Here is a 287,081-nt window from a genome sequence, read left to right as displayed (position 1 = left end):
AAAATTAAATAAAAACAGGCCGACAGCCCTGCACATCATTTCAAGAGATCTGAACACCACAAAAGAGAAGCTGAAGTTCAGCTTTAACAAGAGCGCTGATCGTTTCAATCATGACACTTTGAGTAACACATTTCAGCATTGACTGTTTTATGAACTTGTCAGGCAAGTCATCTAAAGACAATACTACCGCTTCAATGAAATATTCATTTAAACTTACAATAAATAATATGTAAAACACACTTCATTTAACTTTGTATGTTCCATGCACGCTAGTATTAACAACAACTTCTATATAATTACATGCAACTAACCTTAAACACACTCTCATTTTAACCCATATAAGTACATCAATGCTTAGTTAATTACTGCTAGATAGTACTTAAATGTATAGATACACCATAACAAGGTAACTCTATAGTAAAGCATCCTTGTTACAGTGCATCTGTTTAACTACGGAGTAATATTTATTAATTGCATGTGTTATATGTGGTTAGGGTTAGAATCCGGATTAGACTTAGTTGCATAATTATGCACAATTCATTAAAGTTACTTAAGTAAGTACATAGAGCGCTAACTAAAACACCTTAAAATAAAGTGTTACCATAAAATGCAAACATTAAATAGACATGATAAACTAAATGACTGTTTATTGCATCAGAAAAATCCCAACTAGGACAATCTGAAATAGATTTGAACAGCTTTTGTTGAAAAAGTTCCTTCCTCATGTACAACCAACAGAACAGCGATATCGAATGCTTGAACGTGGCATCACAGTGACCTCCAGAGCTCTGGCATGTGCCCTTCTCTCAGACATCCTGAGCATCGCAAAGCTGTGCAAGCGTGTGTTTGCACTTAAGCTCTCCTCTTATTTCATTCACCCTAAGCCACATTTGTTTTTTATGTTGGGGGACATGGTCAAAGACTTCTCTGATCCGACTGCCTTGATCCTCGTACACTAGAGACAGTGCCGTGCTCGTTTGAACCAGCCCAGAGACGACTTCAAAGCGGGACATTAATGACTAACAGCAAAGGGAAGTATGTCCTCTTTCCATGTATTGTGATCTTTCGGGTTGAGAAATGCCCAACAGTAGTGGAGGAATGAAAGAGAGGGGGGAGAGACAGAAAAATTACAGAAAAATTATTTTTCTTTTTACAAAGAGATAAAGAGGCGGGCTACATCTGTAGTGCATTTGTGTCTCCACACCCATTGTCAGACAAACTCACAAACACTCATATACAGAAACGCGCACACACAAAAAATTGTGAAAACAAGCAATGACTCACTTTCGCACTCATGCAGGGTCCAGAATTAATACTCGCCAAGTGCGAGACTTGAGCTAAAGTTGGCATTGGTGAGTAAACAAAACAAAACTACCTGCCAGTTGGCTTAAGCTAGTGTAACTTTATAAGGAACTGCAACATAATACATGGATTAAATCCACTAGAAGAAAAATAATCTGTTCCTCGCTGATGTAAGTGTCTGGAACGACTCAAATCAAAGACATACAAATCGCCTACTAAAGAAAACATCTGCAGTGACTTGTGCGTCCTCCAACCGCTTTTTTTCCTCACTAGTGGAAAATTTACCATCAGAAATGTATTTAGGAAGCCTAAAGTGTTTTCCTCCTCCAAAACTCCATGTGGAGACCCATATGTGGAATAATGAGCTCATTAAACCACCAAAACAAAAATACGAGAAACAAAATCACACAGCATCTTTACGTTTTTTCTGAAGTCCGTTTTAACAAGGGAATGACACTAGCCTGTATATATAGCTACATGGCTGCAATCCGTTTTACAGGAATAGAAATGATACTTACATCAATATTATTATCACAAAAGTCAATGATGAAATCTTACATTTTGGTGTCTAACTTAATATTTAAAAAAACTGAGGAAATGACGTTCCATCGTTACACAAAGACATTTGTTTATATTCTTATTCTGACACATACATACTAAAAGAATTTAAATAAAAATTATGCTATTATATTTCAAATGATTAAATCCGCTTGCTGAAAAACATGTAAAACACAGTAAAAATAAAACACGCAACTGCAATGTGATCTTTAAATAGAGACTTTTAATATGCCATCAAATCATTTGTGTTTTAAACTTATCTAAATAAACATTATGGTCTATGAACTACTACTGTTACACTGAATTACATTTCAGTGGGTGTCTTCTAAATTTATGGTAAAAAAAAGAAGGGAGGTCATAATGTATATTAATGTAAAATACTGAGAAGGCATTTCTCCTCAATTCTTCCTTTTTTATCTTTCTCTGCAGTATCCTACAAGTACATATGTATAAGTGTAAAGTTAAAATGCAATACAAAATATATTTTAAAATAGTGCTGGTTAAAAACGAATCACGATTAATCACATCCAAAATAAACATTTGCTTTGGCGTAATATATGTGTGTGTACACTGTACCAGAGTACCTTTCTCGTCTGATAAAGGTCTCTGCTAAACGTATACATGTAACACCAACATTTCACACTTTTTATTGACACCTCGGGATACGTACAAAACAGAGACATACGGTGTGAAAGAAAGAAGCAAGACAGATACAAAGATGGTCAGAAACTTGAGCTGCTTACTCTCTTCTGCAGACAGATCTGCTGCTGACTCAGTGCGAGTGATTCACACTCCACTGGGGCTCAGTGCACACCAAAACCACTGCCTGACAGGCACGTCCACACTCATGCACGTAAACCAGTGGCATCATGCAATAGTTTGCTAAATGATTTAAATCATATTTGATTTCTTATTGTTAAATGTTTATTTGATGTTTATTTTTAGTTTAAATACAGACACAGTCTACCTTGCTGTTTTGAAGAAGATGCCCCAGCTAGATATAGCTAATGTTATTATAAGCTTATTGAATGATTATTGAGTTTGTAGATTAATAAGTCTTTGTAATCTGCAGAAGTCTGTCAGCAAAGACATCAGATCATGATACAAAGATATAGCATCTGTGACTAGAAAATCAGCAAAACTAAAAACAGATACACACACTTAGAAAAGGAAAAGAACCACTTTCTGAGGGCTGCTAAACTGGACCATAAAAATCACAGTGGCCATCAAACTGAATCGTGGAATACCATTGCTGTCCTATCCACGCACTCACGCACGCACGCACGAATGCACGCACGCACGCCTGACAGAACATCGTTTAGAAAGAAACTGAAGATTTTTGAGAGCAATGTGGTAAAATAATCGATATTATTCTTGGAACCAGGTGTAACCTTACAGTTCATTTTCCCAGTTTTCACAGACTTTCACAGACCATTTTACAGGGACCGAACCCTTCTGACAGCAGGTTGTCTAAATGAAGGATGAATTGATCACCAGTTCGGTACTAAATAAGAATCAGTATAACAATGTTAAAGAGAACTTGGATTGAAGTGCCTTGGTTATTTCGTAAAACAATGTACTTCTAGCAAGGTAGAGGTATGCTTAATGCGAACGCCTTAACATATTTAACGAGAGAATTACATTATTTCTGAGGCGAGGGAGCGAGGGAAGGTTTAGTCATAAATGTTTCGTTGAACCTCTTAAACTGTGAACAGAGACTATTACTGTGAACTTTCGGCATTGCCTCATAAATGAACATGACTTAATTGATAATTTGGAAGAGGGAACAGTAAAATTCATCTTGCACCTCTAGAATATTCCTTTCTCAATTGTATTTCACTTCATTTTCAGAGGATTTCTGTGAAATTAAATTTAACTGTGCAACACCTACAAGGCAGAGCCTAGCAGTGTATACCTTAATCTATGCCCAAATTACGCCGATTTAGTACAAAGAAGTCATTTTGATGGCTTGACCAAAATCCCTCCATATTAAAGTAGGATCCACCCACTTTACATTAGTTACCTAAAAACTTACAGCTTGACGGGATTGTGAAACGGAGCCCATGCAGGTAACTGTGTCAGCACGGCGCAGGCCTTGAGCTATAGCATGCCCTATTTCTGTCTCATTTGTCAAAAAACGCTGCAGGAGCCCTGGGCCGACGGCACTGAAGCACTCGGGAGCGCGGTCAAAAACAATACGAAGAGGAGAGTGTGATGCTGACATAACATACAGATCCCATGCTGAATTTATAGAGGGAGAGGCCCCTCTAGTGCTTTTTATCATTTCTTTTAATACATCAAAACACCATAATGAGGGCCAAGAAGTGACTCTTTTTATGCTGCGAGCAAAATGTGCAAATATTAAGAAAAGTGGCGTGTTGAGAGAGAGACAGAGCGAAAGAGAGTGAAACTAATCGGAAACATGAAAGAGCAGCATAGTAACAAAAATAAAATAAACTAACCACACAATTAGGGCTAAGCCTTTGGTTTCCTCTCGCTTATAAACAAAAAAAAAGGCAAGAGAACAGACATAATTACTCAAATCCTTCTCTTCAAAGTTTACATGGCACGTTAAAGCCTTTTCCACCTCTTTATTTGAGACTTCTTAAATTACCACTTTAGTATTAATATCAAGAAAGCCAAGCAGAAGCAGAGAGAGAGAGAGAGATGGAGGGAGAGATCTGGGTTGTCTCTCCCTCCCTTGGAGGAAAAAATATGCTTCAGCATTAAACTAAGCCATGGATAATATCATTCTGCATCTGATTCATAAATATGAAGCCCATAAAATCACTCTGCCGATGTGAAATAAAAATGTGAGAGTAAAAGCTCCATGGAATGAATAAGAGAAAGATTTCTGAAATGTATCCAAAGAGAAACATTTTGTCCCACAGTCTGCATGAAGACCCAGCATGATGCAACAAATGACTCACACTCTGCGACTTGTTAATGCACATTTTTCCTTTTCTGTACATGTTAGGATAAATCTGAGGGCATGGAAAAAAAATGACCAGTGCCACACTAAATGGATCCTTTCTTTAATCCAATACATGTCAGAGTTCGGCAAGAAGCCACAGAGGCGGCTAGATGGCCCTGGTATGACAGTTTAACGGTGGTAAAGGGACCATGGGGCCGTCTCACCCACAAAACATTACATCTGCCTACCTCTTGGCCCCGCAGTGCCACTCTCATACACTGTAATTTTCCTATACTGGCCTCTGGGGACATCTTTTCATGGGTGGGCCACTTGTCTCTCTTTCTTTCCAAAAACTTTTCTTCTTTTTCAGTCTCGTCTCGTCTTGGAATTTTTATGTGGGATTATGGGCCATTAACATTTTCCCAATGAGATAAGCATACACAGTAGGCTATTATAAAACAAACAGAAATCGCAAAAAACACTGACACTCTGTACAGGCTTTATATTCATCTCAATATTTGTTCTACTTTAGCCATTGGTTAAGCCCACTGCGCATGTCCAACTTAGTCAAGTCAAACATCTACTATTGCACATACTAATGGTTGTGCAAAATTCAAATGAATTCTAGCTTTAAAATTTTAGTTTTAGTAAAAAATGACTGAATTTAAATTGAGGTCGCAAACCGGGTAGAAAAATTTGAACTAGAACTATTACTGAACTAGAACAACAAAATCTGTCCAGACTCGCTTTGAATGCTAAAATCTGTTTAAAAGCTTTCGATGTTTGAAAGTCTAGACAGATAAAGTAATAGAATGATACACATGAACGGTACAATGAATTTACACGATCATTTAAAGAGCCCCTATTTTGCATTATAACAGGTCACTTTCAGGTTTTAAGGATCTCTAACAACAGCTGATATGCATGCAAGGTCAAAAGACACTTTCATTGTCTTATAATGTGCATTTATTTTTACCAAATCATTCTAACAATTACCATATGATTTTTTTAGCAACTCACTTGTTCCCAAACTCCTCCTTAATGCGAACAAAGAGAAATGCCCACCACGGCAACAAAGAAGCAGAAAGTATGTAAGATCCCAATTCAGGAATGCAACAAAGCAATGCAGTTAAACACCAGCCTATTACTGTACTCTTCATTCTAACCCCACTAATAACAAAGACATGCATTTAGTATTAATCCAAACAGTGGCAAAACTATTTTGAAAACTGACCATGCCGCGCATTTAGGAAAAGCTGACGTTGGCCATAGCAAAAGGCAAAACAGCAGATCGCAAGCTCAAAAACACATTTAAATCAGTAAAGGAAGAAGCACGAATGCTGCTCCTTTTAATAACAAACGGCCGGCGAATCTCACATTGCAGCGAAGGTTATTGTATATTAAATTTTTTTTTTTAAAAAACAGCAAAATGACAGGAACAAACACAGCACTAGGTTGGCTATACTGTGGTGTTGTTGTGAAAGTGAACCTTAACCCTTTATTTCCCACAGCCGAATCACATTCTGTCAGTGATCATCATCTTCATGTCATAATCAGTGATCCCAGGCGCTCCGGTAGTGTGTGGAGGGAAAGCACGTTCACATTTTTACCAGATCTGACACTACATATTTAGTGATGTCCTTTACCGATTTCGACGCTTTCAAGCAAAAGATCCAAACTCAACTCGATTCATTTATTTGACTCGGAGTCGACTATTTTGTTAAAGAATCAATAGTTTTAAACACGGTGCACTTTCACAAATACCCATAATGTGGGCTCTTTAAAACAATTAACTTCTAGCTGACACAAAATTCTACCCATGAATTTTGCACAATGCTGATAACCCTGTACCATCCCTGTAAATACTGTTCCTAACACCTTAACCGCATTGTGATGCCTTGCCAACCCCCCACAACATCCTTGCATTGAGTAAAGCACCTTTGTCATTAATTTCTGAATAATACTAAAATCTAAGCATGTTCCAAAACACACAGACTAGAACGTGCAAATGCTTTGCCTTAGGGCCAAATATTTTATTATCCGACTTGGGATTCAAACCAACATCCATCTGATCCCTTGAGTGGAGCCCCCATGTTACTAAAGCTGATCATTTCCATTACAGGGCTCTTAGCATGCCAATCAAGCTACAAGCACTGCTGTGGATGACTGAGATTCATCCCTCATTTCAAACCGAGCTGAACAAAACACACTTTTTATCTCTCTGCATGAGCAAAGAAAAAAACACACATAAGCATAAGGGCTCATGTCTGACAAGAGTGTATGACAGAGAACCAGGTGTCTGTGCAATCTTATGCCAACCGAAAGTTGGGTGCAACAAACACAAGCTGTTGGCCCGTGATAGTGATGACAAATGGTGATTTTTGTTTTTTAATCTGTGAGGGACAGAACTTTTTTTCCCCCCCTCTCAGAGACTGGCCAATGATAGACATGCAAAGTTGGATGGGGAAACTCCACATATCTTCAGACGTAACTCCACCCCTGGGCCAACTCTGGCTCCGCTGACTGAGTTGGTCTGAGGGCCAGAGAGTCAACACTGCCCCCTCCTGCTGTCTGGACGAAACTAGTATCACAACAAGTTCAGACATGCCCTGAGTGGGTGTATTTATTTTTGGTGCAATGCAAACCCATAGTGGAGAACTAAATAAAAATAAGCATAGCGTGCCTTTCGCTTGGAATCGAGCCTGGTCGTTTTCTGTTAATAAGTAATTACCTCCTTTTGTTGCGCTTGCATGCAAAATTGTTTAATAGTACCTTTAATGCATGCCAAAGTCTTAGGCAAACAGAGCCCCCTCAAAAGGGCTTAACAGAGAAAAATGGTTAAATGCAAAGTACATAAATATTATAAGAAACTGCAGCCAAGCAGGTGCAACGGAGAAAGAAAACGTATCCTTCACTCTCAGCATTGTCAACATGCACCTCGAGAACATCTTACTTTTGAAACTTTTAAAGGATTGAAAATAATCATGCTGGTCTGAATATGTTCTACCTTATCCGCTGCTTTTGTTTTAAATGTGTTCCAAACAAAAAAGAATTGCGGTTGATCAGGCACTGGCAAGACAGGGAGGCAATATTACTGCCAGACTTCAAAGTGTATCTGCGTGACAAACCACAACAGGCCAAGAGACCTTTTTTTACAGCAAGGAATATCACAAGTTCCAGATTTAATCTCAGCACCTCTACAGATCTTTAATGTCTTGATGAAAGCCATGTGTTTTTTTTTTTATTCTAGATTTAACCCTTTTGACTCCTCAAAAACTTAGCTGAGCTACACGGTCAGATACATTGGAGCATTTAAAATAAAAATTAGAAGATTTTTTTTTATATATATATATTGGCCAACGAGCTGCCACTTTCTGAAATATAAGCATTTGCTCCAAAACGAAGCACAGTTTAATTTTCTTCTAGAGCACTACATTCTGCTCCGTCAACAAATAAAACCCCCTCCCCTAGAAACCTGCCCCTCCCTATACGAGATCCTCCCCTGGTGCTACTGTTTCTCCCTCGTTCTCCTTCGTCCTCAGTGGAGAGCTGTACTGCAGGGTGTTTTTGCTCCAGCCGTGGCCAATCAAAGTGCCTCAAACAGACAATGGAAAGGTTGTGGAAGACTGGGATTTGGTTTATGGACTAATGCGTGCTGGGTCAATCACCTCAAGTTCCTTTTAACAAGTACAGTCATTCAGCTGTTTCAATCCTGAATTCATTGAATTTCTATACAATGGAAGACTTGACTCACAAAATGCAGGGTCAAATTATGGGTAGGAAGTCCAGCTAACAGTGTATAGAAAACCTGATCAAAAAACCTTACTAAACCTGTGTAAGATTTTTCAATATTCTAGTAAATAATAATCTTTTATAAAGTGTAAACAATCTTTCACAAGATATGTTTTCATCCAATAATGCCAATTAGATTTGTGTGCAAAACTTGCGATTTAAGCCCTGTTTCCATCCGATCAATCAATAGAACGATATCGGCACTCCCAGATAAACTGGTGCAAAAAATTAAAAAGAAAAAGGGATTTTGCTGCGGTAGCAGCCACTGTGAGCCTTTTTTCCCCAAAATAAATTACTTGCACCCGAGAAGACGTGAGGCGCTTTTTGGGAGAGCAGACGACACAGACAGTTCTGGTGGTAATAATACAGAACCACTGTGACAACAGACGTTGACAGAGATTTTGAACAACATTTGAGATGGTTTACAATGCGGTTGGTCTGCTGGTTTGTTAATGCTGTGCCAAGAGCCCATTTTTGTTATTACATGATGTTAAAACAAAATCACATGATTTTTGATGAGCATGCTGCAACTTACTCAGGAAAAGTGTTTCCATCGTAGTGAATGTGCTTATGTGCATTTTCTTTTATCAGAAAAAAGGTTTATCCTATTCAGTTGTGCGCTAAAAGTTTCTTTTAATGCACATTTTCAAAATGTATGCACATCTTGATATACCATTATATGCCATATTAAAAATGCGCAATAAAATAGTTGGATAGAAACACCTACTACTGTACTGTTTCCCATAACCATCACAGAAAAAAAAAATCATTAATATACTACATAAGAGACAGTTTGTGTGCGCTACAGCAGCTTCTGCTGAAGATTTTATGAGCATCAAGCATAGCTTGTAATGTGATCTTCTATTGTCCAACCCAGCAGCCTTAAAGCACTCTGAAGTTCTGGTGTGGAATGGTTTACCGCAAGGCCTCAGGACAGATGCTTCAGCACTTTTACCATCTCTCCCAAATTCAATCTCCCATCTCCATTTACTATCATGCTCTTAGCAAAACCTCAAATTCATTTTTTTATTGGAGTGTTGAGACTGTCAATATTGAGTTCACAATATATTACGGTCAACATTTTATTCTGCAATCCATTATTTAAACAAATGCTAGTGCTTGGTGAATTTTAATACCCGTTTCCATTGACATCTTTTAAAAACAAGTTTTGCATTCGAACAAGATCTCTGAATTTTTCTTCTACACTAGTGCTTCCTGCAGCATTCAACACATTGAAATGTCTGTGATTTTAACAGTAAAGAACTGTAAAAATGCTACAATAAAATCTGTAACCAGGTTAATTTCCTTAATATATATGGTTAATAACTGTAAGTTGACTTTTTATAGAATTCCCTGAATGACATTTAACTTTTTTTTCTCATCAGTGATGTAATTTACAGTTTTATGTTAAATCTCCTTTTAATAAATGTTTAATGCATTACTTTAGTGTCATGTGTGTTACCATGATGTTGTTTATAAGTGTTTCCACATTTACTTGCTGAAAGGCTGCATGTGATGAGCTTGGGTTTCTCATCCCCACATAGTTATGGTTGTTTTTGTCTGTGTAACAAAGGTAAGATGCGAATGGAGGTAGATTTTAGTACTTAAGAACATTGGTGTATAAATTAATGAAATGCAGAAGTTTTCCATAAATATTGAAATTAATTTGAGTTTATGAAAATCACAGCTGTCTGTTTTTGTTAAATTTTACAGATTTTGGAGAAACAAAAAAGGATCAAGACCCACCACCAAAATCTATCAAGCGTCTTTTTTTCTAGGATTAATGGAAATGTTGCTTAAATTTGATCCGGTCTAGTAGGATGGTACCATGTGATAGGACGGATGAAGTTGAATCTCTCGGGTTGCTAGACCCACTAAAGTTATCAACCTCATTCAAGAATTTTATCTTCTACTTCAATGATGTTTATTAATATACTTTCTTCTAGGAAAAATGTTTGACTCAATAAAGAAAGGAGTAGGATTGTCTTGGGCATGCAGCCAGTAAGCTCAGGGTGTATTTTCCCTCATATCCTGTTTTGATGGACTGATGAACAAATGATGGATACATGGATGTATGAATGAAGTTGGATCACTCAACTAGCTAAAATCCACAAACATTTGCCAAACTACACTCTCAGAAATAAAAGTATGCAAGCTGTCACTGGGGTAGTAGCTTTTCAAAGGGTACAAATTTGTACCTAAAAGGTCAATATTAATACCTCAAGGGTACATATTAGTACATAAAAAGTACATAAGTGTTCCTTTTTCATTTTTTAGGTACTATTATATACTTCTGAAGTACAAATATGTACCTTTTGAAAAGGTGCCACCCCAGTGACAGCTTGATTACCTTTATTTCTGAGAGTGTACTATCTTCAATATTAACTTCACACATTTGTTAAGATGGATGATTTAATAAGTGAAAAACGAAAAAATCTCTCTCTCTGGGATGTTTTAAACAAGCTCTGAGTTTCATGTCCCTCCCATCCTGTTTTGATAGATGCATGAATGAAGCTGTATAACTCTGAATCCCTGTATATCTAAAATACCAAAAGATATGAGTAAGATTCCAGTGAGGTGAGACAGTGGGGCCCATCTTCATATCACAATTTTAAACATTCCGATATTCGGAAATAGGAGATCTTTTGAAGCTTAATCAATCTGCTTGGCGTGTCTCAGCAGTAGGGATTTAAGATGAAAAAAGATTGCTTCTGAACCCAGGAAAACTTTAGATAAAGTCTGAAATCATCAGGCCCACTGAGCAAACAATTACGTTCATTCCCACCCAGTAGATATTGTTTTCCCCATCCAAACACTCCAGAATTCTCATGCAGAGGAATTAACTACAGGATTTTCAAGTCAGTAAATTACAGATCTCGAACGACAGTTCTGGACTGATGAAGTCTCGCTCCAGCTGGGTTGCCTGGCCTTCACAATCACTCATAATGGCTGCATTCATAATAGATGGCAGAGACCATGTGCACACAAAGCGGTGAGAACAGCCACTGACCATATGCTGGTAATGACCGAGTTAAAGGCAGGGTGGACATGGTGCTTGCACTGATGCATGCTCTCTTCCTCCTCTTCCCCTCCAAACAGCCCCTAAATGGTGCATGAGGCTTCCCATAAACCAGAACCTCATCTCAGCTACCAGATGGCAAAGACAGGGCCATTGAAATGGATGCATTAACTCCAGCTTTCTTTTGTTTTGCAGGCAGCTGCACAAACATGGAGGATGCAGAAATGCATGCTATGCTTGAGTTAGTAAATTATGCTTTTTGGCATGGTAAATAATAGCACTCCTATATGGCACTGTATATGCTACTTGTTCTGGTAGAAAAAACATATACCTCTTCATACTTCAAAGGGAACAGGCCAACTAAACAACAAAACAAGAACAAAACTAATTGACGTGTTACAGGAAAATATATCATCAACCTAACTTCCAAAGAGACAGTCACAGTATGTGCTTTTTTTAACAAACCACAATATATATTTTAAATCACCTATTATATTAATAAAACCATTATTTGGCTAAATTTAAGAAGAAAAGGCATTTCGTAAACCACTACTGATATTATCACTGCAATCACACGCACATTTATTCCAATATCTACTCAGTAACACTAGAGGGTTGACAAGCAGGTTGAGTTTCCATGACAGAGAAATCTAGGCAGCAGGCTCTGTTTCTGTTTACAAGCTGGCTCAAGAAGTTTAAATCCCTGTCAAACAGAGTGTTCTTTTTTTCTGTCTTTTAATGCTGGTTTTGCAGAAAATTAATTATAGTATCCACCTCGACAGGGTACGGAGAGGGCAATCTTCCCCACATCACTTTCCATAACAACACTCGGGGCTCTTGAGAATACTTTGAGCTGGAGCAGTTTTCATTTGGCACAAATTCATTTGAGGAAAAAAGTTGGAGCATTTCCAAAGACAATATTTGTCAGAGAAGCCTCAATTCAGACTTAACGGTGTTTATTAAATTGCGAGCTGCTGTACCGTTTTTTTTTTTTCGTATTCTCAACTGTATGTACTTTGAATACAGATTCAGTCTGAATTTAAGAGTAGTCCCTTTTTCCCTTTCTCTGCAGTTTCTTTCCTTTTAAGTCAGTCATAAACTACTGATCAAAGGCGCTGCGTTCTAATCAGACACAACAGATGTGAAGTCAGATGACCGTGGGAGTGTTACGTTTTCGTTTTGATTCAGACATTTTGGCGGCTACTGATATGGAATCAATGGGTGATATGGGGCATGGAAGTTCAGAGAGAAAGTTCAAAGAAATGTTTGCAGAAACATTAGCCTAGCTTTTTTTTTTTATCTCCAAATAAAATGTTATGGGTGCTGGCATGAACTTAAATAGACCTCATAATCTCCCCACGATGGATCTTCAGCTGCCTAGCCAACAATAGAGAACAAGTTTTATTGTTCTGTTGACAAATGCTTTAATTAAAATGGGTGTTGGAGGAGGGTTAACGCTGCACTAAATAACCCATCCAAAGCTGACCTCCCCAGCCTGAAACTTTTGCCCCAGGGGGGAAAGACTCAAACCTGCTCTGCAAACAGGAACCTTCAACCCACAGCTCAGAGGGTCAGAGTGGATTCAAAGACATCCGATTGGGTGATAAGTAACCATGGAAACATTTGAATAACCACAGAGACCGCTCAGATACTCGAGCAGGCTGTTAACACCGTATTCAAACATTTAATGCCCCTTCTAAACGGAGACTCAAGAGCCTCTTTTCTAGTCACAGAGTTGGAGCACTTCCAGTCAAAGACTTTCTGACTTGAAGCACCTGCATAGCTCAGCTGGGGGGAGGAACAGACATGGTTGCATGCTCAAAACTATATCTAGGTCAACAATACCTCACCAACCACACTTCCCCAAACAAACACGATTGCTCAGGAAACACCCCTTCTCATACCAAAACACATGAAGCCTTCTGTTCTTCATGTACTTCGCGTTTGCTGCAAGTTAGCCACAAGTGTGCACGGGTGTGTCTTGCTCTGAGCTGGTATGTTTACCCTTTAAGGGTACACATGTCTGTCGAGTGCATGTACAGCATGCGCAAAAGCCTGTATGACTTCCAAAGTCATCTTGCCGTTTTTACACCAATGCTAAGCACATATTAAGGAAAACTGACATGTGCACAAAGGGAATCGTGCTCTGTTTATCTTGGAAGAGGTTACAAGGTCATCACTCACATTTTCACTTTGAGGTGCCAGTCACTATCTTTACTCTAACCACAAGTCTAGAGGTTACAACAAAAGCCTTGTCGTCTAGAGAAGAATGCAAATCTGCTGAACTTAAAAATATAAAGCCTTCCTAGTAAATGGTCCTAATTAGTTTTAATCCTAAACTTAACAACTAGTTTTTTACACTACTTTGTCATTTTAAAGAGTATGCACTCTGAAACTAAAATAATTCAGTCATTGTGTGCTAATCTAAATGTTCCTTATTCATCTGGTCAGACACAAAATTCAACACAAAGTTCAGTTTTGCATCCTTTCCTTGTAAGTTCAGACTTCGCAGGTTTGATATGAAAAACCAACTCCTGAGGACAGTTCGGGTAAATCTTTAAAAGGAACAGTGTAGGCTACTTTATAACCTCATTCACATCACCTTGATCTTAACAACAAAATGAAAACATGATATAGGAACTGTCAGTTTTCATTTTGATAACTTAAACACTATAAATGTTGAAGCATTGTGTAGCTACATATTTTTATAACCGTTATCTTCACTGTAGGCATATTTATAACAAAATGGAACCTAAAACAGATCTTCCCCTTTTCATTTTCATTGAAAAATACGACACATACCCTCTCTTTTGCCGAGTATGAGTTATGAGTAATCAATAATGGCCATTAGAAAAGCATAACATACAAATCGTTTATACATTATAGGAAATAAAGGCAAGCAATCAGTCGAGTGTGCAGAATAGGTGTGTTGATGTATAAATTAATATATTAACTTATCTTTGTGCTCAACAAAACACGTCACCTGAGAACAAGTAATAGATTCAAAAGACCAAAGTCGGGGAATATGTTGTTAGATTTAAACAACAAGATGAATTAAACATCACTTTTAACAAATATAGTGAGATTAGATCCAGCGGAATATCCATAACAAACAGTACAACGTGCGTTCTGTATGTTCTGTGCTGAAAGCACCAGCTAACCGCCTGGAGCTCAAACGCCCGCATACGCCGTAACGCGTGCCAGAGTGTACGTGTGGTCACGTGATGTGCGTTTTCAGCAGTGTAGTGCGGATGCAGAGCTGTTCAGAAACGCCAGGTGAAATGCCAGTGTGTACGTGGATCGTTTTCATTCTAAGACACCATTTTAAAACTAAAATGTTAAATGAGGCCCAAGTGAACCAGCATGTGGATAAGTAACACTGCTTTTTTGCAAACTATCTTTTAACAAAGCTGATGAAAGCTGCTTTGTATATTTAAAGCTACAGTATAGCAGATATCTTTTATTTTTCATGCAGTGCATTAAAGCATCACTTGAGCATTTCATTGGCCCCTGTTCAGCAAACACAAACCAGACACTGAGTGAGGTGAAACAGGAACTTCAATTTGACCCATTTCACAGAGTTCATTTCCTGTTTTGCCCACTCGTGGAGAGACGCGTGAAACGAGACACCAAAACACTGTTAATGAAAGCGGCCACAAAGAGCGGATGTCATATAATAAATGGCATATAATAAATGCAATAAGAGTTGGTTTGAAACAATAGCCAATTTAATGCAGCCAGGTTCAGAGCACGTTAATCATGTGCAAAAAAAAAAAAAAAAAGTTTGAAGTTTGAGTTTGAAGATCAAAGCAGCATTAATGGCTAACTCCTATACGTTCTTGTTTAAAGTTTTGCCAATGTGCACATGCTAAATGAGCTGAGGTGCTCCTCTGACTGAAAAAAAAAAAAAAAAACCCCAAAAAAAAAGCATCGTCTTAAATGTAAACCCCCTCACACCTAAAATATCCATCACCACTCCACCCACTGTGCTCCATTAGTGGGGTTAAATGTTCTGTGCTGCATTAACAGAAAAAGAATAAAAAATAAATAAATAGAAGGAAAAAAATATGTTTAACCTAGGACATTGCCTCTCAGAACGCAGTAGAAATCCACTCAGATAGAAACTAATACATACAATGTGTTCTTTCATTATAAAACCCAAGTAACTGCCAGGATGTCCAAGTAATAAACACGTTTTAAAAAGTAGTTTTGACTGCTACACTGAATAAAGGTACAAAGCTGTCCCTGGGGATGCTATCTTTTTAAAGGGTACACATTTGCACCTTAATGGTCCATATTACCAACATAAAAGGTACATGTTAGTACCTACACATTTCAAAAGGTACACTTTGTACTTTTTGTACAGCTTTGGTAATAATATGTATGTAGCTTTTTAAGAAGTCAGTCAGAGCACTCAGTTCTGGAGGGCCGGTGTCCTGCAAATTTTAGCTCCATCAATAATCAAACACACCAGAACAAGCTAAGCAAGGTCTTATTATGTATACTTGAAACTTCCAGGTAAGAGTTGGGGCAAGTTGGCGCAAAACTCTAAAGTTTGGTGACTCCTGCCCTAAACTATGACATATAATTCCTCCTCCACCCTTTTCAGTTTTTGCACAATTTGAGTTTGATATATATCAAGTTTGTTGACATTAAACTTGCTTTCAGTACTAAAGTGCACTTTGGACCACTTCTTAGTCCACACAACATGCTCCTCAGCAATAGTTAGTCTGGGCCTTTGATTCTTTCTGCTAATGAGAGGTTTGGTCATTGTGGGCTTTCAGTCCAAATTCTCTTAAACAGAGACATTATATGTATGTCAAGATCCATACCATATTCCATACAATTTTCTGAACAGAAAAGCAATACCAATGGCAGTGTTAAACCGATTGTCACTCAGACTTATCCGCATCATTCAATTCAAGTTTATTTATATAGCACTTGTAGATTGTGTTAAAGCAGCCTAACATAAGAGTTGTAGCATTATACTGTAGTAGTGTTTGTTAATGCTTCATCAGTAAAGTCTGAATTTACTTAATATGAGAACTAACAGTGGGGAAACATCTTGCAAACACAGCTAATTCTACACATGCGCACACACTCACCAGTATCAAGCCTATGACTGCATATCATCACTTCCATTCAGATACTGTTTACTAACAAAATTTACAGCACCAATTACTGGCCAGGCATATATAATATAGTTTCAGAATGTTTTTGCAGATGCATAAACATGGAACATTTTGAAAATGCTGTTGTGTAAAGTGAAACTTTTAAAAGTCAAGGGAAAAACATTTTTGTCTACATTGTTATCATATATAAACAAGCCTTAGTGAAACTGTAAAGTTCAGCTGTCCGTTAAAAAGACTTTGTCTGATTAAAACAAATAACAGAGAAATATTATTAACTTTTTGTGCTTCAGAACATATGTAACTTTAAATATGATTAAAAATTAATCTTTTACTTCTGCAACTTGAAGCTGTTCACTAAATTTGATCATTTTATAATCGAAGATCATTTTAATCCATACCATTATCTCTTTTTATGCAATGTCATAGTTACTTTGGTTAATTTTCTTTTTTCCTTTTCGAATTCAACATACTACTAGAGGTTTGGAGGAGGTGTAACTCATAGCTTTATCTCCTCTCGTTAGAGTAAATGTCATAACAGGGGTGGGATGTTTTAGGCAGCACGTTAAGAGCTCTCTGTCAGCACAGAACAGCTCAGTGATTTGCAGGAATATTCAGAGGATAGGCCTTTATGTTTCCTGCACCACTTGCTCAAAGCCAATTCAGTCCAGCGTGGCCAATTCAATTGAAAACCCAGACAGAATCTGTTCCAAGCAGGCCGAGAGCCATTCTAAGAGAAAACAGAATAATTAGAACGATTAAAGAGCTCTGATTCTGCGCAGGCACTGTGGAAAGGTTCGTTTGGTTGGGGAAGGGTGTTTTTGAGTTAAGGGATTCCTTAAGTAACTATGACTAAGTCTGTCCTGCTTCACCAGCCTGTAAGGGCCCATTATATATGCCCGGTGAAATGTGTTTAGCAGATTCCCAGATTTAGATGTCACGAGACTATCTTTTTCATTTGAGGAGCAATAGACAATTGTGTGGAAACACTTTTGTCAAATACAGGGGATTAGCAACGCTTGTTTCTCATATTCTGTTGGCAAAACTCTGTGGCCATGTGCTATCTCCAGATAGTCCTAAATAAATATACCCACAGAAAAAATATTAAAAATAAAAAAAAATTAAATAAAAAAGCACTGCCAGAAAAAAGCGCTTACTGTAAGGCAAAAATGTTGAATGCTGCCCAAAATGCTACTTAGTTAGTTCCTTATACTTGTTAAATGTATAGAAGCTGTTAAAGACCTAACCACAAACTACATGTAATTTTACACTTTTTATAAAACAATATTAAATGAACAGTTTTTTATGCATAGAAAACTGTAAAAGAGCAAACACAAATTTTACATTAAATGCATTATTGTTTTGCATTTTTTGTAGTAAATTAATTTTTATTTTAAACAAAACTAAAATTTCCATAATTACATGCAATAAACTTCATATTTTGTTACATACCCCGCTCGTTCCTGCTCACAAAATCAGTGTTCACCTTCACAAACCATTTCCATCCAATCCTGTGAACTCTCACCAGCCTTCTAATGATTTGCACCTGCTCCCCATCAACCCAGGACACTATATAAACTCACCTTCTCATCTCCCTATTGAAGTCGGATGGTTGTCCTCATCTTCACTCCTTCGTCTTCTCTCTCTCTTTCATGGATGTTCCTAAAGAGTCTTCGAGTCCTTCATACTGATCAAGGGAAGTGATTATTCTATCTGTTGTTTACTAGAAGATCTGCAATCACTCTTATGAATTGTGTACTTGTATACTCATCAACTGTTGACCATTAAATGATCTCTGATCCTTCTCACCGATCTAGAGGAATGCTTACACTTGTGTAGTGCATACCAGAAGATCAGCTATCTGCTAGATGAAGTGTGTCTGTACTCACCTGCTGAGTCTCCTACGAGCGAATGCAAGTGAGATCGATACATCTACTGTTGACACTTGTATTGCTGTTACAGAAGATTGCGAGATGTGACTTTGTGACTTTGTGACTAAAAGTGACTTTGTTTCGAATAAATACTGTGAAAAGACAACCATCTGTCTTCCTTGTCTGCTAGTGTGACTGAAAACCGGCCCTAAGAAAACATGGACGCTAGCGCAGCAGGAACAGGAAGTGCGCCAGATTCATTTGCTGGTGTGGTCCACACCATGCGTCAGTGGAGTACTCACAGCTTGGTGATGACCATTACAAACTGACATGTTTGTAAACAATTTCAAAAAGGTATTTGATTAATCTTCACCAAGGAAACCTCACCATCCATGAGTATACACGACAATTCTGAACACTTACTGCCAGTAGTGCGTGGAATTCTGTCGCCCTCCAAGCGGCGTATCGAAAAGGACTAAAACCTCACATACGAAAAACAAATGGTCATTTATGGTGATAATGCTAACCTTCATGAAGAAAACCATCAGTGTGTCCCAACACTTATCTGTCTGTTCATCCTCTCCATCTGATAACGCTATATTGCCTCTCAGATCTCCACCACTGGCGCTGGATACCTAGGAGACGATAATAGTGGACGCATACCGATTGAAATCCTCCAAATGTCAATGACACATCCGTCACCAGCTATGCCTGTACTGTGGAGAATCGACTCACCTGATCTCTGCTTGACCTGTTTGCCTGCCACGCCTAATGGTGAATAAGGTTTTACTCACTTCATCAGTGTCTCATATACCACATATGCACGCCAAATTATTTATAACTCCCGAACTCTCCCCATATATGTGCTGGTGGATTTGATGGCTGCTGGTAACTTCATCTCCTCCAACTTCATCTCTCCTCCGTCCGTAATGAGATCCAGTAAAAAATAACTACCATCAAAAGTTGCCCATTAGGCGAGGGCAAAGTTACTCAACGTACCAGAGAATCTCTCATTTCACTCCTTAATCACCATGAAAAACTTACCCTGCTCATTCTGCCTCATGCCAATGTTGATTTCATCCTGGGTCGACCATGGTTTAAGCAACACCAACCCTACATCAACTGGGATACAGGCAAGATTCTGGGACAGAGTGCCGTCTGTATAAGCCATGGTCATACCACTCCCTCTACCGGTCATTCAACGAATTCCAGTCCTTTACCCATCGAAGCCACCACCATTGAAACTCTTCACCCATCCTCCAGCCTCACCATTACCTTCGTTTATCAGTCATTCAAGGATGTCTTCGGCAAGGAGCGAGCCACCAAGCTACCTCCTCATTAGTCCTGGAATTGTAGCGTCGACCTGCGGCCCAACGCCAAGTTACCGAATGGAAGAATTTATCCTCTTTCCCGTCCTGAGCACGAGGCAATGAATACATAAATCAACGAGGCTCTCCATCAGAGGTTCATCAGACCATCCACATCTCCCGCAGCATCAAGTTTCTTTTTCGTATCCAAGAAAATTGGAGGATTACGGCACTGGATAGACTGGATAGCACTCTAGGAGGCACACATCTTCAGCAACCCCGATCTTCGCAGTGCCTATAAATTAATTTAAATCCACAAGGGGGACGACTTTTGACACCCCTGCTAGCCACTATGAGTACTTGGTCATGCCCTATGGCCTAGCAAATAGTCCTTCCATCTCACAAAATTTCATAAATTAAATCTTCAGAGACTTCCTCCATCGTTTCACAAGCCTATATCGATGACATACTTATCTATTCCCGAAACCTCAAAGAACATCAAGACCATGTTCAACAAGTCCTTCAACTTCTTAGAGACAACCAACTCTATCTCAAAGCTGAAAAGTGCGACTTCCATGGAACCAACATCTCCTTCCTTGGCCATATCATTTCTGCCAAAGGGGTCAGTATGGAGAAGGGCAAAGTAGACGCTGTTTCCCAATTGGAACTTCCAAAGACAATCAAGGAACTGCAGCGTTTTCTAGGCTTTGCCAACTTCTACAGACGATTCATAAAGAACCACAGTATCCTTTCCGCTCCACTGACTTTCCTCCTTAAAGGCGGACGACGCACTCTTTCATGGACCCCTGAAGCACACCATGCCTGCGACGAACTGAAGACTGTTTACCACAGCACCCATCCTCTGTCATCCGGAACGTTCCTTACCTGTCATTGTGGAGGTGGATGCTGCTGACACTGGAGTATGTGTCGCACTTCCCCAATAGTCTGGTGAACCTACAGTCCTCCATCCATGTGCGTACTACTCTAAGAAATTAACATCTGCAGAGCAAAATTACGGCATTGGTGACCGAGAGTTATTGGCAATCAAACTGGCCCTTGAAGAAAGCCCAACATCATTTTACTGTCATCACGGATCATAATAACCTCCAATACCTTCGAGATGCCAAACGCCTCAATGCCCGCCAAGCTCGCTGGTCATTTTTCTTTGCAAGATTCAACTTTAGCATCAACTATCAACCTGGCCATAAAAATGTAAAAGCTGATCCTCTCTCTCGGATGTACTCTCTTAATCTTCATCATGATGCACCTGAACATGGCCTTCCTTCTTTGGCCTTAATCGCTCCCATTATGTGGCAACTGAATGAAGATATTTGCTCAGTCTCAAAAGAGGAGCCAGCTCTTCTTGACCTTCTTACTGGTCTTCTTTATGTACCCACCAGATATCGCATACCACTGCTGGACAGTATGCACACCTCCCTCAGCTCAGGACAACCTGGCAGCAGATGAACCCTTTTGCTTCTCAAACAGAAGTATTGGTGGCCCAAAATGGCCCACGATGTCGACCAGTACGTTAAGGGTTGCTCGGTCTGTGCCATCACTAAAACTCCACGACGCCTGCAGGTGCATCAAACCACTTGGTCTAACCCCCTTCCAATGTGTCCTATGGTATCAGCCATCTTTGTTTCCATGGACGGGGAAAACATCGGAAGTGCCCGCGGTGGATCACTGGTTCCAAGAGAGCGAGAGGGTATGGGACTCAGCTCACGTCTATCTTCAGCAGGCAGTGCGGAGGTAAAAGACAAACTGAATCCTATTTACCAACCAAGGGACTAGGTATGGTTATTAACCAGAGACCTCCACCTCCGCCTGCCCTGCAGAAAGCAGAGTCTCCGCTACCTGGGACCGTTAACCGTACACTCCCAGATAAACCCCGTCACTTACCGTCTCAACCTGCCACCACACTAAAAAATTTCCCCATTTTTCCATGTGTCACTCCTCAAACCATTCACTGACCCTGTTTCTCCTCCTCCTTGGAAACCCCCCGATGACATCTTACATCCCTTAGAACTCTACTTGAAGAATTTCAGAGTCATCCCGGTCGTCTAGCTCCCCGAGTACGTGGCCGTCCCCGCTGCTGGTCTAGGGTGCCAGGAGTCACTTGTGGAAGGGGGTACTGTCACATCCACGACTCGTTTCTGCTCACCCAATCAGCGTTCACCTTCACAAAACACCTTCATCCAATCCCCATGAACTCTCACCAGCCTTCTAATGGTTTGCACCTGTTCCCCATCAACCCAGGACACCATATAAACTCACCTTCTCCTCTAAGTCTTCGACTGTTATTGAAGTTTGATGGTTGTCCTCATCTTCAGTCCATCTTCTTCCTCTTCCATGGACATTCCTAATGAGTCCTTGAGTCCTTCATACTGATCAAGGGAAGTGATTATTCTATCCATTGTTTACTAGAAGATCTGCTATACACTATCGAACTGTGTGCTTGTATACTTATCAACTAATGACCATTACATGATCTCTGATCCTTCTCACCAATCTAGACCAATGCTTACACTTGTGTAGAGTTTACCAGAAGATCAGCTATCTGCTGTATACTCTGCTGTGTGTCTGTATACTCACCTTCTGAGTCCCCTACGAGCGAACGTCAAGTGAGATTGATACATTTACTGTTGACACTTGTATTGCTGTTACTGTGAAATGATAACCATCTCTGTGTTCTTTTTCTACTAGCATGACACATTTCATGCTTTTTCCATTTAAATTACATTTTGCTTATGTGTATTATCTGACATGTATAGTTTGATACATATTTTATTGTTTAACGAATGTTTAACGCAAAGTATTATGGATGTTACAACAATAGTGTTTTGTTTGTGTGAAAAACTCTGGCCACCTTTTCAATTTCTCTGCAAAACAACAGAAGAGGAAGCTCAAACAGGACTGAAACTATATAGATATGACAGAGATTAAATTTTCAAAAGCAGGTACAACAAAAAAACGCTTGTGAAGCATAATCTACTGACAGTGGCTATGTTTCCAGCCAAAAATGCGAATTAACTTTATGCACAAAACTGTAATATCGCATAAAACACATGCAAATAAAGCAGCGTTTCTATCCAACAAGTCAAAGGCTACATTCACTCTGCAAGGTTTAGTGCTCAAATCTGATTTTTTTAGAATAGCTGTTTACATTGTTGTTATAAATGTGGCCAATATCAGATTTGCAGTGTGAACAGATCCTGTTCTTAAACTGACCCGCATGCGCAAAAGTACAGTTATGGACAGCACAAAATGTCTATTTATGCACACTATGTGTATACTGTATGAAGCACGTTGTCAGATTATGCTTAATATGATTATTGTATTTCATGAACTGTAAAGGGTTGTTCTGCCACTACTAATGTATATTTCGGCATTTTAAACTTAAAACAAGTCACTTGTGATGGAAAACATTGATAATTCATAACACCTGTGGTGCACGTCTCTCTGACCACCAGTGTGGTGAACTCATCAAGGGTTAAAGAGCAGCCGCAAACTGAACTGTGAAGGCTGAGTTGGTTTATCTCTGTTTGCAGGAGTTATTTAATTTTACTTTGTTATAAACAACAGGCATGTGCAGAAGGGGGGTTTGGATGCTTGAGCTCCTGCCCTTTTTTCTCTCAAAGAGAAAATTCCCTTTAAAATGAAAGCGTGTCCTCCTTTGCGCACAGATCCTCTATCCGCAACACCCCCAGACACTCTTCGACTTTGCAATAAACCTGTGCCCCAACCGTTAACCAGATTGGTTAACAAGCACCAGTTTTCCCTTAAATTTATTTTTTTTTTTTTCAAATTGAACAACCAACTTTCTTTGGTAAAGTAATTGCCTTGTGTGCCATTCTACTATGCTGCTGAGAAGTAGATGATGTTTGCAATCCGATGACGCATCACAATATGATGATGCATGCCACTCAAAGATTATGTAAAAGTCACATGAAATCCGACACGACCGGTCACACTGTGGTCACATTGCAAAACATCAGATCTGTGTCTGATTTAATACTACATATGAAAATGGCACAAGATCAAAATCGTCAGTTCCTTATCTTTTCCTTAATAAATGATTTGTGTCTCAGAAGAAAATGGTGACATGCAATGATTGCGTTGGAGCATTTGAAGGTGTGAGAGCACATATGCTCTTGAGAGTTCTGGAGGTAATTAATATATAATAACACTAATTCTGAAATGGGCAAGGTGCTTTAGAGTGACCAAAACAACATTTAAGATGTTTTACAGGGTGCTTAGCCTGCTGGGTTTGTTCATTAAAACACGTTTATCATTACATCTCTTATAACTAAATCTCATGACTTTTTTTAATGTACATACTGGAATTTGTTTGGTAAAAGTGTTCCCATCATAGTTTATTCGCATCTTTTCTTTTCGGATAAAAAGTTTATCCTACTCGGTTATGCACATTTTCTAAATTTATGCCCATCTTGGCATTTCTATCAATTGTTCTTTATTTTATTTTTATGTTTATATCCAAAATCCACATAAAAATTTGGTGGACGGAAACGAAGCTACTGTGTGATAAAACACAGTCACAACATTTAATTGACAAATTCTTTTACAGTTTGGACATATTAACATTTAAATTAACCCAACTTGAGGATCTGTGATGAGTTGAGAGTCTTATTATATAAATTTATAATACAAAACATTGTTAGAAGCATGTTAGGCTTGATTTGGCTTAATCAAATGGAGTTTTTTGTAAATATGTAAAAATATTTTACTATTTTAAAATCCTAAAACTGTTAATTTTCGGGTTTGAATAAAAAAAAAGGTCTGAGAGCTTTGGCCTTTATTGTTAGTCAATGGGTGTGAAGGGAAATCTAATTAATCCAGCTGGCACCCCCCTTGCCAAGACACATCAAGCACAATTGTTTTCCTGCATACTGTTGCAGAAAATCAACATACAATTAAATGGAAGCAATAGCGTGTGCACTTTCTTATAACATTTTTCTATGTTGAAAAAGTGTCCATTGATGATGGTGTATGCCAAATTTCTCCAAGTGATTCCAACAACACTTACTGTCTTTAACAAACGGAATTTGTAGCAGTAGCCTGTGCCAAATAAAAATCCCTCCGATTGTTAAATCAACACAAAACTCAGAGCCTCACAAATTCTGCACACATTTTAGTGATTCACATCAGACAGTCATGTGTAGCATAAGCGCTCCCTTGTGGCAAAACTCACAAAAATAATGGAGGTTGGCTGTATTTGATCAAGTCTGTACTTTTGGATTCCCTTTATTTTCGTTAAGAGCCAGTAACAATTTGTTTCGCTGGTATTGCACAGAAGCAGCACTTTCTACAGAAACGGCTTTCTTTAAATGGAGGACCCATCAGGCTGTGTGAGGTTCTGTGCAAATGCCATGAGCTTCAAGTCACGTTTTGGAAAGGGTACCTGTTAGTTGTAATTAGCCTTAAAATGCACAGCTGGATTTAAATGGCAGTAAAACAGCAGCGACAGGTGTGAGGGCTGTTGAGGTCTGCTTCCACACCAGTCACACAAAACACACCCGGCCATAAAGTCACTACCTCACACCAAGGTGCACGCGCTCACTTCCGAGATCGAAGCTTAGTTACTGCGCAATCACCAGGCCTGCAGCTGGCAACAAAGCGGTTCCTTTAGACCATAGACTAAACAAACAGACTACTAGACAAATACCAGTGTCAAAAGACTGCTCTGGATGTGACTGGGCTTCCTCAGTGGAAACTGAACCCAGCGGGGAAAGGCCTGACAGAGCTGGAAATGAGCGAAGGAGATGGCGTGTTTGTACAAGTGTTTGGACCTGGCCGGCCGCCGGACATTTTTCTGAATGAAAGAGGCGACTTTTAAAAATCACACCTCCCTCCATGGGCCTCCGATGCGCAGCTTCTCGAAACCACAAAACGTTCCAATAGCCTGATGCTTCACACTTTAGGAATGCCTCCAAAAAACACACTGCGCAGGTGCATCTGCTCTGAAGTTTGCAAATGAATGATTTTGCTCTTTATTGTGACAAAGTTTGAAGACTGTTAGTGTTCCAGAGCAGTGGAAAGATGCATGAGTTTTCTGCATCTTTGTATAATAAATCCACAAAGACAAGTACAATCAAGTGTGAATGCATAAATCAGACTAAATTGCCAACTACAAAAAGTAGGATGGAAGCTTTTGTCTACTTTGACATTGTCCAAAGAATGTATTTGCTTCCAAAAGGTGTACAACACTCTTTAAATTACAGACTTTAAAAGAAACTATTGTAAATTTAAACTAACCATGAGAGAAAATCTTTTTTTTTCCATTACAAAGAGCTACAAAGTTTCCATAGTTGCTAAAATAACTAAAATGAAAATCCAATGTTTCATATTAAAATATTTTTAATTTTGTAAAAAAAAAAAAAAAATCTAATAAAAAAAAAAAATCAAATGTGATCTAAAAGAACTGTTCAACTGCATTCATGCTTTTAAAACATTAAACTATTAACGGTAAAGTTTAAAGGTTTTCATATCCGACTCAAACCAATCCAATGACAGTCGATTTGACTGCCATACGTCCTATCTACATTGTGAGAATAAATGCAAGAGTTAATTTTCAAAAAAAAAAAATAAATAAAAAGTCAAGCATGTCTGGAAGGACCTAACGGTGAGTAAATGATGCTGATATTTACTTACGGCTGAGCTATTCTTTAAATATTTGAGTGAAAGAAAGAGTCTGGGTTTACAAACAGAACAATTTCCTACATCTGTTTTCACAGCTAACGTAGCATTTTTTTTTCCAGAATGTGATTATGACTGCATTTCTACAACAAATGAGGCTGGCTGCTTCGGAGCTCTTCCACCATATTTATCAATGATATTTGAAAGAAATGACTGTAACCTGATCGCTCCCTGGTTTAAGTCCCAAACACTCACCACCTGCTGAGGCTGGGGAGAGGGGCGGCTGGAAGCTCGGTGCAAATCAATCAGCAGGCTAGTTCAGCCGAGGACACTGGCAAACGCTCCTCGGGAGTTTGCGTGTCGAGAGGCCTGGCGTGAACTGTGGAACCAAAGCTCCCTGCCAGCTCTCTCCACAGCTAAAGCTGATTTAGACTGAGGGCCTAGAACAGGATTAGGTTTCATCCTCTGTCATGCATTTTCATAGTGATGTTTTGAGTCCTGCGGCCCTCTTTGATTCAGCCAAAAAAGCCAGATTTTTTTTTTGTCTGAAACTATGTAACGTAAGATGAAGAGCACAGCAGGATGAAATCCAGTGCTCTCTATTTCAGCCTTTCTCTCCAAACATTCAGAAAAACAAACCTAACGTTCGCTAAACTGACCTTGGAGTTATTTAGTATGGCTTATGTTCTCCTTCACATTTCCAATTTGTTATTCCTTTGCAAGACACTCGAGATTATAAATGGACGACCAAGAGGCATTGAGATTAACCGGGAACAAAAAAAATTAGAAAAAGTATCCTGCGTCCAAGTTTGAAAGCTGAGTCCCAACGAGTCTTTCAAAGATTTTACGGTGAGTGCAAAATATTATGAAATGTGTGAAATAAAAGAAATGCAATAAAAATAAACTGTGCAAAAGCTTTGTTGCTCCCTGCTGCCTAGTAAACCTCTAATGCCAACTTCCAATGTTCTGACCGAACAGAGAACCTAAATAAACACTCCCAGACTGATTTAATTTTATTAACCCAGGTATTTGACTTATGGGTCAATGAAAAAAAAAAGGTCCAAAATAAAGAAAAGAAAATGTAAATATGCAAAACTGCTCTCAAGTACTTAAATAAATATATTTGAACTTTCATACCATTCACCCAAATATTAATTGAGCTAAAGATAAGATAAATGAAAATGTTAGTAAATTGTGAATAAAAAAAATTTTATTCAAAAGGTAATTCAATTACCAAAAGGTTATGTGGTAGACATAATAAGTAAATAAATAGTAAAAAAAAAAAAAAGTATCTTAAAAAAAGCATGATTAAAACTAAAATATTGTTTGGCTGATTGACTAATGTTAATTCTATAAACAATGTCATATTTTTTTAAACACATTATTACAATAATGAGATCAAAGATCATTTCAGAAACCTTTCAGATTGTACCATCTTATGTCATTGACCCATCTATTATCTATTATTATCCAAAGCCCTTTAAACACATCAGGTGAAAAGAACATGTCAGCAGTTACTTTAGAAGTGATGAAGTGTTTGACTGGCCAAGTTCAACAGGTAAACAAGGCTCTGCACACAAGGAAATCTGAACACTATTAAATGTCCATTATCTAAAAATGGCCAAAATGTCATCCACTGTTCAAAATCGCTATGGGCCTGTCCACTTCTGGAAACCAATCCACAGTAAAGCATAAAAATGGACCATTGCCAGTGTTAGTCAATACAAACTTAGCTTCTTGACCTAGAGTTTACTTGTCCTGACACAAGAGCTGGATTTCCAATTAAAAACTGGAATTCTCCTGGTAGGAATATGTGATTTTGATGGATGTACACGGTCTGTTCCCTTGAGGGTTTAGGAAAAAGAAAGGACAAAAACAGTCTGTTTTTGGACAGGCAATGAGGAGTCGATTTGCAGTTCATCTTTGTGTCATGTCACTACCAATCTGACAACAGCTACTCACGACCGACCTAGTTAGCTAAAAACACCTGTGGTCTCCATTCAATATATCATCAAAATGTCTGTCTGATGCATTTTCTCCAGTCATACATGTCAGAAAATACAGTAGACATTCTGTTACCAGAGCAGAAAATGAAACAAAAAACAGAGCATAACAGAAAAAGTAAAATTGTTTAAAGGTAGGTTCAGAATTGGCAGGTTTCCTTCAAATGAAGCAAACTTTTAAAAAGGCAACCATAAAAAGAACTGAATGCTTAAGCATGATTGCTTTTTTATAAGTTTGTTTAATATTTGCCGTTGCAGTTTAATACAGGTGTGAGAAATGAGTCTCCTCGCAGCAGAACCTAATTTGTTTATGATTGAGAACTTCTCATGTTTTTACTCCTCTGCACATTTTTTAAGCTTTTCAACTGATAAAAACACCATTACATGAAAACACAAGCCAACTTATGATGGTATCAAATTTTCTTGTTGAGATTAATAGTTTTTATAGAGAACCTTTTACAGGTATAATTAAACATATTAAAGTGTTTTTTACTGTATATATACCTTCAGAAAAAATTTATGTATCAACCTAATTCAACTGCAAATAGATTATAAAACACAATATATGTAACATTTAACAATGAAGTCTCATTAGGAAATGTTAGTTAGCAGTTTAAAATCAGCACCAGACTTACAAGTTACTGTTAATATTAAACTGTAAAAAATTATATAATTAATTAGTCATGACAGCATTTGTTTTTTGTTTATTATAACTTACAAAATTAAGTTAAACATGATTAATTTTGTTTAATAAGTTACACAAGCTGTTAAACGTGATATAAACGTGATATAAGTTTAATGGACTCATAAGGTTAATTTGATTCAGCTTAAAAATTTAAGGCAACCAGGAATTTTTTACAGTGCAGTTAAAAAGATACTATTTTATTTTATTAGTTAACCTAATTGATAAAATGAATTTAAATTGCAATCAGATCATGACTATTAATTTAAAGATGTATTAAGCATTAACACTAACAAGAAAAGTAACAACACCAAAGATTAAGAGCTTTTATAGCTTTCATCATTACTATTACTCATGTTTACTATGGGAACCTTATTGCACAGTGCTATCAAACAATAGAAAACCCCTATAAATATTCCACCAAATTTTCAATCAATGTTTAAGCATGTAGTAGGCCAGATTAACCAACATTATCTCACAGCTATTCATAACTTTTTGATTTAATGGCTTATTATTAATTCGTACAATCTCATTTATGTAAATGTTAAAATGTTCACGTTTGCACTATTAAGTCTTCAAGCATTCGGCACTGTTTTGAACACTACAGCAAATACTATGTGAATATTCTTTAAAAGCACTCTAAAAGTTAAACAAAAAAAAAAAAAATATTCATGGTATTTTGAAGATATCCGTGATATCAGTATTATGCATGCTCATTATCACAACATACTGAATTGCTGAATATCAGCATATCTATTTTCAAGTGATCCATCATAGAATTCTTTATTTTTTTGTAAGTTTAAATTCAGTCCTAAAATGATACTGTAAATGCTCAACAAACAAGGCTCAAATTTCTAATTTTTGTATTAGTAATACTTCCAACCAAATGAACCAAGAGAATCAAACTACAAGAGTGAACACACCCTTAGAGACAAACTATTTAAAACTGGCAAGTAAGGGGAAAAAAAGTAGTTGGCTACAAAATCCTGAGTTAATTTTGAAAGTCTGGGATTCAGAATTAAATTTAAGGCTGGAAGTAAACAGCAAGTTTTCCATTTTAAAAAAAATTCAAAACAAAGAAATGCCAAGACTTAAAAATGAAAAACACATTAACAGTTGAACAGATGTTGCGCTTTGGATCAGTCTGAACAAAATAACCATCAAGGGTTTTCAAAAACCCATAGAGCTTGAGTGTAGCTGCCATCAAAACAAAAGAGGGACAAAACAAATACCAAACCATGTTATTTAAAATCAAATCACCTGCTAGCCAAACATAAATTACAGCCTGAATGTGCGATCCAACCAAAGCATTCACCAACTGTAAAGCTTCAAATCTTTGTTTCAAAACCTAGCATTTCCTGAAATCAAAGCGAAGCAAAGATGTAGGCAGGGGTTAAATGAAAGAGCAGCTCTTGTTCAAGCTCCCCCCATTATCAGCTCTCCATCCGCCTCGTTTGCACTTGAATCTTTTTGCCACGCGCTCGCGGTTCGTCCCTGCCAACTTTTTTTTTTTTTATGCGTTCCTCCTCCTCTTTTTTTCTCCTCGCCTCAAACCTGTCAGATCCTATAAGCGAAAACATATTGAACGCTCACTATTTTCTTTCTTGCTTTTTTCCCCCCCCGTCTTTCACGGGACTGATGGATTTTCAATCTCCGAAACGTTTGTCTGCATGACATCACCCTTGGGTTTTAACTGCATTATTTCACCAGATACTCTACAGAGGAGAGAAACACTTTCATTACCTTCATAATTCACTTTGGAAAATGTTCCTCAGACGTCTCCTTTCTCTTTAGTTTAGCTGCTTATTACAACAGGAGCAAAAAAAAAAAAAAAAGCATCCTTACTTGTCACAGTGGCATGCACTTAATTAACTGTAAAAAATAGAATGTGATTACAAAACACTGTGGTGGATAAGATTCCTGGCCTTAACAGAAATGCTGTGCAGGCTCATCAAATTCTACAGGTCACAGTTCCTTCTTAAGCGGTCATGTGTAAACACACACAAAACGCATGTTTAGCTAGGGATGGCCCACAATTGTCTTTTTACTTCAGACTGTACTAACATGCATTAGCATTACTGTACACTATTTGAGATTTTGAACAGCTACAAAGCCCATACTGTATACTATACTTTTTTATATGTTTGGTGTCAGCGAATAAAAAATAAAAAAAGGATGCACTGAATTCAAGCAAAAATGACAGCATGTATATCATATCAAATATACCCAACTAAAAATAATAGGTTTCTGTTCATCAAAAAATCCTGAATGAATGTTTTACCTTTATCATTTCTTTATGTTAGATGGTATTATAAATGAATAAATTTTATTGATGTTTACAATATATATTAAATTTTGATTCAATTATACGTTTTAACTAAATTAAATATTCCTGATATATACAGTACACATTTGTGGCCATAGTACAGTTAGTATTAGCCAGCCTTATTCCCTAAGAATAGTTTGTATTTCCTAATTAACGCTGACATGCTGTAAAACATACAGTTGATTTAAAGTACGCTCCATTTACATTGACACCTACCTCCATTCTTTTGGTACTGCAATCCTGTACAGCAATTTTGGTTGGGAATTACAGAAAAAAATAGATCTTGATACAGAAATACCAATTTCTTCTTTGTTTTGTTTGTAGGATTATTTTCGTAAACGGATGTTTCACCACCTCATTTTAACCTGATTGAAGTCACTCTAAAAGGAGTTTTAAAGCTATTCTTCAACATTGGAAAACTAAACGTTCATTACACATTGAGAATAGAGAATAGAATGTAATATTATAACATATGGTTATAGAGAGGCTACAACTAGAAAGATCATTAGATCTTATGCAAAAATGTGGTTACTTTCTATAATTTTTTGCGATTGGAGAAGAAATTAATTAATAATATCCAATCATTTTCCTCTCTATTTAGTTTTATAATATTTAACCAAAGTAAATTATGAATTAAAGAACATGTGAATTGCAAACTGGCACTCATATTTTATGTGCTTGTGTGTGTATGTTATTTGTGTTACAATTGATGCATTTGATGGCGAGTAAACGACGAGAAATATATATCCAGTTTCTGTAAATTTTCTCTTCAAAAGTTATAAGCAATAAAAATGTCTTCGTATTTGTTTAAAACGAAATTGTGCAGATATTTTAATTCCTTTATAAACAGTTCTTTTTTAAATTTTATTTAGTCCCTTCTGTAAAACAACAGTTTAATTCAAGGTTGGCACCTTGTGGACATACTAAGTTGTAAAAAAACGAATCAAAGTTTAAACAAATGTAATGATCATTGCACATACAGAATGTGGTCATTATTTTAACGAAGGAATCCGCACACAAGTAGAGCTGCATTTAAACGTAAAAACCAAAGTATAATTGTGATTTTCTAATGTAGATGAGGATACGGCGAGCAAAAATAAACTACAGCACCTACCAGACTCTTGCATGGGTGTGTAAATGACATTACTTTTTTCCACCAGCCCAAGAATGCACAGATGACGACAATTATAGAGATGCTGTGATTTCATATGCAGCTCTGAAAACCAAACATAAGAGAAAAGCCCTGTTATACCTCCAAACTTCACAGAAATGCACTTAGTATAAAATATTATTCTTACAAAAGGTATTTTTTAGAGTCTGTTACTGTGCCAAAGGTCACTCAGATACAAAAAGCACTATAAACAGTTCTAGTGAATAATTACTGTTTTATCAGTTTTCCAAAGCACATCTGATTGGCTCGTGGATGTGGGATGGCAGCAGACACAACACACAGCAGACTCAAGGTAAGCATGTCTCACCCCGGCATGTGCGACGGGTAATTAGATGGAAGACAAACAGCATGCTGAGAGACGTGGCAGGTCTGAAAGAGCCAAGTGACGCCTGCTGATGACAGACAGCCTTGCGCTCTTTAAAGCACCGATGTCCCAGGACGTCTAGTGCAGCACGGGCCACTTGAAAAGAAGCAAAAAGCAAACATAAACACAAAAGTTAATAAGCCTGGATAAGGGCTGCTAATCTAACATTTAAAAGGTAACGAGTGACTAATGGAGCTGATAAAGTGCTGCTTTAAATGGGATTTGGTCATAGTTACAATACTTGAGTAGCTTTTAACCTCTCGGGCAAAAATGACACCAGACACAACCAGCAAATCAATGACAAGCAAACATGGGAAAACAATGCATTAACAACAGTTGAAATCAACTTTCAAAGGCTTATCCGTCATCATCGGGTGCCATGTAGTCTGGTGGTGTGTCATATTTATAACTTTCCAGATACATTTAGTTGTCGATTTGCTGAAACAACTCGACTAATCTTTTCGCATCCCAGACGTCACTGCGGTATCATGATATAAGCATGCGGGTCAAAAATCATTTTATTCAAGTGTTTTGCAATAATTGAGAAGATGAGAAATGCAGATGTGAATTATTAGAGGCTGCAATTGTCACTCACTGAGCTTTATAACGTTGAAGGGATTGTAAAGCAATCAGAGAGGCTGGAGTGCTTTCACAGGTCTGTGGCATTCATGTAGTATAATGAATCACTGTTGGGATACAGATGAGCCGTAAGCTTTACAGTTGAAAATTAAAGTTACAGTGTGCAAACCAACATTTATACCTCATCACAGTTTGAATAAACAGGAAGTTGCTCACCCCAGACTTAGACCACCTGTTGAGCCTAAACTTCAAAAGGGCATATGAGAAGCTGCACTCGGTGTTTTAAACTTTAAAAAAATTACAAAAAAGAAATAAATGGTAACAAATAAAGCTTGGATTGCTTGACATGGCAATTTACCAAAACTAGACTTCTGGACTGAAGGAACAAGCTGATCATTCATATTATGCATTATAAACAACAAATATTATTATTGCTATTGGTATTATTACCATTTTATAACAGCAATCAATAATAATATGTATTATTGTAAATAAAAAAAAAACTAAATAAAAGAGAAATTTTTAAACCATATAAATGCACTGTATAATAGTATATTTTTATACTCAATTTTTAAAATCTGAGGTAAATTAACATAATAAATGGGTAAAAACTACTTAAAACACACACAAAAAAAACTTCTGAAAACAGCTGAAATACTAAAAAACACTAAAACTGCACTGAGGTGTAAAACAGAAATAGAAAATATAAAACAAACAACATATATAAACCATGGCAAAGGAATAAACTACTACACTTCAAAAAGTTTTGAATTTGATTGTGTGGCTATAAAAATGGCGTAGGCGGGTTGACAATATTTGGGCGGTTTTGAAATGAAAAATTTTTATATGCAACTTGCATAACAAAACATAACTGTGTGCTCCTACTCCGTTCAGTTAGTAGTGACCACTGCATAGCGCAAACCACGTGGGTCCACCCGCAAGAGAAGGTGAAGGTAAGTTGCATTAAAATCTGACTCCCCTTTGCATGCACATGCATCACACAGCGTCTGCAGTTAAACTCACATCGATTTATCATAACACTTATTAATATCTTCTATCTCAATTGACAGCAAGAACAAACATAAAAGCATTGTTTAATTGACAAGTAGCACCTAATTATATATGTGGAGACCAGCAAAAAGAAGTAAGTGCATTTTTTTTAGATCTGTTCGCCTATTAACAGCACTAAAAGGCATTGTTGTTACCAATCTCAAAAAGGGATGGTGTACGCAACTAGTCTGACATCTTCAGACCACACGGATCTCACATTTATAAGTGCGCTTTTAGCTGCACACCACAATTACTCAGAGGGACCTACTAGACCTCTTCACCTATACCCAGGTGGGCTTGGTAAGGAGAGACATTTCATCACTTTAAAAGAGTAGAAGGGGCACATTTTTATCAGCAGATCTGCGATCCAATGACAAGCAGCAGAGCGAGGCGGCTTGAGCCCAGGCAAAGCGCTTCACACACAGGCCTAATATTCCCTGGGGCTCCACTCTCCATGTGTGGTCCCTCTGTGTTTCTCTCAGGGCTGTGTGCCTCCATGCACATGGACAATATGACAACACTGACGGCCAGAGATGAGCCAAGACAAGAAAAACAATCAAGTCAGGGCTGTGAACTCAGCTGCGTGAGCTTGATTTTCACTGCCCTCCACTCCCTATCTGAAAGCGCCTCACAAACACGCACATGCACACAGGATCTTCCTTTTTTCCACACTCAGTTCGCTAACGTAGCTTAATGGAGCGATGGTAAAGATCCAGATAAAACATGCCCTCCCTTCTTTTACGTCCTCCATATGCTTTGATTTCACTGCTCTGAAAGGAGGGAAAATGATTCATGCCATTGGCGTGCGCAGTGGAGCTGCAGCTGGACGCTGCACCTGCAACTCCCAAATCTGGGAAAACAAGCTCCCGGGAGCAGGCAGAGAAAAACGGGCCTTCACACACACACACGCAGAATCCCTCATCAACATTCAAGAGGTAATTGATTTTGTTGGTACACCTAAGAGCAGCTTAAGGCAAGACACTGCAGGAAAAATAAAATTCATGCACCTGTCAGTTTTGAGATCTTGGCTTTTCAGAGTGTTTTTCAGTCTAATGTGAAAAAAAACAAACATCTTAAATATACATTTGGGTTTTTCGTTTATCTCACTTCATCCATTTGTAGATTTCTACACAAATTTTTAAAAACTGTTTTATCAAAATTAGTTTTAATCTCTTCGGCAGCACCAACACACCAAACTTTTCCTTTTTATTCATGTATATGCAGTATTCAACATATGAAATGGATCAAAAATGCTGTATAAACTTTTACAGATGAAATAAAATAATTTTAAGTGATTGCATAAAATTGTTGCATGTTTATATCCCCTATAAAAAACTTTGACTTTAATACGTCAATAAATAAAACAAGAATTATGAACCTGATCCAATACTCTGATTTTGTGCTAGAAATGTATGCAAATTAGTGCTTATTTATTGTAACAATTCCTTTAGATATTCAAACAAAACATTTTTTAAAAACTTGTAATAAAAATATTTGTAATTCTTAATTCAATCAATCAACTAGTTAATCATTTTATTTAAATATTTAACCTTAATTAACAGAAATGTAATTAAAACAGATGTAAACAAGCATCACCTTAGTGAATCAAGCCAGTCAGAAGCGTGACTTCTCTCAACAATAATTTTTTATTTTATTTTAAGAACTGATTTACTGTTGACTTTAGTAATGTTTCAGCTTTTATGGTGACTTGTTACACTGTTTATTAACTCAACTGGAATGTCAAAGCAGCACTAGATCAAAAGACCACTCTAATAGAGTTCTTTACTGTCTTTTTTTTTTGTTGCCTGGTCCACAGGAGAGCCTGTAACTCATAACAGCGTCCCGTGGGACCACTGGCCCCATAAGCGAATTCTCCACAGCCACACGCACATGCAGACATTCCACACCAGAGCCCTGCACATGCACAAACATACCACGAATAATGATCCCATCATTTCTTAATCCTCAGAGACTCAAGCATCGAGATTAATAGTGTACGGCAAAATCAGCAGCTTTAGTTTCTAACTAAATTTAAGAAGAAAATTTACACAATGTTGCAAAATATGGCAAATGAAGAACACAAGAACATATTCTTTGACTCTTTAGAAGCCTCATGTTTCCTCTTGTGTTAAGTGACAAAATATTTGAGCCAAAAAATTAAATACATAAGAAATACATTCTTTTATCATTTACATTTTAAAAATGCAGCAAAAAGGATTATAACTTAACATTTAAATAAATAAATAATGTGTTACCAACGTATGCAATTCTAAATTATACTTAATAAAAACAAAAATAATAAATATTGGTTAAAATAATTGCTATTAATTATGTGCATTTTAAAACATTTGAATATTTTTATTACAACAACAACAACATTAATATCAATATAATAAAAATATTGTTGTAGTTTATAATTAATATTATTATTATTATTAATCATTCATTCATTCATTTTCTGCCGGTTTTTTGGGGCCATGTTGTGAGGGCAGCAGTCTTAGGAGAGAACCCCAGACTTCCCTTTCCCCAGACAGTTCCTCCAGCACCTCCAGGGAAATCCCAAGGCGTTCCCAGGGCAGCCGAGAGACATAGTCCCTCCAGCGTGTCCTGGGTCTTCCCCGAAGCCTCCTCCCGGTGGGACATGCCTGGAACACCTCCCTAGGTAGGCGTCCAGGAGGCATCTGAAACAGATGCCCGAGCCACCTCAGCTGACTTCTCTCGATTTGGAGAAGCAGCAGCTCTACTCCGAGCTCCTCTCGGGTGTCAGAGCTCCTCACCCTATCCATAAGAGTGCGTCCTGCCACCCTTCGAAGTAAACTCATTTCAGCTGCTTGTATCTGAGATCTTGTCCTTTCGGTCATGACTCTAAGCTCATGGCCATAGGTAAGAGTAAGAACGTAGATTGACCGGTAAATCAAGAGCTTTGCCTTTCGTCTCAGCTCCTTCTTTACCACAACGGGTCAGTACATCGACTGCAGTACTGCTGCACCAATCCGCCAGTCAATCTCACGTTCCATCCTTCCCTCACTCGTGAACAAAACCCTAAGATACATTAACTCCTCCACCTGGGGTAAGGACTTTCCTCCAACCTGGAGATGGCAAACCACCTTTTCCCGGTGGAGCACCTTGCCCTTGGACTTGGAGGTGCTGATTCTCATCCCAGCCATGTCAAACTCGGCAGCAAACCAAAAATTATTATTATTATTTTATAATTTTATTATTATTTAATTGCACATACTTAACATTTCAATTCAATTCTTTTAACCAACATTTAGCATTTTTATTTTTTTTAAGCACAACTCAAAATGTGCATACATTAATATAAATATTATCATTAATGTCATTTTTATTTTGCAACATTACCAACCCCCTCGCAACAAACTCAATATAAATGTTAAAACTAATTTTTTATATTTAACAATATTTTTATTGTGTGTATAATACATTTCAGTGTCATTTGTTTTTTTATATAGAGTTCCATCTAGAATTTTCTTCTACAATGAGCATTTTTCACTGCCTCTTATGTTTATGTTCAGTTATTTCATGTTAAAATTGCTGAAAATAACCTACTCTTTGCCTTACAGAGGAAATTACTAAATCACGACATGAGACTGAGACAAATGCTAATTTTAAAAGAAAATTTCAGATGATACTTACAGGGTTTTGCATCTGAACTCTTTATATTTAACCCATATTTAATGAAATTTAATTGCCCTAAATATAACATATATTTCTTTTCAATAAATAATTAAAACAACACCAGTACAATAATAATATTAATGTTAATTATAATATTAGAATGTATGCTGTTTGTACATTTACCAGATTCATTAAAAATAGACATAATATCTTTGTAAAGTAATGTAGTGATGTTTCTATGTGGGTCAAAACCTGATTCAACTCCATAATACTTAATTCTGCTTGATACTTAAATCAGCGATATTAACATGCCAAGCTACACCACAGGAAAACAGACACACAAGGACAGACACACACACACACACACACACACACACACACACACTCCCTCTCTCTCACGCAATCTTTTGCAGCCCCTCTATTCACACGCAAACAGCTGGGTGAGGAATGTGGGGAAAACATGCTGCCAGTTGTGTTTTGAACAGCACTGACTCCCCTGGTCACCCACTGCCACTTGATCACACTACTGATAACTGCACAGATAGACTGTAAAGTGGGATTATGGAGTGCTGCTGTATGTTTGCATTGCTATGACCTTCATTCAGTGGTGAAAGAGATTACTGTACCTTACTATGATGAATTTGGCTCAGCTGTACACCTAATGAACATATGGTTCCAGCCTGGATAAATAAGGGCAAAAATTTCATTACCAATGACAAAAGCATAACAGATACAGCAAGACAACATATATTTAGTGGTTTTTAGCTTTTTTTCAGTATAATGTATTTTTAAACAATTCTTAGGCATATTTTTATATTTAAAAAAATATTCAAATTATACAAATGTAATTTTTAACATATTTTTATTATTTTCTCCAGCACTGAATCATAAATATCATCTTTAGTCACACTTACATACATCAAACCAAAGTTTTACTCTTATCTGTATTTAAAAGGCTTTACAAAGGGGTATATTTATTTACATAACATTTTATTCTGCAAAAAAAAAAAACTTGAAAGTTGCCTAATTACTTCTGTCAGGTTACAGTACTTTCTGAACTAGTGATAAAAAAATAGAAAAGATCAGTAAAAACCTTTTCTACCATACAAAAAATCTTACCCGTCTCTATCCATACAAGAAATGTGAGCAAATTAGAACATATGTAATTAAATAATGTCTTTTAAGCATATTTTAAGTATTAAATATTAATGTAAGATGATAACTATTTCTTAAATCCTATATTTATCTGCAGATATGTCTTTCCTTAAATACTGTTTGGTTTTACTGTATCTGGCAGATTAATCATCTTGTTTCTCCAACAAAGATGGTGACAGACAGATTGGTGGCCACCCACATTCTTCACTAAATACTGCTGATAGCATCTCAGTCACAACTACAGATTTCTTTTTTTAAGATTAGTTGCTTAGAGGTAAACATACAAGTTTTTGGTATGAACTCTACAAAAGGTGCAGAGCTGGTTCAGATGGTGCAAAGGTTTTCCTATAAACAGTACCATTTCTGTGGTGGATTCATATTTTCCTGGGCTGACAGCACTGTTGGTTTCACTGCCTGACTCAGACTGGGAGGGTCACACTGTCAATCTGCCATGCCATCACTGAAACAGAGCAGATTTTTAATGGTTGGGCTGCTTCTCCCCAGGGGTAGGCGAATGTGTAAGCTGTGCTCATCAGTGGTCCTGGGACGTTTTCTTGATTGCCCCCCTGCTCTGCCGATAGCCCTGCATGGATGTAGTACACTTGACTGGCTCATTTTTCATTGTCGTCTGACAGCTTGAAAAGGCTGCAAATGCCTTTGGGGAACAACTGTTCTGACTGGTAGGTCACGATCTAGTAAGAAAAACAACAACAAAGACAACTGTTAAATGATGCATATATTTGATACATAGATGAAACTGCAAAATAAATTCACTGTCTTTTATTGTAGTTTCACTCATTTTTTATTATTATTATAATACTATGAAAAAATATATTAAACATATGCAATGTGTTTTCTGGCACACAACAATTGGAGATATATTTAACTAAATATTTTCTATTTAAAAATGTTATTCTTGCTGTGAAAATGTATTTCATTACCATTTTTGCTTTTTTATTATAATAATAATTGAGATAAACTTGAGATATTAAAATGCTAAGTTACAACATGGGAAAATACACACATGTGCACACACACACACACACACACACACACACACACACACACACACACACACACACACACACACACACACACACACACACACACACACACACACACACGCGATTATAGTTGATTACATTTGTGTAAGTGTATTAACATCAATTGCTTTATAATATGTGTGAATGCACATTAGTAATATTCTGTTACAGACGAATGTTATTTTAGTATTATTTTAAATTATACGTTTAACATACCACATACAAAATATATTTATAACACAGAAATACGTAATACAGTATTTTTTTCCATTTTACCAAAAACATTTTATTTAATAAAAGCATTACTGAATAACATATAAATGTGATAATTAATATAGTGATAAGATATGAATAGTAGGGATGCTCCGATAAATCTGCACTCTCTAATCTGGCCGATACTCTCTAATCATAATCTGATCATAATTGATTGTTTACGAGTTTATAAGCAGAGAACATATAAGAACTGAAATCTTTTTGCATAAGAGAACAGTTTCAGTGTTTTCAACAATAATGTCAATGTTTCAAAATATTATATTTGATTTACTAAAATCACACAAGTGGCAATTTCACATTCGTCACATCCATAACAGAAAAGTGTTGCATCCATAACGACACTTTTTCCTCATAAATGCAAAAATGTAAAATCAAATAAAATCAATCATGTTTGTTCTATAGTGAGCTGACTCATATCTTTTTGATTAACATTATTTCTTTGGGGTTGTGCAGTTTAATTCACAGAATTTCTACCAAGTATTTTGTATACTGTAAACTCACAGACTTTTTTTGTCACATCCATAACACAAACAGTAGTTTACGGACCTATTTCGGACCTATATTGGATTTATAGGTGTGCATTTCAACTTCTTATGCATCAAATTTGCACTTCAAACTTCATTGAGACATGTTGAATTTTTCTTTCATCATTTGCAATGTTTAAAATTGCTTTGTTAAAGATTTTTTTTAACATTTGTTTTGATGTTTTATCGATTATTTTCTGTAAATCCGCTTCTGACCATTAAATGCCCACACTAAATGGTTACAAGAGACAAGTTTAAGGAATACAACATCTTTAATTTATTCTCTTAGGTAAGGAGAGATCTCCACTGAAGTATCATACTTGGAGGAAAAATGTGCTTTGTGCATTATAAAACTTGAAGCATTAGAATCGGTACTTGATATCGGCTGATCCCCTTGACAAGGAATTGGTACTCGGTAGCTGCAAAAATCCTGATCGGAACATCCTTAATGAAAAGGGAGACTTTCGAGATTTTTATTTAAAAAGTATTAGTTTAATCAATTTGAACATATAAACTTACCAAAAACATACATAAATACATATGGTTAATAAATAAATAAATTATTTAAAAACATAGCTAATAAAAAAAAAAAAAAAAACATTTTTCTTTGGAAAATATATATTGTAAAAAATATTGTTAATCGCAATACTTAACAATACCGCATGTTTATCCAGAAACGTGCAGCCCTATTCTAAACTGTGGATCCTGGTCAACTATAATCCAGACTCAGCATTGCACATTCTGCGATGGGACTATTGCAAATGCGCATACTGAAAAATCAATGCTGAATTGACATATCGCACAGCCCTGAATACTAGTATATTTCAAAATTATAAGACAATAGTATGTACAGTCATAATGACAAACACAAAAGTACTTTTACAAGACCAATTACAAAATGTAAAAAAAAATCTCCTTTAAACAGCACTTGGGAAATATCTGAAAAACAAGAATATTTTTACAGGAGGGCAAATAAATTGTCTTAAAATATACATATTAATACTACTACTTGTTGGGACCCTAAATACATTGTATTCTTCATCGGTAAGTTTTTTTTGGAGAAGAAAATGTATCTGCTTAAAGAATAAAAGTAAATTCATATCCACATTATTATATACAGTATATTTTACACTAGCCAGCCAAACATTATCCACATATCAATAGATCATAATGTGAATTGATATATGTATTATTTTTTTTACTTATTCTAACAACCCACGAACAAAACACAATCAGACTCACCAGTCTTCTTCTTTATCTTGGCTCTGTTGTACAGCAGAAGGCGCCCCAGTTTTCAGGATGCTGTACATAAACCTGAAGGCACTGTGTTTTGATGCTGACTGCCATGCTCAGCTGGACTGGTATAATGTGCCAGTTTAAGAAACATCATACAGCCGTTGCTCAGGCCAGAATTGACTTTGGCAAACACTCTGAAACCTCAAGATCCTTAACAACTTATGTCCTTTCAGCCATCCAAGGCAAGCAGAGCGCTGTCAAAGTCTTGTCAGGAAACCTCAAACCAGAGAAGTGTATCAAGGAGGCCTACAGACACTTGCGCCAGAGACTCCTGCGACTAAATGAGCCAAGAAATAACAGTTTGGCCGATTTATGTCTTGTGCACGACCACAATACCGGGATAAGACATGAAATACTGTATAACTGCTTTTACAGCACTAACCGTGGTGACAGCGGTGTCAAATGTACGCCAAACACAATGTTATCATTGCCACGCACAAATAAAGCAAATGTTTGTCAAATATCCACACATTTTTCGAATAAAGTGTAAATACAAAGGCAACTTTTTGGTGATATATCTTTTTACGCGTAAATTGGTCGTCGTATTAACTTCGTTTACATCTTATTTTGCGTTATTTGTGGCTTGGTTTCGTTATTTAAGATGGCCGCCTTAAAACTACCGTTACGTCGTTGTCAGCAACTAGTTGAACTTACATTTTCATAACAAAAAAAAAAAAGCGTGCGAATGTTGATAAACAAAGACGTGCCGCTTTGTTGTGGAAATAAATGTCTTCGTCCCCCTTGCCAGTCGCACAGAAATGACCACCAAAGCCTAAATCGAGCAGTTTGCGATTGCGAATTCATTTCGGACGCAGCCTCAGCTCATGAATGTTAATGAGATTACGTCAACGGTTATGATTTTTCGTGTTCAGCACAGCCGTTACGCAATTACGTGTATTAATATTCATGAGTTAACATTTTCATAATTATTAAAAATAAATCGCGATACATTTTGTTTGATTTAATAAATATAATACACTAGTTAATAGTCATATTAATCAGAGACAAAACAGAGCAGTCAATAACAAAAATAAATAATTTAATAACAAAAACAAACAAACACACTTTTCAAAAATACGCATAGCATCGTAGGATCTTTATTGGTGAAAGTCAGTAGTGAAAGTATCCATGGCAGTGGACTATAAGCGCTAAAGGAAACAAAAACATTAACATCAAAACAAAAGGAAAAGCAAGCAGCACGCCAAACGCTGCAATCATAGCTCCCTTGATGAGCCTCAGGTGAAGCAAGTGCAGTATATTGGTGCAGTTAAACGAAACAAATTTATTAAACACATATATTTATTAAAATACTATTCTAGTCGCCAAGCGTTTTTGGAAATTGAAAGACATACAATTACATTCAAGCAAAATATTGCAAAAAAATTACAACCTACAAAATGTCAACTAAGTTTTTTTTATTTGTCCTTCTCTTGATTTTTCCTTTTTTATTTGTATTTAATATTTTTTCTATAACATATAAATTTGGGTGTGCTAGTTTTTAGACCGTTATCATAAGTTATTCTGTTAGATAAACTTCAGATTTGGCTTCAGCATTGTCTAATCTGATGTATATGCACAAATATAATATTGTCTAGCTTCCTATAAAAATATGAATTTAAAAGAGAGATTTGTGATGGGTGTACTTATATATGCTGAGCACTGTAAATGTATATATAATATTTTTACTGTTTGCATTGTTTATTATAATCTAAATAACTGTTGTTTCCTATTGATAATTGTTAATTAATCAATAACCAATAAAATATTAATAAAATGTTCACATTTGTGAACTGTACATTTTATGCTAACACTATTAATATTTATATATTATATTTTGTTTTAATGTTTGATTAATTTATATTCATAATTATCAATTATCCATTTAATTAACATTAATCGCGATTCTAACCAATGCTTACTATTTTATCTCGATTATTAAAGAGGTAATGTTAAGTTAGTTTACCCAGAAATGAAAATCCTTTTACTCATCATCATGTTTAAAACCGGTTTGTTTCTGTTTTCTGTTGAACACAAAGGAACATATAATGAACAATGTCATTTACTTCCATAGTATTTTTGTTCGTACTTTGAAAGTCAAATGTCTGCTTTTTCCCCTGCATTCGTCAGAATATCTTGTTTTCTGTTTAACATTTTAAAACCACTTGAGTGTGAGTATATTATAAGGAAAAATTAATTTTGGGTTGCTGTGGATTTAACAAACAAGTAAGGTAAGCAGTGGCTTAGGGCCCCAAATACCCAGACATTTCTATAAATTATATAATGACATTTTCTATATTTTATAAACACAAATTTACCTTAATTAGTACATCTGTGCAAATGTGTCACCCCCACCCCCAACCATGGACCAGTCCAGCAGTCAAATCAGATGAAAATTTACTCTTAAAAAAAAATTAGTTAAATGATTTTTTGTTTAGTTGGGAATTTGTTTTAAGTAAACAAATCTTTTAAAATGTAGAGATTGCGTTAAGATAAAAATATGACAGCAAGACTGGGTTACATAAAAAAACACCTAAATGAACAAGTAAATACAATTTTAAAAAGTGTGGATATTACTATAGGACTTCCAGGTCCTGTGGCTCGAATGGTTAGGGTACCCAAATAACTACATCCGACCCTGATTTTGGGGTAAACAATTCCTTCAATAATTGTGGCAGAAATACGACAGTAAAAAATTGTGTGTTACACCTTTCTGCCACTAGAGGGAGCCTCAAAAACAAACTCCACTGATGACGTGTCGAGCAACATGGCAGCGCCTATGATGGAGCACAACAACCACAGTAACATGGTTCTTTCTGATCTGAAACTAGTAGACAGCACTAAATCTGACTCTCCTTCAGAAGATGGAAACCCTGAAGACGATATAGTTGCTCTTGTGCAGAAGGAGATCGGTGGAGATCTGAAGTCGCTAAAGAAGGTGTCTGGGCTTTTGGAGAAACTGACATTAGAGAACAAGCAGCTAGAAGAGCAGGTAAATAAAGAAAGAAATGCTCTGTACAAAGGATTTATTACGAGTTCATATATATATATATATAACGTAGAGTAGACGCTTTTATTCAAAGCAGCTTACAAGTGAAATGTTTTATATGTTAAAGTTTAAGACAAAATTCACCCAATACTGATCAAGGAATAGAAAAGATCATTCTGTCATCTGTTACTCCTCATTTTGTTACAATGCTCTACATAATTTTTTCCATGGAAGTTGCAAAGGATAAAATAAATAGTCCATAATGCTGGTTATTTAGTCCTCAGTGACTTTCACTGCATGTATGAATGTATGAATGTATGTATGTACCGTGCTCAGCATAATTGAGTTTTGAAAATGAATAATTTTATCCATTTCGCAGTAAATATAGGCAATGTATTTTGGTGCATTTAAACTAAACTAATTTATACAACAGATATACTTATTAAAATAATACTTTCATCATCAAACATATTGAGAAATTGAAAGATAATACGAATAAATTCAAGCAAAATATTGAAAAAAATACAACTTACAAAATTTCAACTAAAAATTATTATTATTTTTTTGCTTCTCTTGATTTTTCCTCCTTTTTTTTAAATTTGTATTTAATATTTTTCTATAACATATCAATTTGGGTGTACTAGTTTTTGGACCATTATCATAAGTTCTTTTGTTAGATAAGCTCCATATTTGGTGTATATGCACAAATATAATATTGTATAGCTTCCTATTAAAAATTTTAAATATAGATAAATATACATTTGTATGTTTGTTGTTAGTTAGTTATTTAGTTAGTTAGTCTATTAAATAATTCAAATGTAACCAAAACAGTTTAGCTTCCATCATTTCCCCCAAATCCCCTTTAGAATAAAAAGTAATGAAATAAAAAAGGAAATTAATGCAACATTTGTGTGCATTTATTGCAACTTAAGTCTTTTTGACTTATTATAAACAACGTATTTAACGGTTGTTTCATGTATTATTTTTATTTATTAATAAAATTTTATTTAATATTTTTAGTTTATTTAACTTTATTTTTATTTTTAAGCATTAATCCTAGATAATCAAAGTTAAAGGGATAGTTCATCCAAAAATAAAAATGTACTTATTAATTGTTATAAATAATTTAATAATTATATTAATTATATAGTATATAAATGTGTAACATTTATAAAATAAATATATAATATTTATAATATATATAAAATATATAAATATATAAGAATTATTATTATTAGTATTATAACTTATTTTTATAACTATTAAAACTATTAAAATTATTATAATTATAACTATTTACTCACTCTCAAGTGGTTCCAATCCTTTATGAGTTTCATCATTTTTCTGTTGAACACAAAGCAAGTTATTATGAAGAATGGTGAAAATGGGTAACCATTGACGTCCATAGTAGCACAAATACTATGGAAGTCAATGGTAACCAGTTTTCAACATTTTTTAAAAACATCTTTTTTGCATTGAAGAGAAACGGGTTGATGACAAGTGAATTGTAAGTAAATGATGTCAATAAGCATGCATCATTATATAAATCAGTTATACTGCTACAGGATGACTTATCTGTTGTGATTCGTACATGCAGGTGCAGACAGTGTCGTCTTCGGGGCCGCTGCGTGTGTCTGCAGCTCTGCGTGCAGCAGAGGAGTCTCAGAAGAAGCTGGAGTCTCTACTGGAGAACGAGAGGCTGTTGTCTAACAAACTGCAGCAGCATCTGCAGGGTGCACAGGTCTGGACTGACAGCATCGGGCAGGTCCTGGGGCAGCTGGACACATTAGAGAAACATATGAAGTACCTGCAATGCCTGGCACGTATTGAAGAGCTCAGGTAAATATCAGGGGGTTACGGCAAGACTCTACAAACAAAAAAAGCTGTCGATTTTTATATTTCGTAACAGGGTTTTTAATATAAGCAATATGTTATGTGCATACAATAAACTGCTACATTTATTGTACTTAGTCCGTTTATGTTTGTGCTTTTCTGTTACAATACATATTTTTTAAAGCTGTTTTCTTGAAGTCCTCTTGTTTTCATAAAGCCCTCCAGTGATTTTTTTTTTTTCTTTTTTTAATTATTTTTCAAATATTTCCTTAAATTATGTTAAACAGAACAGGGATTTTCTCACAGTATTTCCTATAATATTTTTTCATTTGGGGAAAGCCTTATTTGTTTTATTTCGGCTAGAACAAAAGCAGTTTTAAATTTTCTAAAAACCAGTTTAAGGTAAATATTATTAGCCCCCTTAAGAACTATTTTTTCAATTTGTCTAAAGAACAAATCATTAAATGTCAATTTAAGCTGAATACTAGTATCTTGAAAGATATCTAGTCAATATATTATGTTCTGACATCATGGCAAAAATAAAAAAATTCAGTTTCAATTAGAAATTATTATATTATAAACGGACTAATAATTCATGAGGGCTAATTATTCAACTGTATATAGTCACAGATGGATTTGCTCATACATAATTTGCCTCATTTTTAATAAACAACAATTTATTCCACAAAAACCTGCAAATGTGTATATTTCCTTGTCTGTTTGCTGTTTTTTTTTTCTGAATTATGGAGTGATAAAAGAGGTTCCCCGAATCTCCCCTGTAAAAAAAACTACTTCAGATTTTTCTGCTAGAATTGTATGCAAATTAGCCTACATTTAATTAAACAATGCCTATTTTAATATAATCAATCAACTGCACAAGTATAGTGATCCAGTAACTATTACCTCATTTCTTTCCCTGTACACCTATACAGCAGTGGTGTCAAACTGAGTTCCTGGAGGGCCGGTTTAGTGCACTGTTTAGTTCCAACCCTGCTTCAACACACTTACCTGTAGGTCTTAAACCAGCCTGAAGAACTCAAATAGTTGGATCTGGTTTGTTTAAATATGGCTGGAACTAAAGTGTGCAGAGCTGCGGCCCTCCAGGAACTCAGTTCGACACATACAGTGTATTGCCTAAAAAATTATAATAACGTAACAGAGATTTTTTTTCTTTGCTTCTTTTATGCTGCATCAGTGACAGTATCCAGCAGTATCTGATGACCAATAGTGTGTGGGATGCGGTCAGAGCCATTGACAGTATGGCGTCTCTGGATATGGATTTGAGGGAGTCAGGCTGTCTCCACCTGCAGGCTTTCCTCAGAGAGACACTTCGGTTTTGGCACAAGATCCTTAAAGACAAACTGACCAGGTGTGAAACTCACAGGACGTTTAGAGTTAGTATAAATGCTTCTGAGATGATGCTAAATGTTTAGTTGTGTTTCAGTGATTTCGAGGAAGTCCTGACGCAGTTACACTGGCCGTTCATCTCAGCCCCGACACAGACTCTCTCTCCTCCAGCAAACGCACAGGAGCTCAACAGCCAGCTGGAGCTGCTCGTCTCCCAGCTTCTGTCTCTACAGACCTCGTATCCTTAATATTCTGCTGAATAGACTTCAGTACTGATGCAGTTTCTCAGTGTATGTCACTGGAGTGTCAGACTGATCCAGGCTCGCAAAGAATTATGCAAAAGTTAATATTCCTTGTTAAATTTTCAACTAGATTTTAGATAAACTACAGTATATGAGATGTTAATAGGACTGTCAGTTTTTTATTTTAAAGTATTTTTATTTACTATTTTTAGTATTTTTTTAACTTGTGTATATATTGTTTTATTTCATTTATATTGTTTTATTTTTTATTATTTGTATTTTAAAAGATATTAAAACTTTATAATATACAAATATTACAATTTTCATCACCATTTTTACAATTAAAGTGAGACATCAAATACTGACCAACCTTTTTTGCTTTGTTTGATGTACATTAACCAAGTGTCCCATATTGTAAAGTGTTACTGTGCATTTATTAATTAATTTATTTTTCAAGATGCAAAGGTGATCATTTTCCCTAACAGCTGCTGAAGTGATGACCTTATATCAGAGAATAAAGAAACATCATCTCGTCCTGGACAGTCCCAGACTCCTCCACTCTCGCTGCCCATTCAGATCATGCTGCTTCCCCTTAGCAAAAGGTTCAGGTATCACTTCACCGGAAACCGTCAGACCAACAGCTTAAGCAAGGTCATTAACTACTCAGTTTGTTATTTAAGTCTATTCAGTCTAAAAGCAAAACTCCTTTTCATTCTGTTAAAAAATTTGCTCTGACAGCTTAGTGGGCAGTGCACGATCATATTGTGCAATTACACTGTGGGCATCCCAGTTCCAGTCCTGACTTATGGACTAGAGCTGCACAATATTGGAAAAAAAACTGATACTGTGATTTTAGTTTTTCTGCCATATATATTGTGATATTAATATAATTTCACTAGATGACTTGAGTAACTCTGTTTGGGAATAATAATTTTACATTGATTGGGATGATTTTGTAGGCATCTGCATAATATAAAAATATACAAAAATTAAATAAAGCAGTGATGAAAACAATATATATATATATATATATATATATATATATATATATATATATATATATATACAGTATATAAACAGTGCTTCAAAGTTTTCCATGCAGTCTAACAGCAGATGCTCCTAAAAAAAATGATTAAATGTAAAATGTAACAATCAATTTAACAGAACTTCAGTGTTAAGCTGCTTTGACACAATCCACATTGTAAAAGTGCTATAGAAATAAAGATGAATTTAATTTAATTGAATTAACACTGTATATTCTTCATACTGTAAATAAGCAATTAATTTATCTCAAAGTGGTTAACTTTTGCAATTTCTTGTGCCCAAATGGTTTAAGTTTACTTGAAATCTTACAGTAAACACATACAATTTCAAATCATTCACATTATTAGAATCTGGTCATGTTACATTAATCCTAACATGACATTGCAGATCATCTTGCCATGAGACTATTGCAGATTTGCACACTGCAATATCAGTGCTGTTTCTATCTCCCCTTCTCTCGCTTTCTATCCAACGTTGCTTTCTGTCAACATTCTGTCCTATAATAAAGGCAAAACATATATCTTAAAAAATAGTTTGTGAATAGGGAAACTATTGATTAATAATCATGCATACAATAAGATAAAGTTAAATTGTCTGTCTACAGCCAGAGTGGTATTTGACTCAGATCCTCATTTGGATGGGAAACAACTCCAACTTTATGGATGAGAAGGTTCAGCCTATATTGGATCGTGCTGGAGGCAATGTTAACGCAAGGGTAAGTTTATCATCGATTTGGTTAAAGACAAATTTATGAGATTATTTACCTATTTGTTGGATTTCAAACACATTCAACCACATGCGCGATTACACTACAAAATAATCCAGTCAAATTAATTTTCAACTCTCTCTGAAAGAGGTCGAAAGAGGACAAACTAAACCATTTTAGATGCTGTTTACACATGTAGTATCATTTAGCATTTATATTTAAAGTATAGTATAACATTTTTGAGTTAAAAGTAAAATCTATTCAGAATGAATATTTGAGCAAGCAGTGTTCAAAACTTTTTCCTTAACGTAGCCCAATTCACATTGGTAAGATTGTAATAATGTTTTCTAATCTGGGTGGTAGGTTTTCTCTGGATTGATAGATGGAGACAAAGACACAAAACTTGCAGACTAAAGATTTAAATCCTGCCTCTTTTTTTACAATCAACTGCAATTTCACATTTAGATCTGCCTTTGTCCAATTGACAGTGAGGGAAAAGAGCCTTTTCACATGACTCCATGCAGTGTACCCTTTACAAAGCTCCCATAGAGCATTCAAACAGTCACCAGTATATTTACTAGAATCTCATCTGTCATCTAAAAACAAAACTTGCAGATCACCAAGATTTATGGGAGAAAATGGGACTTAAAACGGAGCGTATTGATTTGTGTTGTTGTCTGTAATGCAGATGAAGTTGGTATGTACTTGTCAGCAAGTAAAAAATTATTATTATTCAGGAAATAACCTGAATTAATAAGTAAGAAAGTTGCAAATATATAGTTTCCTTAATTAAAAAATAGCTTACTTTTCTTACCTCTTAATAACTTAAACGCAATTATTTTCAAACTCAGAAAGCATTTTTGGAAGAGAAGCACTTAAATACATTCCCAATGATTTTGTTATTTAGCTATTAAAACGTTGTCTTAAATCCCAAAATGCGTTTAATATTTTCATTTGTAAAGTTTCCAGAGAAGTATTCCATTCATTTATGGGCAAAACAGAACTACTAATACACTGCATCGCGGAAAGGCCGAAGTGAAGTGACGTCATTGTAAAAATTCTCAATAGAGCCAAGATCTCCTACTCTGTTGTGTCCTTACTTCGATTATATCGCAACTTGCGATAATTTTAGCTATTAATGTCCTCTCAATCTGTCCTCCAGGTGGAGCTCTGCAGAGGTCTGCTCACTCTGGCGCAGGAAAAGCTTGCCCACGATGCTCCTCGATTGCTCTACGATGACGCTCTCTTCTGCCATCTAGTGGACGAGGTGTTGCAGTTTGAAAAAGAGTTGCGCAGCACCCACAGTTACCCGCGTGCTTACCCCGGTGTCCTCCACATATTGCTAGAGGAGAGCGTGTTTCAAAAGTGGCTCAGTGTGGAGAGAAAGAGTGAGTCTGAATGCTACGTGCTTGAGTCAAATTTTCAGTTTCGACAATTAAATAAACCGTGCATGTCGCCCTCCAGTGGCTGTTGAGAAAGTGGACGCCATGCTGTCTGCAGAAGGAGCCTGGAGCTCTCAATATAAAGACATTACTGATATGGATGAGCTCAAAGCACCAGACTGTGCAGAGACCTTCATGACCCTTCTACTGGTCATCACAGGTATTGATAAAAGCTCATCCTTTTTAAATATCCTTATCCTCATCTGTAATAAAATATATTTTGTTCTATATTTTTTGGCGATTACTTATGAACAAATCTCTCAGTAAAAATCTAAATTTAAATTAAAAAATTAAATAAAACAGATGTAAATAAAACTGTTATGGAGACATATACAGTTAAAGTCAGAATTATTAGCCCCCTTCAAAGTTTTTACTTCTTTTTAAAATATTTTCCAAATGATGTTTAACAGAGCAAGGAAATTTTCAAAGTATGTCTGATAATATTTTTGTCTTCTGGAGAAAGTCTTATTTGTTTTATTTAGGCTAGAATAAAATCATTTTTTACATTTTTTTAAACACAATTTTAGGGACAAAATTATTAGCCCCTTTAAGCTATATTTTTTTCGATAGTCTACAGAACAAACCACTGTTATACAATAGCTTGCCTAATTACCCTCACCTGCCTAGGTAACCTAATTAACCCAGTTAAGCCTTTAAATGTCACTTTAAGCTGTATAGAAGTGTCTTGAAAAGCATCTAGTCAAATATTATTTACAGTCATCATGGCAAAGATAAAATAAATCCGTTATTAGAGATGAGTTATTAAAACTATTATGTTTAGAAATGTGTTAAAAATATTTTCTTTCCGTAAAACAGAAATTGGGGAAAAAATAAAGAAGCGGTCTAAAAATTCAGGGGGGCTAATAATTCTGACTCAATTGTAGCACAGTGCAGAAGAAAATATAACGCATTTTGAGAAAACGGGCATAAATATATGTATTATAATCCAAATCTACAGACATAAATTGATTAAGTGTGACTAAAGAAACATTTTAAATGTATTTTGGATGTGGTCTTTACATTAAACAAAAAGAAAGACTTGATAAAAAGCCAACATCACCCAAAATCTCAAAATTGACATGTTTTTGCCTGCAGTGTCTTTCCATAAAGTTGAAATACTTGTTTATGATTGCCTGTGCTGTCCTCCTCCTTAGAACGATACCGCTCTCTGCCATGTCAGCGGGCTCAGCTCAGTTTCCTGGCATTGCAGAAGGAGCTGGTGGATGATTTTCGTATCCGCCTCACGCAGGTCATGAAAGAAGAGTCCCGACAGCCACTGAGCTCCCGTTACTCCGCCATCCTCAACGCTGCCAACTACATCTCCACTGTTCTCAGTGACTGGGGTGACAATGTTGTAAGTGCTTTTGAGCCACACTTTGATTAACAGTAGTTAATGTGTCATTTTTCAGGTTCATAATAAATTTATTGTTGTAGCAATTTCCAAAATGTTTCTTAATATACCAGTTTCTTAAAATTACCATAAAAATAGATGCTTATTAATATTTGAAAAAGTTTTTATAGTCAAATGACTGTACAACACAATGTAAAACAAAAAACATATCAGAGGAAATTGAAATGAAAATAAAATAATATATGAAATAATTGTACATATCTAATAATAACATGTAATATTTATTATTATTTGTCAAATAAATTTATATATATATATATATATATATATATATATATACGACTGGAGTAATGACTCAGATATGACAATTAAATGCATTTTAAAAAATATATTAAAATAGTAAATATATCAATATTTTACAAAATATGCATTTTAAAAAAGTTTTTTAATAAATTAGGATCTTTAATCTTGTATGTGATCAAAGAACAGGTGTATAAGGAATATTCGTTTGGTTTTTAAATAAGGGTTACCATTTGATATTTTAGGCTCTTTAAATTTGAACATTTCTAAAAGTTCACATATAAAAAAAAACAATATCAATTATACAAAATATAACGTATATTATTTTATTTATTTAACAAAAATGAAGATAAAACGAAAGAGTCTTCCTTACACTTTACTAACACATTATATTAAATAGAATAATAAAAATAATATGAACCTTTTTCTACATCCTGATGGAGATCAGAAATGCTTACTTGTATGGTATTTTGTCTCAGTTCTTCTTGCAGTTGCAGCAGGCTGCAGTTTCAGTGGGCGAGGAAATCCTGGGCCCTTTAGGGGCCACAGAGAGCGGCAGACTGGCCTCTCTGGAGGGATCTTTGTTTGAGGAACTGTTGGCTCTGTTGGAGAGGCTGCGAGGAGACATGCTGGGCCGATTACTAGACGCAGTCATGAGAGACGTCAAGGAGAAGGCACAGCCATACTGCAAAGACAGGTATAAGTAAAAAAAAATACAGCCAGCAGATGTGCTAGTAATATATATTTAATTGATTCAACATGCTGTTTTTCACTGTAGATTTTTACTGGAAAATTATTGAATATTTAAATTTATATACAGTTAAATTTTTATTTCTTTATTAAATATTTCCCAAATGATGTTTAACAGAGCAAGGAAATTTTCACAGCATGTCTGATAATCATTTTTCTTTTGGAGAAAGTCTTATTTGTTTTATTTAGGCTAGAATAAAAGCAGTTTTTAATTTTTAAAAAACCATTTTAAGGTCAATATTGTTAGTCCCTATAAGCAAGCTCCTCTAATTTTCTTTTTGATAATCTAGAGAATAAACTATTATTATACAATAACTTGCCTAATTACCCTAACCTGCCTAGTTAACGTAATTAACCTAGTTAAGCCTTTAAACATCACTTTAAACTGTATAGAAATGTCTTGAAAAATATGTTGTAAAATATTATTTACTGTCATCAAGGCAAAGATAAAATAAATCAGTCATTAGAAATAAGTTATAAAAACTATTATGTTTAGAAATGTGTTGACAAAATCTCTTTATTAAACAGAAAATGGGGGGGAAATAAACAGGGGGGCTAATACTTCAGGGAGGCTAATAATTCTGACTTCAACTATATTAGGAAGCTGTGAAATTGGGAAGGTTTCAGTCTAAGGAGTGATCTTTGGGTTGCTTTCTCTACCTTTTGTTTTGACATTTGTCCTTGTTTAAACTGAATGTGTTTCAGATGGATCTCCTTGCCATCGCAAAGCGACCAGGCCACTATGTCGTTATCCAGTTCTGCATGTCCCATGATGCTTTGCCTGCGGGATCACCTGCTCCAACTGCAGCAGATGTTGTGTCTTCCTCTATTTCAGATGTTTTGGCAGGGCCTCGCTGAGAGACTCGACTGCTTCATCTATGAGGATGTCAGTCTTCTTCTTTCTTTACTTGTTAAGCCATAATTGAAAAGTCTGTTTTATGGGTTTTATACAATTTATTTTATTGTTATCAATACTGAAAGTCAAGTTGTGCTGCTTTATATTTTTGTGCGGTCACACTTTACAATAAGGTTCATTAGTTAACGTTAAGTAATGCATTTACTAACATGAACAAACACTGAACAATACATTTACTACAGTATTTATTCATGTTAACAAACGTTAGTTAATGAAAATACAGTAGTTCATAGTTAGTTCATGTTAACTCATGGTGCATTAACTAATGTTAACAAGCATAGTCTTGAATGTTAATAATGCATTAGTAAATGTTCAAATATGATTAATAAATGCTGTACAAGTGTTGTTCATGATTAGTTCATGTTAGTAAATGCATAAACTAATGAACCTTATTGTAAAGTGTTACCTTTTGTGCCAACAAATAATGATACATTTTTCAAGTTTTTATGATAAACAGAAAGTTTATTTGAACAGTGTTTATCTGAAAAACACATTTTTCTAGCATTAGGAAAGTATTAACAAGTATTTAAAAATAGCAACTTCAGATTCCAGAGTGTGGATAATAGTATAATTATTAGCTTCAAACTATGGATATGTTTACAGACAATATGTGTGCTTTTGTAAAATTTCATATGGAGAAGACAATGTTCTTAAAATGATCCTTATTCACATGGATTCATAAAAACAAATAAAAAATGCTGCAATATGCATTCCAGCCATTTTTGAAAACTTTGGATTTTCAGGCCCCAAAACACTGTTGTGTAAACTAATGGCCAATATACAACAAATATTTTTCATTTATAATTGAAAATGGTGTTGTGTAAATGACTCCTAATGCAGGACAATTAAAACATATTGATTTTTATAACAATCTCTTTATAATAGCTAGGATTTCCTGTACCTGAATTCTGCAGGCAGTAGTTTATTGGCATCAGTTGTTCATCTGTGTTTGTTTCTCATCCCTCAGCTCATCCTTTATAACCATTTCAATGAAGGCGGCGCTGCACAGCTTCAATACGACATGACCAGAAACCTTTTTCCTCTGTTTGGACACTACTGCAAGAGACCAGAAAACTTCTTCAAACAGTAAGTGTGTTGAAGAAAGAAATACTTGAAAACTGCCTGTTCTATTATAATTCATTTATAATTACTAAGAAATAATGAATAGCCAAGGTGATGATTTGGCCACACTGCAAATAACAATAATAATAAATGTATTTTTATATAGTGCCTTTAGAACTAAATTCTTAAGAGTGCTTTAAAACTCTAAAAACATACATGGATAAAACAATATTGTGTAACAGTAAAAGTGTAACCAGTCAAAACATTTAAAACACTAAAACACTCTCTGAAAATGCACACCTTACAGATAGGCAAGCCAAAAAAGTGTGTTTTCAAGAATGACTTAAACACCTTAAAATATTCTGCATGTCTCGTATTATAGAGGAGTAAGTTCCAGACTTTTAGAGCAAGTGAAGCAAAAGCCTGTTAAAAGTGTTTATATGCATTATCTTCTAATAATTTAATTGACCAAAGTACATTATTACATCTATACTAAGGTTAACAAACCTAAAAACATTGTTCAGATGTTATATTTCAAGACATTTATTAGGTTTTTTGTCTTCAAACGGCTTTTGTGTCAAGGACATGCTTACACATCCATAGCATTTTTTAAATTTATGTTTTGACTGTATTTTTAAAGATATTTTTTTTTTATTTTAGGTATCATGGAACTCTAATTCAGTAAAGGAATGACTTTATCTCTGGATTTACAATTAAAATAATTGCAAATCTTATCATGTTTATCAGCCAATCAGAATCTAGCATTGAAAAGGTTCATAGTATAATCTGTTTCTGAAATAATGGATAGAAAAACCTCATTGTTATTTCTCTCTTCCTCATGTTAGTGTGAAGGAGGCCTGCATCATCTTGACTCTAAAAGTGGGTCCGGCGCTGTTGCTATTAGACGTTTTGAAACAGTCAGAAGAAGATAGTCTTCCCAACCATCAACAGTCCAGTCCAGAATCTGCACTCAATGAGCTGGGAATCTACAAACTGGCCCCGAGTGACGTGCAGATCCTCCTGAACCTCCGCTCAGCCTGGCTCAATCAATCATAACTTGCATCAATCCCATAATCACACAACACAGAATTATAGACGCTTTACCCAGCACTAAAACACATCTCATGTGACTGAATAAAATATCCTACGTCCACTAATGTTTCAATAGTATTTAAGATGAACTGAAACTCTGAAGGGAAATGTGAAGAGTTCATGATTTCAGATGTAAACAGAAATGTAAAAAGGAGAACAAAAGCTTTGCCTTCCACCAAAAACAAACAAATAAATTAATACGTTTTAGTGCTTTCTTCTTTATTTGGTGTTAAATCAATAATTTTATAGCACATTAAATATAAATAGTTGGGGTATACTGATTTATCTCATTCATCTAGTGCAGATTAAGCTGTGGGTTTTTATCAATAAAAGGGGGAAATATAGCTAAATGTAAATTTATAATATAAATATATATATATATATATATATATATATATATATATATATATATATATATATATATATATATATATATATATATATATATTTTTTTTTTTTTTTTAATATATACTTTATTTGCTGTTAAAAAGGCATTAATATTATTATAGCATATTAAATATTTGCATGCATGTTGGTCTATCTCATATGCAGGACAGATGAAGCTGTGGTTAATTCAGAAGAGAGAGAATCCAGCTGATGAGGGCTGTATTTTGTAGAGTGCCGCCTGTTGCAGGATTAAAGCAGCGCTCCAGATTCTCAAGATACTTTGTGCTTTGGCCAATGGGCATCTGCATGGGTAGAAATACAAAGAGACAGAATCAGATATATGTCTTTTGGTGTACTCATTATAATAATAATATAAGGGTCAAAGACATAAGGTATTCTTTAAATTATTTTATATACATAGAAACCATATTAAATGTATGTAAACTGCAAGTTCTTACAAATTTTATTAACATTTTAGATTTTTTATAATATAATAAAATACTGATACTGCACACATTTTCAGAGTCAACGCGGTGCATACAATCACCAATGAAATCATTAATCATTAAAAATCACCCACACATGTTCCCCTCTAATGTTTCATTGCATATTTCTTAGCAAATTCTAAAAAATCTAAAAAGTTATTAGAAAAAAGTGTTGCTTTAGATTAGATAAAAGCATCTCCTAAATGAATGAGGGTGCATTGGCATGGCAACATTTTCAGCCAAAAGCTTTTTATGGGTTTTGCCCGTTCATTTGCACGACAACAGCATTTTGGGACTGAAAATTGATAAATCAGAGGTAACACTTTATTTTGATGGTCCATTTGAGTATTAGTAGACTGTCTGCTTAATATCTGTTGATGTCACTCCTTCAACAGACATTTAACTGACAATAAGAAACTTTGCAAGTACATGTCAACTTACCCTAACCCCAACCCCAACCTAACAGTCTACTTATAATCTAATAAGAATTAGTTGGCATGTAAGTGCAATGTAACTAAATTCAACAAACAAAGTGTGACCAAAGTGGAAGTTTTCAAAAATATTCACCACTGTCTTGTCCAACACCCGAAAAAAAGATAGTGGTGATTTAAAAAATGAAGACGTCATGCACTGAAAACATTTATACTTTAAACCAACTTAAAAAAATGACTGTATTTATTTCAGCTAAATTTATACATTTCCCTCAAATTATAGTTTTGACTTGGTTGAAACTGAAAAACGTAATTTAATATTAATTAGAATATTTATTCTGCCCTAGCAAAAAATCATTCATTCACTCAAGGTAAAATATTTTATAGACCATGAATAAATTAAATTGATTTTGATTTGAAGTTGAACCAAAGTAAAGTAAAATTGTACGTTGCACTTAACTATAATTAATTCATATGATTTTAGGCTATGCTATTGCTAGTTATTTGGTTTTAAAAATCTGAGGTAAACTATCTGCTGGTGCTTTCAGTGTGTTACACTGAAATGTTACACAAGATGATAATCAAACTCACATTAAAAATCCTTAGCTGAATAGCACATAAACAGTACCTTTTTCATGTGATTACACGAAATTAAAACTGCCGGCTTAAAGTATTACTTAAATACAACTTTGAGAAAAACTAATGCTTTTAATTTTGTTTCGAAGCAAATTTAATAAAACTCGAAAACGTATTTTCACAGGTGTTGAACCTAGTTCCTGGAGGGCTGCAGCTCTGAACAGTTTAGCTTTAATCCTAATTGAATACACATGAGTTAAGTCTTCAGGTTCAGGTCAACCTACAGGTAAGTGTGTTGAAGCAGGGTTGGAACTAAACTGTACAGGGCTGTGGCCCTCCTGGAACTGGATTTGACAAATGTACAATAAAAGACACAGTAGTTTCACTTTTTTCAGATTGCATATGTAATGTGTTAGTAAAACAGCGTTTTTGCCTGTTTCCTCTGATGAGTAATTGCAGATCTTTTTGAAAACTTTGCTGTGTAAATGTGAAACTTTTTTTAAAATGCAAGAGAAAAACATTTCCTATTTCGGCTACATTGTTGTCATGTAAATATAGCCTAAAAGTAAAGGTTTGAGACTTCACCTCTGTGAGGGGTGCCGAACTGAAATCAGGCTTCAGTAAATTCCTGATCTCAGTGCAGACGCGTGTGGCCATCTCCAGAAGCATGTCCTATTAGAAACCATTGCAGGTGAAAAGAAAACAAGAGGTTAACTCAGTGTATTCAATACTGCCTGGAGGTACATTATGGACATTCTAGGCCCAGACAGACCTGTTGGGGAGTGCTAGAGGGTGACGCTCTTGTGTTTTGGTTTTCTTCTTTTTGACTTGTAGAGGAAACAGAGTTTGTGGAGGGTGAAACACGGCCTTCAACCTCTACACATGTTGAGCTCAGTAGGGTGTGAACAGCCCTCAGCCTGCCAAAGCCATAAAAGATAAATAACTACAGCTTACATTAAACAGAAATGCAAAGGTCAGAATAAAACAAACTTTACCCCTACTTGACAAACAGACAAGCTGAATAAGAAACAATATTGTGTTTATCTCAATTATCTTATGTTTTTCATTAGGTAGATGAACGCAGTTCCTACCTTTCTAAACTGATTGTCCTCTGTCCAGCCTGTATTGCAGCAATTGCGTCTGCAATAGGGGTTATTGCTGATATAGGAGTATCATTTACAGAGAAGAGAAGCAGAACCTGAAGAAATCAAACACATTTCCTTCTCAAAAACTAGAATTACATCCTATAACTCAACTATAAAACTCATTTGGTTCAAACAATTCCCAGTTATCGTTTTGCAAAGGTATGTGTAAGAACTTTTGTGTTTTCACTACTTTTCTTTGCCCACGTGTAAACAGCTTGCATTGAAATTGTACTTTTTCTCAATATAATTTGTTAGGAAATTCAAAAGGCTATGACAGATTTGTTCAATATTAAGATGCCATGGACACATGAAAATATTATCATCCTTGTGTAAGGACCCCATCTTAAATATAAAGAAATTCAATATAGCTTCTTGCATACAGGTCTAATTTACACGGTTAAAAACTAATACTATAAATGGGCCTGAAATCTTTAGGAAAATATGTGCTATTAGTTTACATTACTGCATTAGTCTACACATTATATTGCTACTATATGAGTAAATGTTTTCATTTGAATTATTTGAGTATTTATAAAAGTGTATTATTTATTTAATTAATTGTTATTTAATTTTTGGACTAATTATTGTATATTAATTTATCCTAAAATGTATCATTTGAAAAAATAAAAATATTTATAGTTTTGTTCAAATTCCTCTTTCTTTGTCAAACTAACAATAACACCTACTTTAAATTTTTTACTAGCTTTTCTATTATATATTTTTCATGTTATTCAACCTCCTTTTTGGTGTCAAAATCACTGTTTTCACCTTGTCGCACACCTAGTGTTTTAAACTTCAACAATGAAAATAACATTTTAAAATATTATTGATCTGGTATCTATTAATGTATCTTAATTAAGCACTAGTGAAATAATTCAAATATTTTATAGTTATTAATGTCAGACTATTATCAATATTATTTTCTATACCACAGTATCGCATAGTGTCAGTGTCATTTCCACCACAACACTGTTTGTGAAAGATTATTTAGGTGGTTTCTATGAAAATGAATAGTGCCATCTGAGAACATGTTCACGTGGAGGGAATCAAAAATTTTTATTAACAACACTTGAAGAAAAATCAAGGTAAATATTGTTTCACAAGGAAATACATTTATTCCATGTTATTTCCAAATATGTTGTACCTTCAAAAATGTTTTTAAAAACCAAACAAAATTAAGGTAAATAAGAGTGTTTTGTCAACATGAAAGGCTAGAATCAATTCAAAGCAGTGAAGCTATTTTTCATTTTTCACAATAAACTGTGGAAATGTGATTTCCACCACTGTCATTTCCATCACCACACATATTTTAAAAAATATTTAAAAAGTTCTTATTACACATTAAATGTGTATTCACAATGTAGAAGTTCATGCTTTATTTAATATACAAATTGAGTTTATTTATTTTCTAATAAACTCTTAAACAAATTAATATTAAATTTTAGAGTGTGACAGCTGTACAATTCAGCATACAACTAATTTCAGTGACAAATGTATAATTTTTATATACATTGTGGAACAATTGGTTAAACTAGATACAAAAATGATCTTAGACAATGTTTGACTGCCATAATAATTTATTTCATTTTGAAATAAGCTGTATACTGAGATGTGGTGGAATTGACATTTGTTCAGTTCACGATAGAAAAATGTTTCTCTTCTTATATCTTCTTCTTCTTATAAGTTTGTCCTCTTACAGATCCTAAAACTAGACAAATTGTTTAAACTTATGAGGCTATGTTACGTTAATTTTGAACAAGTTTTTTTTACTCAACTTCACAAGGCTAAAAGTGCCCGTAGTTGAAGAATAGCCCTTAGATTAAATTATTTATTCATTTTTTAATTTTGTTTAGTTTTTATGCATTTTCTTCAAACATATCCATGGAGAAATATATACTGTATATATCCAGTTTTAAAACCACATGAAACTTTTTGTACTGTCACAGTCTCTAATCTCAATTATAATTAAAATTCCAGTGTTTCTGAGTTTAAATGTCTCTTGGAACTAATGTTTGTAACAGACAGATCAATTTAATTGTCCATAGTTTCTAAATAAAAGAAAACTAAAAAAAAACGATGAGTATGGAAATGGATGAGTATCTGACTACCGTGTTTTGCTGTGAGGAGGGTCTGTACCACAGGATGCTCAGCTCCTGGACTTCAGTGCTGGCTGATGGCCACAGATCTGACAAGGGCTGATCATGCTGAAAGAGTCACGAGGGAGACTATTAGTAGAGATGAAATTTTGTTTTTATTTTAATAAATGTGTAAAGAGAAACCTGTATTCGCTGAGGCTCTAGTATTAGAGCAGTAGGAGGATGAGGAATATTTAACTGCTCTCTGTAAGATGGATGGTGATGCCTGAAGAAAGTGTGCAACTGTGACAGTCTGAGAGCCAGTTTGGGATCCCCAGACGCAGACAGAAGCCCATCGATATCCTGCATCACACCTGAATAACATTACATTAGCAAATTACACTATCAACTAAAAAAACACTAATACTGCCAACTTCTTTGCTCATATTTATGAAGAGTGGCAATATTGAGAGCACTGTATACCCTCAACAAATGGTAGATTTACTGATTGAGTAATAAATTGACTAAATGAGCCATAGTTTAATGTGATGTACCTGGTTGTGAGGAGACCTGTAGCAGGTTGCTTAAGTGCGTGCAGTAGCGGGACACATGAACCCAGGTCAGCTGTGTGTATTTCCCGCTGTTTACCTCACGCTCAGTGTCTATGAATGATTTAGGACTGGTGACAGTCTCAACATGTTCTAGCCCACCTGCCAATTAGATTCATACATTCAAGTAAACTGCAGATTATTACATATTTATTATTAGTGATGCACACTATTGCACTCAAATACTCAAATTCATAATTATGAAAACTCTTGATACCATAAAACAATACCACAGAGCAGTGTTAGTCATAGCAGCTTGAACAATAAATTGTAACAGGTATAATTAAACTGAAATTATATATTTCCTAAATGAATTAACTAAAATGTTTCATATTTTCTTGGATTCTCCAATCCACAAATTAAATGAAAATGCAGGTATTGCTGAGTAGCAAAAATCAAAGTACATATATTCATTCATTCTGAAAACTAAAGGGCATCAGTAGATCCCTATTTATTCACTTTGACAATTATAGGTGACTTTCAAAAAAACAAAACATTATATTGTTTTACTATAAGTCAGTAAATCAGCATACTATCATCTCAAAAACATAGCAAGAATCAGATGCTTTGTTTCTAGTGAAGACTTAGAGAAACTTGTTCATGCTTTTATTAGCAGCAGGGTGGATTACTGTAATGGACTCCTCACTGGTCTTCCTAAAAAAACAGTCAGACAGTTGCAGCTCATCCAGAACGCTGCAGCCAGAATTCTAACCAGAAGCAGGAAATCAGAGCACATCACACCTGTCCTCAGGTCTTTACACTGGCTGCCAGTTACATTCAGAATAGATTTTAAAGTATTATTACTGGTCTATAAATCACTAAATGGCCTAGGACCTAAATACATCACAGATATGCTCACTGAATACAAACCTAACAGATCACTCAGATCATTAGGATCATATAAACTAGAAGTTCCAAGAGTTCAGTCAAAGCAGGGTGAATCGGCTTTTAGCCACTATGCCCCCCGCTGCTGGAATCAGCTTCCAGAAATGATCAGATGTGCTCCAACATTAGGCTCATTCAAATCAAGACTGAAAACACATCTGTTTAGCTGTGCCTTTACTGAATGAGCACTGTGCTGCGTCCGACAGATTGCACTATCATGTTTTTCTCTTCTTCTTCATTCTTTTATATCACATTTTACCTGTTTTTATGTTTTGTTTTGTTTTTACGCATTTTTATTATTTGTTTTTATTTTTATTTTACTTGTTTCTTTTATTCTTGTTTATGTAAAGCACTTTGAATTGCCATTGTGTATGAAATGTGCTATATAAATAAACTTGCCTTGCCTTGCCTATACATTAGCTTGTGGCTAATCAGGGATTAAACATTGAAACAAAGCATATTAACCCTGGACCATAATACCAGTCACAAATGTCAATTTGAAAATCATCTAAAAATTAATAGCTAATAAACTAATAAGCTTTTACATAAGCTTAATTTGTTAACAAATCAATATTTGGCCAAGATACAACTATTTAAATATAGAATCTGAGTGATCAAAAGTTTGAGTTTAAGTTTATTGTCACTGTACAGTAATAAAAGATTTCTATTGTGCAGTACCTAAAATCACACACACACACACACACACACACACACACACACACACACACACACACACACACACACACACACACACACACACACACACACACACACACACACACACACACACACACACACACACTCATATTATTGAAGTAATCAAATACATTCGCTAATACACTAAACAGATAAATAAATAAACATGTTAAATCCATTTTTAAAATGTTAATTAAAAATGAATTGAATATTCACATGGCACCAGAGGGAAAGTGATTGCTCAGTTCAATTACTGTTCTAGGATAAAACTGTCTCAGTCTAGACCAAAAAAAAAAAAAAAAAAAAGAGGGTTCAGAAAAATCTAAATCCTGAAAAAGTTGACCAAAGTAGGGTTTTACCAATGCATATTACTAATTACTAACAGTAACCTGTTAATCTATTTACAATAAAAAATGTATAAAAAAACATCTTCATTGAACAAGATCTTTACCTAATATTCAAATAATTATTTGCATAAAAGAAGAATATTTGGGGTATAGCCAAAAACCTACATGTGCAATATATGATTTTGTGGTTTAGGGTCACTAGGTCAACGTTTTGGGGTTTAAGATTACCACAAGGGAGGAAGAGATCATTCAATGCAAATGCAGGCAGGGCTTTCATTGAAGTAAGTGGTATAGAGCCTTCAGTTTCTCCAGTAAATCCATGCAAACTGACACATTTCCCAATAACTTCTGACATCTACAATGCACAAGGATAAAGAAGGATAAATCATTTATACTCGGCACACTCCATTCTGTACAGATGTGTAGATGATGTAAAATACAGACCTTTAAAGCCATCCTACAACAAACCCAGCAGAGCAGAAGGCAGGCCTCTTTGGCTGTTTCCTAAGAACACATACATATAAATAAATAAATAATATAGAAGTAATCTGCCATTATTCTTAATTTCTGTCACATTTTACAACACCTTGCTGGTCCCTCCAGGGGATGGAGTTTGTTCACATTCTTGCAAGTATATTAATGCCATTTCCAGGTAACACCTACGAGTCAATCTAAAATAAACACACACCAATATGTTCTGTTTGAATAGAAGTAGAGGAGTATTTCTGCACATTTTTATGTTTTTTTTTCACTTTGAATTATTTTTATATTGCTGAGTTTGACTGCAAGATTTCAACACTGAGAATTTGTTTCTGAAAACAGAAATGTAAGAAATAAAAACAAAACAATGGGCGGCCATGTTATCATGTGCTTGTGTGAGGGGAATAAAAGATACCAGAAACCTTATTTTAAGCAAATACAAAGCCAAAATGTATTGCTCAAAACTTTTGACGAAAAAAGGACAGATAATGGATAGTAATGAATCCTTATAGTGCTGTACTTTGAAAGACTGTGCACTTAAATACTATGGGTTATACTTACTGCAAACTTTGCCTATTAGTGTGGTCAGTTGTGGTTAAACATCCAAAGAGGGCCTCTAAGACTTTCTGGGGATTTGATTTTTGTATGGAAATTAGATGTCTCCCCACCACTCCTGGAGAAACAAATGACAAACCATTTTCATTTAATACTACTTCACAAGATAAGAGGCCATCATATAATAAAGAATTCTCCTGATTGGTCACCTATGCAGAAGAGAATGTCAGCTTCCAGCTGCCGGTCTCTGCTTGCTGAGGCCTGACAGATGCTAAGTGCAGATTGCAGAACTTCTTGAGCAGATATTAAAGGCTTCCAGAGATCGTCATCTCCCTCAGAGGAACCTGATAGAGCCTGTGATGCTAAAGAAAGACCTGGAACAGAGGATCAATACATAGTATAACACAATATCACAATATATGCTTGAGCTTTCAAAATTAGTTAAGAATTGTTTTAGATTTAGGTTTTGAAGCACATGTTAATCGGTTTACAAAACATAAAACAAAAATGACAAATTAAAAAACATTTTAAAAAAAGAACAAAAATTTACTTAATTAACTAGTTATAATTAATCATACATTTTTGGTTCAGTTATATGTAATACCTTGATGTGGATAAATTAAGATAATTTGCTTATGGAACATTCGTCAGTGTTATCTAATTCTTTGGATGTTACATTTAGTGGAAGCATCAAATTATTTATCGTTAACCTGTTGCTTATCTTAAACGTTAAAGAAATTAGTAATTACCACAATTAACTCTCATGCGAACTGTGCAAAATCTAGCTAAAATGACAAAAACAATGACTAATCTAAATCAAAAAACACATATAATACATTTAATCAAGCATACATACAAAAAAGAAAAAAGAAAAACAAAGTAAAAAGCACATGTGAGGTTATTTGCAAAAATGTGTTTCTATATTTTGCAAGTATTTCTGGCTGAATTGATTCAAGAAGTTTAACACCTGAATGTAAGTGTTGTTTTATAGTTTCTGTCATATTGACATACCAATTCGCATTGTTGTCTTGCTCAGCAGGGGGAGCTGCGGATGATAAATATTCTTCATACCAGCTAGAAGTTCCACCACACCTCCGTTTTTGAGATTTACAGATTCTCCAGTGGCATTGAGCTGAAAACAAAACACAATATAACTGCTACAACACATTTAAAACATCAGTTTATAGTAGTTGTTCTTGTATTCTTCAATATAACCGTGTGATCTGCAACATGGCAATATTGGCAGAGCACACTGTTATGCACAAGTCACTGCAAAAGATGCGTGATACAAACACAACAATCGACTGCTACTGTAGCGAATTTAGAAAACAGTTAATAGCACACAGGACAGAAAAAATGTGTTCTGTGTGAACTTTTGAGCAAATCTTCCTCTTTTAAAGTCCCCATGAAATCAAAATAAAGGTTTTTCAGATATTACTGGCAGTATTCATTCATTCATTTTCTTGTCGGCTTAGTCCCTTTATTAATCTGGGGTCGCCACAGCGGAATGAACCGCAAAGTTATCCAGCAAGTTTTTACGCAGCGGATGCCCTTCCAGCCGAAACCCATCTCTGGGAAATACTGGCAGTATTAAGTTAAGTATTATTGTTTCTACAAGCTAGTGTGCTCCAAAATAGTGACAAAATAAACAATTAGAAGACATAAACACCTACAGTAAAGCTTGCAGTTTGTCACTTCCGCCTTCATGGGTCAATAATTTTTTTGACATCACCTCATGTCTCAGTTTCTCATCAAATCTTCTGACCAATCAGATGTTCTCTAGTAGCTTACATGTCCCGCCCCCTTTAACTCATTTGCTGGACATCCGCTTGATCTCAAGCACTTTCACTGGCTGAGCTGTGATAAAACCCCCTGCTATTGGTTGTTATTTAAAAGGGAAAAAACTACGCTATGTCCCACCCTGTCTTCATTGCACCTATTTTATCAATAATTTTCAGCACAAGCGTACGATACCTGTTGCAGCAGCAGTTTCTGTGTGAGCAGATGCAGTGTCTGACTTCCCGCTCCTCTCAGTTCACTAAGAAGCAGCACAGCCTCAGCTAAAGTCATTTGAGAGCGCAGAGACAGAGCACTGCGTCCAGATAACAAGCTCACAATCTCCTAAACAGACATACATGTGAAAGCCAACAGAAACAGTCAATTTTGGGTCAGATTGCACTAAATCATAATGAACTGTCATAACGGACCTGAAGCATGGATGCATTGTCTTCTCTGGGTCTGCCACAGTGTGTGTTAAGCTGGACACCTTGTAAGAGCAGCAAGGCTTTAGTGTCAGGATCTCCCCAGGCCTCGGCCTCCGCCAGACCCTCTTTCAGCAGCTGGAGAGCCTCCGAACTGCTGTCTGCACCTTCACAAACATGGGCAAGATGTCAAACAACACCAAAAATTGGCTCTGACCATTACGTTAGGAAATGCAAAGCTGCTAACCAGAGCAGATCGCAGTTCCAGGGATGTGGCCTACAAGAGAACGAACCACCGCCAGCCTGCAGCGCAGCCAGAAAAGGACATGCATTCGTTCTCTTGCTTCCACTGTAGCTGGAACATCTTCGCTGTGGAGATCGAGAACTGTCTTCAGCTCCTTGGAGTTTGTCTGTAGGGAAAAAAAGACATTGTTTAAGAAATGCAATTTTTATATTACAAGTTTATAAAATGTTATCATTAAATATGCACATTAGGCATTATTGAATTACACATGATCTAATTTGCATACACGTTTTCTAGCACATGAATCTGAACATTGGATGAAGTCATGTTTAAAAACCATACATTTATATGAACTTCTATGTTAAGCTGCTTTGTCACAATATACATTTAAATTTACAGTAAAATTTCTATATTAAATATTATATATGCTAATAGTACATTTAAATTAATATGTGAGGGAAAAATATTAAATATTTTTAATAAAAAGGAAAAAATCAAAAGTATAAAAGTCTAAAAATTAAGTGGATGAGTGATTTTGCAATTGTTTATTTGAATTTAAATGTATTACCTTTCTATTCCTAATGATATTGGATGAACAAACTTTTATGTTCAACTGATTAATAAGATATCATAATGTTTTGTCTATATTTACTGAGAAATTAATAAAAATATTCATTCTTAAACGGGGGTGTACTCATTTATACTGTGTACTATATATTTATGGGCACTATTTGTTTACTTTCAGAAATCCCCCTTTAAAAGGTGTATTATTATTTATATCTATAGACACAAATAAAAAGTGATACAAAAGTGCATTTGGATGTTCTTTATGAAAAGTCAGGTGCATGATTTTGCTTATGTATTGTAATGAACTGAATATGACTTGGCGGTTCATTCCGCTGTGGCGACCCCTTATTAATAAAGGGACTTAGCTAAAAAAGAAAATAAATGAATGAATGAATAAATATGACTTTTACAGCATGGAAGACACAAGTAATGTATTTATGCAATTTAAACAGAGGTTCACATCACCTGATGTGCTTTGGCTCTGGCTCGTCTGAGAGCAGAAGATGGTGGTCTAGGAGGAGGCAGAGGGCGATAATCACTTTGAAACACAGGAGATCTCTGGATCAGCCTCAACGTAGAAACTGACAGATCTGCACTGAAAAAAGATGTGAAAGATATTTGGACTCTGGTTGATTTCTTTCTAAAGAATGACAAATATAAATAGTGCTGAATAAAAAACAAATATTAAATGTCATGGTTTTAGATTGACTAATCTTCTTAGAGAAGTATGTTCTAAGCTGTTATGACAAAGAAAAACAAACTACATTTCCCATTTAAGACTACATTAATTTATTTAATCTTCAGATTTGCCCCTGAATGAAGTAATGAAAATATCATTATAGTTAAATAAATTAAATATAATAGTGTGACATCCTAAGAAGCAAAGGACAATTAGATCTAATTAAGTACAAATGGGTCATTTAAAAGAACTGTTGTCTATTTAAAAACATTTTAAAATGTAATAATGGCAACGCTGATTTATTAGCAACCATTAATCCAGTCTCATGATATATTTGAAATATAAATGCCATTATTTATAGTTTTATTCTCATTTTGGATCCGTTCAATGAATCCTTTCTAAATTTAAGCATTCATTTCTTATAAAAACAACTTAAACCAGGCCCAAAGTTTGTAATGATAGTTTACAACATGCGCTCGTCCACATGATTTGCGTTTCTGCACTACCTGGCTGCCATCCTGCCCTGCTGCATGTTGATATTGGACAATAACAGTCTGATCTCCAACGCCAGCTCCAGTTCTTCAGGATCAGTGCTCAGAGGATCTGGGGTGAAGAGCTCAGGAATAAGCAGAACGTGTGTTTCTTTTAGGAGCATGGCCTGAATGGGGCAATAGAGACACATAATGTTCACTTTGGCCTTAAATTTCTTGGCATTTGGTGCATGCATTTACAGTTATGTTTATAGATTCAGAATTTGTGGCCATCATTGCTACAGACTAAAAGGCCAAGAACTGGAAAGACGATTAAAGAGCAACGATAGCTGGACAGTGCCTTGCAATAATGTGGAAGTAAACCAGCACCTTGATTTCTCCCAGTGTGTGTTTCTTGGCAGTGATTTGAAGACCCTTGGATTCATCACTGATGGAGGCATCAGGCAAACATGATTGTTTGAAGCTAGATTGTTTCTCGGATTCGGCTAGCTCTGGGAAAATAAGTAATAATATAGTGCACATAATGTTGCAGTATGTTGTTTTCATACAAAGAACCAAAATTAACTTCAATTTCAACATTACTTGTTCTTCTGCCGTTTATCACATGATCATCATTTATGTTTTTCTTACTTGATAATTATTATTTACTTAAAAATTGTAATAATCTTGTCTGCCACATGCTCTTCTTTTCCAGCCCTCTTGTTTCCCTTTACCACACCCCCTTGTTTAACTGTTATCTAGTCCTTGTTAGTGTAAGTGTCTTCACCTTGTCCTTGTGTGCTTTCTCCCCTTTGTATTGTGCGCTCTACGCTCATGTCTTTACTGGTTTGTGTTTGTATCTTGGACTCTGTATTTGTGCCTGAGTGCCAATATTCTTCTCTGCAATTTGTCCTTTCTTAAAGATTTAGTTTTGTGTTCATTCCCTTTGTTTTGTTTTTAATTAGCAAATTATTGTTTAAGTGAAGTTTGATTTCTTTTATATCTAGTGATTTTTAGCTATTCTGGTCTTTTAGTTTTTTGTTCATTCTGTTCATTCTTTTCTCAACATTTTAAGGAGATATTATTTTAGTTTTATTATTTAGTTAGTTTGGTTTTAAAACTAAATGAAAAAAATAAATGATAACCACCCCTATACCCCATTTTGAATTTAGGCCCTCCATCTACATCCTTGGCAGACTTTTAAATGATTTATTTGTTTGTGCAATTAAAACTTCATTTTGTTAATAGAGGAAGGGTTGGGAACAATATTTGTTTCTATTTTCAATGTTCAACTCTCCTATTTTGTAAAATGTAACAGTTCTAAAATAAAAAATATAAATAAATAAATAAATAAATAAATAAATAAATAAATAAATAAATAAATAAATAAATAAATAAATAAATAAATAAAATAATTGTAATAATTGGATAATTATAATATGACGTTAATATTAAATTGGTATTATTGGGTTATGCAAATTTAGGATTCGCAAATATCCCTAACAAACTAGTACTGAAAAAATACCTGATGGTGGTGAATTAGGCAGGTCATGTATAGTACTACATATAGCTAAGATGAGATGAACTTTGGCCATCAGAAGCTGCTTGGTCAGTCGTGAGCCATAAAGAGCTATGATATCTGTACTTGGTCTCTTATTGACCGTGTCCTCTAGAACCTAAGGAAAAGATCACACGTTTATCATCATCATTATCATCATCATCATCATCATCATCATCATCATCATCATCATCATCATCATAATCAGTATAATATATCCTCTACATGATTTGGAATGTAGCTGTGAAAACAAGTAAACTTACTTGAAGGTTGGACGGATCCATCAGGGGTTTCCCTTCATTAAATATTTTCTTTTCCTGTGGGATTTTTAAAATTACAAATGAATGAATAAATAAAAAGAATCACAATACTATATTTTTTATTCTGTTTAAAGATGTTGTCACCTTAGAATTTCAAGGTTCTATCTGACATTTTTGTCAAAATTGAGTTATTAACATATTCTTTTTAAATGACAACTTATTTACATTATGGGATGTTTTTTTTATAAGCTGTTTACATTTTAAGACTGTTTATCTGAAATCATTCAGAAGAACTATTAAGAAATAGTCTTAATACATCAAAGCTGAATCAAAAAATGGTATACTGTATACTAATTAATAATAATAATGTTATTGTCACTGAATATTACAATTTTCTATTTTAATATATATATTTTAATATGTAATTATTTTTGAGAGAAAAGTAAAATTTTCAGCAATCATTTTCTAATCTTTAGTGATAGTCACATGATCCTTTTAAAGTGCTGATTTTTAGTAACAGTTAATACTTTTAAATGCTGAAAGCAGCTGTGCAGTCTCAAATTTTTGTGCAAACTATTAGACTTTTTTTAGAATTGTTTGAGAAAAAGGCCTACTCTGTAATGATCTCAACACGTTGCTTTTGTTTTCCTATTGATGTATATACATTTATATTCAACGAAACCTTTCGGGTTCAACAGAACATCTTTTTAATATAGTTTTTTAGAGAACTTTGCTGTAATTTTTGACCAGTTTAATGCATCCTTAGTATTACATTAGTGTAATTTTGCTCTTTAATTTTTTTTACTGAGATCAACCTTTTGAATCGCAGTATATAATGATTATAAACAGTATAATATGAATAAAATATTAATAAACTTTAATAAAAAATTGCCTCTAAACTGATTAGTTTCATGTTTTTTTTTTCAGATCAAGATAACTAATTGCTTCATTATACAGGAGATAACTACATATTTCGTTTTTGTCAGATGCAATAGTTTATCTTATTTTAAATTGGATTACCCAAGATGGCTTTTCTGCTCTGTGGAGGCCTCCATTAGGTACAGGGATTCCTTCACCAAATGTGAGACTGCCAAGTTCTTTAATTGCTTGAGTGAAGCACCCCAACTCTGTCAAAACCTTTACCTGTATACAAAAACAAACAAGTAAACAATGCTTCTACACCCACTGCAACACAATTTTACAAGATATACAAGAATAAACTGCATTGACTACACAATATCTCCAAACCTTTATTATTCTGCATGAGACAGTGAGGTGTGGATCCCGACACACAGTTCTGGCAATATACAGGTACAGAGCCAGCACAGGAAGAACCTGAAATAATGGATGTTCAATATAATATGTATCATATATCAACTGTTAATTGCACAAACGCTTCTCTTAATATGAGTATATTAACGAATGTATCGCTAATACCCTTAGAAAGTGTCCTGAAGTGTACAGCCAGTGGCTGAGAAAAGACAAACTGGCAACGGTGGTCCCGAGATTCCCTCGATCTGGCTCAGAGAAGAGGTCGATGCCTGGAATAAGCTCCGTCTCCAGAGAGTATGTGGAGTATGACAGGTCCATCATTGGACGTGGCAAAGAGGCCGTCAATAGGCACTGTAGAATATAAGATATTATTACTGTTCATATTATTTAATGGCCGGTATTTCATCATTAGCTGAGATACAAAATAAAATACTTCAACATTTCAATGAGCACATTACAGTAAACAGTAAAAATCAGGGTTACCGCTCTTTCATGGACACCAGATTCAAGGAAATTTTTAAAGCACTCTTAATTTTAAATGATAATTAATACCTCAGCATATATAGTGCCATAAAAATACTTACTGTACTTAACATTTCACTTACACTTAATATTTAGATTAAAAATGTTAGAGCTGGGGTCACCAAACCTGTTCCTGAAGAACTACCTTCCTGCAGATTTCAACTCCAACCTCTATCAAGCACACCTGAAGCAATTAATAAGGACCTGGAGCAGCCCTTGATAATTACAGACAGGTATGTTTGGTCAGAGTAGCAAATTAAATCTGCAGGAAGGTAGGTCATTATTAAATCACTTTAATAAAATTTGTTGAATTCAATACTAATAATATTAATATTCAAGCGCGGTTTCTGAAATATTATGATCCAATAATATTTATGGTGGATGACACGGTGGCTCAGTGGTTAGCACTGTCGCCTCACAGCAAGAAGTTCGCTGGTTCAAGTCCTGGCTGGGTCAGTTGGCATTTCTGTGTGGAGTAAAGCTGCACAAATAATCGTAAAAAGATCGCGATCTCGATTCGACCCCCTAGACGATGTTAATCCAGCATTTCTACGATTCTGTCAATCATATTTTCAAGTTTAGTTGTTTTACATACGGTGTTCAGCAACGTGGACACCTCCAAATGGTGTTGAAAGAGTCACATGTTGTATTAATAAGATATAATTCACACTAAAATTGTAATTTCTGTCATCATGTAATGATGTATTTGCACCCGCAAAATCCGTCAGCTGTTACCACAGAGATGGCGGGTGTGCGCCTCTAAATGAAATCTACTTTAGTGAACAGAACCTGCATAGGCTGTGAATAACAGGTAATAAAGTTGTTAGCAACATTCAGTTTGTGGCACAGAGTGATTGTTTGTGAGCCGCGCGGGAAGTGAACCGCTCTTAGCAGTGAAAATAAAACCGAAAGCGCACACAGTGTTACCAGATGTAGCTGACTAATTCCAGCCCAAAAAGTCCATCCAAAACCCGCTGAAATGCAAAAATACCCACCCAGTCTTCTGTACTCACGGAAATCCCGTCAGTGACAGATTTTAAGCAGAAAATTACAGATTGTACGCATATGTCTCAAACACAATAATTCAACATCAGAATTATCATCAGCATTAATGATCAGGACAAATCTGAAGTTTGTTCAAGACCAATATTCCAAGTCTATACAAAATTTAGCTTTTTAACCCACAGTACAGCTACACAAAGCCTATTGCTGTTTTACCACATGTTTGAGAATAACAATAATAATAGCCCACTTATATTAACCTTTATTTTACATCAACAGAATCGTGAGAAAATTGTGATCTTTACTTTAGGCAAAAAAATCGAGATTCTCATTTCAGCCAGAATCGTGCAGCTCTAGAGTGGATTTTGCATGTTCTCCCCATGTTCACGTGGGTTTCCTCCGGTTGCTTCAATTTCCCCCACAGTCCAAAGACATGCGCTATAGGTGAATTGAATAAACTAAACTGGCTGTAGTGTATGAGTGTAAATGAATGTATATGAATGTTTCCCAGTACTGGGTCGCAGCTGGAAAAGCATCCGCTGTGTAAAACATTTCCTCGAAGAGTTGACGGAAGTCAGCTGTGGCGACCCTTTATGAATAAAGAGACTAGGCCGAAGGGTAATGAATGAATAAAGATTCATGGTATGGTACAAAATTTAAGTGTAAGACTTTTAAATTGAGAATTTCATTTCATTCTTTCATTCTGATTTTTTTCACATTACAATTCATTCACATTCTTTCATTCTGATTTTTTCACATTATAATTGTTGAAATAACACCCAAAAAATGCAGCTATGTTTGTTTTTAGGTACTTTCCAATCCTTGAATCCATATGTCTGAAATGTAAGTATTATCAACTACTTTCAAGAACAAAAAAAAAAAAACCTGGTGAATATAGATAATACGTTTTGGTGCATTTAACTAAAACCATTTTATTAAACAGTTATATTCATTACAATAACAATGTGATAGATTATCATCTTTAGGAACAAAAAGAAAATACATTTCAATTAAAATAAGGTGTTCTTCAGTTGTTTGCTTGTTCTGCCATGGGTTAGTCTTTTATGTATTGTATTATTGTATCGTACTATTTTTTTCTTCTGCATTTTGTTGTAGTTTTATAAAATGCAAAAAGCACATAAATAAACGCTTAAAAATAAACAAAATAAATAAAAAATAAGGTGGTTAAAAAAATCTCAACTTAATTTATTTTATAGTTCTCTCATTTTATGATATTTATTTTATAGTGTGCCCTAACATATAGGATGTACTAACTTTTGCATCACGACCTTAAGTTATCGTGTTTGATTTTGCAGTTTTGGCTTTGATTACTGACTACTCTTATGTATATAAACATATAACTTATTGAATAGCATCCCAGTTTTCCTTTAAAGGAGACATTTATGGGTGTACTCATTTATGCTGGGCACTATACATGCACACCAAAAGGATGATAAATCACAAAAATCAGCTTCTTAAAATAAGCTTTTGTCACAGTTTACATGCAAAGTTGCAAACCAAGACAATGCAATTAAACTGCATTTACAAGACTAATAAATCAGTTTATCTCCCAGAACTGATGTCTAAATGTAATCATTTGTGCATCTAACTCTGAGTATTTAGTTTATGTTAGTTGAATAAATCATTAAAAACCAAAGAATAATATTTCTTCATCAGTGCAAACTTCTAGGTCAAATATTGACCTATCATGATGCATCATTTTCATTGCAGCACTTCTGCTGTACAAGATGAGAATAGAGTTTTATAAATATTTAGGTAGTATAAACTTTCTGAGTTTCCACCTCCCTTAATGCTAAACTTTTGGTTTGTTCTGAATGAGCTTACATTTGTTCCTGCGATGTGTTTCTGTCAGATATCACACATGCACACTTCAATAAACTGACTCAAAACAGTTGATCCATTTACATGCGTGAAATTATTGGCGAAAAATCAATCTGTGGCAATCTGTTTATCCTTAAACAATTTATGATCTTATTTCAATAAAGGAAAACAAGTTAATACATTTACATGACCTCGTGCGCTGCCAACTCATGAAGTATAATCGGGTTAAGAATAAAAAAGTGACTCAATTCTTACCTTGAAGAGTTTGGCAGAGAGAAGGCAGCACTTTGTGCGCTGGTGGATGTTTAAGGTAAGGATATGCCTGTCAGGAGAAAAAACAGAAATTATACAGCTGTAATGGAAAGCTGTCTCAAAAACACCTTTTGGGTTTTCACTCACTGTGCGATCTTGGCTGAAAGCACAGCTCCCTGGAGACAGCCCCATATCCCAGCATGCCTCAGTGTTTCCTGAGACGAACTGCTGCCCCAGGTGTCTCCATCCCAAGACTCCAGAACTCCATAGCTTTGAAGAGCACAGTCTAGAGCTTTAGTCCAGCAGGAGTGTGCAGACCTATACATAAACAAAAATAAAGACACTAATACAAGCCTTTTTTCCCTTTTTTTTTTACTGTGCAATCACTGAATTAGACTAAGGTTCAAATGTTTGGGGTCAGTATTTAAATGCACACATCTTACTTTAGATTTCCATTGTAGAAATGCAGGTTTCCAAGGTCATGGTGAGCTTGCACCAGGAAGGAGTTGCACTTATTTGCTTTGAGATATTCTTCATGACATGACAAAATGGCGGAGATAAAAAAAGGAGAATATTATGCTCACCAGAGTAAAAAAAGCAGTTACGTATATTTTGAAGCACAGTATAAAAGCTTAAATGAGATATCTGTAAAACATTACTGATCAAAATTAGCGAACACTTTCAAATCATCACAGTTATTAGTGTTAATCTTGCAACTGTTGTAATTTCCTTAATTATCTTACAAATCCTATTGAACTGGCAACCTAATTTTAGAGTATTCACCAAGTTTGCAAGGTGTTAACCCACTCTAAAGTGATTAAAACTTCTTCAAACCAATCTGTCACACTGCAAAACAGAAAAAGTACTTACTTGAAGCTGAACACATTAAAATAATGAAATGGCCCGCCTAGAGCCCTGACCTACACCTAATTGAAAACATTTTCCTAATAATTTTGTACTGCTGTAACCTTTAGAAATTGTAGTTGTAATCTTTCTTAGTGCTACAAGAGTTGCTGTTCACTATGTTTTACACAAAATTAGCAATGAAGAATACACAATAAAAAGCAACAGGAAATACACATTAAATTAAAAAAAAAAAAGTATTTTACAATTTGTTCTATTATTTGCACTGTATTAGCTTGTTTATAAACAAAATGTGCTGGTGATATGTTCAGATTGGTTCTCACTAATAGAATTGTTGTAGGAGGTGAAGACCGTCTGGAGCTGTGTGTGAGGCAGCGTAGTGCTGTAGATGGAGCCCAGAGAGCTGAAGTCTTCTTTGGACAGGTCTGGAGGGTTGATGTCTGGAGGAGTACAGGCTGCCAAGCTGAGTTCCACCTTTCCCTGCAGAATGCTGCTGGTCTCTTTAGAGAATGGCACTTCGACATACGCTAAGGCCACAGATATATAAAGGGTGTGATTGAAAGTATTAAAAAATGGACAGATAGTTTAGTGTGCAAAAACCAAATGAGCCTCACATGGGCAATCACATGCTAAAATCATATGTGAAGTATGTGAAACCCATGTGATCAATTTTAAAATGTGGTAAAAAAAACTCCAATTTGGCACTGTGTTTAAGAATGTTTTTTTCTTAATATTTATTTCCTTTAAAATCTCTTATAGCCTACCATAATTTTCCCCTAATTGCCGGTAATAAAGTCTTTCAGCAAAGCCTATAATGATACTAATATTTTCTGTGCCCGATTGACACACTAAACTGAGGACACGTTATCTAATTCGAAAAACTTCTCACACTAAACTCACCAGGCGAGAGACTGAGTAAATGAAAGCACACAATCGCAAGTAAAATAGGACGATCAAGACATAATCTTTAAAATTATAACTTGTATTGAAAATTTTGACAGACGTTTGTGATACAAGAAATACAGTGGAGCATTAATTAAATGCTTACATTACGTGGAATGATTAATTTGATGTAGGCCTGCTTTTTTATTTCACAGAAGAATAAAAAAACTTTAGTGTTATTGTAAAAAACAGCCTGTGTCAATTATTAAAAATGGATTCAGTCAGTATTTTTGTATTGTAGCCTAATCTAAATTTGTAATTTACGAAAAAAATATTGAGTCCAGTCCTATTTATTTTATTCTTTTTATTTAGTAGGCATATATTTAGTTTTTTTGTTGTTGAAAATGCTGCAGGAGCGTGAAAATTTTGTTGTTAGCACATCTTAAAATAAATCAATATTTTAAAAAATTTTATGTGTCAAGCACAAAATACATATGTCAATTCATTTTTTTGTAATTAAATGATCATTTAATATTATTCTGATCAGTTAACAGTTAATATATGATAACCCAGTAAACAGAAATGAGCATCCCTAGTTTGTGTCTATTGAACCACAGTCGGAGACTTTTTAAAAATGTATTTATTTTTTACCTCAAAAGGCTGGTCGGACCCCTTCACTTCTATCACTCTAGAGCCCTACCAAATGAAGTGCTCAATGTCATACTTACTCTGCTGTGTGTCAGCTAGTAGCAGCAGGAGCAATTTTTTGCTGTGCTGAAAAGTCAGCAGTTTGTGATGTTGCCTCATCAGTGTCTCTCTAAAACAGTGCAGTGTTTCCTCGACATCAAGCGGTACACGCACCAAACACATGGCTCTCTGTACATCTGCAGTAATGAGGAAAAATACAATATACAAACCATTATACATTAATTAAGACATGGAAACACACACAAAAAATCTTAAATAAATGAGAATTGGTGACCCTTATATGTACCTGCAAGTTCCTTGATCTCTGGAGCATCACTGGGAGCAATTATAATGGGACCTTTTCCTGTTGGAAACAGTACTTGCCGGCTTGCATAATTCTTGCAGGTTACCTATGAGCATTAGTCACAAAACCAACTTAGAGATCAGTGTTATCGATGTGTTATACCTATCGTTTTTTTTTTCACAGAGGTCTCAGTAATGACTTTTCCCAGTTATGTAGTAATAATTTGTGCTTTTCACTGTATGTGTGGTGTAAATTGGGCTCAAAGGGTCAGTTCACCCAAAAATTCAAAAACACTCACTAATTATTCACCTTTGAAACCTTTATCCACTGACTTTCACAGTAGAAAAAACACATACTATGAACGTAAATTGTTACAGGTTTCCAGCATATTTTAATATATCTTATTTTGGGAAGAAAGAAAACCACAGAGGTTTTGAACAAGTGCGAGTGATTGATGAAAGAATCTTTTATTTTAGGGTACACTATTTATTTAAAGTATAAACAACTGGAATATATATTATGAACTTCTAACATTATTCTAAATGATGTGTATGTGATCATTTCTGTCTACCTTCTCTCCAGAGATGATCTCAGTGTAAGTGAAGTGAGGTTGTGGTGCTGGAGGGCCCCCAAAACAGCTGATCCTGTCCAGAAGTCTCCTCTGAGCATGCACCAGCACAGGGGTTACCATGTGTGAGTAGCGTTCCCTGAAACCAATGAAGCACCTTGTATTTCAATAGATACTCTTTTGAATGAACAATTATATTCATGAACATTACTGTGCTTTGGAATTTTTCAGCCACCTACCGAGTGTAGGTGTTGAAAAGTAGAGCAAGATGAGCAAGAGTCTCCCACTTGGCCTGGTAGTACAGAAGTTCTAGTGTGTGCAGAACTAGAGTCCTCAGCCAGCGCAGATCTATCACTGTCCTATCATCCACTGGAGCAGAGAAGTACAGGCTTGCCTCAAGCTCCCCATCTTCATCATCGTAAACGTTCCACAGCTAGGAATAAAAAAGAAAATATTAAAGCCAGATAACTTTATCTTTCAGTTTATCCATGTTTGAAATATAAATGACTGCACAATGCTGCAAACACCTGATAAACCCCAAGTTCCTGAGACTTTTATTTCAGTATGTTGATATACTTTCAACTAAAATGGAATATAGATTAGGTTGCAGGGCTATCTTTTGGTGTATCATTCACTTGTAGCAATCTACCGGCAAGAGTGCTGTGATTACAAATATTGGGACTGAAGCCGTTAAACTGACATCGACAGATAAGGACCACCATTTTAAAACCAGAAGCAAATGCTCCGATCTGCTTAAAGATTACCAAAAAAAAAAGAAGGTTGTGTGAGAATTAACTTACACAGATTAATTGTTTACCTAAAATAACAATGTGTGCTAAAAAAAATAAACATTAGTTTTTAAAACCTTAAGCTTCTCCATCATGTCCATGAGAAGATCTGAGGCCAGCACCAGTAAAGGAGTGATCTCTGTATACAGTTGCTGTATCGTCAGCTGTCTGGCATTGGCGTTAGGTTCTTGGGATTGCTCCAACATGAGAGTCAGTGTGCAGCATTGATCCCATAGAATTCGACATGCCCACTGTAGAGTTGTCCAGTAGCCCCAGCGATGTGATAGCACCTAGTGTAAAAAATGGGAATGTCATTGATTGATTCACAAGATAAAAAGCAGGTCAAATTAGGCTTATTAAATTGAACTGCATTTACTATAGCTCTGCGCATGTGAGTAGAGGCTTTATCAAGTATGTCCAGTAACTGAGAGGCAGTTTGATCAGCAGAAGCACCGTCAGCTTCAGGATTATGAGTTTGCTGAAAGGTGGAGTCCACATCCCCAACAACACTTTCTGCTGAATTCAGCTCCTCATCACTGCCATTCGGTTCTCCTGAGAATTTGTTGAAAAGTATGACAATCATCAATCAAGCTTCAAATTCTTTCGAGCTGGCTAATGAAAAGGAAAACAAAGCAGAACTCAATCCCACTTTGGGATTTGATGGATTACAGGCCCAAAGGCAACATAGTGACATGAAGCTTCTTCGGGAACCAGAGAGAAGCATGTAACATCTCAAAAGGGTTTGCTTTGGCTCTTTATGTGCTATATACACTTTAAAAACTTTAGTCTGGTTTTATTTATACGTTTTATTTATAAGTTTAGTTTAGTTTTATAAAAGAATTGTACATTTAATTCAGCGAAGATGCATTTATTTTGTTCAAAAGTGACAATAAGGACTGAAAATGTCAATAAACACATGTTAGTGTTTATTTCTTAAAATTAGCCCATAATACAACAAAATAGGATAACAATTAATAGTACAAGGCAAGCTACTGTTTTTGCACCGTACTATAGTAAATGACTTGAATCTGTTATGGTTATTCTACAGCTATGGTGGTAATATCCATGTAATAATAAAAACAGATGACCCAGTTTTTTTTATTACTTTAGGTGTATTAAACTACACTGTTTTACTGTAGTAAAAACTTTAAGTATACTACAGTAATTACAGTATGAACCTATATTTAAGACCACAGTATGCTCTAGCAATTGTTAAACAAGAGTTGTAAATACTATAACATATTTACTATATACATTTTACTATAGTATGATTAAAAAGACTATAGTATTTGTTTATGTTGGTGTTAACATTTATTATTATTATTATTTGTATATATTTGTTTAGGATATGTGGATTCACAATATTTTGATTACATAATTATTCAATCGTTAAAATTTCTATAATTATAAAAAAATATTCATGAGAATAAAACAAGGGGCTACACGGTGGCACAGTAGCTAGCACTTTCGCCTCACAGAAAGAAGGTCGCAGGTTCGAGCCTCGGCTGGGTCAGTTGCCGTTTCTGTGTGGAGTTTGCATGTTCTCACCGCGTTCGCGTGGGTTTCCTCCGGGTGCTCCGGTTCTCCCACAAGTCCAAAAACATATGGTACAGGTGAATTGGGTAGGTTAAATTGTCCGTAGCGTATGAGTATGAATAAGTGCGTATGGATATTTTCCAGAGATGGGTAGAAGCTGGAAGGGCATCCGCTGCATAAAACATACTGGATAAGTTGGCGCTTCATTCCACTGTGGTGACCCCAGATTAATAAAGGGACTTAGCCAAAAAAGAAAAGAATGAATGAATTAAGTATAAAACAGTGTTTTATATTGTCTTACTGGAGTAGTATATTGAGAGGCATTAAATGGTCGTAAAATGTCAATAATATTGTTTATCGCAATACATTTTAGTGCAATGTACAATATTATATGATAGAAATTAGATATCATGACAGGCCTACAATTCCAAAATATTGAGAAATAATGTAGATTCTGCTTTAATGCAGAAGAGATCCACCTTGATTGATCTGTTTTGCTCGATGGTTTCTTTTATTCTGTTTAGTCTGTTGTCCTTGATGAGGTTGAGCTTTGGGAAGAGTCAGTTCAGGTGGTCTAATGTGCTGTGGAGTATTCTTCCACATAACCAGCATTCCACTGTGAGCCAAAGAGAAGAAAGACTGCGGGAGACGACTGAAACTGGAAAGACAAAAAAAAATAAAATTTCAGTCAATTATATACAAAAACAATAAACTTATGGGGGGGTTTAACTATGCACAATGTATAGAAATTCTTTCTAAAAAGTTTTTGAGAAAAATGCATATTCACTAAAGCTTTCACACAAAGCTCTAAATTGATGTTTTTAACTTTGTTATTGCGTTTAAATACCAGAGCTGAGGAGGCGGTCTCAATTTCCTTCTCAACATGCCTAGGTGTGCACGAGCCAGGCTCAGATTGACATGACAGCGCCACAGAGAATCCTCAATGCGCATCTGCCTCAATTTCTGGCGCCGTTGATGTCTTTTGATAAAAGCTGCCAGTTGATTTAGCAAGATGTCCACAGCTTTGACCTCTCTGAGAGACACAATGGTAAATACAGATAAGGTTTAAAAAAGTAATCATTATGCGATACCTTTCAAAATGGGCTTTAAGAAAGACTATTTGTACTTTCATAAAAATATTTTCTACAATGATATAACAATAATACTAAAGATTTCTGCAATGTATTTTTTTAAACTTTCTATTCATCAAATAATAATTCTGAAAAGAAAAGACAACAAAATTCAACAAAATTAAATTTGTAAAAAGCATAAAAATATTAGCAGATTTTATAATATAAGTATTATGTGACACTTGGGTAATAATTATTTTACTATGCTGTCAAGGACATGAAATACATTTTGATATACATTCATACAAAACCAGACTTGCTGAGCATAAGAGACTAAAACAAGCTTATCAATCGTACCAACAGACTTTTGATAGTATTGTTCACAATTATGCATTAAAAAACAATATAAAATATTTCTGTATTTTCAAATCCGGGCAGATTTTTCTTCACCTTTCAGAAATTTGGCACTTCATTGCGTTGAGTAGTTTTTTCTGTAGCAACTTCCTGCCGCTCTTGTCACCTTTTTGTTTCTGCAACATAATTTCAAAGTTCACCCAAAAAAAAACTGAAATCTGAGAAATGTGATTTTTTTCTTCAGTGCATTTTTGTAAATTTTAAGTTGAAGCCTTGGATCCTGACAATACACTGAGCTCCTATGAATGCATACATGATCACATCTGGGAAGATTTCAGATTCTCGACATTTGATATATTTCATAATGTAAAAAAAGCTCATACTTCAGACTGTCATAAACACACTCATACTCCGTTTGCTGTAGATTAAAGTAATAACAGGTAATAATTCCTGCAGAGACAGATATTTTCAGTTCATAAGACCTCAATGTACCCTTCAGAGCCACGGTTATTCATTTTGTTGTGCCTATTTATTTTTATTTGACTTTCAATATGCCAGAACCCTTTAACTTGCATTTTATGACACCCAAAGTTTAATAATCTTCGTTAATCCACTACTATAAAGTGGAATTAAACTTTAATGACATTTATAAACCTAAAGAAAAGAATGAAGCAATAAATGTAAGCAAAGTTGGCATTTGAGTAAATCAACAGAAACATAAGCTTACCTTGGCGTTAAACTCTATCACAGAGGCTGTGAAGTCTTTAGTTTCCTCCACTGGCAAACCTGAGTGTTTCTTTAGCTCAAACAGAGCATCGTCGCGTCTACAAATATTACAGACAGCAAAGACATGTTATACAAAACATCTACATTAAACAGAGCAACGAAGCCCTACATACACACATTTGTTTTTATGAAATGAGAAGACATTTCATAGGTTTTCACAGTTTTAATACTTAAAATAAAAGTTATATGGCCAAACCCTATTAGTAACCACTCACAGAAAACTATACTACTTTTACTTTCTGGAAGAAATTTTTCTTTAAACTAATTTCCTGTGATTTAAAAGCTTTTTGAAAAATCGGGACATGGGCAACGTCCTCATAAGTCACTTTCTCCTTAAATACCTCTGTCATACACACCTGCTAAGCCAGTTCAAGATGTTTTGCTTCCACTCCAAAACCAGATCCAGCTCATCTTCTAGCAAAGCTTTCTGAAGCAAGTGCACAACAAACTCCAGGAAACGAGACTTCTGCTTGAGCTTCATCACTTAATCAAACATACACAGACAAACACATACTGTACATTAGTATATTATATGTCATTCAGTGGATCAGATTTTATCTCAAGTATGTTATGTATTAATTACCCTCTTTAAAGGCATGATGGAGAGGACTGTTTTCAATCACCATGTAAAGTACAACAGGGTCTTCCTGTCCCGACAGGTCACATCCATGAGGCCCTGCAAAATATTAAGCAGAATATCTTTAGCTTTGATGATAAAAAGAAAGCCGCATATTTAAATAAACTCTGGAGGGGAATAAATTACATTATAAATATCAATTAACAAACACTAATAATGATTCACAACATTTTAAGTTAGACTATATCATATAATGCAGCTATTGTGAGATTTCTGCTATGAGGTCTTGAAAAATTCTGTACCTATTTTTATACTGGAAGTGACATCATTATTTCCTAAAGCTTCAGCTCGCATGTTTTTCATGATTATGGCCTCTAAAGCCTTTTGCTGTTCACTGGGCTCCTCATTGGTGAGAGCTGTTTTCTTCTGGAAATTAAAAAAGTATTATGATTATGTGACACACTATCCCAAAAGTTCTAGGATAACTAAAAAACATGATCCTGACCCCATCTTGCTCCTCTGATAATGTTTTTTTGAAGGATTGCTGGGAGTATTCGGTGATCTCCTGAAGCAGCTGCTTTCCTGACTCTAACACAGATGATGCCAAATGAGTCGAGTCCAAGCTCTAAAAACACAGACAAACACATCAAACACCTTTAACACATGCAACTAACTAAAATGTGTACATTTCTAAGGTGATGCTGGATGAAATACACATATCCTACTTTTCAAATATAGACGGTAAGTAGGATTGGTTTTGATTAATTATTATTTTTATTTATTAAATTAAAAGACATTTTACCGGCTTACAAAAGATGTTGTTTTAAAATATACATTCATCAAATATATATATATATATATATATATATATATATATATATATATATATATATATATATATATATATATATATATATATATATATATATATATATATATAAACTATATAAATACAATAAACTATTATAATATACAGTAGACATTTTCACAGTCTGATAATACTTTTTTTTCTGCACAAAGTCCTATTTGTTTTATTTCAGCAATAATAAAAGCAGTTATTAATTTTTTAAAAAACATTTTAAAGACAAAATTATTAGAACCTTAAAGCTATTTTTTTTCTCTATAGTCTACAGAACCATCATTATACAATAAGTTGCCTAATTATTCTATCCTGCCCAGTTAACCTAATTAACCTTTAAATGTCACTTTAAGCTGTATAAAAGTGCCTTGAAAAATATCTAGAAAAATATTATTTACTGTCTTCATGACAAAGATAAAATCAATCAGTTATTAGAAATTAGTTATTAACACTATTATGTTTAGAAATGTGTTGAAAAAAAATCTTCCCGCCATTATACAGAATTGAGGAAAAAAACAAACGGGGTCTAATAATTCAGGGAGCTAATACTTCTGACTTCAAATGTATATTAAAAGTATGATATTTTCCAAAAAAAAGCAGCAACTGTTGCAAAAACATACATTAATAAAAAAAATTAGCATATTAGAATGATTTCTGAAGGACCATGTGACACTACAGTCTGAAATAATGGCTGCTGAAAACTCTGATATTCCATTAAATATATTAAAATAGAAAACTCAAATTAATATTTACAGTATAACTGTTGTTACTGTATTTTTTATTAATACAATGCAGCATTGTTCCACTCGATAGATCTTTGAAAACGCAATTAAAATCTTTGACAAAATCAATTTCAAGTTTCATATTTATTTTTCATTTGACCTTAGAATGACTACCTTTGCTAAGTAATATGTTATAGAGGCGACCATGTGCTGCAGGCACTCTGTGGTGGAAGCAGTGTGTTTCTGCTTGAGGACGTCTGGAATCTCCAACAACACTGTAAAGCACTTCAGTAACACCTGAAACACACAGATCCAGTAAAGCATATATATTTACCATTGCTCTGGCAAAACAGACATATAAACATGATCTCCATAATGTAATGATAAAATTCCTGACAAATGTTTCTCCAAAATCCAGCCAAATCTTCACATACATTTAAATATCAAGCAACAATTTACAAAAAAAAAAAACGGTTAAATAATAATGTACTATTACCTAAATAAAAACATTACACCAATATGAACTAATGTGTGTCTAAGATGTATTAAAAACCCTAACCATAACTACAACAAGTGTCATATGAATCCATGAGTGAAAAATTATCTATACATTTGAACTATCAAACACGTACCAAAATGTAATTCAGGTAGTATTTATTCACACATGAATTCATACAACTCGTGGATCAAGTTAGTTGATTAGCAGATGCTTTTTTTAACTAACATAACAGACCAAGAACAGATTAGCTTACTCTGATAAAAATGAACATCAAATTCAATCATTTTGAAGAGGGTTTAATCAAAAGTTAGTTCCAATTTGCAATAATACCAGCACTCAAAACAAAAATAAGCATATCTATAAAAGCAGTCACCTCTATGACAGGTTCTGACGGGATCTGGTTAAAGATAATTGGAGCAAGAAGGCCATAACAGTTCACTACAGCCTGCAGGGTGTCAGAGCTGTCATTGAGGTGCAGAGCGAGATCAATGGCTACCATCATCCGTTCACATTCTGCAAGTCTGGCCTCCTGTGATGAATGTGCAGATAGAGTGGATAAGGACAGGACTAGGGTTAATTGTTTAACATAAACTAGCCTTTTATATCAGTTATGATTAAAAATAAAAATGTTTCATAGGGGCAATTTGACTAACCTGGCCCCAGATCAAAGGGCCCCCATCACAGAGACTGTCACAGAATAGTGCCTCCTCTTGGATGTGAATATCTGTCTGGATGAAAATAGTGAAGAAAAACAACCGCTGTAGGAGAGGAGAAGAAAGGTGTAGGGTCTCTGGGCGGAGTCTGCATGAAATCAAAATAGAAGACAAAAGGAAAAGATTCATAACAAGACAAATTTCTTTATTTTATTTTATTTTATTTTGTCCTCACCAAACAAATACATCCAATCTCAAAATAAATTAAGCATTTCAAAGTATTTTATTTTATTTATCTTAAATTCCTTTACACTAGGAATTTGCATTTATATTAAAATTAGTTTTTTTGTATACTGAAAATCTAAATTTTGAATCAAAATGCATGCTATGTTTTGATAACACATCCTAAATAAAAAGTTTATATTTTTTATATTTATATACAGTTGAAGTCAGAATTATTAGCGCCCCTGAAATATTAGCCCCCCTTTTTATTTCTTTCCCCAATTTCTGTTTAATGGACAAAGATTTTTTCAACACATTTCTTCATAATAATTTTAATAACTCATTTCTAATAACTGATTTATTTTATCTTTGCCATGATGACAGTAAATTATATTTTAATAGATATTTTTCAAGAAAATATTATACAGCTTAAAGTGACATTTAAAAGCTTAACTAGGTTAGTTAGGGTAAATAGGCAGGTTAGGGTAATTAGGCAAGTTATTGTATAATGATGGTTTGTTCTGTAGACAATCGAAAAAAAATTGCTTAAAGGGGCTAATAATTTTGTCCCTAAAATGTTTTTAAAAAAAATCAAAATTGCTTTTATTCTAGCTGAAATAAAACAAATAAGACTTTCTCCAGAAGAAAAGAATATTATCAGACATACTGTGAAAATGTCCTTGCTCTGTTAAACATCATTTAGGAAATATTTAAAAAAGAAAAAAAATCAAAGAGGGCTAATAATTCTGATTTCAACTATATATATAAAATTGTATGAGTGTGGGTAAATTGCTAGCAAATTAATTGTAATATTTTAAAGGATATTTCGTTTAAAGACAGCATAAACGTTGAAGGGAGATTTCACCCAAGAATGATAATTCTGTCATCATTTACTCACCCGTTACCTTTCAAACCTTTAGGAGTTTCTATTTTTCTGTTGGACCCATAGAAGATGCTTCGAAGAAAGCTCCAAAATAGGCCACACAAATACTTTGGAAGTCAATGGTTACAGGTTTTCTGCTTTCTTCAAAACATCTTCTTTTGTGTTTGGAACCACTTAAGTGTGAATAAATAGTGAGTAAATCTTTACTTTTGGGTAAACTATCCCTTGAATTAAATTGTCTATTCAGAATCAAAATTACCCTCAAAATGCATAAATATATAAATTTGTATATACACAAATATAACAACACATATAAAACAGAAATGACCTTTTATGATTTTAAATTTAAGAACCTTACCTTGTTTGAGCCAGTCTATCAAGACAGTTATTTTCCTCAAGTTCTGGGCCTTCGGCATTTGAGTTTAAGGGAAGGGTAAAGTGGCTCCAAAGCTCATTACATGCTCTCTTGCTAACAGAATGAAGTCCTATTTGGTAAGCCACCTAAACAAAATGACATTGGACATTAAGACACGTGAAAGGCCATTTGAATTGGTGCAAAAAAGTCCATTCATGTACCTGAGCTATATGGGCCCAGGCTGTCAGCAGAGGTAGAGGCAGAGAGGCCAGAAGAGGCTTGGTTGTCTCTCCAATGGCCTTTCCTACCATTTTTCCCTGGGCATCAAAAGCAGCTACTGCAAAAATATACTGCTTATCTGGCTCCAAGCCGCTTACATGAAGTAAGCATTCACCTTTAGCAAGAATCTAGATAGACACAAACTTACTTTGAGGTATTGAGTATATAAACAAACAAACTGATGTTAAAAAGTTAAAGGGATGGTTCACCAACAAATGAAAATGACCTTATTGTTTACTCTCCCTTCACTTGTTCAAAACCTGCTTTAGTTTCCTTCTTCTGTTTAACACAAAAGAAGATTTTCTGAAAATTTCATTAGGTGCTTCCCAAATCCAATACTTATGCACAGCACTATTCTACATCATTTTGTAGTATAAAGAAGTAGTGCATTCACACTTAAAAATAATAGTTGATACACACTTATTCAACCAATAGTGTAGAATGTTGGACACTGCATGCACTTACCTGTCACAGGTTAGCTCACATAGAGAAAGGGGAGGAGCTATTGAATGCTGAGGTTGGATTCATTCATTTTGGATTGTGCAAGCAAACTTTACCTATGTAAGTGATTATGCTGCCTCCTGATCGTGAATGTGGTTGCACAAATGACAGGTACTATTTAGTAGTTTGGGCATCTATTTCACTAATTTGCCAATTATTAAATGTTAAATGGGATAATACCTCAATTTCTGTTTAGTAAATAATGGTAGTGTTCCATTTAGGAATGCACTAAACTTATACACTACATTATTGAGTTTATAAGTGAATAGTGTTTATTGCGTCATTTGGGAAACAACTATTAACTCCTATAGTAAAAAAAAATCCTATAATTGAGATCAATAGGTACTAGCAACCAGCATTTTCTTCATATCATATCTTCTTTTGTGTTTAACAGACGAAAGAAACTCATAAAGGTGTAGCAAATGATGAGATAATTTGCATTGTCGGGTAAACTGTCCCACAACTCTACCATATCTCCAGTCCCAGGCAGGTAGCAGTCTTTGAGACGTACTTTAAGGTTGACACCTTCAGATTCTCTTCCATAAATGCAGTACCAGCTAACCTACATCAGGATAAAAGTGAACTTGAATACTTGAATATTCCAATGAATGAATAACAAAAAAAATGACTGATTTCAAACGGATGCAACCTCCTTCTCCAGTGTGTATGGTGCAGGCTTGAAGGTCATAGAGCGATTGGTGCGTGAGAGAAGTATTGGTGTTGGTGGAGGCTGTCTCTTCTCTGCCGGTCTTGAACTATTCTCTGAAGATAACCAACAACTAACCAGCCTTCTCTCTTCTAGCTCAGCTTTCTCTACCAACATTACGGCCTCCTGGAGAAAGGACAGGGTTCATTGTGTGTTTGTTTTATATTATTATGATTTAAATGTTTCGAGTTGACTTCAAAAACTGACCTCAAGTAATTTCTTGGCCTCTCGGCTTGTCTGGTCCTTCCTGAATGACAATAAAGCCTTCTGCACCAGGAAAACACACTTAGAGATCTTGTTCTTCTTAATTTTTTCAAGCAGCGCAGCATCTGTCAAGAAGTAAATCAGAGTATTCACTACCTGTATTAGTGTTAATGTTACATAAATTTGAAACTCACCTCCTGTAGGTCTGTGTGTTTCTGAAGTCTGAGCTTGATTAGTGTGAGGCTTTTTAAACTCCAACAAACTAATTTCTTCTAAAGAGAAACAAATATACACGTTCATCGGCATGCTTCCACATTGATGATGAAGAATTGCACGTTTCTCTAACCTGTCCAGGAGTCAGAGAGTTTAAGAGCGAGTCTGTGCTTGAAGACCAGCAGCTCTAGATGTAAATCCATGGAAATGATGTAAGAAGTATTGCTGCTCTTGGTGCTCTTGCTGTCACCAAACTTCTATGGTTAAAAGATACATCAGATCTCATAAAGCATGCTTACTATTAAATAGAAACGCACCCTCAAATGGTTGTAAACATATTTATATATATGTAGCAGAGAGAGGGAAAGGTTCAGCATAGAACCTCGAGCCGGAAATCAAACTTGGGTCGTCGTGAGTACCATGATGCAATATGTCGGCACTTAACCTCAAGGATATTGGTGCTGACAATAATTTTTTTTTTTTTTCTGCTGAACTCAAAAACAAGATATTCTGAAACCAGCAATAATAGTTGGAACACAACATACTGTGGAAGTCAATAGTGATTTCCAACACTACTCAAAATATTGTCTTTTGTTCAACAGAGGAAATAAACTCAAACATTGTCAATGATGAGTCAATAATGAGACAATTTTCATTTTTGGGTGAACAATCCCCTTACTCAAAAATGACCTTTGCAGTTTGTTTAAAATACTGGTTTAAATGAGTTGAACAACAAAATTCTCAAGTTTTTGGGACAACTTTTTACTTAAATTTGTAAAAAAGATTAGTTAACTTAATTGATTTGTGGTGGGACAACATTGTGTGGAACCCAGCATTTTTACAGTGATTAAAATGAATTACACAACATACACAATTAGAAGTGCAACATTCATTGTGCCATAAAAATGTCAACAAACTCTAGTCTTTTAGTCAATGCACTTTGGCAGTACCAGTTGACATCCTTTAATAGCACCAGCTCCAAATCATAATGCTTATCACAATCCCGCCAGCATGTCATAGAGCGCCACACACATTGTTTGCTACAGTATTGAACGACATGATATTTATGCCATGCTGTTGAGAACGTACATAATATTTTCACCCTTAACTGAAAGATTTTGTATTGTTAATGTTGTCTTTCAGTGGTTTGATGTCTATATATTTCATACAGTGAACTGTAATAATACACCATACTGTAGATTGTTTTTTTTTCCATACACTTCACTCATCAATGCTACACTGTAAAAAATGCAGGGTTCCACACAGTTCATTCATGTTGTCCCAACACAAATTGATTAAGTTAACTAAACACTTTTAACAAATTTATGTGGATTGAACATTAAAAAATAAAGTTGTCCCAATGAAATCTCAAGAATTATGTTGTTTCTGCAAATTTTAAATAAGCAGTTTGAACGACCCAAAAACATATATATATTATTTAGTGTTCTATGTTGAAATGCTGAAGTGAACTTTTAACATGTTTTGATGATTTTGGACTGCAATCTTGAACCTGCCTGCATGAACACCTCATCAAAGACAGCAGAAGGCCCAGAAAGTGATCTGGCCCTGCCTCTAGACACACAATCCACACAGCGTTCCACCAAATCCAACGCAGTCTGCAGCTGCTCAGTTCTGGACTTCTGTAGACATGTTAAAACATTTTTATTATGGTAAGATACTCATATATCTTCTAAAACTGTAAGTAATTTTGCTGATTTAAATTGAGACCCTTAGATACTAAGGTCATTTTACTTGTTTAGTTTGATCTAAATGAAAAATATTGTGATGATGAACTATTACAGGTTTTTTATTTTCTAGGACAACTTACCATAAACATGGAGCTTGGAGATTTTCTAACAGGGATAGACTCTTCACTGCTATCTTCAGTAGTGGCTACAGAAACAAAAACCCAAAAAATACCTAAATAAATAGTGCAAAATGCAATACAAATGAAACGTTTGAGATTGGTAAAAAAATGAGTGACATGACCTCTGTCATGCTTACAAAAGCTGCATTTTAAAAACATTTTAAGCAATACTAGTGCAAAATATTTCTATAAATAACTTTTCCTGTGTTTGTTGTGTTTTAATTAGAATTTACTTGCAGCTTTGCTAAATAAAACAAACTTTTAAACAGTAAAGTATTTAATACACCCATCTCATCTTTACAGTATTTATAAAATCAAGGTCAGATGATTTTTGACTATCACTGTTACGTATATTATCCTACTTTTTGGTGATACACAGTACCTGTTTTCCTCCCGGATTGTGGTGGAGCATCCGCACTGCTTTCCAGCACCACTGCCATTCTCAAGGTCATTTCAGCCATTAATATGAAGTCCATTTCAGCCACAGGGTGCTCATGGGCCACTTCACACAACAAGAACAAGGTCTCTATCCACTACAGAACCAAAAGCGTAACAAAAACATATGTTTTGGATTCAGAAAAAAAAAGTAGAAGAATGATATCTAGATGCATTGTTATTTTGAATTTTGACCTGATCTTGGTTTGCCATTCTACCCCGGTAGCGAACAGGCTCATAATGCTTCAACTGTGCTCTCTGGAAAATAGATTTGCATTTCGCCCAAAAGAACAGCACAATATCCAGCACCAAGTCTGTATCTGGCTGGATATCCTGCTTGCACAAAAGACAAAATGTATTAGCCCTCCTGTGAAACTTTCATTCTTTTTCAAATGACTGTTAAATAGACTGAAGATTTTATAAATATTAGTGTATTCTGACATAATAGTTTCATAACTAATTTGTAATACCTACATTCTTTTGTATTGCCATAATAGCAGTGCATATTTTACTAGATAATTTGCAAGATACTTGTATTTCAGTGCAATTCAAAGGCTTAACTAGGCTAATTAGTTTACCTAGGCAAGTTAGGTTAAATAGGCAAGTCATTGGACAACAGTGGTTTGTTCTGTAGCCAGGGGGCAAATAGTATTGAACATAGCATTTTTTGTGTGTTTATTCCAGCCAAATAAAACAAAAAACAAAAGGAAATACTATGAAAACTTTCCATGCACTGGGAAATATTTGAAAAATAATAAACATTTCACAATAAGGGATAATTATTTTGTCTTAAATTGTTCATGCACACCATCAGTTTACCAACAACACCTCTTTAGACATTGTGAGAGAAAGACCTGACCTTGTCTGTTCTGCACACACAATCATGAAGTTTCTGAATTAGACTAAAAAATTCTTCTGTCATGACGGCGGGCCCAATATTCTTGTCTGTAATGGAATAAAATCATAAGAGAAGATTTATTCTGAGTATATATACATATATAAAGAAGATTTAAACTCAAAATAATCATACATTCAGTACATAAAAACAATTATATATTTTTTTACACTATTCTAAATATTTGCCTCAATTAATCTATCAAATCTATGTGACAAATGATTAGTACCAGGCTGACCATCAAAATCAGTATCTTTCATGATGAATTTAACTCTCTGAGAGGCCATCAAACGCTCCACAGCTTCCAAAAGCCTGAGTTCCAATTCAAACTTCTGAATCGGGCGGCCCTCCATGTTCTGTGAAGAGGCCAAGAAAAGAGAACTAAGACAGGATTCAGGCTGAATTTTTAAGCAGTGTAACAGATGTACTCACAGGTAAAACAGACAAAAGAGCAGTGGAAAGGGAGCGGAATGTGCTCCATTGTTCATATCTGAAGAGCTGCTTCACAAACTTCACTGCAGCATCTACTGAAATCTTATTCGTTCCTGAGAGACACAAAAGAGAGACCCTGAGCAATTTATATCACAATAAAAAATTAGAGTGGCGAGGAATAAAAGGGAAATTAAATGCAATACTCACCAGTGACAGCCTCTTCAAAAAGAGAGGAAACAGAAGTGACTGCTTTTACAGAGGCAGGCATGCTCTCCTCAATAGTGTGCTCAGAATCACCAAATCCTACAAGATAAGAGAAATTTCGGGTCAGTTTTATTATCAACTTGCACAAGCACAAACCCTTATATTGCATTAAGAAACTACTGTCAGAATGTATTTAGAGATATATTTCTTCAATGTTTATCTCACAATTTTTAAATATATACTAAAACAAATGTCACAGTGAGATAATAATAAAATGTAAAAAATCAAAATCTTCCCATTCTGAGTTTACATCTGACAACATTACCCTTTTACCCCCAGAATTGCAACAATTTCTGGAAATTACAAATACATAGCCTTTCTCACAATGTTGACATATTTTTCACAATTTTTAATTTTGTTTTAAACAAATATTAGAATGGTTAGATACAGTATACGCTTCAAAAATAAAAAAATATTACAAATTCTAAGAGAAAAATGGTCATAATTTACATTTTGAATTTCACAATTGTAAGTTAATAGGCTTTTTTGACATTTGTATATTTTAATTTTTCATTTTTGTTTCAGAATCTTGACTGTTACTTCCACAGAATTTTACATTTACACTCACGATTTTGAAAAAAAAAAAAGATCTGCATTTGTTAATTTAGAGTTGAATTTATAATTAGCAATTACAAGCTTATAACTAGAGCCAGACGGAATCTGCTGACATTTTTTTGCTATTTCTGCTGAGAAGTTTGTAAAAAATCTGCGGATTTATGCAGAATAATTTTAGGAGTATCATAACTAAAAATTTAATAAAAGAAATAAAAAATAATACTTTTTTTTAATCTTGTATTTAATGTTTACAATGCAAATCAAAAGTAGATCCACTTATTTGGTAAACAAAGCAAGTCTCTCATATAATATCTCTACTAAAAGGCAGAAAATATTACTTTACAAACTGTATTGTAAATAAATCATATGAACATTTTTATATTACTATTGTTATATCACAATAATATTAGTGAAATGAATTTAAAAACTGAATAAATATAAATTTGCACACATTTACACAAGTTAATACATAGAGTCAACGATAGGCTAAAAATATGCAGAAATCTGCGGATTTCTGTGCGCAGATTCCGTGTGGGCCTACTTACAATTCACAAATCTTCTACAGCTAGCACATTTTGCATTTTACACGTTGTGACAGCTGCTGCTAGGAAGAAAGCTGCAGCACAGAAAATGCCAGAAGACAAGAAGTCTAATCATACAGATTATCAAGCCATAGTATTTTTAACTTGCTTATCTATCGGTAGATTGCCCATTATGGAAATAAGTTGATGTGATCTTTAATTTGCACATTGTCACCTGCATAAATTGCCACACCCATCTGTGCTTTTATGTGAATTCAATGTCATTTTAACCTGCTTAAATCTGTAAATTTTGCTTTTAAATGCTAAAAGTGACACTAAGTAGCAAAAAAAAAAGCACAAAAAAATGTTTACCAGTCAACAAGCTAATGCCAGCCGAAACAAGCTCCAGTACCACAACCTGGACCTCAAATTCCTCAGGCAAGCCAGTCTGCAGAGGCCTGACTGATTTGTCTTGTAGAGCCTCTAGAACAGCCAAAAACCGAGCAGCATTACCCTCGAATATCTCCATTAGGATGCGTTCAGTTTGTGTGCGAGGCCATGGAGACTATAATAAACAAATATAGAGGGAAGGACAATATTAGAGTAGCATTGGGGGGAAATGCATTGCAGTACACCATATTAAGGTAAATACTCACAAGCTGTAGCTGTTTTAAATTCTTTTTCTTTTTGGGACTAAAGTGGTCTTTGGGTTTCCTTCGGGGCTCGTACACTGAACGCTTAAACACCATCACTGCAAGCTTCTCAACATTAATGGAGCATAAAAGTGATTCAAGACAAGCGTGAAAATATATAGTTATAACACAAGAACCGTAAAAACAACAGCATGTTTAATTGAAGTTACAAATCACACTTTTATTGTGGCCTCCTTATAAGCTTGCTGGGTCTCAAGTGTCATTTCGGAGCCAGTCATCTCCTCCAGCTTGGCCAGTTCATTAATCTTGCTTAGAGCTCGGCGTGCGAACACCTTTTTTACAACAGAAAGTAAAAAAACACAGAATGATATATTAGACATGTAATCTAATATGATTTAGCAAGAATATTTAGACATTTTAGAAACTCACCTCTGCCTGAACTGAAGCACGGTCATGAAAATAGCATTCACACACAGCACAGTAAAGTGTGGCTCTCCATGGCAGGAATTTAGCAGTCAGAAGAGGAACAGAGGTCTCTAGGCATGTGCAAGCCCATAATAAGTACTGTAAAACCTGAAGTTACAAAAGAAATAAAAAATCAAATAAACTAAAATAAAATAAACAAAAAGTATGTTTTCTGAAATATAAATAAGAGATGTAATTTACAGAAATATCTTTTTTTTTTTTTTTTAATTTTAGTATTTATAATAAGTATTTTGCTGCATTACAAAAGTTGATGTGTAAAAATAAGGTAACCTAATGTAGTGAGATTTTTTAAAAAAGAAAGCTGTAAAGAAATTTTTTTTGAGAAAGATTTTAAAGGTTTTCTATGCTCACTAAAGCCGCTATTTATAATACACTAATACACTATTTTTAAATCTGTTTTCTATTTAAATGTAATTTTAAAACTAAACATATTCCTGTTTTTCCTGTTTTTTCTGGTAAACTTGCATTCTTAGCATCATTACACACTCTTCGTTGTTATACAATCCTTCAGAAATCATTCTAATATGATGATTTGGTGCTCAAAACACATCCTGGAAATAGTTGTGCTGTTTATCTGTTTTGTGGAAATCATTTGTCAGGATATGTTAAGGAATACACGCTTTTTAAGAAGCAATTAATTCAAATTGAAATTATTTAACATATATAAATAATTGTATTGTCACTTTCAATGCATTTAGCACATCCTTTAACCCTCCACCGCATGGTGTTCTAATATAGTTGCAAATGTTCATTTCCCTGTCACTGTTTCTTTAAGACCAACATTCCAATTTTTTGTTGGAAAGAGAAGACCTTAGTTTAGTCAATGATGTGCTTTGGTTATGTCACATGACGTGCAGTGTTTTTCTGCGGTGCGATTTCTGACAGACTGGCGTTTATTGTGAGTAGTTGCTGAATGCAAATGTAAACGTCAATGAAAACAAATCCACAAAACATCTGAGACATCACCTCCAGTAAGTTATGCTGACATATTCACAACTCAAAAAACATTTTTATCATATTAGTTTTTTGTAAATAAATAAAATGCATGTTGCCAAATGGCAACACTGTGCAATAGTGGAATGTGCAATAGCTTAGCTAGCTAGCAGGGTCATCTGTGATCTTTGTTGTAACAATAACAACATGAATGCTAGCAATATAATATTGATTAGTCATATGTTAATGGAATTTGAATTATGGACAATTATGGCAATACTATTGATTAGAAATAAATACAGGGAACAGAGTATTAGTGAGCACCACCAAGTTCTATGGTGAGTGAAAGAAGAAATGGACAGAACTGGCTCTTCTTGCAGAAGAAAGTGAGGATGAGATGGATTTTGGTGATCATGAGAGTGATGCAGAATGGACATTTAATAAGAGCAGTGATGGTGACAGTTCAGTATAGTATATAGTACAATATATAACAATTGTTAGATAAGAGCTACATTTTTCTGATGCATCTGGATATATTAGGCTTGTTATTTATTTGTTATAACATTTACTGGAGAAAATCTTTATATTTACTGTATGCTGTATATATGATAATACAATCTTATGCTTTTTTCAATAATATTCAGGGAAAAAATTAAATAAATGAAAGCTGTTGAAATATCGGTTGTTGGAAAGTATGTCATTTATAAGTTCGGTGTTAAAGCTTATAATACTGCAATACCAATTAAATAATTTCAAACAATACAATTATTAATTATTCGGAAAGTTCTAAATTTGAAATTTCTAAGTAAGGGTTAGGGTTAGGTAATATCCACTGTTGGACGTTGTTGCCAGATGGCACCACATAATTAATAAAGTACCTTAAAGAAATTTTCACCTCAAGTTAAGAAATACTAAGAAAAGAAAAACAGTTAAATATTTTTTATAGATCTATCATAATGCGTGCAGTAGAGAATAAAAGTATTAATTTCTTTCAAAAGAAAAACAAAAGACCCCAAAATACATCAACAAAGGCTTGTTATTGAGAACCTGTGAGGTGTGGCCTGCTGACATCAGAAATCTGGATATATTGTATATGTGTAATGAGCCTGTGGGAAAGCGGAAAACAAGTCAGTCATCATTTAATGTCAATGTGATATACTACAGAACACAGAAGTGTTGCTAAAGATACCATTGTACAGGATCCAGCATAAAGCTTCATCAGGCAGAACAGCCTGCATCAGAATGCGCAGAAAACCCAGGATTCTCAGCAGCTTTTGAACCCCGCTCTCACCCAGAGGTGCGCCTTTTTCTTTCTCCAAATAGAAGACGCACTGACATTCTCCCTGAAGAGCACGAAACTAACAGACACAAAGATAAAAGCCATTATCACAAATCAAACAAAAATTATATTTAAAACAGTGTAATATATTTCAGGGCTTCACGGTGGCGCAGTGGGTAGCACGATTGCCTCACAGGAAAAAAAGGTCGCTGGTTCGAGCCCAGTTGGCATGGGTTTCCTCCGGGTGCTCCGGTTTTCCCCAGAGTCCAAAGCAGGGGTCACCAAACTTGTTCCTGGAGGGCTGGTGTCCTGCAAATTGTAGCTCCAACCCTAATCAAACACACCCGAACAAGTTAATCAAGGTCTTAAAAGGTATACTTGAAACACCCAGGCAGGTGTGTTGAGGCAAGTTGGAGCTAAACCCTGCAGGGACACCGGCCCTCCAGGACCGAGACTGGTGACCCCTGGTCCAAAGGCATGCACTAAAGGTGAATTTAATAAGATAAATTGGCCGTAGTGTATGTGTGTGAATGCGGGAGTGTATGGGTGTTTCCCAGAGTTGGGTTGCAGCTGTGAAGGGCATCCGCTGAATAAAAGATATGCTGGATAAGTTGGTGGGTCATTCCGCTGTGGCAACCACTGATTAATAAAGGGACTAAGCCTAAAAGAAAATAAATGAATGAATATATTTCAACAAGGATCTCTAACCGTAAATATGGCTCTCTCTGAATCAAAGCCATCTGAGAAGAAGAACCGTTGGAGGTGATCCAAATCTTGTATGTTTTCCAGGCTTTCTGTGCAAAACTGCTGCAGATACAGCCTGTAGCCCTGCCAGAGAGCAAGCCTGTAAAACTTGAAGAAAATTATAAAGAAAACATTTATCTATGTGCAAAGAGGTGATAACGGGATAACACATTTAAAAAGTAGAATTGGTAGTAAACTGAAAAAAAGTTATAGTGAGATTAAATTACCTTATTGTCAAGGAGGAAATCTGCCGTTAGTAACAGGTGCTCTTCAAAATAAGATTGAGGAAGTCGAGATTTATACTTGTTCCATGTTTCAAACAATTTTAGAGACCTGTAAGTTAACAATAATTTACATCACATGTGAGTAAATTGCTCTTGAAAAATCATATCATAAATAGATAATAAAAACTATATATAAATCTACAGACTAACTTCAATATTAGCCTGAAAGGAAAAAGGTGAAGCCAATTAACTTATCAATGAGTATAAAACATCAGAACTAGTACACAAACAATAATAATAATAAATGAAACAGATAACGTTAGCTATTATCTTAAAAAAATACAATTTACAACTTTACACATACAACTTTGTGTAGATTTTATAGCCTTATATTAGGCCTGAATTTTAAAATAAACTTGATTAATGATTAAGAAATATTAGATTAAATATTAGGTTAGATATCTAACCTAGTAACGTTAATGATAATAATAATAATAGTAGTCCACAAAAATAGACTTTGTTTAGAGTTGTAGTCCCTTATTTTTAGTTGTTTAACTTTATCTCTTACCCTCTAGAGTAGGATCGATAGTCGTCGCTCTGCGGGCCGGAAAGTTTCTTTATAAGCGCTTTAAACTCTTTTAATTCGCTTTGAAAAGCTGAGAGGACAGGGTTGTGTTTATCCAGGGGACCGTAGTAGGACGCTGGTGCGGGTTCCATGTTTCAGCATACGCGCGCGAGCTGGTAATGTGTTTGAGTCTGTTGTTATGGTAATGTTGAGCCCTCCCAAGTCAGTCTGGGCATAGCACGAGCAGGCGCGTGCGTGTGTCCTGATGATTGCAATCTTCTGTCTAAATCTATTAAGTTAATTAAAAGATAATAATATATAGATACATTTAATTAAATTGTACGATAATAATGTAATCTTTTAAGTTTAACCTGAATATTTACAACAGTTGATTCGTAAAAATACCTCACCAGGGCTTTTGTCAAGTCATGTCCGGATTAATTTAGATTGATTTTCTTGGGTGTTGGACGTTAACAATTTACTTGAAATGCAATTTCGAAAACATTTTCCCACAAGTGAATAAATAAAACCTTTCAAATAATTTGAATATTTATATTTTTACAGTCTGCCATCTAGTGGTTATTCGACATCATATATCTATCATTCGCCATTAGATAAAAAATGACGAATCTAGTTTAATGAATAATGAATAAAATAAACAAATTAATACATAAATACACATTATGTAGCATATAATTAGAACATATGAAATATTTATTTGGAATTTTTAAATGAAGAACAAATAATAATTCTACACCATGTGCATTTAAGCCGATTTAAGCTGTAACGGAATCTGCTAACACGAATCGCAAGTGTTCCGCAGCCTCACTGTTGTACATGTAACATGTGAAGATCGAGTTTACATCCTGCATTGAGGACAGGCGAGTGAAATCCCAAGGTTAGTGACATTTATGCGCAATGTAACTATGATTTTATTTATATAACATAGCATTTGAGGGATAGTATATTTTAGAATCAGGGATAGTGATTTGAACTCTTTTTTTTCTTGCAAAGCTAGCTTGCTAATATTGTCATTGACACGCCATAAAATTCTATTTACTTTACACTTCATTATGAAACATTTGTTTCAATGTTAGATTAAAATCCCTATTATTTATTTCTGAGTAGTAAGTATAAAACAGTCTGAAATTTACTGCAATAAAATAACTTTTATTACATGTCTATCTATCTATCTATCTATCTATCTATCTATCTATCTATCTATCTATCTATCTATCTATCTATCTGTCTGTCTGTCTGTCTATCAGCATTTGGTGTAATAATCCTCTCAGCACGACAGCATTTGTTATCATGACTAATTATAATTTTCTGCAAATTAATAGCCTCAAAACAACAGTATGTTTAATTATTTAAATTATTAAAAAATTTAATTTAATGCAAATTTCTATTAGAAAAATAATATTAGTCCTTTATAGCACCTTAATAACATTTTACTAGCAAAGACACACTAATTACTGAATTTTTAGAATTTTCAAGTGGTCTTTTAATTTCTTCCATTGCTGCATTTGCACTTAACTAATCATATTTCCAGTATATCATTTCTATAAAAGGTGCTAATCCTGTTTTTTTCCTGCAAGTTTTACACTTCTTAATCAACTTATTCAAGGTATATTCACTGAACTGTTTGCCCCATTTCACTTTCTCTATCTCTGTCTTTGTTGTTTTTTCCAGAGGATGTTAAGACTGAGGGTATTCGACAGACATAAGAGGTTATGGAGCGTCCTGCAGTCAACAATAAGGGGAAACAACATTTCAAATCACATCCCAAACACCACATGCAGATCTTCAGCTCCACCACATTTATGTGCACGACAAAGAGCCTTTTACTCTCAAAACTCCCCTAAAACTCCAAATCCAGGCTCGTCCGCAGGCATCAAACTGCGCACACGCTTGGTGGTGACGCTGCTTTTTGGAGGTGGCATCATTGGCACTTGGTGGTACGTGCATCAGGAGAAAGAAAAGAGGATTCAGATGCAAAGACTGGAGCAGTTGCGAAAAGTGGCTCTCGGACAGGGAGATTTCCATTTGCTTGATCATACGGGACAGCGCAGAACCAAACGAGACTTTCTAGGACACTGGGTGCTGTTATATTTCGGTTTTACCCACTGTCCTGATATCTGTCCTGATGAGCTGGAGAAGTTGACCAGCGTGGTGCATATTTTGGATAAAGACCCAAGCTTGCCTTCTGTTCAGCCTCTTTTCATCACTGTTGACCCAGAGAGAGATGATGTTTCTGCTATGGCCAGGTATGTGAAAGATTTTCATCCCCGTTTGGTTGGACTGACCGGGAGCGCGGAGGAAGTGAAGCAGGCGGGACGGGATTTTAGGGTTTACGCCAGTAATGGGCCCAAAGATGAGGATGGGGACTATATTGTGGATCACAGCATAGTCATCTACCTGGTCAACCCGGATGGACTGTTTATCGACTATTACAATAGGATGAAAAATGACACCCAGATTGCTGAGAGTATTCGCAATCACATGAAGACCTTTGTTAGATTGTTTCCTGATTAATCTGAGCGAGACGAGTTGTGAGTGTAAATAAAGGTAAATTTTGAAATGATGATGAGCTGAGTCTTTGTGTGCATTATGCTAATATGGGGTATAAATTGTTGAAAATTTTTAGTTTGTAATCTAAATAAAGCTGAAATGTACATGTAATTATTATTATTAATTCTATTTTTAGGTGACATGGTGGCTCAGTGGTTAGTACTTCACCTTCCGAGGTCACTGGTTTAAGCCCCATCTGGGTCAGTTGGCATTTCAGTGTGGAGTTTGCATGTTCTCATGTTTGTGTGGTTTCCTCCAGGTGCTCCGGTTTCCTCCACAGTTAGAGATGCGGGGTGAATTGAATAAACTAAATTGTTCATAGTGTATGTATGTGAATGGGTGTGTATGGATGTTTCCCAGTACTGGGTTGCAGCTGGAAGAGCATCCGCTGTGTAAAACATATGCTGGACAAATTGTCGGTTCATTTCGTGGCGACCCGATTAATAAAAGGACTAAGTAGAAGGAAAATGAATGAATTATATTTATTAATAATAAAATTATAAAAATGACTTGTGCCTTTTTTCAGATTGACATACTAAAATGAAACTTTTTTTTATTATATTACATAAAAGTTAATACATTTAATATTATTATATATAAAAGACACTAAAATAACACATTTCAGGTAATTATGGAGGCAACAAACCCCCTTTAATACTGAATTACTGAAATAAAAACAAATGAAAATATTAGACAAAATATACATAATATTACATTCAATACTTACAATAGTAAATAAAGGGGTTGTAATAGATTTCTACTATTATAACACTATATTATAATTATGATAATGTTTTTAATCGATTATTGATTCAGTATTTCTATCTACAGATTATTTTTACAGTTGATTTCATATTTTAATTGTTTTTTGACCAAATTTGACTAAACAAAGTACTTCAGGTACTTAAAATAACTCTTTAGATAACCCGATCATTAAAACATTGGGGATTTTGAAATAAATTCAGGTTTCATATAAAGGCAGTCATTTAAAATGGGGCCCGGCCGATAAACTATATTATATAGAAATATGAATCGCAATAAAATTTGTGTCAATAACAATGATAAGCTCTTGACATTTTCACTCTATATTGATCTTAGAGCCAATCACACAACAGAAATGTGCAACAATGCGAATCTAAAAGTGTGTTGATATTAGAGATGTACCGAAATTTTCAGCTGCCAAAATATGTTATGCCATTTAATGAGCGCTCTAATTTGTGTGGCTTCACTCATTGTTGGGGTACTCTTTTAAACCAGGAAGCATGAACAACTTATATCAAATATATATATTATCGTTCAATTAGGAAAATAATTATTGAGATTGTATTTTTTGTCGTATCGCCCAGGCACAATTTAAAACTAAACATATTTTTATTTATCCAAATTATAACACAAAAATACAAAGACATCTCAACAATACCAGTACATCTTCTGTTCACTTGGATCTTTCACAAACACAAACAGACACAATAAGACATTTTTGTGCAGCACTTTCAGTTTTTCTTTTATTTAACGTGTGAATCTTCTACAATTGATAAAAAAGGCTTAGGAGACTGTACAGACATGCAGTTTACTGAATGTAAATAGGTTGAAATTTGAACATCTCAGAAAGTGAATAGAAACAGACCGTTTTAACAATTTAACAGACTTTCCTCATGAAATTTGATGTTTGGATATTAAAATGTATGAAGACACCTGTCATTTCTTCATTTCAGCATTCAATCCAGCAAGTTAAAACATCAAATTCAAAAGCAAGTGCAAAGCTGGAAATCAGAACATGAGTCTGAATGACCTAAAAGCTGTAGGATAGAGAATCACAAAGCCTTTTTATCTGTAAATATATGATAAATAGCTTCTGTTCCAAAGGTAAGACATGATAAGCACAACAAGTAAAAGCTCAGGGAATATCTGTAGCAGCGGTTGCGTTGTAGGTTTTGAGACGTTCGTGAGCCCTCTGAGTAGTCAATAAAGTGAGCTCCATTGTGTCCACGCTGCAGTCAAGACCGTCCACTTTGTCAACCTCCACTGTATAATCGTTGGCCTGTAACAAAAAGCACAGCATCAGATCATAAACTGTATTTGTTTTGTTTTCAAAGATAATATTTCAGCTTAAAAAGTTTTGGGATCAGTAATTTTTTTGTATGTTTTTAAAATAGTTTTCTTAATAAAAATAGTTTTAGTAAGTAATTAATTTAAAGCAGAATTTTCAGTGTCATTATTATTATTAGTGTCACATGACCCTACAGAAATCATTCTTACATGGTGATCTGCAGCTAATATATATATATATATATATATATATATATATATATATATATTATTCATACTATTATCAGAGTTGAAAACAGTTGGCCATGTTTTTTTGTAGAAACTATGATACAGTACTATTCAAAAATTACCCTTAGAAATTAATTTTACTTTAATTCATCAAGGATAAAGTGAAGAGTGTATATAACATTTAAAAAAAATACAATAAAAATGTAAAAGTAAAAAAATGACCCGGTCAAACAGACAGACAGACAGCCAGACAGACAGACAGCCAGACAGACAGACAGATAGATAAAACTCTGACCCCAAATGTTTGACCAGTGCACATGACTACACAAATCTCATCACATGTTCCACAGAAAGGCCAAAACAACCTAACTGGCGATACATAAGAAAACACACAGGCTGCGTCCGAAAGTACTCAAGTAGGAATTACATTTGAATTTGAATTTACTACACGACTGTTAGAAAAATACATTCTTTAAAGTAGGAAAGGAATTTGAACATACTAAATCTGCCATTATCATGTGACCTACCTGCATCAGTTGTGTCCCTTCACTTCATTCATGAATTCTCTTGAATAGCATCACGGAATAGCAAAGCTTCCATTGGATGCAAACTTCAGAATCTGATCAGGAGTAAAAGGTCATCCGGGTACTTCTCGTATACCATTTTGCGAATAATATAAATTTGGGCATACTATAGATAACATGTACATATAGATATTACCTATATACTATATAACTGCAGGTTAACTATGCTTGTATATTATAACTAACTGTTAAAAGCTATTAGTTAATAATTAATTAGTAAAAGTTATTAGTAACTATTAAAGTTATGGTAACCTTAATTTTCCGAAATTTATACGCACCTTCTGTAAAACTGCTTTGAAACAATAATTATTGTGAAAAGTGCTATACAAATAAACTTATTGAATTGAATAATCAGCTCACATAATGTTATTAACGTACTATATAGTAGGCAAGAATGAGATTTCGGATGCAGCATCAGACTCAAGTTAACAGTATCAGGGGTCCGTTCTTTTGTACGTGGATTACTCAATTAGCTGGACTTGGTTATTTACAATTTGACATGATCCAGGATCGTTTAGTTCATCCAAACTCAAGCCTGCTCAAAAGCAGACTCATTTCATATAAACAGGATTAGATAGGGTCATTTCAAGCAAAGGTAATACTGAAAGTATGTACTGAATGCTGATATTTTCTTACAGCAGTAACCTACAGATTAAATACACTGAGGAAAATAGTCAAATAGTTTTTAAAAAATATAAATAAAACTGTTATGCAATATACACTATTAAATAAAAGTACAAAAACTGACACAGGGTCATTCTCCCCAAGGGGTTCAAAGAGAACATTTATTAATATGGACTTTTTAGATACAAACGCATATTATTTTAAGGTACCGACTACCGACCAAGCTTTAGTACAATTTGTACTAATAATTTTATTATAATGTTTAAAGGAAAGGAATAATATTTTATTCAGTCAGGCACACATTTTGAGATCTTATATGCCAGTAATTTGATGCTTCGCAAAAGTTGCAGACACCTTTACCAATATCAAAATGCTTTCTTCATGCAAAATTTACTTAATTTAAGCAGCCATTTATTAAGAAACTTAAACATGCCGATTATAAAAGAAAACCCGCTCCAAAAGTACAACTAAATAAATTGTTAAATAATCTTGACAGATGAAAGTGTAAAGCCTGCAGCCCACAACAGAGGTAGAAAGCTATTGCATATCATGTGAAACATACCATTTACTACAAATTTGATAGAACTTTGCTCACATGGATAATTGAATATTAATTAGATGATGTCATTGTGCTGCTGTGCCATCAGCCAGTCACTGCATTGCTGATCATAATTTGGAGGATTGATAGATCTGTCCTTCACAACACACGCAGCGAGCTCAGATCAGTTCATCCAGACATTTTAATCTGATTCACTGAACTTGTTTGAAGAACCAAATTAGCCAGAGATCAGTTATCAAGAATAAAAGATCCAGGATCCGTCAAATCATCCTAAATCCTTTAAGTGAAGTATAAAAAAACGGACCCCAGCAGTCATTTCCCTGTGTACTTACCAGCTGAAGAGCTGCCAGCATGTATCTGCAGGCTTCGGTGTTCTCCTTTCCTCTCACGACAAAAGCAAATGATTTTTTCACCCCAACATTAGAGAGCGCGTGGACAATTCTGTCTCCATACTCATGGATGTCAAAAGCTGGACTAATCTCCTGTGCAGGCAAAAATATAACAAATCAGACTCCCTTAATAGAGCTAAAGTGTGCTTATCGTTGCCTCATCGTGCCACATTATTACCTGAGCAGCAAGATGAGGGTTAATGCTGTCCTCCCAGTCCTTGACTCTTCGAGACAGCGCCGTCTCTTGAGCATACTTCTGAGAGTTCACCAGAAACAGATCCTACATAGAGAGGAATCACAGTGAATAAACTTGCACTGTCCAAATCATGACATTTTTCTAGTGTAATTGAGTGGTAAGCTCTCATACCACACTCTTCTTAACCAGATCTTCATAACTCATTCGGCTCATGTGCAAGTCCTGGAAAATCTGCTCCTGGTCATCGAGGTGCTCCGCAGGTTCAAGATCATCAGCTAAGTTATCATGTTCCTCATCTGAATAGTCGTCTCCTTAAGAAAAAGTGTAAAAGCGTTTGGTGCATTGTATAAAACAGATCTAAGGTGTGTTTGAAATAAATAACAGTGAAGGGGAAAAAGAAAAATCTAGGATTTGAATATTTTTGCATGACCATCTCACCATCTGCGTCTGGATGCCGGATCACCTCGACCTGGTCCTCCACATTCTCTGGCTCCAAGTAAGTTTTCTTTAACTCTTCATCAGAGACAAAAACACCCTAAAATAAAAAAATCACTTGAGTCACATGATGTCACAGACAGAAAACTGTTCAAATCTGGGGTTGGATGAGTTGGCAAGATTATATTTTTATTTATTTCATGCAGACAAATATATAAAACAGATTATTACATTATATTATAACATTATTGTTACGAGTAGTGTAGTGTAGGCTTGTGTGTGTGGTGTTTCTTTCCCTCTTTCTCTTTCTCTCTCTCACTTTCATTTGCAGTATTTGCAGGTGCAGTGGATTACGCTGGGTCGGATCATGATTGGCGCTTGGATTGGCGGCGGCTGTATATAAACCTGCAGAGAGCATGGATTTGATGGCTCCCTGCTCTCTCTTGATTCCCCACTTATGCTTGGTAGAGATAAGGCTCAAGTGATCAAATGAGTGTTTGTTGCTTATGTCTCTTTTGTGGCGTTTTGTGAGATGCCGATGTGTTAATTCTAACTTGAGAAAGCCGGTTTTCTGTCTCCCTGTCTGGCTAGGAGCATGGTAGGGAGGTTTGTTTTTTTTCTCATTTTCCTTTCCTCCTGTGTTTGTTAGTAGGGAGGTAAGTTTTCTGTGTTTCATTTTATTATCTAATTTTTAGGGAAGTTTGATCTAATTTAGTTAGCTGGGTTTATTGTAATTTATTTTGGCTAAACCCCTCCTGATGTTATTTTTGCTCCTTATTTCTGTAAATAAATCATATTTTCTTGTTAATTCTCTGTGGTTGCGTTTTTGGTTCATATTTTGGGGAGAGAGAGAGCGGGGCACCAGGGGTTATATTTTTAATCCCTGTTATTTGTTACGTTTTTGTTAAACCTCTTTTTGTTTAAGGATTTTTTATTTAATTTGTAACATTATACAAAAATAACTTTTTGTAGTAATATATTTATAAAAGCCACTTATTTATGTAAATCATCCTAATATGCTGATGCAGTGAAACATTTGATGAAATTATGAAAACAATGACTGATAATTTTTTCAGGTATCTTAGATAAATCAAAAGAACAGCATTTTATTTGTAGTGGATATTTTAAAAAGAGATCAACAACAATAACGCATCATTTCCGTTTATTTTATCATATCTTAGATTAATAAAATATATCTTTCATGAAAAAAAAATGTAATTCTGGTCTCAAGAAAATCCACTTTACAGTCACAAACTTGTACTTACCCTTTTCCTGAGCATCTGCCTTTGTACTTTCAAACGCTGATCCATTTTGCTCACAAATATGTAATTAAGGTCTGCAAATAAGTGAAAACATCATCAATTACCATTTTATCTTGCAGAAAATATTTTTTTATGGCATAATGTTTTTAAAATTCTTACCAGGAAAAGTAGGTCCATTCTTGAGCTTGCGATCTGCAGTCTCAACTGCAAAAGAAAATAAAAGTTTTAAGATTTACAAATGTCTCCCTTTTTAAATAACAGCCTGATTAAAGTCAGCTTACAGGCTTTATTGAACCAGGTCCCAAAGTCCTGCAGTTTTGAAGGCCCCTTTCTTTTCCTCTTCCCAGACTCATCAAGGCCTGCTGGCACTTTATAGCACTTTCCTAGAGAGTCGAGCAAAAAAAAAAAAAGTAATAATAATGTCAAGTCACCATAACGGATCAATTACCTTTCAACATATTGAGAATTATTCAGATAAACACACACCTGCTTTGAGAGGCTTGTCCTCCCCAAATGTAGCGTATGGGTCATGCAACTTCCATGGATCTACTGTTTCCTGGAATATATGTAGTCATTGTCAATTATTTATATTAATCAGGATCTGGATGTGATAATGCAATAAGCAATACAGAATGACTAAACAATATGCATCAAAAACTTATGGGATATTTAACAAACACTACAAAGGAAATTGAAAATTTGGAAGGATAGTTCACCAAAACAAAAAAAAGTCACCATTTACTCAGATTCAAGTGATTTTAAATTACCATTTTTTCCAGAATGTTGGAAAAAACTGCCATTGAAATCCATAGTAAAACAAACACTATGGAAGTCAATAGCTGTATTTTCCAGGAATTTTAAGTATATCTTCATTTCTCATTTTTATTTTTGGTGAACCCTCTTTTTAAGTGTGAAGAAACGTTGCCACAGTTGCTATTTCATCTCAATGCACCAATCTATACCTTAAGCTGCTTGGGTTCCTCTGAGACTGGCTGTACTGCAGGTCTGGGTCTCAACATCCTCCCTTCACTGGGGGCCTGGAACAATTAAAAAGAGGAAACTTTAGAATTACATTCAACAGATCTTTCACTGAATGTCAAAGATTAAACCAATGCAAACTGTTGGGTACCTCGTGCCTTTCCACCCACTCATCAGACTCCACCTCCATCCCATGATCCTCTAGTGGAGGAAGAACCTCTGCCCCACCATCAACTTCTTCATCATATCCACCATTAGCCGCAGCTGCTTCACCTTCTGATCACCGCATGGCAGTTTGACAAAAAAGAAATATGTTTTGAAAATGGTTTCGGTGCACTGTTGTTATAAAAAAAAGACTTATTCTTTGCAAAGCTGCATTTGTTTGACTAAAAATATGGTAAGATCAGTGATGCTGTGGAATATTGCTACAGGTTCAAATATAATGTATTATCAAGATGTCTGTATCCTCACCGATCTGAAGGGGTTCAGGTAAATGAACAGAGAAGTCGCGTTGGACTTCTGCAACACCTTTAAGGAAGTGAGTGTTGGAGCCCAGACGCATCAATCCTGCTTCATCCATGGTGAAAGTATTAATGCGGAAATCCTTACAGCTGCCAAGAAGCTCCCCTTTAAGACTACAAAATAACAGTAAACAAACATTTTGGTGAAATATTTTAGCTTTTTAAGTATGCACATTTAAGAGTGTTCACACTTTTAGGTTAGTTCAATTAAAATGAACTCTGATTGCTCTGTTAGTGTGATCAATTTAAATAAGTTTGAATGCTGGCATATAAATCTTGGTGTGTATAAAACAAGTAGACTGTTTGGAAGATGGCTCTTGGTCTCCAACCAAATTAGCTTAGTGCAAATTGATTAAAGCGAATGCACCACAAAGGCATTTAAATAAAACAAAAACATCTGATATTTCACTCATCGTAGGAGCTATTTTGCCCAATACCAGTGTTGAAAATAAGTCTCCTGACAGCAGATCTTGTTTGTGTAACTCCTTTACACTATTTAAGCTTTTCAAGTGTTCTCAATTTATAAAAAATACCATTACATGTAGAGGTACGTACATGTAATGAGCACGTTCAGTTGAAAAATGATACATTATAATAAACTATTTTCTATATTCTTGATGTTTAGTAAATTAATTGGGAGTGTGAATGCAAGCAAAACAGGAGTAAACATGACCCTGGTAAACGTGACGTCTTATGTTGCATTTGTTTCATTGTGCCAATAGCCAAAAATGCATAGCATGAGTTAAAAAGGTGGATTTTTATTGTATGCCAAGGATCATTCGAATATTAGGTAAAGATGGTGTTGCAATTATATTTTTGGTCAATTTCTCACTGTAAATATATCAAAACTTAATTTGTAATTAGCCATGTGCATTGCTAAGAACTTTAAATGTATTGAAAAGGTGATTTTCTCAATATTAAGATTTTTTTAAACACTGATATTCCAGACAATGAAATAGTTGTATCTCCAACCAAATACTGTCCTATCCTAACAGACTATACATCAGAAGCTTATTTATTCTGCTTTCATGTGATCTCAAATTGACACTTATCACTGTTTTTTCTGTCCAGCGTCACACATTCATTATTCTCCTTTTTGGTCTGGACTAAAGAACCCTGACAACTAATCTACAGGTGTGAACCCAATGGAAGATTCTTTACATTCTCCTATTTGCTGTTTTACAGTGTAAATGTATGCATCATTTTCATTTGTCTCTACATGACAGTGACTTTACCTTAGAAGGGGGTATTTTTGCTTCTCGTGTGATTCAGCAGGAATGAGAGATTCAGGAGGAAGACGGATAATTCTCACTGGCTAAAAACAAATGAGTGAAAAAGAATTAGTACCACAAAAACAAATATATCAAAACTTTCCTGAATTCTTATAAAAGGTTTTCGCAAAACAACCATTTGCTGTGCAGAGAATACTAAACAATTGCTGGTATTGCTTTATATCAAGAGCATATAATCACTAGTAAAAAGAATACTATGTCCAGTCAAAATTCACTCATACTAGGCAGACTTGGTTTGATTATAACAAACTCGGTTTTGATTGTTTGTTAGTGCAGTTTATTTGAATAAATGTGAATATTGCCATCTGAACTTTGAGGTTTGCAACAACATTATATTGTTTAATTCTTTTACAAAATAGAAATTATAAAAACATTTTCAGTCTGAATCCTAAAGGACAGCATACATCCTAAACCAACCAAGACTACAAAAAAAAAATTCACATATTACATTTTCTTTATCTTTTTCCCCCAAAACAAATCAACCAAATAAACCAAACTACAAGCATGAACAGATTCAGACAAAGCTTCTGGACACAAACACAGGTTCTAGAAAGCAATATAACCATGCTTACCTCTGTTGGATCTTTCATTGTAATATTGTGAGTGTTGACATTCTCATCCTGCTCAATCTCATCAAACTGCACAAAAACACACAATTACTCACAATATAACCACATATTTAAAGTTATCAAATGTTGATCATTTACACACCTCACAACCATCGCCTTCGCTTCCCGAAGGAGCTTGTTCTTGGTTTCCATCTGATGAAGAACCTTGTTTATCACGTCTGTTAGGAAAAAACAAGCAACATTACACATAAAGAATAAACAGAAACTGGAGGTCAATTATTATTATTATTATTATTATTATTATTATTATCTTTTTTTTTTCAATCACCTACTTTTTGTTTTTATTAGAGATGTAGTCCAATGTTTGGAACACCAGAGTGTGAAGGAGCTCCACCTAAATGTTCACAGCAAATTTCACCATTAATCTTGGGACAGATTTATTTAAGTTTTACAAACAATTTTAAAATCACATTTGATTATGAAACACATTGACTGCATACATAAACAAAAACACTTAAAATTGCAATACTGTATTTTGTGTTATTTTATTATTTATTTTATTGAACCTACAGAAAAATAAATAAATTAAATAAAAATAAATGAATTACACGTGTTAACATGTTGCATTTGTTTAGAAATGTGATTCTGAAACATATTGAGGATTAAAATGTGCAAAATGAAATGGTTCCCTGTTAATAACATGATCACAATTGGAAAATGTGAAATTCTAGTACATTTCTCTTTTGATTGATCAAACATTGTACCTTTCTGCCATAGATGCATGTTGATCCTTGAATCAAAAGTGCAGCCTCTGCAAAGTTCATCATGGTCTTTCCACCATCAAATGAAATAGTCATCTGGTCCAGCTGTCAACAACAAAAACAACAGCAATAATATGAAAATCTGCACATTCAAAACATTAAGGTAATTCTCAATCAGACTGTATGTTTTCTCACCTCCTCGAGATATTCTCCAAGCTGGCTGGCCAAGTCTATGTCCCAGTTCTTGGTGAGGTCCCGCAAGGGTTGCAGTAAATGGGCATATCTTGTCTCCACAGAGTCCATGACCAAGTACTTTCAAAATACGCTGAAATACACATTTTTTACCAGACATTTTCAATTAAAGTATATAAAACTTAATCATAAGTGACTAACATCTAACAAAATGTGTGATTTTAGACTGCTGTAATAATACAAGTTTTATTATAGTAAAAATGTAATAACCATGGTACTTTTGGAATTTGGCTTATCATTTGTATAACCATAATTTTGCTGCAAGTACCATGGTTTAATTATGATTAGAAAAAAGCATTGTGGATTTACAATAATCAAATTTTAATTACAACTGTATGTATTTGCTTTATAAGTAGTAAAGTATGATTAAAAGCATGGTTTGCCAAAAAAATGAACAAGTATTCATGTATACAAACCTTGATGATTTTCTTTCTTTTGCTGAACACAAATGAAGATTTTGAACGCTGAAACCCTGTAACCATTGACTTCCAGAGTAGGAAACACAAATACTGTAAAAGTCAATTGACGTTTAATAGTTGTTAATATTTACAGGTTTCCAGCTTTCTTTAAAACGTCTTCTTTTGTGTTTAACAGAAGAAAGAAACTCAACGAGTTTGGAACACGTGAAGAGAGAGCAAATAATGACATATTTTAAATCTGTTTACATCGAAAGAACCCATGTCGATTTACTGAATCACAGTAAGTGTAACGTTAAACACTAACGTTAAATGCTAACTGTCTTATAAACACATGCGCACGCATAATAAAGCGATCTGTATTATGTGAACATAAAAATACGCATTTCAAGATAACAATTCAGAATCTGTGTTAAACTATAAGCTATACTGAATTCCAGTATTTTACACATTAGTAAGAGTGAAATGTAACATAACTGAAGATCCAGCAAGGCGATAATAATATCAATATGCTCACCTTTAACAAGCGGACAAGCAATGGCTCTTGGCTAGAAATGATCTTCTGTGTGCGTACTTCGAAAAATATAGAGTTTATACTATAAAATTAGGCAAAGTATCAAAATCTAAATTTAAGGGAAATACCGCGGGTACGTCATTTTTGTTTTTGCCGCGTGCGTGACGTCAGACAAGACTTCTGCAAAACTGCCGCCCCCTATTGATTTGGAGGTGTATCGTCTGTGTCCACTATAACTTACAGGCCATTTTTAACTAATGATAAAAAACGTATTATATATTACGTTTATCTTACATCAAAGACATTTTTTGTACAACTATGAGCAGACAATTTAATGAAAGTGTAGCTTAAATATGTATAAAAAAGTCTTATTGGCTAGTGTAAGTATCTGCAGTGACCAGAAGAGGTAGCTATAACACAGCCAGATATAATTCGTTTTGTTTGTTATAAGATTAACTCCAGAGAAAATGAACAATTATAGTAAATCAATTTGATTGCATAGAACCTCTTTATAAAAGAATAGAAGCTTTTTTTTCAAACCAAATCAGTACTTTAGACCACATCAACCATTTCCTGTTGATTAACTATTACATTTTTATATAGGTTTGAGTTATTTATTTATTACTTTTTCATTCATTTTTTTTTAGCTTAGTCCCTTTATTAATCTGGGGTCGCCACAGCGGAATGAACCGCCAACTTATCCAGCAAGTTTTTACACAGGGGATGCCCTTCCAGCCGCAACCCATCTCTGGGAAACATATACACCCATTCGCACTCAGGCACTACGAACAATTTAGCCTACCCAATTCACCTGTACCGCAAGTTTTAGGACTTGATGGGGAAACTGAAGCACCCGGAGGGAATCCACGCAAACGCCAGGAGAACATGCAAACTCCACACAGAAATGTCAACTGACCCAGTTGAGGCTCGAACCAGCGACCTTCTTGCTGTGAGGCGACAGCTCTACCTAATGCACCACTGCATCGCCTTATTTATGACTTCATTTATATTATTTATTTTTATTCAATTTCAATAATATAATTAAATAATTATAATATCAATAGTAATAGTGGTATAATATTAATTAATTTTTAATAAAATCCTTTAATTTTAAGTTGAAAAACTGCATCTACATACATATACAGTCTATAATTAAATAATACACATACATACATACATACATACATACAGGTTAAGTCAGAATTAATAACGCCCCTGTTTATTTTTTCCCCCCATTTCTATTTAATGGATATAAAAAAAATTCCAACACATTTCTGAACATAACAGTTTTAATAACTCATTTCTAATGACTGATTTCTTTTATCTTTGTCATGATGACAGTAAATAATATTTGACTAGATTTTTCTCAAGGCACTTCTATACAGCTTAAAGTGACATTTAAAGGCTTAACTAGGTTAATTAGGTTAACTAGGCAGGTTAGGGTAATAAGGCAAGTTATTGTATAACGATGGTTTGTTCTGTAGTCTATCGGGAAAAACCTAGCTTAAAGAGGCTAATAATTTTGACCTTAAAATGGTTTTTAATTTGTTTGTCTTTGAGGTAGTTTGAAAGAATTGGCCCCAATACATGAGCTCATTTGTCTTATTTTGACTGCTATGCCATCATAAATTGTAAAAATAAGGCTTCCAATGAGTCCAAACAATTATTATAATCCAAAATGCAGCTATGCAAGAAAACATACACTATGACTAAAGTAAATTTTTACTAAGTAGCCCAGCTTGAATCTTGGACCTTATTCTTGAAAGAAAAACAAAATACCAATAAAAAGGCATGAAGGACCAAATGTGACCCATGTTAAAGTTCATTTTTATACTAATTAGGCCATATTTGTTACCCATGAATGTACAAACTGTACTTTTTTTTACAAAAGAGAAAAGAGACTTTAATTTTTTTATTATTCAGAAGGCCAAATACTGACTGAGGAAAGTTGAATGTGCTGGCCAGTTTGTTGTTTGCCTAATAAATGACAATAGGCCACAGTTTTGATTTTTGTTTCTTTAAACCTGTAACTTTAACTCCTTTTTTCTAATAATTCTGTACACGATGCAATACATTTGTTTTTACAAATAAGCATTTTTTTCATATTTTTTATTCTAAATATTTAGCAAATGTTTTTGGTACCTTAAAAAGAGTGGTTATGATGACTACCTGACAAGCTAATCCAACTAAAAATGGTGCTTAAAATGTGACAAAAAATGCTGTATTTTGACCTTATAATTAAACAGAACATAAGGCAAATAACTGCAAAAAGAAAGAAAAAAGAACCACCCTTTTAACCAGGCTGGGTACAGGCTTAAATAATGAAGTGACTGATAAAAAAAAAACACAAGAAATAAGAAGTGATAAGCAAACTACTTAAAAAAGGCAAATGTTTTGTTGACATGTTGACCACTGTCAATTGAAAAAAAGGATACACACATACACACTTGTACATTTATTTGCATCCTACACTATAAATACATAAATTAATAGATATAAAATAATAATAACAACAACAACAACAATAATAATATTAATAGTAATAAGGCGTCACGGTGGCTCAGTGGTTAGCACTGTCGCCTCACAGCAAGAAGTTCGCTGGTTCTTGTCCCGGCTGGATCAGTTGTCATTTATGTGGAGTTTGCATGTTCTCCCCCTGTTTGCGTGGGTTGCTCCAGTTTGCCCCACAGTCCAAAGACATACGCTATAGGTGAATTGGATTATCTAAATTAGCCTAAATTGCAACTAGAAGGGCATCCGCTGTGTAAAACATGTGCTGGATAAGTTGGTGGTTCATTCCGCTGTAGCGACCCCTGATGATTAAAGGGACTATGCTGAAGGAAAATGAATGAATGAATGAATGAATTAATTAATTAATTAATAAATAACAATAACAACTTACTTTCCTGTGGCTTAGTCCCTGATTTACACAGCCTGAATCTAGTGAGAGTGGTCTGGATGCAGACCTGGTGCAGTGCAATCTGAGCTGCATCTAAATCTCACTGAGTGATGCAATCTCTGCCTGCATGATAAAGGCTGTATCCAGGTACTATTGAATCTAGTGACAGTTAATCAGGGATATATGCTTTTTTATTATCTTTATTACACTCACATTCACACTCTCATGCACTATTATTATTACTATTGTTATTGTTGTAATATTTATAGAAAATTAAACAACCAACACATATTTCAAGTTGGAGGCAAGACACGCCACCTCTGATCCACTGAATGTACTTAGATCTGTCCCTTCTTCCTCTTCAATAGGATTTTTCTGCATGCTAAATATATAAAAGGTGGAGCTCTCCATTAATGCTGGCCATGGCTTTTCTGAGGCAAATTGAAATAATGCCATCGAGGATCTGTCTTGGAATAACTCTTAAGAATCTTAAATACAGATGACCTTAAATAGAGATGAGAAGTTAACACAGTCCTCTTTTACACATGGGGTCAGTTCCAGGTTAGATTTGGGCTAATTTGACCTTTGACATACAAATGCTCTGCACGTAAATTAAATTAAGCGAGTCCTGTGCACAAACACACACAAGATGAATGAATCTGGTTAAGGACACGTGTGTCTTCAGAGACTGGCTTTCCAATACCTTCTTCCCAATTACTGATTGCATCTATTGAAGACAAGATTCATCTTAAAAGAGCAATTAATTAGTTTATAAGCATAACAACATGAGCCTGTGCCTATAACTGACAAGCAAACAAACAGTCTTCAGTAGCCCGAGTAAGGTCATCTAAGGCATCAGTCCTGCAGTCAGCTGAGCGCTGTGCTAATCCACACTTGTCTTTATACAGGGATTTTCATGCTTGTTACACATGTGGGAAGCATTTGCCAGGATTATTTATAGACTCTCATTACGTAATGAATTTAAAACTGTGTATTACGTATCTACTGTACGTACAGGGTCTACTGTAGCTCTGTGTGTATCTGTATGAACATCTATCTATCTATCTATCTATCTATCTATCTATCTATCTATCTATCTATCTATCTATCTATCTATCTATCTATCTATCTATCTATCTATCTATCTATCTATCTATCTATCTATCTATCTATCTATCTATCTATCTATCTATCTATCTATCTATCTATCTATCTATCTATCTATCTAAGGAATGTCTTATATAAAAATGAGCTGAGCTCATTGGAATTTCTAACATTTAAGATTATTCTTTGTGCTGTATGTTTTTAAGAAAGGCACAATAGTTCTGCTGTGCCTCTTTAGCTGTCAAAATAGAATAGGAACTTATTTTAAAATGTATGACTAAACTCATTAACTTCTTGCTTATTGCTTATAAATGTTTGCAATACTATTGAAAAAAAGAGAATGTTGCTTAATAAAATAATCATAGTTCTTGTGGACATTCAAATCAATGTTGTTGAAATTTTTGACACATTCCTCTGTTATTATACACAGCAATAACAATAAATTAAATGGGGGAAAAGTATTAATTTATATAATTGACTGCCATTAAAGCAACATCTATCTATCTATCTATCCTGATGTTTGTGTTATGTTTTAAAGGGTTTTCCACACAGTTTAAATCATATCTTAATGCGTGTTCTGTCATAAACCCAGGCACTATGACTGGTTTAAGGTAGCACTTGTCACACTGTTACTGTTGCTCATAAGAATAGCACAGGCTCTGACCTGTAACATAGATCACGAACATCTAAATTTGTATATTTCTTTTTATTGCATTGTTTTGAAAATGCAGTTATTTTTAACGTAAAAAGACAATATTCTGTAGCAAATACATTTAGGCCTGTTCTATACTGAAAGACAGAATAAACAATGAAATATATTTGTGCTTTACTGAACGTTTTAATATGGTCTTTGTTTTGCATTTGTGATATGCATTTGTTAAAAAAAAATTCCAGTAACAGATCTAAAATAAAATGAAATAAAATATTCGTATATAGATATTCGTACTCAGAATTGTAATCAACATATTAAAAAATCTAAACAAAAGAAGTTTCATGCAGCGTGTATTTGTGAATAAAAACATCGTGGTTGCCAGATACACACAATAATAAATATAAACAAACAAGCAAACAACAACAAAACAGCTCTTTGGCACGACCTTAAGAGAGCGCTCGCGCATGTGACCACGTGATATGATTCCTGGAAAGTTCCTGGAAATTAGTCTTTTGTATAGCAGTCTTTTTAAATGAGGATTAAGTCGTTAAGGACGGGCGCTCACACATACACACAAAGCTGAAAAAAAAAGGTTCGCTGGAATATAACTAAACTGCTGGAGTAAGTAATTATATGTGTCCTCCTCGCTTTGGTGCGCGCTATAACGCGTTTGGACGCACGGCGCGTGCGGTGCGCTTTTGGACAGACAGTGTCGCCGTTTGTGGAGTGCAGTGTCGCCTCCCAAAGAATCGATGCAAATACAAGGAAAAACGGGTCCCGACCTGCTGCGCATCAGGACGCACCGGACGACTGACAGAGAACCGATCAGTGCTTCCCATTAATAAATGATGGTGCCATTGAGCGTCTGTAACGCGAACCGCGCTGGACTTGATTGCTTACTGCTTTCACTAGACAAAAGGTAAGTGATGTGCGCTTTCTCTGACTGTCGTCCGCCAGGCTCAGGTTTATACTTAAGAACATGTTTTTTTTATTTCTTTTGATCCATTTGAAGGATTTACGCGTGTGGAGGTGTCTTCGCTATAGGCGGTGTGTAGAAAATACAGTGGTTTATCTCGTTTGTCACACTATCATTTATCACGAGCTGTCAATGCAGTTTCCTAGTAAAGGCAGTTCTGCGTATTTTGCCGTGTCTTAAAAGCTGCCTTTGTTTTTATTCCTCATGCACGTGCGCAATCGGCTACTCACACTGTAGAGGGACGTCTGTGATGTTTTGAAGATTAAAAAGATGTGGAGACGTGTTATTACGTTTACTTAATTATATTAAAAGCTAGAACAGAAAACTAATTATAAGTGCTTAACCCTGACCTTTGGATTATTCAGTGAAGATGTGCACTGCCATTTAATGAGTTTTTCCAAATAAGCAATTATAAATGAGCTACAGGGGTGAATCACTGTCATATGCGTGCACCACCCTCCCGAGGTGACAGCAGACAGACTGTAAATTATAAAGGATTTACGGGACATGAACAAATTTGAGGTAGGAACAAAGTGTGATTTCTTATCTGTTTTATACCTTGATTTCATAACGACTTATATAAACGACAGAACTGGCCTATATAAGCCTATATACAATCATACTAAAATCACCCTAAAAACTATAAATATCATGTTTAAATATACGTGGAGTATTTGTAACATTGTTTTACATTCCGCTGGGCTCACAAATATTAAGCGAAATAGGACGTTGCTGCTAAATTTAACACAAATGTGAATGACAAACACACACTGCTGTCTATTACGCTTGGCTGTGTTTGTGATTTTCTGTTTGTTTCCAGCTTAATACGTTGGTTTACCACGTTAAGATAAATATTTAAAATGAATTGAGAGGGGAAGAAGTTATTTTGATTATGCTCAGCATTTTCTGTTAGTGTTAAAGTCAGGAAAAAGACTGTAAAACAACACTGTATGTGCTTGAAATTAATTGATACTGGTAAAACAGCTTCATTTAGCACCAGATAATAGTGAAATTATTGTGTGAGTATAGAAAAACCAAATGACTTGCTGACTATGTTAGAAATGATGTGACAGCCCTATCTAATGCCATTTATACACTCGTAAAAATGTAAGTTGTTCTGTAATTAGTGGCATCGATGGTTCCTCAAAAAATATTTAACAATCATAAATCTTTGAGTTTATTTATAGTGCAAATAATTTTTAGTATTAAATGTTCTTCACACTAAGAGAAAACATGTCATTTTAAGCACTCTGAATGTTCTTCTATATTGCATTGCTGCAAAAACACTAATATTTATTTAATTATTTGTTTTCGGGGGCGTGCAGCCACGTTACGCATTCTGTCGTCTGAAACACATTTCTTATTTATTTATTTATTGTTTTGTTTTTTCAGATCGGCTCAGCCAAATAAAATCCACGGACGCTGTGGAAGACTTCTCACATGTTTTGGTTGATTGTAAGAGTCAGTCGTCTCTGAGGGATAATTATAGACATTGACTGGATGCAGAACGCGGTTCTCCAATGACCTGTCACTCATCCGACTCCACGGAAAGCATCGAGAATGAAAGGAGATCGCAATCCGAAACCCAAGTCGCCGACACCGAGCAGAGTCGCATTGCCACTGCCATGAGAGACCTTAAAAACACTGGTAAACGTTTACTGCTCTTTTTTTACTTCCACATTCTCTGCATTTGTTGCAGTAGGCCTATATTACTCTCTGAGTTCATGTTGTGTAGTCGACACGCAGCCTCGGGGCAGAGCTTCATGTAAGGAATAATAATTTTAAATGCATCAAATTTGATGTTGGTAGTAAAAAAAAAACCTGTTTAAGCGATTATGTGGAATTTTAATAAAACGTTTAAAGGTCGTCTTTAGTGTCATTTAAACTGGCAGCAGGTCTGCATTAAAACGTGTTCATGGCATGAGTTTGTTAATATATTTAAAGCAGGTTTGTTTTGGTATTTGGTTGAACTTGTTGTTTCAGGACTGCTGTTAATGTATTATTACACATTATTACACTTTTGCTTTTTTGTTTGAGCAGAAGATAATCATGAAAATATAAAAAGGGGCCATTTGAACCAATTTGGGTTTCTGGAAAAAAAAATGCATGTTCTTGGTGAGAGAGTTTTTCACTCTGTTACATGAGTAGTTGAACTTAGTGAATTCACTGATCCAAATAATCTGTGTTTATTATATATGAAGATTAAAAATTATTCAAATGCTATTGCTAAGTAATACTAAGTATTTACAATGTTCGCCCCCACAAACTGAATTCCAGGGTCATTTAGTAACTTTTACGTGGCATTTTTCCCATAAGCCCCCTTTTTGACCCTGAGATGGAGTAAATGAATGCAAGTAGGAGCCATGTGAATTTCCTGACAAAGCTTTTACTGTTTACATTTATTGTTTTGCTATTTTGCAACAAAAGAGTGACATTATCATGTCTATAAAGCCATTGTTATGTTTCCTGTCCTGGCTGGAACATTTGTCCTCACATCTCTACCGCATGCCTTTCTGTTTTTAATTTATTCCATTGCACATTATATTAAGAGAAAAAAACAACATACAGTGATAATGATTCTACAAAATGTCCACTTTATGTTTGTTTTCTTGTGGAGCAAAACATTCTGAGGCGTTTTGGGAACATCTGCCAAACATCTGCCTTTAAAAAATTTCATAAACTCCCAAGACGAAACAGTCAGATGGTCTAGTTCAGTATTTCAGGAAAGATACGTCATCTTTGTTGACATTTTTCGCAGCGTTGTTTAGTCTTGCTGTGCCACATTTGCCATAATGTTTTCAATTAACGTTTATTTAACAGCTCATTTCGGAAGTGCTTGCTTTTTGCTGCATTATCAGATGCGATTTAGCCCTGTGCATCAGGGGAAACAGAGCTGCGAGGTTGAACGTGACGTGCTGAGACTTCTTATTCATCTATTCAGAAAATGCCTGACAAAAAAAAACACAGAAGAGCCAGTTTATGACTATGTAGCTGTGTCGGTTTTTGTGTGCGTGTCCTTAGAGGAACGAGTTATGTGTCTCATGTTACACAAGCAAACGACTGAAACAGATACAGTGGAAGCGGATATGCATGACCATCTCTGTGTCTTCTTTTCTTGGAAGCAGGCTGGTATTGGGGCAGCCTGACAGCCAATGAAGCCAAGGAGATCCTGCAGGACACGTCGGAGGGGACGTTTCTCGTCCGGGACAGCTCTCAGAGGGACTACCTCTTCACCATCTCCGCCATGACATCTGCGGGACCGACCAACCTGCGGATCGAATACAAGGACGGCAAGTTCAAGCTGGACTCTGTGGTGCTGGTCAAACCCAAACTCAAGCAGTTCGACAGCGTGGTGCATCTCGTGGAGCATTACGTGCAGCTGTCCCGGACGTCTTGTAAAGGCAGGACTAACCAAATCGCCCCGTCCAATGGTACCGTGCAGCTGCTTCTCACGACTCCGGTGTACACGGCCACGCCGTCCCTGCAGCACCTGTGCCGTATTGCCATCAATAAAACCACACGACGGGTACAAGAACTTCCTTTGCCCAACCGGCTGAAGGATTACCTGACAGACTACACTTATAATGTATAGAACCGATGGACAACCGTGACCACAAGTGCTGAACTTCTATTGATCATAGATCCAATGTAAATGGGGTGCTGAAGTCTTGTTTAGGATCATTTGCCTGCGATCCCTCTTCGTGTGCCCAAGGACTACTTTAAAGTACTTAAGAGTGAGCGGTCTGTCATTATTGTTTACCCTCATGTCATTCCAAACCTTCTTTCTTCTGGTAAACTATATGTCCACGATAGTCAATGGAATCAAACACACAGCACTAGATTGCTCTGACTTTCATTGAATTTGCTAAATTTTTTCCAATTTCTCATGTTTGGGATGTCAACAGGGCGAGTAAATAATGACAGAGGTTGTATTTCTGGTGAACTATCCCATTAGTGCGCAGAACATCCTAACTAATGTTAAGTGTTCTTTATTGAGCACTTAACAAGTTTATGGCCTGTAGGTATTCTGCAGTCAGTTTTAAACGAGTGAGTGAGCAGTATAAGCTAGGCGCTGCCTACACTGAAACCTGTGGGTTAGGGAAATCTGTAGGTTACAGCCACCAGATAAACAAAGTGTGGCCATGCATCTCTTTTACAGGACGAGTTCACCCTCAAATAGGAAAAAGTCAATCCAAACTCAATTTTCTTTCTTCTGTGGAGCACAAAAACTCTTCTGTGTTTTTTTCTTCATTTATTAAAATTAATGGATGGAAAGGGACTGTCTTAGGAGCCGTTTACATATTTATGCCCGAAAAGGTAGCAATGTTCATACAAGTTCTCCCTTTTTTTTCAAATCACTCAAGATCTTGAGCTCCTGTGGTGTCTGCCATTGCAGTCCAATCTCATGAGGAAACATAACAATTTGACAAATTGTCAGATATGATTTCATTATTATGAAAAGTATAGATTTTAAAAGGAGCAGTGCCTCCAGATCCTACCACTAAACCCAACCATCATATATGGGGATATGCAAATTGTATTAAAATGTACTAATGGGATCATACAAATTAGCCACTAAATTGCGTTGCCCATTGGCAACCATAAGCTGCACTCTCCATTAACATCAGTGATAAGTTTAATGATTGTAGGATAATGCCATGCAGTATTACTATCCACTTAATACTGTGCACTTGTTATCTATTCATGCCAGGCTGAAACCAGAAAAAATGTATGCGCTTTGATTATTCATTATTGCACACTTTGGGGGCCTGAAAATGCAAACTTGGGAAAATAGGTTTAAGTGCAAAAGTAACAACAGTTGGGTTTCCATCACCCTGTATTAATGTGCAGTTTGATGGACCATGTGTGAAATCAGTCTTAGAAATACCAAATTTTAAATAAAAATCAGCCAAACAAAATTATGCTCACTTCAGATGGTTTTGGCAACCCAGGCTCATTCTGATTACCTACCCCTGTATACATTTCTGTAGAGAGCAAAATACGTCCCAGCAGATATGTTTTTTGCAGTTTTTGTTTTCGTGAATCCACCAGAGGCTGCTGTGTATGCTTTTTCAGAAATCCACCAAAGGCCACTGTCGACTGACTGATTTACTGACTGACAAACCTACCGATCCCCCCCCTTCCCTAAACCCAACCAACAGTGTTTTAAAAAGCACAGATTGACCTGCCCACCCCCTTCCCTGAACCCAAGAGCAGTGTTTTAAAAAGAAATCCAGAAAAAAAGTCCTAGTCTGATTTTTACCACGTTTTCAGGTTTTACCACATTCTCACCGTCTTACTTACTTGTTTTTTTTTTTAAATTTAGTTTTCATCTTACTGGGCTTCTGGAACCGTTCTTCACCAGACTTTGATTCTGCTATTGCCATTGTCACGGTCAACTACGCTCTGCGACTCAAGTACGCTGACGTACATGTCGAGCTACTGGACAAACTGGTAACAGTGGAAAAGCCCTTCATACGGTGGTACATGCGAGGAAAGAAATGGTGTCATACCACCCCATAACGCTCGTTTTAAAGACTAAATGCAGCCATACGTAAATCTGGCTACATAATTCATGATCTCCAGAAATGTATATTAGGCTATGTTTTCAGAATGAGCTTATATTGGATTTTGGAATTGTGAGACAAGTTATTAACGTGAATAATGGAGATGGAAACGCATTTGCCAAATAAATTCTGATGTAGGGAAAATTACACCATGGTGACTTTATTATGCTTCCCTTGTTTACAGTTGCTTATAAGATCTTATAAGCCGCCCTAACAACATTTTGCAACTTAACATTTTGCTTAAAATGCTGAGAGACTTTGCCAACTGGTGACCTGGCATGAATAATACAGCATTTCTAGCCATTTTTGCATATGTGTATGAAATGGGATTATTTTGAGTGTTATATTTATCTTTTTTAGCACATTTTTTAGCACATTTAGCACAATGAACCCTAAAACTATAGTTCCAAGAGGAGGTTTTCACTGCAGTGAAAAAGAAAGAAAATTATTTTATTAAGAGCATGTTACAAGATCTTTTATTGCACTAAAAGAACCTATTTACAACAGAAATATTCAGTGGAGAGTAAAGGTTCTTAAACTGGCTTGTAATCGTACTTTTAAAATCCTCCATGCCACAACCTAATTGGGACATCAAGTTATGTTTGTGTTCCACAAAAGAAAGAAAGCCTTATGATTTTGCTGCAAGGTGAAAGTGAGTCAAGGATGACACAACTTTTCATTTTTTTGGGTGAACTCTCCGTTTATTGCAGCAGGTGTCTGAGATGTTTTGCATCCTGTGTTTGAGACATGGGAGTTTGAAACTGTATGCTTTTTGAATATGTTTTATTTGCTCTTTATTCATGTTATATTTTTGTACTGTAGTCATAGATGATCATTTGATGTCATGGTTGCCCAAGGAACTGCTGGGAATTAGCAAGTACCTTGCGATATGATATACTGTATATCTTGATATGTGTCAACATTATATTGTAATACCTACTGAAAGAGTACATTACGAATAGCCCTTTGTTAAAACAGTTATACAAGACATACGCTACAATTCAAAATTTTGGGGCCTGTAATGACATTTTTAAAGAAATTACTGCTTTTATTCACCAAAGACATGTTATGCTTTATTAAAAGTTTGACTCTATAGACATTTTTACATGTTAAAAAATTTAAAGAACTGGTTTCAACAGTGATAATAGAAAATGCTCGCCAAAATAGTAATCTGCATGTTAAATTGTTTCTGAAGGATCATGGGCGCTGAACACTGGAGTATTGGTGCTAAAAGTAAAGCTTTAAATCTCAAGAATAATATAGCTTTGTTTGATAAACTTTCAAAATCGTACTGACCCCAAACTTTTGAGCGGTAAAATACATCAAGGTTTAATTTAAAAGCTCAAACTTGCTAAGGCAGGTCCTTGCCATTCTCCAGGTTTAAAGGGTGTGTACTCTTTTGCAAATGAAATATACCACCGGCTTAGTATTTTATTGCACATTCTAAACCAAGAGGTAATTTAGCAGCATGGTTTGTTTCTGCTTTTGTTGCATATGGTCAACAAGTATTGGCCTGTGTTAACCCTACCTCAGGAGGGCGTCTTGATAAACCTGCATGCTGATTGGTCGTATTTGGTGAATATATTTGATTCTATACTGAATCGTCATTTTTGACAAAGACCAAAAGAAAAGTACATACTATAGGTCTTTTTTCTTTTCTCCACACTGCTATTTGTGGAGAGATTATAAGAAAAATTGGATTCTCCGGTCAAGTTCCTGACTAATCTGACCTATTTTCTGTATTGGTTTAATGAAACATGCATAACTCTATCCCTTGAAGAATGGGCCGCTCAATGTCCTATTCATCACTGTCATATTTTTTCCCCTCTCCATTACAGTCTTTGAAAGAAAGCAATCTGATAGTATTACCAAATGTTGGCTTGACTTAGCCTTTATTTAAAACTATTGTTTGTTTTCTATTGAAATACACTACCAGTCCAAAATGTGGAAACAAGGATTTGTTAATATTGTTGAACAAAATGTCTTCTTTTCAATGAGGCTTCATTTATTTAATCAAAAATACAGTGAAATCCCTTAAATGTTATTACACATTAAAACAACGGTTATATATTTTACAATATAAACTCTATCTGTGATTTCAGTGGATTTCAATCATCTTTATTCCATCTTTTTTCACATGTTTATATTTTTGTAGAAATTGTGATGTTTTATCATTCGTATGTTTCTTTTTATTTTAATTCTAAAGAATACTTTTATTCAGACACCTTAAATTGAACAAAAAAGGCATCACAAGACATTAGTAATCTCAGAAAATAATTAATTTCAACTAAACGCTCTTATTCTGCACCGTTCATTCATTAAATCATCCTAAAAAGTAAAACCTACTACAGCTTTCACAAAAACATAAAGCAGAAAATGAATAATAAGAACCATTGCCAATGACTTATCACCAACAATAATTGATCATAATAAATTATAATAATAAAAGGATTTCTGAAGGATCATGTGATATTGAAGCCTGGGGAAATGTTGCTAGAAAAATAAGCTTTGATTCACAGGAAGAAATAATTTTTTTAAAAATATATATACAATCTGAAGCCTTGCTGACACATCTCAAATGTTCCAAACTTTTGAACTGTAGTGTAAATAGTTAGAAAAATAATTTTAAAAATGTCTTTCTGCCAACATCTTTCAACTCCAGTATACTTATGTCATTTTTATTCGTCGTCTTCCTTCAAGACATGGTATATAATGGGTGGAAAAAATGCACAGGTCTCTCTCTCTTTGCCACTACTAAATTCTACTTTATCATTCTACAACATTGTGTTGCATCAGGAGCGATTGTTTCCCAAAAAAGTGAGAAATAAAAAGCAAGCATAGCTTTAATTCCTTGTTCTGTGACTCTGTCTCTTTTGTTAATGCTTTGCTTGTTAAATGAGTGAAAAATAAGTGAAGAAAAAAACATCTTTAAACAAACACAGTAGTTTGTTTTCCTCAACAAATTCACTCCTTTATTTTTGCCCCTGAATGAGCCAATCATGTGCAGAACTGATAATAACACCCATCATCAAGGTCACACACCCACAACCTGGCAACCTCTCAAACATTCAGTACATGGACTTCTGGTTCATAATGTGCTGAAAATGTAATAAGCATACATCTCTTCTCTGTTTAGAGGTTGAATTAATTAAAGACTTACTCAATCACACATGGTAGTCACATTTCAGTTTTCAGATCTTATGCTCTTTGCCTTTTTAAAAAGTATTTACTCCAATTATTTTAAGAGAAACATCTGAATCACACCTTTAACTGTTTTGTTTTACCTGATTGTTTCTTTGCTTTCTCATGATAAATATCCACTTTAGCCACATTTACATATACACAAAAAAATTGAGTGTTTTGCTTCTGGATGTTAGAAGAGTGAATTTTAACTGCCCTATAAAAAAACTGATTTGTGTTGTGACAACATGAAGGAATTAAGTTAACTTATTAATTGTTACTAATTTAAGTAGATTAAACATAAAACAATCACCGTAAGTTGTCTAAAAAAAGATTTTTGTTGTTGCATCTCATTTTAAACAAGTAGCAAATGTCAAATGACATTTTTGGGGGGTATATATATATGAAGTGATTAAAAGGGACTTCCCCAATACTTTGTAAAAACCTCCTCTGAAATGTATTGAGGAAATGAACAATAACGTTCCAATTGTTGTGCTATAAATGTATGCAAATGAGCTAATTTGATAATAAATGAAGGCTTATTTGAATAATTAAACATAACATTTGATTAAACTTGAGTAAAGTACAGAAATAAGTCAATTGGGGAAGTGTATAGTGATAATAATATAGTGAAAAGAGAGTAGTGACAAGAGAATATGGTGACAAGAGTGTTCTAATATGTGTGTTTAAAATGTATGCAAATTAGCTAATTTAATAATAAATGATGCCTTATTTTAATAATTAAACGTACGATTTGATAAAACTTGAGTAATGTATAGTAATCAGTCAACTGGAGACGAGTATAGTGATAATAACATAGTGACAAGAGAGTACAAGAATAATACAGTTACAACAGATAATATAGTGACAAGAGTGTTCCAATTTTTGTGCTAAAAAGTATGCAAATGAGGTAATTTAATAATAAACGATGCCTTATTTGAATAATTAAACATAACATTTTATAAAACTAAAGTAATGTGCAGTAATCAGTCAACTGGGAAAGTGTATAATGATATTATAGCGACAAGTGTAACATAGAATATGGTGACAAGAATAATATAGTGAGATAGACAAGAATAATATAGTGAGAGTTATATAGATTAATATGGTAACAAGAGTGTTCCAATTTTATGTGCTAAAATGTATGCAAATGAGCTAATTCAATAATAAATGATGACCTATTTGAATAAATAAACATAACATTTTAAAAAACTTGAATACAGTGATCAGTAAACTAGGGAAGAGTAGTGATAAAACTATAGTGACAAGAGTAACAGAATATAGTGACAAGAGTAATATAAACAAGAATATTATAGCAACAAGAGATAATACAGTGACAAGAGTGCTCCAATTTTTGTTCTAAAAAAGCATGCAATTGAGCTAATTTAGTAATAAATGATGCCTTGTTTGAATAATTAAATAAAATATTATTTAACTTGAGTAATGTACAGTAATCAGTCAATTGGGCAAGTGTATAGTGATAATAATATAGTAACAAGAGTAATATAGACAAGAGTGTTACAGTTTTATGTGCTAAAATATAAAATGATTTGATAAAATGTATGCAAATGAGCCAATTTAATAATGAATGATGCCTTTTTGATGCCTTAATTAAGCATAACATTTTCTAAAACTCGAGTAATGGACAGTAATTAGTCAACTCGGGAAGTGTGATGATAATATAATCAGGAGTAATATAGAATATAGTGACAAGAGATAATATAGTAACAAGAGTGTTCTAAAATGTATGCAAATGAGCTAATTCAATAATAAATTATGCCTTTTTGAATAATTAAACATAACATTGTATAAAACTTGAGTAATGTATAGTAATCAGTCAACTGGGGAAGTGTACATTGATAATCATTTAAAAATAAAGTTTATATATATATATATATATATATATATATATATATATATATATATATATATATATATATATATATATATATATATATATATATATATATATATATATATATATATATATATATATATATATATCCAAATGCAGTGCCTAGCATAAATACATTATTTGTTTTTGTATACGACATTACATGCTTCACAATATTTCATTTACCATTTGAAAAAAATGCCAAGTGAACTGTTAAGTTGTGTACAGTATACTCTCGTCCTCCAACTGAGCACTTTTAATAGCTGTTTATCACCACTGTTAAATCACATCACACATTAAAATCAATCTGTTACAAAATCACTGTCACTACTCAAACAGCAATATAGTAAGCACTTATAAAAGATGAATGGCTGTCTGAGCATCTGCGATTATATGATCTTGATTTTTAATAGTATTATGAGTGTACTGGTGTATTCATTGTTTGCTTTTGTAAGCAAATGAGCTAATTTAATAAAAAACAATGCATTATTTGAATAATTAAACGTAACATTTTATAAAACTGAAGTAATGTGCAGTAATCAGTCAACTGGGAAAGTGTATAGTGATAATCATTTAAAAATAATGATTTTTTTTCTTTATATCCAAATGCAGTGCCTTGCTTAAATACATTATTTGTTTTTGTATACGACATTACATGCTTCACAATAATTCATAGTATTTTAGTCTTGAACATTTCTCAAGTGTTGAGCCACTTGATTTAGAAACTGTACTCCTAATTTGGCCAGTCTGTTTTCCATTTGCCACAGCTCTTCTTGTCCCCTCCATGTTTTTTTTTTAAAGCATGGAAATTCTGAGTAACATTTTGAGTCACTCTGGATTTTCCAGGGATTTCTAGAATAAATTGTGTGTACAAAGGCTGTGTTTTCACGGACGTTTCCTCGAGAGGCAACGGCCAGCCGATCAGCGCAAGAAAGCGACGATTTCTCTGTTAAATATTGACACCATTCCCAAGAAAGGACTGCTAAATACTGGAGTTTTCCTTGTCGCAGCACAAAAGAGCTGTTTAGTCACAGATAACGTGGAGATATCACCGCTTTCCTGGTAATCTGAACTTCATTGGATTTTACATGGAAATTGAATGTAATTGACCCCACGAGTGCACCGTCACAGTTTCTGCAGTCACAAACACATTTTGAGTGTTAGAGTTACATCAGAATTACATCAGTGTAAATCTATACAAGTTCTCTCTTATTTCCCCCTAAAGCATGCATTCATTCATGGAGGAAACTGAAAAGTATCTGCTTCTATTGAAATCACTGGCTGTGCACATGAGAATATTGTCAACTTATGTTTTAAATTACACCAACTACTGTGCACGCACGCACGCACACACACACAAAAAGTATAGTTTTTAACATGTAAAGAAAATGTGAGACAGGACTCTATGAAGTGTGAAATCTTCTATAATACACATTTTTCTCAAGCTTCAATATTTATTTTCAGTTATTTCACATTAAAGGCAATAAAATGACCCATTCTTTGCCATAACAATAGAATAACTGTACCCATACATAGGAGCTTGAGACAAATGCTGATTTTAGGAGACAGTTTTAGATGGCACATAAGGTTTTTGTATCTGAACCCTACATATATTAAAGTAAGTTCTAATCTAATGCTAAAATACGCTATAATGTGATGACTACATAATTATATTTCATATTATATAATCAATATTGTAAGAATCTGGAATTATATTCTGTAAAAATTCTATATAAAGAGATTTATTTTCTACACTTTTATTATTGATAATTATATAACTAATAATAGCGATTTAATGTCATTCGTTATTACAATTGTTTTACTGTATTGCAGTTACCTTGGTCAGGTTTCTCTTGCAAAGGAGATTTTTAATCTCAATGAGACTTCCTGGTTAAATAAATCAAAATATATATTAATTGTACCAATACTTGTTTTAAGTCTTTATTTATTTATTTTTGATATTTTCAGTTTGGGTCCTATGGTATTTACTTTTCTAAGCAACAAAATAATCTATAAGTATCTTAGGACAAAATAATATAAATTTGTTTACGATCATTTTTTGTGCATTCTGAATTTCTGATTTATATCTATTAAATGACACATAGGGCCAATTTAATGATTACCATATACTTTAATATTTATGTATTTATAGGTAATTTTTATGATCTGATGGCATCTGGTCAGTTAAATGACACATTTTTACATTAATATGATATCATAGTTAAATAGGTAAATAGGTAAAAAAGGTAAATACTTGTTTTTTTTTTTTTAGGTAAATGCAATGGGCTTTATGCACAGCTAGTGTTTTTCAGCCAATGATTAACTTCTGGTGAAAGCTTAATGTGACCACATGTTTAATTTCATAAGGTTCCTTTCACAGCATCAATGCTGTAATGTAATTACAATACATTCAGTTAAATAGACTTAAGCATTCATTTAGTTGTTCAAGCGTAAAGCAAAATGAATAATGGGCTAGCACCATCAGGATCAGCAGACGAGCACAGAAACTCCATTGAAAATACTGGTTAAGCATTAATAGCCATATATTAATAGCCACTTCATATCTCAGGCAGTGATGATTACTGATTTTTAAAGAAATCAGACTCTAAAAATTGAAATTTTAAAATGCAAAGACAGTTTAACGCAAGCGCTGAGGCTGGACGGGTAAATTAAAATTCTGTGTGCATGTACCCCATTTCAGAATAAACTCTAAAAATTCCCCAAAATGGCAAAAATTTGCATTCCTAATATGATTTAATATTTTAAAAATGATTGAAAAACACAGGGTAAGTTGAATGAATTATTAATTTTAACAAATGTAAAAAAGTAATAGATTATGAATTAATTTTAATATTCGTATTTCAATATTATAGCAATAACGTAATTGGATTGGGTGCAATTTCAAAAGAAATCACTAGTTAATGTTAGTTAATGCATTTACTAACATAAACAAACAATAAACAATACATTTATAACAGTATTTTATAATCTTTGTTAACATTAGTTAATAAAGTTCTTCATTGTTAGTTAACATTATCTCAGTCCATTATCTTTTGTTAACAAGGATGAATTAAGATTTAATAAGGCATTAATAAATGTTAAATAAATACGTTGTTTGTTATTAATCATTATTAAAGTTGTTCATTAGTAAATGTTTATAGTTGATGTTAGTAAATACATGAACTAATGAAACCTTATTGTAAAGTGTGATGTTTAATTACATAGAATATTAAAACTTAATAAACAAATAAACAAATATATTGAACTTAATGTCAATGGCTGAGGGTAAGAGGACCTGAACTGACCCGATGAAGAGTATTCTGGAGCTCACATGACCAGAGCCTGACAGTGAAGATCTGAGCAGCTCATGCGGTCAAGTAAACAGGATTTAAAAGGTCAGTTCAGGGGCGAGTGCTACTGAACTCTTACCTCAATATCACATGCACAGAAAACAATTCAATGGACTAGTCTTAAGACATAAAAACCATTTACCAAGACATAATTTACCATTTAAAAAAAGATGCCATGTGATTTGTTATGTTGTGATGTACATTATATACTCGTCCTTTAACTAAGAATGCCTAAAAGCTGTTAATGACCACTGTTGAATCACATCACACATTGAAATCAATCTGTTACTAAATCACTGTCACTACCCAAACAGCAATATTGTAAGCACTTATAAAAGATGAATGGCTGTCTGAGCACCTGCGATTGATATGATCTGGATTTTTAATAGTATTGTGAGTGTACTGGTGCTATTCATTGTTAATAATAATAATGATAATATCTCAACTGTTCATTCAAATTAGTCACAGGTAAGTGGACGCCTGCAAAAACACAATATAAAAGGTATGATTCAGACCTGTACCTTAACCTTTTGCTTATTAACCCTTGTGTATTGTTCAAATTTAAAACCCTTTTGTTATGTTTGTGGCTGTTTTTGCCCCATTGACTTCCACTATAATGATATTTTTTTAATTGTAAAGCCATGACAGCTTGTAACCATGCATTTTGATTGTTGGTGCTTTTCCCTGTTGTGAAGAGTCAAAAGTTTTAGGATTTTTAAAAAAATGTTTAAACCATTTTATTCAAATATGTGTCAAAATAAAATTTGTCACTAAAAATTTGCTAAAGCAAAGAAAGTTGAGGCCAAATTAAGACTCAAAATCACCCCAGAGTGCTTGAAAACATCCCCAACAGCACACAAGGGTTAATAAAATCATTTATTTAGTTATTATTTTATACTTATATGATTATATACTATAATTTCATTGATTATTCTGTTCATCATTAACAGTGACTTTATAGATTTTTCAGATTCGTCTTATTCCTCACATGGGGTTAGGTGGTTTAGTTTTAGTTTGAACTCACAGACAATATTTTCTCTTAGCATTGTGTTGTTTTTTTAATATTTTACATGTCTGTGTTATAAAGCATATATTAAAGATAGGTAACATAACATTATATCAATTCTAAACTAAAACATAAAATGACTGAACAGCTCATTTTCTGTAATTAAAGGGATAGTTCACTCAAAAATCTATCATCGTTTCTTTTTTGTCTACTTATTTCAAATCTGGTTTGTTTCCAACATAGGCTCATTCTGAAAACGCAGCCTTACTGTATATACATTTCTGCAAATCACGAATTATGTAGCCAGAGCTCTGTATGTTAGCATTTCAGCTTTAAAATGAACACTACGTGGCCGTGTGACACTGTTCCTTTTCTCGCTTACCAGCTGCCCACTTACCTCTGTATGGATGGCTTTCCCGCTGTTACCAGCTTGTCCGTCAGCACGTCTTGTATGTCGGTGGACTTGAGACACAGAGCAGAGTTGACCGCGACAAATGGGTCCTGTCCTGTGAAAAACAGTTCCAAAAAGCAGGTCAGACAAAACAAAAATACAAAAAACAAAAACAAAATACAAAAAAAATAAAAAAAACAAGTAAATAACAATGTAAACAAGGTAAAATCTGAAACTATGGTATAAATCAGGGGACTTTTCTTATTTCTGGATTGCTTTTTAAAACATTGGGTTTAGGAAAGGGGGAGGGTGGGGTTATCGGTTGGTTTGTCAGTATGTCAGTCAGTCGACAGTGGCCTCTGGTGCATTAACACTAGAAGAGCAGGTGCGAATGGCACTCGCAATACTATGTGTATGCATCCTTTATGATGCAAGCTGAGATTGCATCGCTCAGAGATGCAATGTCAGACACAACGCATTCAATAGACCTAGTGATGTCACTCTGAGGGGTAGGGTTAAAGGTGTTGTTGGGTGAGTGTATTAAAAAGCATCGGATGCAGCTCAGATTGCATCTGCACCTAGTCTGCAGCCAGACCCTTCTTGCCACTCGCGAGAGAAATTTGAGATCTGAAAAAGTGTACACAGCGGCCTCTGATGGATTCGCGAAAACAAAAACTGCAAAAAACGTAGCTCCTAGGATGTATTTTGCTCTCTCCAGAAATGTACATAGGGGTACATAATCAGAATGAGCCCGGGTTGTTTCTTTCTTCTGTTAAACACAAAAGAAGATATTTTGAAAAATGTCGGGAGGCCATAGAAATCCATAGTATATATTTTCTTCCCTGTATGGAAATCAATGGCTGAAAAAATATTTTCTGAGAAAAAAATCAAAAAGGTTTGCATCCACTTGAAGATAATAAAATAAATAAAAATATTTTCATAAATATTTGGGCCTATGTTGGGTCACATTTAGATCTCTTTTTTCTCCGCTGTGGATGTTTCCAATTTAGCTTGAATTCCATAAGCCTGTAAAATAATGGATTCTCTGAAGAGAAAATCCTTCCTAACAGATTGTAAACGGATTAGAGACAAATGTGCTTGATGATAAAGTGGCCCTTATGTCGATATGAGGAACTATACCATAATTGCAGTGAACTGAAAAATAGGACATCATTTGCATTGAATGCTGCGGAAGATGGCACAGAGCTGCAGGATTAGACATGCAAAATAACACCAAAAGGATTTACATAGATACATCAGCTTCTTGCAGCTCATAAATGCCATGATATTCAAATAATCCGCTCTTCCTGGAACAACTGTTGCGCTGAAAATAAAAAAATCATAACAGTGTTTGAAAGGCTAAAGCCACTTTATGGGCTAAAGAAAGATTAGTGTTTCAGACAAGTGGTTTAGCAAAATGTCACGAGGACAAGAAATGTATACAACAGAACTTGCCTTGTTATATTTTTATGGGGTACTGACAAATAATAATTAGCAGCAACGTGTAGGGTCAGGGCTGAAAATATGGTTTAGGGTTATCTGGATGTAATTATGCAATGTTATTAATATATCCTGAAGTACAACAAGGATATTGTTTAATAGTGTTACCTCAAGCTTTCTGAGAATAATCGCAGGAAAACTGGAGCACAAACACAATAGCAACACTCCACTCCATTTACACAGCCATGAGGGAAGAAAAAAAGAGAAGAAATTATGGGACTGTTGAAAAATAAGGCATTATAATTATAATCCCTCCCAAGAGTTTACAGTGGTAAAGATAGTTTAAGCCAAAATAACAGAGCTGCTTTAGTTATTGTGACTACAACTTGGCTATAATTACCTGTGGCTGGCTTAAGAGAATCATACTGGCCATAAATATATATATTTTTATGGTCATGACATGAATCTTATTTCATTAAAATGGGTAAACACATCTAACTGGAAAAATATATATACAGTGCTCACCATAATTATGCACACACCATTTTGAAAATTAATTTTTTTGTTTATGAATTTCTTAGTGAATATTATATAGGCAATGTATTTTGGTGCATTTAAACAAAACAGACTAATTAAACAGATATATTTATTAAAATAATATTTTAGTCTCCAAACATATTTACAAATTGAAAGATAATACAAATAAATTCAAGCACAATATTGCAAAAAAATATATATAATAATTACAATCTACAAAATGTCAACAAATTCTTTTGTTTCTCTAAATTGTTTTCTCTTTTTAAATTTGTATTTAATATTTTCCTCTAACCTATAAACTTAGGCTACTAATTTTTGAACCGTTATTGTGAGATAAGCTCCAGATTTGGCTTCAGTACTGACTAGTCTAATGTATATGCACAGATATAAGCATGCATAGCCTCCTGTTATAAGTATTTAAAAGATAGATTTGTGAGGGGTGTACTCATATATGCTGAGCACTGTATATATAATGTAAATACTTTGTCACACCTTACACATTTCCGTTTATTTTGTCTTAGATTTTAAATAGATCTCTGTGAAGGCAAAAGCAAAAACATAAACATATTGATTTTCTATTCATATTAGTAGGGGGAGAGTGGAAACGGTTGCAACATACGGCAGTTGCAACAAGATGTATTCCTCCATTCATGAATGAGGTAGAGTGAAGATATTCATACTACATATTCTCAGTTAGACCCTCTTTCAATCTGAGAGAAATCAGCCATATGTGACCATTCCTTCAGTATAAAACTAATTTTTAGGTTTGCTACTTAACTCTCACATCAATATCACATGCACAGAAAACAATTCAGTGGACTATAGTCTAAGTTGTGATGTATAGTTTACACTCATCCTCGAACTGAGAATGCTTAATAGCCATTTTTGACCACTGTTGAATCACATCACACATTAAAATCAATCTGTTACAAAATCACTGTCACTACTCAAACAGCAATATTTTAGACATTAATAACAAAAATGAATGACGAAAAGATGAATGGCTGCAATTATGATCTTGATTTTTAATAGTATTATGAGTGTATTGTAAAAGGTACATTTTAGAAAATGTCTCATACTATCTAATCTGTTTTTGTGAAACATGATTCGTTTGTATAATTTAAATCACTGTTTTTAGCTTTAAATAGGTATAGCTATCAAGCATTAAAGCTATTGTATCTCCCTAGCATAGACAGTTTAATCAGGGTTGACAGAGTTGAAGTTGCAACTGTCACCAATTATAAAATTCATTTAAAAGCTTGTCATATTAACAATGTACAGTTTTAATTTTATCATAGTTTCAATGTAATTTAATTCGAAAAAATGAATTTTTTGATTAACTAATTCATTTCGAAGCTCAAAGAAGTAGTGTAGTAAAGATTTTCAGTAATAAAATATTTTTGTTCACTTTTTTTAGGCCTGATACTTGGTTGTTGCTTGCTGTTTTAATAGTCTGTATTTATATGTATTTATATTAACATATTTAACAATTTAACCAATTTGCATTTAGTCTGTTTTCCAAAAAAATACTAAAAAAATCCAACCTGATGCTTTAGAATTTTTTTATTATTACAACTGTCCCTGTGGGTTGTTGCAAACGTCCGCCTGCTTGGGGTCAGTTGCATTGTATAGATTTGTCTGTTCAAGATTAAATTCTGCATACAGTGCTCAGCATATACGAGTACACCCCCCACAAATCTCTCATTTAAATTAATATTTTTTATAGGATGCTTTACAATATTATATTTGTGCATATACATTAGATTAGTCTGTATTAAAGCCAAATATAGAGCTTATCTAACAAATTAACTTACAATAACGGTTCAAAAATTAGTAGCCCAAATTTATGTGTCAGGGAAAAATATTAAATAAAAATGTCAAAAGTAGCAAGGATGTCCACAAACAACTGTCTCCGAGAAACTGAAGGAAATGCAAAAAGTGTTGCAACTGTCCACACTCTCCCCTAATGGTAAAAATATGATATGATTATAATATGATTTCCATCTATTCTTGCTTCTATTTTAAATGGATTGCCGTAAAGTAATATAAAATAAATAAACTGTAGAATCTGCATTGTTGTAATATTAAATAATAAACAAATAATAAATAATAATCATGATAACTGTAAAAAATAGGCAGCAAACGTTTAGATTTGTGGTGCATTAATAATTGAATAACGTTTGATGACGCCTGTTAATGTTTTAATCAATAACCCGCAAAAACGTAATTAATTCTAAGGGTGTATAAAGTGATCAAATAATTAGGCTATAATAAAAAATACAACTATGGATTATGTTCGGTTACAATTCTACACAATAATTCGCACAATTAGGAGTAGTTTTTGTGGTCAAATGCAGCAATGAAGCCTGCCAAAAAAAGTAGTTCCTCCTGAGAGACTCGTTTCCAGCCGGTAAAAAATTAATGCGACATGACAAGGAAAAATCATGTGAAAAGCATAACAACAATGTACATTGTAATATTTCTGTAACATGTATATTCATAAACATTACTCTATGCGTTTTTACAACAGCTATTGTTTGCTTAGAGAAGAAATTCGCCGCTGTTGTTGTGGTTAACATTCAGCACACAACGGCTTTTTAACTCGGTCACCGGGTTCAAGTATGGACCCAAAACACAAAAAACTGCTCCGAACACAGCGGCTTTTTCTGTCCGAGGAGCTTTTAGTGGACGATTTAATCATTCAGTATTTATATCAAGAGGAGATACTGACGGAGAGCCATTTAGAGGAGATTCAGTCTGAGTCGTCAAGCAGAAATAAAACGTTAAAGCTGCTGGATATTTTACCGAGCCGCGGAGCGACAGCCTTCCATCACTTCATAAAGTCACTGGAGAAAGACTTTCCCTGGATCAGAGACAAACTGCTGCAACTAAACGAGGAAGAAGAGTCTCCTCCTCCGCCCTTCACAGGTGAGTCCTAAGAGCTGAAACTGACTGAACATCCAGAGGACAGAAATATGTCATTAAATATCCCACATGTTTTCTCAACTTTATATCAAACTTTATAATAGTCATATAATAACCATATTTATAATATACTGTATACTGTACAATATAAATGGGACAGAAATATATAGTCAAAAATCCAACATTTTCTCTCATATTTATAATATACTGTATACTAGTCATATAATAACCATATTTATAATATACTGTATTCTGTACAATATAAATGAGACAGAAATATATCTTCAAATATCCTACATGTTCTGTCATCTTTATAATATACTGTATAATAGTCATATAATAACTATATTAGTGTATGCTGTATACTGTAAAATATAAATGGGACAGAAATATGGCATCAAATATCCCACATTTTCTCTCATATTTATAATATACTGTATAATAGTCATATAATAACTATATTAGTAAATACTGTATACTGTACAATAGTCATATAAATATATTAGTATTTACTGTATAATATATGGAAAGAAATATATCATCAAATATCCTACATTTTCTCTCATATTTTAAATATACACAAAGATTTAAATTCAATTATTAAGATACCCCTTAAAAAATCTGTGTGGCTAGATTTGTTTGAAGTTTTAGTCAAACATTCTTATTTATTTTATTCTATGAGGCCACATACTATAGTAAAGTACTCAAATTAATCTGTTGTGGTATTTCTATAGTTGTTATCTATAGTTTTAATATTGTGCTATAGTAATATAATCAAATAATTACTGAATACTGTACAATAACTATTACACTTCATCTTTACATGATGTATAAACTGAAATATACTACAGAATTGATTGCACTTTATCAGATCATTATATCTAAAGTATTATGTAGTATTCATTATCAACATTTTATAATATATTGTAGATTTTTTTAAAATCATAAACAGAATACACCATACAGTATAAAATACTATAGTATTTTTATAAAACATCTGTTTCAAATATTAAGTAAAAGTTTTGCATTTAGAGCATTCCCAGAAACATGACTATTTGTGAGAATAACATATATTTTCAGTTGTTGTGACTGAAACTCAGTATTACTCCACCAAATATTCATTTCTCAATATTTTAGACTCATCTGAAGTTAAAACTACTACAGTGATAAATATAAAGATGTCTGAAAACAGGGAACCTTTTGCATTATTTTATGCAAACAATGCTGCAAATGATGAATGGATAGATAGGCAGTATTTTTTGTCCTAAATGTCCTCATATGTGGGTTATATCTCCACAAAATGAAATCAAAGTGAAACATGCTGAACGTTTTGTGACTATAGCTGTCCTTAGTTTTCCTAACAGTCATCATTAATATGCATGCAAACAATAATTAACCTTTACATTTGATGTTATTTAACTGAAAATAAGTTACCAGATAACACTATACACTATAAGAACTGCAGGTGTAAATGGCATCTTTGCTAAAGCCTGGCACAAAGCATATTTCCTTTTGAGGTCAATGTATTGTTGTGCAAGTCCGTGTTAAACAAACAAATTCAAAACTGATTTAAAGTCATGTAAGCTTTATCAGGCATTATTGAGTCTTTGTATTTCAGTGATGTCTTGCAAAAATAAAATACTGATCATAAAATGACATTAAAATTGTGGGACAAAAGTGGTTGGACAAATAGTGGCAAGGTATAATTTGTTTTTTAATGAACAATGAATTTGAGCTTTAACAGTTTGCACTGTAATCAATGAATATACAATTTAAATATATCATCAGGTGATTCTTGATTTAAGGCAAGATAGCTTTTTTGTATTGAAACTATTGATCACTGAATGACATTTTTAGTAGGCGTTTTCTCTAATTTATGTTAATAATATATGTTAGTCGTCATTTTTTCTTCCAAAAAATGTATTGATTAATTAATAAATTCAAAAAGCACTAAGCTGAAAAGAAAATTAATGATAGGACAAATTAATAAATACAGTTTTTAATATTAATTAATAATAAATAATTATTAATTTATTTTTAAATACAATTATATATTTATTTCATACAGTTTACTCCCAGTTTTTTTTTCTGTAAAGCTGAAACAATGGTTGAAATCATTACAGCTATGTGAACATCGGGTATTAGTATTATAAAGTATTATTCTTTCAGATTGGTCAGGTTTATTTAGTATGCAGATTGACTTACATTTTTATGTTTGTGGCTCTGTATAAACTGTACATATTTGTTGTATTGTGTTTTTTGTTTGTTTGTTTGTTTGTTTATTTGTTTATTTTGTTATGTACACAATGGATGAGGGCTGCAAATTAGCTTCATGCTATATGCCCTATGTACAGCATAGGTTGTCTTTGTATAACCATGTCACATGTATTGTTCCTGTTAAATAAACAAACAAATACATAATACAAGAAATAATTTAGAAAAAAAATGTAACATATAAAAGGAAGACAATTCATGACTGGAGTAAGGCTGGACTTTTGTAGCATTAGGAATATAACATAAAGCTAGTTGGAGTGTAAATTGTTATTCAGTCACATTTTAGTCAGATGCTCCCTAATATTCCCTCCCAGTTTCACCTGATTTAACTCTCTCTCTCTCTCTCTCTCTCTCTCTCAAAACAATTGTAATCTTATTAATCAGTTGCACTAATAAAGTAAGAGGTCAAACCATTGCATGTCTCGTATATCTGACCAGAGTATTAAATAACATTTGGTTCAATTTAATTGCCAATACAATGACAATTGTCTAACAATGAACCCATAACCTGTGCATTTGAAGCATAGCTAATTTGCATATGATTTGAAAATCAATGTTTTATTTTAAATGAAACATGGTCTGTAAAATGCCTTATTTGCATCACCTACTCTAGACAAACAATAGACCTCTCTGCTTGAACTATGCAGGGAAAAATACGGCTTATTAGCGCTTTCTGTTGTTTTTGCATCACCTCTTTTCAATCACACAGTCAGGCAAGCCCCAGAACACCTCTGAAAAAATAATAAGCAGCCCCTTGCCTCCGAGAAAAACAAGACGTGAAAAGGAAAGCAGAGGGAGAGCGAGGTATAAAAAAGAGCTGAAGTAGTGTTTTGAGTCTCTCAAGGCCAGGCCGACTTGGTGCGCTGCCCTGCTTTTCCATGAAAGCTGCATTAATTCCTGGCACTAGCGCTGCGGCCCAGCACTCTCGCCGAGCATCCTCCTTTCTAGGAAAAATATAATCAAAGCCGTTTGTTGGCTGCTCTCCCTCTCCCTCCCGTCTCCAGTTACTGAGCTGAAGATTTTATTGACTTACTGTGGTTCAGATGGTAATAAATTGGGGAGGATGGGGGGTGGGGGCTAGGAAGAAGGCATAAAAGAAACGGGGAGGGGTCAAAAAAAAAAAAAGAAAGAAGCGTGCTTGCAGATTTCTAGGAAGTCGAGGACGAGCGCTATACTTTGAGCAAACATTCTTTACACTTAAGCACTCTCTTTAATTTCTAGCTTCCAGGCAAAAGTACTGCTTTTTTGTGCACCTGTCAGTATTGAGATTTTGGACTTTTTGAATAGGTGAAAGGTGTACATTCAGTCTAATAGAAAGATCACATTGAAAATACGTTTTCTTGTCACACTTTAAAAATTTGTGTTTGTAGATTGTATTTACAGTACATTAGGGCTGCACAATATATCATTAGAGCATCAGTATCACAATGTGTGTATCCGCTAGGGCTGCACGAGATTGGGAAAATTACACATTGTAATTTTTTTCTTGATTTGTTTATTTAATTTTTACAAATATAACAAAGTATATTTACAGAGAAATTTAAACAAATATTATTCCTACCCCTACCCTCTACACAAGTTGAAATTACATATATCTAACAGAGAAAACAATAAAAAAATAATCCTAATGATAATTAAAATAAATAAATAAATGAATCAAATAAGTAAATAAAATAAATAAATTACAAAATAAAAATACATTGATTAAGAAATAAAACATCCGTATAGAATACACATATACAGTACTTTGATAACCCAATATTACAAAAAATGAATCCTCAGGTATTTTTAAAGTACCTAATTATATTTGCATTGCATTTAAATGGCCCTAAGATTTAGATTGACGGTTTGTAGAGATACTGACATGCTTAGAAAAGAACATTCTAAATGGGTCCCATGTTTCAGAAAAAGCCCTAGCATTGACATTTATTGTAAATCAGATTTTTTCCAAATGGATATTAGCTTATTGCATCTCGCAACCAGTTGTCAATATTCAGGGGTAAAACTTTGTTTCCATAACAGAAGAATACAATGTCTTGTTAACAAATGCAAAAAAATGCAAGGGCACATTGCAATCTTTTAATTCTGCTATATTTATTGCGATATGAATACAATTTCAATAGATGAGTTGAATAAATGTTTGTAAAGACTCTATGATTTTAGATTGAGATTTAGATTGATTGGGAAGATTTTGTACGGGGTGCACAAAATATATTAAACGATCTACAACCATAGATAAATTCAATAAAGAAAAATATGCCAAATAAATAAACAGCGCTTTATTGTTTTCTGAAGCGTTGAAATGTATTCAGGTATACAGTGATTGAACAATCAAATCAAATTAATTTTTAATTTTTCAAAGTTACGAACAGTAATTTTTTTTATGCCTGATGATTTAGTATCCACAAGGATTAGATTATTTATTGAAGATTAAAGGATAAAGATATTGTTATTTAAAATAATTTATACAATGATGATCATGTTATTTTATGTTTGATTATTTATTTTCTGTATCTGGATACTGTTAGAATACAGTAAAGTGCTGTTTATTTCACTTTTGTATGCTTGTAATTTATTATGATTTATGCAAATGCATTGTATTGCATAGAAGAAGACTTAATCATTTCAATCTATCTAAATAAATGAGTTAGTCCAAATAGAACTATTTAACTCATCTGGTGCATTGTATTCATATCATGTTATTTATTGAAGAAAAACAAAATATTGCAGTGTCAGATTTTTCCAATATCGTGCAGCCCCACAGTACATATTTTTTTGGCCTGTTTTCTCAAAATGACTTTTTTTCTCATGCACTGATTCATAAATCTCCACTAACGTACATTAAACTGCAGCTGTATTTATATTTATGTTTTGATTTGTTCAATTCATGCATGAGCGATTGGATACTTGCATGTTGCTGCTTGTTCAAAATACAGGTTTAAAAATAAGTTGAAACAACACAATTGTTAAGGTATTTTAGGGGACAACTTAATTGTTTTATGCTCAATTCACTTAAATTTGTAAAATTGTTAACTTAATCTGTTTGTGTTGGGAAAACATGAAGTAGTTGTGTGGAACCCAGCATTTTTACAGCGTATATTGTTAGAGGTTTAATGGTAAAATGTGAAAAACAAAAGGTTTCATGCAATGTATTCATGTTGTTCCAACATAAATCGATTAAGTTAACTTAACAAATGCAAATGGATTGAACATGAAAGAATTAAGTTGTCCCCCCAAAAAATTAAAAATTTGTTATGTTTTTATTCATTTTATATAAGTAGTAAGCAGCAAAGGATTTTTATATAAAGAGTGTATATAAAGAGTTCAGATGTAAAATGAAACTTTAAATGCCATCTAAAATGTCCTCCTAAAATAAGCATTTTGCTCAGTCCCCTATATTTATATTCAGTTATTTCACTTTAAAGGCAATGAAAAACTTATTTATCACTATAAAAATAAAATTACTGTGTCCACACACAGGAGTCAGAGAAAAATGCTAATTTTGGAAGAAAATATTAAAGGGCATTTAGAGATTTTTGCATCTAAACAAGAAGTCAAAGTTAGGTATGTACCTGTTTTGGGGTCACTCTTTGATATGGATTTGGTACAACTGGAAAAAGTAACCACTCATCTCACTCAAACATATAAGCACTGTCAGACAAATCAATTAATTGTGCATTGTATTTACGATTCAGTAAACTTCAAAACTGAAATCTCATTTAATGAAAATTAGCAATTCCAGTGTTATGGATGTGACATTTGCAGTAAAGATTTAAAACATAAAGTCACAGAGAAAGTACATGTTAACATTATATTATGTTTTCCAAAACAACTATCCAAATGTACTTACTTATGCCCTCCACCCCTTCCGGGGCATGGGCCAATCCAAATGTATATGGGATAAAAAAATATCAATCTATAAACATTTTTTACATTTTAAATGAGGAAAATAAACATGCATTATGGATGTGACCAAAAACCAAAAACGTTTGCGAGTTTACAGTTTACAAGATACTATGTAGAACCTTTGTGAATTAAACTGCACAACCCAATAAAAACAATGCTAATCACTAATCAGCTGGCAGAACAAAAATGAATAATTTTATCTTATTTGACATTTTTGCATTCATGAGAAAACAGCTTCATTATGGATGTGACACTTTTGTGACTTTGCTAAATCAAATATAATAGTTTGAACACATTGACAGAGACATTTTTGAGTACTGTAAAATTATTGCTTACTTAAAAAATACAGAAACATTTAGTTGAATCTTATGGCAGGGTTGACATTTTCTTGGAATTGCTCAAATGCTAAAACGGAAGGTCCATCCATCCTTTCTTACGCTTAGTGGGTGCAGTGGAGAACTCCTGTTCAATCACTGCTCTTGTTGTGTGCACGAGATGAGACAGTGTCTTATATTTAAACAAGCTCTTGATGCACATGCGTGACCATTATACACTTTCCTCTCTTGCAGCCCATCACACAAATGAGCTGCATTTTTTAAATGCCATGCCAAGAAAAAAATAATTTAAACTTTTACATGGTGCAATGCGCATCAAGGTCAGATGCAAAAAAAAAGTGGACCAATCAGAATAACTCAAAATTACTTGAATACGGGTCAAGCTTCTGTTTACAGTAGCAATTTGGCATGACAACTGTTTTGTTTGACTGCAACATGGTGGAGGAGATGCTTTTAAAAAGCCATTTTTGAGTGCTGTAATCTAAAGTTTTCAGCATTTTTGTTTTTTTGGATGTTCACAATGTTTTCTGAATTATAAAGTAATTAAAAAATTACCCTGAATCTCCTCTGTAAAAACCCATAATGTGTTAAAAATTCCTGAAACAAGAGTTTTGTACCTGATAGCATCCAATTTTAACATTTTGTGCTAGAAATGTATGCAGATTAGTGCATCTTTCAGTAAAATGTCACATTTTGCTGTTTTAAACGTAATATTTTAGAAAACCTGTCAGAATTTTGACATTTTGGACGGTTTAGCTTTTGTGTTTATTTCAGTCTAATTAAAATGATCCAAAATACACCTTCATTTATATTCTTTGTCGCACCGTATCAATTTATGTCAGTTTGTGTAGATTTCAATTACAATACATATTTAAAGGCTGTTTTTTTTCTTCAAAATATGCTTTTTTTTCTCCTGCACTGAAATGAAGTGATCTTTATGTCAGAAGCACTTCATACTGCAGTTTTTTTTTCTATTTTCTGAAGGGTTTTGTCCTTGCATATTGTCCCTGATTATAAACAATTTGTGAAAATTAATTTATTTTTTGTGGATGTTTGGAGTATTTTTTGAATTGTGATGAAGAGATTCCCAAAACCCCTTATGTAAAAAAACAACAACCTTTAATTCTAAGATTTAGATATGGTGCGTCACGGTGGTGCAGTGGGTAGCACAATCGCCTCACGGCAAGAAGGTCGCTGGTTCAAGCCCCGGCTAGGTCAGTTGGCATTTTTGTATTTCCTCCGGGTATTCGGTTTCCCCTATAAGTCTAAAAAAAGACATCTGCTATAGGTGAATTGGGTAAACGAAATTGTGAGAATGAGAATGTATGGGTGTTTCCCAGTGATGGGTTGCAGCTGGAAGGGCCTCTGCTGCGTAAAGAAAATGAATTAATGAATATATATATATATATATATATATATATATATATATATATATATATATATATATATATATATATATATATATATATATATATATATATATATATATATGCACTGTATATGTGACTCAAATATTTCATTATATCTTGATCTATGCATATATAAATAAAAAAATAAGCAAGACTTTTAAACCCAGTTTTATACAATGTTCATATTTGAGCACATATTATAATCCCCATATTGAATCCCCAGTTTGCGTATTTAAACAATTTTTTATATTATTACATTATTATATAAATACATTATTTTTATATTATTACATTATTATATTACCAAAAAAAAGCTTTGCAATTCTTAATGTAATTAATCCGCTGTGCAAATATAGAGATAACCATTAGTTCACCTGCAGTGTCTTGCATTAAAGGAGCACAATTGATTGCGCCGCTTTGTTCTTTCCTTTCCCGCTTTTATTTTCATCCACTTCTCAACTGTTGAATATTCATGTCGCTATGAATTTGGATCCTGACAGCGGTGATGTCATTCGGTTGGCATGGGAACATGTTTTTTTTTTTTCATCCGACTCCTGAATCTGCAGTGTCACGGACGCATTAATAAAGGAGACGCATGTTCTGGTTCAGTTTAAATAATAAACACAGTCCTTATTACCTACTTTCCAATGGAGATCAGTCAAGTGGGGACACGAAATGCTCATTTTCCTCACACCTGCAGGTCACACAATTTGCATGTTTATTAACAAAATGCTTGATTTAAGGAAAACGATGCAAATGGTTGCTTAAGCCTTGGCTTATGGGTTCTGGGAATCGTTGTACCTGAAGCATTACGCTTCTGAATTTTAAGTTGTTTACGAGGCAAAATGTTCTGCGGCAGGCCTCTAGACAAATTTAACCCAACTGTCTTCTATTATAGAGCAAGTTAGCATGTTCCGACTGCTTGTTAGCACAGTTGTGTGAATCACTGTGGAAGATTTTCTCTGCAGACCATGCAGACTTGTATCCTCTCAAAGAAAATGGCAAATTTTAGTATTGTTACATCTCTTTTTCTTGCTTCCTACTTTTTTTGTGTTGGATTTACAATTAAGGGTTAAGATTGAGAATGTTCACAGCTTAGTTGGCTTTTATTAGGTTTCATAATTCATTAATATTAATTCATCTTTGCAACACACCATCATGTTTTTTTATACACTTTTATTATAGTTTTATTTAAATTTAAATGTATTTTAAATTATTAAATTAATTTATGAAGATAAAAACATTTAGAATGTTACATAGATTTTTTATGTACGAATATATAGATTCAAAAATGAACCCTGACAAATATTTTCACATAATTCATAAGCAGCAAAACTGTTTTCCACTTTCGTAATAATAATAATAGCTATTTATGATAACTGAGCACCAGTAATAACTGATAATTACTGACAAACAAGTATCATATTAGATTGCATAGTAATGATGCTTTGCCAGCACAGGAATAAATATTATAAAAAAGAAATTCTGGAAAGCACTTTTTTTGAAATACAATGTGTACGGAAATGTGTATTCAGACCCCCTTTAATTTTTCACTCTTTGTTATATTGAAGCCATTTGCTAAGTTCATTTTTTCCTCATTAGTGTACACACAGCACCCCAAATTAACAGAAGAACACAGAATTGTTGGTATTTTTGCAGATTTATTTAAAAATAAAACGAAAGAAAAAATATCACGTTCTAATGTCCTAAGTATTCAGACCCTTTGCTCAGTATTTAATAGATGCACTTTTGATTTTTGGAAAAGATGCAACAAGTTTTTCACACCTGGATTTGGGGATCCTCTGCCATAACTCCTTGCAGATCCTCTCCAGTTCTGTCAGGTTGGATGGTAAACATTGGTGGACAGCCATTTTTAGGTCTCTCCAGAGATGCGCAATTGGGTTTAAGTCAGGGCTCTGGCTGGGCCATTCAAAAACAGTCCCAGAGTTGTTTTGAAGCCACTCCTTCGTTATGTCAGCTGTGTGCTTGGCGTCATTGAATACTTTCCATACCCACTGTGTGTTTTACATTTATATTTATATAGTGTTTTATATTTATATTAAAGTGCTTTTGATCGCATAATGTTTGACTTTTAATTAAATAAAATATCATTTAAAAATTTGGATAAAGACAAAATGTCCCATTCTGTCGTACATGATTTAGAAAATTCATTTAATGTGCATTTTCTGTAAATTATGGTATAAAATGTATGATTACTTTGGCTTAGAAGTATAAAAATACACATAGTTCAATAGGTTTTGTAAATATTAAACAAATAATACTCTGACTAGTATTGTAGGTTGATCCACCTACAGTATCTGCAACCCTAAATATTTTTTTCAAAATTTTTACATTTTTTTATTTTATTGTATGCCTATATCCACAAAACATTAACATCAAAATGTATTAACATATTACAGAGAGTGTACAGTCTTGAGAGTAAAAAGTAACAGAGAAATCAATGTAAAAAAACAACAACAAATAAATAATTAAACAATAAAGAATAATTAAAAGTACAATTACATCATCTTAGAGTAGTCTTTGAGTGTAGGTTATAACAAAAAGTGTAAGTGAATGACAAGGATGCTGTGTTAATTTAAGAGAGCTCTTTTATGTACTCCCAAAGGGGAGACCAAATTGACCAAAATCTGTCAGATTTTTTATGTTTGTCATAGGTAAGTTTTTCTAATGGTAGCCATGTAGCAATCTGTGATATCCACATTTTCAAATATGGAGCCTGTGATGCAGACCAAAGTAGCAAAATACCTTTTTTAGCTAAATATACCAAGACAATAAATAACTGGAATGCATCTTTTTTCTTTCAAACAGATTGTTTTCATTAAGATTCAATAAATACAATGCTGGGGTCATGTCAAAATTTAGCTTAAAGGGCCATGAAACCCCCTCGTTTCAGCAGGGTGTTTTCACACCTCTACTTTGGAAAAAGACAGAAAAGTGGGCGTGTCCAGCTCTGTTTAGGGGGGAGTGTCGGAGGAAGAAAAGAGGCTTGGTATGGGAGTGTCTATTTGGGCGCGCTGAATTTCAGAGTCAAAACACACAACCACAGCGGACAATGTGACTGTGTTTACATGGACATCTGTTGTCGAATTATTTGCTAAATTATTAATTGGTGGACTTTAACTGCAGTTTGGCTCTTTCATTCAGGGAATTCATTCATGTCCCTCCCGACAAACGAGATATTTGATTCGAGGATCTGCTCTAAGCGTGTATTTTTCATACAATGTTTGATACCGCACGGCGAATGAGAGAAAAAAAACTCAGCATTTCCCGGAAACTTAGATGCACACGGCAGGTAGCGTCAGAAAGCGTCAGAAAGCCGTGTGTTATTCCGTTCACAAAATCCAACACGAGGTTATAGTTTGGTTGTAACTGTTAGTGCTAACTTGTTTACACTGGGTGCAATAGTTTGTTTGATACGAATAAAATACGAACTGAATAAACAAAGAGCACTGGTCGCTCAATTACCAAATCTGTAGAGACAGGACAATCACCAGCAACTAGAGCCGCGTCTTTATTTAGAGGAGACTACAAGCGAATCCGGATCTCAGCGTTTGCAGATGAGAACAGCTCTCAGGTAAACAATGTTCCTCCTTAGACACGTAAGTTATTGTTGTCGAGCGTCGTGTACACTGTTAATCCACGCGTGAGTCTGAGCTCTCACAGAGAGAAAATGAAAACAAAACTTAACGGCAGCAAACAATAAAAGCAACACTTCACGCTTGTTTTGCCAATACAACGTGGCGTCTCTGCTGTCTACACTCTGACAGCAATGAATATTAATGAAGTTGCACAATAGAGCGCGCTGATTGGTTTGAACCAAGCCTTACTCATGCATTAATGCAACACACTGTAAGACGTAATAAGACTCACTCTGGCACAGACGCCCAGTCTGCACACTAGAATACAACGCTATTATGTCATGACTGTGACGCAGCTTCAAAAATTTGTTTCAAACCGGAAGTACAAATTTCCTTGAAATAACGCAAAAACAACCAATTTACACTTTTTAGTGAATTATATGTGTCCTAATAGTGTTTTTAGCAGTGTGGGACACATATACGACTGTCAACAGCTCAAAAAATGTGTTTTGGTGTTTCGTGACCCTTTAAGAATATTTTCTAGTACCTTATGTATTTTCTTTCAAAATGGTAAAATTTTGTCACAGTCTCAAAATCTATGAATGAATGTACCTTTATCTTTTTTTACATTTGAAACACAAGGCTGTGGCATTGGCAAAAAAATTGGCAAATTGGCAAAAAAATTCTTAATATGTATTGGTGTAATGTAGATTCTATTAAAAAATGTAAAATTAAGCTCATGGATCCTAAGAGAGGTACACTTCGGGTATATATTATCACATACAATTTGCCAATCATTTTCTTTAATAGTTTGATCAATATCCGTCTCCTAAACATCCTTAAGTCCTAACCAAGCAGAAGTGCAATTGCTAGACAAAGTGTCATATATCCTTGTTATCAATCCTTTTAAACAAGGTGAATGCAACCCTAAATATTAACATTTCAGTTGCTTTTTCCTATTTTCATTTAACATTGTCTTGTATTTTCGATCATAACAGATCTACAGAACAGAACTTTTTGAGTGACAATCAACCTGTCTGATCAGTAACATCTGTCCACCACATCAGATCAAGATGATTTTAGTTATTTGCACAGCTGTGTTTGTGTATGTCTTATATTTTTCAGGTTAATTCCCTGTGTGCTGTTGTTCATCCCCTGTAATACTCAGCAGCTGCCCATTCCTCTCAAGAGATTTTGCACCATTTGCTGTGTGTTTACAGTGTATGCCAGTGCTGCCCACAAAGACTATTAAATAAAAGCTTGAGGACTAAAACAGAAATCCACAACATTATATTATATGACAGCATATGGTGCACATATGAGAAAACAATCACATGCAGTTAAGCTTCTGAGCAGCTTGTAATTTAGTTAGTTCATAGAGATGTTTATATTTAGGTTTTCCGTACATTGGAATCATGTGTGCTGTTTATATTTATTTATGTTTTTTTTTAGTATTATTTAGAAAAAAAATAATGTCAGATGCATTTTTCAGCATTAAAGAAGGCACCCTCAGAAAGTCTAGTGTAATTAGAACAAGAGGCATTTGGTGACATGTTGAACAATTCTATTAAAGGAATAGTTCACCCAGAAAAAGAAATCCCTATAACTTACTCACCCTCAAGATATGATTTTTTTGCCACACAAAGACAGTCTGAGGTCCCTATCAGACACCAGGCGCAATAGGGCACAAGACGTGTAGGGCGAGACTTGTTTCTAATCCATTTGCACCACTTGGGGCACACATGGCACACATGAGTGTTCCAGTTTAAAAAGGTGGTGTGTTCAGGTACATTGTTGGCATGTTGCTATTTTGAGGAACTGAAATAGACCGAGCCATTGACCAATTAAAATCTGGTCTAAATTCAGCTCAGAGTGCATTAGTTATACCCCTATGCAGGTCCAAACACTTACACATTGCTTAATACACACAGAATGTACAGCAATACACAGATATCTTTACATATTTAAAAAAATGTAAAATTAAAGGGGTGGTCAACTACGATATCATGTTTTAAACTTTAGTTGATTTGTAATGTAGCTGAATGAACATAAACAACATCTCTGAATGTAAGACGCTCAAAGTTCAATGCAAAGGGAGACATTGGCTTCTACAGAGTTAGCTTAGCGAAGCTCATGGCAAACGAAGCTTGGGAGCAACAAAAAAATACATCCGAGTTAATGATGTCATAAACCTTTCAGGTTAAGCACATACACCCCGTGCAGTGAAGGGGCGTGGCCAGAGGCGCTGTAATGTTATAACAGGGATGCTTCCTGGTGATGTGGAGGTGATCTGCAAAAGTTGATCTGTTCAGTTTATCTATGACAGTTTGCATTTTTATAATGTTATTATTATCATCAGTATTATTTATTATATGCATATTTAAATTTGTTTTTATAAAATCAAGCATATATTTGTTAACCTGTGGGGTTTGAAGATGTATGCATCACCAAACGGGGCATAAGAATATGACTTGTTTTCGGATGTAACTCAGTTTTTTGACCACACTTTATTATTATTGCTCATTTATGCATTTGCTGCAAATTAGAACTGAATTTAGAAAAAGTTTTGAAACAAATATTTTGCGCTTAACAAGCGAAATGAAATATGTAGTCTAATAGATGTCTTCAGTTGAGTGCGTACAACACTGTTTTCTTATCCACGAAAGTAAAGGAGTAAAGTAAAAAGTAAAGAGAAAGTAAAGAGGCTGAATGGATGAAGCTCGTTTTTTATTCGTGCGCTGCAGATGGTTTGTTCTGTTTTCTCACTAGTGAAGCGTTCAGTTTTTCTATTTACAAAGTCTGCAATGTAAATAGTGACTCAAATGACTCTTAAAGGGAATGGGAGATGAGACTCTCATTGGTTTATTGCACATTATGCTCAAAACACACCCTGAACTCATTAAGAGACTAAGCACAACCCTGTTAGACCATGCGCTTTGGCGCAGAGCATATTTTTCCATCCTTAAAATAGCAAAAGTGTATTCGGACACGCCCTTAATGCTTTTGCGCAATGCGCTTTAGACTTTGCACCTAGATCGTTAAAATAGAGTTCTACATTTTATCCTGGCTTTTCCATGCTGGATAATAATGTAACACCAAGCCAACAAGTTTTCTTGTTCATGGTTATCTTCTGATTTCCGTGAGATGCATTTATTCCCAGAGCTTTCACTACAATGTAAAAAAAAATTATTGATGCCTTAAATATTTTTAGATCCATCAATTGAACTTTTCTAGTCATCTCAACTTGCATTAATCAAACTGAATAAAAATATTATGTTAAACTTGAAAACTGATTAAGTTAAAGCAACATAAAAATTTGTTGCCTTGAGGATTTGTCATTAATTTTTTACAGTTAACTCATGTTTCTTACATAATGCATCATACAGTATGTCACATACATCAGTTGTGAATAAGGTAAGCATTCGACCGTTGCCCAGAGGTCAGTGATTGGTCTTTATAGTTTTTCAATACTTTTGCAACAAAACACATCAATCCACTTCACAAGACTTTTTTTTTACCTCAGGAAAATTTTCTCATTTTTTCCACTGTTGTTTGTTTTGGTCCTAGACTAAGCTCTGATAACTTTCCATCCACTTATATTTTTTAGGTGCATTTTAAAAGATTACATAAAAAAACTTGCACAGACATTTAGAAATTGTTCATAAAAAACATATTGCGCACATCTGGGTAGGATAAATCTTTTCCAGAAAAGAAAAAATGCACATAAACTATGATGGAAACAAGTTACGAAATAGTCATTTAAGTTAGATAAATCGTACTTAAGAGTTGGTGAACACATGAATGCCATAGAAAGGTTGTTATTATGAATGGGAAACATATCAGACTCACTAGTCTATAATAAAGAGTTATATACTGTACCATTATATCCTATTATAAAAAGATCAGCAAGCAGAATTCATGAATTCAAAGTCAATTGTTGTGGGTTGTCAGTAACTGTATCTTCTGTATTTTTTTAATTCATCAAAAATAGGGACAATACAGTCTTAAACTGATGAACATGACTTCAACGCACCTAACATTGTTATTACTAAAATATATATACTATTAACTTGTCTAGACTCTAGGAAACTCCCAGTATAAATGTACATCTTTTTATGGAAGCACAGCTACTGATAATTTTGCTGATATTGTGCAGGTGATGAGTGCTTCATGGTTTCTTCTAGACATTATACTTAGATTTGAAGTTAATCAGATTATTAGACAATCTAGTTTAATACAATCTAATAAAGGTAACAGGAAGAAGATTTTTTTTCATAGTGTGAAGAACAATTTCATAATTGAATAAATCTTTTTCCACTATTGCTTCCAACTTTTATGGAATAATAATAACAACCCACTGAGGTTAAACATTCTTCATGGACTCATTGATAACTGTAAAGAGGTTTAGGATTGGTTGTTACAGTGCTTTAAAGTAATTTACAGCATAATAAAATGTAAAAAATATGAAGGGTGCCTGAATATTTTTGCAGGGGACATTCTATCTTTTTAAGTTTAGTTATTTATTTATATACACAAGTTTCAAATCATCGTATCTATTGAAATGTAGCAGTGAAACTGAAAACACCACGTGTAAGATTTTTCTTGGATGTTAATTTTTTCCTGTAATATAATTAGAGTGAGCATGCTGAATTGATACGGTCACCATAGTCCAACAAAGACTTTATGACCAGGTCATAATTTCAGGAAGACATGCTTAACTGAAGGCTTGAGATGTCCTTTAATAAGTTAATTAACAATAGCATGCAGTACAGCTCATTTGCATTCCTGGTAACAATCACATTACTGTCCGCTAAGCCTGAGGAAGGCACTTGCATTAATTTGCTTTTGAACAGAGCCAGCGCAGTGCTGCTTGCTTGTTTTTGTTGGAGCGTCACACTGACTCTCCTCCTCCATTCCCTCCACCCTTCTCTAGTACAGTCTGATTTCCAGGAATATTGGCTTGAGGAGAGTCTTCCTGTCATAATGTGGAAGCGTAAAGTCCGTTCCAGCTGGACTCAGATCCTGGATGCGCTGCCTCTTTTAGGAATGTTTTTTATTGGTGCAGGTGGGATATGATTGGGCATTTGGGCTTTTTTCTTTAAAAAAAATGTTGTTACAAATACAGAAAATAAACGTTACTGAACGATTCTTACATAAGGAACAGATTCTTATGCATTATAGCGTATATGTGAACTCCAACATATTCACCATTATTCTATATGGAGTTTTGCATGAAGGGGAGTAAAGGCCCTTTCACACCAAGCACAACAACTATAAATATAAACATAATGATAAATATCTTTGCGTCCATGCTGACAAACTGTAAAAGGTCTGTTTATTTTTAGTCTATGGTTTTGATTCTGCATTACTAGCGAATCTACCAGTGAATCCAGCTTGTGTAATTTTTATTTAAAATATAATATATTAATCTAATTAGGAGGCAGCACGGTGGTGCAATCGGTCGATGGTTCGAGCCTCGGCTGGGTCAGTTGGCATTTCTGTGTGGAGTTTGCATGCTGTCCCCGTATTGGCATGGGTTTCCTCCAGGTGCTCCGGTTTTAAAGAAGTGCACTGCTGTATAGGTGAATTGGGTAAGCTAAATTATCCATAGTGTATGAGTGTGAATGGAAGTGTATAAGTGTTTCCCAGTGATGGGTTGCAGCTGGAAGAAACATTTGCTGGATAAGTTGGCGGTTCATTCCGCTGTAGTGACCCATGATTAATATAGGGACTATGCTGAAAAGAAAATGAATAAATGAATATCTATTTAAACAAATTTAGTGACCATAATCAGCGTAGAGGAATAAAAGTTACACAAATTATTTTCCACATCATATGAGGCAACAGAAAGACGCTAAAACTAGCACTGGGTACCTGAGGTACTTTTAGTTTTGGCTTTCATAACTTCTGTGTATATTATTGAATCTCTCCCATGGTATAATTTATTTCTAGAGAGTAATCATCTATAATCTCTAAAGATTATCTCAAGAAGAATTTCTTAACATCAATGCTTTTCCACAACATCTTCTGTTGCTTTAAATAGCACACGCCCTTTATACTTCAATGGATTCTGGCTGGCTGTCAGTGTTTTATTCACTGTTATTAACTCACAAAAATTGTTCTATAAGTGATCCAAACTTGATTGTTTCTCTACAACTTTACATTGCTTTACATTCATAAAGATTTTTAGAATTTGTTTTCTTCTTGGTTCTCTTTATAATTATTGTGAATGACTTAAAAAAATTAATGATGTGATCCGAAACAGATCCAAAGCTAAAAGACCTTTTTTTTTTAGAATTAACAAATTACTTTTAGCATGACATACAGTATAAAACCCCAAATACTTTAAAATATTTTCCACAGCGATATTACTAAGAAAGAATTTTATTTATTACTACAAAGAAAAACATTCTACAGATATTAATTTCATGTTAAAATACTAAGTGTGATGTTATTTTTATGACAGAACTGAATAAATCACCAAGTAAATGTACCAACCCTTCAGTTGTCATTATGGATTATTTATAGTGTAACCTTGTTGACTAAAGGAAAGGATGAAAAAAAGTTAGTAATTTTAATATGTTTAAATTTATATATATATTATAATATATGAAATTCAATGAGTTTGTTGTCTTAATCAAATGATTGGGAGGTTTTTCCAGATCAGATTTATAGCATAAAAAAATTTAGCCAAACAAGAGCGCTTTATCTGACTGTTCCTGTGCCCCAAAGCCAAGGCTTACAGATGGGGTCCGTTAAGTACAATTAGTGGTTCTTAAGATTTATTGTGCCAGTCATATGAAGAATAATAAACCACAAGTGCTTCTTACTGGCTGCGTCAGTCCAGATTTGTACTTTCACTGCGTATATTTGCTCTGACCGAACCACAAAATGTGATATCCATATATATCTACCTATATATAAAGTTGAAGTCAGAGTTATTAACCCACCTTGGATTTTTTTCCTTTTTTAAATATTTCCTTTTTTAAATAAGGAAATTTTCACAGTATGTCTGATAATATTTTTTTCTTCTAGAGAAAGTCTTATTTGTTTTATTTCGTCCACAATAAAAGCATTTTTGATAAAAAAAAATTATGGTCAAAATTATTAGCCTCTTTAATCTATATATATATATATATATATATTTCTAGTTTACAGAACAAACTATTGTTATACAAAAACTTGCCAAATTACCCTAACCTGTTAACCTTATTAACCTAGTTAAGCCTTAAATGTCACTTTAAGCTGTATAGAAGTGTCTAAAAATAACTAATAAAATAGGATTTACTGTCATCATGGCAAAGGTAAAATAAATCAGTTATTAGAAATGAGTTAATAAAACTGTTGTTTTTAAATCTTCTCTCCGTTAAACAGAAATTGAGGGAAAAAATAAATAGTGGAGCTAATAATTCTGACTTCAACTGTATACAATTATATACAGTTACTCAGAAAAATCAGTCGTCTTTGTGAAAAATATACTGTAAACTAACACAAGCTTACTAAAATATAAATGTATTATTATATAACATTAATAAATGTATTATATTGTAATAATATTATTGTATTATATATTTTTTTCACAATATCCTATATTGTCATGATTATGTTATGTAAATAATAAAATAAATATTGTTTTATTATTGCATATATAATTACAATATTTAAACAACAACACAATAAATACTAGTATTAAAATATTAGTATTATAGTATTAAAATAGTATTATTTTGAATTTAAATTAAAATAAATAATTAAATAAATAATACATGTTTCTATCTGCAATTTGTTTTGTAAAATTGTGTTTTAATAAAAAAAATCCAATAATCTTAAAGATATATTTATATTGAACACTTCTCAATAAATACATAATTGATATTTTTATATTTAAACAGCTGATAATTAATCTTGTTTTTACGTATTCATTCTGAAAAACACACATTTTCTTGTGCAAGCATAATATGTTTGCCATTTTTAAGTGACTCTTTTATTACATTCTTTTCGGTTGAGTACACACATAAACCGCATATTTCTGACCGGAAATTTCCTTTGGAAAGAGGTGTAATCTTATCTTTGGGTCTGAACTAAGTTTTCACTTTAGACACATTATCCAAGTGGAATTCCATTTTGGGCAGCAAAACTGTGATCATAAGTGCAGGAATGAGGACATTTGAAGCCTGATAAAAGCTGGAATGCTCTGAAGTCAAATGCGAATGTATAGAAGGAGCCAATTTGCAAACGACCAAAGTTAGGTTGTTTTCATTTCAAAATCAGCCAACATTTAGCCTACACTATGCTTATTATAGTGAGTAAAATTATTCGGTTAAAAGATGTAGCACCTGAATGTCCTTAGTGTACCTCGCGCTGAATTTCTTTAATAGGAAACAGGTCACATTTTGGTTGTATCCTGCAGGTTTTTGTTAAGTTCTGTGGTTTATGCCGTATATTTTTCTGATTTATAAGCTTTTCCTCTGACGTCGCGCTTGTTGAAAAGCAGGGTTTATAGTGAGATTTCGTGGAATTTTCCAGAGATACAGCACAGCTTACTGTTCTCTAGAGGCTGTATGTGGGTGATTCACAATCACCCTGCCCAAAATTAACCAATATGCTTTTCCTGGAGAGAAAGAATATTTTTATTCTCATCATTTACATTTTTTTACTCTCATTATTGTCATCATTTACTCTTCCTATTTTGCTCCACAAAAGAAGATATTTTGAAGAAAGCTGTGGAAACCTGTAACTATGAATTTCCGTTGTATTTGGTTTTTCTACTATGGCAGTCAGTGGTTGCTGGCTTTAAGCATTCCTCAAAATATCTTTTTTGCAACTCATTGAGGATGAGAATACTTTAACTGAACACACATTTACATACATATGGCTATGAGATAAATACGACTACTTGAAAATGCTCTGGATTTACTGGATTTATTATAGATGGCTTTGAGTGAAATGTTAGTTTTCATTCAGAATTTTGAAGAGATGATATCAGACATTTTATAGAGCAAAATAAAAATAAATTTTTCATCTCACGAATTCTGTTATTCCAAAAACAATAAATAAATAAATAAATAAATAAATAAATAAAACAAATGGAATCAAATCCGACTACTTGACAATTCTCTGAATTTACTTACTATAAAATTAATTATGTAAGTAGTCGAGTAAAAGTGATTAAAAATCTGGGTTCCTTTTTGGAAGAGGAACTTCAATGCTATGAAGAAACTTCCACTATGGGGATTTTGTCAGAATCCAATCATCTGAAAGAGTATAAAAATGGGGCAATGAAATGCCAGTAAGTTGGCGGCGTTAGTGTGCACAACTGGCATCAATTACAATTAATCTTGTATAAAACCACCGCTTGTGCCAAGCCGAGGCATTCTTTTCACTTTCAGGGCCTTTCACGAAGCTTCTGAAAGAGTCTTATGAGGGTTTTTCCAACTGTGATCGACAGAGAGAGAGAGAGAAAGAACGAGGAAGCAGCTGGCTTCTCCCGGTCCAGAGTGTGTGACATGCAGTGGCAGATGGTCGAGCTAGGTTTTCTCCCTTGTCTGGTGTTCTTTGGGTTTGGTCCTCCAGAGAAATGTGTATTTAGCCAGTTTCCTAAAAGAGCAACACATTCGTGCGGTGTGTCTTTTTCAAGATGTCGTTCCGACTGTGCATTTCTGGATGTGGTGGTTCCCTGTCCCCGGATGATGGGTACGAGCACTGAGTTCCATGTCTGGGGGTCCAGCATGTTAATGCGGTGCTAGCGGGCGGTGCATGCCGTCAGTGTGAGAAAGAGCTTTTTGCTCTTTGGAGACTTGGTGCAAGACAAGAGTGAATCTCTCGCCTACTGCTCTCCTGTGGGACCGCAGCGGTCCCCTGTTGAGCCCACCCTCTCTGCTCTGCCCCACCGCTGCTACATCAACAATCGTGCAAATGAAGCCACTTGCAAGGGCTCTGCCTGCCTGGTTAATGCGGGCTTGCCCATCGCAATGGCTCATTCGCACGATCAGACTCGGCTGTGTGATTCAATTCATGAAACGGCCTCTCAAGTTCACAGGTGTGTATTTCACCAAGGACAGACCTTTGTCCGCCCCTGTCTTGCGAGAGGAGATTGCTGTCCTCCTGGCAAAGGATGCAATTGAGCTGGTCCCTCCAGCCGAGATCAGGAGCGGGTTTTACAGCCTGTACTTCATCGTACCCAAAAAAAGCAGTGGGCTACGGCCAATTCTAGATCTGTGAGTTTTTAACCGCCACCTTCACAGGCTGCCGTTCAGAATGCTTAAACAGAAGCGCATCATCTGATGCATTCTTCCTCGGGCTTGGTTTGTAGCAATAGACCTGAATGACGCGTACTTTCACATCTCCATACTTCCACCCCCACCCGTAATTTTTTGCGGTTTGCATTCGAAGAACGAGCCAGGCAGTACAAAGTCCTCCCCTTTGGGCTCTCTCTGTCTCCGCGGGTTTCCACCAAGCTCGCGGAGGGTGCCCTAGCGCCCCTTCGGCTCCACAGATTCAGTTATCTCAACGACTGGCTGATTTTAGCCCAGAAACCGCAAAGAGACAGGGTGCTTCGGCATCTCAACCTGTTGTGGCTTCAAGTCAACCGAGAGAAGAGCAAGCTCAACTCCTTCCAGAGCATCTCTTTTCTCGGGTTGGAGCTGGACTCAGTCGCCATGACAGCGCGCCTCTCCAGAGAGCACGCCTAGCTGATGCTGAGCTGTCTGAGAGAGTTCGACAAGAAAATAGTGCATTGGCATATCAATTGCCTGGAGCTGTTAGCAGTGTTTCTCGCTCTGCGCCGCTTTTCACCGGTGCTGGAGGGGCAACACGTGCTGGTTAGGAAGAACATCATGGCGATGGTAGCGTATATCAACAGCACTACCACCACTGCGTCGCCACATTATATTTATTTAGAATTGATTTATTTATCACATATAGAATATTATATAAATACATATCTTAAATCTCATAAATCCTGTTATTCCATAGAAACTATATAGACACAAATGCGACTACTTGTCAATGGTCTGAATTTACTGGATTAATTATTGAAGACTTTAAGTAAAAGTGATTTAAAATATGGGTTATTCCACCAAAGATTGATTCCTTAAGATAAAATAAACAGAAATATAATTAATAAAATAGTTAATTTGTGGTGTTTGCTGACATTTATATTTAATTTTAGACAACGCAGTACCAATGTTTATATGGTGCAAAAGAAAACAACAACAACAACATCTAAATGACAATATCTTTATTTAGAAATTATTTATCAGATATTTATGAAATAAAATACAAATACATATCTCAAATCTCATAAATCTTGTAAATCCATAGAACCACAAATTTCTATACTTGTGAAAAAACAACATATTCCTGATCCTTCAAATGTAAAGAATGCTCTCACAAGGATGTTTAATTCATTTTGTAAGCACTTGCAGTTGTTAAGCATGCACTCACAGACACTTTGTAAAACGAAAGCTTGATAGGCAGGTTATATGTGTACATCAGAGCTACACATGTTTTTCAGACTAATGTACTGTAACGTCTTCTCGGATCAGGGCTTTTCAATCATTCTTCAAGTGTACGATCTGTTCCCTCCAGCAGTCTGGAGTGTCTACATGCGCGCATGGAAATTGAAGCTGGAATGCCTTATCCTATAAAAGAGAAACAATTCTGAGAAAACTTAAGCATTTCGCAGAAATCCAGGCAATGTTTTTTGCAGAGCAGCCTTTTTGTCCCTGTTTTTTTCCTGTGTTCTTTCTTTCTAAAATAATGATTGCATTTTTGTTCATATATATTTTTAATTTTGGGTTTATAGCACATATTAAAAAGTATTTTCTTTTTAATTTAGTTTACTGTTGAGGCTTTTTTGCCTTTTGTTTGCATTTACTTTTTCTCTTTTCATTAGCTTTTTGGCATGAGTGGCTTAATAATTTTGTACTTTTGTTTGTTAATCTGTTAAATTGTGTTTTTTACTTTTTAAATAATGTTTGGTGTGTGGAACAGAGACTAATAATCAAAATAAAGTTGTCCAAAATATATTTTTCTACATTCCTTTTCACAGGCTTTATATTTTACTGTAAAGGGCCATGAAACCCCCTCGTTTCAGCAGGGTGTTTTCAGAGTCAAAATTCACACACACAGTAGAAAGTGATGGTGTTTAACCTACATGGACATCTGTAGTCGAATTATTTGCCAAATGATTAAATGGTGGACTTTAACTGCAGTTTGGCTCTTTCATTCAGGGAATTCATTCATGCCCCTCGCAACAAACGAGATATTTGATTCGAGGATCTGCTCTAAGCGTGTATTTTTCATGCAATGTTTGATACCGCACGGCGAATGAGAGAAAAAAAAACTCAGCATTTCCCAGAAAGTTAGATGCACACGGCAGGTAGCATCAGAAAGCCGCGTGTGTTATTCCGGTCACTAAATGCGGTAAAAACCCTACACGAGGTTAAAGTTTGGTTGTGGTGCTAACGTGTTTACACTCGGTGCAATAGTTTGTTAGATACGAACAAACTCAATAAACAAAGAGCACTGGTCGCTCACTTACCCAATCTCTAGAGACAGGACAATCACCAGCAACTACTAGAGCCGCATCTTTATGAAGAGAATACTACAAGCGAATCCGGATCTCAGCGTTTGCAGATGAGAACAGCTCTCAGGTAAACAATGTTCCTCCTTAGACACGTAAGTTATTGTTGTCGAGCGTCGCGTACACTGTTAATCCACACGTTACTCCAGATGAGCTCTCACAGAGAGAAAATGAAAACGAAACTTAACTGCAGCAAACTATAAAATCAACACTTCACGCTTGTTTTGCCAATACAACGTGGCGTCTCTGTCGTGTAAACACGGTGATAGTAATGAATATTAATGATGTTGCACAATAGAGCGCGCTGATTGGTTTGAACCAAGCCTTACTCATGCATTAATGCATCACACTGTAAGACGTAATAAGACACACTCTGGCACAGACACCCAGTCTGCACGCTGGAATACAACGCTATTATGTCATGACCGTGACGCAGCTTCAAAAATTCGTTTCAAACCGGAAGTACAAATTTCCTTGAAATAACGCAAAAACAACCAATTTACACTTTTTAGTGAAATATAGGTGTCCTAATAGTGTTTTTAGCAGTGTGGGACACATATACGACTGTCAACAGCTCAAAAAATGTGTTTTGGTGTTTCGTGACCCTTTAAAAATAGGATATTGTGTTTTTAAATAATTACACAGAAGTTCCAAGTTGAAAGAATTTGTATTTTTCATGTAAATTATTCTCAACTATTTTATTTTTACAATGCAACAACAACCTAACAAAATATTTATACTGTGTTTGTGTTATTTTTCTATATTATTTTTTGTCCAGAATAAAGTCAACAAGAGCAAAAATATACTCTATGTTGTGAACAGTGTTTGGAAAATAATACATTATCTAAAGCCCAGAGGTGACATGGTGGCTCAGTAGGTAGCACTGTCACCTTACAGCAAGAAGGTCGCTGGTTCGAGTCCCAGCTTGATCAGTTGGCATTTCTGTGTGGAGTTTGCAAGTTCTTCTGCTGATGCTCGGGTTTCCCCCACAATCCAAAGACATGCAAGTTCTTCTGCGGGTGCTCCGGTTTCCCCCACAGTCCAAAGACATGCCATATAGGTGAACTGGATAAACTAAATTGGCTATACTGTAGTGTATGTGTGTGTATGTGAGAGTGTATGGGTGACTCCCAGTACTGGGTTGCAGCTGGAAGGGCATTGGCTGTGTAAAACATATTCAATTCAATTCACCTTTATTTGTATAGCGCTTTTACAATGTAGATTGTGTCAGAGCAGCTTCACATAAAAGATCATAGTAAATTGAACAGTGTAGTTCAGTTTTCATAGTTTAAGTTCAGTTTAGTTTAGCTCAGTTCAGTGTGGTTAATAATCACTACTGAGAGTCCAAACACTGAAGAGAAATCCATTGAGCGCAGCTCTACAAATCCCGAACCATGCAAGCTAGTGGTGACAGCGCCGAGGAAAAAACTTCAATGACAAAAGTGAACCATTAAAAAACCTAGAGAGAAACCAGGCTCAGTTGGGCATGACCATTTCTCCATTGGCCAAACGTCTTGTGCAGAGCTGCAGTCAAGGCGCCGGAGACAGGAATCTGGATGTCAGCCAAGACTCGTCTGTCCCTGGAGTGTCGCAGGAATTAGTCTCATGCTCTCCACTCCTCCATGACCACCACAGTAGCTGCTCAGGGTACGCCTGGTCCAGGATATGGAAACCTTGGGATCATCTCGTCACTGGTCTTGGATCAAATCAGTGGCAGTGCATAGTCTGAGGACCTCGGGATGGGTATCCCTAGGTGGAAATATGCTGGATAAGTTGCCGGTTCATTCTGCTGTGCTGACTCCTGAAGAATAAAGGCACTAAGCTGAAGAAAAATAAATGAATGAATCTAACGTTCCTTAGAAAAAGTAGCTAAATGTGTTACCTTTTAAGTAAAGAAATGTGAAAATAGGTGTTTTTTTTTGTTTTTTTTGCTAGCTTAGGCTTAAAAAGGTAATATATTACCTAATATTTTTATCCATAATTTTTTAAATATTTTGTATATACCAGGGGCGTTGCTAGGGTCGAAAGGTATAAGGGGCTTAGCCCCAAAGACCCCCCCCCCCCCCCCCTTCAAAAAAAAATAAAATAAAATAACCCACTTTCATAAGTTGATTTACTCTAATCTTAATAATAGGATTAGAGATGGTTTAATGATAAATAAATGCTTTTTGAGTTAACAGTCTATAACAATAAATTGTGAAGCTTTGTGACTTGTAACACCAAAAAGGAAAAAAAATTATAAATTACCCACTTCTTATTTACTATTCTGTTATGAGCCATATCATGCCCTTTGAGCCTCCTATCTCCTCTCCTGATTTGTAGTTTCTGTTTGTTTTTTGAAAATAATAATTTCTGCATGTCTTCAAATCTGAAAATATGATTTATTTTATAGATCAAGTTGTTATCTAATGTGATACAAAGCTACACACATGTTTATTTGGACAGAGTGATTAACTGAGGTGTAGTGTTGTCAAGATACTGGAATTTCTAAATTCGATACCTCCTAAATGTTATCAATGATATACTGTACTTATAGATAGAAGCTCATGCAAAGTCAGTAGAAACACACTTTCAACCAGCTTAGCCAATTTTTGTTTTATTGCTTTTATTTTCAGAATTCCAAAACCAGCCTCGGGGATCAATGAGAAAGTCTGGACTGACCTCTTCAGATTAGACATTTTATATTTTAAAAGATAAAAAAAAAAAAAGTGTCAGAAACATTTAGACAATGTTAATTCATGCTAGCAGCAGGCTATCCTAATAACTTTACTGTCTAATATATTTATTATATTAGTTTGAAGAAAAAAACACTGTTAATATCAAAACATATTGAGATAAAACCACTAAAACATATTAATCACTGTTACAAGCTTCTCTTTTGTCTGCCCTTTTCTCTGTTTACTTCTTTAATCTCGTTGTCTCTGTCTGTCTTGTTTTTCCTTTCCTTTTGTTTCTATACCTCCACCCCTATTAATCAGATAAAGTCTTGCCCCAGACATGTTATGGCTCTGTTGGATCTGTACCAGCTCACCCCTCAACCACCCCCCTCCCCGCTTCCTAAATCAGCATAGTATTTGCTGTGAAATCCTCTTTGTGGTGTTTATAGCTGGTGGTTTGGGCACCTCAACACACTAATCTTCTTTGTCTCTGAGGTCTGGAAGCTTTTAAAGCTGTGAAGAACTACTGAAAAGTGTCTAAATCCATTCATTACTGCACTTGGACCTTTGACCATTTATAACAATGCCAGCTAGTGTTATTGCAAAATAATGACTTATCTCACACGTTTTCTAGTCTGGACCCTTATGTTATTCAGGTCACATTCAGAGAACAGAAGTATGGTCGACAATCTAGTATATGTTTGCATCCATCTGCATTTTAACACCGTTTTTTGGACACACAGAGTAGTTTTTGACACACTCAGTGGTTAAAACCATTTTTCGAGTGAAGCCAGGGTTTGTGAGTTGAAACATACAACTATGGCCTGTTATATAGTGTTAGAAGAGTGCTGTGTTTTCAATAGGGCTGCGCGGTATATTGATTTTGTATGAAATATTTTTTAGAAACAATATGGGATAAGAAAATGCTGTTTATATACAATGCCATATACAAAAATGTGTATGTGAGTGCATTTGAACAATAGCAAATGACACAGAATGAGATGCTGTAAAGTGTACAGCTTAAGTCGTAAGTAGCTAACACGTATAGTTTTAAAGTTTCCTCAGTGCGTGTAACTTCACAGGTAGCCTAAACTGACTATTCCGAATCTATAGACATAAGAAAGTTGTTAAAATACAACCATTTGCTTTCAGGTGTGGATGAGCCTTCCAGTAAACTTTTAGAACTTAGTGAAGTGTACAAATATACATTTCATTATAAAATATTTATTGTTGGACAATAAATGTATTCTGATAATAGCCCTAACTGTAAAGTGACTTGTAATGGTTTAACCAAAGTTGTGTGGTGAAGTTCTGCTACAAACCAAATTTTCATTCAACAATCAAATTTTGTAATTCTGTGATTTAGCTTTGTAGCTGATTGGCTTTGGCTCTAAATACTTAATTAAGGAAGATGATTAGGACCAATTATGAAAAAAATATCTTGTTATTAAAGTCATTATTGTGAGATTAAAGTTTTTACATTTCAAGAAAAAATATTCAATCAATTGTTGAGAATGAGTTTCTTGTTTCAAGAGCTTGAATTGAAAAAAGCCTGAATTGAAATGTTGAGAATAAACTCATTCAATTTTGAAAATAAAGCCATTGTGATTCGAGAAAAAAACCCATAAAATGTTGAGAATTAACTTGTCAAACTCTTGTTTAAAAAAATACATTGAATTTATTATTGAAATTTAATGAGTTTATCCATCTGTAGCGTGGGGATAAAGAATGAGCCTCCCCAGAGGGCTCTCTTTACTTTCTTTTTCTCTCTTTCATCGATAAGGAAATGGTGTTGTACACTCCCATTAGTCTACATAATTCATTTTGTTTGTTAAGCACAAGATTTGTTTCAAAACTATTTCTGAATTCAATTCTAATTTCCAGTTTACAAATAAATGAACAATAATAACGAAATGTGCTCAAAAAATTATCCAAACACACGTCTTATTCTCCATATGTTCCAGAACCTCTAATAAATTACACTGCTGATAATAATAACATTATTCAAAAACAAATTGTCATTAATAAACTGAAAAAAGCCTCCCAGCGATAAAGAAAGTAAGGAAGTTCCTAAAAATAGCAACGCACAAACAATGCGCCTTAACACATCTCTTTTATAGACCGAAACCCCTGTGGGTCCACAAAGTGGCGCAAATGGATTTGCTATTTAAACGATGTGGCAGAAAACGGGAAAATTAGATGCACTGGTCTGAAAATAGCAACATATCGGGGCAAACACATCTTGCTCCTTATTGCGCTGGGTGTATGATAGAGCCTTTTTGTTCTTGGACTATTATGACTTTCATATGGAGATGTTTTAGTATTATTCTTATTGCTTTAAGGCCCTAATCATCCTCCGTATTTTACACGTCTTTAAAAATCCTAAAATATAAATGTGGAAACTGGTACTGCTGAAAAAGTGCACTGTATATCCACTTGACTTGTTGCACATTCATACAAACAGTATTCATTCAAGTCTTTATCATACACGACATTTAAATTGTCAAGTCCTCATTTCAAGCCAATTCAATTGTAAGTCTCAAACACTAACAGCATAGCATAGTCTCTGAGAAACAAACAAAACAAATTCTAGAAAAAATCTTGAAAATTTGATCAGATGAGTGTTAAATTTCACTCAGAAGATACTAAAAATGTGGATGTCCTGCCATAGAGATAGGGAGGGTTGTTATTCCCCTGGCCTGGTGTGGCTACTATTGCCTCTTGACGACAGAAATCAATGGATGTCCTTGATTTTGTGAAGAATTCGGGAACACTCAAAAACAAACTCTCAAAGCGACCTTTGCTCCATTCATCCCCGCTGCTCAAATAAAACACATCTCTATTCTCATCCCGCAAAAACAATGACGTGTCTTTATTGCGTAGGGTCAAAATACAAAAAACTGAATGTAAATATTGCCATCTTTTGATGGGTTAAACATCTCCAGTATTATTTAGCAGACTTCTGCGTGTATGCTTCTATGAAACACAGTCAGTGCAGTAAATGGTTTTGGCTTACTGATGCTTCTTATAGATGGACAGATGTATTGCCGCTGGATTATTGTCAATATCATGTTTTATTCAGCAAGTTGAGTTGCTCCTCTGAGGGTCATGGGGAGTTATAGGAATAAATAAGCTCATATTGTATAAGAAATGTTGTTTTTCTGTCCCTTCACCCCTCAACCTCATGTTACTGAGGTCACCATTACGCATGCATGGCTTGTCACCTCAAGCTGAGTGCATTAACACATGGAAGCATGCATGAATAAAACATACTTCACTTTCTTACATTCTTTTGCTTTCAGTGCTTATTGCTTGTTTTTATGGAAGTGTAAGGAATATAAACAAATATGGTCCAAAACTTAATGTAGTGGATCTACATTATGCATAAAATACCACCATGTCTATAAATAGGATTGACATCAGTGCATGTCAAACTGGTTATGTCAAATTTTTTGTAAAGTTACTTTTTCAAATCAAAGTTTTAATAAAGTTTTTTTAAATGATGCTGACAAAATATGTAAGTACCAAGCAAAATAATGTAGTTGTTGTGTAAGAGTCATTTTGTAGTTTTGTAATTGTAGTAGTAGCAATGCAAAAGACTGTCAAGCACATTTAAAAAAACAAAACAATGGAAAAGTAAATTATGGAAAAATGCATTCTGTGTAAATTGACCCTAAAGTCTGCAGTTATTTTCAGATAAGCACACAGATAAAGTAATTCCATGCAGCATTACAGTTCTATATCACTATGCTGAAGGATTTTATTTATTTTACAGCATACACGTCAAAAATCAAATCAAAGATTACACAAGGCTTGGGATAAAAGATATAAGATACAGTTCTAGTACTACACTTAAGACAAAAACCTGACAGATGTCTTAAATACAACATCTGAACTGAGTTTTAGGTGTGGCAACTGTATAAGCAGAATCATTGGCGTCAAGCCATTGAGTTATTACAAATGAATGCACACCTGAGGTGGTAATCTCACCACAACATGAAGCGTCTTGTACCTTATGCAGTTATTTTGTCATTCAACACTAGAGTCTGAAAGCCGCACACTTCAGTACGTAATTGGGGATAGATCATGTAAATTATGTTAGATTATTAGTTCAGCCCAAAAAATTTAAAAGAACTTACCCTGGAATGGTTTCAATTCTTTGTGGGTTTTCTGTTGATCGTAAAAAAAGATGTTTTATAGAATAATAAAGAACGGAGCCAATAGCTATTGGTTTTTAGCATTGTGAAAGCAAATCTGCTATAGTGTTCTGCTGAAGAAAGAAACTTTGAGATGAAACAATCAAGTCAAAATCAGTTTTATTGTCTATTCAACCACATGTACAGGACATACAGAGAATCGAAATTGTGTTACTCTCAGACCCTAGGTGCCTAACATATAATAGTATTACAAAAAGTAGAATTTTAAAAAGAAATTCAAATAATTACAAATATACATATAATTTAATGTAAAAATATAAGTAAAAAAAAATTGTAAACAATACAATTATACTTAAGGGCATATGGCAAGGAGTTGTGCAGATGTAAAACAGTATAGTGCAAAAAATACAGTATAATGTAGAACAGTATATAGACCATTTCAATGTGATGATGTCATTGTCATTTCGGTTGTCAAACTATTTCACATCTGTAACAAGAGGCGATTTAATCAGAGTTAGATGTTATAACAGTTATCGTGACATTATTTATCAATATGTAGAACTTTTTGGACCCTCAGAAGCTATGGATATTTACAATGTAAAACAGGAAAAACGTCAGAACCATTGTTATTGTTTACATTCCTCAAAATGGTCTATAGTGCAAACAGTATATAGTGCAAATGGGGAATTATGCTTGGTTCACACCAAAATAAATTTTCAAAATTAAAATTAAGCCTAAATCAAGTATTCAGGCAAATAATTACTTTTAATGTCAATGCAAACTTTTCCAGAGATGGGTTGCAGCTGGAAGGGCATCCGCTGCGTAAAAACTTATTGGATAGGGTGGCAGTTCACTCTGCTGTGGCGACCTTGAATTAATAAAGGGACTAAGCTGAAAATGAATGAATGAATGAATGAATGTCAATGCAAACTAGTGCATTGATGGTGTGAAATGCATGATGTGTTTACTGCAAATGCATGGTTTCGCCTCAGTTGTGTCTTCTGCGAAAGCTTAAATAATTCTGCTCAAGTGGAAAATATGCTTAAGTTAAAAAACATCCTGTGAGTAAACTAGAGCAAGTGATGCAGTGCTTCACAATTGGTATTAACTCAGTATGAAAGATTACTAAATTGTAATTTTTGTGAGAAAATATTTCTTCAAAGCTGAGATAATGAAGTGTTCAGACTTTATTAGTAATTATTGTTATTATTGGCGACACAGTGGCTCAGTGGATAGCACTGTCACCTCAGAGCAAGAAGGTTACTGATTCAAGTCCCGGCTGGGTCAGTTGACATTACTGTGTATGGAGTTTGCCTATTCTCCCCTTGTTCGCGTGGGTCCTCTTGGTGCTCCGGTTTTCAGCACAGTCCAAAGACATGTGCTATGTAGGTGAACTAAATAAACTAAATTGGCTGTATTGTATGAGTGTGAATGAGAGTGTATGGATGTTTCCCAGTACTAGGTTGCAGCTGTAAGGGCATCCGCTCTGTGAAACATATGCTGGATATGTTGGCGGTTCATTCTGTTGTTGCAAACCCTGATGAATAAAGAGACTAAGCTGATGAAAAAATGAATTATTATTATTAAATAAGTGCATCATACTTGCACTAGTAAACTAAAAATAGCATACAATGGTTCACAAATTGGGATGCGCCTACTTGCAGTTAAATCATTACAGTATTTGGCGTTTTGTTGTAGCTGTGCTTCACAGCTTACAACACAATCTGACTTACCGTATTTTTAAAATTACACGTTGTGTCCTTGTTTTCAGTTCAGTGTGGTGTTCCTGACCACATCCTTCTGACCGTACCAACCACCCTGCATCTGAATCAGCTGGCATCCCGTCTGGGCTCAGAGTGGAAGTCTGTGCTGCTGGATCTGGGCCTGTCCTGTGCGGATCTGTACCGGTGCTGCTCTGACCACCCGCTTGCTGTTCAGAGTCAGGTGCTCGCTGGGCTGGTGATGTGGACGCAGAGGAACGGAAGAGGGGCCACGGTGCAGCGGCTGATCCAGAGCCTGCAGGCTGCAGATGTCCCGCCATCTGTGCTCCAACAGGTGTTTAAGTGACACCATGAGGCATGTTTTCAACTACACAATACCACTGTTAAAAACATATCATATAACATTAAGGAAGACTTTAATATTTGAGTGCATATGAAATTGATCATGTTATAGTGCTTAATGCACATGTTTTTTTTATTTAAATTATAATAAAGGCTTTTTCAAATAGGCTTCCAAAATATTGTCATTTTATTACCATTTTATTATTAAGAAATGTTAAACCCGAGCGTAATTTCTCTTCAATATGATTTATGAGGACACAGATGTGAATAATGGCAGGAAGGGTCCCTGTAAACATCATATATAGGTGTAGTGTATTTATTCCAACCTAAATTTTAAACAAAATGTAAATCAGTTGAAAAAAAATAAATTCATGAATTAAAAAAGTAAAATTTTTCAATTGTTTCTTAAATAGTTATTGTTATTAATAATGACATTTTTATAATAAATATTAAATATTGTAGCGAGGCAGAGGGAAAACAGCGGCACAACAGGATGAGTTTACAGACAAGTCCCCGGAGGGTGCTTTATTTACAAAGTGAAGGTGTTGTAAAAGGTGCTCTTCTTTAGGGTGAGGTGCTCTGGTGCTCCGGGAAGTAGGTGAAGGACAGTGAGTAGTCGGGTGAAGGATCGTCACGAGCTGGAGTCCGCTAAGGAGAGACAGAGAGACAAGCATTAGCACAGGGAGTCATAGAATGAATGAAGCTCATCTTCTCCTGGTGTAGGTTGGGCTTATATGTCTCTCCGCTTGATGTCCTCCAGCTGTGTGCGATCCTGGCTTGATGAAGGTCCAGCTGGGTGAAATTAGCGACCAGGGCGACGTGGCATATAATTGCTCGCTACAATATTTATAACTACATTAACATTTTATTTATTTTTTTATTGCTAATATTGTGTGTGCATTTGTTTAATATTAAAAACAAGCAGAACTTTTCAGAACAAGTATTCCATATATGGTTTAAAATAATAGTTAATTTTTTATATTATTAAATTTTCTTATTAAGTTATATATAAAATATATTTTAAAAATAACAATATATATAAAAATACTGTATATATTTATGTACTGTACATAGACACAAAAAAACTGTTTTATAAGACAGAATTAAGCAGAACCCTTTTGACCTAATATTACAACTTTATAAATAAATAATTTAATCAATATGTTTTATATTTGAATAGATTAATACTTTTATTATGATATATTTAATATATTCACAGCGTATATGTTTAGTTTATATATTCATTTATTTTATAAAGCTTGTATAAACATATACTCATAATACATAAGGAAACACATGCTTATAGATATAAAATTTTAAACTCTGCATAATTCACCTTAAGTGTATTTGAGATATATATATATATTTTTTTTTATTTGTATTTGTGTGTGTTTTTAACTTAGATCAACTATTTAACAAGTTGTCATATGAGCAGCAGATATGAACTGATTAAACTGATTTAAGTCTCAAACAAACATACAGTCACACACACAAAACAAATATGATTCATTTGTTTGTGAGCTGGACTACACTGGTCATGCTGTATGCCAGTTGTGTGCAACCAGAATAAACAATGTAATAAGAGATGTTAAATAACCAAATACCACAAACGTCAATTATTTACCAAAAAATGAGCCAGTTCTAAATTCAAACAAATGCTTTCTAATGTTTATCCAGTTTTATTTGATGTGGCACTACATAAAAATAAATGTGTTATTATGTTTTTCACCATATGATTACATGCAAATGTTGCCTTGCTTCTTAAAAATAAATTAAGAGTAAATTCTGCTGTGGTTGTTCTTCATGGAGAAAAACACAGTTTTATAATGTTTTGGTAAACACTGTTTCCTGTCCCAGATAACATCTGTCCTTGATGATGTAAGATGAGTTAAGACACTTTATGCAATCTTTGTTTGAAACTATTTACCAGCTGTTTGCTGATCCATGATGTGACGTTCTCAGTGGGGTCGTATGTTTTTATTTCTCCTTCAGAGACAGATCTGCCCACTGCTTCCACCCAGTAATAACAATTTGAAACATCCACGTGGAAAACGATGCTTTGATTTTTTAATGAAAGGAAATATGTTTTTACCCTTAGCTCAATGTAAAAAGGAGATAAGCACATATATATATATATATATATATATATATATATATATATATATATATATATATATATATATATATATATATATATATATATATATATATATATATATGAAATTGGTCAGAAAAACATATATTTTTGGGGGATTTAACATCACCAAATGATTTCCTAACTCTTATGAGATTAAAACGCTGTGATTTTGGTGTTTGAAAATGGATACAAACATTTCTAAAAGATAGCATTTTTTTATTATTGTATGCACAAAACGGCTTTGATGCCAAAATTTGGTAACATTTTACTTTAAGGTGTCCTTGTTACATGATTATTGTACATACAATTAATTATGCATAATTACTTGTAAATATCACTAACCTAACCTGCATTCTAAGCCTAACCATATGGTAGTTAATTGATATTACTCAGTAATTATTCAAAAAAGTGACACTAAAATAAGGACACCTTCAAAGACGTGTAATCTAACATTTCAATGTTAAAGCAGCTAGAAATGTGGTTAAAAGCACAACACAGATATTTACGTTTGACTAATAAAAACATTCAAATAAGTCTCTATTAACCTCAAATATGGCGTTACTGTTTGCTGAAATGTTGTTTTCAATATGCTACATCTACTCTGCACTTCATTGTTTTTCCTCTCCATCTGCCACTTGCTGTTTTTATCCAGTGCTGTTTACTCAGAGAGTAATCAATATTTGGCGATCGGGTGTTTGTAATATGACACAGGTCATTTCCTAATCTCTCACTTATTAATCAGAGAGTGTTTGTGTGTGCGCGTGATCGCATATGGCATCACTCGTAAACATTGTGCGCTTCTTCCAAACGGGTTTGCTTGTGTCACGCGTTTGTTTTCTGCTTTGTCTACCAAAAGTGCTGCGATATGAGACTTTCCTAGAATCTGAGCGTGAAAGTTTACACTGATGTATAATTGACTTACTTAGTTAAATATAAATGACTATCAACAGTCTCATTGTCCCTGAGGTGATCCAATAATGTCATGTTTATGAATCATGGAACTTGTTTAGCCTCTGTAAGCTGATAACTGAACGTTTATGAATGTGCATCATCTTGCTGCTGAGGATCATCCGTACACCAGCCTACACTAGTTCTCATAACTTTTTCCAAACATGCAGAAACATGATATGGCAAGCCATTCATTCATTCATTCATTCATTCATTCATTCATTCATTCATTCATTCATTCATTCATTCATTCATTCATTCATTCATTCATTTTCTTTTTGGCTTAGTCCCCTTTTCTGGGTTCACCATAGCGGAATAAACCGCCAACTTAACCAGTAAATGTTTTACGCAGTGCCTCCTTTTAAAAATCTACATTTTCATATATGAATGAAATAGACACTCTTCTTTCAGTGCTTAATTTGTGAATTTCAAGGTCCCGGAACAGATCAGTGTAACGAATCTGGCATGTTACCCGAGATGTAGAGGTGTCGCGTACAAAAGTGGACAGCTGGGGGTGTATTGTCGCGGACGAAAGTGAAGAGCAGGATGGCGGGGTGTTGAATGGTGGAGGGGTGTCGCGGACGAAAGTGAGGAGTGTTGAGGAGTCGCATAAGAAAGTGAAAGTGGACAGCGGACAGAGAAGGAGGGCACGAATTAAGCCCTGCTTTTATTATGTAAAACTCAATTCTCATTTCATATATTGATCCTTGACCAAAGTGCTTAATGTTAAAGAGCCATAAACCCCCACTCTTTCAGTTAAAATTTTAAAAAATATATATTTTTTAAATGCTCCATGATGGGCGTTCCGACAAGTTGAGTCGATCATTCACGTGACACATCAGTCCCATATACTGTAAGCTTAACCCTCCTGTTGTACTAGACTTCTGTACATGGCCATTCAGATAAAAAATGTCCCGCCTTCACTAAACCTCTAAAAAAAGCAGTAAATAAAAACCCATTGTTTTGGGTTTTTGTTATGCTAATAAAATTATGTCTGGGTCATTTTTAACCCCTATAGGCTGATTTATACTTCTGCGGTAAGCGCACGGTCCGGTGCAGCCTTTGCGCAGTCACATAGCCCTCGGTGTGGCTAATGTCGACGCTGATGCACAGTTCTCAAAATATTTACCTACTCGTCACAATGAAGCTTAGTGCAAGCTCTGTGATTAGTTGGATTGCAGTGACGAGTGTAGAGAGTGTTGAAAACCATGAGCCCAATGGAGTGAGTGTTTACAAGTGTTGAGTCCCTTGAAGGAGCAGATGGAAACATTTGTTTTGTGATTACCTTATTATTAAAGGGGTTTCATGTTCGCCGGTTCCTGTCTCTGAATGAGTGAGTTTTAGCTACTTGTACATTAAGGTAGCGTTCAGGAAATAAATCACCCATAAAGAAATTCGACACAGAGGAACATAAAACCTGCCAGCTAGCGTTTCAGAAGTGCTATTGCAGAGTAACACAAACAGCATGCAGAAATAAGAATGCACGACTACGCGCAAGGCTTGCACCACGAGTCACAGCAATCACTCGATACAGAAGTATAAATTAGTCTAATGTCAATGGGAGGTCTGAGCCGGAAGAACCCATAATTAGTTCACCTTTGGAGTCTTTGGGTTTTGAGTTGTTCGTACATCATTTTACTTCATGTAAGAGACGAATCACTCATACCCAACCATACTGTTTGATTGGCTTATATCTTTCACATGATGCTCGAACAACTCAAACCTGAGGACGTCGGAGATTAACGGATCAAATCTTTTTTTGGCTCTGACTGCATATGATTGTCTTATGTCTTTCATATGATGAACAAATGACTCAAACCCAATAGAAGACTCGAAAAAGGAACACTACCCAACTTGCACAATATGCGCATGCGTAAATGAATGAATCCCTCTCTTAGAGGACTCCTCACTTGTGACAGATTAAAGATTCACTCAAAATGAAGGAATGACCCATTAATACCGAGAACCCTTGGTTTAGCCTTTATGTAAATGTTGAAATGGCTTGCCATAAACACGGAGCTGTGTGACAAGCGCGAGACTCACACAGGCCTCTGTCCTCTGAGTTCCCTAATTCCAGGGAATCGTTTGAAATTCAGCTTAGTGAAGGCAACTTTTTTTGTTCCGGTGTTTCTCAGAAATGCGCAGGGTAATGTAATCGCAGCCTTCAGTTAGGACGGTTGAATTCATACCTACAAACTGATGTGTGTGCGGTCCAGTGGCTCAGAAAATTCACGTGTGGTGCCAGAAACGCATCAGCGCCCGTAAAAGCATCTCGTCCGCAGATAAAAATGCCTCATCGGGCTCGCAGGGTGTTTGCATTAGATTTAAAGAGTCAAAGCAGCTCGGAAATAAACGATGTGTTGCACTGCCTTGAATTATAGCGGTGGTCACCGGCTTCCCCTGGACTACAGAGGAAATCTATACTTGAGGGTTGCTGTAAATGCTGTGGCCGCTTTTCCATGGAGACTGGTTTTTGGATGGTGTGGCATTCTATACCCTGTGGGTTCATGATGGGTTGGTCTGCGTTCTGCTTCCCTTTTGGTTTTAGCAGATGAATAGGATATGGACAGGAAGGCTGACAGAGGAATGGTGCTTTTCTGATGCTGTGCTGGAGTTCATGTTAGGACATGACATGCAATTAGTTTTCTCATTCTTCAGTTTGAGCTCAAATGATGTTTGCAACTTAATTTATTAGTTCTAGTCAGTGGTAACATATTTTTGATATCAAGCATGTGGATGTCTGTTTCTGCCTCAATGTAAAAAAAAAAGTTAAATAAATAAGAAAGCTAAAAACTAAAGTTTAAATCATTGACTATAAATAAAACAAACAAATACATGAGTAAAGGAAAATAAATACATTTCCACAGATTTTTATGTTCTCTCAATTGTTCCCGTCATTACTTAATAATTTCTTTTTCTACTTGTATTTGATAAATATAAACTCAAATTTGTTAGATGCAAGTTGAAATGGGTGCATTTAAATGTAGTCACAATGTGAGGTAAACTAATAGCCTGTTTGTGAGAAAAAATACTGTGTGATATAAAATCATATGGTGAGATACAAAGTAAAAATTTTGGAGTCAAGTTGCAAATATTTGAGGAGTTGACTTTTAAGCTGTAATCATTACAGTATATTCTCTGCGTGGAAACAGGCTTCGTTACAGAAATAAGAAGAAAAGTCAACCAAACATTTATAATATCGATGATGGTGCATAGCATGCATACATAAACTTTTGTCCATTGAAATACTCTTTGAAATCAGAATATCCTTCCCACTAATGCCAATTGCTAATAGCTAATTAATGTAAACTGTTATTGACTGCATAATAAAATTGAAATAGAAAATGCATCAACGCAGTATAACAGTTTCTAATATTCTGCTTGGCATTTAGTCATTTAAAAAGCTTTTCACTTGAATGTTTAATACTGAATAAGTGGAAGTGCAGAAGGTAATACATAAAGAAAAGAATCTAAGCACTTAGCGAAGGTGTTGAAGGTCAGACACTTGAGTTCAGCAGTAAATTAAATGTACAGTTGAAGTCAGAATTATTAGCCCCCTATGAATTGTTTTTTTCTTTTTTAAATGTTTGCCAAATGATGATTAACAGAGCAAGGAAATTTTCACAGTATGTCTGATAATATTTTTTCTTCAGGAAAAAGTCTTATATGTTTTATTTCGGCTAGAATAAAAACAGTTTTTAATTTTTTATCAGCCATATTAGGGGAATGAAATGATTAGCCCCTTTAAGCTTTCTTGTTGTTGTTTTTTTGGTCTACAGAACAAACCATCGTTATACAATACCTTGCCTAAATACCCCAACCTGTTAAACTAATTAACCTAGTTAAGCCTTTAAATGTCACTTGAGGCTGTATAAAAGTGGCTTGAAAAATATCTAGTCAAATATTAATAAATAAATAAATAAATAAAATAAATCAGTTATTAGAAATGAGTTATAAAAACTATTGTTTAAAAATGTGTTAAAAACAACCCTCTCTCCATTAAACAGAAAATGGGGAAAAATAAAAAGGGGGTCAAACAATTTAGGGGGGGCTAATAATTTTGACATCAACTGTATATGAATGTACAAGGTAAATGAAGGGATCAAGAAAAAGATTTTGACATGTATGTAGTCTTTCATCAGTCAACTGTGTACAGTAATGCACATAGGGAAACTTTATCAGAGCAAACCATCTCAGCTACACACCTTCAAATCCGGATATCTCTCTTATCGTTTCCTGATCCTGTGTTTGTATGGCTTAATTGTTCTATTCATAAAGCATAAAGATGGGTGAGGGGTCACAGTCTCTCTGCTGTTGACTGGATCACAGTCAGCCTCCTCAAATGACCTTCTAAAGAAGTCTTACAAGGCATTATTTTGGATTAAAAAATGTGTACCCATAACATACTGTAAGAATGCTGAAACAATGGTATGGGATTTAAACTGTTTTGCTGGTTTAAGCTGGTTCTGGTCATGAGCTGATTTAAGCTTACAGTCTTTTGCTGGCCCAATCATAAATCTGATATATGGCTATATGTGGACATTATATAAAATTATAGCTTATACGAATTTGTACTTATTTCTAACAGTTGAAAATATTTGTAAATCACTTTTGCAATATTTTAAAATACATGTTGAATATATTACACATTTTATATGCTGGATAAAGCTGGTTCTTGCTGGTCATGTGGTGGTTCTTGCTCAGGATCAGCATGGCCATCAAAGGAGCAAGAACAGCTTAAACCAGCATCAAAACTTTTTTTTTTCTCCCGGGGGAATCAGTGTAAAAGGTTTTGTAATGTTTTCCTTTTTGAAATACCACAGTCTAATCTTATAACATTATATGTCCTTTGCAAATTAGGTTTTCAGGTTTCTGTCATAAAGGGGAGAAAGCTTGTGCCAGAAGAGCTTATCATCTGGCACAAAACCACTGTGGAATTCATTTTATTATTATTTTTTTTACATATCCATTTAGGATCTCAAAAATAGGCTTGTTGGAGTAGCGTGCACTAATGAAGTAAATCGTTTTAATTTTCTATTTGATTATAAAATTATTATGAAATTATTATAAAATTATTATGATTATAATTTGATTTTGGAGCCCAGAGGTTTTAACTTGAGGAGAGTAACCGAGCTATTGAGAAAACATACTCAATAGAGTGGATGGATGCAGCATTTGTGGTAAAATTGAAATGAATAAAATTATTTTATTATTTTTCTTTTATCCTTGTGCTTCAGCATAAGGATAAAAGATGTCCAAAAAGATAGATAGATAGATAGTCCAAAAGATGTCCAACAAGCACATTTCATATAGTATAGCAACATAATAGTTTTAATAACTCATTTCTAATAACTGATTTATTTTATCTTTGCCATGAAGACAGTAAAGCCAAGAGGATTTGAGCTGAAAATTTAACCTTCTAAAACATTAAAGCTAGTTTATGTATTGATTTTGTTTAAAAACATGTTATATTTGTTATTATTTGTTATAGTCTATATTAAATACATTTTTTATTAACTGTAAGAAACTGCATAATACAATTTAGAAAACAGTAAAAGACAACAGTTCTTTTACTTAATAATCACTTTAGATACACAAGATAAAAAGCAAAACCAAAATACAATACATACATTTTTTTTAAAGGTTAAAAGAAATAATGCAATAAAAAAAGAGATAAATACTCAAGTAGCATGAAAGATCCCATCATATTTGCTCAAGAAAGAAGCACATTTCTTATTTTCAATTAATCTCAGAACTTTATAAAGATTGGATTTTTTTTAAGGAACCTCTGCGATTTGTTTGTAAATAAATCTCCGTTATGAATGACTCCTTCACTTAGCCGACCATAATACAAGTTTCTGTGAGCATGCGTCAATAGCGCCACCACATTTGTACAGTGCTTCCAGGACAAGTGTCATTCAACAGCACTAGTCAAGGCAGTGTGCCAATGTGAATATGCTGTACTTTAGCGCTGTGTACGGGTGTAGTAATGAGCAAACAAAGAAAATGAACTTTTGTGCAAAACAAGTAGCGTTATTGATGATAATAAAGTCACTTATTGGATTCACCATAAGGCAAAATATCTCAAACTTGCACTAAATACTAAGATTATGGTAGTTTTTAAAAAATAAAATAAGCAAACAATGTAAATGAAATATGACAAGGAGACGCTGCTGTGCCAAAAACAGTGAAACAGTGAAGTGAAGGAGTCATTTGTAATGGAGATTCATTTACAAATAAATCACTCCCTCCATCAGTATGGGAAGTGAAAGCCGGAGAGGTGTGTTTCAGGACACGGATTAGATCAGATTTAACAAGGAGGGTGGATAGTACATTTCCATGCACACAAACATTCGTTCTTTGTCAGGAATGCCCGTGCGCTCACTTATCCATCAATATAGAAAAGTGATGTAAAATTATAATTTTCGTAATTTAAAAAGGTATTTGCATAATGACCACCGGGAAAACTCCCGATCATAGATATATGCATATTTGTGTATTTCTCTGGCTCTGGATGGCCACAGTCCTCCACAGCACTTTGCTCTCGCATTCATTTCAATGGAGCACTACCCTGTACGAAAATGGCGGCTCTATTGATGCAGTCCATCCAATAGACAACAACAGGGTAGGCAACATCTAATGTAAACATCTATGACAAACATGAAACACACAAGAGAGTTGACAGTTTACGTCAAATTTTCAATGCGCTGGGACTAAATAAACTCTTTTTAGTCAATAAAAGTATATTTCTAAGCATAATCTAAGCATTATTTGCAATTTAAATAGAAATAGTACTTTATTATAGTAGTATAGTAATTTATTTTTTGGTGTTTCCCATTGATGGGTTGCAGCTGGAAGGGCATCCATTGCGTAAAACATATGCTGGATAAGTTGGCGGTTGACCCCTGATCAATAAAGGAACTAGCCAAAAAGAAATGAATGAATGAATGAATCAGTTTGTTTGTTTTATGTACAAGCAAGTGTACTCCAAGACAATGACAACATTCAATTTTAGAAAAAGAGCTTTTAAAAGTTGCTGTCTCTCCCTCCAGCCAATATGCATACATGATTTTGGTGACACCATTCTGCACTTCAGCTATTCACAAGATTTGTTTGACCTATCAAATGCTTTCTATTATCTGCGGTGTTTAATGAACAGCTGCATCACACATACAGTAAGCTCTGGCATTGACACAAAGCAGATCATTATATGCAGGGCTCCGCAAAACATACTGGAGTCATTTGAATATTTATAAAATGCTGTATTTTTAAAGCCATATGGATGAATATGTGACTTTAACTCTGGCCAAGTTGTGATCTAAACAAAATGCTATTGTCTATTTGAAAAAAGGAGAAGCTGTGTTTCACACTTGCTTCCTGTTTCAGCTGAAATTACATCATCATACTGAATTATGGTTCAAGGCACTTCAGAGCAGATTTAAAAGAAGTATCCAAACACCACACTAATATCTTCTTCTGTAAGCTTATATTGAAGTCCAATGGCATTCAAATCTGAATCCACCACAGATTTTTAATAGAACAACAGAAAGTACGTCACTGCTACTTGTAATCTTCCTGGCTGCCAGTGAGATCAGACACAGCTTGTCCAACATTATGCTGCTCTGTTACACCCTAACCTTAAAGCCAGACTAACAGCTGCAGTGAATGAATGTAAGAACAAAGAGCTGTGTCTGAGCTTTAGATTTAGCCTGGCCTACTGCAGTCATCTGACTCTGTGCATTACCGTGGAAATGAGCTCACCCCTCTGTTAGGAAGTGTATACCATTTCAGGCCACACAGTGTTTGCACACAGATGTCAGTTTCAATGATATGATGCTCCGGTGTGTGAGATTGGGTTGTAATTCAAGGCAATGTGTAGTGAAAGGGGGTTGATTTTAGTTAGAAAAAAGGATTTTTTTTTCTAGGATTGACTTAAAGGGTCATTTGGGTCATGTCTAATCTATTTTCTCATTTTGAAAAATAGTTAAGCCTCACCAGAGCCAAAACATGCTTTCAAAAACAGCCATCATGAAGCAAGCCAATACTCTAAGATACTGTACATATGCATATAAAGTAGGCTGTACATTAAATAAAGTCATAAACAGTCACTGCTATTTGAATGTATGCTTCAGTGTAATGTGGAAAACAATGGGAATAATCCGCTTGAGATTTGTACATAAGCTATGAACATTGTCGGCATGTTTCTCAGAAATGCATACTGCGCTATAATGTATATACAGTAGATAGACTATGCATTTAGTAAGCATGTTATTAATCAGTGACCTTGTCTTCTTAATCCCTCAGCTGTACATCATACTGTGTGCATAAATTCTGCATATCATTTAAAATTTTTGTGGATTAATGATGTTTACTTTTTTATAGACATTAATGAAAATAAATATAAATGGAAAATTCCTATAGAAATTTACTTGGATAGCGTAAAAATGTATAACCTTAGAGAGATTTCATATTTAAGCATCAAATTATGCTTCTGAATTAGATTTTTATGTTTAAATTATTATTGTTTGTTTCTTATTAACTTTTTTTTAAAAGAAAGCAATGAGTACAATGCAAAATAAAATTATTATTATTAAATATTGTGCTATTTGTGTAAGCAAGTTTTTTACAGTGCTTTAAAAATACTCTAAGATAAAGATAAACTCTTAAAAATAATTAAGAAATGTCTCTGTTAATGTTTTTAAACTATTATATTTGATGTACCAAAATCACACAAGTGCCAATTTCAAATCTGTCACATCCATAACAGAGTTTTCACATCCATATCGAAGCTTTTTCCTCATAAAAAATAAAATAAAATAAAATAAATAGTTTTTGTTCTGTAGTGAGCCTTATCCTTTTGATAATCGTTATTTTTTGGGGGTTGTGCAGTTTAATTCACAGCATTACTACAAAGTATGTTGTATTCTTTAAACTCGCTAACTTTTTTCATCACATCTATAACGCATGAATATTTTTCTTAATTTAAATCTAAAAAATGTTTACAGATTGATATTTTCTGATCCCATAACTCTGTGGTTAGTTGTTTTGAAAAATATAAACAGATTCATTTCATACATTCATTTTCTTTCCCGCGTAGTCCCATTAATCTGGAGTCACCATAGCGGAATCAACCATCAACTTAACCAGCATATGATTTACGCAGCGGATGCCCTTCCAGCTGCAACCCATCACTGGGAAACATCCATACACGCTCATTCACACACATACACTACGGACAATTTAGCTTACCCCATTCACCCGTACCACATGTCTTTGAACTTGTGTGGAAAACCGGAGCACCCAGAGGAAACCCACACGAACGTGGGGAGAACATGCAAACTCCACACAGAAATGCCAACTGGACCAGCTGAGGCTTGGACCAGTCACCTTCTTGCTGTGAGACCACCTACTGCTTTGCCCACAAATGTTTCAATGTAATTTATTTACATTATAGCTTTCTCTGTGAATTTGTTTTGAGATTTTACTGCAAATGTCACATCCATAATGCTGGAATATTGCTTAAATACATTGTAATGAAAAAGTAACATTTTGGCATAATGGGGTAAATTGATTAGAAAGTTATGAGCACCCACTGAATTTGTTGGTTTCTTCAATTGAAAAACCACTACATCATAGGGCTTCACACATCCTGCAAGTTTAGATAGTACCATGTCTATAATTTTTGCACATGACATGATTCGTAACTTTAGTTACTCCTATTGTGAAATTTTATAATTTGAATTGAGGTCTGCATTTATTACTCGTTTTCCCAGGCAGTACTAATAGTAGTTCCCCACTTACAGTTATGTCGACGTTATATAAAAAACGGGCCAATGAATGCATATGAAATGTGTAGCCATTCTGCAATCAGGAGTATAAAAGGCTGCCTTGAGCGGAAGCTCATTAGACTTTAGCTTCAGAATTAACTCGCCTCTTGTACAGCAAGCAACTTCAAGTTCAAGTGCTAGCTGGATTACAGAGTAAGAATGGTGCATTAAACTGGGCTTCTTTTCCTGTCCCTGGGCACTTTGCTGGAATTCTTCTGCAAACTTCTGCAAGAGATTGCCACAAAAAGAGTAGTCTTAAAAGAGCAACATGGCTAGCATTACGTTTTTTTCTAAAGACATAGTTACATCTATGTGTTTCTGGACAGTCCTAATCGCTGTATTACATGTCTAGCTTTAGCATGTGATGCAGTGCTCACAAAAAGCACATGCCTACACTGTTACAAGTGTGAGCACCTTTGTTGTTCCCCAGACTGTGGTGAGCACTTAGGGCGCTCTGGATTTCAGTGTGATGAAGCCACCAGGTAACCCTCTGGCTCTCCCGCTTCTCGTCAGCACAACCCGTCCAGGCTTTAGACGAGTGTGTGGGACGTTCTTTGGGGCAGCTGCATGCTTGTCATCCCCTTCTTTTCAGAGGATCTTCAGGCATAGAGTGTGATGGCAGAGCAGCCAGAGGGTACATGTCCATTCTTAGGTGGGAGGCGATTGTGGTAAATCTTGCCTGGTTGGATAGGCCATGACCCTCTGCTTATAGCATGTAGGTTTTTTTTGTCCCTTTTGGCCAGAGCCTACACTGTGCTGGCCAGGCTGCTCTAGCTCTGCATGCTCAGCCTCTATGCCCCAGGAGTCCTGGCTGATCTGCACATGAGCGGTCGCTTTCCACATGATACAGATGGCTGACTTGATGGTGAGAGCATAGACAAAAGCTGTTAATGCTCTTGGAGTGATGACCACTCTGGTGATTCAGGAACAGCACCTCAGTAACAATCTCAGGGACTCTGCCCAGGAGTTCTTGACAGTTAAGGAGCAGCCAAGTGCAGTGAGCATGTGCCAGTGGCCAAAGAGAACTGCTTAGCCACATGTCACCTCCACATCAATTGCTTCCTTTCGAGGCTGTCCACCTGCATCTTGTGCTCCGCCACGTGACCCTTTGTGACTCACCAGTTGTGTTGAGATCAGCACATGAAGGCAATGTACAGTTCGCTAAAACAGGTCACAAAGGTCCCTGAAGGGGATCACCTGGAGGTGAGAGGAGCTGCTCCAGCCCTGGTGGAGGCTGGTGGAGTTTGCCCTTACATGCTCTTCGTCAGGACTCGCTGCTGTCCGAGGCAGGTACTCACACTCCTCTTATCAGATCCTCCCTGACATTTTCATCTAAGACCTTTCTTTTCTTCAGTTCAAGCTGGAGAGTGGGATGTTGCCATCCACACTGAAGGTCTACATTGCTGCCAGAGTGTTTCTCCAAGCCCCGTTCACATGACTCAGCAGAGGGACCAGGTGGAGGCACGTTTTGTTGTAGGTAAACATGCATTCTAGGGTATGATGCCAGGTATGTGGGGTCCCCACTTCAGGTGACCCCATACGCAGTGTCTGCCACTGTGAATCACCCGACACGGTGGGCCTGTGTCTTCCCTACCAGTGAACCATCTCATACGTATGTGGTCCTATATGTCTTTTATGAGAACTCCCTCTGTTACAGGTCTCCCTTTCTAGGTAGCAGTGATCTCTGCAGTATCCTTCCCCATGTATTTAGCTAGGTGTATGTGGTGAGAATGACCACATTACAGCGAGTATGGTAAGGGACATTGGTTGGTTACATTTTAAGTGGTGCTTGAATGCTCACGCTATATGATAGCTTGCATAAATACTAGAGATGATGCAACAAAAGCCAGATCTGACAAGTAACATTTCTGTTGACCATCCTGAAACATGAGCACAAGTCTTTATATCGCGGTCAGGCACATATTGTTTGAGTGTTTTGTGGAAGAATTGAAACCCCCACAGTAATTATTTGCACACACACACATGCTCTCAAACATAATTAAAGTTGTAGTGCACAAGGGACCAAGAAAAGCAATAATTTCAAGCAGTGTACAAAAATAAAAGTAAAAAGAAAAACTATAAAGAACAAACATCAAATGTGAAATGTCACAGGGAATTCTGGGAATGTAAATGTATTCAGTATATACCCACTGCAAAAATGCTTTTCTTACTTGTTTTTGTCACGTTTCTAGTTTAAATATCTAAAAATTCTTAAGTCATGAAGCCTTTTCCAGACAAATAAATATATATAAATATAAATAATGTTTTTAATAATTAAATATAGGGCTGCACAATACATCGTTTCAGCATTGATATTGCAATGTGCGCATCTGCAGTAGTCACATCGCAACATATGCCATGTTGAGTCTGAATTATAGTTGACCAAAAGCCATAGAATTGTATTTCATTACTGCATTTATACAGAATGTATGTGATTTATGCAACACAAAAAATAAGTTTTTCTTACTTTGAATTTCTGTCTTGTTTCTAATCTAATTATATAAATTTCAAAGCAAAAACAAGACAATTTTCTCACCCCATTGGCAGATAATTTTGCTTGTTTTATAGCATTTTTTCCTTTTTATGGAATTCAATGGGCATAATTCGAAATATCTTATTTTTCAAAATATCTTATTATTTAAAAAGGTTTAAAACCAAACCACATGAGGGAAAGCAAGTGATGAGCTATTATTTTGTGTTAACTATCCCTTTAACCAATTAACAGTTTTGTGTAACAGTGTTTGTACAGTTTTTAGTGGTAAAAATGCATCATTTTTACAGTATGAATCTCGTACCTGTGAGGAATGATGACACTTATGAGAAATTTTGAGAAAAAAAATCTATTGTGGATGATGAGAAAAAAAAGCCATTCAGACTGCAGAACCTCCCTTGTTTCCTTACAGTTGTATTCAGAGTTTCTGATTCCTCCCTTCAATTCATGTCCTGTTATTCTTAAGCTGTGGTTGTTTTTGCACAGTAATAAGCGGGTGGGGTCTCGCCGCTCATATCCTTTGCGTATGTGTGAGACAGACACTTAGCATTTACGCTAGGGGTCAATGCGGCTACTATGAGCTCTGGGTGTTTGTGTGTAAAGGGACGGTATGTTTTCCTCCGAGACGGTGTCCCAGAGAACCACAGTATCTTGGATTATTGTGTGGATGTTGTGTCTGTTTGGCCACTAGCTCGCCCTCAAATGACATTGTTGAGAGGTGTTTTTTCCTTATCCTGCCTGGTTCTTTGTCTGTTTAGAGGGGTCTACAATTATGGTTGTGGATTATTGTAATTCAGCCTACATTAAATCATGTTTTACAGAAGTCCCAGTCTTACTTATCCAGGTTTTTGTATGCTGTAGTTTAGTTGAACTATTGGAATGCTATAGTTTGGCTCAATGACTGAACATGTGAATGATTAGTTCAATTTAATTCATGTTTATTTATATATCGCATTTACAATATAGATTGTGTCAAAGCAGCTTAACATAAAAGTTCTAGTAAATTGAAAGTGTCAATCCAGTTTTCAGAGGTGGAGTTCAATTTAGTTCAGTTCAGTGTGGTTTAAATTTCACTGCTGAAAGTCCAAACACTGAAGAGCAAATCGATAGATGTGCAGCTCCAAAAGTCCCAGTGAACCAGAAACATATATACACACATTTTTTGGTATCCAGAGCAAAAATATCAATTGAACAGAACTGCAAGTGTGAACATATTTTAATTTTTGCAGAGCAGCAAGTGCTTTTCTTGTAATAATTTACTAAAACAATGTGTTCAAAATCATAGGTTCATCTCTCAAAAGTGAGAATTTATGTTTATGAATGAATAACAAGTACATGTGTCGTTGATCAAAAGAAATGCTTAGCCTTGTTGTAAATAAAAGCACCTATAACCAAGTAGACACAATCACGGCTGAGCGATTAATCAAACTCGAATCACAATCACAATTTAAAATGTTGCGATTAGTTAACCCCAAGATACGGCTATACAATATATACAGTTAAAGTCAGAATTATTAACGCCCCTGTTTATTTTTTTCCCCAATTTCTGTTTAACGGAGGGAAGATTGTTTCAACAGATTTCTAAGCATAATAGTTTTAAAAACTCATTGCTAATAACTGATTTATTTTATCTTTGCCATGATGACAGTAAATAATATTTTTCTAGATATTTTTCAAGACACTTCTATACAGCTTAAGAGACATTTAAAGGCTTAACTAGGTTAATTAGGTTAACTAGGCAGGTTAGGGTAATTAGGCAAGTTATTCTATATCAATGGTTTTTTCTGTAGACTGTCGGAAAAAAATTAGCTTAAAAAGGCTAATAATTTTGTCCTAAAAATGGTTTTTAAAAAATTAAAAATGCTTTTATTCTTGCTGAAATAAAACAAATAAGAATTTCTCCAAAAGAAAAAATATTATTAGACATGCTGTGAAAATTTCCTTGCTCTGTTAAAAATCATTTGGGAAATCTTTAAAAAAGAAAAAAAAATCTAAAGGGGGCTAATAACATATATGTATATGTATGTAACGAAATATGTAATATTTGAGGTGAAGTGCTTCAAAACCAGTCTGCTATGCTTCAGAAAATGAAACATGCTAGACTTTCTGCGATGGTGTCTTGAGGCATTTGCAGACATGGTATCGGTTGTTGTGAACTGTGTCAATACATGAAAAGAAACGGTTGAATCTTGTGTCACGATAAGGAAATCGTGCCGAAATCATGTGATCTCACAGGGGCTTTATAACTAGACAGTTGAGTAAGCACACTTTCAGTCTGCCCAATCACAATTGCGCAACTGAGCTATGCTCACAATAAAAAAAAGAAAACAAACAGGAAAGAGCAGATAAGTGGGATAATGGCATTTATGAATATCAAAGCATTTGTACTATGGGAAATTACCTTGAAGTTTGCATTAAATTGTAAATCAAACTACAATATCCATAAAAAAAATAATAAAAAAATCGCAATTCAATATTTTCCCCAAATTCCACAGCCCTAATCACAAAAACTGAAAACACAAACGCTTTTTTTTTTTATGTATGACATATTCATTTTGGCAGAAAATGTTTACACATATGTGGGAAATAGACTATTTGTTTGCAAAAGAAAGATAGACAGACAGACAAACGTGATGATAGATACAATGTTAGTTAGTTAGTTAGTTAGTTAGTTAGTTAGTTGGTTGGTTGGTTGGTTGGTTGGTTGGTTGGTTGGTTGGTTAAAAGAAACTAGATAATAAAGCTGCCCAAGTATCATATGCTGCAATAGTGTGTTTTAATCTGTGTGTGTTTCGTCATTGGCAGTTTGGTTATAAGACTTTTTTGATCTCCGTACACTAAGTGCAGCACTACAGGACACTGTGTTCTCACACTCATCTGATCAGACATGCAACACACAAATACAAGCTGATAATAAAGCACCATATGTCCAGAGACAGATTTGAGCCTTGCCTGAGCCACATTTATGCCTATGCGAGCAGATTGCATGGCTTTTGGAAATGGAGATGAAGGCAACAATACTTTTGTAATTCTGCAGGCCAATGGGTCAGAGCTGGGATATATGATAATGCCTATTGGTTAACCTTTAGCAGCTATTTTTAACAGGAGGAGAAAAAAAAAGTGTGGAGAGTGCAGTCAGAGTGGAGGTTGAAGTGTGTGCAAGACAGGCTTATATAACGGCTCGCCTTATGGCTAACAAGCATCACACTGTCTGTCACTCACTTTCCCTCTCTTTCACACAAACACTTATTAAAGACAACTAAAAAGAAAAAAACAAAACATTTTGTTCATCAAAAACGTTAGTTATAGGTAGTGACGTTGAGAAGTTAATTTCAAACCAAGCAGCTTTTTTGTTGCTCAGCACCCCAGTTTAAATATACAGTTTAAAAGTACAGCTAAAGAACATAAGCAAAATCTCCGTGGTCAAATTGTTTTCACAATTGTTCAAATTCCTGCTGGGCCAAGTAAATTTCATTTGGAGAATATTGCATAGCAATTGTAAATTTGACAGCACGTTTACTCATTCCAACCCCTTATGATTTTCTGTATTCATTGAAGCACCAAACGGAGCTTCAAAAATGACACCAATGCTGAAAAATATTCGTTTTAGACATTTATTTACACGGCAGCATCTTCTTTGGGGACCTGAAAATCTAGACTTTTTAAAAGGGCATGTTTCTGATAATGGTGCTGTTATAATCTCAGTAAATTAGGGCTTGGCGATTTGGCCTAAAATCAAAATCTTGATTTATTAAACATTTTAACTCAATTACGATTATTGAACCATTATTTTTTTTGTTTATTAAATTTCTTAGTACAGTAAATCTGCTGACATAATACAAGTGAGAGATTTGTGTGTGTGTGTGTGTGTGTGTGTGTGTGTGTGTGTGTGTGTGTGTGTGTGTGTGTGTGTGTGTGTGTGTGTGTGTGTGTGGATGTTTCCGAGAGATGGGTTGTGGCTGGAAGGGCATTCGCTGCGTAAAAACGTGCTGGATAAGTTAGCCGCTCATACCGCTGTGGCAACCCCGGATTAATAAAGGGACTAAGCCGACAAGAAAATGAATGAATGAATGAGATTTTTGAATGAAGAGTACTTGATTTTAAAATAATTAAAGGAAACACACGTTATCTACTATATATGATTATTTACTTCAACTGAAATTAAAACACACACTGCCTAAAACAAACAGTCACTCTTTTTAAAAAACTTTCAAAAAGTGAAAAAAAAGCTAGCATCATTAAAAATAGCATCAATTCTATTGCATTATAAAATGAATCAGTTTACTCAAAACTTTACATTGTTTTGTTAAATAAACTCTCTCAGACATCTTGCAGTACATCTTTAAATCATATTTATGAAATGTTTTTTTCAAAGTTTTAAACGATGCCTATATTATTCTAATGGAATATAAAGCACATTATTCAGAGTTTCAAATGTTGTGCTTCATGGGAAAATAGCAAACAGATTTGGAACAACATGCCAATGAGCAAATGATGACCATATCTAGATTTTTTTTGCATGAACGGCATTTTTAAAATCTGCCTGTCCGTGAGTTTCCATCACACTAATATGTTTAGTTGTCATGTGGCTACATTTGGCTTTCGTTTTTCTCAATTGCCTCTCTCCCTCTTTCTGTTCCTGAATCAGCATTGCTGTGTTTAACTGGATCCATGTACGTAGGTGGAACATAATGCATAAAAACAGTTTTTTTTTTCTTTTCCCTCCTGAAACCTTTATTTTTTTGGCCACCAGCAACAAAAGATGTGTTCCCAGAAGGGCATCTGCCTTCCTGGTAGCAGTCCTTACACACACGCACACACATAACCTTGATGTGCACAGTGAAAGAGGGCAGGAGAGTGTCTCCTTTCATGGTCTAAGGAGATGAGAGATGAGAGGAATTTCACTGGGATTACCTACAGTACAGCAGACTTCCCAGAATTCCACACACCAGGAAATGGATTTCTAGGAAGTGGTGATTAGAACGATGTGGCAGAATGCCAGACAAGTAGAATCACCCGTCAGTAGCTCCTCCCCTTCTGATGCATACAGTCACTCTCTCTGTCTCTCTTTCTCTCTGTCTCTCTCTTTCTCTCTGTCTCTCTTTCACTCTTGCTCGCTCGCTCTCTATTAAAATGGCCTTAGGATTATATTAAAACAACTATCATGTCATTGTATTATTATCAATATCATCCTGTTAGTATTGTTCCAACTTGCATTGCAGATAATGGTTGAATACAGATAACGCTTGTCTCTGAGAAAAGCCCCAGATCAGCGTGCTCCAAATCACAACAAATGGACTAATTAGATTTAAATAGCACAAGGTTTGTTGATGCATTGCTGTGAAATAATGTGTTTTAATGGTTGAAATAAGTGGCTGACAGTTTCAAATCTTCAAACTTTCAGATAAGCAAACAGTTGTGCTTTTTGATTTGTCTAATCAGCAATTTTGTTTATTTTATTTTGTGAAAAATAATGCAGTAATTGTCAGATTTTTTGTGAAGCATTTATGACTGACAGAGATTTTAGATATTATATGAAATATGGTTACATTTAGGGCTGTACGATATTGAAAAAACTGACATTGCAATATTTTTATTCACTGCGATATACAGTTGAATTCAGAATTATTAGCCCCCCTTTGATTTTATTTTTCTTTTTTAAATATTTCCCAAATGATGTTTAACAGAGCAAGGAAATTTTCACAGTATGTCTGATAATATTTTTTCTTCTGGAGAAAGTCTTATTTGTTTTATTTCAGCTAGAACAAAAGCAGTTTTTAATTTTTTATAAAAATTTTAAGGTCAAAATTATTACCACGTTTAAGCAATATTTTTTGTCGATGGCTTACAGAACAAACCATTGTTATACAATAACTTGCCTAATTACCCTAACCTGCCTATTTAACCTAGTTAAGCCTTTAAATGTCTCTTTAAACTGTATAGAAGTGTCTTGAAAAATATCAAGTAAAATATTAGTTACTGTCATCATGGCAAAGATAAAATAAATCAGTTATTGGAAATGAGTTATTAAAACTATTATGTTTAGAAATGAGGAAAAAAAGAAACAATTGTGATAATAATTCTGACTTTAACTGTACATTGTGATATAAATGCAATTTCAGCAGATGACTTGAATAGCTTGGAAAGAATTCATAATTTTTGATTGATTGGGATGATTCTGTAGGAGAGCGTATCAACATAAAATATATCAAAAAATGTCAAGCAAAGTTAAATGCAACAGAGAAAAGATGCAAATAAACAAGGATTTATGATTTTCTGGGGAGTCAAACGGTATTTAGAAACAGAAATTAAATAATCATTGTATAATAGTAATAATAATAATAATAACACATTATAGTTTTACTTGATTAAATAATTATATAATGAACAATTAATCTTTAGGTGACGCAGTGGTGCAGTAGGTAGTTCTGCCGCCTCACAGCAAGAAGGTCGCTGGTTCGAGCCTTGACTGGGTCAGTTGGCATTTCTGTGTGGAGTTTGCATGTTCTCCCTGCGTTCACGTGGCTTTCCTCCACATTCCAAAGACATGCAGTACAGGTGAATTGGGTAGGCTAAATTATAGTGTATGAGTGTGAATGAGTATGGATGTTTCCCGGAGATGGGTTGCAGCTCGAAGGGCATCCGCTGCGTGAAATATGTGCTGGATAAGTTGGCGGTTCATTCCGCAATGGCGACCCCGGATTAACAAAGGGACTCAGCCGAAAAAAGAAAATGAATGACAATTAAAATGGCTACAATTTGCTTTAAATTCTTACAGTCAAGTTTTTATGATTTGATTTTATGATTTTTTATGATTTCACTCTAATGTTAAAATCTGAAATTACTCCACTATGTTGTTAACTGTATTTGTCTGGTCAACTATTATCTCAAGATCCCTGCAATGTGCGGACTCGGACATTGCGATATCATTGCTAAAACAATATATTGTGCAGCCCTAGTTACGTTTGTAAGTAAACATTATTTAGAAACTGGTAATATCCTCATATTATTTCCAGCATTTTCCATTTTATTTTATCAATAAAAAGTAATTATGCAGTAATTATGAAGCTATCATTTGATCATCTGTATCAGAAGCATTTTATTTTTGTCATTCATGACCATGGCCATGACTGACAAATTTTATGTTTATATTTATGAAATGAGAATGTATTTCTCAGTTTTTTAACTAATACAAGGTGATTTTTATTTTGAAGCATTTAGTTTCTTTTATATGTATGCAGCATATTTTACAGTATTTTTATTAGTTTGTTGTTATATGTTTGCTTTTCTTTTTTAGCCCTATTTTGCCTCTTCTTGTCCAGCCTTTTCCTTCAGCTCACCTCGTCACATGAGATTTATTGAGTGTAAATTAGTGTCGGGGAAGCCGGTTTGTTTGCCTTGCAGTTTTAGTTCTCTCTCTGATTACCGTCTTCACATGCTTTTTTTGCCACTTTTATTTAGTCAGGCAGAGAGAATTGACTCTAAACATTGAACTGGACTTAAACGAATCACTCCAATAAGGTGGAATCTAATTTGTGGGAGCTGCTTCACAAATAGTTTTTTATATCTAATAGCAATTCCAAGAATGTTTGCTCACGGATTGTTTAAGTGCGCTATAAACAGTTGAACAGAATAGCTTTGCACAGAAATGTCACTTGCCATGTTAGCCAGAGGGTGAATAGGCCACCTGTGTGAACTGTTAAGGCTGTTAGGTTTTATGATCCGTCTCTTTCTCTCTAACACACACACACAAACAGACGAGGTGAAATGACAAGTGAGATATGTGTTTGTGTGATTTGTTTTTAAATCTCCTTACAAATATGACACTTTAGGAATAAAAAATAATTTGCTCCTTATAAAAAAAAATGAAAATATATGACTTTAGATCTTGGTGAACAAGCTCATTTAAGTGCAACACACTCTTCCCAACAACTAAACACCTGCCATCATTAAGCCGTTTGGTTGGCCTTCTAAAACACTTACGTTCAATCCATAATTTTGTTCAGCTTTATAAATATTAGTATTTTTAAAAATTCATTCCTGCACATAAATCTCGTTGGGTCTCCTTGGGGACGTGGTGACAGTGTCTGTGAGCCGGATCTGCACGGGGTCGTTCAGACGAGTATTCTGGGAAATCTCCACACCCCTGAATGTGCAGATAACAAGTATTAACTGGGGCTTATTGGAAGCAGATGCCCTTTTCCCAAAAGCCTCAGCAGGGTTAATTTCTGAGAGTTCAGGACTGCGTGTTTTACTGCTGCGATCGAGTGGAGCATTCATGTGTTATGCGTGTGTGAGTGTGAGCACAGTTCTGTGAATGATGCTTCAGTTCCTTGAAAGACTTGCCAGTTGATGTGTTTCTTTTGCTTATAGGTGACTAAAAACTAAATGAGTAAAATCATGCATGAAGGGGCTTTCAAACATAATGCTTTATTATTATTATTATTATTATTTTAACACAATGTTAGATAATAACTGTAATACATGTAAGACACCTGTTAGAATAACACAGCTTTGTGTGCTTGCTAGTAGGAACTGTAAGCTTGCGTTTGCGTTTAACACAGTATTTTTGTGTAATGTTATTTAATTATGTAACTCAAGCATCATGCTCTCTCGTTTCATATACAAGCACAGCTGCTGCCTTAATCATCTTGTCAGGCTTATGACTTAATTTTTTTTTTTTTGTGATAATTAATTAAGCTTTAATCACGATACATGGTATTATCACAGTGTTAATATATACTGCATATTAATATATGCTGATATAGCTGGTTTCGCTTTATTGCACATAAATGTTAAATTGTAAAAGGATTATAAAGTTCAGATCTACACTTTACAATAATGTATCATAGGTAATTTATCAATATCAACAGTGAGAAATTTATGCATGTTGTTTTAGACAACTTTTAATTGTAACAGCTTATTAAACATTAACTTAGAAATAAACATCATTAGGGATATTTAACCCAATACTGAAGATTGTCATCATTTATTCACTCTTCACTTGTTTCAAATGGGTTTGACTTTCTTTCTTCTGTTGAACACAAAAAGAAGATATTTTGAATAATGTTGAAAAACCATGAACCTTTCCTAGACAAGTCAATGGTTACTGAATTTCAGCTTTCATCAAAATATCTTCTTTAGTGTTTAACAGAATTTTAAAATTTTAGAACCACTCAAAGGTGTGAAAAAAACCTTTTTCATGTTCAATTTTGCGTTTAATGAATGCTTTCATTTGCATCATAAGTTTAAATTAGCTAACCGTAATGTTAACAAAAAGAAAAGAATCTTGTTATAGAACCACAGGCCTATAAACAATAACAACATTTTCAATCAATATTTAATCAATTATATCCTACTAATTCTTCAAGTAGTTAGTACTATGATGATGATTACTAAATACTGCAAATTTGAATTTACTTAAAACATACTAAATTTAGTTTGAATAATAATTGTTATTTTTAATATAAATATAACAGTATCATGTTCTCCCCGTGTTGGCGTGGGTTTGCTCTGGGTGCTCCGGTTTCCCCCACAGTCCAAATACATGCTCTATAGGTGAATTGAATAAACTAAATTGGCCGTAGTGTATGAGTGTGAATGAGTGTGTATGGATGTTTCCCAGTACTGGGTTGCAGCTGGAAGGGCATCCACTGCATAAAACATATGCTGGATAAGTTGGTGGTTCATTCCACTGTGGTGACTTCTGATGAATAAAGAGACTAAGCTGAAAGAAAATGATTGAATGAATAACAGTATCATCATATTGTATTATAGAATATCATCACATGTCTAGTCATAACAATCGTTTTTGTACACTGTTATGGATTGTAAAGTTTGTAAAACAGTTTCATCATACATCAGTATCTCTGGTCCCCATATTTCTTGTAATAAGTATTATAACTGTATTGTATACCTAAATTAACTTTTAGCTTGAACTTGCCACTAGCTAGCAACAGCTTTCTTCATGAAACTGTGCTAATACAATATCTGAACTTGAGTCAATATTTGTGTGTTTATATATGTAAAGAAGCCATGTAATAAGTGGGATAATGCATATTCAGCTGGCTGTTATCTCAAATTAAACCCATTTTAGGGGATTTAAGCTGGTTGCAATATTTATTTTGTTTGTACTCTGCTTATATGAGTACTGCTTGTGTTGAAAGTAGAGCTGCACTGTACAAAATGCTGTAAAATTTACGGCATTAGTGGCAATTTTGATTGCCAGAAATACTGTAAAATTTACAAGTGCATCTTAAATTAACAGTATTATTGGCAATTTCAAAGTATTACTGGCAAAATTTACAAGTGCACCTTAAATTAACAATTACAATTGTATTATAAAAAAATACAGCACAGTTGTAATTGTTAATTTAAAATGTAATACTGTAAAAATTGCCAATAATACTGTAAAAAAAGTGCACTATAAATAAACAATTACAACTATGCTGTAAAACTACAGTATTACTGGCAACCAAAATTTCAGATTATAAAATTTCACTGCATTTTTTACAGTGTATGGAATGTGGCGAAAAATCAAATGGATAAAATAAGTAGTCTATCATTTCATATTATGCTTTATAGTTTATATTGTGTAACCGTAAAGTATACATTGTTTACAGTAATACTTTTTTATCATTTATATGAGCTCAAAGTATCATGCCATTATAGGGATTCAGAGAGAAACATCAATAACAGCATCATGAGAAAGTTGCAATCCTGAAAATACAGAGCAATATTTTATGCTGGGCCTGTAATCATTAGTTTTTAAAAGTATATTATATTCATATGTATTTTATATGTCTACATTACTTAACTACATCACATGTCTTAAGATCTAATTAAAGTGAGAAATATGAACACATATGAATGAGTAGATTTTTGAGTAAATATTTATATTTGAATAATTAATTGATTGAATTTATAGAAAGAAGGGCTGTATCGTGATGTATATCGTTTTCGGGATATGAGATGACTTACATTGCAATATGGGATTTTTGTCATATAGCCCAGACCTAACTTAAAGTACTCAATATACAAAACAATGTACCCCAATACTCCCGACATCATCCATATGATGTGTAAAACTCAAATCCAAGACTCCAAATAATCTGCAAAACAATGACAAACAAAAAAAAGTGGCTTACCTACAGTGTATTGGAAAATGCTTCCGTTTTCCTAGAACTTGGATGTTCTATTGATCTTTCCAAGAGCAAAGAACTCTGGAATGCGGTCCATCTTGTTGCTATAGCGATAGCAGTCTCCCCATACCTTTATTTTTATCACTGTCTGATGGATTGTGTCTCAAAGCATGAGCTGTAATTGTGTAAGTGCCTATCTCTGTGTATTTGTGGGCTCTATCATCAGTGCTCTAGTGATGTTTTTCTCCCAGAATAATTGGAGTAAATTGAGTTCTTTGAAGCTGTACCATCCTTTCAGAGGTAATTTACAGTGACTCTATTAGCAGAATAATAGGGAAACTACGTCTAACATCAAATGCGCCATTGTTAGGCTCAGAGCAGGCATTGGGTTTTTCATTGTTTCATTATGTTTTTTTTATAAACTTCCCAGTAAGAATCTTTTGAATACTCAAGGTAACATGTCGCAGTATGAAAAGTTTATTACATTAGTGGCACAATTGTAAGGGATCTTTATGTTAGTTTTTAAATAAGTTGATGCATTTATTCGGATCACTGTGCCAAGAAAGCATATTTATGTTTTATAAATAGCATTTTTATATAAGATTAATCCTTATTGTATCATTGTCAAGAAAAATATTAGTCATACAAAACTTATAAGCAAAAATAACTTTAAATTGAAATTAGTATTATAAAATGTTTATTTGAAATTGATTTTTCAGTTTATTACAGTATATAATATGATAACACAGTTAGAGTAAAAAGTAAGATTAGCAAGGTTAAAAAAATGAAAAGTTACAATAAAGTCTACAAAGGAATTGTATTACACTACTAAATAACAGACTTCTGGAAGAGCTTTGTTTTTACAGTGAATCATTATAAATGAGTATAAAGCGTCACCTGCTGTCTGGAGAACAGCTCCACTGTGTAGGTGGTGAGAGTCTGAGAGATGATGTTTAGCAGGACTTTACAGCATAATTCAATGTATTACTTCGTGATGTTTGTGTTTACCGAATAGTTTAAACAATTAAGATACTGTGTTAATTTCGGAAAATGAACAACAATATACAAAAGATAAGAATAAACAACGAGAATATGAAAGGAAATGCTATAGAAAAAAGCACCAAATACGCTGGGCCCTGTCCTCTGAGAGAAGTTTCATAATTCCCAACTGTGATCTGAAATGACAATAAAGAAATTGTCCTATTCAGAAATTTGGCTTATTAAAGATATTAAACTTAGCATATACTTTACAGTTAAAGTCAGAATTATAAGCCCCCAGTTTTATTAACTCATTTCTAATAACTGATTTATTTTATCTTTGCCATGATGACAGTAAATAATATTTGACTAGATATTTTTCTAGACACTTCTATACAGCTTAAAGTGACATTTAAAGGCTTAACTAGGTTATTTGGTTAATTAGGCAGGTTAGGGTAATTAGGCAAATTATTGTATAATGATAGTTTTTCTGTAGACTATTGAAAAAAAGCATAAAGGAGCTAATAATTTTGACCTTAACATGGTTTTAATAAAAGAAAAACTGCTTTCATTCTAGCCGAAATAAATCGATTAAGACTTTCTCCAGATGAAAAAAAATATCATATATACTTTGAAAATTTCCTTGCTTTGTTAAACATTATTTATGAAATATTTAAAAAGGGAAAAAAATCAAAGGGGGGCAAATAATCCTGACTTCAACTGTATATATCTTTTAAAAACAGACTTACCTGGAGTGAATCCACTCCTGGGACTGTTCCCGATTCTCCTTTAATCGTGCAGATAACAGAACGGGACTCAATTCTCTCTACAATACAGTGATACTTGAGATCTCCATGTAGAACTTCCACATTCACCTCACTTATTCTCAGATTCAACTCATCTGCCTTTTTCTGAGAAAGAGAGAATGTGAGATTATGTGAAGGTTGTTGTGAATTTCTCATGTTGATGGCTTGTCATTATAGTGTTTCCTAAGAAGTAACCAGAGCTCTGTAGAGACATGCATAAATCCAACACACATGCTAAAATTGTGTAGACTTTATACTGATGTTACTCTCGCTGTATCACTAAACTCACCTTAATGTTCACTTGGAGATCATTGGCCACCTGGAATGAGGTGAATGCGGTGAATGTTGGACTGTCCAAAGACAACTGTCCACAGGACAAAGTAGAGTTTCCAACCTTCAAGGAGAACCGCTGGATTAAGAAAAAATCATAATCATCATTATTTTGGTGACAATTTTAACAATAATTTAATGCGAAGCAAACTAACAAAGAGTCCTCTAAATCATAGAAAAAAATTAAATGTACAAATGAAACAAGGGCGACATGGTGGCTCAGTGCATAGCACTGTCCCCTCACAGCAAGAAGGTTGCTGGTTTCCGGCTGGGTCAGTTGGCGTTTCTGTGGAGTTTGCATGTTTCCTCTGTGTGTTCCGATTTCCCCCGCAGTCCAAAGGTATGCGCTATAGGTGAATTGAATAAACTAAATTGGCTGTAGTGTATGTGTGTGAATGAGTGTGTACGAGTACTGGGTTGCAGCTGGAAGCGCTGTGTAAAACATATGCTGAATAAGTTAGTGGTTCATTCTACTGTGGTGACCCCTGATAAATAAAGGGACAAAGTCAAAGGAAAGTGGATGAATAAAACAAACTGTGCTTTAAATGATATCTATTATGCACAATTGACTTTTATGAGGGGTTTAAAGACAATTGTGTGGCGACAGTGACTGTGACTATAACCAGCTTCTAATGGTAAAAATGTATTGAGTTTATTTTTATAATCTTACTTAAAAAAAAATGCCTGCAGAAACACTTTGATTGACATTCTCCCTTTGTACATGTCATCAGAGGGGGAAAATCTCAACCATTAGTGACAATATCTCCCTTATTAGCACAGGACAATTGTTTTTGAATCTGCCACTATGCTGGCACACTTGCTAAGCAATTTATAGAGCACATTTTACAGCTCTTTAAAATTCTTTTTTTTTAAGGAAATGCTAATGTTTAATCTGATTCAATTAATTATGCTAAGCTAAGCAAAGCTAAGTTATAAGTGACCTCGCCAGAACAAGATATCATCTGAATGAATTCAAAAATGGTTTGAGCCAACAGTCTAATTCTCAGAGACTTGTAAACATGTTTTCAAAAACAGCGGAGTGTTCCTTTAAGCTATGACGTCACATGTGTAGATGCCAAAATCCAAATTCAAAATGAATGTTAATTAATTGAACAGCCCTACCTTTAAGCTATATGAACTGAAAAACTGGGGGGAGAGAAACCACACATTCTGAAAATTAGACAGAAAGAAAATGTGAGCATAATACTTTTTTCTGTGAATAAATACAGTTCAGTTTGAATTAATAATACATATCAACAGTCAGTTTATTAAACAATTAAAGTAGCAAATTAACAAGAATGAGAACTTATGCACTACATGTGCACATAACACAATAGGTCATATCAAGCCCAGTTAGCTAGGATTTATTCAAATCAAATCTCACCCCTGTGTTTGGGTCGTATTGTGCTTGAAGAGGGTATTCAAAATTAATTGATTCCACAAGTTCCATATTACTTCCATGAACATATATTTTTCTTCCACCGCTGCATTAAAAAATATTACAAAATAGTGTAATGATATAAAAAAAATAGCACACCAGAATCAGGCAAGGCAAGACTAAGAAACACATGGTATAATATTTTCAGCATAGTATACTATAGTAGTCAACATGTGAATAAAAGGAATTTCAAAAATTGGTTTCAAAATGATCCTTAGGTTATTTGATCAGAAAAATAAATCTTTAGACAAGGATGGATTTTGTTTAATAGTTTTAGGACAACTTAGAAGAATTTTTGATCCACTTCAGATGTTGACTGTATATATAGCATCCAACATAAAATCTGTTACACACAGTTTTTGTATTCTATTTTAAATTATTGTCATTTGTTTAATGGCACAAAGTACACTATACAGGGGACAAATGAAATCGTCTAGTGAAAGATTGATTTGACTTTTTTGTTTCATAAGATAGCTTTTACAGCATTGATAATGTAGATGTTTAGTAGAGTAAATAAGTAAATAGCGCTGTTCCGCCTGCTTTACTGAGCTGAAGTTGGTTTTATATTCACATTGGTTTGTTTTTGAACAAAGACAACCTGTGATGTGCTCCCTATATTGTTTACCATGCTACTTTGAATATAGGGTCGAAAGACCATGTAAGTATGGCTTAGTAATAAGTGTAATTCCTACATGATGCTGGCCAACCCCTAAGCATATACCAGATTCGATTTGAGACAAAGCGTAAGAGAGAGTAAGACCAGCGATACTTACATGCATGAAATATTGCACATTATGACAAGTTTTGCTTGCTAATTACATAACTGAATGTACTGCAACAAACTAGAGAACTGCAATGTCTTTATTGCAATACTGAATACTGCAGTTTTTTCCACATGTGAGCACTGTATTTTACATTATGGGTTGGACTCACACATTTTAATAGCTTCACTGATTGTTCCCAGTTTATCAGAAGTGACTCTCCTCATTCACAAAAAGCATCATGGGGCATAGGAAAACGGTGGATAATCAAAGCTGTAGTTGATCTCCTGTTTGTATCTTTCAGCTTTAATACTGCAAAGCTAATTGCTTATGAATAGAATAAAGAATAATTTTATTTTGTAAAGTACTATACAATAAACTTGATATGACAAATAGCTGAGCTTGTGCATGCACCTACGTCCATGAGCAGATCAGATGCAGATTCAGTTGCTGTTTCCTTTCTTTTTTGTTTTTATAATTTTATTTTCACCTCTACACAAATAGTTCAGAATATGTTTGCTGTTTTGTATAAAAGGCTTTGCCTGTGGTCTGAAATGATCTTACCTGTACCAGGTGTATTTTGGCTGTATTTCTGTGCAGCTTGGCAGGGAACTGTAAGTGATGATGCTGTTACCATGACAACGGTCATCTTCAGTAACAACACACATTTTCACTTTTCCTTTAGTTTCACTGGGAGGAATGTGGAACACTAAAGTGTCACTGGAGCCATCAAAAACTGGAGATCTGGAGGAAAACATTCATGCCCATGAACAGTAGGATACAACAGAACTAAAAGTACATTAACCCTCTATTACACCGTGGCAAAAAGAATCAATATTGGCTTTTACTAATTTACTCAACGGATGACACACCCACACATGCACAAATGTCCTGTAATTTTTCTGAACCTACACACATTCATTTACTGAACATCACTGAACACAGACACACAGTCTCACTCTTTAGCAATACAGTCCAGATCTCCCTGAATACGGATTTTGGTGACAGAGTCCAGGTTTCTTCCTCTTAGTAAAACATTGTTTCTACCATGAAAAGAAACTTTGTGTGGCTCTAAAGAGAGAATCTCTGGCTCCTACAAGATAACAAAAACAGGTTTCATGATATGCAAGGTGTTTGAACATTTTATTGAGCTCTTCTACAAGATATTTTACTTTCTCTTTGAGCCTGACACTTACTTCATACTTGGAGAGTAGATCCTTACATGCATCCTAAAGAACAGAAGCATTTAATGTCTTTTTTAGATTTGCTTCAGGCTGTGCATTCATATTTCAGCTTTCAACAATAAATTAGATCTTGACTCTGCATGAATATCAAGCGTTTTTTCAGATAACTATATATTTTACATTTGACATTTTCTTACCCGGATGTGTAATTGTGGTCCAAATCCATCTGACCAATCACATCTTTGGGTTGTAGAGGACCAGTGACACCCAGATGAGATACACTGCACACACCTGTGTTTATTTAATGTTACAATGCGTCTTTTAAAACTCGTATACCTGAAATACATTAAATATATTATGCAACTTTTTAAGACACTTTTTATTGTTCTTACTGTGTAACAGGAGGACTTGGTGAATTATCCGTGATGTTCAAACAGTTTGTCAGTGTCAGCATCTCCGTGATTTTCTGATCTTCAATATTAATTAAAGCTGAGACGTTTAATTCTGGATAGATAATAAAAAAGTAATCAGAAAGACTATTTAAAAAAAATACATTTGGAAGACAATTTTATAAAAAAGCGGCAAATGTTTCTTATAATTTATATAGATTATATTTGGATTAAAGTAACCAGGTTTATTTAAGAATGTATTTTTTAGGAAGTATTTGAAAGTAAGTCATTCTGTGCATTTGAGATGCTTTATTATTAAATGTATTTGCAGTTTCAGCTAGTTAAGAGACTTAGGGCGTACCCACAATATGTACAGTTGCCTTGAACCGGGCAAAAGCACAATTGTCACCCCTCCCGTCTCCCCCGACGGCCCGCACTCACATTACATTCGGGCCTGGGCATGCTTACGTCATTGATGATGCGCTGTTCAGTAAGCGCATCAGAGTGGAGATTTCTTCAGTTATATCTTTTAAGTCGTTTGCTATGCAGTGACACACAGTCTAATATTTCGTCGAACAGATCAGCCACTTTTAACGCTCATAAACAATCATAAAGTCCTCATGCTGCAGCTATTAGGAGGTTTGCTGAAGGTGCAGCTGTTGTGCAGTGAGGGGTTTGCGTCTTTAATAATCTATGACAGTTTGTGTTCATTGAACAGTAAAGATGATTAATAAACCATATCAAACAGTCCCTTAAAAGTCACGTCTCGCTTTCAGTTTCGGGCACATTTTGCACTCACACACAAGCGTACCGCACCAAAGCCCAAGTGAACCGCGCACTGTGGGTGAGCCCGATTCAGAGCACTCACACTTCTCAAACGATCCGGGAAAGGGTCCTGGGCATGGTTCGGAAAGCATAGTGTGAGTATGTCCTTAGGGCCCTATCATACACCCGGCGCAATGAGATGCAAGACTTGTTTGGAAAGATTTGTAGCTATTTTCAGCCCAGTGCAACCCTAGTTTTCACTTTTTGTTAAGGCGCATTGTTGGTGAGTTGCTATTTTGAGAAACTAAAATAGACTGCGCAATTGATCAGCTCTGTGGTTACTGAGTTAAGAACAACTTCATTTCCTCGCTACAGACATACAAATACACACATGGTATAGTCAAAAACATCAAGGGTAAAAAATGCATACCATTATAGCCTTTAGGATATTTGGCCTATATTTTGTACAGAATATTTTACTTGAATCAATCACTTTAGTATTTTGGTCAACACATCAAAATAAGTGTACCTGAATGAAGATTAGTAATACAATGATTTAAAATGTGCTTATATAAAACAAACTATGTTTTCATTATTATAAATTGCACTTTTAAAAGTTGGCATTAAATGGAAGTTTAGCTTGTTCTTTTTTTCACCTATTGTGATGTAAATACATTTGAAACGGTTTTAAAATGAGAAAAAATCTAGGTGCGATGCATGATTTAATCCTTTAGAAACTGATTGGATCGTTGGAAAAAATGGGCATTGCTAACAAAATTAAGAAAGATTTAAATACCAGTTTGCATTCAGATTTGGAGGATTACTGCCACACGCCCTCATAGGCCCACCCTAAATGATTATAGCCCCACACTAAAGGCATTACTGTGTACGGAAAAGTCGTTTTGGTGGGGGGAGGTTGTGGTATTTGATTCAAAATTATGAGGGCAAATACCAAATGATGATTATTGAAGCGCACATGTACATTGTTTATAACAAGCACTATTGTATATGTAATGTGTATGTAATATGCAATATATGTATTTTAAAATATATACTTCTGAACTTTTAGTGTGATTTCTACGTGTACACATTCAATGCAATTAAGCAAAAGCTACACCAATGAAATTATCTGTCAGAGAACCAACCTCCGCTATGCAGTAGCTGGTCAGAAAATGTACAAGAGCATTTTGGGAAAACTGCAGTCAGGTCAGACTCATCACACAGGTTCACACTTCCACTGCTGAAGACACATGAGAAGGCAGGATTTCCTGTGCTCTCCAGACTCAAAGCAAGATGGAGAGTAATCTGTAGAGGAGAGGGCAATAGCAGGTCAAAATACATTATTGATATCTTTTAAATGTTTGCAAATGCAACAATTAAAATGAGCTACACTTCAAACAAATATAACACCTTTCTGGAAGATTTCTGTGCAAAAAGCTGAAAAGAAACTAGTAATTCCTTGAAAGAGTCCTTTGGGCTGGACATCCATAAAGATTTTGAGCATTCATCTAGGGTGGAGCATCTAGACAAGCAGAAATGCAGTATATCATTTAGTGTTTAGAACTAATTTTTACAATAAATAAATTCTTAATAAAAATAGGATGGAACCTGGTATAACATATTGGGTAGATAGTAAAAAAATGTTAGCACATTAATTTCTGCACATTAACAGATATAGATTTTACCTCAGTGTTTTCACACACCAGCCGCAGAGAGGATCAAGAGCAGATCTGCAGTCTTTCAGTATTCTATATTTAGCACAGTTAACCACGGGCACTCTTCTGATCTATATCATAAACATGAGCAGAAAAACATCCACTTTTTCGGTCACATGATTTTAAAATTCAGATAAAAAAGAGAGAGAGCTTGATAACAATCTAAAGAATAGTTTCAAACCTACAGTGTTACCGTAATGTAAATAGATTTACACAGTCAAAGTCAAACTACAAATTTTAAAAGTTATATTATTTCCAATTTCCATTGGGTTTATATTGTAATCGTAAATTAAATCTCACCTGTTTCCTCAGCGCGATGTAGATGTGTTTGAAATCTACTGGATCAAAGTGCATTCTGGAAAACACTGCTAGTTCATCGTCAGATTTATACAACACTATCGGACAGCCTGGTCTGTAATTCTCATCCAACATAAGCTACAAACACAAATAGCATCATTATTCAAACCATTTTTGTAGTGTTTTATTCATCATGTCGCCGAATCAGATTTGAATATCTAAGAACAGCCAAACAGTTCAACAAATAAACATCACACTCAGCAAATAAACATCACACTCACACTGAATGAAATGGCAAGTTTAAAAACTGTAGAACAAAGTAAATTACAAAGATGTTACCCTAGAAAGATGTCCTCAGTCCAGCAAGCCTAGCATCGGTCCTATTTACACCCAAAATCCTTCTTTCTGTCACTCTAATTCATTTAGATAAATGCTTTTCTTATAAACTAAAGTCTTTCCTCACATCATTCATTCAGAAAGCAAAATGCATACTCATGGGTTGTTCTTTATTTGCAGTATTATTTGAGCAATGTGCTTTATATTTGACTAATACCATCCTAAATAAATTAATTGCAAAAAAAAAAAAAAAATCAGTCAATGAGATGTGAGTGCTGCTAAAAAAATAAAATAAATGATTCTTTGCACAGTCTAATTTCTTATTTGTAGGAAATCTGGTTACCAGGAATTCCAAATGACTTAACTCGTGGCTGAACTACCCTATGAGACATTATTTGGTAAATAAATGATGTTGTGACCCAAAATTTTAGCTACTCTGTTGCAGATCCATCATTTGAACCACATTAGTTATAATTTAAAATACTGTATGTAATGCTCTAATAGGCATGGAGTAACAACTTTTTTTTTTTTGTACTGTTTATATTGTTTACAAGCACACGCTTTTTTAAATTATTTTAATGCAGTATTACTTTTGATAAAACGTTAATATTGCATTAAAATATAATAAATAACATTAATACATTAATAATATATTAATTGAAACATATATTAACTGATTCTTATTTTCTTTTCGGCTTAGTTGCAAGAAAAAAAATCTTTGAATACAAATGACACAGGAGAGATATAAGCTTTTATTATCATTCAAAGTGCAAGGAGATGGGGAATAACTATGCTTCTAACTACAGCTCTAGAGGAGTACTTGCTAACGCATAAGTTTGCAATGCAGTTTGCGGATGTTCTTTGGAATGATGGAATAGGGAAACACCAAATTACTGAACCAAATCTTTCTAATGATGAAACTTGTGTCTTACCACAGTGTAACTGCAGCAGTGCTCCAGCCTTTTCAAAAGGAAGGATTGTTTTTTTAAGAAAGTAGAGAAAATAAAACATGAGACTGACCTTTATTAGTTGACCATCACTAGTTCCCATGAACAGCACAATCCAGGATCCACTTCTAACTGCAGCTACTGATGACATTGAGCTTGACTTGATGACCACAGAGAGTGGCTCTAGTTCACTGCCACTCTAAAACACAAATTTTGGGACTTTAGTGAACAGTGAAAATAAGTTTTGTCATGAAAAAGGTATCGGTGACTCAATTTCCAACCTCAGAACTGCACGTTTGTTCTCCTTGAGCGCAGAACTCTTTGACTCTGCCTTGAATGCGGCTGATATCATACAAAGCCAGCGCGGTGTTCTCCGGGTCCTGCTGATCCTGTGCACTGAACACTCCTGCCCAAATAACAGCCTTCTCTGAGGGAACAACAGCAGAGGAGACCAGTACTGGACGAGCTTTATCACTGCAGCACTTTATCACTGCAGACTGAAGAGATCTGAAGATTTCACTCTTTTTTCTTTTAAAGCTGTCCATCCACAGAACATGAACTTTCCTCTCAGAGTCAGTCTTTGTGTTGAGAAATAAGTACAAATCTAAGGACGAATCTTCTTGGAATCCATCAACAAACTCCACTTCTCTTGCGGTGGTTTGAATGGAGGGTGTCAATCCTTCCTCATTATTAGAGAAAATTCCACCAGCCTGAGTCTGTAAAGTGTTCCACAAGGTAGCAACAGGATATGGGAAATCTTGAGGTCTTGCAATGTTGTTGTTTTTCCCAACCAAAAGGTAACTACTGCTGCCTGTATTTACTATGAATGCAACAGATTTCTCATTCTGTGGAAGTCCTATTGATTTGACACTTTCATAGTAAATACTCTTTGTGATATCATTTATATCAAGAATTTCACAGTATCCGTTATTAAAAGTCCCGCATGTAATCAGGGTGTCGTTGTAGTCAAAAGGCACCAGAATGTTGACTCTGTTTGGATTAGTATTCGGGACTTCCTTGCGTTCCTCTAAAACAAGATCGTGTCTCATCTGTTGCAAATGACGGCCGGTAAGAACAAACAACTTATCGTTACTGATTTTAAAGTCATTGATATCTTCATTAAAGTCATGCACATCATTGCAGATGCAGTGCTTAAGAAGTAAAAGTATTCCGAGTAAATATCCTCTCATTTTAAATATCTGAACATGCAGCTTGTTCGGTCTGTCGGAGTAATTGATGAGATCTTGTCACAGTGATCAAATTCTCTCAAATGCCTCTGCAAATGAAGTGATGCAGGTGAAATCTATGTGGTGAGATGAGGGCGGAGGATTTAAACCTACAGATAAATTGTAGTTTCTAATGCTTAGGTTAAACTAGCTAAATTAATAACATAATTATATATTTTATCCATACATCATAGTTCATGTATAAATACTTTAAATTGTTAAATAAATTGTACTGTAATTTTCTTTATTTCAGTCTGATGGATTGTCTCAAATAATAAGTAATAATTTTGTAAATATTTATTTATTTCTGGGCTTATCAGTGCAATAATTATGACTTTGATGAGTTTATGAGTTGTTCTTAAAAAAAGTTATTTTTTCATAAAAGGAAATTGATAATTAAAACTTAACAATAGGTAAACTATGGGAAACCTTTAGAGTTTTGGCATGTCAGTCATCATTTGTTTTCTTTCATTATATATCAAGTGTATGTGTATTTTTAGTTGAAACTGAAAAAGTTATTTAATTGAAATAGTATTAAATTTAATTGAAAAGTAGCAAACAACATATTTTGGTGCAAGGCTTTTTAGTCATTTTTTCAGCTGATTTGGTCTTTGCACATTTCTGTATATTATAGTATTAAATATATCCAAAATAATGGTCACAGTAAATATTACAAGTCTGCACAGCAACAGCTGCACAAATTGGTAGGTGAGAATGTTTTAACCACAGCTTGCACAGGAAATACCATATGCATATAGCAAAAAAAAAAAAAAAAGTGGTAAGCATGTTGTGTTTGATAAAATTATTTCCCTTGGTGTTATATGTGATATGTAAATAGCTTTGGATATTTGAAAGCCTTTTTCTTACAGATAGTGAAGTACATTTGAAGTCAGAAATATTACCCACCCCCCCCCCCCCTTTGATTTTTTTTTTTTCTTTTTTAAGTACTTCCCAAAATGATGTTTATCAGAGCAAGAACATTTTCACAGTAGGTCTGATAATGTTTTTTCTTCTGGAGAAAGTCTAATTTGTTTTATTTTAATTAGAATAAAGGCAGTTTTTTAACAACATTTTAAGGACAATATTATTAGCCCCTTTAAGCTCTATTTTTTTCGATAGTCTACAGAACAAACCATTGCTATACAATAACTTGCCTATTTATCCTAACCTGCCTAGTTACCCTCATTAACTTAGTTTAGCCTTTAAATGTCACTTTAAGCTGTATAGAAGTGTATTGAAAAATATCTAGTCAAACATTATTTACTGTCATCAAGGCAAAGATAAAATAAATCAGTTATTAGAGATGAGTTATTATAACTATTATGTTGAGAAATCTGTTGAAAAAATCTTCTCTCCGTTAAACAGAAATTGGGCGAAAAATAAACAGGGGGGCTAATAATTCTGACTTAAACTGTATATATACCAGAGGTAATGTATTTATTTAACCCAAAATATATGTATTTATTCTGTTAAATGGTCAAAACATACATATACAGTATAATTCTTTACTCTAACGTAAGCAAATAAAAAGACCTAAATAAACAAAATTGGCCCCTTCAGCCCTAGCTTAAATCTTAGTTTGTTTTTTTGTTTTTTTTAGCTTTTTTTAATAGCCGTAATTTATTAGTCAATACATACACTGTAAAACCCAACAGTCAGCTTTATCAAATGAAATGAGTGTAGTTAAATCAACTCATTTGAAGAGAGTTTTGAAGTCAGTGTTGAAGGCATTGATGTAATTAATTACCTCAATTATTAAATACCTTATTATGTCAACTTAAATGAAGCAAGTTTACAGTCCTCGTATAGATTAGTTTTTAACTCAAATGGTTTGTTGCAATCAGTTTCCTCAAAAGCTTTAAGGTGACTTAACTCAATGGGTTATACAGTAATCAGCTGGTTTGAGTTTTCTTCATTTATTGGGTTTTACTTTGCTCAAATAGCTTCTTTTACTCAAATGGATTAAGTTTACACTCACAGTACTCATTTGGATTCGTGTTTGAACTTAAATTGTTTGTTGCAATCGGTTTCCTCCAATGGTGTAATATTTATTGAACTGATAATTTGTGGAAAAGAATTAGGCTGTATAACTGCAGCTTATTAAAATCTAAATGAGACTGGAGTTGGATTTTAAAATGATTACTGTCGGTTTCAAGAGACTGCAAGTGTGTGCACTGAAATAGTGTGTTTTTTCTGTGCTCGTTTAAGTAAAGACCAGAGTGTTTGCAAATAATTTGACATTTTAATGGTTATTTATAAGTAAGGAAAAACAGAGTGCATAAAATTGTCTTAATTTTGTTAAAGCTGAACATTAGTAATATAAAAACATTATATATGACAAATTATTTATACAGTTAATAACAAATTCAACATCTTAGAATAACACTTGCACAGTGGTATGACAATACATCTACATATAAAAGCCTACTGTATTATATACGCCAAGCATGATTTTCAAGCCTTTTTTCTTTTAATTTCTGCTGTGGGAGTTTCGTCAGAGTGTTTTCTTTTGCTTCTTTAAACTTGATCAGATGGGTTTTGATGTCTGAGGCAGAAATGTTTTGTACCTTCTCCCATCCTGAGAACAAAAGAATTTCCAACACTGATCTGAAAAAAAAAGATATGTTCTATTCATCAGGTAACTCAAACTCTCAAAGTTGACAATTTGCATTAACCTAAGAGCATTTGAATTTTAGTCCAACTGTTTTGTTGGGTAACATTGTCAGAATCTATGAGAGCAGATGTATTTACTTGTAAATCTCCATGTTGATTGGAACAGCAAAACAAAATAAGCAATGCATTGTAGTATTGCTATTTTCCAATATACAGTAGTTTTGTAGTCCATGTTACCTGCATGATACATGTTCTTTGGCATTACACTGATTACATTCTTTCCAACTGTATTTTGTTTTAGGAGAAGGAGGGGGTGATGGGGTTGTTTATACTTTTATACAAACAAAAATGTTTGAGTTCAGTTTGGCAATGCAAGCTAAGCCTCATGTTTATTGAAATTTTGAATGGACAAAATGTCACATTGTACTCAGAGCTGTTCACATACAAAGCTTCCACATTGTAGTTACCAACATAAAACTGTACATAACTGTACAAAACTGTGATAAAACCATCTGCAATGGCAACTACATCTATTTATTTATTTTAGAAATTGAAGCATTTTTTTTCCTGCAACGTTGTGGCTGAATAAAACTGCTTAAACTACTACAGTCTGACAGTGAGTACATCAGAGGCTCATACAAATGTGATTATTGGTGTTAAATGTTACCAGTATTCATTGAATTCTATTTTATAGGACATTAATTGTCATACTGTGACATAATTTTTGTCATAATGTGACGTTTATTGTCAAGTGGCAGCTTCACATATGGAAAATAAAATATCTATTATATAAATATCTTAAACATGCAATTAGAACTGTGACTCCAAACTAGTGACAGTCCCAACTGTGACCTATCCAATAACCAATAATATAATCTATTAAGTTATCAGATTATAGTTACTGTATGTAAGAAAACAGTTAAAACATGCTTACATGGAGTGAATCCACTGCTGGGGCGGCTCCTCTTTCTCCTTTAATTTAGCAAATAATAGCATTGGATTTAATCCTCTCCAAAACACACTCATACTCCCGATCTCCCTGTTGACCCGTCACGTTCACCTCACTCATACTCAAATTCAACTCATCTGTCTTTTTCTGAGAAAGTAGAAGAGACAGTTATCAATCATCTCTGCACAGCTGCCAGATTATATTCTAGCACTGCATCTTTTAGTACACAACAGTTTATTCAGTCAGTCTGATCACTCTTTACCTGAATGTACACTAGCAGGTCGTCAGCCACCTGAAATGTGGAAAATTGAGTGAACTTTGGATCAGGATGGTATGAGATATAATGCACACAGTCCACTGTGGAGTTTCCAACATTTAGCGATAAGCTTAATTGTCCACTGCCATCATAACGGGGGGAATGAATCCACATTTCCTGAGATAATAAAAATACTTCAATAAATGCAATGCTCACAATGTCATTAATGGGCATGAATGTTAATTAGGTAAATGTAACATTTATTTTACACGATGAAAACAATTCAGAATTTAGGGAACTAATATGAAAAGAGACACAAAACACCGCAGTTTTACAAAGAGTATACATAAACACAACAACCAAAAACAAAGTGGAATGAAGAAGAAATTTTAATCTGTTACTATGGTAACAAATGACAAACCACACTCTAAAACGTGTTGTTTGTTTAAACTACTTATTTAAAATGAGCTAAAACAACATTATTTCTTAGTTTTTTTGTGGAGTACAACCTAATTGTTTCATTTTTAATCCATTTAAATGAGCAAAAGCTAATAAGTTAACTTAATTTCATAATGTTGTCCCAACACAAATTGTGTGGAACTCAACATTTTTTATAGTGTAATAGTGAGAAAAGTGTATGTGGTCAATTTGATTAAAAATATTTACATTTTTCCATTTAACAATAAAAGGTGTAAAGGTGTGTGTATCATGGAATAATTATAATGATATGTACAGTAATGGTTTGATCAACAACATCTTCAAAAACACACAAAAAACAAAACAAAGATACACCTGATTATTATACATTTTAATTGAGGATTTAAATGCTCTTTAAATTTTATGCGGAAAAGGTACATTGACAACTTGTTTTGACCAAATGTATTTGAACACACTTGCAGGCAAAGCAAAGTAAAACAAGATATAAAACTATTTAAGCTCAAAAGGAACAGAGCTAGCTTCAAAATAAAAGTGTCAAAACCAAAAGGGAACTTGTGACTTATGCAAGAAGCAAAAAACATGCTAGCCCTTAATACGATAAAGTATGTTGTGGTTTATTAAATAGCACAGTTAGCATTTACCAGTTATATGAGCATATCAGGATGCATCTGCTAAATGAAAACTCATGCACTACTAGTGGGCAATTTCCTGTTTGAGGTTAACACAAATTTCTCCACCTACTGCACAAATAATAAACATCTTACCTCTGCGTTTGTGTTGTATTTGGTTTCCACCACTTTATTAGAATGGCAAACGTTAACTGACTCCACATATTCCATATTGGTCCCCTGAACATGAATCTTCCTTCCACCACTGATAGACAGATATAGAAGTTCATTGATTGATTGATTCATTCATTCATTTTCCTTCTACTTCGTCTCTTATTTATTAAAGGTCTTCACAGTGGAATGAATCACCAACTATTTCAGCATATGTTTTAGGAAGCAGATGGCCTTCCTGCCGCAACCCAGTACAGGGAAACACCCATACACTCTCACATTCACACACACACTCATACGCTATATAGCCAGTTTAGTTAATCCGGTTCACCTAACGCATGTCTTTGGACTAAGGCTGGGCGGTTAATCGAAAAGTAATCGAAATCAACATTCTGAACCTATAATCGATCTAATTTTTCCAAAATAATTTTTTAAATGAATTCCCTACGTTTCACATAACTCCACTCTGTTTAAGACTGTGGCTGATTTTTACTTTTGCGGCCACTTTGCAGCCACGTCTGATCTCCAGGCAAGTAAGACGATGAACTCATTGTTGAGCCTTATTTGCACTACATTGGCGATGATGCGCCAGAGATGCCTTTAGATGGCATATTAAACTTGTCAGTGAACTATGAGAGTAAAATAATTAAATAAATAAAATAATTGACCATTAATCGCAATCGAGTTAAAATGAAAGAAACTGGAGCACCCTGAGGAAACACACACCAACAGGTGTGTGTTTGCGTTTCTAGGCTACACAAACATTGTAATTTAAACCCAGATGGCAAAAAGCAGGTTGATTTTAAAAATATTTTTAAGGTCAAATGTGTAAACAACCTGAAATCTCACTTTTCATTTATTGTTACTTGCAAATGTAAAGATCGTTAATTTGCAAATCTTCACTTTTTCCTTATAAAAAGCATTCTTGTAAAATTTGTGTCAAAATAATCTGAAATGGTCTTACCTTCTCCAGCTGCTTCTAGGCTGTACTCCTGTGCATTTAGGCTGAGAACTGTAAATGATGTTGCTGTTACCATGACAAAGGTTGTCAGGAGTAACAACACACAGTTTTACTGTTCCTTTAGTTTCACTGGGAGGAATGTTGAACCTTAGAGTGTCACTTGAGCCATCAAACACTGGAGATCTGGAGGAAAACATTCATGCATATTAATGGTGTTAAATAAGTTTAATAAGTTAAATAATTTTTCCTTTATGAAGTGTAAATTTAAAATGTTAGGTTACTTTAATTAGTGAGCACATTTCATTAACATGTGCACCTATAATAAGCTGACAGATTGCAGGCTGGTTTACTGTACATCCAGTGTAACCTTAGGGGCAAAAATCTAGCTGCTAGTGTCCAGCAGTTGTTGCCGCAAACCAAGTTTGTGCAGCACTGATGGAAAACATGCAATTTTCTCAGTGTATTTGAAATTTGATTTCAGTCATCATACAGTAGCCATTCACAGTAGCTCTTAATTGTTGGAATTTTTGTCTTATTGGACACTTTTAATGCTTGTAAACTGTACATGTTTGCTGCATTCATAAAGTGTCCATGTCTTGAGGTCAGTCTGTCTGATGCAATTTTTTTCTATGCGTGATTTAATAGGATGGGAATCATGGGACTGATTATTTCACTTAGACAATCAAAGCAAAAAAATAAAAAATAAAAAAATAGATAAAAACCATATAGTGACTGCCGGTTTGAAGAAAAAAAGTGCAGATAGAGTACTAACATGTGCTCAAGTAAAGGTAAAATGAACATTTAAACATTAAAACTACTTTCTAAAGTACGATACCTGAGAAATAACACTCAGTTACAGTTATTTGAGTATTTGTAATTTGTTACTTTACAACGCAGAACATAGACATATTCAGGTAGTCTCACTCTTTAGCAACACAGTCTAGATCCCCTCTAATACGGATTTTGGTGACAGAGTCCAGGTTCCTTCCTTTTAGTAAAACGTTGTTTTTGCCATGGAAAGAAACCTTGTAAGGCTCTAAAGAGAGAATCTCTGGCTCCTACAAAACAACAATAGGATGCACCAGTAAACGTCCAAGGCACACAAACACACAATCTATTTAAGTAAATAGGTAAATATAAATGTACATAATGTATTTTTTTTATATTTAAAAATTTAAAATTGTGACAAATCATTTGTTAATAATGTACTAAAAGCAACTGTTTGTTTAAATAAAATCCTTAAAAGTGAAACAAATTCTTTAAATAAAAAGGAAAACTTTTATTTCTATTCTGTAAATTTGGCCATAAATATTCAGTAGTACACTTACTTTGTACCCAGAGAGTACATCCTTACATGCATCCTAAATATTAGGAAAAGAAAGAGAACTCTGAGCCATTCATTCAGTGCACTTCAGTCAGTGCAATGATCAACAACGATATAATATAAATTTTAATCTGTTTCCCAATATGCATATAATAAAGCATTGGATTGAATGAAACACATTGCTTCACCTGAATGTTTAACTGTAATCCACTTTCATGTGACCAATAACAGCGCTGGGATGAAGAAGACCAGTGACACCCAGATGAGATACACTGCACACACCTGTGAAAATGCACACAACAAGTGTTAATACCTTAAAAAGAGAATCTGCGTTAATATTCAGGTAATGGATTTAATTTTCTTACTGTGTATAAGAAACATTTGGTGAATTATCAGTGATACTGGAGCAGTTTGACAGAATCAGCATCTTTGTGATCTTCTGATCCTCAACAGTAACAGTAGCAGACACTTTTAAATCTAATTTTTTTTTCAAAGAAAGGTATATGAATATATATTATCATAACTTGACAACTTAAATACTCTGTTTAATATAATTTATACAATTTCTGGCACTGACCTTCAGTATTAACTAGCTGATCAGAAAACCTACACGAGCATTTTGGGAAAACTGCAGTCAGATCAGACTCGTCACAAAGGTTCACATTTCCATGGCTGAAGACACATGAGAAGGCAGGATTTCCTGTGCTCTCCAGACTCAAAGCAAGATGGAGAGTAAACTGTGCAGCAGAGGGAAATGGCTAATAAATAAAAAAAGTTATTATTTTCTTCCAGATAATAAGCAAAGATAATAATATCAACCTCTGTAGAAGATTTCTGTGCCACTTGAAATGAAAGCAACTCTGTCTGAAGAGAGTTTTTTGGAATGGACACCCATGAAGAATTTGAACATTTATCTTGAGTGGAACATCTAGAAAACAAAAACACTCATTTACAGTAACAATACACGGCTCTACAATAAGACATATCGTGCAGATGCAACCAAAAGGAACAATGTGAATTGTCACAAATGTGGCTGACCTTAATGTGTTCACACACCAGCCGCAGAGAGGATCAAGAGCAGATCTGCAGTCCATCAGAGTGTTGTATTTAGCACAGTGAACCACAGACACTCTTCGTATCTACATTAAACATATGAGTGGAAACACATCTATTTTAGAGTCAGTGTATGAGGTCAATGCCTTCTTAATTTAGTTTGACAAAATTTGTTTTTTTTTTTTGCAAAATTAGGTATCATATTAGTTTTTTTGTTTTGTTTTTAATCATGCTCACCTTTTTCCCCAGAGCAATGTAAATGTGTTTAAAATCTACTGGATCAAAGTGCAATCTGGGAAGCACAGCTCGTTCATCATCAGACTTGTACAGCACTGTTGGACAGCCTGGTGTGTAATTCTCATCCAAAACCAGCTAGATATACAAATCATAATTAACGACCTAAGTAGTTAAATGCAATGCTAAACATGATGGAACAACAAAAAATAAAACAAATAAAGTAATGTATCTAAGATAGGGAATTAAAGCAGACCTTTATCAGTTGACCATCACTGGTTCCCATGAACAGCACAATCCAGGATCCATTTCTAACTGCAGCTACTGATGACATTGAGCTGGACTTGATGATCACAGAGAGCGGCTGAAGATTACTGCCACTCTGAAACACAGAGAAAAATACACTTTATATAACCTAATTCAACACTGAAATCATCAAATACACATTCTTTTACAGTTTTTTTTTTTTTTTTTAAAGATGCCCATCACTTCGCATCCAACCTCAGAACCACACATCCTTTCACCGGCAGCGCAGAACTCTTTGACTCTGCCTTGAATGCGGCTGATGTTGTAGAGAGCCAGCGCAGTGTTCTCCGGGTCCTGCTGATCCTGTGCACTGAACACTCCTGCCCAAATAACAGCCTTCTCTGAGGGAATAACAGCAGAGGAGACCAGCACTGGACGAGCTTTATCACTGCAGCACTTTATCACTGCAGACTGAAGAGACTTGAAGATTTCACTCTTTGTGCTTTTAGAGCTGTTCATCCACAGAACATGAACTTTCCTCTCAGAGTCAGTCTTTGTGTTAAGAAATAAGTACAAATCTGAGGATGAAGCTCTCTGGAATCCATCAACAAACTTCACATCATTCGCGGTGCTTTGAATGGCAGGCTCTGATCCTTGCTCGGCATAAGATAATATACCACCAAATTGAGTCTGTAGAGTGTTCCACAATCTAACAACGGGACTTTGAGATGTTGATTGGTCGAGCTTTTTCCCAATCAAAAGGTATCTACTGCTGCTTGTACCCGCAATAAACGCTACAGATTTCTCAGTCTCTTTCGGTCCTATAAATAAATTACTTTCATAGTAAATACTGTTTTTAATGTCATTTATATCAAGAACTTCACAGTATCCATCTTCATAAGTCCCACATGTTATCAGGGTGCCGTTGTCGTCAAAAGGCACCAGAATGTTGACTGGATGAGTGCTATTATTAATGTCATTCTTCTTCTTCTCTTCAGAAAGATCGTGTCTCATCTGATACAGTCGATTTTCAGTAAGAACAAACAGCTTACCGTTACCAACTACAAAGTCTTTGATGTCTCCATCAAAATCCACCACATCACCACAAATGCAGTATTTCAGAAGTACAAGTACTCCAAGTAAGTATCCTCTCATCTTGCTAAATGTCTGAACATGCAGATAGATTGGTCTGCTGTAATGGATGAGATCTTGTCTCAGTGATCAACGTTTCTCAAATGCTTCTGCAAATGAAGTGATGGAAGTGAAAGCAACACTAGTAGGATGAGGGAGGGGGTTTAAAAGCTGATAAGAAATTGTATTCTTTAAAATATTGAATAATAAGTTGAACTATCCAAATAATGTCAATTTTTTTGCAAAACTAAATGTAAATTATAACTGAAGTCAAAATCTAAAAAATAAATTGATTTAGAAATTTACTGATGAGCTTACCACAAATCTAAAAGTCAAGAAAAGCTGTGTAGGGTGATTTAATGTATAATATAACAAATAATGCAGTGCTGCACATTTTAGTGGCGCGAAGATGAATTTATGTATTTTGGGAAACATTTGCAACCATTTTTTATCACTTAATTAAAGACACCACAATTGAAATGTCATTCAGGCATTATAGGCCTATTTCAGTAATATGCTGATCAAGACTGGAATAGGGAATCGTTTTTTTCTGGTCAGTAAGCCGCATAGTAATTTATAGTAAATACTAAATTGTTTTTGAACCATATTAAAGTGCTTGAATTTATTTGTGGTCATTAAAGTAGCATCAAATACAGTAACACAAACAAATAAACTGTACTGTTTTATTAAAAAAAATACTAACACTTGCTACAGTTTAGTAAAAATACAGTAGTAATTATTTGTTTATCAGTTTAAGATACAGAATTTAGTATCATTTATTAAAAAAAAGTTAAAGTGTTTAGTGAAAAAAAATTCACTTGGGTTTAAAAGTGTAAATCTACTAAAATGTATTGTAATATTACTCACATTGTTGTTTTAGTTTTTAAATTTTATTACAAAATGATCATGTAAAAATTAAGTAACTTTAAAGAATATTTCAAATTAAATAGAAAACAGTGTGCCGTGGTAGGAAGATACTGCCATCTACTGAAAAACTATTGTATTTAGCTTAGTAAACTAAAAAAGAGAACATTAAGATTCTGAATTAGTTTATTGCACTCAATCCAACAATTAAATGGTCTAGTTTGTTTTCTTTGTGTATTTAGATATGTGGATAAAGTCATCAGTAGTATATACTCACGCAAAAACCAAAGAACAAACTTTACTGCTGCACTTAAGAAAATTTCAGACAACAAAAATGAGGAGCATTGCTCAATCATTTTAGTTAATGGAGAAGTAATAAATATAGTTGATAATTTAAAATATTTAGGTATAATTATTGAGTTGATTCTACTTTAAATAAAAAAAATAAATAAAAAACACACATTAAGAAGGTTTCCAAAAGTGCTAGAGCAAGCCTGAGAATTTATAGAATCATTAGGCATCAGTTACTTATGGCTGCTGGTAAACTTTTTATAAATACAATGATTTTCCCTCACTTATCTTATTGTGCTACAAGTCGGTCCCACACGAACATTACAAGATTAAAACCATTGTATATTATCTATAAACAAACTGTAAAAATGTTAGCTAAAAAGCCAAGAAGCAATCATCATTATAACTGTATTGCACAACATAAATTACTAACATTCGACTGTTTCTTATTTTATGCTGATGTGTGTTTAATGTAAAAAAAAATAATTAATGATCTTGCACCACCACCCCTCAAACAATGCGTGGTTGACTGCAAGGACAATATAAGACAGACTAGGTTGTCGGTTAGAGGTGATTGTTTTGTTAAACTCGAGAGAACTGCTTTTGGACAATCAGTTTTTTTTCTGAAAGATGGAATAAAATACAAGTGCATATCAGGAGAGTAGCACTTTTAATCATTTTTAAACTGTTCTTAAAATTTGGCTATCAAATATGCAGCCACTGATATTATTTCATTTCATTGATAATGACGTATTGCATGTATTGGATTGTAAGTGTATAGTGTATTATTTTTATAACTCTGACACAACATGTCATCTTGTACATTGTCCCTGTATAAATAAATAAAATAAATAAAAAAAGAACAATCAGGTGTTTAATTATTTTTATTTGCGTAACTTGATGACCAAAACACACAGTATGTTCACTGGATAGAGGTTAAAATGACCGTTACAATATAATAATGAAATAGTGACTGATAAGAAACTAAAATGTTCAGTCTATTGTAATAAATGGCAGTCATAGCAGTGGCTGGGCAACAGGAAACAACACTTCCCTATTCCGGTCTCAATTGCCATATTTGTGAAATAGACCTATTGTGCAAAAAAAAAAAGTGAGGTTTATTTTAAAGTGTGAAGTATTAAATGTACAAAATGTGTAATTAAAGCTCAGATAAAACACTGTTGTATATCCAATTGGTTAATCAAAAGTTGCACACACACACATGCATTCTCCACACTTACTACAGCCCAAAACAGGAAATATACTGTGTCAGTAAACAAGCTGTCAGGTGCAGAGACTGCAAGTGTAATTATTAGAATAAGCCTGAGTGCAAAAAGGAGTATAAAGGCCCACATCACAGTTTTTGTCATTGCAAATGGGTGAAAAGAAGTTTGATACATCCAATGGTTTCCTATTAGGAAACATCCAGATAATGTTCACAGTGTTATGAAGGCGATTATTAGATGAATATGTTGATATGTGCTTCAATATTTCCTGTCAATGACAAAATAACAACAACAAAAACAAAAAAAAACATTACATCAAAAGAATATCAATAAAATTTTATGGTACACAATTGACTGCTTTAAGCAGCTTTAAAGTATTACACAACTAAAAATATTAACCAATTCCAAAAAGCTGAATAATTGGTTAATAAGTAGAATAATCAACAATTAGTCAATTACTTATCTTCGTAGTTGTTAAATCAACTGAATACATTATAGAAATAAAATGTAGCTGCAGCTTCGACAACATTTCATAAAGTATACATGGTGAAATATGCAGTACACTTACATTTGCAGAAATCAGTTTTGGGCCATACCAGTTTCATCTTAGGCATTGAATTTTATTGCTATTGAATTTAAATGTATGTATTTGGCTGTGGGATGCTTCTGTTTTTATGTATCTGTGTGCTTACAGTATGTGTGCCTATTCATTTAAACCAGACGAGACTTTTTTTTTTGTGGATTTCATTTATTTGCCATGATTCTAGTAAGCATAAACAGTGATAGCATGTATAGTAGATAATCAGCATAGCAGATAATCAAGTAATAAAATGGAATTAGCCATGATACATTAGAAGCATGCTCCTACGAATAATTGTGCTGTTGTACCAAATAGAAAATCAGTCAGCTGTTAGAACTAAGTGGATTGTTGTTTATACAGTCTATATTAAAAAGGTGTTTAACACCACCTGCTGGTTGATCACACATGATATTTATTTAATTTGAACATTTACCTTGAGAGCTAGAATGTCTAGAAGAAACACACACACACACACACACACACACACACACAGCTCTACAATAAGACATATCGTGCAGATACAACAAAGAGCAGAGATCGTGTGTGAAATGTCACAAGTGTGGCGTAATTCTGTGTGTTCGAACTCTTGCCGCAAAGAGGATCCAGAGCAGATCTGCAGTCCTTCAGAGGCTTGTATTCAGCACAGGGAACCACAGACACTCTTCTTAACTACATGAAACACATAAGCAGAAACACATCTATTTTAGAGTCAGTGTATGAGACCAGTGCTATTTCCGTTTTGTTTGACATAAATATTTCAACAATATTCTAAAGTTTGCTTTCAAACTTTTTTATTCATTCATTTTCTTTTCGGCTTAGTCCCTTTATTAATCAGGGGTCGCCACAGAGGAATAAACAGCCAACTTATCCAGCATATGTTTTATGCAGCAGATGCCCTTCCAGCTGCAACCCATCTCTGGGAAACATTCATACACACTCATACACTACGGACAATTTAGCCTACCCAATTCACCTGTACTGCATGTCTTTGGACTGTGAGGGAAACCGGAGCACCCGGAGGAAACCCTCGCGAACACAAAGAGAACATGCAAACTCCACACACAAACGCCAACTGACCCAGCCGAGGCTCAAACCAGCGACCAGTGAGTCGACAACACTACCTTCTGCGCCACTGCGCTGCCCACTTTTTCAAACATATATATTAAAGTATCATATTTGCTTTTTATGTTGTATTTTGCTGCTTAGTATGCTCACCTGATTCCTCAGAGCGATGTAGATGTGTTTGAAATCTACTGGATCAAAGTGCATTCTGGGAAACACTGCTCGCTCATCATCTGATTTGTACAGCACTGATGGACAGCCTGGTGTGTAATTTTCATCCAAAATCAGCTAGATAAACAAATCATAAATAATCATCTTATAGTTCAAATGCAATGCTAAACAAATGCTAAAAACTCAGAGACTACTGAAAATAAAGACATGTGTGTAAGATAGAAGTGAAAGGGACCTTTATCAGTTGACCATCACTGGTTCCCATGAACAGCACAATCCAGGATCCATTTCTAACTGCAGCTACTGATGACAATGAGCTGGACTTGAACACCACAGAGAGCAGCTGAAGATCACTAGCACTCTGAAACACAACAAAGAAAAATACTCTTTATATGACCTTATTGAACACTGAAATCATCATTATATTAAATAAAATTCCAAAAAGAAATGGCTATAACTCCATTTCTAACCTCAGAACCACACATCTTTTCTCCCAGAGTGCAGAACTCTTTGACTCTGCCTTGAATGCTGCTGATGTTGTAGAGAGCCAGTGCAGTGTTCTCCGGGTCCTGCTGATCCTGTGCACTGAACACTCCTGCCCAAATAACAGCCTTCTCTGAGGGAATAACAGCAGAGGAGACCAGCACTGGACGAGCTTTATCACTGCAGCACTTTATCACTGCAGACTGAAGAGATTTGAAGATTTCACTCTTTTTACTTTTAGAGCCGTCCATCCACAGAACGTGAACTTTCCTCTCAGAGTCAGTCTCTGTGTTGAGAAATAAGTACAAATCTGAGGATGAATCTCTCTGGAATCCATCAACAAACTCCACATCTCTTGCAGTGCTCTGAATGGCAGGATCTGATCCTTCCTCAGAATAAGATAATATACCACCAAATTGAGTCTGTACAGTGTTTCGCAATGTAACAACGGGACTTTGAGATGTTGATTGGTCGAGCTTTTTCCCAATCAAAAGGTATTTACTGCTGCTTGCACCTGCAATAAACGCTACAGATTTCTCAGTCTCTTTCGGTCCCAAAAATAATTTACTTTCATAGTAAATACTGTTTGTAATGTCATTTATATCAAGAACTTCACAGTATCCATCTTCATAAGTCCCACATGTAATCAGGGTGCCGTTGTCGTCAAAAGGCACCAGAATGTTGACTGGATGAGTGCTATTATTGATGTCCTTCTTCTTCTCTTCAGAAAGATCGTGTCTCATCTGATGCAGTCGATTTTCAGTAAGAACAAACAGCTTACCGTTACCAACTACAAAGTCTTTGATGTCTCCATCAAAATCCACCACATCACCACAAATGCAGTATTTCAGAAGTACAAGTACTCCAAGTAAGTATCCTCTCATCTTGCTAAATGTCTGAACATGCAGATAGATTGGTCTGCTGTAATGGATGAGATCTCAGTGATCAACGTTTCTCAAATGCTTCTGCAAATGAAGTGATGGAAGTGAAAACAGCACAAGTAGGATGAGGGCGGTGGTTTAAAACCTGCAGAGAAATTGTATTCTCTAATATATTTATTAATAAGTCAAACTATTAGAAGTCAAAACCGCAAACATAAATTGCTTTAGAAATTTACTGATGAGATTACCACAAAACTGAGGGTCAAGGAAAGCTGTGCAGGGTGATTTAATGTTTAATATTACAGATAATGCAGTGATGGACATTTTAGTGGTGCAATCATGAATTAGAGTATTTTGGGAAACATTTGCAACCACCTTTGAATAAGAGACACCACAATGAAAATGTCATTCAGGGACTATTATTATTATTTCCCAAATATGCTGATCAAGACTGGAATAAAAGAGTGTTTTTTTCAGTCAACCAGCCACATAGTAATTTATAGTATGAACTATATTGTTTTTGAACCATATTAAAGTGCTTGAATTAATTTGTAGTTATTAAAGTTGCAACAAGTAAAGTAATAAAAACAAATGAACTGTTTTTTAAAAAATCTATTATTTACAGTTGCTAGAGTTTAGAAATAATTATTACTTTATAAGTTTGAGATACAGAATACAGTATCATTCATTAACAAAGAGTTTGAAACCTTTTTTTCACATGGTATAAAAACCCCAAATCAAACAAAAAGTGCTCAAAGGTAGCTTAAATAATGTGTTGGTGCTCTTTGGGTAAAGGATTCATCAGAATAAACAATAAAAGTAAGCCCAAGGCACTAGAAATATGTGGAAAAAATTATAAAAAGCCTTTATTGGAATGGCTATTCCTCAAAACTGCACCTACACGTTTCAGCAAACACTTGCCTTCATCAGGGTAACAGAGATACAGTGCGTCTGGAGTTCTTTGGTATACTAAAGTCTCATGAATATCACAATACTAAAATAATATATTAAACACAAGGTCAACTCAAGAATCTTTATTAATTCAGCATTGAGGAAAGAATTATAATAGTAATAATCAAAAAGATAATGAGTGTTATACAACAATGTGAATGTATATAGAATGAAACCACAAAAAAAAAAAACTTTAGAATATTGTTGAAATATTTATGTCAAACAAAATGGAAATAGCACTGATCTCATACACTGACTCTAAAATAGATGTGTTTCTGCTCATGTGTTTCATGTAGTTAAGAAGAGTGTCTGTGGTTCCCTGTGCTGAATACAAGCCTCTGAAGGACTGCAGATCTGCTCTGGATCCTCTTTGCGGCATGAGCTTGAACACACAGAATTACACCACACTTGTGACATTTCACACACGATCTCTGCTCTTTGTTGTATCTGCACGATATGTCTTATTGTAGAGCTGTGTGTGTGTGTGTGTGTGTGTGTGTGTGTGTTTCTAACAGAATACAGTAAAACAATATATTAAACACAAGGTCTACTCAAGAATTATTATTAATTCAGCATTAAGGAAAAAAATTATAATAATGATAATCAAAAAGATAATGAGTGTTATACAACAATGTGAATGTATATAGAATGAAACCACAAAAATTGTATAAGCAAATAAACAAGTATAGTACAAATTGCGTTGGCCTTATGTTCAATATATTATTTCAGTATTGTTTAGATATTCTAATGAAAAGAAATACAGATACACTTGATCACTGTTACCCTGGTGAAAGCAAGTGTTTGCCAAAATGAGTAGACGAATAGCCACGTCAATAAAGGCTTTTAAATATATTTTTTACATTTTTCGAGTGCCTTAGACGTATTTTTGCTGTTTATTGTTTCACATGGGTTTAAAAGAGTAAATCTAGTCAAATGTATTTTAATATTATTTACATTATTGTTTTAGTTTTTATATTTTATTACAAAATTGTGAAATTTGGTAATTTTAAAGAATATCTTAATTTAAAAAGATAACAGTGTGCAGTAATTTAGTAGGAAAATGCTGCCATCTACTGAAATACGATTTTATTTAACTAAATAAACTAAATAAGAGGACATTATAATGCTGAATTAGTTTATTACACTCAATCCAACAATTTGATGGTCTAATTTATGCTTTCTTTGTGTGTGTGCATGCGTTGATAAAGTCAAGTGTGTAACTAATATTTATTTACGTTATTTGATGACCAAAGCACACAGTATGTTTACTGGGTAGAGGTTAAGGTTACTGTTACAATATAATAATGAAATAGTGACTGATAGGAAACTAAACTGTTTATTCTAATGTCTATTAGAATGAATTACAATAATAGCAGCGGCTGGGAAACAGGAAACAACACTTCCCTATTTTGCTCTAGATAACCATATTTGTGAAATAGGCCAATTGTGCAAAAGATGTGAGGTTTATTTTAAAGCTGCTCACACTCATGCAGTCACACTTTCTACAGCCCAAAAAGGACATATACTGTGTCAGTAAACATGTTGTCAGGTGCCGAGACTGTAAGTGTAGGTTATTAGGATAGGCCTGAGTGCAAATAAAGCTTTAAGCACTGTAGTGAAGGACTGTTTTAGAGCTACAATCTTAAAGTGCTGTAATGTGTGTAAAAGCCACAATATTATCACAGCTAGCTTCTTTGTCATTGCTTATGGGTGAAAAGAAGTTCGATACACCCAAGCAATGCTTTCCTATTAGCAAACATCCAAAAAATGTTCATGAAGCTTTGTTTAGATGAATAAGTTAATCTGTGCTGCAATCTTTCCTTTCAATAACACAATGAACACAAAAAAAAACAAACATAAAAGTTGGAAGAACAGCAATTAAAATTTTAAAATATGGATTTGGCGGTGGAATGTTTCTGTTTTTATTTATGTATCTGTGTTTACAAAATGTGTGCCTATAGTTTAAATCACACCAAACGCTTTCAAGTGGATTTCATTTATATGCCATGATTTTAGTAAGCCTATGCATTACGCAGTGCTAACATTTGGTTAATAGCAGATATTCAGATAATGGAATTTAACTGCCTATGATTCTTCTCCAAAATAATTGTACTGTGGTACTAAAAGCAGAACAGTAGTCTTGATTGATTGTTTATACAGTCGATATTAAAAAAGGTATATTACGCCACCTGCTGGCTTGATCTGACATAATATTTACTTATTTTTAATTAATTTACTTGACAGGCATACAGTTTATCTAGAAAATAGCCCTATAATGTTGTTGGTAAGCCTTGTGGCTATAAAGTAAAGCAATATGATGAATGAAAATATTATTATACATTTATTAGAAAATATGAGTACATGCATACACACATAGTTTTACAGTTTGATGAGACAAATCCATTAAAAATAATAATAATGTTTTCCAAGAACACAATACTTGTATACATTGGCTCCTCAGTAATTAAAACTTAATAAAAAAACATAAGTGTGGTAATTAAAACTAAAACATTAATGAAAAAAAAAATGGACATCTACAATGCACAAATCTGTCTTCAAAGAAAGGAATATATTTTAAATATTTTTTTCTTTTTCTTTTTTTTTTTTTTTTTTGCTAGGCACATGAAAACATTTACTCAATACTGAGTAAATGTTTTAATTGCTCCTTCCTACTTAGCCTAATGTATTATGTGGATTAAGGCAGAATTTTGCCCTCCCCATCATGACAGCATAACTCCCAATCGTAATCTGAAATCACAAAAGACGAGTAAAAGTTATATGTCTGAAAAGTCGCTAAAGAAACTATCGAGTCAAATTATAGTCTTATATCCATAGGTTTACCTAAGAATTAAAATGATCTAAAACAAACTTACAGTGATGGAGTCCACTCCAGACTGTCCTTTAATAATACAGATGATGGCATTGAACTCAATCCTCTCCAAAACACACTGATAAATCTGATCTCCCATTACATTGACCTCGCTCATGCTCAAATTCAACATATCTGCCTTTTTCTGAGTAAGAGACATCAAAAATGAGCAAAAATAATAATATTAATAATAATAACAGTGATTTTTTCATTCTTTACCTGAATGTTCACCTGTAGATCATTAGCCACCTGTAATGTTGTGAATTCAGTGAATACTGGATCAGGCTTGTAGGAGAAATCATGCACACAGTCTACAGTGGAGTTTCCAACATTCAGTGAGAAACTTAACTGACCACTGCCTTCATAACGGGGGGAATAAAACCACATGCCCTGTAAGAAAAAGAGATGATGAATAGCGCTAAAAATGTGAAGGATTGAATTCAGTAAAGAATTGTTCTCCATGATTATCTTGCTGATGTTTTTTAAGTCACAATTTTGCAAATTTATGAACTCAAATTCCTTCTCACTGTAAGATTGATTGCTAATATTTTCTTCTTCTTCATAAATGTGATGTCAAACTGTCATGCCTATCTGGTAAATCTAAAGCATGACTCAATCTAACATTTTATAAGTGAACCAAAAGTAAAATACCAATTCAATTCCCGGCAGAGAACAGTTTGTAATCGTGCCGCACCATTCCAGGCTCAGTGGAAAAACAACCGTAACCGTATTGAAGTGTTCTTAGAACGGTTCGGCACGATAGTGGACAAGCAGCTAGTGTGTTGTCAAACTGTGATGGACATCAATAAATCTAAAGCATGACTAATTCTAACTTTTTATAAGTAAAACTAAAGGAAAATAACAAACATCCATCTCCGTTTTAGAGTCACTGAATGAAAAATATTTCAAAACACAATCTCACTACATGAGTGAATATACACTGTTTGAAGATGCAGATGTGTCATGTCTCACCCCTGAGCTTGCGTCATACAGACTTTCCAGCACTTTATTAGAAGGTTGAGCAATAACTGACTCCACATATTCCATATTGGTCCCCTGAACATGAATCTTCCTTCCACCACTGAATATAGAGATATTACAAACAACTTCATAAACATGATTAAAATAGAGTATTAATATCTGAATTCAGCCCACTTGTATACACTTCTTATACACAAAGAAAGCAAATTACGCACAATGCAGCACATTTATGCAAACAACGGAAGTAAAACCTATAGGGCAAAAAGCTGCTTTTTTGTTTTTTAATAAACTAAAGGCTATTTTTAAGGTCAAATGTGTAAACTGCAGCTCTCAGAAATAAGACAACACTTGAAGGAAATGACCAGCAACTCTCACTTCTGCTTTCGTTTATTTCTGCTTGTAAAGGTCATTCATTTGCTAATCTTTTTTTCTATATAAAGAACATTCTTGTAAATGTTGTGTTAAAATGATCTGAATTGGTCTTACCTCCTCCAGCTGTTTCTAGGCTGTACTCCTGTGCATCTGGGTTGGGAACTGTAAGTGATGATGCTGTTGCCATGACAGCGGTTGTCAGGAGTAACAACACACATTTTCACTTTTCCTTTAGTTTCACTGGGAGGAATGTTGACCACTAAAGTGTCACTGGAGCGATTGAGCACTGGAGATCTGGAGGAAAACATTCATGCACATTTATAAGGTCTGAGTCTACACAGAACACATCACTGAACACAGACACACAGTCTCACTCTTTAGCAATACAGTCCAGATCCCCCTGAATACGGATTTTTGTGACAGAGTCCAGGTTCCTTCCTCTTAGTAAAACGCTGTTTCTGCCATGAAAAGAAACTTTGTGGGGCTCTAAAGAGAGAATCTCTGGCTCCTACAAAACACAACATGTTGCACTGAATAAAAGACAGCAAAGCAAAAAGAGGGGAACAATTCTATTTAAGAAGATGTATAATGTGAATATAAATTAGCCTTAAATTAAATGTATTAATTTAATCACATTTTAAAAAGAGTTATGATCATAATGCTAAAAGTAACTAAATTAGTCCTCAAAAGTGAAAGAAAATCTTCAAATCATTGATGGGAAAAAGAAAAACTCCACTTCCTAATATGTGAAGCTGGCCATAAACATGCATAATTACACTTACTTTGTACTCAGATAGTAGATCCTTACATGCATCCTAAGAAGTAGAAACGAGAGTTTAGTAGAAAAAGAGAAATTATTTCTTGAGTAAACGCTTCAGTCAGTGCAACATTTCCTATATAATAGTAAATTAAAACAAATTTTATTTCAAGTTATTCCCACTGTGGATATGATAAAGCTATGGATTGAATGAAACACTTTGCCTTACCTGAATGTTTAACTGTGGTTCACTTCCTTGTGTCCAATCACAGCGCTGAGATGAAGAAGACCAGTGACATCCAGATGAGATACACTGCACACACCTGTGAAAATGCACACAAGTGTTAGTACCCTGAGAATCTGCGTTAATATTCAGGTAGTGGATTTATTTTTCTTACTGTGTATAAGAAACATTTGGTGAATTATCAGTGATGCTGGAGCAGTTTGTCAGCGTCAGATTCTTTGTGATCTTCTGATCCTCAACAGTAACAGTAGTAGACACTTTCAAACCTAAATAGATTTTTTCAAAAAGATGTTTATGATTATAAAAATCTTGCCAATATAAATGCTCCATATAATTGCATATACACAATTTCTCTTAGGTAGCACTGACCTTTAGTATTTATTAGCTGATCAGAAAAATTACAGGAGCATTTTGGGAAAACTGCAGTCAGAGCAGACCCGTTACACAGGTTCACACTTCCACTGCTGAAGACACATGAGAAGGCAGGATTTTCTGTACTCTCCAGACTCAAAGCAAGATGGAGAGTAATCTGAGGAGGAGAGTGAAATAGCTGATTGATAAAAAAATTAATTCTTAATAAATGTGCTGATGTGACAATAAAAGTGATTTGATGTGATGTGATTTGATAACATACAAATATTTTAGATAATAGTATTAACCTCTGTAGAAGATTTCTGTGCCACTTGAAATGAAAGCAGCTCTGTCTGAAGAGAGTCTTTTGGAATGGACACCCATGAGGAATTTAAGCATTCATCATGTGTGGAACATCTAGAAAACAAAAACATACCACAAACTTTCACTTACAGCAGGGGTGTCCAAACTCGGTCCTGGAGGGCCAGTGTCCTAGAGAATTCAGCTCCAACTCTAATCAAGCACACCTGAACCGGCAAATCAAGCTCTAGCTAGACATTCTAGAAACTCCCAGGCAGGTGTGTTGAAGCAAGTTGGAGCTAAACTCAGCAGGACACCGGCCCTCCAGGACCAAGTTTGGACATCACTGACTTACAGGAATACCTGCACTCTGCTCTACAATGTGCAGATGCAACAAAGAGCAGAGATCATGTGTGAATTGTCACAAGTGAAGCTGACCTTTGTGTTTTCACACACCAGCCGCAGAGAGGATCAAGAGCAGATCTGCAGTCCTTCAGAGTGCTATATTTAGCACATTGAACCACAGTCACTCTTCTTAACTACATGAAACACATGAGCAGAAACACATCTATTTTACGGGATGTTTAAACCTGGTCACTGCATGTGTTTCTCATCAGACAGCTATCTGATCATGAAATGGAGAAACCCATTTGAGGTGGCAATGAATTCAATTGCTCAAACCTCCTCAGGAGGTGGCCTTGGACGCATTATAGACTAAACCGGAAATCTCTAAATGCATCTGGTTGTTGAAACCACGTATGTAAATTTTACTACTCCCAAATTGTAAAAAAAAAAAAAGCCTAGTAAAATACTGGCTATATGACATCAGATATAACAAAGCAAATGCAATAAGCAACAGAAACACCGCAGATAACAATTTGAGAGTCTTGTTTTGCTTTATTTAAATTTTTTTTCATTTTATTTTAATTTTGACAGTGAAACAATAAAATTTAAATGTTAAATTAATATCAAATGGCAGCATTAACAACAGACTTAGAACGCACATGTATGATCTGTGAAAAGAGAAAAAAAATGATGTCTTGCACGTATCTGTATGACAAAAACAGAATAAAGAAAATAGGGGTTGTTGAAGCCGCCCCCACCGACTTCCGTGCCACCCTCTGCAAGATGTCGCCCATTTCCCACGCATAAATCTGCCACTGATACACAATAATTTGCATGCCAAATAAGAAATGTAGCTAATGTTTCTGTAATTAATAAAATTAGCAGGTGTATCGGATGCTTTAGTCAACGTAACCTAGTTAAATTTGCATATAGTGCAGGATTTGATGATTGGATCATCTGTTTAGCGTAGTGTTTCTCAACCACGTTCTTGGAGGATCACCATCTCTGCACATTTTCTACATGTCTCCTTAACCAAACACACCTTATCATCAGCTTATTAGCAGAGACAGAAAGACTTGTAATGGGTGTGACAAAGGAGACATAAAACATGCAGTGTTGGTGGTCCTCCAGGAACGTGGTTGAGAAGCACATGTTTAGCAGATACGTATTTACATGATCAAATGTAAATAAAACCATTTTTACAAATCAGATATCTGATAAATCACATTAATTGACCAGGTGTGAACAGACCATGAATTAATTTACGAGGTCAGTGCCTTTTCCATGTTGTTTGAAATAAATTCAATTCAATTCAATTCAATCCAAGTTTACTTGTATAGTGCTTTTCCCAATGGTTATCATACCAATGCAGCTTCACAAAAAGGTGCACCTCATTACATTACAGTCAGTATCACAAAGTTAATGAGTTGTGAAAAGGGTTGACAGTATATACACGTACAACAATATTTAATGTCATATTTTTAAAATTAAGAATCAAATTTTATTATGCTCACCTGTTTCCTCAGAGCGATGTAAATGTGTTTGAAATCTACTGGATCAAAGTGCATTCTGGGAAGTATAGCTCATTCATCATCAGATTTATACAGCATTGTTGGACAGCCTGGTGTGTAATTCTCATCCAACACCAGCTAGACATACAAATCATAAATAATCATCTTATAGTTAAAATGCTAACGATGATGGAACAACAAAAAATTTTACTCAGTGAGACTATTGAAAACTGAGACGTGTGTGTAAGATAGAGATAAAGGAGACCTTTATCAGTTGACCATCACTGGTTCCCATGAACAGCACAATCCAGGATCCATTTCTAACTGCTGCTACTGATGACATTGAGCTGGACTTGAAGACCACAGAGAGCAGCTGAAGATCACTGCCACTCTGAAACACAAATTAGCCAGCTAATCATAGAATTTAATTAATCTTAGCTAAATGCATTTCACATAATAGGAACCCACTTGATAATTAAAAACGGCCATTTTCTTCATGGTAGTTGTTAAATATTAGTTTTATTCTATGTAAAAGTGTGTAAAATGTGCATACAAATGATTTGAAAACATTGTTTGATGGTTACCAACCTCAGAACCACAAGTTTTTCCTCCCAGAGCGCAGAACTCTTTGACTCTGCCTTGAATGCGGCTGATATCATACAAAGCCAGCGCCGTGTTCTCTGGGTCCTGCTGATCCTGTGCACTGAACACTCCTGCCCAAATAACAGCCTTCTCTGAGGGAATAACAACAGCAGAGGAGACCAGCACTGGACGAGCTTTATCACTGCAGCACTTTATCACTGCAGACTGAAGAGATCTGAAGATTTCACTCTTTGTTCTTTTAGTGCTGTCCATCCACAGAACATGAACTTTCCTCTCAGAGTCAGTCTTTGTGTTGAGAAATAAGTACAAATCTGAGGAGGAATCTCTCTGAAATCCATCAACAAACTCCACATCTCTTGCGGTGGTCTGAAGGAAGGGGCTTACTCCTTCCTCAACGTCAATAAAAATACCAGCAAATTGAGAATGTAAAGTGTTCCACAATTTAACAATGGGATGCAGGGAATATTGAGGTGTTATTTGTTCACACCGTTTCCCAACCAAAAGGTACCTACTGCTGTTTAACCCTGTTATGAACGCTACAGATTTCTCATTTTCCTGTCGTCCTATCCCTATAAGACTTTCATAGTAAATACTGTTTGTAATGTCATTTATATCAAGAACTTCACAATATCCATTTTTAATAGTCCCGCATGTTATCAGGGTGCCGTTGTCTTCAAAAGGCACCAGAATGTTGACTCTGTTTAGATGGGTGCTATTATTGATGTCCTTCTTCTTCTCTTCAGTAAGATCGTGTCTCATTTGATGCAGTCGATGTTCAGTCACAACAAACAACTTACCGTTACCAACTACAAGGTCCTTGATTTCTCCATCAAAATCCACCACATCACTGCAATTGCAGTATTTCAGAAGTACAAGTACTCCAAGTAAGTATCCTCTCATGTTGAACTGCTGCTGCTGCTGAACTGACGAGATCAATGTTGAACTGTGCTCAGAGGCGTTTGGTGAAGTAGGTGAAAGTGAAAGATGAATGCAATTGTTTTCTCAGTACAAGTAAAAGTAATACCCACACTTTACCCATTCATATATTTTACGTTTGTAAGTATTTAAATGATAAATAATTTGTTAACACTATAAAATAATGGTCCACTTGTTAATGTTAGTTAATGTATTCACTAACTTGAACAAACTATTAGTGATATATTCATTATGGTACTCATTCATCTTTGTTTACTTTCTTTAACGTTATTTAAGTTAAATAGCATTAGTTCATGTTAGTGCATGTTAACTTACTGTGCATTAACTAATGTCAACAAGCACAACTGTGGATATTAGTAAAATGTTGAACTATGATTAATAGATGCTTTCATACCTATTTAATGTTAATAAATACAATTCCATTTACTAATGGACCGTTCTTCTAAAGTGTTACCCATAAATCTACTTAAAACTACATCTTTTTCATAAAAATGTAAATAACAATCGTAATGAATGAGGAATAATCAGAAAAACAGAATCATTTCAGTCACTTAGTAGTAACCACTAAAGCTTCAACGTTAGACACTTTTGTGACACTTGTCTTTTTGCCCTGGACTGTTTGGGGATTAATGCCTGCCTTGACCTTTTGATTGTTTTATGATTTACTCTTTGTGGATTTACACCTGTTACATTTTTTAATCCCTGCTTGTCTGGCCATTCTAAAAAACAAACTGTTATCTCCACCATTGTCTTCATGCTCTTTTATATAGCGATTTTGTAGAAAACAACAACAACAACAACAATACACACACACACACACATGTATTTGTATCTTTATATATTTTTTTACAAGTAGCCTATTACAAGTAAATTTTCCAAGTAAATAAATGTAATGCCTCTTCTTAAACTATAATTGTATTAATAAAAAGGAGAAAAATCATATCTGTCACAGAGGTAAGCATTGGGTTTATCATTGGTTTATTCAATAATTAATACTAAAGTGATTAGTGTTTCTTTTATTTAAATAGCTAAAATAAAACTTAATTTCAACATATGCAGCAAGCTGTAGGGTAAAAAATGCAACGAAAATCGGTTTAAATGGATTTGTATAAATTCACATTTGAAGTTTTAAATGGATTGAACACAATAAAGGTGATGAAATGCAATTGTGAATAAGCTTATTTTAAGTTAAATGACAAGAAGCAGTTTCAGTGCAATTTCAATAGTTTTGCATAAACTTTCATAAAAAATATTTTGTCAGGCTGTGAAAACAACACCAGCTTTATGATCTTGTCCACTGTGTGCTTGCCATCAGTTGCTGAATTTAAATATGCATAAGAAACATCTTGTTTATTATTAGTTTGTGCATTTCACTCACCAGTGTTCAATTGTGTTGACTGAACATTTCTCAAATAAGATAGCACACATGCTCCAAACTATTGTGAACACACTCAGGAGTATATGTTTGGCTTGTAATAAAGTAATAACATGGTTAATAATGTTCAGACAGGCCATTTTACTTTATAAAACATCAACGTACAATCAAGAGCTTTTTTTAAAGTCTTAAACTGCTGGTAACCATTGACTTTTATTTTTGTGAATAACCAAGAACCAAGGTTTCTGTTGAAAATATTCTGCAATATCCTATTTGAAAAGAAAGGTTTGAGGGTAGGCAAGTTAAAACTTTTTTTTCCCCCAATAGCTATGTTAAACAGCCTATTGATATGGTTTGCACTGCCCATTTATGTACTGTTATTTTGCCTGTAGATGGTGACAAACCTCAGCCTATCAGCACTCTGTACAGTGTCTATTAATACAAGTGATTGATTCCATTATTACATTGAGCTTATCATTATAATATGCTCACTTCAAGAAACTGCCATCTGAAAGTTTAATGTGTAGATGCTGAAATTGACCAGAGCTCGTTACAAATGGTTAATTTTGTCCAAATGACAATCTAATCTCAATATGAAGCTGTTTCATACCACAAGGGTGCAGCATTAAACCTAAAAACTGCTAAACTACGCAAAAAAAAAAAAAAAAATTATTGAATATAAAGTGTGCAGTCAATGAAAAAGTCAAGCTTTGTTTTTATCACGCATTTTCTTTTGTGCTTAATCATTAAAAATGATTCATAGCTATGTTAAAACGTACAACACATCTACATCTCGCAATCAGGGCAGATTTGTTGGCGTGTTGCGCGGAAGTTTCTCTGGCATCATCAGCCGCTGCTTTCACTTCCATTTACTTCAGCAGCAGCAACAGCAGCGTATCTGAGAGCAGTTCAGCAAACTTCAGCTGCTCTTCAGATATGCAAGATGAGAGGATACTTGCTTGGAGTTATTGTATTTTTAAAATACTGCATTTGCGATGATGTGGTGGATTTTGGAGAAGATATCAAGGACTTTGTAGTTGGTACCAGTAAGTTGTTTGTTCTTACTGAGAATCGGCTGTATCAGATGAGACACGATCTTTCTGAAGAGAAGAAGAAGAAGGACATCAATAACAGCACTCATCCAATCAACATTCTGGTGCCTTTTGACAACAACGGCACCCTGATAACATGTGGGACTTATGAACATGGATACTGCGAAGTTCTTGATATAAATGACATTACAAACAGTATTTACTTTGAAAGTAAATTATTTATGGGACCGAAAGAGACTGAGAAATCTATAGCGTTTATTGCGAGTACAAGCAGCAGTAGATACCTTTTGGTTGGGAAAAAGCTCGACCAATCAACATCTCAAAGTCCCGTTGTTACATTGCGAAACACTGTACAGACTCAATTTGGTGGTATATTCTCTTATTCTGAGGAAGGATCAGATCCTGCCATTCAGACCACTGCAAGAGATGTGGAGTTTGTGGATGGATTTCAGAGAGCTTCATCTTTAGATTTGTACTTATTTCTCAACACAAAGACTGACTCTGAGTGGAAAGTTCATGTTCTGAGGATGGACGGCTCTAAAAGTAAAAAGAGTGAAATCTTTAGATCTCTTAAGTCTGCAGTGATAAAGTGCTGCAGTGATAAAGCTCGTCCAGTGCTGGTCTCCTCCGCTGTTATTCCCTCAGAGAAGACTGTTATTTGGGCAGGAGTGTTCAGTGCACAGGATCAGCAGGACCCGGAGAACACCGCGCTGGCTCTCTACGACATCAGCCGCATTCAAGGCAGAGTCAAAGAGTTCTGCACTCAGGGAGAAAAGACATGCAGTTCTGAGGTTGGAAACAATCAGCATAAACAATGCTTTTTAAATTATTTGTATGTCCATTTTACATACTTTTACCTAGAATAAAACTAATATTTTTCTTATTAGAACTAATGTTTAGAACTAATATTCTTCTACAGAATAGACATGCGGTTCTGAGGTTGGAAGCAGTCAAACAATGTTTTCAAATCATTTGTATGCACATTTCACGCATTTACATAGTATAAAACAAAAATTTAGCTACTATCAAGATAACTGCATTTTTAAAATTATTGAGTTGGTTTGTAGTGTGTGAAATGCATCCATTAATTTATTTATTTTCTTTTCGGCTTTGTCAATTTATTAATCTGGGGTCGCCAAAGCAAAATGAACCGCCAACTTATCCAGCACATGTTTTACACAGCTGATGCTTTTGCAGCTGCAACCTATCACTGGGAAACACCCATACACTCTCATTTACACACTACAGACAGTTTAGCCCACCCAGTTCATCTATAGTGTAGGCTATGTTTTTGGACTTGTGGGGGTAATCGGAGCACTCGGTGGAAACCCACGTGAACATGGGGAGAACATGCAAACTCCACACACAGAAATGCCAACTGACCCTGTCGTGGCTTAAACCAGCGACCTTCTTGCTGTGAGGCGACATCACTACCAACTGTCACCCTGAAATTCATTTAGCTAAGATTAATTACATTCTATGATTAGTTGGCTGATTTGTGTTTCAGAGTGATCTTCAGCCGCTCTCTGTGGTGTTCAAGTCCAGCTCAATGTCATCAGTAGCTGCAGTTAGAAATGGATCCTGGATTGTGCTGTTCATGGGAAACAGTGATGGTCAACTGATAAAGGTCTGCTTCACCTCTCTATCGTTATTATTTTCTCACCAGCCTCAGTGAGATGTCGAAATTCCTGCTTATTATTTAGGCCTATAACTAACTGTAGCTCTGCATTGAATGTACAAAATCTATTATTAAAGAACAATTTATTGCGTTTACTGTGTTTGTTTTCTGCAGCTGGTCTTGGATGAGAATTACACACCAAGCTGTCCAACAGTGCTGTATAAATCAGATGATGAACGAGCAGTGTTTCCCAGAATGCACTTTGACCCTGTAGATTCCAAATACATCTACATCGCTCTGAGGAAACAGGTGACATAAATTTTGTATACACAAAAGTTGCAGAAAAATTATCTACTGAGTTAAGCTTTGTAGTACAAGACTAAATTCCTTGCTGTTGTGCTTGAAACATCATTCCTAATTAAATTTGGTAATTTTTTTTATTGTAGATAAGAAGAGTGTCTGTGGTTCGCTGTGCTAAATACAACACTCTAAAGGACTGCAGATCGGCTCTTGATCCTCTCTGTGGTTGGTGTGTGAACACACAGAGGTCAGTCAGCCAGTCTGTAACACATTTTATCTGCTCTAGGATGCATTTGCACTTATATACTGCTGGAAAAAAATAAAGGGAATACTTGAGTTACATTGTGTTGTACATAAAGTGTTCCCTTTTTTTCAGCAGTTTATATCTTGTCATTTATCACCAATATACAGTAGACATGATATGGTGCGTGTGAAAGTTTCTGTAAGTGCTGTTGCTGTTTTTATCTAGATGTTCCACACATGATGAATGCTCAAATTCCTCATGGGTGTCCATTCCAAAAGACTCTCTTCAGACAGAGCTGCTTTCATTTCAAGTGGCACAGAAACCTTCTACACAGGTTGACATTATTATCTTTGCTTATTATCAGATAGAAAACATTTACTTTTTTTAAATTTATTCATATATTGCCCTTTCCTCCTCAGATTACTCTCCATCTTGCTTTGAGTCTGGAGAGTACAGGAAATCCTGCCTTCTCATGTGTCTTCAGCAGTGGAAGTGTGAACCTTTGTAACGGGTCTGATCTGACTGCAGTTTTTCCAAATTGCTCCTGTACTTTTTCTAATCAGCTACCAAATACTGGAGGTCAGTGCTACATCAAATAATCTGTATATATGATATTATAGTGAGCATTTATGTTGTCAAGTTATTATTTTTGTAATCATGAACCTACTTAAAAAATCTGTTTTTATTTATATAAAGTGTCTGCTACTGTTACTGTTGAGGATCAGAAGATCACAAAGATGCTGATTCTGACAAACTGCTCCAGTATCACAGATAATTCACCAAATGTTTCTTATACACAGTAAGAAAATGAAATGTACTGCTTAATATTAACAGAGATTTGTGTATATTTATGTATTAACACTTGTTGTGTGCATTTTCACAGGTGTGTGCAGTGTATCTCATCTGGATGTCACTGGTCTTCTTCATCTAAGCGCTGTGGTTGGACACAAGGAAGGGAACCACAGTTAAACATTCAGGTTAGGCAATGCGTTTCATTCAATCCAATGCTTTATTTTGTGCTGTGACGACCCCAGGACTTCAGTATGGATGTGGCAGATCCTGATTGGGTGCCTGGTTGTCACCAATTGGCTCAAACCATATAAAAGGGTTTTGAGTGCTAGCTTCTGGAGGACGGTGTGGCTACGGGCCGTCTTCGTGTTAAGATCATCTCTTCATTTCTGCAACCTTATGGTTTTGTTTAGCATTATTTATTTGTGTAGTTAAAGTAGTTATTTTCTTTATTTTTCCCCTAGACGTTTGTTTGTTGATTTGTTGTTCTATTTAGTTTTATGTATAATAAATAAGTTGCATATACATTCTTTTGTTGTCCGAACTCTTTTATGTTGCGACTCAAATGAGGGGGTCGTAACAGTGCAGATTGGGAACTAGATTGGAATTAAATCTGTTAGCAGTAAAACCACTATTGATACAGAAATTTCATTGCACTAACTAAAGAAAACTTGGAAAGTAAATGAACAGACTCTTTTTTTCTACTTTTTAGGATGCATGTAAGGATCTACTCTCTGAGTACAAAGTAAGTTTCATTATGAATATTTAAGGCCAGCTTCACTTAATAAGAATGCTATTTTTTTAGTATGTTTTAAAAATTAAGGTAACTTTATGAGAATTTGACATTTGTTACACTTTTAAGAACAATTTTCTAATATAAAGCAATTGCTTTTAATATTATTAGCAAATGATTTGTCACGATCATCATTATAAATGCTTATGTATGTATGTGTATTTAATTTTCTAAAATATTTACAAGAACTACATGCTATTGTGTTTTGTAGGAGCCAGAGATTCTCTCTTTAGAGCCCCACAAAGTTTCTTTTAATGGCAGAAACAATGTTTTACTAAGAGGAAGGAACCTGGACTCTGTCACCAAAATCCGTATTCAGGGGGATCTGGGCTGTATTGCTAAAGAGTGAGACTGTGTGTCTGTGTTCAGTGATGTACTGAAAATGAATCTGTGTAGACTCAGACCTTATAAATGTGCATGAATGTTTTCCTCCAGATCTCCAGTGTTTGATCCCTCCAGTGACACTTTAGTGTTCAACATTCCTCCCAGTGAATCTAAAGGAACAGTGAAAATGTGTGTTGTTACTCCTGACAACCGCTGTCATGGCAACAGCATCATCACTTACAGTTCCCAGCCCAGATGCACAGGAGTACAGCCTAGAAACAGCTGGAGAAGGTAAGACCATTTCTTCGATCACCTTCTACGTCACATCTGTGCCTTAACATTACATATATTTAAATTGGGGGATCTAATAGCATACAGTCCATTTTAATCAACAAATTTACAAGAATGATGTTTATATAGAAAATGTCAGATTTGTAAATTAATGGTCTACACATATATGCAAGACAGCACAGAATGAAAGCAGAAGTAAAAGTCATTGGTCATTTTCTCCAAGCAACCTGCTCTATGAAAGCTAGTTTGTAACTTTTAACAGTTTAACTTCCATGTCTCTATGGGTTTGCATATGCTAGACCAGGGATTCCCAAACTTTTTTATTCCTGGACCCACCTAGGCAAGTACTTCAATCTCAAGACCCTTCATAATATTTTAATATGGAAAAATGGGTAAAAAAATGTATTCATTCAAAGCAGTCAAAAATATATGGTGTACGGCTTCTTGGATTTTGCAATTTGATATGCACAAAATGAGGCTTGAAGTGCTTTTTGTGGGATGCTGGCTGTAACTGATCATTTTTTGTTGAAAAAGATACTCTTCTTTTTTTAGAAGAATATGATCAACCTTTGATCAAGCCCCGTCACATTGCAGTAAATTCCACTGCTAGTGTATAGTCATAAGAAACTAAATAGCTTTTTGATCGACTACTAGAAGCTGGGAAAACGTCAGATAAATATGCCAATGCAATTAACGTTATTGCTGAATAGATCTAATATTTACACATTTGCTGGAGGAAGGAATGATGGGGGTAGTTACATTACTATTACGATTTTCCATAACATCTATGCCCATCCATAACATTAGCTGACATTAAAACTAACAGATAGCACTATAGCTATTTATTGATTAGCAATCTGTCAACGTTGGGATCTAAAAAATATGGGACAACAAATAGCTTCAAATGATAGAATACATAGCAAACATTAGAAAATATTGACAATAAAATAAAAGGTTTAGCCTATTAAAATCAATGGCCTATACAGAAATGAAATAAAGCTATAAAATCTATTTCACTTTTAATTTTATTTGCATATTGATTAAAGTTACTATAGTTATTTAGTGAAGAGCAGCTATAGTGAATCTCTCATTGTGTTTTGTTTGATAACAGAGGTGTTAATGTAAGAATGCACAGATCTACAATGAAGCATTCGACTACTTTAGTAACTGTTTGTGCTCATTTAAGAGAAAATGAGTAGTGTTTAAAATAAAACACGCAGGACAGAGCAAAAAAACCCAGAAAAAAAAGCTGTTATACGACAGTCCCTTACTGAGAGCTCCGCTCAGCGTGAGGGCTCAAACAGAGCAGTGCTGGTAATGTCGAGCGAAAAAAAAAGAAAAAGACAACTGTGAAACATAACAAGATTTGTCTTTTTATAAAAAACACACTTTAGATTTTTTTTGGGTAAGAGGTTTTTGAGTTATTGCTGTCAATCGTACTGGTTTTGATTTACCGCAATGTAAATATAGCTGCAGCTATGTGACGTTGCACGACCCACCTTTGTTCACTGTGCGACCCACTAGTGGGTCGAGACCCACAGTTTGAAAACCCCTGTGCTAGACCCACATACATAAAAACTGGGAGGTGGGAAGTATTAAAAATGTGAGTGCTAGTCTTTGATAATTTTATATATATATATATATATATATATATATATATATATCATTGACAGAAGTTCTTTGTAATATCTCTTCATTCAGCGGTGGAAGGAAGATTCATGTTCAGGGGACCAATATGGAATATGTGGAGTCAGTTATTGTTCAACCTTCTAATATATTCCTGAAAAGCCAGTATGATGCAAGCTCAAGGGTAAGACATGAGTTTATTTCTTCTATAGGAACACACAGCACTTCATCTGACAAACAAAGTCTGCTAAAGCAGCTCACGCATGTAGTATATGCAGTGTCATTTGGCACAGTTTATCATTATGTAATGTAAATGTAAAATGTAATGTGTATTTATATAGCGCATTTATTGTGTATGGCCATACACCCAAAGCGCTTTACAATCATGAGGGGGGGTCTCTCCACACCACCACCAGAGTGCGGCATCCACTTGGATGATGCGACGGCTGCCACAGGACAACGGCGCCAGTGCGCTCACCACACACACCAGCTATTGGTGGAGTGGAGGGACAGTGATAGAGCCAATTCGGTGGAGAGGGGATGATTGGGAGGCCATGATCGTAAGGGCCGATAGAGGGACTTTGGATAGGACACCGGGGTTACACCCCTGCTCTTTCACGAGAAGTGCCTTGGGATTTTTAATGACCACAGAGAGTCAGGACCTCGGTTTAACGTCTCATCCGAAAGACGGCGCCCGCTAACAGTATAGTGTCCCCTTCACTTTTACTGGGGCATTAGGACTCACACAGACCACAGGTTGAGCGCCCCCTGCTGGCCTCACTAACACCACTTCCAACAGCAACCTAGTGTTCCCTAGTGGTCTCCCATCCAGGTACTGACCAGGCTCAGCCCTGCTTAGCTTCAGTGAGTAACCGGTCTTGGGCTGCAGGGTGACATGGCTGTGGCCGTTAATTTTAAAAGAATCGTTAAATGGAATTACTTTAAAAAGTTCCTTTACTTTAGCATCTCACTGATCTCCAAACAGTTTTGATGACTAGAATATTTGAAAACAGTGTTATTTGAGTGATTAGTTGTTTTTTTTTTTAGATAAAGGAACTAGTTGATTGCCAGTTACCACCCATATCATGAAAATGTTCAGCTTATCTGTTGAAGTGTTAAGATATTCTTACTTTAAGATATGCTTATCTTTCTATTAATTGTCAAATGTCACATTTTATTATCTCTCAGGATATGTGTATTGTCTATTTCAGGATATGTGGTTTTATTCTCATCGTATTGAAGGCAGTGATCACTTTACCTTGTCACTGATGGTTGGAAACTCCACTGAAGCCTGTGATCATGATTTCTCCTATGAGCCTGATCCAGTATTCACTGGATTCACTACATTACAGGTGGCTAATGATCTACAGGTGAACATTCAGGTGAGTTTCATACAATATCAATGTATAGTAATAAAATCTCTCTGTAAACATTACTCATATGAGCAGTGAGTTTTTCTGCACGTCACCATGTGAATCTCTTAACCTTTACACATTCCCACATTCTCTCTTTCTCAGAAAAAGGCAGATAAGTTGAATTTAAATATAAGTGAGGTGAAGGTGGCGGGTTTACATGGAGATAAAGGGTATCAGTGTGTTGTGGAGAGGATTGAATCCAATGCTGTTATCTGTAAGATTAAAGCAGGTCCAGGAGCATTGGATTCACTCAATGTGAGTGTAAAGATTTCTCTATGCAAAATAATTTTTAATTAATTAAATAATTGATCAGTAATAATTGCATATTTTAAATAAAACATTCTCTTTTCATGTGATATTTTTCAGATAAGCATTGGTCATTTTTATGTTAAACAAACCTTTGAGTCTCCAAGTGGTATGAAGTATTTTTCCATCCTTGTCGTGTTGATTGTGATCATTATTCTGGGTGCTGTTGGTAAGTGGATTTCAGATTTATGTTGCATATTTTAACATTAGTCCCACATGGATTAATACTGTGTGTTTGTGCTCATCCATGAAGTTGGAGTCATTGTTCATCGAAAGAGCCAGAAACAAATGAGTAAGAAAATGAACGATCAACTGGAACTGATGGAAAGCAACATCAGAAGGGACATAAGGCAAGGTCAGTCATCTTTAAAACTGGTCTTAATAGTGTGGTATTTGCACAGGTAGCCATCACTATTTGTATTTCTCAAAAAGTTTGTCAAAGATTTACATTGAAAGATTGTCTAACAAGTAACAATGGGGTCGAGAATTCATTCAATCATCTTCCTTGGGCTTAGTCCCTTTATTCATCAGGGGTCACCACAGCAGAATGAACTGCCTACTTATCCAGCATATGTTTTACGGAGCGGATTCCAACTGCAACACAGTACTGGGAAACATCCATACATTCTCATTCACACACACACACAAACATTATGGCCAATTTAGTTTATTCAATTCACCTATAGTGCATGTGGACTGGGGGGAAACCGGAGCAGCTGGAGGAAACCCACGCCAACATGGACAGAACATGCAAACTCCACACCGAAATGCCTACTGACCCAGCTGGGACTCGAATGAGTGACTTTCTTGCTGTGAGGTGACAGTGCTAACCACTGAGCCCCAGGGGTCGAGAATATCATAGAGTTGTGTTGTGTGTGATGGTACTCGATGCTCCTTGGTGAATCTCCTCAGACTTGTCTAGCCTTGGTGAATGGAGACTGGTCAAAGTTTGGGCAAATTACATTACCTGTAAATTGTCAGAATTCAGCTGTGTGTAAATTGCCGGTATGAGCACATAAAAGTACAGAATGCATGAGTCGGATTCATACTCAGACATACCTTTTGATATGCAAAAGTGTTCTGTCTACATGTCTTCATCTGCGTTGTTCACAATACTATCACAATAACAATTTTATTCACATATCACAATTTGATCAACTTTCTAAGAGCAATGTGCTTTCCAACAAGTAAACAGAAAGGAAACAATTATCAACAAACAGGTTAAGAAGAACAGTTACACCTCCTAACAGCCAAAATGCCCTTGAGAACTAAAAAGTCTTAAATTTAGACTCAAAGATGATGATTAAAGGTGCTTGTCTTATTGGCAGTGGTAAGGCTTTCCAAAGCCTGGGGGTCTCAATACAATAAGCTCAATCTCCTCTACATTTAAATCTTGATCTGTTGATACACAACAGATCCTGATTAGAGAACCGAAGGGATCGAGTAGCTTGGTTCAAAAACGGTTTAATAATTTGACTAAGCCAAAAAGAAAATGAATGAATGAATGAACAAACGAACGAACGAACAAACAAATGAACGAACGAACGGCAGGCAGGCAGGCAGGCATGCAATGGATGAATTGCATGAATGAAAAAGTTGTAACCAAAAATGAAACCATCAACAAAAAGACAGACTCTCATTGTGTTTAACAAAAAACAAGAGCAGCCATTGAGAATTGAGAAGTTATTTCTTTAATGATGCCAGAATTGTCCAGTGATTTAAAATGGATGTGTGAGTGGTGCTTTTCTTGATCACATTTGTAATGCCCTTGCATGCATGAACAGCAGTGTTTTTGAATTTACCAGTAAAGCTGTTATAGAATTTAATATAGAAATATTTATTGGTATTACTGTGTGAAAGGGGTGGTTGTTGACAGTCACCCCACCATTACTCAACAAATTGATAGGTCCTCTGGCAGGTCACTCCTGCACCACTGCACCGAGCAGCTGTAGGGAGCAGCTGTTTTCAGCAGCAAGAAAGACCTCTTTTTTTCCTCTCGGGTTTTGCCTTCAATGTTGCACTGTTCATAGTGTGGGAAGAAAAGAGGCCTGCTCAGCTTAAACAAACTTTAATAAACATAAAGAGTCCTCTACTATTGTTGCTGCTCTTTGTCTTTTTGGAAGTCTTCTGTGGGACTCGAGACAGGCGTGTTGCACAGGTGTCTCTCATTATCCAGCATTCCCACATCATCCAACTTCCCTCAACCATTTTTACTCTACTCAAACAACACTGACATTTGTAAGGTGTTGTCTACTACAGTGGTTCAGTAAAGAAATGTTATCAGCCTCTGTTAAGTGTGTTGACACTTTCCCTTTTCGTTTCGATCTGGACATTATGTATGGAGGACCTATAAAACTCGGCCAGGTTTTTGAAGCTGCACTGAAACTGCAATTTCATATAGATGCACTCCTGCGCAGACTTGCTATTGACACATTCTGTATATTACCCAGCAGGCACACAACATTGTAAGACATTAATATTAGGTTAGATTTAGATCATGACGTCAATGTCTAGCCAGAGTCTGAGGACAACCTTATGTTTACATTTGTTAACAACATCAAATTACATTGATATTTGGTTGATTTTATGTTGTGTAGGAAAGTGACCATAGTGGTGATGTCCACACAACCTCAAGTTGTAACATGATTAGACGTTGCTAATTGGTTGATTTTAGGTTGGACATTGACGTCAGCCTGACGTTGGGTTTTGATGCTTGCATTTTGAATGCAATTTGCTCATTTAAGGGAGCTGTTTTGGTCCCTTAAATTTGTTAAGAGGAAATGGTTACTAAGGACTTTGTAGCAACGGTTAAGGGAACACTTAGATCATTAAGAGGGGAATACTTAATGCCAGCCTTAAATTCCTTTAGTTGAGCCTTGTAAGTTGAGTTTTGCTAACTATAGCCTTAACCTTCAAACTAAAGGATTTCTTAGCTTAAGGCCTATCATGCCATGGCCATGATCTTTATCAGCACTTTTTTTTTGTTTTGAAATTTGAATAGTCTCTTTTGGTTAGAAAGATATGGTTTGCAATAAAAACAAATACTTTTGATAATGTTCAGCCTTACAACACTATCAACTAGAGAAAATGTAAAAGCTAGGAGAGTGAGAAAAAGGAAACTCATAGGAAAAAGGAAAGAGAGGGAAAGGAAAAAAATATTCCTTATTGAATCTCCTATCTTATCTTCCCTTGGTGATTGGAGACCAAATGTCAGGTATCCCCCAAATTTGGGCATCCAGCAGTAACCCCAATAGTCCTTCAAGCTCTTACTTGTGGCAGTGTATAGCTGCAGGCTTTGGCATCCAGTGAATGATTGCGACTACTCTGTCTCCTGGTAGATGACAATCATCCCTCTGTGATCCAGCTGACACGGCAAACTCATCTGTCTATCCTAGCAAGTCATAACAGCTACACTAAAATGAGCAACTGTGGACAACAGCTGGTTTTATTCTCTTCCAAACTTTTCTCTCTAGCATTTTGATCCCCTTCAACATTTCATGCTCTTTTTTTCTTCCTATCGAGTTTTGAGAGAAAAAAAACAAAACTGTAGTCTTTCCAAACATACTGCTACTTGGTCCTAAACAAATTTAGATGCCCTCAAATGCAATGCAATATAATTGTACTGAATTGTACAATATGATTGTAAGATGGCTCACCCAACAAGTACTCAGCAGTACACTGCTCCGTCCTGTGGGATAATTGTTCCTCATTGTGGCGGAAATGAGCTTGAATGAAATTCCCCCTTTTGAGCATTTAGACTACTCCTTTGTTTTGTCATCTGAGACAAATTTGGAAAATCCTAAAAGAAGTCCTAGGCTAAAATCTGTGATCTTTGATCGTTGGTTTGACATGTTCAGTGACAGCCGCTTAGTGCCCGTTAAGATCAGATTTTTTCTCAGATGAAGTTCTAGCAGTGTAAAAAAGATTTCAGACATTTTACTGAAGTGTGACAACAGCTGCAATGTGCATCAATCCAAAAAGAGAATAGGAGCAGCAAATTTGATTTGATTAGAATTTAAATGACCGCTGGAAATGTCAAAACAGTTTTTTTCCTCCTGGTTTAATTATTGTGACTCGCTGTGTGCAAAATTGGCGCTACAGATTTACATTTCAGTCATTTCAGAACGCGAGAGAAAGTGTCACGGTGGATGATGTCAAACTCCGGAGGCGTTTTCTTTCATGTTTGGCGCATCTTCATTGTCGTTCAATCTGACTTTATGACACCTTAGATCTTACAGTGTGACATGGGAGCCATGTTTGTGCAGTCTGACATGCTACAATCGTTCAGGATGAAAAAAATTGCACAGTGTGAGCTGGCCGTAACACAAGTGCAACAAGCATCCGTTAGCAGTATTGATTTTTCTCGTCTTTCTTGATATTGCAATCCCCCTTAGCACCAAGGGCTCTTTTAAACATATGTCTCTTTCATCCTATTGCTTTGGCATTAATAAAAAGTTTTTAGTGTATTAAACAACAAAACTACAAAAGGAAAGAGGCAGCTGCCACCTTATTGAAGTACTGCACCATGGAACTTGTGACCTACATTTCTCATAGGCCTTAGTCAAGTTTGTGGCATAATCAATTCTTGACAAGAATTGAAATGAGGCCATAGTGTATAGAAGTAGATATCATTAGAATTGCACTGTTGTTTGTGTACAACATACTGATTGTTCAGTTGGTGGAAAAACTTTCATTGGCTATAAACGTAAGACAGCTATGTGATGTGGACTTCATACTCTTGCAACTGTGGCATATTTAATTGTTTATGTTTGTTTTGACAGGCTTTGTTGACTTGCAAACAGAAAAATCGGACTTAATTGATAACGTTGGAGCCATACCTTTCCTGGATTATAAACACTTTGCGTCAAGAATCTTCTTTCCAGAGGTTGAAGAGTTTTATTTATTTAAGTTTACTATTTGATGTTTATCGACTATTATAGACTTTTTAGGCATTTATTCTAAATTATAGATGTTTTTTCTTATATTCTTATATTCTTTAGGCTGGTACTCTAACAGCAGTCATGATTAGAGATATTGGGGAGGTAAGAATCTTACCATGCTTTCACAGACGAGGCTTCAATGCTGTTTCAAATGAAAGTATCTTGCACTCATTGGTCTTTAAATATATCAGGGTTTTGTTTTGTTTCAAAATGGACGCCAGTTGTGCTTTTTGTTTTTTGTAAGCCACATTTATAAAAAAAAAAAGTAATTTAAATATTGAACTTAAGTATAAACCATGTCTGTGAAACCATGCTTAAAGTTTTAACTCTATTACTGTCTTTTCTTGTGGCCAGGACTCTGAGCAAACAACTGTCGATGAGAAATGCCTGGCTTTTGCAGAGCTGATCAGAGATAAGCAGTTTCTCAGTTGTTTTGTGCATGCATTAGAGGAACAGAAAAACTTCAGCATTAAAGACAAGTGAGTTAAAAACAACTTGTTGTAGATGTTTTAAATACATTCTTACCTCTGTGTGATGGTTGGGGCTATTTTGATCGGTCTAGCTGTCAACAGAGATAATGTCTGTGTGTTTTCTATTCTGAAAATGTTGACCACACTGAAACATCAATGTGCTTAGTTTGTTTTTAAGTTAAAAAATACCTAATTGCCGTAATAGTTTTGCTTGAACTCTTGCCTGAGCAGCGTTTAAAAATTTAACTAAAATTGTTCATGCACATAATTGCAATATACATCAGCATGATTGATTTCATTCAATCTATTGAGATTCAGATTCAGTTCAAGTGCTTTATTTGCCTGGTGTTAGGCTGAATCTCCATTTATGCCAATAATATTGGAGTCTACCTCTTAACTAGATTTTGTAAAGATGATTAATTGTCTGATTACCAAAACTAGTTAGCAGCAAGTTTTGTCTGATATCCCAAATCAGTCACACTGTATTTTGTCTTGAACCTAATATAATGGAAACCAGATGATAATACGTTTGTTGAATAATCTTATTTGTGTCTGACCAGTGCAATTCCAAAAATGTTATTTTATCAATCCGCTTTAGAAGAACATATTATAAAACCTTGAAACAGAGACAGTCCCTCCTATCTCTTAAGACAAATATTCCATGAAACTCCACAAAGATTACACTATAGCAAGCGTTAAAAAAAGTAACAGAATGAAAGAAATCTAAAGTAAAAAGCATACGTTTATTTAGATTTTTAAGCAGTAACTTGTATAGAATATATTATCAAATGATAAAAAGTAAATAAAACTATTACACTTAGGGATTCAATGATAAGGGAATTAAATAATTTATTGATAATTGAATAAAATACAGAAAATTAAGAGTACAGTACATCATTGGGTCTAAATTACAAATTTTATTACAAATAAATAAAATATTATATATTTATATATATATTTGTTATTTGTAATAAAATTTGTAATTTTACACACAAATTTCATGCCTTCTTTGATATCATGCTGAATAAATTTGGCCTTATTTTTGGTCACAAAAGTGAAGAATCATAGGGAGAATTGCATTATATTTCACAAATCTCACTAATAACAATTTAAAATTTACATTTTCTAGAAGTGCAAGCAGGAAGTACATAAACTACCCTGGTCATGTGACATTTTAATTTATAAATGTTTATAAAGCATGAATTTCTTGCCCAAAGCCAAAAACAACAGTTCCCCTTCAGATCGCGAACTCCAATGCCATGTCAGTATAACACTTTGGGGAATCACTAGAGCACCAGCTACTGCCGATGAATTGGGTGAGCGCAGCTCCCACAGGTTTCAATCGTCTTAGACTTAGCTGACCTGCATCATCACTCAGGCTAGAGCACCCTCTAAGGGGCATGCCTTGCCCTGAAGTGGAATCTATTCGCTGTGTGGTGCGCTTCTCTTTGAGAAGAACCCTGGACATGCCAGGTCAGTGTTATGCTATTCTTCCTTCAGGATAAGCGAGAGCGGAGGCTATCACCCTCCACACTGAAGATTTTAAGTTGCTATCATCACCGCTCACCATGATGTGGCGGATGGCAGCACGCTGAGAAAGCACCACCTCATCATCTTTCACAGTGGTTCAAGATGGTTATATCCATCTTATGCTCTCTTGGAATCTTTCTGTAGCCTCAGCGGTCTGCTGCAAGGTTTATTCGAGCCTCTTGACTCAGTATCTTTAAGATTTCTGTCCATGAAGACAGCTGCTGGTCACGTTGACATCAGTCAAGAGGGTAGAGGCATTTTTGCTCAGCGAATTGTGCCAGAAATTCGGGCCGGTCTACTCTCAGGTAATCTTGAGATCCTGGCCCAGCTATGTGCCCACTGGAAGGCTGCAAGGCGTGGCGAAGTCCTGCTACAGTGGTTTTTCTTACACACTTTTCCAAGGTGTTGTACCGACACAGCATTGGAGTTCCTGGTCTGAAGGGGAGCATCCCAGTTAAAACCCACATTCCCCAAAGGAGGGAACGGATATGCTGTCTCCCTGTGTCTTTTTTGGAGAACACAAGTTACATTCATAACCAGGATGTTTCAGAGCTTCCAGTTATAAGAAATCAGAAATTGTGTCCAGTAGATTTAAACAGGTTAAGATAATCGAGCATTTCCCAAAAGCTTTGTTAGCCAACTATGGTCACAAGTTGTGCTGTTATCAGCAAAACTCTATGAATCAGTGTTTCCTGAATCCACAGTTCCAACGAATGCTGACAAACAAACTTGTGTTTTTAAATCTGTGGTTAGAAGCTTAGTTTCTCTCTTACTGTCTCTAAATGTGACATATGGACTTAAAAACATCACACACTTGCAAAATAAGCAAATCAACATACAGTACAATATTTACTTTATGTTCTTTTCCTTCCATGCATACTGTATATAATTTTAACTATACGTCTTCTAGTTTTTTTAGTCCTTGACAAGTGTATGTCAAATTGTGTGTCAGGCGAGGTCTCATTGTTCAGGAAATGCAACAGTGGTTAGTTTCTAGGTTTGCGTTTTAAAAATAAATAGATCTAATTCACTCGCTGGTTTTATCTGACCTTTAGTCTGCTCATCTTTTTTGTTCTTTTTTGTTTGTGTTTTTTCCCTTCTCTCTCAGATGCACTGTGGCATCTCTATTGACTCTGGCTCTCCACGGAGACCTGCTTTATCTCACAGAAATAATGGAGGATCTTCTGCAGAGTCTGATGGACCAATCCAGCAATGCAAATCCCAAACTTCTCCTGCGCCGCACAGAGTCCATAGTGGAGAAGCTCCTGACCAATTGGATGTCCATCTGTCTTTACGGCTTCCTCAGGGTCTGTTCATTCACTTACAGTATAAACTGCAGGTTCTTTTTCACTTTGCTCTTGTGTGCTTGCAAAATTATTGACATCTTGTGTGTGTTTTCTGTCTAGGAATCAGTAGGACAACCGTTGTTCCTGCTGGTTTCAGCTTTGACTCAGCAGATCTCTAAAGGCCCGGTGGATTCGGTGACAGAAAAGGCTCTTTATACACTCAGCGAAGATTGGCTTCTCTGCCAAGCGCAGGACTTTGAGCCCCTGGTCAGTATTTCCTCTTTTATGCAAATGAGGAAGTGTTTGTGAAGTTAATTCTGGAAAGTACAAATTTCAGAAGTTCAGAATTTGAAAACCACATTCATGTTTTAAGATTTCCCATTTTAAATAAAAAAATATCTAATTTTCCTGGTGTGGTTTGCCACAAAAGGTAGCATTTTGTTTGTGCAAAAATACAGGAAAAATAGCTTTAGTAGGAAATATTTTTCACAATTTACAGTGAGAGGATTGTGTTCTTTTTTAAATATATTAACAAGCATTTATTTTTTTGTGAAAGCAAAGCTAAATTACTCTGGTGTTCAGGGTCCTGCGATGCTTCCCATATTATTTTAAATTTGCAGATTTTTTGCATTAAGTACTTTTTATTGCTGTTAAGTAATTGTTATTGATTATATGTTATTGGTTTTTTTTTGTTAAAAAAAACACAGTCATGCAGCTTTTTATTTGGTTGTAAATGTTCGTCATTATTAAAAATCAGAAGAGCAGCATTTATTTGAAATGTAGTATAATTTCTCAATAAGTCTTAATTTCATTATTTTATAGATCATTAACTTGAACAGCAGTGTACATTTGCACTTCTGTCAATTATACATATTGCCTATTAATCAGAACTATTCATTTTTATATTATTTTGACATTCCCAGATCTGAAGAATCTACATTTTATAGCCATAACCTTATATTTTTTCATTTAAAAACTGATCAGCAACAGTATTATTGTGTGTATCTTTTTTTTATTAATTTCAACGACTGAGGAATACTCAGAAATTTCAAAAACTTTAACTTTTGCTTTTTTAAGGATGAAAAAAAATGTCTGTCTGTCTAAAAGGGTTATCCTTATGTGCATTTAGCCAATCAGATTCTCATCTTCTATTCAGGATTTTGTACCATTGCGCATTGCACATCATGATTTTGCCAAGTACGATGGTATCCTGGATTAACTTTTATGTTGATTCTGGAACATCATTTTTGTTCGAAAATGTAGTCCATACCTACAGTATTCTCTACCCCTAAACCCAACCATAGCTGTAAATTATTCCCAAAATCAGAGGGGAATAACATTTGAAAAACAATCATGTATAAGTGCATAAACCTAACCCTAAGCCTAAATTAACATAAATGGTAAATGTAACTTTTAATTCTGATTAGCTGATTTTAATGCTGTTCATGGATCAACATAGATCCAGGAACATGTCCCACTTGGTGAAATCAGATTGGCGATTGTTGTTCTCGCTTTTAACAGGACTAATTTTGTAAGCAGAAAAACAGAAAGATTTACTATTGAGAAAATGGTTAAAGATTGTCTACATGAGGTTAGATATCATTTAAAGAACAGTAGTGGTGGATGCTATTTCGTAATTTTGTCTGTTAAGCACACTGATTTGTTTCAAAACTATTTCTAAATTCAGTTCTAATTTTCAGCAAACTAATAAATGAACAATAAATAATGTGTGCTCAAAAAACTGAGTTATATCCAAACAAACTTACTCTCCCTATGCTCCTTATGGTGTGCATATGTCTCTAAAACTCAACAGGTGGACAAATCTAAAAAAATAAATATATAAAAATGCATAAAACAAATTCTACTGATAACAATAACATTAAACAAATGTAAAATGCCATAAATAAACTGACTACAACAAAGCTGGATTCCAACAAAGCTCCTCAAGGTGAAGAAAGTTTGAGAGGAAGTTGTGTTTTTTATATTTATGTAGACAGTGAATTTACTTTACTTTTGAATCCTTAAATTTATCTTATATAAATATATTTGTGTATTGTTGTACATCCCTGGGTGTGTATTAAGCAATGTTTATGCCCTTTTTAGACTCACATATGCGTATAACTAACTAATTAGGAAACCCTTCGTTATTGACTTTGGACCAGCTTGAATATAGTTGGTCAATGGCGCAGTTTTTTTCAGTCATCTTAATATAGCAACACATCAACAATGAGCTTTAACACAACTCCTTTTCACACCAGCATGCTTACAAAGTGGTGCAGATGCATTTGCTATTAAAACAACATGGTGCAAAATGTGATTATGAAACCAGCGCTGGGCTAAAACAAAAAAAAAAAACTTGAGCCGGGTGTATGATAGGGCCCCTTAAAGTGTTAATGACACCTAAAGTTACTTCATAAAAATTTGCCTGAACAATGTGACAGTGTGTAAATTTGTTTTTTAAAGTGGTTATATCTCTTAAAAATAATTAAAGAATTAGCAAAGCTACTATTCCATTACTAAAGCTAGACTTTAAAATGCTGCCCACATTAACTGCCCATGAGCTTCTGCTTTGTCTGTTACCTTTACCTCCGTCCTTCAACCACAGAAAACTTTTTCTAACTTCCTTCCGTGTGTTTCTCAAAACTTCTTGCACAAGGAATTATGTGTTGCTTTCTTACATGTAGGTACACTGTTGCTCTTTCAGTCAAAAGCCATTAAGACTTTTATTACAGCTTTAATTTGGTTCCTCTTGTTTTCTCTTTCTGGTTTTTTTCCTGACCTGCTGTGTCATACTGATCCATTTATGTCTAGCTGGTCTTTCTTTTTGCTTAAAAGCACTTGTGCGAAAGAGGAAAGGTTAATGACAGTATTTGGAGTCATGTGTTCAATCCATCTTCCTCCCAGAAATTACCAGAAGCAATTCATGGTCAGACTGGTGTGATGTTGTACTTCTGTATTTTGTGTTCTGCAGAGGAAATCAGCTTGCACAAGCCTTCCTCTAACCAGACCGGACTGTACCTGTTTTGACAAGCAAATAACTGCCACAAAAAACACAGATTTGTGGCAGAAGACAATCTAACTTATCTAATAATATTGAATTATGCCACATTACAACTGAGATTATAATAAAAAGGGAGAATATTATCAGTGAACAAAATTAAGTTGACTTAATAAGTAGGGCCAGGCAGAAATTTGTAAAAGAAATCTGCGACTTCTGCAAAATGATTTTGAAAACTAAAAACTTAACACATGAAATAAAAAATAATACCAACTTTAATTTAAGGTTTACAATACAAATCTAATTATATTTACTTGTTTGGTAAAAAAGTAAGTCATATAGTCATATAAAATATCTACTGTACTAAAAGACAAAGTTTTACTTCACAAACTATTTTACATAAATCATATAAACATTTACATTTTATTCAATAATATTAGTGAAATTAGTATTTAAAACTGAATAAATATCTATTTACACACATTTACATAATATTTACATAATCGTGGAATAACAAATCTGTAAAACTCCGGATTTGAGCTTGTGCAGATTGATTCTTATCAACAGGTCTGCACCAAGAGAGAGACACTGAGTAAACTAGGTTTTATTTTACTGATGGTGCTTTATTTTTGTTGTTGTTTTGTGGATTTGAACATGTAGGTTATGGAAGATTCTGGTGGTTGCTGACATTATTAACAAAACATCCAATGTAATTTTCTTTAAAATAATCTAAACAAAAATTTAATTAAGTTGATTTTAATATCAATATCTTAAGCCCAGCTCATACTCAAAAAAAATAACTCAATTTAATTTTTTATGTACAACTCTCATAAAATGTGGGTTGTACATTTCAAAGTCTCTTAGTTGTATTTGAAGTTATCCTAAATTAACTACAAGGAATCATCTTTGAATATTTTTTGAGTGTATAAAGTCGATTGAGACTGATCTCAGAACTCATTTTAGGACAGTTATTGATCACAGAGCAAAGCAACAAACTGCATTTTCTTTCATTAAGCTGCCAACACCCAAAGCATGGGTGCTTCTGCAAGGTGGTAATCTCAAAACTCAAAGCGTTACATGAAAATCTTCTAAATCTTTAAACTAAAATGAAGATTAAACTTTAACAAGTCTTTCCAATAAGTTTAAACACCTAAGATTACTTTGATTGTCAACATTTCCCGAGAACTACAAATCCCCTTACCAGGTAGTTGGACCAACACAATTCTTTTATGATGTCCCAACACAAAATGCTTAAGTTAACTTAATGGTTTAATTATTTAAGTAGACTAAACATAAAACAAATAAACTGGCCAAAGAAATTACAAGAATTGTGATGTTTTAGCTTATTTTAAACAGGTAGCCAGCAAACAATTTTGTGTTAAATAAATGTCTAACTTGGGCTGTCAGTGAAAATCTGATAGACATCTAAGAATAGTCCAAAACTAGACTAGTCGTCAAGTAGACAGACTTTATATGTGTAGTCATTTATTTCTGTTTATTTGAGGACTAGTCTAGCTTTGGCCTATTCTTAGGAGTCTACTAGATCTACACTGACAGCCCAAATTTAGCCTTGTTTAAGCCAAGATGATGTCTATTATGTTTAAACATCTATTAGACATCTGTTAGACATCTTTTAAAAACAAAAAATGCTTGCTTGCTTGCTTCTATTATCCTAGGCTAAAATCTGTAGTTTTTGATCAGTGGTTTGACATCTTCAATGACAGCAGATTAATGGCAGTTGCGATCAGATTTTTCCTCTTATTAAATTCCGGAAGTGTCAGACACTTTCAGATGCTTTCTGTTCTTACTACTTTTAACTTCATGTACGAGACTGTCAAACCAAGAACTAATTGTAGTGCACAAGAACCTGATGATACAATTGTTGCAACAACATGTTTGCTGAGAGGTCCTATTTTGGAATGTGGGTTACTGAGAGTGTGATGGATGGATGATGTTGAGCTGACGAGTCTTTTATAGTGTGCTCATGTTTGGCTCTTCTTGGGTGTTGTACAGACTGACATTATGAAAACAGATCTTATCTGACAATCTATTGCATACGATTATTAAAAAAATCACACTATGTAAGTTTGAATTTTCAACATTCATCCATCCTTGAATGCATTGTGAAAAAAGCAAAAAAAATACTAGTTTACATGTTTTATTCTAAGCTATTAGGATGCTTGTTCTCTAAAGTGTTTCCTTCTCTATTCCTGCTCATTAAAAGAAGAACCGTTTTATAAATAATTGTACTTGTCACATTTATAATTGCGAATACATCTCAAGTCATTAAATGAATTTCTCCACCTGTAGAAACTGAAGGTGGTGTTTGCCGTGGGCACTGGAGAAGAGATCAGCGAATCCTTAGAGGTCATCGCACTGACCTGCGACACAATTCAGCAAGTCAAGGAGAAAATCTTACAGACATTTCAGCGCAAGTTTGGTTTCCGCTACACACAGCAGATCAGGGATATAGAAATCGGTTAGCAGTTCCCTCTTCATCCTAATATTTCATAATACGTCTTTAAGTTTGAAAGACTTACAAGAGCTAATTCCTGTTTGGTGCCTCTGTTTGCTTTTGCAATTACAGAATATGAGAAGGAAGGAAAGTTTGTCATGCTACAGGAAGTTGATGACACCTCAGAAATTCGAGGGCACGTTACCATGTTAAACACTCTGAAACATTATCAGGTGAGTCCATGACAACAAAACATGGTGTAAACATGACCATGTTTGAGACTTTTCAGTGAGACAGCTGTTAAAAAAGGCAAAAAAAATAAAAAAAAATAACACATACTTGTATTAAAGGCCGTGACTTTGTGTTTTCAAATGTCTAAAGCGCATAGAAACATAATCGTTGCTTTATTTTTAACAGATTTAGGTTAAATTATTTTTGTCTACTACTGTAGATGCAATGATGAAGTTTCATTGACTGAAGTAAAATATAAGAAACTAAATCAAAGAATAAAGTGGACAGATATATGACCTGCTCAGTGTTTATTCTCACAGTAAAACTCATGAAGTGCTTTGAAATGTGCATTTGTTTTCTATGTTTGACGTAATCTTAACTGAAAATGTAGGGAGAAAGAGACAAAAAGTAGCTCCTCCCTCCTTAAAAAACAGCCAATAGTGTTTTGTTTTATCATAGCTCTGCCAATGGGAGTGGTTGAGCTCAAGCGCATCAAACGAAAAGTATCTTAAAGGGGGCAGGATGAAGATTTGATGAGAAAATGTAATGTAAATGTAATGCTAATGTAATCGTTGATCGATTTAGGCAGAAGTGACTAACTGCAAGCTTTACTGTACATGTTTATATTTGTTTTATGTCATCTAAACCCGAATTTTGTCACTGTTTTGGAGCACACTAGCTAATAGATATCCTTAAAACTAACAGACTGAAACTAACATCTAAAAAGATATTTTAAATTCACAGGACCTTTAAGGTTCACGTTAGGTATTCTAGAATTGCGGGTCTATTTTGTGTCACTAAGATAAACCTTCTACTATTTTGAAAAGACAAAAAGATAAAACTGTTTTAAATAACAACACAAATTATATCTTAAAAAATAATGTTGTATGTGTATTTAGGGATATTTTATCCTCAAAATACTAACTTAAAAACTGAATATGTCAACTTTTGACATGGTCAAAAACTTTCTTTTAGAATTTTACCAAGACAAGAATGGGTGTTGTTCAGTAGCTTTAAAACAGCTTTGATGTAAGGTTTTGATCCACTTCAAACGGTGACTCCTGAATTTTACATTCAGCCTCAATTTTATGAAATAATTAAGTCAGATTTTTTATTTTATGTGTTTACTAAGTTAAATACTGTAAACATTTGCATGAAACATTTATTTTTTTATATTATTTGTAATTTTAGGTCATTTTTTTATCTGTTCTTACATTCTGATCAACTCTGATAAATTGGTCATAAAAATCCACAACAATCTGTAAAGTGCTGATTGAAATAGTTTGTAATGTGATTTTATTTACTCTGGTTGAAAACTCTGGAAGGTACTGCAGCATATCATTATTTTTTTCCCCTGAATGTGGTCAAAATGTTTAGGATACACCAGTAGTAGATTCATTATCTGTCAACACACAGTAATATTTCAGTGAATTTCTCCTTCACATTTTAAAAACAATAATATAATGAAAATACATAAAATGCTATTTAGTATCTGGTTTGAGGTTAGTATCTTGAGGCAAAGCACAAAATGATGGACAATCTGTCACCTCACTGTTAGTGGTTTTAAAAAGTTTAACTAAACAACAATTAATAACAATCTAATGGACCCTTTTCTATTAAAACATTTAATATTTTATTTCCATAAATAATGTATTCATTTTACTGTTTACTGTTGTTTCTAATTTAAAAAAGAAATAGAGGAGATCAGGACTAACAACAAACTACTGGAGATGGAAAAACAATAGACATGTTTGGTTTTCAGTATAAAATATAATTAAAGGTGCAGTAGGTGATTCTCTTTAGAAACATTTTTTTTTTGTTGTGCTGTTGAAAGTCTCGTCACAGTCGAATAGTAATGATTACAGCAAATGATATAAACTTGTTTATAAATATTTTTATATTCTGGGCATAAAAGAAAAAAATGTTCATCCAATTAAATATTGTCGGGTCGACGTTTCCCATAGTTCCGATAAGTAGCTGAAACTGTCAACAAATGCAGCTTGGGCTTTTGTGCATCTCTGTTCACGCATATCAGCCATTAGCGTGTGTACGCCTATATGAGCGCCGCGCGTTCATGACTAAACTATTCTAGCTTTACGCAGAGCTCGTGCAGATGTTGTTACAAATGGATTATATGCACGGAAGTGTTGTTCAGCCACTGAAATCTTCCAGCGATAGATTAATGTGACTATTTTTAGTTTCATGAGGGCCTTTAAAGCATCGATAATGTAGATTTATATTTAGTTTAACAACAAAACACCAGTAAATAGCGCTGTTCTTTCTAGCCTGCTTTACTAAGCTGAAGCTGCTTTTATTTTCACATTGGGTCATTCTAAACAATGACAGCCGTCCAAAGCTAATATGCTAATAGCATTTTAGCAGATCACCTACTGCACCTTTAAATAATACTGCATACTGTACAGTAAATAACCTTCACTGTATAAATTAAATGAAGGTTAACCATTACTGAGCTATATGAGTGTTACATGTTTGTTGTTTGATCAAAATTAAAAACACAGAGAGCAGGAATAAGACGTTTTTCACTATAAGACACAGCTGACATTTAAAGTCATAACTGATTGAATGTCATGACTGATTCTTACTGTTGTGAAGCAAGACGTAAATTGTGTGTCATGAATTTTATTCAGTTGTTCAGATGAGGCACTTCTCAGATCTCCTGTGCGTGTCCTACATGCGATCACACTCTGACATGCAGGTCACACTTTAATATTCACATGAGATCACCTCCTATTTGGTGCTCACCGATGAGACATTTACTCACTGGGAGCTGTGTTTCAGTGCATGGACATGCATTATAGCATGAACAGAGTCAGTTCAGAGAGTAATTCAATGCAACGTACATTTTTAATGCTGACATAATAGACATGTTTGAGAGGAATTAAAGATGTCTTAAACTTTATTTTAAATGAATCCAAAGACATTTTTATTGCTCATAACTTTTAGAGAGAAAAGTCACAGACAAAGGACAAGAATGGCTATTGAAGGATAAGCATGGCTTTTCAAGAAATAGGTCATCCAAATATGAAAATTTACTTATTTTTTACTCACTCTCAGGCCATCCAAAATGTTATCCTTTCTTTAGAGAATAAGAAATTCTGGATGTTACAGAAAATGTTGATTTTTTAAAAATCTAATGCAAGTGAAAGTGTTTCAGCATAGACTTCACATAGACTTCACAAGGCCTCGTTCCAAAAGTATGACTACAACATACATTGCCTTCCAAAAACTGCATACCTGTACATCAAATGAGACGGAGTTGTACATGTGCATCACAAAGCAGCATCAATTAAGATTAACATATATTTAATTTTGTATATTTGTCCACTGGTGTCATGTGGATTACTTTAAAGTATGCATTTTAGACCTTTAAACTTTATGTTCAGCTCTTTTAAAAGATGCTTTAATTGAAGATAAAAGTTCTATACATCATGGATGACCTGTGGATGAACAAATAACTCAAAATTCATTTAAGCAACCATGCCGAAACTGAAGTAACCACCAAGAACAACCATGCAGCTATCTGTGAAATTGTGGTTCATTTAGGTGTAAAGTTACATCATCTTTCCAGCTGAAAGCAAAGTGTGAAAGAAAAATCGCAACAAAACAAGTTTAGAAATCAAAACTACCATGATCTCTTGGCTTTATTCAAGGTTTTTGAGACTGACCTTTCACTTCCAAGGCTTATATCACAAGGCCGTTTAAACCCAGATTATACTAATCTGTTGAGCAAACCCATAACACAGCAGCACAGTACTTATATTCACTTAGTTTCAGAGTGAACATGCTGTTAAATATGTTTTTCCTTCCAGGTTGGAGATGGAGCATGTATTAAAGTTATTACACCAAAAATTCATGCCCCATTGAAGACTCAAAACAGTGTAAAAGGTGAGACATGTTTTTCACATCCACCTCCGTTTCAGCTGAAGCAACACCATTGCTAGTAACAAATAAATATATGATTTTTACTTTGTTGTTATTTTGCTTTAAATGGTTGTGCATTCAGTTTATTAATATCAACACTCAACTGGTTGACAACTCATTTCATTTTCAGATGTTTAACTGACACAACCTTTTAGCTCACCACAACATCCTACCACCTCTATATAAAACTTGAAGTATTACCATGTGAAAATGCAGGCCGAGTATTGAACAAACATTTCTTTACAGTGAGCAACTGTGCAATTCTGGTATTCATCTTTAAAACAGGGTATCTGCGGGGTCTTAAAATGTCTTAAATCTCAAAAGCTCAATTTTAGGCCTTAAAAAGTCTTAATATTGTGTTGTAGGTTTTAAATATTTTTTTAACAGGTTTTATTTTCCTTTGTTCATGTGTAGCTTCCCGATCTGGCTCATACGATCACCAACAATCCCAATCTCAATAAAGTATTTTTTTTAAAAATAGCATTTTTAACTCTACTTACCATTAAGTTATGATTACTTTTCCTTATGGTAACGTTTGTTTAAAAGTCGCTTGTCCTATATTTGTTATTATTACATTTTTATTTTATTTTTGTATTATTAAAAGTATCAAATTATAATAATTTTTTTGATTGGGTAAGTGAAAATCTTTTGCAACTAAGATATATTTTTAAAAAATCGTAGCGTTTAGCCTTGTATAATTCTAAAATTTCCTTCGTAATGGTCTTAAAAAGGTCTTAAAGGTCTTCAATTTAACTTGGTGAAACCTGCAGGAACCCTATTTAAAAAACTTTTGCATTTCTTTCTTTATTCTTTCTTTATTCAAACGAAATGTTTTACTAGATTCACACAGTGACCACTATTAAGTTATAAAGACAACCATAATTTGCATAGTGATATACGAATTGAATGTATCCTCACACAGGCATGAATATACAGTAATGCATGCATCCCATTGAATACTTTTATGAGACTTTATGGTGCTTTTTGGCACTTGACAGCTTCAAGTCCCCATCCACTTTCATTATAATGAAAAATACCATATTTTAGTTTGACATGGGTAAACAAATGAAAGAAAATAATGAGAAAATATTCCATTTTGTTTGTATTTAGATGTCAAAAGAATGTTTCTGACTGAAATAGAAGTGTTAGAGTTTACATTGTTAGACAGTGTTTCTATCTTGCACTTATCATGAAACAAGAAGGACGTTCGGCCTTGTGTAAAGGAAGTGGTGGTGTCAGTGTGTATGTGTCTTTCCTACATATGACAGTGTAATCTATTTTTCTGTGCATTCACCACATGCAACAAGAGCTTCTAATTTTGCTTTAAAGGTTTTTGTCAGTGACTTTGCTGTACAGTATTTCTATAATCATTCTTAATATTTGGTACACTTTTGCTTTTGACGTCAGATATGTTTTCTTTTTTCTTTTGTATGGCAGATCAAATACAATGGTGACACATTATAGTTTTACACAATTTTTGTGAGTGATACACAAATGTTACTGTGAAAGTGCAGTTACTGTCAAATGCAATGGCCCACATAGACATCTGATACATGGAAATGTGATCACAAACAAGTTCATAATTAGATTTAGCATATTTAAAATATGTCATATGCAATATGAAATTCAATATATTGCAAAACTGACAGTTTACATACTTTTTTACTACCATTGGAATGACATATACAGTGTATATTGTGTATGACATGCACAAGCTGTACCAAAACAACTGAAAAGCTGTAATGTCCAAGATATTGAAATGTGTGTATGAGCACAGGCATTTATTCCATGTGGTTTTGTTTGCATGCGTGTTTTATTGAATTTAGAGCATTTGCATTTTGCAGTTAAGGTAGGTTTAGTTTAGTTTGGTTAACCACTCATTAACCACACCAGAGATTCTGCAATGTACAGTGACATTTCCTGTCAGCTGTTTAAAAAGCACAGTCATGTATGATTATTTAAACAGTACCAGTTTAAATTTTGTTTACTCATTTTTATGGTGTTTTGTTGCACAGATGATAAGAACTTCTCTATCAAGTACTTCCATCTGGTGAGTCATCACGCAGAGTGTTTTAAGTCTATACAAGTTGAAAGGACTCATTTAAAATGATCTGTGAAAACAGCAATTGTGTTGTGTTTTCATCCTCGGTCACAGGGTTATCGCTGAGTTTATGTGTTAAATCTAGTTTCATGGCACTGGCACTTTAGTGAAGTGTGAGTAGGTGTGTGATGCTTTCAGTTTTACCCTCTTCCTGTTCAAAAAAGAGGAAGTGTTTGTTATATGAATCTCGTTGCAGTTGAGTCTTGCAGGTTGCCTTTTCTGATACTAAAAGATTTAACAGCATAAAAAGCTTTTATCAAAAATACAGCGGTACACATTGTAATATAGCTTTAATTGTGCATTACAGTGGATATAAAAAACAGATTCAACTGGTTTTTCCTTTTGCTCTAGGTTGATCCAGATATTGACACGGACTTGAGCAACCACCCGGAGAAAAAAGCCTTAAAAATCAAAGAGATGTACCTCATCAAGCTGCTCTCCACCAAAGTGAGAATAATGGATATAAAAAGTATTTTACTGCATACGATAGATAGATGGATAAATGGATGGAGGGAGGAAGGGAGGGATGGATGGATGGATGGATGGATGGATGGATGGACAGACAAAAGAATTGATGGTTGTATGGACAGATGGATGACCAAACAGAAAGTGGGACTGATGAATAAATGGATGGACTGGTAGATGGATGGATGAACAAAAGAACTGATGGTTGTATGGACAGATGGATGAACAAACAGAAAGTGGGACTGATGAATAAATGGATAGACTGGTAAATGGATTGATTGAAAGATGGATGGATGGATTGTTGGATGGAAAGCAAACTGACAGATGCATGGACAGAAGGGTAAACAAGTGGATGAACAGACAGAAAGACATGGATATTAGACTGACAGATGCACTGATTGATTGATGGATAGATAGATGGATGAATGGATAGATGGAGGGACAGATAGATGAACAAACCGATAAATGTGAAATAAATAGGTGCAGTGACAGATAGTAGATTTAAGTATGGATGGATTGATAGATATTTCAAGAAGGATGGATGGGCAGATAGATAGATAGATAGATAGATAGATAGATAGATAGATAGATAGATAGATAGATAGATAGATAGATAGATAGATAGATGGATGGATGGATGGATGGATGGATGGATGGATGGATGGATGGATGGATGGATGGATGGATGGATGGATGGATGGATGGATGGATGGATGGATGGGTGGGTGGATGGATGGTTGGGTGGATAGATGGATGGGTGGGTGGATGGATGGATGAATGGATGGATGGATGGATGGATGGGTGGGTGGATGGATGGATGGGTGGATGGATGGATGGATGGATGGATGGATGGATGGATGGATGGATGGATGGATTGATGGATGGATGGGTGGATGGATGGATGGATGGTTGGGTGGATGGATGGATGGATGGTTGGGTGGATGGATGGATGAATGGATAGAAAATGAACTGACAGATGCATGGATAGAAGGATGAACAATCTGATGAACAGAGACAGAAAGACAGATGGATATTAGACTGAAAAATGATCTGATGGATGGATGGATGGATGGATAGATGGAGGGACAGATAGATGAACAAACAGATAAATGTTAGATAAACAGGTGCAGTGACAGATAGTAGATGTAAGTATGGATGGATTGATAAATATTTTAAGATAGATGGATGGATTGATGTATATTTCAAGATGGATGGATGGATGGGCTTACAGATAGATGAAAGAATGGGTAGATGGATGGATGGATGGATGGATGGAAGAGTGGATGGATAGATGGGAGATTGGATGGATAGACAGCCGGATATACTGTCAGATACTACAGATGAATGTATGGGTAGATGGAGTGACAGAAGGATGAGTGGATGTATAACCAGACAGCCTGTGTATAGACTGTCTCTATATTGTCTTGTGTACACATAATATTTAACACATATGTACTGATGTTGTCCAGGTTGCAGTTCATTCTTTTGTGGAGAATCTGTTCAAGAGTATCTGGGGTTTGCCTAATAACAAAGCCCCACTGGCTGTCAAGTACTTTTTCGACTTCCTTGATGAACAAGCAGAGAGAAAAAAGATCACAGATCCAGACGTCCTGCACATCTGGAAAACAAACAGGTGCTGGAGATCACACCTCCACTGCAGCTCACTGTGCATAGCTTCCCCAGCTTTGCACTGACTAGCATATACAGTTATCAAAATATTCATGCACAACTAAAAAAAAAACAATTTCACACCTTCCTCGCAGCCTTCCGCTTCGTTTCTGGGTAAACATCCTGAAGAACCCTGACTTTGTGTTCAGTGACATGGAGAAGTCGCCTCATCTGGATGGCTGTCTGTCTGTCATAGCTCAGGCCTTCATGGACTCCTTCTCTCTAACAGACACACACCTGGACAAGGTAAACACTGAAACCTTACTTTTAAAAAACTGTAACTATCACAGAGATTATTGACTGTCTTCATTTCTCTGACAGCATTCACCAACCAATAAGCTACTCTACGGGAAAGACATTCCTCAGTACAAACAGGAAGTAAAGTCATACTACAAATTAGTAAAGGACCAGACGTCTATCAGCAGCCAAGAGTTGAAAACGTTCCTCCAAGAGGAGTCAAAGGTACAATCGGTCCAACCCTACCTGGAGCTTTAATGAATCATCGTGATGGAAATATTATGTGAAATACCTTCATTTAAACGTCTCTCTTCTTCTTAAGAAACATCAGAATGAGTTCAATGAATCGGCGGCTCTCCGTGAGCTCTACAAATACATGCAGCGCTACTTCACTGAGGTACACTATTCTTCTACTTTTTCGTGCATTTGTGCCAGTTTCACAGCACACTTTCACTGTGATATCAGGTACATTTAAGCCACAGAAAATAAAAGTAGGAAGTCTATTTTTTGAAACGTGATAACATTTTCACATCCTGTTTTAGTTCAAAACATGCTTTAAAAGGAGATTTGATACTGTAGATTCCACCAGAATGGTGTTTTCAACCGGTGTTTCTCAACAGCAGTAAGCCCAGCATGTGTAAGCTGTGAGCCAGCTTGCTGGGTAAAAATATGAATCTATAAGCATAATGTGTGTAAAATACTGGCTCTGATGTGAATATCATGTTAGATGTGTTTATGTGAAATAGCTAATAAAAGTAACACAAGCACAATATCTTTGGAATATTTATTGGAAAATGGATGAATTAAATTTTCCAACTTGTCAGCAGGTCAGTAGCACACACAATTGCAGTAGCGAACTGAACATCACTATAGATATTTACATTAGATGGGCCTACGCTATTGTTGTCTATTGGAAGGAATGTGTCAATAGAGCCGCCATTTTAGTTGTGGGCGGTGATCCTTTGAAATGAATATGGGATCAGGGTGCAGTGGTGGACTGGCCATTCAGAGCCAGAGATATATACACATTCATGCATATATCTACGATCGGGAGTTTTCCAGCTGGTCAGTATGCACATTTTTTTTAATTACTAAAATTATAATCTTACATCACTTTTCTTCATGGATGGATAAGTGACCGCACAGGCATTGCCGACAAAAGCATGTGTTTGTGTGCATTGAAATTATTATTATCCTCCCTTCCTGTTAAATTTTATCTAATCCATGTGCTGAAACACACCCCCTCTCCTGCTTTTACTTCTAATTGTAACAGAGGGAGTGATTCGTTGGTGATGAACGACTCGTTCACTTAGCCGACAATAATACAAGTTTCTGGCACCGCAGCATCTCGTTGTCATATTTCAGTGACACTGTTTGCTGATTTTATTCAACAAAACTAGCATAACTAGTATGTAGTGAGAATTGGTGCTACTTTGCCTTATGGTCAGGGCTGTAAGAGATTGTATTATCAACAATACTTGTTGAGCACAAAAGTTTGTAACAAACATTCATTCATTCATTCATTTTCTTGTCGGCTTAGTCCCTTTATTAATTTGGGGTCGCCACAGTGGAATGAACCGCCAACTTATCCAGCAAGTTTTTACGCAGCAGATGCCCTTCCAGCCGCAACCCATTTCTGGGAAATTGTAACAAACAAAAACATAAAAACCTTAATCTTACCTATGAAATGTTCTTTGTTTTCTTTGTTTGCTCAATACTACAAACGTACACAGCACTAAAGTCCAGCATATTTACATTGGCTTTAGTCTTGACTAGTGCAGTTGAATGACATTGGTCCTGGGAGCACTGTACAAATGTGGTGGCGCTAGTGTATAGTGTACAGTATATATCTCTGGTACATCATTACATTGTGAACAAATTGCAAAAGAAATGATCAGTATGAAATTTTTTTAACAAATTTTTTTAAACGACTGTTAGTATCAACAATTTTTATATATATATATATATATATATATATATATATATATATATATATATATATAATTATATATTAGTGATGCACAATATATTGTTTCAGCATCGATATCGCAATATGCACATCCGTATTAGTCACATCACAGGATCTGCAATGTTAAGCATTCAGGCACACAAAATTATAATGATTGTAACTTTAGTATTTAGTTTGTATATTTGCTGTACTGCTGTTATCAACACACTTGATTGGTTTAGTATATTTTGTGCAGATGCAATTCCCTACAAAATTATCTCAATTAATATAAAATTATGAATTCTTACCATATTAGGCCATTTATTTCTTCCAGTAAAATTATACATGATGTCACACATTATGTATCACAGAAAACTTTAATATTGCAATGTCATTTTTTCCAATATCGTGCAGCTCTTATATATACATATCACCCAAAACTCAAAATTCAGTTATTTGTTCAAAACCTGTTTGTCTTTCTTTCTTCTGTTTAATAAAAAAGAAAATATTTAAAAAAAAAAGTTGAGAACCTGTAACCATTGGTCATTGGTTTTCAGCTTTTTAAAAAATATCTTCTTTTGTGTTTATGAAAATAAAGAAACTCATAAAGGTGTGGAACCAATTGAGGGTCAATAAATAGGGAATAAAATTGAATATTTGGGTGAACTATTACTCTAAATGACCAGTGACAATCTGGGTCCCAAAGGCAACCTGGTTGAGAAACACTAGCCTAGAAATCTTTCGAAACTTGCGTGGTGAGGTTTTAGATATACCAAAAGCAATTGTAGATTACAATAATTTTTTAAAGGATTAGTTCCCTCTACCAGATTCATTCTTGCATGTCACACGGCATGTTTGAGCTTGAGTAATAAAAACCAATGAGGTTTGTTCTTGGACATTACGCAGGTGGGGTGCATTTACAAATGAGTGTTGGATGAAGAGAGTTTCAATGGTGGGACAGAAAGTGATTCATTTGCATCTTTCAGGTTTTAAAATATCTTCATTTGTGTTCTGAATGTCAATGAGGTTTGGTGACTTTTCACTCTGAAATAAATGAGACCTTTAATTATTAACAGTTATGAAAACACGTATAAATATTTTCACAGTTTGATATAAAAGTCATTATTGGTTCCCCAGTAAACTTTTTAAAATATTTTATTCTTTGTGTAAGAATTTTAATAACCTGACAAACAGGTTTAAAAAGAACCCTTTTTTATACTTGAATGTCTCATTTAGTAGATAAAACAATTCAATATTTATGTTATTTAAATAATCCATAATCATGTTAGACTATAAGGGCCACTATTATTTTAGTTTAGCAGTGCTTGAATCCACCATTATTTTAGTTTAGCAGTGCTTGTAATATAATTGCCTATTGGTATTTTATGGGAACACATCTTAGAATTCAATATACTGAAATGATGTGGTTAATAAAAGATGTACGTTTTCTCTCTCAATATCGTTGTTCACTTAAAGGGATAGTTCACCCAAAAATGAAAAATCTACCATCATTTACTCACCCTCCACTTGTTCCAAACCAGTTTGAGTTTCTTTCTTCTGTTTAACATAAGGGAAAATATACTGAAGAAAGTTGAAAAAACAGCCATTCCATAGTTATTTTCTTTCTACTATGGCTGTTTTTTGGGGGCGGCATGGTGGCTAATTGGTTAGCACTGTCACCTCACAGCAGGAAGGTCACTGGTTTGAGTCCCAGCTGGGCCAGTTGGCATTTTTGTGTGCAGTTTGGATGTTCTCCCTGTGTTGGTGTGGGTTTCCCCCGGGTTCACCAGTTTCCCCTACTGTCCAAAGACATGCGCTGTAGGTGAATTGAATAAACAAAATTGTCCGTGTTGTGTGAATGAGTGTGAATGGGTGTTTTCCAGAACTAGGTCGCGACTGGAAGGGTATCTGCTGCGTAAAAAAACAGCTGGAATAGTTGGCGGTTCATTCCACTGTGGCGACCTCTAAATATAGAAACTAAGCCAAAGGAAAATGAATGTATAAATGGCTCTTATTTTGTGTTTAGCATAGTGCATTAAAACTGTAGAAACTAGTGAGGAAATGGTGAGGAATTTTATTGTTTGCAACTAAATGTCTTTAAATGTGTTACTAATAACGAGAGTTTCAGAATTGTATATAGCTCATTTCAAATGTTACCAGGCCTACTTGTTTCAACGAAGAACGTTTATTATTTATAGTGTCGTGTAATGATTTTTTTTTAATGCTGTCTGCAGATTTTTCAGAAGCTGGAGCAGACAGATGCCCCATCTAATCTGAAAGAGAACATGCACAGAGTCAAGGAGCTTTTTGACAACATGAAGCGAAGCGGCTGGAACTGAACTTCTTCTTTGTGTTATCCAAATGGGTATTCACACTGCACTCTGTTTTCTTTTTATGCACAATAAACAGAAATGAACTGGAAGCGTGTCTTTTTAGGGACTGCCATCACCAGCAGAGAGAACACACACGTTCACTTCTGTATGTTGGCTGGATGGTGTACGTGACTATGCGAATGTACTGCATATCTGTCAATTATAGAATTTGAAAGAAGCTCATCATCTACTTATTTTAGACTAACACTGAGCTGTTTATTAAATGTCACAAATTTATAAGTATGCAATGTGATGCAAATAGTTGTTTCAATTTTTTATGATGTGTTAAAATAACATGGGCTGCCTCCAATCATTTTATAACTCTGCTTAAGGTTAAACATCTTTTGCAAATGGACTAAATAGTTATTTTTGTAAACTGCTTACTTTTGTAACTGTCCTAGTCTGAACTATACTAATAAAATGTGTGTGATTTTGTGTGAAAATGTTTGTGTAATGTATTGAACGACTGTGTGATTACTGTTAGTTTATGTTCCTTTGTCGCCCTCTAACGGTTACACTAATAATAATTTAAATTCTAATGAGGTTTATTTATAACTACTTACATTAAATCACATCGAAACCAATTAGGGACAGCAGGCCAGGTTGTAAACGTCATTCAGGCTAATTTATTTATATAACATTCAAGGTTTTTTGAAGACAATTATTTTGTTCATCAAGGTGGAATTTATTAAATGTAACAAAAATGTTAAATTGTTAAATATTTATTAATTAAAAAAAATATTCTTATTGTGTGTAGTTGTATGTATTGTATGTATTACTCCAGTCGTTGTTGCTTTTACTACTATTACTATTATTAATAATAATAATAATTGATATTAGAGTGATTTCTGAAGGATCATGTGACTCTGAAGACTGGAGTTACGAAGCTGAAAATTCATCATTAAAATCACTGGAATAAATGATTAAATTAAATGATAAACTACTTTTGAACAGTTATTTTATAGTGCAAAAATATTTCACAATTTTACATTTGCGCTGTATTTTTGGTGATAAATAAATAAATGCAGCCTTGGTGAGCAGGAGAAACTTATGTTAAAACATTTAAAAATCGTTCAAGCCCCAAAATGTGGACCGGTAGTGTCTATATTAAATTGTGTAAAATAATTGCATATTTTTTTATTTTTTTTTATTTTGTGTCAGTAATAAGTATCATATTAATTCTCAACATTAATAAAGCATTAACTAACATTTTACTTCAATAAATGACTAATTTGATTATAATACTTAATAATAATAAGTAGATTTATTATAGCATTTTGATTAGTGTTTATTCCTGTTCTAATATACAGTAAAATATAATAAACATTTTATGTGCATCTTTGTTTTAAAGATGGTCAAAGCATATCTAGGACCTATTTAAAATATTGTAGGAAGCATGGCAAATATACAGTGACAAAGGGACCAAGCTGAAAGGAAAATGAATGAATAAATGAATATTCTGTGACATTGACTGTGTACATAGATATTGCATATCCATATACACACAATTAATAGAAAGCAAAACTAAAGTGTGCACACACATACAACAGCAATAATAATTATTATAATCATCTAAATTTTAAAGCAATACAAAATATAATATATTAATTTATTAATAATTTTTATTAATTTTGTTCATCAAATTAATATTTTATTATTTAAATATAATTTATTAATGTAGTTATTTGATATAAAAAACGAAATTGCCTCCATAAATATATTTGTTTCAAAAATGGTTCAAATTTGAATTTTATATATTATTATTATCATCAATAAAATCTATTTGTAAATTGTAAAAAAATATATAGTAATACATGTTATATTTGCAAAAAAATGAATTATATTTTTTATAATATATTTAAGTATAAAATATGTATTATAATAAATTATATTGTGACGCAAACAGCCGGGTTCCTATTGGCTGAAACGAGTTGGGCGAGCCTCATTTTCGTATGCTGCTTTTGCGCATGCGCGCTCATCCACCGACGCGTCACTGCGCATTCAACATGGAGCCGACGGTGAAGCGGTAGCAGCGGACGCCTCAGCCAGTCATGTTTATATTTTGCATTTATGAAGCTTTCCAGTCCACAAGAAAACACTCTGGCTGACCGGAGGAATACCTAAAATGTACAGCTTCCAATATCTGCCGGTCGTCCTTTGATAAGTGATTAAAGAGATACCGGTCATGGCTGGATTGATCAAGAAACAGATCCTGAAACATCTCTCCAGGTCAGAGCTGATCCTTTACTGACACCTTTACACACATATCGACGCCTGATAACCATTATTCGTGTGTTGAAGGCTGAGTTGAGTCCTGCTGATGTGGCTGTGCTGGATGACACATGCTGATGGGTCATAACTGGGCTTTGACAGGTTGCCAGAGAAAATGCTTTTGCTCTGGGTTGATGTCAAAACACGCTTGGGTGTCACGTCTCCAGCCAAACGAGTCTGTCTGCCCTCATCTCAGTGCTGTATTTTGTGGGTCAGTGTGGTAAAGAAAGTGTTGTGTGCTTTAACGCCTATTCTAAAGCTCCTCTGTTTTGGAAATAACCTTTCATATATTTTAGCTAGATCTTTGATAAGATCTTATTGGAGCCTGACCCCATTTTAGTATCATGTTGTGTTTGATTGACAACTAAAGGTCAGTTTGTTATCAAAAAGTCTAGTAGGATGTCACCACATCATAATCCAGTGTTTTATTCAAATATTTACAACTAAGCTTTATCAGTCTTTGTGGGATCATCAGCCTTAAAATCGTATTGTAAATGTCCACTGCTTTGCAAACTATCTCTCATCTTTTTAAGTTATGTTTTTGATTGATTCTTTGTGAAGTCTGAGCACATTTCTTGTGTCTTCTTGTATTTGATTGACATTTAAAGGTCAGTTTGTTATCAAATTTTATAGTACACAGACTAGGGATTTATTCAAATATTTACAGTAGGCTACAGTTTTATGAGATAAATCTGCAAGTCAACCTTCAAATGCATTTAAAAAAATCTTATGAATAATTCATCCATGCATATTAGAGTTTGGAGAAATTTAGGTAAAGTTTTTTTTTTTTTTCAGACTTTCTCCCTAATAATGTAATTTCAGAAAAACATTCTTTGCACATCTAAATTGCAAAATCATATTATCAGCTAATTACTATCATATTACAACATTGTCCACAATCAAATAAATAGTGATAATGTTGTTTCAACGTCATGCTTATATGTGATTTTAAGCCAAATATTCAAAGAACCATGGTGAACAATATATGGAGCATATCAAAAGTTGTCAGTAAATTAATCTGCAAATATAAAATCAACTTTACCACAATTGAAAAAAATCTCAATACAAGTTAACTCGTATTCTGATGATATCTATCACAAGATTGAAACTTTTATATACATTCAATCTATTATTATTCTATTAACTGACCACAAGGAAATTATTATTATTTTTTAAGTATATACTTAAAAATGTGTTCGTTCATATGTGATTATTTTTCATAATATATTTAGAATATCTTGACAAATTTTTAATTAAATATGTTGAAATCGAAAATAAATACAAATAAAATATAAAACACTTTTATAAACTAACGATTAATGGTACAACATGAAGTATTTGCTAAATAAAAATAAAAATGTACAGACTGTAGTTTCACATTTTATTTTCATGCTGTTATTTCTGTTCTCCCTGCAGCCCTCTGTGGCGTAAAGATTGTGGTCATCCATCACCACAAAATAAACAACATGACATAAAACAAAATGATAGATCTTTTTTATTTTGTACAAACAATCTATATTGTCATATTGCAAAGCCCTAATATACATGTTTTTAGATTAAATAATAGTATTGTCTAGTGAAAAAAGAAGATGTTTTCTGGTATTTATGCTGGATTTCTACAATCACTTCTCACCTGTGATGTTTGGTCAACAAATAAGTAAAACCATCATACGTCCTCGCAGCTCTTGATTCAAATGTCATGATTCAGTTTGATTCTGATTCACAAACATTTAGTTTTAGTTTAATTCCTGATTCGATTCCTGTTTCTGTAATATAAATCTCATTGATATTTCTAAAAAAATAATCTTTTTACAAATGTTAATGAAAAGAATTAAACAGCGACTCATCTGAATAATAGGGAGTGTTGTCACTTTAAAATGGTCAAAATATGGAAGTAAAATCGTACATTTTATCATGATTTTAAATATTTTGGATTGAAATATTGGAGTCTTGATTTAGTTTTTGACTAATAATGCACATAACTTGCATTGTTGTCTGTATCTGTTTGCAAACTCCCGTATTCGTGATATTTGATAAAAAGCTGACACATTGATAATTTTAACAGCGATTATATGTTTATAATAGCTCAATTTGACAAGAATTTATAATTTTAGGTCAATCAGGATAATTTTGTATAAGAGTACATCTGCATAAAATATATTAATAAAATTGTAAGCATGGATAAATACAATAGATTAAATATTCAATGCAATAGAGCAAAAATGAAATAACCATCGCTTTGGGGTTTTCTGGTAAATAAATAAAATAACACCATATAAAAAAAAAAAAAAAAAAAATATATATATATATATATATATATATATATATATATATATATATATATATATATATATATATATATATATATATATATATAAACATTCTCTCTTTTATGATTCAATTTTGCAATGACTCCACAGATGACATGTTCTAAACTTTACAGCCTTGTCAACCATAATCATGACTCAACATTGGTTGCAGATGCTGCAATATGACTATGCTACAGATACTACATCTCTAACTCAAAGTGTATTTTAACAGTACTGTTCTTTGATCTTCCTATTGTGTTGTAAGCTTATCTATTCTCTAAGCATTAAAATGAGGATTTTGCTTTAATAGTTATCGCTACAGCAGTCAAACCTTCTTAAGGGTTCTTCTTTATGTTTGAGTTTTTTTTAAACAGTGTGGACATGAACATGTGGGAGTTGGAGGAGGAAATTGTAGTCCTTTACTTAGATGACCCTTCAATTGAGCTGAACAGATGAGTTTCCATCAATGTGGTATATGTACAGGGACTTTTAATTTTCAGTCAGCCAGCTTAAGCGCTCCCGCTGTCTTTCCTCTACAAAATCACCATGTTTAAGATCTGATTTCCTGAGAAATCAGTGATCTTTACTATTTGATAGATATGAGATATAAAGTGGGCCTCAAATTGGACAAGAAGCACTGCATCAAATTAAATTTTTCACCGCCATGTCTTTAAAATATGAACATTTTTTCAATGGCGTTTCTGCGCTAACCTGCTGCTATCGATGGTGCTAGTGTTTACACTGTCTTTCAACTTGTTTTACGATTGAACAATTAAATTAATGCTTAAGTCTTTTTATCTTAATGTTTTTGAATTACATTACAATGTCTATGCTGTAAAATGAACCTAATAAAATTGAAAATGATCACATTAACCTGTCTCTGGAAGTTTACCATTGGCTGAAAAACCCTAGCTGTGCATGTAGCCCATTCAGAAGTTATGTTCAGTTTGTTGTGGAAACTTGAATCAAGTCTGGGTTTATTGCAAGGATAAGGTCTGGGTTCAACAGGAACAACATTTCTGTCGCGGCTGAGTGCGCGTTGTGCCAAATGGTTTCACTGTTGTGTGCCATTGTTGTGTCAATTTTTGAGTCCAACCGAACCTTCCCTGCATTATTCATCCCCTCAGTGGAGCGCGTCCAGATGAAATGCTACACCTATTCATTCAATATGACACAAGAGGTCTTTTGGTAAAACGGTAAAGTGTGTTCTCATGGTGTTCCTCATTTGATAAGCAATACCTCAGGTCCATGATGTCAAGCAGGCGGCGTGATAAAGCAACAATGGTGTCTCAAAAGGGTTATAACTTTGGTCTATGCCCTTCAGGGTGGACTTGGTTGCTCACTCTGCATTTTCTGGAGGAATAGTGGCACTCAAGGTCTCCTAAAAATGAACAGTGTTCTCTGTGGAACTTGGCTTTATGTTTATGACGTTGTGTTGAATTTATTTTGAGACTTTGACCTACACAAAATGAAGTTTTCCAGTATGGCGGCAGCAGTTTTTTAAAGCTGTAATAACCATGTATTTATTGTTATAGCTCATCAAAGACTTTGGGTTAGTTCCAGTTGCCTGATACGAAGTGGACTTCACATGGTAGGCGACAATCTTGCCTATGATTTTGATTAGTACTGTTTAAAAGAACATGGAGCAGGTCAGTTTATGTCACCAGAGGAAGAGGGAAGGGAAATTTACCCTGCAGTCCTTCTGCAAATTAGTGCCACGGTCATTTCAAGCAGTCAAGCAGGTTTAAAGCAGCGAGACTGACTTGTTTTTACGGTTCAATTTTGTAAATTTGAAGGTTCAATTTTGTACCCTTAATGTACTATGAGATACACATTTGTACTTTTTTGCTATTAATATGTACCTTTAAGGACCTCTTAGGAACAAAAATGTACATTGTAAAAAGGTCCTATTCTAGTGAGTACCCCATTTCTTCTGAAAGTGTACAAACTATTCATAAAAAAAGAAAATTAGTAGTTTAGTGAGCCAATAGTCTTAGTTAATAACATAAACATGAAACTAAATAGTTAGCATTTTTTAATAATAAATTATAATATACACTACAATTATTCATTAATCATTCATTTTCTTTCGGCTTAGTCCCTTATTTATCAGAGTGAGGAACCGGCAAATATTCTGAGATATGGTTTGCCCTTCCAGCCACAACACAGCACTGGGAAACACCCTTACACTCTCACATTCACACACACACACTTGTACACTATGGCCAATATAGTTCATCCAATTCACTTAACGCATGTCTTTGGACTGTGGGGGACCGCACTACAGCTACCTACTTGCTGTGAGGCGAGTGCTAACCACTGAGCCACCGTGCCACCCTTACTCCAATTATGGTTTTATATTATATAACAGGTTAGGGTCACACTTTAATTTGAGGTACAATTTTTACCTATAATAAAGCAAACTAAGGTTTTACATCAATAAATTACAATTTTTCTGCTTATTAATAGTTAATAACATAGTAGTTGGGTTAAATAAGATTGTAGAATGACTAGTATAAGATCATACTTTATAAGTGTTCATAAACAGCCAAATATCATAATATTAAGCAGGCAATAAGCTAGTGGAAATTGGTACTTAAACTAAAGTGTTACCCTGGTCAAAATAGCTAATTAGATTCTGTACATGTACATTGTTTTAAATGTAGTATATATTTTCTTTGTTGTCTGCTTTGCTTTTGAGGCCTTAGAGAGTTCTGATTGAAGCTGCAGGCAATTGTCAGAGGAATGAATCATGCGTAGCCTGTATTTCCAGTTTTGCCCCTCATTTTAATAGATCAATCACAGTTGATACTAGTCCTGTCTGTCTGTTACAGTACTGTGTGCTCATCATATTGACCAGTAGACTCAGGGTTAAAGCTGTGGATAGATGTTTGCTCTTATAATGCTGGATTTCCACATTCGGAATGATCCAGAATGAGGAAATCATTCCAGTCTTATCATGTCTGTTTTATGGAAGTGGATGTTAACCAATCTTTTCACCTTTTACTGACTGAAAAAGAGCAGCTTGAGTATACTTCTAAACATCTCTTTCTGTTATTGGTGGATTGCAAGTCATCGTTCAAAATACCTGAAGATGAGTAAACAACATGAATAATCTTTTTTGTGACTTAATTCTGATGAATATTTTCAATAAAAAATAAAATAACACTCATAACACATTCTAAATGTTTCTTTGACAAGTGTAGTAAATCAATACACAGCCACACACAGGGAAAAAAAGGCATTGGTCTGACTGACACTATTGAATGGTTGCATTCCCAGGTGCATTTTCTACAGCACTTGAACACAAACTGTCATTCACGGTCACTCTGTTTTAGCATTGATCGGCTATGAAATACTCTTGAAAAGCAACATGTGGCTCTCAGTCAATTGTGTTATAACAGCGCCTTCCTGTTAGTCTGGGACTTAAACAGAATCAGGACGTAGGGTTTGTTCCACATACTGAGGACTGAGCTTTCACTTGACTGCAATGTGAACTGAAGTGAAACTTAATGCACCTCACTGAATTATTTTTTTTCAGCCTTTCTCATCATTTTGCCGAAAGGAAGTTGGCTGATCTCACCTGCGCTCACGCAGCCTCAGAGAAAGACTGCAGATGACTGCTTACGGACTTTCCCCTTGATTTTGCCCTTTAGGCAATTTAGACGAGTGCTTTAACTTGACTTTCATAAAAATAAGGAAATGCAAATCTTGGCCTAGATATTTTTGGAGTTAGAGAACTGACTACTTATGCCGAGTTCAGACTGCACGATTTTCAAAATAGTCCTGTCACAGCTGTTTCCACACTGCATGACTATCTGGGGTAGTGGGGTAGTTTTCATGGCTGCTGTGTTCACACTGCAAGATGGATCAGTCACTGGGGGTTCTACAATGCAAGTAAGAAGAATCGCTGACAATGTTGTCTCGGTCCACAAACTACGTCTCACAACCAAACACACGCAAGAAGTGAAATAGAAACAACACGAGGTCATGTATAGGTCTTTTGTTAATAACTACATGAGAAAGAAGCCTTTAGAAGGCTAGAAAATGTAGAAATTTCTCCTCAACTTCATTTTTTTTTCGACCTGGTTGAGGTATTGCTCAGATGACATGTCAAACAGACACGGGTGCTCCTGCCAAATTTAAACTAGTTTTTGCTCCATTTCTTGGGTCCAAATAGACAGAAAATAAGCGCTTTTAACTTCTCCCTCAGCCTCTCGCTGGCCTGCAGATACCCATACTAGTGGATGCTGTTCTCTCGTTGGCTGTAGGTAATCGCTGATGTTATTTTTAATCAGAACACATGCCACCCGGCATGATTTGAATCAGCATGCCAAATATCTCACGGGTGTCAGCGACTCATCTGCGATTTTTCTCAGATCGCATCTTTGACCGTTCATATGTGTGATTGTTACTCACCTGATGGAGCACATATTTGCCTGTGATTTCAAGCATTTGTTGGCGATTTCTCAGAACCTGTCGGTGAGTCTAAATCATGGCTAAAATCATGCAGTCTAAACTAGGCATTAGTCTTGAAGGAACATCACTATAAATTAGGGCTGCTTGATATTGGAAAAAACTGATATTGCGATATTTTGTATTTCTGAGATAGGAATATAATTTCACAGTATGACTTAAGAGACAGCTTGGGAAGTATTCACAATTTTACATTGATTGGGATGATTTTGTTGGGGCGTGCATCTGCATAAAATATCCAAAATATGCATAAAAATTTTAATAAAATAAAAAATTATGGTTTTTGGTGGTGTATTACTATATTGAGGTAAAGAAATTCAATGATGAAATCTAAAATAACACAGGACAGTTCAAAAGTAATTAAGCTCAACTAATCTTTGGTAAAGTGGCAAACTTTATAATTTCTTGTTCCCAAGTGCTTTAAATTTGCTTTAAATCTTACAATCACGGGTCTTAAAAAACACATCGGAGTAAAAAAATAAATAAATCACACTATACTGATTACATTCAAAATGACTCAACAAATCATGAAAGTAACTTTTTTTCATTATTTTAAAGCTTACTTTTTTCAAGGAAAAGAACTCGAGAACTGTTCTGTAAGGTTTTCTGAAGTAAAGTATTACTTTAGTAATATTAATATTAATTATACTAATATTACATCTCAATTTTTTATGCTGTGTGCCCTTAAAAGAGAGTTAGTACACCACAAGTCATAGTTTGTTGAAATGAGTACATTAATAAAATCAAATCTGTGACCTGTTTTGTCTGATCGTTCAACAAATTGAACATACAGTGCTCAGCATATCTATTTTATAATATTTGTATCCATTTCTCAGTGAATATAGGAAATGTGTTTTGGTGTATTTAAACAAAACAGATTTATTAAACAGGAATATTTATTAAAATTATATTTTAGTCACCAAACATATATTGAAGGATAATACAATTACATTCAAGCACAAACACACAAAATTTTTTTAATTTTTTTTTGCTTCTCTTGATTTTTCCTAATTTTTAAATTGGTATTTAATATTTTTCTAAAGCATATACGTTTGGCTGTACTAGTTTTTGGACCGTTATTATAAGTTATTTTGTTAGTTAAGTTCCAGATTTGGCTTCAGTACTGACTAATCTAATGTAAATGCGCAAATATAATATTGTTTTGCTTCCTGTTTAAAACATGAATTTAAAAGATAGATTTGTGAGGGGTGTATATATGCTGAGCACTGTATTATTTCTTTCCATTTTATTAAATGAATAATATACAGCACAATCATCGTGTAGTCTGATTTACGAATCAATTTACTCTTAAGAATGTTTAATTTTTAATCAGTACTTCAACAATAGCAGAGAGGAAAGTTTCCATTTTTTTTAAATCACAAAATCAGTGCTTCATCATCTGTGCTCTGCTCTTCGGAAAAATAAATGCTTTTATCGTTTATGGTTTACTGAGCATATGCCTAACAGGTCTCTGTTTAAATAGCAAGAGGTTTAGTTCTGGACTAATAGCTGTGGTTGATCAGTGTTTGTAGGTCATAAAAACGAGCAATAATGTCTGCTTGCAGAAGGAAAGCCAAGTAAGCTTTACTCAGTCTGCTCTCTTTTACACTGCGCTGTTCATCTTTTCTTCTGTTGATTGTTATTGTCATGCCGACCTTCCTCCGGTTCAGTCTCTCAGCTCCTTTTCTGATGACTCCCATTGGACAATGCTCAGGGTTCACCCACACACCTCTCAGGATTCAGCCACACACCTCTATAGACTGGGGCTTGTCTAAAACCTTGCACTGAGATGCAGTCGCCCGTTGGGACATTTTCAGGACAGCTTTATCAGGCCAGATATCCTCTCACGCGGGCCTTGTGTTTGTTTATGTGCGTGTCATCCTCTGAGGGTCTATGAGGGCGTCTGTTGTCCTGTCAATAACCGCTGTGTTTAGGCTATTCAGAGCTCTCCTTCTGCGTCCTTGGCGTAAAGCATTAGATTAATAAGTCACCAAAACTGGGGCATAATCTCCTTCAAGCATCTCATTCAGTAGATCCCCATGCTTTGTAATTCCTCCAATAAGTGCTGGTTTCTAAGCGGCTATTGTTTTACAGGTGATGAAATGCAAAGAATTTTTTTGAGGAGAGGAAAATCGCTCATTTGTTTAAAAATTAAGAAACAAAAAGAGCTCAAGTGTTTGCTCTGAAATTCACAAATGTTCTGTTTCAATGTTTTTTTGGTTGTTGAACCCCCTCCAAGACATTATTGTAATGTAAAAATGAGCTAAACCGAACACTTGTGATCATATTTTAATGCGTTCTGCAATATTAAGCCCATAAATTCAGCGCTTGCCTTTGCGAATTCTGTGTGAGTCTGCTCTGCTATTCTTTAGTTCGGTCTATGGAGCTTTGTGCATATGATGTGATGGTTGGTATGAATGGGTATCTGTGCATCTGACAGTGTGGTCTTGTGCTGTTTAGAGCCAAAACCATCACCAATAGTGCTGGGATTGGGTGCCTGGGCAGAATGTGTTGACTGTTATAACACTGTTCCTTTTGTAGGAGGCAGGATATATGCCTCTAATGACCTTTTGTTGTCTAGGATTTTCCAGTATGGTGGTATGCAGTGGTAGAAATATGTGATATCTTTCCAACTGGCTTTGTTGTTCAATCACTCCCCTTAATTTAAACTTTGTGTTTTCAGCATAGAAAATGAATTTTTAATGGTTAGTTTACTCAAAAGTTACACTTTGAATTTCAATCCATGCAAGATGTTGGTGACTTTTTTCCACCAGTGGAACATTAAATTAGTTATTTTTGCTGAACTCTAGTCTTTGAGAGTCAAAAACATGCTAAATAAAATTGAATACAGTACATTCTCAGAAATATAGGTACAAAAGCTGACACTGAAACTGTATCTTTTCAGAAGATACACATTTGTATCTTAAGGGTCCATAGTGGAACTGGCAGTTCATTCTGCTGTGGTTACTAGGAATGCAACAATTTACTGATTTCATTATTATCCGTGGTTTAATTCGTCACAGATTATTTATCGT

General features: G+C 34.8%; 12 protein-coding genes across 43 annotated transcripts in view; 6 read left to right on the top strand and 6 right to left on the bottom strand.

The window, feature by feature from the left end:
• Positions 1-45,381: 45,381 nt before the first annotated feature.
• Positions 45,382-57,786, top strand: rint1 (RAD50 interactor 1). Its single transcript, NM_001045003.2, is given in 13 exon segments — positions 45,382-45,643; positions 47,238-47,479; positions 48,669-48,842; positions 48,918-49,058; positions 49,557-49,713; positions 50,711-50,821; positions 51,975-52,200; positions 52,277-52,414; positions 53,409-53,608; positions 54,385-54,602; positions 55,361-55,541; positions 56,539-56,657; positions 57,479-57,786. Coding segments are annotated over 13 exon segments (2,343 nt in total). The 5' UTR covers positions 45,382-45,418; the 3' UTR covers positions 57,690-57,786.
• A 386-nt stretch (positions 57,787-58,172) lies between these two features.
• Positions 58,173-101,819, bottom strand: cfap54 (cilia and flagella associated 54). 2 transcript variants are annotated; one of them, NM_001423554.1, is made up of 69 exons: positions 101,633-101,819; positions 101,068-101,173; positions 100,805-100,948; positions 100,007-100,175; positions 99,865-99,923; positions 97,828-97,971; positions 97,617-97,730; positions 97,402-97,503; positions 97,118-97,310; positions 95,613-95,708; positions 95,406-95,518; positions 95,212-95,329; positions 94,938-95,023; positions 94,274-94,411; positions 94,026-94,176; positions 93,605-93,669; positions 93,291-93,416; positions 91,910-92,033; positions 91,758-91,835; positions 91,567-91,688; positions 91,303-91,485; positions 91,123-91,215; positions 90,095-90,280; positions 89,877-90,019; positions 88,414-88,561; positions 88,134-88,289; positions 87,436-87,558; positions 86,186-86,305; positions 85,983-86,106; positions 85,687-85,779; positions 85,460-85,586; positions 85,045-85,141; positions 84,414-84,493; positions 83,741-83,926; positions 83,373-83,551; positions 81,734-81,909; positions 81,435-81,647; positions 80,809-81,002; positions 80,573-80,708; positions 80,005-80,107; positions 79,739-79,894; positions 78,452-78,655; positions 77,708-77,795; positions 77,412-77,582; positions 77,268-77,334; positions 73,812-73,997; positions 73,623-73,709; positions 73,395-73,517; positions 72,378-72,431; positions 72,082-72,232; positions 70,947-71,068; positions 70,593-70,744; positions 69,873-70,002; positions 68,844-69,006; positions 68,603-68,763; positions 68,370-68,516; positions 67,407-67,527; positions 66,605-66,769; positions 66,402-66,513; positions 65,947-66,031; positions 65,805-65,864; positions 65,589-65,715; positions 63,379-63,534; positions 63,029-63,198; positions 62,858-62,953; positions 60,696-60,802; positions 60,377-60,521; positions 60,190-60,276; positions 58,177-58,414 (listed from the first exon to the last, which is right to left on the bottom strand). In NM_001423554.1, exons 1-69 carry the CDS (start codon positions 101,779-101,781, stop codon positions 58,295-58,297), a joined length of 8,970 nt encoding a protein of 2,989 aa, NP_001410483.1. In that variant the 5' UTR covers positions 101,782-101,819; the 3' UTR covers positions 58,177-58,294. The 2 variants fall into 2 exon arrangements, with proteins under 2 accessions (XP_073802408.1, NP_001410483.1); XM_073946307.1 differs by lacking the exons at positions 90,095-90,280; positions 91,123-91,215; positions 91,303-91,485; ... (18 more) ...; positions 101,068-101,173; positions 101,633-101,819 and having other exon boundaries at positions 58,173-58,414; positions 89,534-90,019.
• A 643-nt stretch (positions 101,820-102,462) lies between these two features.
• sco2 (synthesis of cytochrome C oxidase 2) lies at positions 102,463-104,214 on the top strand. Of its 2 annotated transcripts, XM_005164771.6 has the most exons (2): positions 102,463-102,527; positions 103,322-104,214. In XM_005164771.6, exon 2 carries the CDS (start codon positions 103,325-103,327, stop codon positions 104,162-104,164), a length of 840 nt encoding a protein of 279 aa, XP_005164828.1. In that variant the 5' UTR covers positions 102,463-102,527; positions 103,322-103,324; the 3' UTR covers positions 104,165-104,214. The 2 variants fall into 2 exon arrangements, with proteins under 2 accessions (XP_005164828.1, NP_001038697.1); NM_001045232.1 differs by lacking the exon at positions 102,463-102,527 and having other exon boundaries at positions 103,322-104,164.
• A 1,463-nt stretch (positions 104,215-105,677) lies between these two features.
• On the bottom strand, positions 105,678-141,690 carry ncaph2 (non-SMC condensin II complex, subunit H2). Of its 4 annotated transcripts, none has more exons than XM_073946303.1 (21): positions 141,631-141,690; positions 138,457-138,517; positions 136,855-136,963; positions 114,843-114,972; positions 114,651-114,752; positions 114,219-114,280; positions 114,029-114,104; positions 113,890-113,955; positions 113,261-113,340; positions 111,976-112,139; positions 111,656-111,780; positions 111,489-111,563; positions 111,013-111,082; positions 110,808-110,909; positions 110,686-110,730; positions 110,530-110,600; positions 109,268-109,364; positions 109,001-109,140; positions 108,812-108,913; positions 108,577-108,726; positions 105,678-106,241 (listed from the first exon to the last, which is right to left on the bottom strand). In XM_073946303.1, exons 4-21 carry the CDS (start codon positions 114,948-114,950, stop codon positions 106,098-106,100), a joined length of 1,779 nt encoding a protein of 592 aa, XP_073802404.1. In that variant the 5' UTR covers positions 114,951-114,972; positions 136,855-136,963; positions 138,457-138,517; positions 141,631-141,690; the 3' UTR covers positions 105,678-106,097. The 4 variants fall into 4 exon arrangements, with proteins under 4 accessions (XP_073802404.1, XP_073802405.1, XP_068075768.1 ...); XM_073946304.1 differs by having other exon boundaries at positions 138,457-138,487; XM_068219667.2 differs by lacking the exon at positions 138,457-138,517.
• Positions 120,959-129,558, top strand: socs2 (suppressor of cytokine signaling 2). Of its 5 annotated transcripts, none has more exons than XM_005164748.5 (3): positions 120,959-121,403; positions 122,853-123,107; positions 124,586-129,558. In XM_005164748.5, the coding sequence occupies exons 2-3, from the start codon at positions 122,981-122,983 to the stop codon at positions 125,050-125,052; spliced, it is 594 nt and encodes a 197-aa protein (XP_005164805.1). In that variant the 5' UTR covers positions 120,959-121,403; positions 122,853-122,980; the 3' UTR covers positions 125,053-129,558. The 5 variants fall into 5 exon arrangements, with proteins under 5 accessions (XP_005164805.1, XP_005164804.1, XP_073802398.1 ...); XM_005164747.5 differs by having other exon boundaries at positions 124,583-129,558; XM_073946297.1 differs by having other exon boundaries at positions 121,395-121,982.
• On the top strand, positions 141,228-231,444 carry cradd (CASP2 and RIPK1 domain containing adaptor with death domain). 13 transcript variants are annotated; one of them, XR_012401524.1, is made up of 6 exons: positions 141,228-141,753; positions 174,445-174,749; positions 220,004-220,115; positions 222,304-222,444; positions 227,841-227,981; positions 229,242-230,841. XR_012401524.1 is itself a non-coding variant. In XM_073945952.1 (3 exons), exons 1-2 carry the CDS (start codon positions 141,447-141,449, stop codon positions 174,738-174,740), a joined length of 603 nt encoding a protein of 200 aa, XP_073802053.1. In that variant the 5' UTR covers positions 141,228-141,446; the 3' UTR covers positions 174,741-174,749; positions 222,304-223,730.
• LOC108183547 (plexin-C1-like) lies at positions 199,901-212,925 on the bottom strand. Of its 2 annotated transcripts, XM_073947129.1 has the most exons (16): positions 211,508-212,925; positions 211,300-211,425; positions 209,947-210,081; positions 209,617-209,717; positions 209,342-209,453; positions 209,077-209,236; positions 207,170-207,281; positions 206,975-207,068; positions 206,790-206,822; positions 206,553-206,686; positions 206,158-206,337; positions 204,779-204,878; positions 204,517-204,564; positions 203,354-203,473; positions 203,008-203,169; positions 199,901-202,455 (listed from the first exon to the last, which is right to left on the bottom strand). In XM_073947129.1, the coding sequence occupies exons 1-16, from the start codon at positions 212,414-212,416 to the stop codon at positions 202,318-202,320; spliced, it is 2,664 nt and encodes an 887-aa protein (XP_073803230.1). In that variant the 5' UTR covers positions 212,417-212,925; the 3' UTR covers positions 199,901-202,317. The 2 variants fall into 2 exon arrangements, 1 of the variants encoding a protein (XP_073803230.1); XR_012402064.1 differs by lacking the exons at positions 199,901-202,455; positions 203,008-203,169 and having other exon boundaries at positions 203,354-204,255; positions 204,311-204,564; positions 211,508-212,529.
• Positions 213,395-222,544, bottom strand: LOC108179158 (plexin-C1-like). 2 transcript variants are annotated; one of them, XM_068220764.2, is made up of 15 exons: positions 221,561-222,544; positions 221,316-221,441; positions 221,063-221,197; positions 220,811-220,911; positions 220,592-220,700; positions 220,350-220,509; positions 220,138-220,249; positions 219,961-220,054; positions 219,777-219,809; positions 219,373-219,506; positions 218,452-218,631; positions 217,473-217,581; positions 216,277-216,447; positions 216,000-216,161; positions 214,061-215,059 (listed from the first exon to the last, which is right to left on the bottom strand). In XM_068220764.2, the coding sequence occupies exons 1-14, from the start codon at positions 222,458-222,460 to the stop codon at positions 216,045-216,047; spliced, it is 2,481 nt and encodes an 826-aa protein (XP_068076865.1). In that variant the 5' UTR covers positions 222,461-222,544; the 3' UTR covers positions 214,061-215,059; positions 216,000-216,044. The 2 variants fall into 2 exon arrangements, with proteins under 2 accessions (XP_073803231.1, XP_068076865.1); XM_073947130.1 differs by lacking the exon at positions 219,777-219,809 and having other exon boundaries at positions 213,395-215,059.
• LOC101883382 (plexin-C1-like) lies at positions 224,482-228,824 on the bottom strand. The gene is made up of 4 exons (XM_005164784.6): positions 227,101-228,824; positions 226,866-226,991; positions 226,613-226,747; positions 224,482-226,066 (listed from the first exon to the last, which is right to left on the bottom strand). Exons 1-4 carry the CDS (start codon positions 227,995-227,997, stop codon positions 225,893-225,895), a joined length of 1,332 nt encoding a protein of 443 aa, XP_005164841.1. The 5' UTR covers positions 227,998-228,824; the 3' UTR covers positions 224,482-225,892.
• On the bottom strand, positions 230,841-238,905 carry LOC103910448 (plexin-C1-like). 3 transcript variants are annotated; one of them, XM_073947131.1, is made up of 16 exons: positions 237,264-238,320; positions 236,941-237,066; positions 236,679-236,813; positions 235,258-235,358; positions 234,828-234,936; positions 234,538-234,718; positions 234,323-234,434; positions 234,154-234,247; positions 233,950-233,982; positions 233,542-233,675; positions 233,282-233,461; positions 232,787-232,895; positions 232,034-232,204; positions 231,819-231,959; positions 231,582-231,693; positions 230,841-231,539 (listed from the first exon to the last, which is right to left on the bottom strand). In XM_073947131.1, exons 3-15 carry the CDS (start codon positions 236,730-236,732, stop codon positions 231,619-231,621), a joined length of 1,494 nt encoding a protein of 497 aa, XP_073803232.1. In that variant the 5' UTR covers positions 236,733-236,813; positions 236,941-237,066; positions 237,264-238,320; the 3' UTR covers positions 230,841-231,539; positions 231,582-231,618. The 3 variants fall into 3 exon arrangements, 2 of the variants coding, with proteins under 2 accessions (XP_073803232.1, XP_073803233.1); XM_073947132.1 differs by having other exon boundaries at positions 230,860-231,539; positions 234,538-234,697; positions 237,264-238,905; XR_012402065.1 differs by lacking the exon at positions 232,787-232,895 and having other exon boundaries at positions 231,269-231,539; positions 234,538-234,697.
• A 1,545-nt stretch (positions 238,906-240,450) lies between these two features.
• Positions 240,451-275,433, top strand: plxnc1 (plexin C1). Its single transcript, XM_021475249.3, has 31 exons — positions 240,451-241,432; positions 242,149-242,268; positions 242,434-242,568; positions 242,706-242,806; positions 243,029-243,137; positions 243,223-243,382; positions 243,500-243,602; positions 243,687-243,780; positions 244,305-244,337; positions 244,597-244,730; positions 244,821-245,000; positions 246,702-246,810; positions 247,838-248,008; positions 248,144-248,296; positions 248,408-248,516; positions 248,601-248,702; positions 253,129-253,232; positions 253,348-253,389; positions 253,642-253,766; positions 256,396-256,594; positions 256,694-256,840; positions 261,882-262,050; positions 262,159-262,259; positions 266,088-266,163; positions 268,215-268,249; positions 268,652-268,747; positions 270,235-270,398; positions 270,529-270,679; positions 270,755-270,895; positions 270,993-271,067; positions 274,853-275,433. The coding sequence occupies exons 1-31, from the start codon at positions 240,533-240,535 to the stop codon at positions 274,955-274,957; spliced, it is 4,443 nt and encodes a 1,480-aa protein (XP_021330924.1). The 5' UTR covers positions 240,451-240,532; the 3' UTR covers positions 274,958-275,433.
• A 1,549-nt stretch (positions 275,434-276,982) lies between these two features.
• bltp3b (bridge-like lipid transfer protein family member 3B) overlaps positions 276,983-287,081 on the top strand; it is a 73,427-nt gene continuing 63,328 nt past the window's right edge. For 6 of the 7 annotated variants that reach the window (XM_068219666.1, XM_005164749.5, XM_073946299.1 and 3 more), the window contains exon 1: positions 276,983-277,219. In XM_068219666.1, the coding sequence (XP_068075767.1) occupies positions 277,176-277,219 (44 nt within the window). In that variant the 5' untranslated portion in view covers positions 276,983-277,175. The remainder of the gene's footprint in view (positions 277,220-287,081) is intronic. The other variant, NM_001100005.1, reaches the window with a different exon arrangement.

Source organism: Danio rerio, chromosome 4 (assembly GCF_049306965.1).
Source record: "Danio rerio strain Tuebingen ecotype United States chromosome 4, GRCz12tu, whole genome shotgun sequence".
NCBI lineage: Eukaryota > Metazoa > Chordata > Actinopteri > Cypriniformes > Danionidae > Danio > Danio rerio.
The sequence above is the reverse complement of the archived record's forward strand: the minus strand, read 5'-3'. Positions and strand labels throughout refer to the sequence as shown.

Bases quoted from the DNA above. Each gene is read 5' to 3' on its own strand.
- cfap54 (NM_001423554.1), bottom strand. From the start codon at position 101,781: ATGGAACCCGCACCAGCGTCCTACTACGGTCCCCTGGATAAACACAAC. The intron at 91,486-91,566 runs GTCAGTTTTTGA...TCCTTTCTCCAG, and splicing joins AGGCCAAGAAATTACTTGAG to GAGGCCGTAATGTTGGTAGA. The intron at 83,927-84,413 runs GTGAAGAAAAAT...TGTGTCTCTCAG, and splicing joins AAGTGCCAAATTTCTGAAAG to AGAGGTCAAAGCTGTGGACA.
- sco2 (XM_005164771.6), top strand. From the start codon at position 103,325: ATGTTAAGACTGAGGGTATTCGACAGACATAAGAGGTTATGGAGCGTC.
- ncaph2 (XM_073946303.1), bottom strand. From the start codon at position 114,950: ATGGACTCTGTGGAGACAAGATATGCCCATTTACTGCAACCCTTGCGG. The intron at 108,914-109,000 runs GTATGAGAGCTT...CTCTCTATGTAG, and splicing joins ATCTGGTTAAGAAGAGTGTG to GATCTGTTTCTGGTGAACTC. The intron at 106,242-108,576 runs GTAAGTACACAG...TTTTTGTTACAG, and splicing joins TGCTGGCAGCTCTTCAGCTG to GCCAACGATTATACAGTGGA.
- socs2 (XM_005164747.5), top strand. From the start codon at position 122,981: ATGACCTGTCACTCATCCGACTCCACGGAAAGCATCGAGAATGAAAGG. The intron at 123,108-124,582 runs GTAAACGTTTAC...TTTTCTTGGAAG, and splicing joins GAGAGACCTTAAAAACACTG to CAGGCTGGTATTGGGGCAGC.
- cradd (XM_073945952.1), top strand. From the start codon at position 141,447: ATGGACCCAAAACACAAAAAACTGCTCCGAACACAGCGGCTTTTTCTG. The intron at 141,754-174,444 runs GTGAGTCCTAAG...CCTTGTTTTCAG, and splicing joins TCCTCCTCCGCCCTTCACAG to TTCAGTGTGGTGTTCCTGAC.
- LOC108183547 (XM_073947129.1), bottom strand. From the start codon at position 212,416: ATGAGAGGATATTTACTCGGAATACTTTTACTTCTTAAGCACTGCATC. The intron at 209,237-209,341 runs GTGTTATATTTG...TCTCCTCTACAG, and splicing joins CACAGAAATCTTCCAGAAAG to ATTACTCTCCATCTTGCTTT. The intron at 207,069-207,169 runs GTAAGAACAATA...AAATAAACACAG, and splicing joins CCAAGTCCTCCTGTTACACA to GTGTGTGCAGTGTATCTCAT.
- LOC108179158 (XM_068220764.2), bottom strand. From the start codon at position 222,460: ATGAGAGGATACTTACTTGGAGTACTTGTACTTCTGAAATACTGCATT. The intron at 220,055-220,137 runs GTAAGAAAATTA...GCATTTTCACAG, and splicing joins CCAAATGTTTCTTATACACA to GTGTGTGCAGTGTATCTCAT. The intron at 216,162-216,276 runs GTAAAGAGTGAT...CTACTTTCTCAG, and splicing joins ACCTGCTAGTGTACATTCAG to AAAAAGACAGATGAGTTGAA.
- LOC101883382 (XM_005164784.6), bottom strand. From the start codon at position 227,997: ATGAGAGGATACTTACTTGGAGTACTTGTACTTCTGAAATACTGCATT. The intron at 226,748-226,865 runs GTCCCTTTCACT...TTGTTTATCTAG, and splicing joins GTGATGGTCAACTGATAAAG to CTGATTTTGGATGAAAATTA. The intron at 226,067-226,612 runs GTGAGCATACTA...TGTTTCATGTAG, and splicing joins ACATCGCTCTGAGGAATCAG to TTAAGAAGAGTGTCTGTGGT.
- LOC103910448 (XM_073947131.1), bottom strand. From the start codon at position 236,732: ATGCACTTTGATCCAGTAGATTTCAAACACATTTACATCGCTCTGAGG. The intron at 235,359-236,678 runs GTGAGCATAATA...TGTTTCATGTAG, and splicing joins ACATCGCTCTGAGGAAACAG to TTAAGAAGAGTGACTGTGGT. The intron at 233,983-234,153 runs GTAAGGCAAAGT...TCTACTTCTTAG, and splicing joins AACCACAGTTAAACATTCAG to GATGCATGTAAGGATCTACT.
- plxnc1 (XM_021475249.3), top strand. From the start codon at position 240,533: ATGAGAGGATACTTGCTTGGAGTTATTGTATTTTTAAAATACTGCATT. The intron at 253,233-253,347 runs GTTGAAGAGTTT...TATATTCTTTAG, and splicing joins CAAGAATCTTCTTTCCAGAG to GCTGGTACTCTAACAGCAGT. The intron at 253,390-253,641 runs GTAAGAATCTTA...TCTTGTGGCCAG, and splicing joins TGATTAGAGATATTGGGGAG to GACTCTGAGCAAACAACTGT.